Raw genomic sequence first — 288,358 nt, 5'->3', positions numbered from 1 at the left:
GGCCATAGTAGAGAAGGAGAAGGTAGAGGCAGATATCCGCACATGCACAGTAAGACGTGGAGAAGCAGAGTTGACGTCAAGGACTGTCTCACCTTTGTGCGGAGTCAGCGTACGTCTTTCCAGGCGGGGAGGACGGATAGGACAATCCTTCAGGAAGTGTTCGGTACCGGCACAGTACAGGCAGAGATTCTCCATGCGGCGTCGTGTCCTCTCTTGAGGTGTCAGGCGAGACCGGTCAACTTGCATAGCCTCCACGGCGGGAGGCACAGGAACGGATTGCAGAGGACCAGAGGAGAGAGGAGCCGGGGAGAAAAAACGCCTCGTGCGAACAAAGTCCATATCCTGGCGGAGCTCCTGACGCCTTTCGGAAAAACGCATGTCAATGCGAGTGGCTAGATGAATGAGTTCATGTAGGTTAGCAGGGATTTCTCGTGCGGCCAGAACATCTTTAATGTTGCTGGATAGGCCTTTTTTAAAGGTCGCGCAGAGGGCCTCATTATTCCAGGACAGTTCTGAAGCAAGAGTACGGAATTGTACGGCGTACTTGCCAACGGAAGAATTACCCTGGACCAGGTTCAGCAGGGCAGTCTCAGCAGAAGAGGCTCGGGCAGGTTCCTCAAAGACACTTCGAATTTCCGAGAAGAAGGAGTGTACAGAGGCAGTGACGGGGTCATTGCGGTCCCAGAGCGGTGTGGCCCATGACAGAGCTTTTCCAGACAGAAGGCTGACTACGAAAGCCACCTTAGACCTTTCAGTAGGAAACTGGTCCGACATCATCTCCAAGTGCAGGGAACATTGTGAAAGAAAGCCACGGCAAAACTTAGAGTCCCCATCAAATTTATCCGGCAAGGATAGTCGTAGGCCTGAAGCGGCCACTCGCTGCGGAGGAGGTGCAGGAGCTGGCGGAGGAGATGATTGCTGAAGCTGTGGTAGTAGCTGCTGTAGCATCACGGTCAGTTGAGACAGCTGGTGGCCTTGTTGCGCTATCTGTTGTGACTGCTGGGCGACCACCGTGGTGAGATCGGCGACAACTGGCAGAGGAACTTCAGCGGGATCCATGGCCGGATCTACTGTCACGATGCCGGCTGGCAGGAGGTGGATCCTCTGTGCCAGAGAGGGATTGGCGTGGACCGTGCTAGTGGACCGGTTCTAAGTCACTACTGGTGTTCACCAGAGCCCGCCGCAAAGCGGGATGGTCTTGCTGCGGCGGTAGTAACCAGGTTGTATCCACTAGCAACGGCTCAACCTCTCTGACTGCTGAAGATAGGCGCGGTACAAGGGAGTAGACAAAAGCAAGGTCGGACGTAGCAGAAGGTCGGGGCAGGCAGCAAGGATCGTAGTCAGGGGCAACGGCAGGAGGTCTGGAACACAGGCTAGGAACACACAAGGAAACGCTTTCACTGGCACGATGGCAACAAGATCCGGCGAGGGAGTGCAGGGGAAGTGAGGTATACATAGGGAGTGCACAGGTGAACACACTAATTAGAACCACTGCGCCAATCAGCGGCGCAGTGGCCCTTTAAATCGCAGAGACCCGGCGCGCGCGCGCCCTAGGGAGCAGGGCCGCGCGCGCCGGGACAGGACCGACGGAGAGCGAGTCAGGTACGGGAGCCGGGGTGCGCATCGCGAGCGGGCGCCACCCGCATCGCGAATCGCATCCCGGCTGGAGGCGGTATCGCAGCGCACCCGGTCAGTGGATCTAACCGGGGCGCTGCAGTAGCGAGAGTGTAGCGAGCGCTCCGGGGAGGAGCGGGGACCCGGAGCGCTCGGCGTAACAGGAATCTCGTCCAAGGGAACTCTTCTGTGGGCGAGTACGCTATCCAGTTCCGCACCCTCGCCTCTGAGCTATCCTGGAATAATGAGGCCCTCTGCGCGATCTTCAAGAAATTCCTGCCACCCTGTCTGAGCTTATCCAGTTGGCCACCCGCATTGATATGCGTTTTTCTGAAAGACGCCAGGAGCTCCGCTAAGAAAAGGACCTTGATCACTGGGTACCTCTCTTCCAGAATCCTCTGCAATCTACTCCTGTGCCTCCCGCCGAGGAGGCTATGCAAGTGGATCGGTCTCGCCTGACCCAAGAAGAGAGGTCGCAGAAATGAAAATTTATGCCGGTACTGTGCTAGTACCGAACATTTCCTAGTGGACTGCCCTATTTGTCCTCCGCGCCTGGGAAACGCACGCACGCACCCTGTTCACGTGGGAGTGGCGTCACTTGGTGTAAATTCTGCCTCTCCACGTCTGACTGTACCTGTGCGGATTTCTCCTTCCCCCAACTCCTCCTTCTCAGCAGTTGCCTTCTTGGACTCAGGTTCTGCAGGAAACTTTATTATGGCCTCTTTCATTAATAGGTTCAGTATCCAAGTAACCCGTCTCGTCAAACCACTCTTTATCTCTTCTGTTAACGGAGAAAAATTGGACTGCACTGTGCGCTATCGCACTGAACCCCTGCCCATGAGCATTGGACTTCACCATGAAAAAATTAAATTTTTCGTTCTGCCTAACTGCCCCTCTGAAGTTCTTCTTGGCCTGCCGTGGCTCCAACGTCATGCTCCTGCCCTCGACTGGACCACCGGGGAGATCAAAAGTTGGGGTCCTTCTTGCACAAACGATGCCTCACATCTGCTCCCACTTGTCATACCCCTGAGGCTCCACCTTTACCGGGCCCTCCCAAGGCTTACCAGGACTTTCTGATGTTTCCGGCAAAAAGCAAGCAGAGATCTTACCTCCTCATAGTCTCCTTACTGGTACCACTCCGCCCCGTGGCAGGATTCACCCTCTGCCCCCCCCCCCCCCGCTCCCCATTCCAACTTCTTCTGGATTTCCTGCCGTAGATGAAGTAACCCGGGACTTCTCCGTCATCTGGAAGGAGACTCAAGAGTCGCTCCTACTAGCCTCGTCTCGTATGAAGAGACTTGCAGATAAAAAGAGGGGGAGACCTAAGGGGGGGTACTTTTACGCCGAGCGCTCCGGGTCCCTGCTCCTCCCCGGAGCACTCGCGGCGTTCTCCTCTCTGCAGCGCCCCGGTCAGACCCGCTGACCGGGAGCGCTGCACTGTCACTGCCGGCAGGGGATGCGATCCGCGTAGTGGGACGCGCCCGCCCGCGGGTCGCATCCCAGTCTACTCACCTGTCCCGTTCCCCGGCTGTCACGGCGCGCGCGGCCCCGCTCTCTAGGGCGCGCGCGCGCCGGCTCTCTGAGATTTAAAGGGCCAGTGCGCCATTGATTGGCACCTGGCCCAATCAGTACCTACACCTGTGCCTTCCTTATAAAAACCCACTTCCCCTTCCTGTCATCACCGGATCTTGTTGCCTTGTGCCTAGTGAAAGCGTTTTTGTGTGTGTCCATTACCAGTGTTTCCAGACCTTCTGCCATTGCCCTTGACTACGAACCTTTGCCGCCTGCCCTGACCTTCTGCTACGTCTGACCTTGCCTCTGTCTAGTCCTCCTGTACCACGCCAGTCTCAGCAGTCAGTGGGGTTGAGCCGCTACTGGTGGACACGACCTGGTTGCTACCGCCGCAGCAAGACCATCCCGCTTTGCGGCGGGCTCTGGTGAAAACCAGGAGCAACTTAGAATCGGTCCTCCGGTACGGTCCACGCCAATCCCTCACTGACACAGAGGATTCACCACCAGCCTGCCGAATCCTGACAGGCAGTATGTTTTCCCACATTAGGTTGGCAGTATAGTTCCCCCACATTAGGTTGTAGTTTCCACACATTGGGGTGGCAGTATAGTTCCCCACATTAGGTTGTAGTTCCCCCACATTAGGTTGTAGTTCCCCCACATAGGCCATAGCAGTAGGTCCCGGGACCGGAGGAGCGGTGGTCGGAGCATTGAAGCTGAAGTGTAGCTGGTAACTTACCATGCCGGCCAGCGTGCGTCCTCCTCCTCGATGCTCTAATCCTCCGCTTCTCCATTTATATGGGCTCCTCCATTTATATGTCCCTGCGTGCGCTACCTCCCGGCGGCCCCTGCATTTTTAGGTAACCAGGACATCCTTGTGTCCCGAATAGATCTTTCAGGTCACAGGGATGTCCCGGTTTGCTCCGCCTGACGAACTATGGCCACATGCCCACAGAGGGGGCTCGGCGTGCCGCCTGTGGCACGCGTGCCATAGGTTCGCCATCACTGCTTTAGATTATCACCTGTTTGGACCCCTTAAGGACACATAGAAGGGGTTGTTGACTCAACTTTGAACAAGAAAGGAGGGACGCTTTTTTATTTTATTGAAATAAAATGTAAAAAGGAACCTGTCACATCATAGTGACAGACATGCCATTTCCAGTGATCTGTCTCCTGTTGAGGTATACAGTAATTTAGGAGAATTTTACATGTTAGAATACGCTCTCCTAGAAAACAATGGGGTAGAAAAAAAGAAACAAAGGGGGCACTCCCTTGTGTAGTATATCAGTTGGTGTGCACCCCTCCACCACACCATAGTGATATAATGACTTTGTGGAGTTGCGCTTGTAATAGGCACAACTCTATCGAAAACATGAACAGTAGAGTAGTATATGTACTGCTGCATTCCAACCTAATCCCACTCCTAGGAGAGTGGATAGGCAATATGGAAGTAGAAAAGAAGCTAAATTTGGTCTTGGAGGCACAGGACAACATGTATTCACACAGGATCGTGGCATCAGAATAATTCTGGTGGACCCAAAGAAGATACTAGATAGTAATGAAACACGTTGTCCTATTAATACATGTTGTCCTGTGCCTCGTCTGTGGTCATATTTGTATCTATTTGTGTCTACACTGAGCAGTGTCTCCAAGACCAGATTTTGCCTGTTTTCTACTTCCACTCTGCTTAAAAAGAATCACCGATATTCAATAAAGGGCCACTGGCTTCACCCACCAGGCTGCTGTCTTACCCTCTGATAATTAGTAGGTTTCTCCCTACACACCAAAATAGGTAGAAACCTGCCAATCCTCAGCCGATGTACGGAGCTAATAGCCAATTATAAATATCGGTAACGCTTTTTCAGTAAGGTGTATTGTATTATGTAAGTATCCTAAACTACTGTATACTGCACAGTCACTGTGTTATGCTGTCCTTAGCAAAGGAAGCAAAACGGAACAGTCAGTTTCCCTTTAAGGGTACATTCACACATACCGTATATTGTCTGCTGCAGGATTCATGCTGTCTTCAATCATTTAATTACATTGCTTTATACAGTGCCAAAGCTGCACCATAACATCTGCATTTAGCTTAATATGTTTCAATGTATTCTATAGCTGTATTGCAGATAATTAATTTACCCACGCTTGTATATTTATGAAAGCATGCTATTCTGTAAATCATATAAATGATGTATTTAACTACAAGTGTACACTTTTCTTAGATTGCATAAGGTAGTATGATTCATTAAGGTGTATTTTGTGATAGAGAGTCATGCTACAGTCCAAGGAAAATGCTATAGGTCTTTTGGGTATAGGCCTATGTGATTTGTCTTTATATACACATAAACATTAAATTGTCCCTGTAGCAAATAAACAGAATTGAAAGAAAACTGAAAATAAATAAAGTCCGAGTTTGAGATGTAGTTAGACAAAGTAAACAGATGGTGGCAACATATTCCCATACATAAAAGCTCATGTACTGGATTCTCCTCATTGGCATTTCACAGAAATGAGAGGAACCTACACAACCTTCCTTCATGACCTTAACAGCACTTACACTAATTGAAAACATAAAAATATACAACAAAAAAAGTACTTTTTATGCTGAGTTATGCAAATACTTACTGCCTCTTCTCACTGGGTAAATCACCATTTCATGAAGGACAAAACAGAACTATGTCAGAATTTTGTTACTACTGTTTTGGTCACATTTCTGGTGAAATCTGATGCCAGTGCAAAGTACTAATCTATCTACAATCTATTTGTAAACCTTTTTTTTTTTTTTTTTTTTTTTTTTTTTTTATTTAAAGGCAATTTGTGAGCTCATTTTTATGATATGAGCTGCAGACACCATCAGATAGGTGACAGGATGACAATATCAAACATACCTTTGCTCGTGTTGATGGATTAGCAACAATTTATAAAATTAGGATTTTTTTTCCCATGCTCAAGTGTCAAGGAGATGGAATTCGAGGGATCTTCTGCCTCAAGACATCTTCTCCCCTGTCCAAAGGATAGGGGATAAGATGTCTGATCGTGGGAGTTCCCATCGGCGGGACCCTGCAATCTTGGCTACGGCACCCCAGACATCCGGTGCATCGAGCGAACTTTGCTCCGTGCCAGATGACTGGCATCACGCCCCTCCCATAGACTTGCACAAGCGGGGTGGGGCCGTGACGTCTTGAGCTTCCGGCACTGCACCCGACGTGCTAAACAAAGACCAGGTGCAGCAGGGAGATCGCAGGGATCCCCCATGGTTATACATCTTATTCCCTGTCCCTTGGATAGGAGATAAGATATCTAGGGGCGGAGTACCCCTTTAAGCTCTTATGTGCACATTATCGCACGCGATTTAGAAACAAAGCTTGTTGCTCTGTACATCAATCAAACAGGACAGAAAGTGGAAGAGGGCCCAGGAGGCAGTGATGTTGTGGCACTTAACCCATCAACACTAACTAAGGTAAGTATGATATCGTCATCCTGTCACATATCTGACAGGGTCTGCAGCTCATATTATACTTGTGAGGTGACAGAGTCCCTTTAAACATAATATATACAAGGACAATATGAAAAACCATGTTAGAGAACTATATAAAATCATTTAGTTCCAAAGCTAATATATACTGAAGGGAAACTGGCAGTCTGTTCACTTGCACTAAACCCAATACACTGGGTTATAGTGCGGGTGAATTGCATTAAAAAAAGGTGTCATATTAATTGGTCCAGCTTTGCAAAAGTTATAGCTCCCAGTAGCTGCATTGCTAAATGTATTCTGTGAGCAATAGAAGTGGGGAGCCAGTTTGACAAGCTTCCCTATCTCCTCTCTATGCCATGTAATGCCCCCCTGGATATGCATATTCAATTTTCCTGACTCTCATGTCCTAGTTACATGACAGCTCATGGCATGGCTGACCAAGAGAGACATATACTTCTCTGCAGAAAAATGGACGTATCTCTCGACCGGCCAGGGAGCAGAGCACAATGCTGCCCGCTTCCCCATTGCAGTCTTCTCCTTCTTGCCGTGTGGTACCCTACAACTACAATTCCCAGCAGTCCTTGATTTCTCAATGATACAGCCAAGAACCCTCCCACTCAGAAAGAGCACGTTATACGCATGTGCTGGCACAGAGCAACGTGCTCTTGGTCTCCTAGAGAGGGGGAGATGAGGAAAACTGTAGGCAATTTTACAACCCTTCCTTCTGATATCAACAAAACGACGCTGTCCAGCACAAAAGTTCATTTTGGAGCGTCATGTCTATGAATTTCTATTTATTTAACACTATTAGCATTGAAATTTTTTTTCACAGTGCAGAGTTGATTATTCTATTGAAGAAAAGTGGTGGCACCCTACTTGTGCACTACTGATATTTCTTAGAGTGCCATAGTAATATAATTGTTGTATCTCCCATGCAATATAGATGTACATAATCAGAATTATCAGGATTAGGTACTGAGTAACCTATTTATGTATTTGTTGTGCCTTCATTGAAAGAAAAAATCCCTACACAAGTAGAAACACATCAGAAAGAAGTCTACGTACTGTATGGCAAAAATCTTTTACAACCCAACAAGGCTACTATGACGACAATGTCGGAGGCTCCACTAGACCAGCAACATGGTTACAGGCACAACCTCCAACTCCAACACTACTCTAGTTATGAACAATTCTTCAAAGTGCTTAAGTCCAGCTCAGAGAAACCCTTTACAAAAAAGTTAATTTTTTTGTCTATCAAACAAACATGATTTCCTTCAACTAGACATGTACCTACAAAGATTTTTTTCGCAATATATATGCCTTAAGGTGGTTATCTAGGAATAAAAAAACAGAGCTTATTTCTTTCAAAAACAGCTCCACATCTGTCCCCAGGTTGTGTTTGTTATTACAGCTTGGCTACATTCACTTCAATGGAACTGAGCTGCAGAACCACACCCAACCTGGAGACAAACAGGGAGCAGTTTTTGAAATCTATCTATTCCTGGATAACCCCTTTAGAGCACATTCTGCCAATGACACCACCAATAGGGTCACACTACGAGATGCCACACCTGTCAGTATAGGAAAGCTGGGCCTTAGGATCCCAAGGAATTTTATAATTGAAAAAATGATTCCCAATTATCTCCCATGGCAGTGTATAGGAAACTAGATTGTTACCCCACACCTAGCATCTCTAGAAAAGTGTCCACTAGCATAGACCACTTCCTGTCATGATGTATCATCAACAACAAGACACACCAAAGCTTAACCCTATAACTCATGTCATACACCCACTACGCAAAATCCCTAAAAACTGTAAAAAAAAAAAAAAAAAAAAAAAACTGGTAGACTCACCATAGCTTCTACTGATTCCATCATTTCTTCTTTCTCCACTCTCAGTGCTATTAGATACATACATCTATGTCAAAAACACTAAATATTTTATACGGGATCCTAAGGCCTTCCTCAGGGTTCTGTCAGAAGTCCCTCAGTTAAACTCAGATTCTTTAAGCAATGTTCACACTTCAGAATGTCCGCATGGAAATTCTCTGTGCGGACATTCGACTGTCTATGAGACCACACGGGAATGCGCCGTCTCATGGCATGCTGTGCATTCCGTGCCGAGTACACAGAAAGAACGGACAGGTTCATTCTTTCTGCGGACATGCAGATCAGAATTTCCATGCCAAAAGCATCTGTGCCAGGTGCACATCGCAGCAGAATCCCGTTGAATTCAATGGGACTCCGCTACTCCAAAATCTCTGGCAAAATTGTGCACAAAAATTCCGGGCGTGTGTACATTTTGGAAATGGTTTTTCATAATAACTTCTTTTTGTTCCAGGTTAGGTTCTAATCCAGCAATGGGATCCAATGTGTCACCTTCATACGCAAATATCTACATAGCACAAATTGAAAACTTCATCTATCAGAACAATCTGTTCTGTAATCTGTTCTCTAAAATATTGAAATGCTACATAGATTATATGATTTGCATACTGAGTGACCCATTTTGTTCCTTGCTGGAGTTCCACAACCAAATCAACTTACTTTGGCCTGACTTAGAATTTACCATACAACATGACAAGCACAGCATTAGATTCCTTGATGGTCTGCATAGACCAGGTAGGATGATTCACCAGCAACCTATAGGCCAAATAAAACTGCCCGAAACAATCTATTAGAGTACTCAAGTAGTCATCCCTTTGCCACTAGACAGTCACTACCCATTTCTCAGTTACATAGAATCCGACACATTATAACTGATGCAGACCAATGTGAATGACGTCTTGATGAGATGTAAGCAACATTCACAAATAAAGGGTACCCCAATCAAATTTTAGAGAAATGCCACCAACCATAAACAAGTAGGCCCAAGAATTCCATTCATCCAAATATACCACCCCATAGCATATAAAGTACATTTGATTATATGCAAGCATTGGCATTTACTATGCCAAGCCTAACCAGATGTGAAGGAATTTATCATTCCCTTCGTCTCATGCTTTGGTATATCACCTAACTTACGTGACAGGCTTGTCAAGGCTGATATAGCGGCAAACATCTGTAATACAGACTCTGCTTTCTGCTCAACTCTCTGCTCAACTTTTCCTGTCTATACTGCATTCTGGGCAACAGTGTATTTAAGGTAATACTGCCTGTCATCCTCTTTCAGGGAAGCCACATAAGATCAAGGCATACTTTACCTGTGACTCATATTTACCTCATTGCGTTATCGTTCATTTTCCTCCAAATCATGCAGCCCTGTTAAGCACAATACATTTCTGTAAATTGGTAGTTGCTTGAGCTCTAAGATTGGTTCTGATGTATTGGAAGATGAAATATTTAGGTGTACTCCCTCTCTAAAGCTTGTGTCCACCTTTTATTTCTATGAGAAGTTAGAAAAATGTATAGTAGAAGCAAGTGTAAATAATCATTATGACTTTTATTTATACTGGATTAGGAAGTGGCAGAGTGACAGACAACAAAGAGTTGAAGTCAATGGAGTATATTCAGATCAAGATTTTGTAATTGGCGGGGTACCTCTGGCATCTGCAGACCTACTATGTTTAATATCTTTACTAGGGATTAGTGATGTTGTGAACATAAAATTTTTGGTTCGCGAACCACAAACGTGAACTTCCGTAAAAGTTGGCGAACCGGGCGAACCGCCATTGACTTCAATGGGCAGGCAAATTTTAAAACCCACAGGGACTCTTTCTGGCCACAATAGTGATTTAAAAGTTGTATCAAGGGGACTAACACCTGGACTGTGGCGTGCCGGAGTGGGATCCATAGCAAAACTCCCATGGAAAATTACATAGTTGATGCAGAGTCTGGTTTTAATCCATAAAGGGCATAAATCACCTAACATTCCTAAATGGTTTGGAATAACGTGCTTTAGTCCCCTTTAAGCAGCACATAGAGCCCCCCTTTAGGCATCACATAGTTAGATCCCCCCCCCCCCTTTAGACAGCACATAGTTAGAGCCTCCCTTTGGGCATCACATAGTTAGATCCCCCCTTTAGGCAGCACATAGATTCCCCCATGTTAGGCATCACATAGTTAGATCCCCCCTTTAGGCAGCACATAGATTCCCCCATGTTAGGCAGCACATAGTTAGAGCCTCCCTTTAGGCAGCACATATTTAGATCCCCCCATGTTAGGCAGCACATAGTGGGATTTGAACCCAAGGCCCCAGCGCTGCAAGTCAGCAGTGCTAACCTCTGAACCACCATGCTACCCTTAGCATACATCTAATATGCACGGTTGCTAAAATGGACAGAGATGTCAGCAGAGAGTACCAGAAAAATTAGGCATGTACACATGGCTCAAAAATTTGGTATTGTTGCAGCCGCCGCTGTAGCAGCGCCGAGAAAAATTGCGGCAACATAAAAAGTGCAGCAGCAGAGGCCAGAAAAATTAGGCATGTACACATGGCTGAAAAATAAGAACAAGCGCATATCCAAGAGTCCAGAAGACTCTATAATGCAGGACAGAGAAACAGACAAAGAAATTATTTTCTAAATAAAATGTTTCATCAGATAAAGAAACAGAGTTCATCCCTCTCTGTATTTTATTTTTGAAAATCTAAGTTTAAAAATCACACGCAACAAGCGTTCCTTGGTGTAATGGTTAGTACACTGGAAAATTCAAGTTTAAATTATCAGAAAGTCCAGAAGACTCTATGATGCAGGACGGTGAAAATCACAGAGAAATCCTTTTCCAAATAAAATTTTTCATCAAATCAAGATGAAAGCAGCGGCCAGAAAAATTGCAGCAGCAGAAAAAGTGCAGCACCAGAGGCCAGAAAAATTAGGTATGTACACATGGCTGAAATATAAGAACAAGCGCATATCCAAAAGTCCAGAAGACTCTATGATGGAGGACGGTGATAATTACAGAGAAATCCTTTTTAAAATAAAATTTTTAATCACATCAAGATGAAAGCAGCAGCCAGAAAAATTGCAGCAGCAGAAAAAGTGCAGCACCAGAGGCCAGAAAAATTAGGCATGTACACATGGCTGAAATATAAGAACAAGCGCATGTCCAAGAGTCCAGAAGACTCTATAATGCAGGACGGAGAAACAGACAAAGAAATGATTTTCTAAATAAAATTTTTCATCAAATAAAGAAACAGAGTTCTTCCCTCTCTGTATTTTACTTTTGTATTAAAATTTAAGTTAAAAAATCACACGCAACAAGCGTTCCTTTGTGTAATAGTTAGTACTCTTGAAAATTCAAGTTTAAATTATCATAAAGTCCAGAAGACTCTATAATGCAGGACGGTGGTGCGGTGTGACTCTCCGCTTTGAGGCAAGTCAACCCCAAGATGGCGTGACACTGCCGTATCCGGGATGTGGAATAGCACCTGGGGAGCTGGGGGGGTGCCGGTGATGTGGAGCAAGACGCAGCAGTGGAAGAGGACTCGGCCAAGGAGGTTATAGAAGAGGATGGAGTAGGAGGAGTAGAGGAGGTGGCAGAAGCCTTGCCTGCAATTCGTGGCGGTGTCACCAACTGTAGGTGATATACCTGCCCTGACCATGCTTTGCAGACCAGGTATCAGTGGTCAGATGGACCCTTGCCCCTACACTGTGTGCCAGACATGCCATAATTTCCTTTTGCACAATGGAGTAAAGGTTGGGGATTGCCTTTTGTGCTAAAATTTTTTGGCCGGGTACCTTCCACTGCGGTGTCCCAATGGCTACAATTTTTTTACAGGCCTCAGACTCCACCAGCTTGTATGGTAAAAGCTGGCGGGCTTGCAGTTCCGACAAGCCAGCTGTCAGACGCCTGGCTAGGGGGTGACTTTGAGACATTGTCTTCTAGCACTCAAACATCTCCTTGACAGACACCTGACTGTGGGCAGATGAGCAGGAACTGCTCAAGTTGAGAGACGGAGAGGTGGATGGTTGAGAGGGGGCAAGGAGGGCAGCAGTGGTTGACCTGGCTGAAGATGCTGGACCAGGAGGAGGATGGCGGCTTTGACTTTGTGTCCTGCTTATGCTGACGTGTTGATCCCATAGGCATTTGTGATGTGACATCATGTGCCTTCGCAAAGCAGTTGTGCCTAGGTGGGTGTTGGACTTCCCACGACTCAGTTTCTTCTGGCACAGGTTGCAAATGGCCTCGCTGTTGTCAGAGGCAGACACACACAAAAAAATGCCACACTGCTGAGATCTGCGATGACGGCATTCTGGTGGTGGCAACAGCATGCGTTGATTGGCGTCCCGTCTGGCTGACCCCGGGGTCCGATGCATGCTGTCTGACTGTGCCACTAGCTCCTTGCGACGACCTCCCCCTGCTTCCAACTCATCTCCTCCTCCTCTCTGTCTTCCCATCTGAACTTTCCCCCTCTTCTTCTCTTCTAGCGGGCACCCACGTGGCATCCACGGACACATCGTCATCAACACCTTCACCGCTATCTGACACCTCAAGAAAGGAAGCAGCAGCGGGTACAACATCATCATCACACCGTACGTCCATGTGTGTAATGTTGGCTGACTGAGACATATCCTTGTTAACTACATCCTCTGGCAATAATGGTTGCGCATCACTCATGTCTTCAAACTGATGTGTAAATAACTCCTCTGACGGATCAAGTAAAGCTGATGTGGTGCTAGTGTTGGTGGTGGCGGCAGGCGGGCAAGTGGTAGCATGAGAGGTGCCCGAAGAGAGGTGCCCGAAGCTAAGCTAGAGGAGGAGAAGGATGGTTCCGAGCGGAAGCTGTAGTAGATTGGGTGTCTTGTGATAGCCAGTCAACTAAGTCCTCAGAACTTTGGGGGTTCAGGGTACGTGGCCTCTGAACACTGGCCATTCTAGGTCCAAAGGGAATCCCAGCACCACGACGGCTCCTGCGGGGTAGCCTTCCTCTGCCTGTAATTTTTTTGGTTAAATTTGCACAGTTGTCACACCTAATGTGATTTGCACTAGGGTGACACAATTTGCCCTGCAGGCAAAAAAACTGGTAACTTTGACGTGAACTGACAGTGACGACTGGTTTTATTTAACAGCCAAAAAAGTTTTTTTTTTTTTTTATTTGCACAACTGTCACACCAAATGTGATTTGCACTAGGGTGACACAATTTTCCCTGCAGGCAACAAAACTGGTAACTTTGACGTGAACTGAAATTGACGACTGGTTTATTTAACAGCCCAAAAAGTTGTTGTTTTTTATTTGCACAGCTGTCACACCTAATGTGATTTGCACTAGTGCGACAATGAGCAAAAAAGCTTGCCAGTGGAGTTCCCCTTTTAAGCAGTGGTCCCCAACCAGGGTGCCTCCAGCTGTTACAAAACCCACGGACTGATATATTTCAGCCCTTTGAATATTGTAGTAGTTAGTTGCTTTAAAGAAAAAAAGCTTGCAGGCGGAGTTCCCCTTTTATGCAGTGGTCCCTCACCAGGGTCCCTCCAGCTGTTGCAAAACACACGGACTGATATGTTTCAGCCCTTTGAATACTGTAGTAGTTAGTTGCTTGAAGGAACTTAAGTTTTATACTGGAGTACCCCTTTTAACCAGCGGTTCCCTCCCAACCAGGGTGCCTCCTGCTGTTGCAAGACACACAGACTGATATCTTTCAGCCCTTTGAATACTGTAGTAGTTATTTGCTTGAAGGAACTTAAGTTTGATTCTGGAGTACCCCTTTTAACCAGCGGTTCCCTCCCAACCAGGGTGCCTCCTGCTGTTGCAAGACACACAGACTGATATCTTTCAGCCCTTTGAATACTGTAGTAGTTAGTTGCTTGAAGGAACTTAAGTTTGATTCTGGAGTACCCCTTTTAACCAGCGGTTCCCTCCCAACCAGGGTGCCTCCAGCTGTTGAAAGACACACAGACTGATATCTTTCAGCCCTAAAAAGGGCTTTTTTGGGTGCTGTCCTTAAAGCAGATGTTACACTAGTGCTTTAGAAGTAAACTGGACCGTGAATACACCACGTAGCAGCAACCTAGCTATCACTTTCCCTATACAGCAGGAGCAGCCTCTCTGACCCTCCACTTCCTAAGCCTGACGCATGCTGAATGAGGGTAAAATGGCGTCCGTGCAAGAGGTAGGAGGGTCTGGAAGGGAGGGACTGCTGCTGATTGGCTGTAATGTGTCTGCTGACTCTGACTCACAGGGTCAAAGTTTACTGCAATGTTAAAGTATAGGGGTGGGATCGAACTTCTCATATGTTCGCCCGGCGATGCGAACGCGAACATGCTAAATTCGCCGGGAACTGTTCACCGGCGAACAATTCGCGACATCTCTACTAGGGATATTGCAGAAGGTCTTGATGGCAATGTTTGTCTCTTTGTGATGACACAAAGATTTGTAACAGGTTTCATGTTTCTTGAGGGAAACACCAAATGGAAAAGTATTTAGGTAAACTAGAAGATTGATCAGAACTCTGGCAATTTCTAAGTGCAAGATAATACACCACGGGCATGAAAACCCAAGCACAGGCCAAAATCACTGCAGAAAACCACTTACAGGGGAGGGAGAGAGAAAGTACACTTTTGGGTGTAATACACAGCGACTCTACTGCTGAAGTACAGCAACTCTAAAGCTTATAGGGGCCAGTTAGGCTGAGCACTAAAAGCCATTGTCACCTGCTATTAGTGCATGATAATACTGTACTGGGCTCTACTACACAGCAATTCCGTACTGCTGTAGTTGGGTGCACAACAACTCTAAAGCTAACAGGGGCCAGTTAGGGTGAGCACAAAAAGCCATAATCACATGATTACAGTGCCTAATACAGGTTGCATAGTGGAGCTTATTTTCCTCTCATAAGTGTAACCTGTGCGTACCTAGATGGTGTAAGTTTTTTCCCCTGAAAAACTATATTGCGCCTAGTTACTGTGAAAGGCCAGCCAAAGCTACACACTTGTTTCTGTAGCCTTATACAGTTTTTAGTGTATTGTCCACCTCTCATAAGTGTGCACTGTACGTACACCTACGTGGTGTAAGTTTTTTTCTCTAAAAAACTAACTTGGGCCTAGTGACTGTGAAAGGCCTTCCAATGCTACACACTTGTTTTTGTAGCCTTATACAGTTTGTAGTGGAGCACATAGTCCTCCACTCATAAGTTTAAACTGTACCTACACCTACGTGATGTCCTTTATATATTTTCCTGTTAAACTAATTTGGGCCTAGTTACTGTGAAAGGCCAGCCAAAGCTACACACTTGTTTTTGTAGCCTTATACAGTTTGTAGTGGAGTGTATTGTCCACCTCTCATAAGTGTAAACTGTACGTACACCTACGTGGTGTCCTTTATATATTTTCCTGTTAAACTAATTTGGGCCTAGTTACTGTGAAAGGCCAGACAAAGCTACACACTTGTTTCTGTAGTCTAATACAGTTTTAAGCATAGTGGAGCGCATAATCCTCCTCTCATAAGTGTAACATGTATGCACTCAGCTGGTGTATAAGTATGTCAGACAGAGAAGTGCCAGGACATCCACAGAGGAGTAGCAGAGGCCTAAAGTCATCAGGCAAAGGCAGAGGTTGCAGCAGAGTAGGGGCATGTGGAAGCAGGAGTCGCAGCGAGAGGTCTGAGTTCCCGATGTCAGCTAGCAGTCATGTCAAGACCAGCAACCCAGCAGCCGTGATTGATTGGTTCACTCGGTCATCCACTTTAACCCATGTGACATCCGACACCCCCAGTTAACAGTCGGTGGGTTCCTCAAACTCAACCCTCAGTTGGCATGGCCCTCATACTGCTGCTGCAATATCCAGGCTCTGTCATTGTGCCACCATATGGTCTCCTCATGCTGATGCTGCCACCTCCAGGCTCTGTCACTGTGCCACCATATGGTCTCCTCATGCTGATGCTGCCACCTCCAGGCTCTCTCATTGTGCTGCCAAATTCTCTCCTCATGCTGATGCTGCCACCTCCAGGCTCTGTCATTGTGCCGCCATATGGTCTTCTCATGCTGATGCTACCATCTCCAGGCTCTCTCAATATGCTGTCATGGATACTGCAAAACATAATTAAGGTGCTGGTCCCCTGTTACAGAAATTCCTCTGCATTAGACCAAAAGTAAGTATTGGGGATATGCATTAGCTAAAACTTAACTTTTCTTAGGATAAAATATATGGACCCAAAATATTTTATGAAATCTAACAAAAGGAGAGGTGTGCAAACAACACCATGTGCCACCTACACCACCAAGTATTGATGCGATACAAAGACCTCTAAAAGGTAGAAGGGAGTAACGTATGGTCCATTGTAACAGGTGGGGGTAAAAACCTTGGTCACGGTGGTTTAGTGGAATGTGGATACGTATACTGAATAATATAGGCTAGGAGGTGATGTGATACTACCCAATCAGGTGGGTGCCTACTTGGATGGCGGCACAACTATGTAGTGTTCTCCATACATTCATTTAACCTTTGAGGGGTTTTGAGTTTTGTTTTGAGTTTGAAGATCCAGAAATTCTCTCTCCTGTATAATTGTGTGTAGCAGCGGTGTACTGTTATCGGGATTTGTTTAATGGGGGTCACTGTGAATTCGGAGAAGTTGCAGTCGTGCATGATGGAGGCATGCCGTGAAACACTGTGTAGCTGGTACCCAGTTTTGACATTGAACCGGTGTTTGTTCAGACTTGTGCTTAGTGATTGGGTGGTATGTCCTATGTGGTACACTCAAGGAGGTATATGACAAAGGATGATTTGCAGGTAGATTTTTTATTTGGTATGATTCTCCTGTAATTTTGGAAGTGAATGTCTTGCAACGTTTTTTTATGGTAGAACAGCACTTACAAGTGGAGCTGCCGCATTTGTATGAGCCCACTAGACCTTTGTTGAGGAAGGTCTCTTTTCCCTCCCCTGTGGGAATATTCTACACTATGTACATTTCTTCTTCATTTTTATACACATTTTTTCTGAATATATACCCGGACTTACATTAAAATGTATATTCCAGTTACAAATATTCTGTTAAAAGTCTAAATTAACCCTCATGATGCCCACCCAACACGACTACCCATGTGAACTTTGACCTCACCTCAAAATTTAACTGTATTTAACCCTACCCCTGATCCCACTACATCTTTTTTCTTCTAATATACCCCTACTGTAATTGCCGACCCCTTCGAGGACAGATCAGCGGTCTGCAGCTCCAGATCGCACATCTGTACTCTAACACGGAGGGGTTATATGCATGAACCTAATGTTCGTCCAAGGTGAGCACAATTCCACCCTACACACCTGTTCATTCTGGTTGTCAAGCAGTTCCTGAAGTGTTCCCCCCAACTGCAAGACATCCTAACAATGGGAAGGAAACTTCAGCCACTTGTACACCGCAAAGCACACCTTCCTTGAGCTGCAGTATCAGAACGGAATCCCCGAACGTAGTCTGATTGCGACGTTTCTACCCGTTGGAATTCCACCCTCCATATGTTGGACCGACTGTACGAACAGAGAAAAGCCATCACCGATTTCTTGATGATCCAAGCGGATAGGGGAACTCCCCTGTGTAACTTCAATGTCAACCAGTGGCAGCTCATACGTGACGCCTGCCGTTTGCTCAGGCCCTTTGAAAAAGCCACATTATTTGTAAGTCACCAGGATTATGGGATGAACAAAGTCATTCCACTGCTTAATTTCCTACAACATGAGCCCTGTGGGGGCTGAATTGGAGGAGGAGGGGGAGGGGGTCAGTGGAGCACATGAAAGGTTTTGCGACATGGGTGGTTTTTATAGTCATCTGACAGGAGAGGAGGAGCAGGAGCAGGCTGTGGAGCTACAGGGTGATGAGAAAGACGAGACAGAGGACCCAGACACACCGTGGCCATGTGGTCTTCTCATGCTGCTGGCACATTAAATGGAACTTTTTATCTTAATCTACTTTAAATCTTCAATTTAAAAAAATATATTTAATCTTTTCAATTGTGAAGCCCTATGGTCTCATCAGGCTGTTGCCACCTCCATGCTGGGTAATTCTGCCACATTATGGTCTCCTCATGCTGCTGAAACCTCCAAGCTGTATCATTATGCCACCATGTGGTCTCCTCATGCTGCTGGCACATTAAATGAAACATTTTAGGTTCATCTATTTGAAATCTTCAAAGTAAATAAAAAAAATACATCTTTAATCTTTTCAATTGTGAGGTATTATGGTCTCGTCAGGCTGTTGCCCCCTCCAGGCTGGGTCATTCTTCCACTTTATGGTCTCCTCTTGCTGCTGCCAATTCCAGGCTTTGCCATTCTGCCACATTATGATCTCCTCATGCCGCTACCACTGGCTGTGTCAATGTGCCACCATTTGGTCTCCTCATGCTGTTGGCAGATTAAATTTAACTTTTAAAATTGTAATCTATATAAAATCTTAAATTTAAATTTTACAAAATATCTTTAATCTGTTTAGTTGTGAGGCCCTATGGTCTCGTAGGGCTGCTGCCACCTCTAGGCTCTACCATTGTGCAGGCCATGTGACTCCTAGTTATATTGGGTTTTGAGGTTATACAGTATTAGTTCAAAGTAAACGCTCTGGGCACCCAGGACATTAAACTTGTGAATCTAATCAAAATCTTCCATTTAAATTTTATAAAATCTCTTTAATCTTTTCCATTGTGAGGCCCTATAGTTGTCACATATTACCTATGAAATTACCACAAGAATCCAATGAAACATGTTGGAGCATAAAAAATGAACCATAACTGATTAAATGAAACATTCGCACTATTACAGTCAGGGGGGCACTGAGAGGCAGGCGCTGGAACAGGTGGTAGCTTGCCTTGCAGAGGACCGCCAGCTCAATTTTAAGATACAAGTACGAGCTTTTTCACTGCAGCCACTTCTAGTTTTATGCCCCCACTTATCCAATGGCACAGAAGCTGGATGTACTGCTGTCCAAGTTGCTGGTACTGCAGTTCCTCCCTTTTCAAGTGGACACTCAGAACATGGGGGTGCGCTGAGAGGCAGGGGCAGGGACAGGTAGTAGCTGGCCTCGCGACGGACAGTCAGCTCGATTTTAAGATACAACTAGTAGCTTTGCCATAGTTTACACTGCAGCAATTATACACTATTGGAGCTGGAATTACCGCGGCTGCTGGCACCAGACTTGCCCTCCAATGGGTCCTCAAAAAAGCTTGCTCATTCCAATTACCAGGCTCTGTCATTGTGGACCATGTGATCTCCTCATGCTGCTGGCACATTGAACTTGTGAATCTATTCAAAATCTTCTATTTAAATAAAAAAAAATGTATGCAGTTTTTCAAGATTGAGGCCCCATGGTTATCGTCATATATTAGCTGTAGAATTACCACAAGAATCCAATGAAACAGGTTGGAGTGATAACAAAGAACCATAACTAATTAAAGGAAACATTCGCAGTTCAACACAGACTAAGACAGTCGGGGGGCAGGGGCGCTGAGAGGCAGGAGCTGAAACAGGTGGTAGCTCGCTTCGCGGCGGACCGCCAGCTCTATGGGTCCTCAAAAAAGGATTTTTTTTTTATAAATTCAAATAAAATAAAATAAAAATACATTAAAAAATCTCTTTAATCTCTTCAATTGTGATGCCATATGGTCTCCCGACCCTGCTGCCACATCCAGACGCTCTGCGGCAGTGATTATAATAGTGATGCCTGTAATCTGCATGACAAACTGAATACCAGTATTAGTTCACTACCACAGCACACTCCCTATGCATGTTACGACAAGGCAGTCCCCAGAGCGTGTTCGCACCAACCTACTCCTACCCCAACATTTATATTAGGCAGGCCACACCATTGTTCAATAATGACTTGAAGTTTTGGGTTAAGCTACTCAAACTTTGTTAAGTCTACCGGATTCACATAATGCAGACCCTGAAACCTAGTACCCTCAACAGAGAATATGAACTGAAGTAGCTCAGTATAATACATTAACAGCTGACTAACTTTCTTTTTTCCTACTTTTTAGGTGAACTGACATTTTCCACTCACAGGATTGCTCTCTCTTAGTGACATCAATCTCAGTATCCTTTATTCAGCACTGTTCATTCTTTTTTAGTACCTCTCTGTATCTATTTTTTTCTTCATTCAACCACCTTCTAATATCAGCAAAAATGAAAACAAGTCTGCTCACCTCTCCATACTGTTTGAGGCTGCCATGATTCTGGATTAGTCCTGGTGCTGCTGGGGTGTTGCTGCCGCAGATAAGGAACTGATAGTAGGAAACTGCTCAATAGGAGTGATGATCCCCCAGCACTTCCAAACCTGATTATGAATAAAACACAAACTTTATTTCTTCTTTATTAAAAAAAACATTGAGGTAGCAAAAATGGATAAGAACAAAGACTGATGCATTTTGGCTATGTAACATTTTTCAAGGTCTATCTGAACACATGCATGGTGCCGAATAAATATACAGGTAAATATATAGCTCCTCCCTATAGTGCACATCACTTCCTGTATCGATCCTGAAATTTACCCTAAATTCACACATTACTAGCACATAGTATCAAAGATTCAGAAACCATAAAAAAAAAATATATATATATATATATATATATATATACATATATATGTAGAATTACAAAACTCATGTGAAGCTCCAAATAACAATGTACTGGTAATGGACCATAATTAATAAATTAACATTATATATCACCTCTGGTTGAAACCCTGGGGTACTCGTGTCACAATCTTCATGATCCAGTATGCTTCTCTAGTACGTAATTTGCGCGTTCTGTCTCTGCCTCTTAAGGATTTGGTAACATGTTCTATTGGTAAAACCTTCATTTGTGTGACATTACCATCATGCACTTCCCTAAAGTGTCGAGACGCACCGGACAGTGCACAAGTGTGGATACTGCCATCCACACGTGCACCTGCAATATGTTCTGAGATTCTTTGTTTCAGTCTACGTACCGTTGAACCTACATATTGCTTCTTGAATTCCAAGCAAGATATGCAATATATAACGTGGTCTGTCTCGCAAGAAATGTAAGATTTTATGGGGAAAACACAATTACTGGTTTCCGACACCACTTGTTTGGTTTTGATCATGAGATGGCACATAGGACATTGTGTCTTGCCACAGGGTGTGCTACCTACATATTTTAGCCAGCTTGTTTTACCCTGGTTTATCCCAACTAAAAAAGCTTGGGGAAATCCTGTTGCCAAAGGTGATGTTCTTCTTTGCCACGCATTGGCAGCCTGACTTCAAAATCTCTCCCAGGTAAGGATCCTGTTTGATAATGGGTAAATTCTCAATGATGATGTTTTTATTGAGATTGAATTGACTTGAGAACACTGTAGAAAAAACAACTGAATTATTTTTGACAATTTCATTTGGTTCATTGCGTCGGGATATTCTATTCCTTTTTCCCCCTAGGTACAAATATTCTGACCTGGGTTTAGCTCTGGCTATGTTTTCTACCCTGGTGATGATACTATGGTTGTACCCCCTATTTTCAAGTCTTTCCCTAATCACTTTACACTCCTGATTATAGAGTTCTCAGTGGAACATGCTCTGCATGCTCTAATATATTCTCCCACAGGGAGATTTTTAGTAGTGTGCAATTCATGGCTGCTTTCAGCATGTAACAAAGAGTTGCCAGAAATGGGCTTTCTGTACACCTTGGTCTATAAATTCATGTTCGTCTCATCCACCAGAAAGTGTATATCCAAAAAGACCATTTCTGTACTACTGTGTTTAGAGTAAACCAGAGATTGTCATTGTGGCAAGACACAATGTTCTATGTGCCATCTCATGATCAAAACCAAACAAGTGGTTTCGGAAAACAATAATTGTGCTTTCCCCATAAAATCTTACATTTCTTGCGAGACAGACCACGTTATATATTGCATATCTTGCTTGGAATGCAAGAAGCAATATGTAGGTTCAACTGTACATAGACTGAAACAAAGAATCTCAGAACATATTGCAGGTGCACGTGTGGATGGTAGCATCAACACTTGTGCACTGTCCCTTGCGTATAGGCACTTTAGGGAAGGGACATGGTAATGTCACACAAATGATGGTTATACCAATAGAACATGTCACCAAATCCCTAAGAGGCGGAGATAGAATGTGCAAATTACGCACTAGATAAGCGTACTGGATCATGAAGATGGAGACACGAGTACCCCAGGGACTCAATCAGAGGTATAATGTTATTTTATTAATTATGGTCCATTACCAGTACATTGTTATTTGGAGCTTCACATGAGTTCTGTAATTCTACATATATATGTATTTTTTATGGTTTCCAAATCTGTGATACTATGTGCTAGTAATTAGTTAATTTAGGGTAAATTTCAGGATCGATACAGGAAGTGATGTGCACAATAGGGAGGAGCTATATATTTACCATGTATATTTATTCGGCACCTTGCATGTGTTCAGACAGACCGTGAAAAAGATTACATAGCCGTGACGCGTCAGTCTTTGTTATTATCCATTTTTGCTACCTCTAAGTTTTTTAATAAGGAAGAAATAAAGTTTGTGTTTTATTCATAACTGTGTCTGGAAGTGCTGGGGGACCATCGCTCCTAGTGAGCAGTTTTCTTCCACCTTCTATTATGACATTTTACATATATTCCTCAGACCCCAATCACCATACTCCATTAGTTCCATACATTTTATTTAGACAACATATCTTAGCTCTTTACATCACACAGGACTATCATATATATCTTTCTCTTTTTCATCCCTGTTGATTCATTAGGCTCATCCCTTTCTTCATACCAATTTTTTTCACCCTTTTCTTCTGCCATATCGCCCATACATCTTTTCATACTTTACTTATTGTCCATTCTTTCTCACTTTCTTTATTTACTTTTGGCACCCTGTTGCTTTTGATGTAGCCATGGAGCCCACTGCGTTCCACGTTGTCATCGGCTTACTCCTCTCCTGGATTCCTATTAGCATTTGCGGTCCACTGTGGAACCGAAGTGACACACTTCCGGTTTGCTTTCACACCGCTGCCGTGATGACATACCGTATTTATCGGCGTATAACATGCACTTTTTAGGCTAAAATTTTTAGCCTAAAGTCTATGTGCGTGTTATACGCCGATACACCTCCAGGAAAGGCAGGGGGAGAGAGGCCGTCGCTGCCCGCTTCTCTCCCCCTGTCTTTCCTGGGGTCTAGAGCCCTGCTGCCGGTCCTTCTCTCCCCCTGGCTATCGGCGCCGCTGCCTGTTCTGTCCCCCTGACTATCGGTGCCGGCGGGAGAGATGGGGCAGCGGCACCCATTGTCGGCGCCGCTGCCCCGTTGCCTCCCCCCATCCCCGGTGGCATAATTACCTGATGCCGGGGTCGGGTCCGCGCTGCTTCAGGCCTCCGGCGTGCGTCCCCTGCGTCGTTGCTATGCGCTGTGCGGCGCATGACGTCAGTGCGCCGTGCCGTGCAGTGCATAGCAACTACGCAAGGGACGCACGCCGGAGGCCTGAAGCAGTGCGGACCCGACCACGGCAACAGGTAATTATGCCACCGGGGATGGGGGGAGGAAACGGGGCAGCGGCGCCGGCAATGGGTGCCGCTGCCCCTTCTCTCCCCCTGGCTGTCGGCGCCGCTTCTCTCCCCTGGCTGTCGGCGCCGCTTCTCTCCCCTGGCTATCGGCGCCGGCAATGAGGCGCCGGCACTCATAGTCAGGGGGACAGAACGGGCAGTGGCGCCGATAGCCAGGGGGAGAGAAGGGCCGGCAGCAGGGCTCTAGACCCCAGGAAAGGCAGGGGGAGAGAAGCCGGCAGCGACGGCCTCTCTCCCCCTGCCTTTCCTGGGGGTGTATCGGGGTATACACGCGCACACACGCACCCTCATTTTACCATGGATATTTGGGTAAAAAACTTTTTTTACCCAAATATCCTTGGTAAAATGAGGGTGAGTGTTATAGGCCGGTGCGTGGTATACCCCGATAAATATGGTACTTTTGGTCTGCGTCTTATCCAGACCTGCAATACATTTGTTACGCCGAGCGCTCCGGGTCCCCGCTCCTCCCCGGAGCGCTCGCTACACTCCTCTCACTGCAGCGCTCCGGTCGGTTCCACGGACCCGGGGCGCTGCGATACCGCCTCTGGCCGGGATGCGATTCGCGATGCGGGTAGCGCCCGCTCGCGATGCGCACCCCGGCTCCCGTACCTGACTCGCTCTCCGTCAGTTCTGTCCCGGCGCGCGCGGCCCCGCTCCCTAGGGCGCGCGCGCGCCGGGTCTTTGCGATTTAAAGGGCCACTGCGCCGCTGATTGGCGCAGTGGTTCCAATTAGTCTTTACACCTGTGCACTTCCCTATATCACCTCACTTCCCCTTCACTCCCTCGCCGGATCTTGTTGCCTTAGTGCCAGTGAAAGCGTTTCCTTGTGTGTTCCTAGCCTGTGTTCCAGACCTCCTGCCGTTGCCCCTGACTACGATCCTTGCTGCCTGCCCCGACCTTCTGCTACGTCCGACCTTGCTTCTGTCTACTCCCTTGTACCGCGCCTATCTTCAGCAGCCAGAGAGGTTGAGCCGTTGCTAGGGGATACGACCTGGTCACTACCGCCGCAGCAAGACCATCCCGCTTTGCGGCGGGCTCTGGTGAAAACCAGTAGTGACTTAGAACCGATCCTCTAGCACGGTCCACGCCAATCCCTCTCTGGCACAGAGGATCCACTACCTGCCAGCCGGCATCGTGACAGTAGATCCGGCCATGGATCCCGCTGAAGTTCCTCTGCCAGTTGTCGCTGACCTCACCACGGTGGTCGCCCAGCAGTCACAACAGATAGCGCAACAAGGCCAACAGCTGTCTCAACTGACTGTTATGCTACAACAGTTACTACCACAGCTCCAGCAATCATCTCCTCCGCCAGCTCCTGCACCGCCTCCGCAGCGAGTGGCCGCTTCTGGACTACGACTATCCTTGCCGGATAAATTTGATGGGGACTCTAAGTTTTGCCGTGGCTTCCTTTCCCAATGTTCATTACACTTGGAGATGATGTCGGACCAGTTCCCCACTGAAAGGTCTAAGGTGGCTTTCGTAGTCAGCCTGCTGTCTTCCAAGACTTTGTTAATGAAATTTTTCGTGATCTGTTATACTCCTGTGTTGTTGTATATCTTGATGATATCCTAATTTTTTCGGCCAATCTAGAAGAACACCGCCAGCATGTCCGTATGGTTCTTCAGAGACTTCGTGACAATCAACTCTATGCTAAAATTGAGAAATGTCTGTTTGAATGCCAATCTCTTCCTTTTCTAGGATACTTGGTCTCTGGCCAGGGACTACAAATGGACCCAGATAAACTCTCTGCCGTCTTAGATTGGCCACGCCCCTCCGGACTCCGTGCCATCCAACGTTTTTTGGGGTTCGCCAATTATTACAGGCAATTTATTCCACATTTTTCTACCATTGTGGCTCCTATTGTGGCTTTAACCAAAAAAAATGCCGATCCCAAGTCTTGGCCTCCTCAAGCGGAAGACGCCTTTAAACGACTCAAGTCTGCCTTCTCTTCGGCTCCCGTGCTCTCCAGACCTGACCCATCTAAACCCTTCCTATTGGAGGTTGATGCCTCCTCAGTGGGAGCTGGAGCGGTCCTTCTGCAAAAAAACTCTTCCGGGCATGCTGTTACTTGTGGTTTTTTTTCTAGGACCTTCTCTCCGGCGGAGAGGAACTACTCCATCGGGGATCGAGAGCTTCTAGCCATTAAATTAGCACTTGAGGAATGGAGGCATCTGCTGGAGGGATCAAGATTCCCAGTTATTATTTACACCGATCACAAGAACCTCTCCTACCTCCAGTCTGCCCAACGGCTGAATCCTCGTCAGGCCAGGTGGTCTCTGTTCTTTGCCCGATTTAATTTTGAAATTCACTTTCGGCCTGCTGATAAGAACATTAGGGCCGATGCTCTCTCTCGTTCCTCAGATGCTTCTGAAATTGAACTCTCTCCTCAACACATCATTCCTCCTGACTGCCTGATTTCCACTTCTCTAGCCTCCATCAGGCAAACTCCTCCAGGAAAGACCTTTGTTTCTCCACGCCAACGCCTCGGAATCCTCAAATGGGGTCACTCCTCCCATCTCGCAGGTCATGCGGGCATCAAGAAATCTGTGCAACTCATCTCTCGCTTCTATTGGTGGCCAACTCTAGAGACTGATGTGGTGGACTTTGTGCGAGCCTGCACTATCTGTGCCCGGGATAAGACTCCTCGCCAGAAGCCCGCTGGTTTTCTTCTTCCTCTGCCTGTCCCCGAACAACCTTGGTCTCTGATTGGTATGGATTTTATTACTGACTTACCCCCATCCCATGGCAACACTGTTATTTGGGTGGTCGTTGATCGATTCTCCAAAATGGCACATTTCATCCCTCTTCCTGGTCTTCCTTCAGCGCCTCAGTTGGCTAAACAATTTTTTGTACACATTTTTCGTCTTCACGGGTTGCCTACGCAGATCGTCTCGGATAGAGGCGTCCAATTTGTGTCTAAATTCTGGAGGGCTCTCTGTAAACAACTCAAGATTAAATTAAATTTTTCTTCTGCATACCATCCTCAATCCAATGGACAAGTAGAAAGAATTAACCAGATCTTGGGTGACTATTTACGACATTTTGTTTCCTCCCGCCAGGATGACTGGGCAGATCTTCTACCTTGGGCCGAATTCTCGTATAATTTCAGAATCTCTGAATCTTCCTCCAAATCCCCGTTTTTCGTGGTGTACGGCCGTCACCCTCTTCCCCCCCTCCCTACCCCCTTGCCCTCTGGTCTGCCCGCTGTGGATGAAATTTCTCGTGATCTTTCCATCATATGGAGAGAGACCCAAAATTCTCTCTTACAGGCTTCTTCACGCATGAAGAGATTCGCGGATAAGAAAAGAAGAGCTCCTCCCATTTTTTCCCCTGGAGACAAGGTATGGCTCTCCGCCAAATATGTCCGCTTCCGTGTCCCTAGCTATAAGTTGGGACCACGCTATCTTGGTCCTTTCAAGATTTTGCGCCAGATTAATCCTGTCTCTTACAAACTTCTTCTTCCTCCTTCTCTTCGTATTCCTAATGCCTTTCATGTTTCTCTTCTTAAACCACTTATCATTAACCGTTTCTCTCCCAAATCTGTTCCCCCCACTCCTGTCTCCGGCTCCTCGGACGTCTTCTCCGTCAAAGAAATTTTGGCATCTAAAAAGGTCAGAGGGAAAACCTTCTTTTTAGTGGATTGGGAGGGTTGTGGTCCAGAAGAGAGGTCCTGGGAACCTGAGGACAATATCCTGGACAAAAGTCTGATCCTCAGGTTCTCAGGCTCCAAGAAGAGGGGGAGACCCAAGGGGGGGGGTACTGTTACGCCGAGCGCTCCGGGTCCCCGCTCCTCCCCGGAGCGCTCGCTACACTCCTCTCACTGCAGCGCTCCGGTCGGTTCCACGGACCCGGGGCGCTGCGATACCGCCTCTGGCCGGGATGCGATTCGCGATGCGGGTAGCGCCCGCTCGCGATGCGCACCCCGGCTCCCGTACCTGACTCGCTCTCCGTCAGTTCTGTCCCGGCGCGCGCGGCCCCGCTCCCTAGGGCGCGCGCGCGCCGGGTCTTTGCGATTTAAAGGGCCACTGCGCCGCTGATTGGCGCAGTGGTTCCAATTAGTCTTTACACCTGTGCACTTCCCTATATCACCTCACTTCCCCTTCACTCCCTCGCCGGATCTTGTTGCCTTAGTGCCAGTGAAAGCGTTTCCTTGTGTGTTCCTAGCCTGTGTTCCAGACCTCCTGCCGTTGCCCCTGACTACGATCCTTGCTGCCTGCCCCGACCTTCTGCTACGTCCGACCTTGCTTCTGTCTACTCCCTTGTACCGCGCCTATCTTCAGCAGCCAGAGAGGTTGAGCCGTTGCTAGGGGATACGACCTGGTCACTACCGCCGCAGCAAGACCATCCCGCTTTGCGGCGGGCTCTGGTGAAAACCAGTAGTGACTTAGAACCGATCCTCTAGCACGGTCCACGCCAATCCCTCTCTGGCACAGAGGATCCACTACCTGCCAGCCGGCATCGTGACAACATTTTATTTTACATTTTCTCCATTTGTATCTTACTCCCTTTATAATTCCCTACTCTGTAGTATCTTTTTCTCCTTATTGTCCAGGATTCTACATCACTTCCCGATCTCTACAGGTGATGTCACTAGACTCCATATTTAACCAGCACATGTTGTAGCCACTTGCAGCAATTATGGGTCACATTTACCTTTCCTCCTTCTACTCCATCAGCAATCTGGTTAGTAAAAGTTTGGTTTCTAATATTATTACATCATTATTTAGTCAGTTTCGATAGAGTTGTTCTTTTCTTGTGTTAGTCATTATTGATACATCTTTAGAAGCATGCTGTATGCATACGTCCCAGTTCACTTCTCATTATGATGATCTTGTCTATAATATATATTATGATGCATTATGTCATCATAAGTTATGTTTAATGACATACTGTGTTATTGAGACCACTCAGAGATAGTTGCTTCTTTTCTATTTATGTGTATTTTCCCAATGCTCTTAGCCTTTAACCTGTGCTGATTATACTTGCTATGCATGTTTTATTTTTTATTTTTGTTATCCTTCGTTATTTTTGCACACTTTTGACAGTATATGTTGTTTTTGATATATGACTTTATTTCTACACTTCAGATAATCTGAAGAAGTTCATGTATTGACTGAAATGTCATGTCTATGGATTGTAATTGAATAAACACCATCAAACATTCAAAAATTATTGTGCCAAGTTGATTTTTCAATTAAAGAAAAGGTGTGGGACCCTACTGGTACACCACTAATATCCCTCAGAGTGCAATATTAATATAATTATATGTTTTGGAATAGGACATGTCTTGTCATTGTAAGATTAAATAAATAGAATTTCCATAAACCGGAATACCACTTTGACTATGAACAATTTGTACCTATCGGTTTGCACAATTAAATGGGTGAAGGTTTTTAACAACCACAACAGAGAGAGTGTAAACAGGAAGTCATAGATTTGGCAGACATTCATGATTTTCAACAAGAAAGATGCAATTAAATGTTTAGGGTTTATGAAGGCAAATGCAATACCGCATTAGTCCAAATGTACTCCTCCTGATGAACAGGTTACTAACCTTTAACCTATAGGTAGGCACAACTTTACTGATGGCATGTATATTTTGTAGATCAGTCACTGCATCAGGTCAGGTCATTTCACATATCAATGTGCAAAGTACAGGAATGAAGTACAGAATCCAAACCCCAACTACAACTGGATGACCAGTACCTCTACACCATGCTGCAAATGTGTGCAAACTCCTATAGATCTGAAAATGGTGCATCAGTCACCTGAAGAAAGAGTAAAATTCCTAACAACCTTTCATACAAGGCGTTTTGGGCCACCTTTGAGGAACTTTCATCAAGCATAAAAGCACAATGCTAACTAGAGATGAGCAAATCGGAGCTATCTAACCCGAATTTGTTACAAATTTCAGTAAATATTTCATTCGCAACAAATGCGAATATCGCTGCGAATCGCTTAATTAAACTCCATTTACTGTGGTGCAGGCTCCAGGGCGTCTAAAATGTCGGATCCACATGTCGGTACATGGGGCAAGGCACACTGGGAAGGCAGGAAGGCAAGGAGGGAAGGGAAGTAGGCGGGATGACCCTGAATCACATGCAGCAGCCAGTCACCCCTGTGATGTCACAGCCCTATATGATCGGCATCCATAATTCCGGCTTCTCACTTCATTACAAAACACTGCAGAGGGATCATAGGACGCAGAGTCTGTGTGTGTGTCTTACACCTGAGAAAAGCGCAGTCCAGCAGCGTTTAACATCCTTCTAGTCACATGAGCTTTCCCGTGGACAGAGAGCATTGTTTTTTTTTAATGAAAAGGATTTTTACTGCAGCTGCAGGCATTAACTAGACTTGTGCACTAGAAAAATTTTCGTTTAATTTCGTTTCGTTTTTTCGTTTTGGAAAAAAATTTCGGTTCGGCAATATTTTCGGTTTAGATTTTTCGGATACATTCGGTATTCGGGTATTCGTGTTGTTTTTTTCGGATACATTCGGTATTCGGGTACATTCGGTAAATCTTTAGTCTTTTTTTGGACTTTAGCGATCCTAATAAATAATGGAGATACCTTTTTTATTAAAATTTCGCAGGGTATCATAAAAAAATCATAATAAAAAAGATACAGTGGTGATGAAAAAAATTGTATCTAACGAAATGTATCTTTTTTATTATGAAATGTTTATTCATTTTTAAACAGGGATCAATTTATGTGAGCGGGTAAAGCACTAAAAATGTAGCCGACAATAATGAAAATGTAGTGTGTGCGTGTTTTTCACTTTTTTTAAAAACATTTTTTAGGTAGTACTACTACTCCCAGCATGGAACACACTCTTCCATGATGGGAGTAGTAGTTACCTGTACTAATTAACAGATCGCCGGGGACCCTTGCGATCCTCTTGTATAATGTATAGATGCGGCGGCCACTCTTCTATGGTCCCCTGCACTCACGTATATGTACACATATTCATATTTCCCGCAGAGCTGTGATTGGCCAGATGGTTCCAGCCAATCACAGCTCTCTGTGAGAAATAGAAATATGTGTATATATACGTGAGTGCAGGGGACCATAGGAGAGCGGCCGCCGCATTCATACATTATACTGGAGGATCACAGCGGGCGTCAGGAGTGATACCCGCAGTGATCTTCCCTTTACTACAAGTACTACCACTCCCAACATGGAGTACACTCTGCTCCATGCTGGGAGCTGTAGTACCTGTATTAATAGACAGATCGCAGCGGGTGTCAGAAGTTACACTCGCTGCGATATGTCTATTAATGCAGGTACTACAGCTCCCAGCATGGAGCAGAGTGTGCTCCATGTTGGGGGTATTAGTACCTGCAGGAAGGGACAGATCCCAGGGATGTCACTCCTCCTGACACCCGCTGCGATCCTCCTGATGTGAATGTCGGGATCAGCTGTTCTCAGGGCTACAGAGCCGGGAGAACAGCTGACGCTGAGCCGTAGGTATACATTGTATATTTACTGCCCAGCAAGAACTTACAGTGAGCCTGCAATGTGTATATACAGTATACACATTGCTGGCTCACTTAACCCCTTGCTGAGCTGTGCGCTGTGCGCAAGCCCAGCAAGGGAAGAGTTAACTTACACTGCTGGACAGTGTAGGTTAACCCTTTGGGCGGTATACACAATATACAGCTATCTATAGATAGCTGTATACAGTGTATAAAGAAGACGAAGTCCAGCTTACTTCCCTCGAGTCCCGGGCCGGGTTCGTGTAGCTCCGCCCCCTAGTGATGACGTCATTAGGGGGCGGAGCTACAGAAGGGAACAAGGCTAGTTTATCTGAAGCTCTGTTCACATTGTACGTTTTGTATAATGTGAACAGACCCTTCTGGCAGTGTCTACCCAGACAGGGAGACTCCAGCTGTTGCTAAACTACAACTCCCAGCATGCCCAGACAGCCAAAGGCTGTCTGGGCATGCTGGGAGTTGTAGTTTTGCACCAATTGGTGGCTCCCTGTTTGGGTAGACATTGCATCATGGGTGCTCTCCCCAGCGGACAGCGCCAAAAATGTCATAACCAATTTTTTGTGTTTTTTTTTCTTCTCGTTTCAGATCCGTGTATGCAGAGGATTACTGCGGATTCGATGGATTACGGCGGATTATTTTTTTTCCCTTTAATAAAATGGTTAACGAGGGCTGTGGGGGAGTGTTTTTTTAAATAAAATAATTTTTCCAATGTGTTGTGTTTTTTTTTAATTTTTATTGAATTTTCAGGGTTAGTAGCGGAAGCTGTCTTATTGACGGAATCCATTACTAGGCCAGGGCTTAGTGCTAGCCCCAAAAACAGCTAGCGCTAACCCCCAATTATTACCCCGGTACCCACCGCCACAGGGGTGCCGGGAAGAGCCGGTACCAACAGGCCCGGAGCGTCAAAAATGGCGCTCCTGGACCTAGGCGGTAACAGGCTGGCGTTATTTAGGCTGGGGAGGGCCAGTAACAATGGTCCTCACCCACCCTGGTAACGTCAGGCTGTTGCTGTTTGGTTGGTATTGTGCTGAGAATGAAAATACGGGGAACCCTATGCGTTTTTTTTTTAAATTTAAATAAAAAAATTAATAAAAAAAACGCATAGGGTTCCCCGTATTTTCATTCTCAGCCAGATACCAACCAAACAGCAACAGCCTGACGTTACCAGGGTGGGCGAGGACCATTGTTACTGGCCCTCCCCAGCCTAAATAACGCCAGCCTGTTACCGCCTAGGCCCAGGAGCGCCATTTTGACGCTCCGGGCCTGTTGGTACCGGCTCTTCCCGGCACCCCTGTGGCGGTGGGTACCGGGGTAATAATTGGGGGTTAGCGCTAGCTGTTTTTGGGGCTAGCACTAAGCCCTAGCCTAGTAATGAATTCCGTCAATAAGACAGCGTCCACTACTAACCTTGAAAATTCAATAAAAAAAAAAAAAACACAACACATTGGAAAAATTATTTTATTTAAAAAAACACTCCCCCACAGCCCTCGTTAACCATTTTATTAAAGGAAAAAATAAATAATCCGCCGTAATCCATCGAATCCGCAGTAATCCTCTGCATACACGGATCTGAAACGAGAAGAAAAAAACACAAAAAATTGGTTATGACATTTTTGGCGCTGTCCGCTGGGGAGAGCACCCATGATGCAATGTCTACCCAAACAGGGAGCCACCAATTGGTGCAAAACTATAACTCCCAGCATGCCCAGACAGCCTTTGGCTGTCTGGGCATGCTGGGAGTTGTAGTTTAGCAACAGCTGGAGTCTCCCTGTCTGGGTGGACACTGCCAGAAGGGTCTGTTCACATTATACAAAACGTACAATGTGAACAGAACTTCAGATTAATTAGCCTTGTTCCCTTCTGTAGCTCCGCCCCTAATGACGTCATCACTAGGGGGCGGAGCTACACGAACCCCGCGGGACTCGAGGGAAGTAAGCTGGACTTCGTCTTCTGTATACACTGTATACAGCTATCTAAAGATAGCTGTATATAGTGTGTACCGCCCAAAGGGTTAACCTACACTGTCCAGCAGTGTAAGTTAACTCTTCCCTTGCTGGGCTTGTGCATAGCGCACAGCTCAGCAAGGGGTTAAGTGAGCCAGCAATGTGTATACTGTATACACATTGCAAGCTCACTGTAAGTTCTTGCTGGGCAGTAGATATATGATATATACCTACGGCTCAGCGTGGCTCTGTAGCCCTGAGAACAGCTGATCCCGACATTCACATCAGGAGGATGGCAGTGGGTGTCAGGAGGAGTGACATCCGCTGGGATCTGTCCCTTACTGCAGGTAGTAATACTCCCAACATGGAGCACACTCTGCTCCATGCTGGGAGCTGTAGTACCTGCATTAATAGACATATGGCAGCGAGTGTAACCGCTGCGATCTGTCTATTAATACAGGTACTACAGTTCCCAGCATGGAGCAGAGTGTGCTCCATGTTGGGAGTATTAGTACTTGTAGTAAAGGAAAGATCACTGCGGGTATCACTCCTGACGCCCGCTGCGATCCTCCAGTATAATGTATGAATGCGGCGGCCGCTCTCCTATGGACCCCTGCACGGCCGTATATATACACATATTCCTATTTCTCACAGAGAGCTGTGATTGGCTGGAACCATCTGGCCAATCACAGCTCTGCGGGAAATATGAATAGGTGTATATATACGTGAGTGCAGGGGACCATAGAAGAGCAGCCGCCGCATCTATACATTATACAAGAGGATCGAAAGGGACCCCTGCGATCTGTCAATTAGTACAGGTAACTACTACTCCCATCATGGAAGAGTGTGTTCCATGCTGGGAGTAGTAGTACTACCTAAAAAATGTTTTTAAAAAAAATGAAAAACAAGCACACACTACATTTTCATTATTGTCGGCTACATTTTTAGTGCTTTACCCGCTCACATAAATTGATCCCTGTTTAAAAATGAATAAACATTTCATAATAAAAATGATACATTTCATTAGATACAATTTTTTCCATCACCACTGTATCTTTTTTATTATGATTTTTTTATGATACCCTACGAAATTTTTATAAAAAAGGTATCTCCATAATCTTTTAGGATCGCTAAAGTCCAAAAAAAGAATAAAAAGATTTACCGAATGTACCCGAATACCGAATGTATCCGAAAAATCAAACTATCTATATCCTTTTTATTATATTTATCAGAATGAATTCTTCACGTTCGTTTACAGATAACGAATGCATTCGTTATTTACAGCATTATGGTTGGGAAATAACGAATGTATTCGTTACTTTGCTATTCGTATTATCGTGGCTATTCGGGAATGTTCAAAATATGTTTTCGTGCATTCGGTTCGGTCCGAATGCACGAAAACGGTAAAATTAGTTAATTTAGACATTCGTGCCGAACCGAATTGCACATGTCTAGCATTAACCTCTCAGTCACTTTCTTCGGCATAGTATTACAGAAAGGGGCAGATAGCTGTGTGTTGCCTCATACATTTCAACAAGCTGCCTCAACTTCATAAACCTTAGCAGAGGAGGCAGGAATCATTTTTCACTGCAGTTCAGTGTCTTTGTTCCACAAATAATCATATGCTGGTTATACTATTCTGTAGATGGTATAATAACCAGCAGTCCATTCCCAATAGTCTTTGACAGAGTGCAATTTTGTTTTTAGTACACAGCTATTTTTGCTGCAGCACTGTTGTGTGCTGCTGGTGTTTTACAAAAATATGTTTTTTTAATGGTACTGTAGCGCATTTGTCTGCCCTCATCAGTGCATACCATATACGTACATCTAAGTAGTGTACTAATACCTGTTAATCTGTCAAGGACCTACATACTGTGAAAGGACAACCCAAAGTAATCACTGGCTGGTTTCTACAAAAATACAGAGTTTTTAGGCGTACTGTAGTGCATATTCCTGCCCTCATCAGTGCATACTGCATACGTACATCTAAGTAGTATACTAATACCTGTTAATCTGTCAAGGGCCTACATACTGTGAAAGAACAGACAAAAGTAATCACCGACTGGTGGTTTGAAAAACAACTGAGTTTTTAGGTGTACTGTAGTGCATTTTTCTGCCCTCATCAGTGCATGCCGCATATGTACATCTAAGTAGCGTAATATTTTTTACATGTTAATCTGTGAAGGGCCTACATACTGTGAAAGTCCAGGCAAAAGTACTCACTGGCTGGTGATACTTTTTTAAGTGTACTGTAGAGCATTTTTCTGCCCTCATCAGTGCATACCACATACCTACATCTAAGTAGTGTACTATTTTGAACCTGTTAATCTGTCAAGGGCCTAGATACTGTGAAAGGCCAGCCGAAAGTGCACAACTGCTGCTGGTCTAGACAAATACTGCTTTAAGCATAGTGAAGCGTATTGTACTCCCCTCATATACGCACTAAGAATGTCAGGTAGAGAAGTGCCAGGATGTGCACAGAGGAGTGGCAAAGGCCTGAATCCTTCAGGAAGAGGTCACAGCAGACTAGGCGCAAGTGGCAGCAGGAGTCAAAGCGAGAGGCCTGAGCTCCCGTTATCAGCTAGCGGTCGTTTCTCGACCAGCAACCCATCTGCCGTCGTCGATTGGTTAACACGGCCATCCACTTCATCACAAGTGACATCTGACACCTCCAGTCAACAGTCAGTGGGTTCCTCTGACACAACCCTCAGTTGGCATGGCACGGGAGCAGTCCCTGTCCTACCATTGCCTCTGTCCTATGCTGTTCCCTCCCCTAAAGAAGTATCTTATACTGTGGGTTCAGCTCCACTATTCACTGAGGACAATCTAATAGAGGACAGTCAGCAGCTACTACCCAGCCAGGAAGTAGAGAAGTCATCCGCTGCTTCCTCCGCTAGGCAGGCAAGTAGTGATGAGGAGAGTGATGTGAGAGGCGGTGTTGCCAGGCTTCAGGGTCCTGAAGCAGACACTGTTGAGGAACCTGAGGAGGACATCAGTGAGGCGCAGACACTTGATGATGATGAAGCCGATCGCATTTGGGAGCCGGGTGCAGAAAGGGTTTCATCATCATCAGGAGAAGAGAGTTGCAGGTTGCCTGTGAGGCAGCAGCTGAGCCAGCAAGGGGGTAGCATGGTTAGCAGTGCGCATGGTGGCAGAAGTGGAAATTCTGGAGCCAAACGTGCCCAGGAAAGACCACCTGCTTCACGGCAGCCTACCATCCCGGGAGATAGTGGAACAGGGGTTCCTGGAGACAGTGACAGTAGCAGTCAATTAGTGTGGACTGTTGGTGGGAAAATTAGAAACTCGGCGGTGTGGCAGTTTTTCATAAAGCATCCGGAGGAGGTTCACATAGCCACATGCAAGATATGTCGGCAAAAGGTGAAGCGTGGCCAGGGTCTTAATGTTGGCACCATGGCCCTGCATCAACATATACTTCGCCACCAAAAAGCGGCCTGGGAAAACCATGGCTCCGTTGTAGTGGTCCAGCCTGCTTCATCACCCAGTGGCACGCTGCTCCCTGTTTCAACCAGCCAAGGCTCCACCACCTCAGCCGAAGGGAGCTGTGTGTCATATCCTCCTTCTGTCGGTCCAGATGCTCCTGCTCCTTCTACTTTTAGTCAGCCATTCCACCAACAATCCATCGGCGAAGCCATGTCCAAGAGAAAACAGTATGGACCCACTCAATCAACGATGCAGAAGCTGAATGTGCTCCTAAGTTGCTGGTGCTGCAGTCCCTCCTTTTTCAAGTGGTGGACTCTGCACCTTTCAGAGAACTGATGGCTTTTGCTGAGCCGAGGTGGAGAGTGCCAAGCCATCATTTCTTTGTGAAGAAGGCAGTGCCAGCCCTGCACAATTTTGTGGAAGAGAAGGAGGTCTAGTACTTGAGCCTGTCGGTGTGTACCAAAGTTCACGGCAGCACCGACGTCTGGAGTTGTAACTACAGTCAGGGAAAATACATGTCCTTTACGGCTCACTGGGTCAATGTGGTTCCTGCGCAGCCACAACCCCAACTCGGACAGGTCATGCCACTTCGTCCTCCATGCTCTCAGCCCGTTGGTCCTGTGACAGTGTGCGACTCCGCCTCCTCATCCTCCACCGTGTCCTCAGCCTCCACTGACCAGACAAGTCTCCGTGGCCCTTCAGCATTCCATGTGTGCAGGGCACGGCAGAGTCACGCTGTTCTTCACTTGGTTTGCCTTGGCAAAAAGAGTCAACCAGAGGAGGAACTGCTAAAAGTCATTCGTAAAGAAATTGGAGCATGGCTTACTCCGCAAAAACTGGAAATGGGAACTATGGTGACTGACAACGGAAAGGCTGAGCCATGCGCCCTGCATGGCACACATGTTCAATCTGGTTGTGAAGCAGTTCCTGAAGTGTTCCCCCCATTTACAAGACATCCTAGCAATGGGAAGGAAACTTTGCATGCACTTCAGCCACTCATACACCGCAAAGCACACCCTCCTTGAGCTGCAGCGTCAGAACGGTACCCACATGGTACCGGTACCGGTTGCCACACATTGGAATTCCACCCTCCATCTGTTGGACCGACTGTACGAACAGAGAAAAGCCATCACCGATTTCCTGATGATTCAAGCGGATAGGGGTACTCCCCTTTGTAACTTCAATGTGAACCAGATAGCAGCTCATACGTGACACCTGCCGTTTGCTCAGGCCCTTTGAGGAAGCCACATTATTAGTAATTCGCTAGGATTACGGGATGAACGACGTCATTCCACTGCTTAATATCCTACAACAAGTGTTGGAAACTGGAGACGTAACGCCTACATCTCACGACCACATGAGCCCTGTGGGGGCTGAACTGGAGGAGGAGGAAGAGGGGGAGGGGCACAGTGGAGCATAGTTTAGGCTTCGCCAAATGGGCGTTTTTTCTAGTAATCTGACAGGAGAGGAGGAGCAGGAGCAGCCAGAGGAGCTAGAGGGTTATGAGGAAGGCGAGACAGAGGACCCAGACACACTGTGGCAGTATGCAGTGGAGATGGAGGCAGGGAATCCCTCCGAATCACTTGCACAAATGGCACGATGCATGCTCACCTGCTTGCGTAGTGACAGCCGAATTGTCACCATTCGGCAGCGGGATGACTTCTGAATCTCCACCTTATCGGACCCTCACTACTGCCACAAAATAGGGGCCTTTTTTACACCCACTGAAAGGGAGGACAAAATGACCTACTACAGAGGCATTCTATGTAGTCAGTTGGCCGATGCTTATTGACGCCATCATCCATCCTCTTGCAGGTCTGAATCTGAAGGCCCCCTGCACTCACCTTCCACTGCCATGGCTGCTGGGGAGGGGTGGGGTGGCAGGAGCAGTATCAGCTCCATCAGCAGCAGCCTGAGTCTACAGTCGCTGATGAGTAGCATTATTTACCCGTATAGTGAAGCAACTCATCAGCAGCAGGTAAACCTGGAGCAGGACCTAAACCAGCAGGCGGTGACATACCATGGCATGCCCATACCAACACACCTTGAAGATCTGCTGGACTTCTGGGCAGCCAAACTTGATTTGTGGCCACAACTAGCAGAGTTTTCCCAGGAAAAGATGTCCTGTCCGGCCAGTAGTGTGCCATCAGAACGGTGTTTAGTGCGGCAGGGGCCATAGTCATCACAAGGACAACTCTTCCACGAAAAATGTGGAGAGACTGACCTTTATGAAGATGAATCAGGCATGGATCAGCCAGGATTTCTAACCACCAATGCCTGATGCATGAGAGTAGATTGACTATGGTGCCACACCAACACTTTACAAATATGGAGAGTGCTAAACAGATTTAAGGCGCTGCTCCCCAGTTACGAACATTTCTCTGTATCAGACATTTTTTCACCCACCTTCCTCACCGGGTACTGGTATTGCCACCCACCACACCACTCTGTCACCGGGTCACTTTCATGACTCCTGATGCTGCTGCTGCCACCTCTAGGCTGTTTCATTCCGCCACTTAATGGTCTCTTCTCATGCTTCAGCCAACTCCAGGCTGTGCCATTCATCCAATATATAGTTTACTGATGCTTCATCCAGCTCCAGTCTGTGTCATTCAGCAACTACATTACATAGTATTACATAGTATTACATAGTTAGTACGGTTGAAAAAAGACATACGTCCATCAAGTTCAACCAGGGAATTGAAGGGGTAGGGGTGTGGCGCGATATTGGGGAAGGGATGGGATTTTATCTTTCTTCATAAGCATTAATGTTATTTTGTTCCAGGAATGTATCTAACCCTGTTTTAAAGCTGTTAATTTTTCCTGCTGTGACCAGTTCCTGAGGTAGACTGTTCCATAAGTTCACAGTTCTGATGGTAAAGAAGGCGTGTCGCCCCTTGAGACTAAACCTTTTCTACTCCAGACGGAGGGAGTGCCCCCTCGTCCTTTGGGGGGGTTTAACCTGGAACAGTTTTTCTCCATATTTTTTGCATGGGCCATTAATATACTTATAAACATTTATCATATCCCCCTTAAACGTCTCTTCTCAAGACTAAACAATTGTAACTCCTTACATCGCTCCTCATAGCTAAGATGTTCCATGCCCCATATTAGTTTAGTCGCGCGTCTCTGCACCCTTTCCAGCTACACAGTGTCCCTTTTATAGGCTGGTGCCCAAAACTGAACAGCATATTCCAGGTGAGGCCGTACCAATGCTTTATAAAGAGGGAGTATTATGTCCTTGTCCCTCGAGTTCATGCCTCTTTTTATACATGACAATATCCTGCTGGCCTTGGAAGCAGCAGCCTGACATTGCATGCTATTCTGTAGTCTGTGATCTACAAGTACACCCAGATCCTTCTCTACCAGTGACTCTGCCAGTTTAATCCCCCCTAAGACATACGACGCATGCAGTTTATTAGTACCTAGATGCATAACTTTACATTTATCCACATTGAACCTCATTTGCCAAGTGGATGCCCAGACACTTAGTCTATCCAAGTCATCTTGTAACTTATACACCTCTTCTATAGACTGTACCATGCCACAAAGCTTGGTGTCATCTGCAAAGATAGAAAAAGAGCTGTTAATGCCATCCTCTATATCATTGATAAATAAATTAAACAACAGCGGTCCCAGTACAGAACCTTGGGGTACACCACTAATTACCGGGGACCAATCAGAGTACGAATCATTGACCACCACTCTCTGGGTACGATCCATGAGCCAGTGTTCAATCCAGTTACAAACTAAAATTTCCGAACCCAAAGACCTTAACTTACCTGTCAGATGTCTATGAGGGACAGTATCAAATGCTTTAGCAAAATCCAGAAACACTATATCCACAGCCATTCCTCTGTCAAGGCTTCTACTCACCTCTTCATAAAAGCAAATTAGATTGGTTTGACAACTTCTATCCTTAGTAAACCCATGCTGGTTATCACTTATAATACAATTATCCCCTATGTATTCCTGTATGTAATCCCTTATAAGTCCTTCAAACAATTTACCCACAATGCACGTTAAACTTACCGGTCTATAGTTTCTTGGGGAAGACCTAGAGCCCTTTTTGAAGATTGGCACCACATTCGCCTTGCGCCAGTCCCTCGGCACAATACCAGACACCAGTGAATCTCTAAATATCATGAACAGGGGTACAGATATTACTGAACTTACCTCTCTAAGAACTCTTGGGTGCAATCCGTCTGGCCCTGGAGATTTGCTTACATTTATATTACTTAACTTACCTTGTACCATCTCTGCATTAAGCCAGTTCAGTACATTACATGATGTGTTACCAGCACTGACCTATATACAAAGATCCCCCATGGGGTACCCGGGGTATTTAATTCATAAATTCCAATTCCCTTCAGGGTTAACAACCCCTCCGGGACTAAGACCCCCAACTAGGGTCACCCTTTTAAAACTTCACTTTTATTTATTATTTGTTAAGAACAGAATGAGGTGCAAAAAATAATACAAACGAAAGTGTTTAAAAACACAATATATAGGAATTGGATTGGTCCATTACTGGTTCCACTAATTCTGATTCACTAGGGGTTATATGTTAGGGACTTTTTATCATTGATCTGGATCCTAAGATTCCAATCTACATAGTCCACCTAACATGCACCTCCTCTATCTAATTTGCCAATTCCTATTATTGCTGTTTAAAAAGTGTTCCCTAGCATCCCCCCGACGTTTCGCTGGAAAGACCCAGCTTTATCAAGGTATAGGACACTAATGTTGGGAGTGGGTAATCACTGTGATATATATGTCCTCTGTTTGTAGGTGTGGTCACTTACCAATTCGTTTTGACCAATCAGGGACTGCCACATCACTATTTTGTCTCTTAGTTATGATTCTATATCCTGTTAACTTCTATCTTATTACCGGATCACTTCCGGGTTATCTAGGTCATGTGATATCCATTTCCATCCGAACCTATCAACAATCACGTTCCATCCTTATTTCTTACTTGTTTATAATTCATGGTCCAATCCAGATAGGTCTTGTAAGCTTTCCTCTTCTTACGTCACTGAACCAATGATGTTAGTGCGATCAGGCATGCGCATTAGTCCCGTCCTACCCCTTCTATCATACCACGACTTTCCTCTATGGTATTTCCGGCGCTTACGCACTGGGTTCAGTATTCCCATGGTAACAAATAAACATATCTTGGCGCTTGCGCACTATCTTCCGACTTATCAGTAATTGCGATCTTTCTCCACAGGGCTGGATGCGCACGCGCACTAAGGTGTTCCCGGTACTGGCGCATTAAATGTATGTTTCCATGGAGACAAATAAACAAATAAACAATTTAGCTCTCTGACAACTCTCAATCTCTCTATATGGTGTCATCTTATTATATCGTTATATCTATTGTATCTTCCTATTATATTATGTACTATACCGGGATTACTGAGGTTTATAACTATATCCTGACCATATTGTAATTATTACCCCCACATTTTGGTTACTAGGAGAAGTATAAGGAGATACAAGATAGTTTACTATATAGTAGCCTATCATCTTATTCGTTTATTTGTTAATTTACTTATAAGTAAATTCTTCCGGATCCAACCAATCCGGTCCACGGGGTAAGTATTACATGGTTTGGATATGTAAGGATGTGTGAATAATTTATCTTATTTCTTATTTCTCATTTTTATTCTTTTGGAGCAAGTCACTTTTCTTATATCAAGGACCCACCCAAATAATTACAGAAATGACCCTATACCAATTAACAGGGATATAGTTAAGATGACATTGGTAAATTACCCACTTCTTCCTTTGGTACTATTTTAACTATTATTCCACTCACTAAATTATTAAGTTAACTAAATATCAACCTATTTCATTCTAAAAATGCAGAGTAGGAAAAGCCTTCATTAAGACCATCAGGTGATCTACTCCTCAGACGGAAGATCCACCTGGCTTCTTCCCTTTGGAGGAGATTATCTATGTCTCCTTTTCTTGGCCCCAATTTAACTGTGGTAATTCCCCAGAATTGGATTGCTTCCAAACTATTCTTGTGTACACTTCTCATGTGTCTACATATTGGGGTCTCAGCATTGGTACGTATTGTACTCAGGTGTTTACCCACACGTCTCCTCAGTTGTTGAACTGTTTTCCCTATATACAATTTCGGGCAACCACATTTTGCTGCATAGACTACATTTTTACTATTACAGTTAATGAACTCCCTAATTTCATATTTCTTTCCATCAACTGGATTAATAAAGGATTTAGTCCGTGGCATGAACTTACAGTTCACACAATGGCCACAAGGATAAGAGCCTGGTGGTGGTATGGTTGAGAGCCAATTCAAATCATTGGCTACTTCTATATCCTTCTGATGGCTGTGTACAAGGATATCCTTGAGGTTAAAACCTCTCTTGTATGTTATGCTTGGTTTTTTACTTATTACTTCCTTGAGATCACTGTCCGCTAAGAGTATTGGCCAATACTTGTCCATAATTTTCCTAATTTGAGGGGAATATGCATCATACATCCCTATGCATCTTATAGTTTTTGGGGGGGGGCATGTTCTTCTCCTTTGTCCTCCAAAAGTGATGTCCTAGTTCTAGAATTTGTTTTATTATATGCCTGTCTCATGAATTTTTTAGGGTATCCCCGATTACAAAATCGTAACATGAGATTTTGGCTTTCCTCCCTGTAATCCTCTTCCTGCGAGCAATTCCTTTTTGCTCGCAGGTACTGGCCATAAGGTATACTCTTGCGAAGCGATCCTGGGTGCCAACTTTTCCAATCTAATAAGCTATTGGTAGCTGTGGGTTTCCTAAAGATCTTGGTTTGTATTCCCTTATTCTCATCTATTCTGATATTTAGATCCAGAAAATTGATAGATTTTCCTCCCACTTCGTGGGTAAATCTCATCCCTATTTCATTTTGATTTAAAATGTTTACAAATTCCAAGAATAGCGACTGTGATCCTTCCCAAAAAATTAAGATATCATCCAAATACCTACCCCAAAATAATATGTGCTCTGTGTAGTGATTCAAGGTGTCATCTCCAAAAACAAAATTGTGTTCCCACCACCCCAAAAATAGTGTAGCAAAGGTAGGTGCACAGGTGGTCCCCATAGCGGTACCTTTTACTTGTCTGAAAAAGGTACCCTGAAATAAGAAATAATTGTGTGTTAACAGAAACTCCAATAATCTAATTACAAATGTATTGTGGTCTAAAAAAGACCTACTTTTAGTGCTTAGATAGGATTCCGTGGCTTCTATACCCAAGTGATGTGCTATATTGCTATATAGTCCTTCCACATCTAAACTCATAAGTGAAGTGTGCTCAGTGACAATTAAATCATTAATTTTCTTAACTGTGTCTTTTGTGTCCTTAAGGTGTGATGGGAGTGTGGGGACAAAAGGTGCAAGAATTGTGTCCACATATTGGCTAATATTTTGAGTCAAATTGCTGTTCCCTGAGACGATTGGTCTTCCTTTTATTGGTGGATATTTTTTATGTGTTTTTGGCAGTGCGTAAAAGGTCGCTATTCTTGGACTTTTAATCAATAGGAATTTAAATTCTTCCTCAGAGATGAGATTATTATATTTCGCTGTCTCCAACAAGGTCCAACAGCACTGACCTGTCCAATGTCAGCTCCTCCTTTTTCCCTAGTATATACAGAACTAAAGAACCCATTCAGTAGCTCAGCTTTCTCTTTATCGCCTGTGGCAACCTCCCCATTATCATTATTAAGGGGTCCTACATGCTCTGTCCTTGGTTTTTTTGCATTTATATATCAAAAAAATATTTAGAATTAGTTTTGCTTTCTTTGACCACCTGTCTCTCATTTTGAATTTCTGCTGTTTTTATTACATTTTTACAGATTTTATTAAGCTCTTTGTACTGTTTAAATGTTATAGCTAACCCATCAGATTTGTATTTTTTGAAAGCAATTTTTTTGTTGTTTATTGCTCTTTTAACATAATTTGTCAGCCATGTAGAATTTAGTTTTAGTCGTTTATATTTGTTCCCCTTTGGTATATATTTAGCTGTATAGTTATTTAGAGTTGATTTAAAGATGTCCCATTTACCTGCTGTATCAGTATTTGAGAACACCTCCCCCCAGTCTATGTCCTGTAGTGCAGCTCTCAGCCCAAGGAAGTTTGCCTTTTTAAAGTTATATGTTTTTGCCTTCCCTGCCTGTCTTTGTTTTCTACATTTTAAGTCAAAAGTAACTATATTGTGGTCGCTATTACCAAGGTTTTCCCACACAGTTACATTACCAACCAGCTCTGCGTTGTTGGAAATGATCAGATCCAACAAGGCATCACTTCTTGTTGGGTCCTCCACAAACTGGCCCATAAAATTATCCTGCAATAAATTTAGGAATTGTCGCCCCTTTGTAGTTTTAGCCAACCCCGGACCCCAATCTATATCTGGATAGTTAAAATCTCCCATTATTACCACTGTACCTGCCCGGGCGGCCCTCTCTATTTGTTTATGCAGCCGACCTTCTATCTCTTCAGTGATATTAGGGGGTCTGTAGATTACACCAAGTATTATTTTTTCAGTATTTCCCTCCTTTTGTAATTCTACCCACAGTGATTCCACATCCTCAGAATCATCACACACTATGGCATCGTTCACACTGACTTTCATACCACTTCTAACATACAGACAGACTCCACCACCTTTTCTATTCATTCTATCTTTGCGAAACAATGTAAACCCCTGCAGATTGACAGCCCAGTCATGTGAGGAGTCCAGCCATGTCTCAGTGACCCCAACTATATCAATATGTTCCTCCAGTATCTAGGCCTCAAGCTTCCCAATTTTATTTGCTAGGCTTCTGGCATTTGTGAACATACACTTTACATTTCCATCCTTTATGTTATTGGGGTTAATGGGATTCAAGGGTGTAAGTTTTACTTTCCTATGAAGCCTATTTCTATTAACTATTCTAACCCCTCCCTCCGCTCCACCCCCAGGTACATTTATAATTCCCACCTTTCTATCTACACTATCTTCCCCCTCTTTGCTGTAGGTTCCCTCCCCCCAAGTCCCTAGTTTAAACACTCCTCCACCCTTCTAGCCATCTTCTCCCCAAGCACAGCTGCACCCTCCCCATTGAGGTGCAGCCCGTCCCTACGATCAAGTATATTATGTACATTTTTTTATGGAACTTGTATCTTTAAAACAAATGTAAAAAGTGATGCAACCCAGGGAAGGGTTAATTCCCACTTGTATATAAATCCAACTCCTCCTCTGCTTGTTATGCCTGATGAATCCGCACCTGCGGTGAAACGCGTTGCATTGTTTAAAGGGTACCTCTCATCAAATAAACTTTTGATATATTTTAGATTAATGAATGTTGAAGAACTTTCCAATAGCATGTTAATGAAAAATATGCTTCTTTCTATTGTATTTTTCCCGGTCAGTCCTGTCAGCAAGCATTTCTGACTCATGCTGGAGTCCTAAACACTCAGAGCTGCCAGCCTGCTTTGTTCACAGCCAAACAGGCTGTGAACAAAGCAGGCTGGCAGCTCTGAGTGTTCTCCTTTGTGAACAAAGCAGACTGGCAGCTCCTAGTGTTTAGGACTCCAGCATGAGTCTGAAATGCTTGCTGTCAGGACTGGTAGGGAGACCCCTAGTGGTCATTTCTTCAAAGTGGAAAATTAAATAGAACGAAGCATATTTTTTAGTAACATGCAATTGTAAAGTTATTCTGCATACATTAATCTATAATATATAAAAAGTTTTTTTTTATGAGAGGTACCCTTTAAATAAAATTCATTCTTCCCCCTACCTGTCGTGTCTACTCCTGACCAGCGCCACTGAATCCCATCAGCTCCAGAAGTCTTGTTGCTGCCATTGCAAGAGTTAATGGATTTTATATAAGTAGTATATAAAGTATTAGCAAGGGCTTACACTACATATCTGATAACCTGACTCAGGCCAGTGGAATAGAAGGGATGACCATTTCTGCCCTTTATACTTCACAGGCATGCTGTATCTCAGCATGTAGATCACTGTGCCCATGAGAAGGTGCAGACTACCACTATGTGCAGGTCTATGATAGGCTTGCCTCCTTTGATACAAAGTCCCCCCCCCCCCCCCCCCCACACACACACACACACACACACACACACTTGTGCAACCTTTTCATGTCAAAAACAGGCGTATGTTGTATAATTAATTTCCTCTACATGTTTTACAAAGAAAGTCAAGTGGTAATGTATTCCTATACAGTGACATAGGTCAGAGTATTGAGTAATACTTGTCCTGATGTATATGGGTAACTGAAGACTCTCTCTGCGCAATGTCCGCATGGAAATTTTCCAGACGGACATTCTGCTGTAGAAACATATCCTCAGACCTACTGTGAATGAAGCCTTGAAGGAGTTATCCAGGAATAGAAAAACAGAGCTAATTTCTTTAGAAAACAGCACCAAACCTGTCTTCAGGTTGTGGGCAGTATTACAACTTGGCTCCATTAACTTTAAAGGGGAACTCCGGTGGAAACAAATGGAAAACAAATGTTTTCAAACCAACTGGTGACAGAAAGTTAAACAGATTTGTAAATTACTTCTATTAAAAAATATCAAGCCTTCCAGTACTTATAAGCTGCTGTATACTACAGAGAAATTTGTGAAGTTCTTTCCAGTCTGACAACAGTGCTCTCGGCTGACACCTCTGTCTGTGTCAGGAACTGTCCAGATTAGAAGCATATCCCCATAGAAAATCTGTCCTGCTCTGGACAGTTCCTGACACGGACAGAGGTGTCGGCAGAGAGCACATCCTGTAGTTCAGAGCAGTTCAGTGTGCAGCTCATTCGGGTGTGTCTCTTTGTGTGTGCTCCAGAGACTTCCAGCAGACCAGAGCAGGTGTTTCATCAGCCTCCCCAGGAGTGTGGCAGCCTCCTCAGGAGTGCCTCCCTGCATGGCGTCCCTGGCCTCCACCTCTCGTTCTTCAAGGCTGGCGGGGGGTGGAGAGCAAACAGCAACAGCCTTTCCGGCTGGGGGGAGAAGATCTGGCAGAGTCTGCAGTAATGCAGGCTCTGCTCCCCCAGCAATGGGTGCCAGCCAGAGATCCGGCGGTGGAAGGAAGGCAAGGAGGAAAAGCTTGGAGTTGTGGGCTGAAAGAGGACCCAAGGAAACAAGTGTGACATACTGCTCCTGCATGACCGCGCGGTTTGCGGAGTAGGAGCAGTGTGGTAAAGAGCTCAGGCTGGCCAGAGAGGACCTGTGTGGAGCACAGAATCTCGCAAACACGTGTTCCAAAAAGAACCGGCCTGAGCTGAAGTGAAGAGTCACGGCACTGAAAAGTGAAATCAAGAAGTTGGAGGAAAGGAGGGCAGAGATCCTGGAGGGGAGCGGTCTCTTCCGAGAGAAATTGGAGAATAGAGACCTGTTTAGTGGCGGTGAAGAAAGGGAGGATGGTGGTGATGGTGTAAAGGAGGAGGAGGAGGAGAAGTTGGAGGAAAGTGTAAAGGTTGTGGAAGATAAGGACGCATTGCCTGTCCCTGCTCCCTATGACACCCGGACTCAGGACAATTACATCGAGCCGGCACAGGTGGCGCTGCCGCTTAGTGAAAGCGAAGAGGAAGATGTGGAGAGTGAGGCTGGGGGATTGCTGAGGGCTATAGTGATGCAGGAGTCCCCAGCCCACCTCCAGAATTTTACTTTTGGTGATGACCTGTGCGAGGATGTGGCAGTAAAGCACAGGTCAAAGAGGCAGAAGATCCAGGAATCCATACAATATGTGTTTGTTCCTTTCCAGCAGTCTGGACTAGCTGCAAAGCTGGTTCAGACCGCTGGCCCCCCCAGACTGCCAGACCCCGTTTCTGTGGTGGAATGGAGCCAGCATTGGGGGTACAGCATGGCGTCAGTAAAGGCTGTGGATGCAATAGATGTGAAGCCCACCCATCCTGCCGGTAGGGAGGGGCAGGATGGGCTCATGGTGGGCAGTGGCGAGGTAAGCTATGCTGCCGTGTGCTCGGGGGGGCGGTTCCCCGAGTGCTGTGAGTATTACCAGCACTGCGGGGCATTCCCCTGTGAGGGGGGGGGGAGTGTCCGGGTGCCGGTGGAGGAGAGTGGTAGGTCTGTGTGCTCGGGGGGGGGGCAGTCCTCCAAGTACTGTGTATTCTGTGGGCGCTGCGGGGCACTCCTCTGTGAGGGGGGGGGGAGTGTCCGGGCGCCAGCATCCTTCCCAGAACCCGTGTGGTCGGGCAAAACGGGTGCTGGCACTGTGGGAGGAGCTGGGGTGCGCCCGGAGGGGCAGCCCCAGACTCCGGAAGTGATTTCAGCTATGGAAAAGGAACCACCAGCATCAACCCCGGCAGCTAAGCCAGTAAAGAAGAGTATAATAAAACCTGCAACACTACAAGTCCCAGCCAGCCCAGAATCTGTTAGTCAGGATAAGAGTGCAGGATGTGAGAATGCTGAGTGTGGAAGTGTTGCGGATGAGAGGAGCGTATGCGGGAGTGTCAGTGCAGTCAATGATGGTGGGAGTAGTAGTGGTATGAATGGAAAGTCTGGTATGGATAGGAAGAAAGATGATGAGAGTAGTGTTGTGAATGGTGTTATTAGTGGTTCTGGGTCAGGTTCTGGGTTTGGTCCGGCTGCCCCCCCCCCCGGTAGTGACTGCTCCTAGGAGCTATGCTAATGTCACTACCGGGGGTTCAGGGGGGTCCCCGTCTGTGTCCGGCCCTGGGGACCATTTGCAACAGCGCCTCCTGGAGGCTCTATGCAGGGGTGACAGGTCGATTCAGGTAGAGGGAAGGGGTGAGGTCGACCTGTCTTTCTGGATAGAGAGGCACGGTTTGGGGGCTTTCCGAGAGCGGAATGGAGAGGTGCCGACACCAGGGCAGGACAATAACCGTAGGAATGTGGTCCGTCTGATTTGGAGGGGCGAGGATGCGTGTCCACCTTGCTCTAAAATGGTTGAGCTCCTCCTCCAGATGGAATTCAGGGCGAGTGACATCTTTGCCCTGATTCACCCCTACGGATCGTCTGAGTTTGACATCAGTTTCGTTCGGCCGGAGGGTCTTGAACTCTTCTGGTGGCGAAGAACTTGAACTCTACGAAGTGGCGAAGAACGAGCTCAGCTGGCAGGATTTCCCTGTAAAGGCAATTTCCCGTCAGAACTCTGTCAAGAAAGTGACCGTTTTGACCCGTAACAAGTCGCTTTCTTGTTATGACATCATGACCTGGCTCGGACGTTATGGGGATGTGACGGACATCCCCAAGAAAAACTTTAATGAGCACGGGATCTGGTCCGGGGCCTGGACGTTTTCCGTCAAACTCAAGCGTTCAAGGAGTATGGTTGTCCACATTCCGTCAGCCTCCTTCCTTGGACGTGATAGGATCCAGGTCTTCTACCAGGGGCAGCCTAAGGTCTGTCACAGGTGTGGCAGCCCCACCCACATTAGCACAGCCTGTACTGTGCAGGTCTGCGCTTTGTGTGGTGGGGTGCGTCATCTGGCCGCATCCTGTAGACAGATCAGGTGCCACCTGTGTGGTGTCCTTGGACACCCTTTCAGCCAGTGATGGGGGGTAGCTCCGGACCCTGCTCCTGAAGCTGGCCCTGTAACTGCTGAAGCCCTGGAGGAGAATGTGCTGGATGAGGAGATCAGGAGACTTCACAGAGAGGATGGCAATATGGCCGACCCTTCCGATTCCTCCCACTATGAAAGTGTGGATGAGGAGAGTGGGGTGAGGCCCAAAAAGAAAGTTAAGGGCAAAAGGAAAGGGAGAAAGAAGAGGTCAGAGCCCTCTGTTCCTTGTACTGCGAGCCAGGTCCAAAACGGAAGCCTGACTGCCCCCCCCCCTCTGATTGACCTGTCAAACCGGTACCTCGTCCTCGATACCATCTCCTCTCCCTCCTTGGAGGGGGAGGGCGAGGTGCCTAGGGAGAAGGAGCCTCTGGGGGGAACTGAGCCCTGTCCTGTTGAGGCACCTTCCTCAGAGGGCAGGGCTCGACCAGGGCCGGACGGAGACGGGGACCATATGGATCAATCTGAATCTAAAAAAAGAACTAAGAGTGGTCCTGCCCTCTCATCTTCTTCCGGGGATGAGGGGACCAAAAAGAATAGGAAGCAAAGGTAAAGGATGTGGCTGTCTAATTTAATCACCCTGTATGGCGGCACTCACCCCTTTGACGCTGGCATCTATTAATTGTGCCAGCATAAAGTCGGATACGGCTAGATTCGCAGCCTTTGATTTTCTTGGCCGTGTTGAAGCCGACATTTTCTTTTTACAGGAGATCAGGTTGTCAGATCTAGCCTCTCTGGTAAAAGCCAGAAGAGAGTGGAGGCACGGTCCCTCCCACTGGTCTTTTGCGGCTGAGCCGTATAGTGGGGTGGCGGTCCTTTTTACCGCTCCTGTTGAATGCCGATGGGTTATTGAATAAGAAATGGGGAGGTGCCTGATCTTAGATGTCTTCATGAAGGGACAAGAGCTCTGGCTCATTAACATCTACGCCCCGCAAACTAAACGGGGTCGTAAAGATCTCTTTATGAGGATTAAGTCCTTTCTTTTTACGAGTCGGCAGGTGATCTTTGGATGGGACTTCAATAATATCACGAAGTCCCAAGATAGGAGAGGCTCCAATGGTCCGCTGACTTGCGATAGTGTGGCACTGATTAGCATAGCTAGAGAAGCTCGCCTAGAGGACGCCCACATCCGGAGCCCCTCAGGCCACGCGGGTTTCACCTATCATCAAGGTAGTCGCAGGTCTAGGATAGATAGGTTTTATTTAAAGGAGGAAGCCATCTCTTCTGCAGTGACCGTGGTTGAGGTGGAGTTCTCCGATCACTGTATGATTTTGTTTATCCTGAATGTTTCAGAGACCCCCCGGATGGGAAAAGGTTATTGGAAGCTGAATTCGTCCCTCCTGGAGGAAGCGGAGATAAGACAGTCCTTTGAGGATTTTCGTCAGAGTTAGGTACCTTTACTGGGCCTATGTAGTAGTAAGTCAGAGTGGTGGGAGATGTTCAAGAAGCAGGTTGCGAGGTTCTTCCACCAGGTCTCGAGCCTCAGGTCCCTGAACAGGTATCGCTTGTATCAGGGTCTGAGGAGGAAACTCAAGCTTCTCGTTTCGACTGGAGGTAGCCGAGAGGATATCTCCAGAGTGAAATCCTTGCTGATGAGGTGTCAGTACGATAGGCACGTATCTTTGGTTTTTGAGAGGGATTTCGGGAAGTACCGCTCGCCCGATCCTTACAGAAACTATAAGATGTCAGTGAGTAGTAAAAATCATTTCAGGACTGATTGATAGTACAGGATCTCTGAATCGGTCCAGATCAGGGATCTTGAAGGTCGTCAGATCCTTATACTCGCACCTCTTGGAGGATCTAGATCACCTCTTGAAGGATCTAGATCGAGACAAGATGTCGGTTTTCCTGACTGAAACCATTCCTGAGCCAGGGGTAGACCCCTCTTTTGATGTTTTGGCAGAAAAAATCAGGGAAGAGGAAGTGAGACTGGCGACCGAGGGGCTTGCCCCTAAGAAGTCGCCAGGTCCGGATGGCTTAACATCCGAGTGGTACAGGACCTTTAAGGAGTCTTTAGCTCCCCTCTTGACTGAGGTATTCAATGAGTGTCTCTCCTCGGGCACTCTGCCGAAGTCAATGAGGAGGTCAGCCCTGATTCTTCTCTCAAAGGGTAAAGATCCCGGCCGTATTGAGAATTGAAGGCCCATAGCTCTTCTCAATAAGGACAGGAAGCTTCTGGCCTAGATACTGTTTAATCGGTTGGTGAAGTTTGTACCCCGGCTCCTTTCGGAAGCCCAGCACTGTACTGTTCCAGGCCGAAGCACCTTAAGTGCTGTCCTTAGTGTCAGGGAGGCAGTGGAGCGGAGTAGTGAAGGTCTCTGGAAGGGGTACTTGCTGTCCTTGGATCAGGCCAAAGCATTTGATCAGGTGAACCACAAGGACCGCTACTCGGAGGCATCTGGGTCTAAGGTCAACCGGGATAAGTGTGAGAGTCTCTGGCTGGGAGGGGGGGATCCCACGTTTGATCTCCCGGACACCCTCCCAGGGCCCCAAGAATCAGCAAAAGTCTTAGGCATCACATTCGGCCAGGATGATTATCCCACCAAAAACTGGGATGGTAAGTTCCAGGATGCCGCCCAGAAGGTGGACCAGTGGATGGGTTGGTCTATGAACCTCAGGGAAAGGGTACACCTGATCAAATCGTACCTGCTCCACTTGTTTATTTATCTGGCCAGCGTATGTATCTTGCCAGAGGCTTACTACACTAGGATCTACAGCCTGTTTTTCCAACTGTTATGGGGGAACAGGAGGAACCTAGTCAAGAGGGAGGTTACGTACCGCACGAGGAGACTAGGGGGTTTATCTATGGTAAACCCTGTGGTGTTCTTTACGAACACGTTCCTTAAAGCTAACATCTCAAACCTCTGGTCAGAGAGGGCTCCTTCATGGGTGCTCTCCTGCAGGGAATGGTTTCGGCCTTTCTTCCAAGAATGGGAGAGAGGAGGGCGAGTGAAGGACCTCCGTACGCCCCATGGATATCTTCCGGCTTACGCTACCCCGACTCTGAAGGCGATACGTCGGTGGGGTCTGGGAGTGTGGGAGATCAGGACCCAGTCAAGGCAGTTCCTTGACAAACGGGTTCTGTTGACCCACTTCCAGAAGCCTCTGGCACTCAGGGACTGCCCAGGTCGGGATCTGAGGGTGGGGTTGTATCTTTTAAACATGAAAAGGATCCCCCAGAAGTTTTGGGACTTGGCCTTGCACTGCTTTCAGGGGAAGCTATATGTAAAGGACAACCTGAAGTGTAGGAACTCTGATAACCGGGGATGTCCCCGAGAAGAGTGCGGGGATACGCTGGAAAGCATGGACCACTTCCTGCTTCATTGTCCCTTTAATATAGGGGTTTACAACAGGGTGGGTGCTTCCATCGGTTGGAGTCAACTTGCCGGCCTTAGCTATCCGGAGTTGGCTTATGGGGCATTCAGGACCCTGGGTGGCCGAGATCGGGGCACTTTATTCTTAGTTAGCTTAGTGGTTAGGTACTACACGTGGCATGCACGGTGTTTGGTATCGACCCAACAGAAAGTCCTCTCCGAGGTGGACGTCCGTAGGAATATCACCGGTGACCTCGGGAAGATCAGGTATTTGGAGTATGGCAGTCTTGGTACCAGCATGGCTTCTCTCCTATGGAGAGGTTTTTCTTTTGATGTGCCCTAGGTACTAGGCCCTTAAGGTGAAGTACCTTAATTATGGCCAGGGATAGTGTATATATCTTAGGGTGAGTATAGGGTCAGTTTCATGAAGGGATATCGATAGGGTTAGAGGTTGATTGAGAGAGGAATTTAAATTTAATTTTATCAGGATTGCCATCCTTCTTCCTGGTGGGGGCTATGCATGTCACCTTAGCCTTTTGTTTTGTTTTCTATGGATGGATTGTAAAGGGCTTGCAGGCAACCACACTTGGGCCTTGTGGTTTTTGGTGTATTGTATTGTTAATATTGCTTTGTTGTAGAGTATGTATATATTGTTTTGTATATATTGTTCTGTTTACATTAGGTGGGTAGGGGTGTATTTTAGTTTGGGTGGGGGGTTTTCGAGGGTGGTGGTGGTGTGTACCCAGGACTGGACTTTTGCAGTGGGTACTTTTTGGGGTCTGGTATGGGTCAGTTGTGGACAAAAACTGTGACCTATGGACTCTGACCCATGTCCATGGGGAGTGGTGGGTGATGGGATAGTTTAGTATAGGTTGTATTTCTGTGTTATTGAGTTGTTTGTTATGTATATTCTGTATGGTTTTATGTATACATTTTTTTTTGTATAATGTCATAGTTATTTTGAGAGAAAGGCAGTCGGATCAGTTTTCAGTTATTATAGTATTGTGTTAAGAGTATTCATTCCTTTAGTTACATGAGCGTGATGTTGTTATTTTCTTTGGTATTTTTATGTTTGTGTCCTAGTGTGGATTAGTTTTTGTTTGTGGGTATATGTGTGTGTGTGGGGGGGGGGGGTGTTAGGGGAGGTTTAAAAAAATAAAAAAATGTAATTGTTTTCCAAGTTGGATTATTTTAGTTACAGCAGCTAGCCATATTTTTGTTTTGTTACGGGGAGGGGAAAAAAATAAAAAATTTGCGAGGTTATGTTTCCTAGTTTGGATATTTTTTGTTTTTTATCACAGCGAAGAAAGCTTTATTTATGTTCATTAGGTGTGTGTGTGTGTGTGTGTGTTGGACTGTAGTAGGTAATGATTTTTTTAATTTTTTAATTTTATTTTTTTGTTTATCTGGACTGGCCGGTTAGGAAGGTTTAAGTTGTTCTTTTGAGACGGATAGTTTGTTTTTATGTTCAGTTTTGTTAATTTTGTTACAGTGAAATGAACTTGTTTTGTGTTTTGTAAAGTTTTGTACTTTTATAATAAAAAAGAGTGTCAGCAGAGAGCACTGTTGAGCAGCAGTATCATGATTCACTTGAGTTACTGGTGAGCACTAGACCCTATGGAGTTCACACATGAACTTCTTTGTAACCTACAGTCACCTAGAACCAGGATTTAGTTTAACCAACACATATTATATACATGGTATATTTCCAAAATAGTCACCTCTCAGAATTTTTCTGCCATTTCATAGCATCTGCAAACAATGTAATAACTGAATATCCATCAAACTACAATTGTGCTATTAAAACCACCTACTGCTTCTGCCGTATTCCCAGGTAACAGATCATAACCACATGTGGTGTAATCCCTTACCCACGAGCAGCCGAATAGCAAAATGTGATGTGGTTTTCGACAGTGGCATAAGCTGCACCATAAATTTGGGCACTGAAACATTTGAGAATAAAATGAAACTGGGGTATTGTATTGCACAGGAAAACATACAAGTTATGGGGTGTATATGTCATATGGCATAAGCTGGGCAAAACAATTAGGTGCTAAAAAGGCGGATGAATTTGAATTTCTTTTCTGTTAATCTGCTCCATCCATTTCATATTAAAGGGGTTGTCCACTGAAATTTTTTATTTAACAAAACAAAACAGCTTCTACTCATCTCCCTCAGGTAATCTGCTTCTGGTCTCCACCACCGCGGTACTTCACAGAGCTGAAGACCGCCTGTAACATTGTTGCTCAGCCAGTCACTGGCCTCAGCAATGTCCCACCCCAGTCAGTGAATGGCTGAGCAGCAACATGGTGTGGAGCCTCCAGCTACATGAAGTGCAGCAGCGGGGACTGAGAACCGATACCAGAGGGTACAAGGGAGATGAGTAGAACCTTTTTTTGTTTTATTATGCAGTCTGAGAACATTGGTAAACTAGAAATTTTCAGTGGATAACCCCTTTAAAAACTAGAAAACACCTGTGGGGTTAAAATACTAACTATATAACTACTAGTCTATAATGGCATAAGCTGGGCACAAAATGAATGCCATTAAAATGGCACAACTTTGATAGATGCATAATTTTCACTGTGCACTATTCCAAAATTCTTAAGACGTACTGTAAAGTACACAGGAGTCCTTTACAATGCTACGTGCCCTTGTGGTTTGATTTATGTAGGATTAACCACAAGAGAGTTAAGGAGAAGGATGAGAGAGCATGTTTTGGGAATCCAAGCGGCAAAAGATGAGGTAGACCTAAACAACCTCACCACCATTCCACGACACTTCAAGATTCACCAAAATTCAGACCCCTCTGGACTACAGGTGAGGGGCATTGACCAGGTTTTTACTGGTATTCAAGGGGATGAATGGAGAATTCGATTAGCCCAGATGGAGACTAGGTGGATATATAGATTGGAAACTATCCAACCAAGGGGACTTAATGAATCTGTAAGCTTTGCTCCTTTTCTATAATATCTTTAGGTGCTTTATTGGGGCCTCCACCAGAGTAGTTTTACATGGTCCAGTGTTTTGTGGTACCTGATTGGATCCACTTTTAACAATGGATTTTAGTAGTTTTTAACAGTGGTTTTGTGTGTATCTATGTTTAGTTTGTCTCCTTTTTTTCTTTTCCCTCTCTAGGCAACCTGTCATTTGTCTACATCTGTTCCAGGGACCTCATCGTTTTCAAGACCATTCATTGCTATCTTGCCATAAGTTATGATGATGCATCTTGCCTGTATCCTCCCATATACTAATCCATTTTAGCATTTATATACACCAATAATCTGTTCTTATTAATTTACACTGCACCCATATATATTTAAAAAAATAATGTTTTTATATATTTTTACACCTAGGTCTCCAGCACTTGGCACTTTTGTTGCACTTATGCACTTTATAGGCCTATTGAGTAGTTGTATCACACATCATCTATTTAATTCATTTTTTAATGTATACTTTTCATGTACCAAATTTTTTTTTACGTATAATCATCTCAGATGTCCCTTGTGCACATTTATATATTTTGTTACATATTCATCACTCTCTGTTCATGTCCCATATTCACATACACCTTAAAAATGTTTTTATTTATTTTTTTTACTTATATTGCTCTCATCCCACACAAACACAATTTTTACACATCTGTATGCATTTTGCGATTATTTTTACCCTTTTTTATGTTTATATATTTATATTTTTATTCCTTTTAGGTACACAATCCTTGTGGAGGTTGTGTGGGTTATATCTTTCTTGGTGATGGTAAGTGTGCATTCACGTTTTTCACCTTTGTTGATTCTCATTTCTTCACTTGTCACTCACCTTCACCAGTGGTGCTTCTATTTTGTTCTTCTTCCTTGCATGCCTTTATTTGTATAAGCGTTATCACGTCCTTTATGTTCTGATGGTTATTTACTTGCGCATGCGCGATCGCTTCAGGTTCTCGGTCATTGTTTCTTGTTACTATGGCAGCGATGCTTTCATTAGCGTGCGCAGGCCATCAAGCTGATAGATCACATGACCGCTACTGTTCTGCGCTATGAGCGATACCATAGCTCTATGCGCACACAGTCTGGCACCCGGTCATGTGATTTATCACATGAAGGGCGCTTTGAGCGCACGGAGCTTGCTGTTCCGGCACAGTAACATTGCATACCGCATATGGAGAACGCTACATGGGGTAAGTGATGTTTTACCTCCATGTCATCTTAAGCCAGGTGTATCAGATTTGGGAACAAGATAGCCACAACTGATTGGTCAGCCTTCATATAAATAGCTAGTGAGACTGCCAAAAGACACGCCTCCTGACGAGGCAGGTGCAAAAATGCTTTTGGGGCTGAGGTAAGGAGGTCAGGGTGTACTATCATTTCAGACTGCTTCTTGTATCATTATATGCTTCTCTTATGTTTTGTTCTCTGCCATGCTCAATTATTCATTGTAATATTACTACCTTTACTTTCTATGGGCATGTCAGAGCGTCATCCTGCATCATGTATTAAGTACCCATGTGACCCCATTCTGATGATTATATACTCTCCTACCTCGCTATCTATCCTCCTGTATTTAACCGTTCTACCTCTCCAATATATGTATTTTACATGTTTTTATGTGTTGTTCTCAATAAAGATTTGATAGTTGTTATCATTATACTCTAGTCTATAGTGTTTGGTGTTGATGTACTGTAAAGTGTCATGTCAGATTTTAAAAACAGGGCAGTGTCTTAAAGGTGAAAATTGGCTGCATCCATGAAGGGTTAATGAAACTGGAGAATAATAGAGTAAGGCTAAGCTTCCACTTGTTTTTTTTTTTTCTGGCAGTTCTTGGAAAACTACCACTGTTTTGAGCCAAAGCCAGAAGTGTAATTTCTTCCTTTATATGTCCTATTCCTTTTGAATACATTTCTGGCTTTGGGTCAAAAACTGCAGTGGCAGTTTTCCAAAAACTGCTAGAAAAAAAAACCAAGTGGAAACTTAGCCTAAATCTGCTCACAACCATTCCAAACTTCTATCTAGAAGCAGCACAGCCTCGTGTGTGGAAGCTCGGAGATAGACGCGGGGGCCATGTCTCCAGGTGAGGCAATCAACAGGAAAAGCACTGAACTTCCAGCTCCCAACAGGTAAAATCCAAGACTTTATTAATATTCCATATTAAAATCCAAGTGTAACATGGTGAGATAAAAGCATACAAAGGAAATGCACCAATGCATTTAGACTTGTTAACAAGTCTTAATCATGGCACTGGTTTATGGCACAGACATGCCATTATATACCCTGCATTTCAAAATGGAAAAGCATGGTATATAATGTCATTTTTGTGCCATAAACCAGTGCCATGATTAAGACTTAACAAGTCGAAACGCATTGGTGCGTTTCATTTGTATGCTTTTATCTCACCATGTTACACTTGGATTTTAATATGGAATATTAATAAAGTCTTGGATTTTACCTGTTGTTGGGAGCTGGAAGTTCAGTGCTTTTCGTGTTGATTAATGAAACTCAGAGTGCAATAATGTAGCGCTTTACTGTCAACATATTTAATTACAAGATAACAGGCCCTGGGACCGAGCATCAACATAGCTTTAACACATAGGCTTCTGTAAATACCAATTGATTTTAGTGATGTTGTGGTTGTCCATACATGTACTCATCTCTCATAGAAACACAGCTTCAACAAGGGTCTCAGCTCTTGTGTGGTGTCCACAAGGAGGGTGGGTGAAGTATTTTCGGGCAGGTCGGAGTACCTTTATCAAAGTATATGGTGTACATGACAGATTTATGGTCTGGCTGAACTCTGTATTTCCCCTGTGGACTCTTGCATCTTTTTTTTAGTTAAGGGTCTGCACAATTAGGAAAGTCATTGAGCCTGAGGTACACTATGATAAGGCATTTGAGTGCTTCTGTACTTGTGATTGTATGTACAAAGAATGTGATTTAGACACATAGGTAAAAATAAACACTTTACTGAAAATCCCCTAAGTGTACCAATACAATACAAATTTAATGTGTACCAATACAATAAAATCTCCTAAAATGCAACACAGGGCTGTGATCACAGCGCTTGACTCAGAACTGACCATTAGAGATGAGCGAATTTTTAAAAAATTTGATTCGGCTATTGGTGGCCGCATGAGGAGACCACATAGTGGTTTAATGACACAGCCTTGAGTTGGCGGCAGCATATAGTGGTTGAATAACACAGCCTGGAGGTGGCAGCAGCATGAGGAGAACATGTAGTGCCTGAATGACACAGCTTGGAGTTGGCGGCAGCATTAGGAGATCATATAGTGGCTGAATGACACAGCGTGGAGGTGGCGCAGCATGAAGAGACCATATAGTTGTTAAATGACACAGCGTGGAGGTGGGGCAGCATGAGGAGACCATATAGTAGCTGAATGACACAGCATTGAGGTGGCGGCAGCATGAGGAGAACATATAGTGGCTAAATGACACAGTGTAGAGTTGGCTGCAGCATGAAGAGAATATATAGTGGCTGATTGACACAGCATGGAGTTGGCGGCAGCATGAGGAGGCCAAATAGTGGCTGACTGACACAGCCTGGAGTTTGCGGCAGCATGAGGAGAACATGTAGCGGCTGAATGACACAGCCTGGAGGTGATGGAAGCATGAGGAGACTGTATAGTGGCTGAATGACACAGCCTGGAGTTTGCGGCAGCATGAGGAGAACATGTAGCGGCTGAATGACACAGCCCGGAGGTGATGGAAGCATGAGGAGACTGTATAGTGGCTGAATGACACAGCCTGGAGTTGGCAGCAGCATGAGGAAACCTCATAGTGGCTGAATGACACAGCCTGGAGGTGGCCGCAGCATGAGGAGATCATAAAGTGGCTGAATAACACAGCGTGGAGTTGGCGGCCACATGAGGAGACCATGTAGTGGCTGAAGGACACAGAGTGGAGGTGGTGGCAGCATGAGGAGACCATATAGTGGCTGAATGACACAGCATGGAGGTGGCGGCAGCATGAGGAGACCAAATAGTGGCTGAATGACATAGTCTGGAGTTGGCGGCACCATGAGGAGAACAAATAGTGGCTGAATGACATAGCCTGGAGGTTGCGGCAGCATTAGGAGAACATATAGTAGCTGAATGACACAGCCTGGAGGTGGCAGAAGTATGAGGAGACCATATAGTAGCTGAATGACACAGCCTGGAGGTGGCGGCAACACGAGGAGACCACATAGTGGCTGAATGACACAGCCTGGAGTTGGCAGCAGAATGAGAAACCACATAGTGGCTGAATGGCACAGCTTGGAGGTGGCGGCAGCATGAGGAGACCATATAGTGGCTGAATGAAACAGAGTGGAGTTGGCTGCAGTATGCAGAGACCATATAGTGGCTGAATGACACAGCATGGAGGTGGCGGCAGCATTAGGAGAACATATAATGGCTAAATGACACAGAGTGGAGTTGGCGGCAGCATGAGGAGACCATATGGTGGCTGAATGACACAGCCTGGAGGTGGAGGCAGCATTAGAAGAACATATAATGGCTGAATGACACAGCCTGGAGGTGGCGGATGCATGAGGAGACCATATAGTGGCTGAATGACACAACATGGAGGTGGCGGCAGCACGATGAGACCAAATAGTGGCTGAATGACACAGCCTGGAGTTGGCGGCACCATGAGGAGAACAAATAGTGGCTGAATGACATAGCCTGGAGGTTGCGGCAGCATTAGGAGAACATATAGTAGCTGAATGACACAGCCTGGAGGTGGCGGAAGTATGAGGAGACCATATAGTGGCTGAATGACACAGCCTGGAGCTGGCGGCAACATGAGGAGACCATATAGTGGCTGAATGACACAGCCTGGAGTTGGCAGCAGAATGAGAAACCACATAGTGGCTGAATGGCACAGCTTGGAGGTGGCGCCAGCATGAGGAGACCATATAGTGGCTGAATGAAACAGAGTGGAGTTGGCTGCAGCATGAAGAGAACATATAATGGCTAAATGACACAGAGTGGAGGTGGCGGATGCATGAGGAGATCATATAGTGGCTGAATAACACAGCATGGAGGTGGTAGCAGCAGGAGGAGACCATATAGTGGTTTAATGACACAGCCGGGAGTTGGCAGAAGCATATAGAAGATGAATGACACAGCCTGGAGTGTGCGGCAGCATGAGGAGAACATGTAGTGGCTGAATGACACAGCCTGGAGGTGGTGGAAGCATGAGGAGACCGTATAGTGGCTGAATGACACAGCCTGGAGTTGGCAGCAGCATGAGGAAACCGCATAGTGGCTGAATGACACAGCCTGGAGGTGGCCGCAGCATGAGGAGATCGTAAAGTGCCTGAATAACACAGCATGGAAGTGGTGGCAGCATGAGGAGACCATATAGTGGCTGAAGGACACAGAGTGGAGGTGGTGGCATCATGAGGAGACCATATAGAGGCTGAATGACACAGCATGGAGGTGGCGGCAGCATGAGGAGAACATATAGTGGCTAGGTGACACAGTGTAGAGTTGGCAGCAGCATGAGAAGAACATATAGTGGCTGAATGACACAGCCTGGAGTTGGTGGCACCATGAGGAGACCACAAAGTGGCTGAATGACACAGACTGGAGGTGGCGGCAGCATTAGGAGAACATATAGTGGCTGAATGACATAGCCTGGAGGTGGCGGAAGCATGAGGAGACCATATAGTGGCTAAATGACACAGCCTGGAGGTGGCGGCAGCATGAGGAGACCACATAGTGGCTGAATAACACAGCCTGGAGTTGGCAGCAGAATGAGGAAACCACATAGTGGCTGAATGACACAGCTTGGAGGTGGCGGCAGCATGAGGAGGCCATATAGTGGCTGAATGACACAGAGTGGAGTTGGCGGCAGCATGGGGAGACCATATAGTGGCTGAATGACACAGCATGGAGGTGGTGGCAGCATGATGAGACCATATAGTGGCTGAATAACACAGCGTGGAGGTGGTGGCGGCAGCATGAGGAGACCATATAGTGGCTGAATGACACAGTGCTGAGTTGGCTGCAGCATAAGGAGAACATATAGTGGCTAAATGACACAGCCTGGAGTTGGCAGCAGCATGAGGAGACCAATAGTGGCTGAATGACACAGCCTGGAGGTGGCAGCAGCTTGAAAAGAACATATAATGGATGAATGACACAGCCTGGAGGTGGCGGATGCATGAGGAGACCACATAGTGGCTGAATGTCACAGCTTGGAGTGGCTAAATGACAACACCTGGAGGTGTCGGAAGTATAAGGAGACTATATGGTGGCTGAATGACACAGCCTTGAGGTAGCGAAAGCTTGAGAATCCATACAGTGGCTGCATGACACAGCATGGAGGTGGCGGTAACATGAGGAGACAAAACAGTACCTGAATAAGACAGTCTGGAGGTGGCAGCAGCATAAGGAGACTATATAGTAGCTGAAGGACTCAGCATGGAGGTGGCGGTAGCGTGAGGAGACCATACAGTGGCTGAATGACACAGTGTGGAGGTGGCGGCAGCATGAGGAGACCACTTAGTGGCTCAATGACACAGCCTGGAGTTTGCGGCTGCATGAGAACATTTAGTGGCTGAATGACACAGCCTAGAGGTGGCGGAAGAATGAGGAGACCATATGGTGGCTGAATGGCACAGCGTGGAGGTGGTGGCAGCATGAGGAGACCATATAATGCTTGAATGACACAGCGAGGAGGTGGCGCCGCATGAGGAGAACACATAGTGGCTGAAACACACAGCTTGGAGTTTGTGGCAGCATGTGGAGAACATATAGTGGCTAAATGACACAGCCTGGAGGTGGCGGAATAATGAGGAGAACATATAGTGGCTTAATGACACAGCCTGGAGATGGCGGAAGCATGAGGAGACTACATAGTTACTGAATGACACAGCCTGGAGTTGGCGGCAGCATGAGGAGACAACATAGTGGCTGAATGACACAGCCTGGAGTTTGTGACAGCATTAGGATAACATATTGTGGCTGAATGACACAGCCTGGAGGTGGCGGAAGCATGAGGACACAATAGAGTGGCATAATGACACAACGAGGATGTGGCAGCAGCATGAGGAGACATATAGTGCCTGAATGACACACCCTGGAGGTGGCAGCAGCATGAGGAGAACATATAGTGGCTGAATGAAACAGCCTGGAGGTGGCAGCAGCATGAGGAGACCATATGGTGGCTGAATGAAACAGCCTGGAGTTTGCTGCAGCATAACCACAACTCTCTGACCACAACATGGCTGCCGCAGGTGAGAAAAGTGTACAGACCGAGGACGGGAGGGGGGTGGGATGTGTGTATTATGTATGTATGTATGATGTGTGTAATATGTATGTATGGTGTGTATTATATGTATGTATGGTGTGTGTAATATGTATGTATGGTGTGTATTATATGTATGTATGTATGATATGTGTAATATGTATGTATGATGTAAGATGAATCAGAGCAAAAGAAAAAAGAAAGTTTCCTCCAGCTCTTCCAAGGATAACGATGCTTGTAGTATTAAAACATCAAATCTTTAATCTGTATGCATTAAAAATAGAAAAAGGTGGACATCATAAAAGAAAAGTGAAACTCCAGTGCGTTTTGGGCTACATATAGCCATGATTAAGAGCTAAAAACGTGTTGGAGTTTCGTTTCTCTTTTATAAATGATGTCCACCTTTTTCTATTTTTAATGTATACAGATTAAAGGTTTGATATTTCAATACTACAAGCACCATGAAAGAGGCAACTTTCTTTTTTCCTTTGTTCTGATACACGGGACACAGCCCAATCTCTGCAGTCAGTGCTCTTCTACCAGCAAATATACTAAAAACTACTACAGCACCGACCCGGTAGCTGAAATAACATTTTTTTTATTTTTATGTATTATGTATGTATTTTATATTATGTATGTATTATGTGCCCAATCCCCCACACAGAACCCATAGCACCCCTCAAACACACACAGCACCCCTCAAACACACACACACAGCACCCCCCCCCCCCCCCCACACACACACACACACACAGCACCTCACACACAGGACCTCACACACACACAGCACCCCCACAAACAGCACCTCACACACACAGCACCCCCACACACAGCACCCCCACACACAGCACCTCACACACAAAGCACCCCCACACACAGCACCTCACATACACACACAGCACCCCCACACACAGCACCTTTAGAAACACAGCACCCCTCAAACACCCACACACAGCACCCCTCAAACACACATCACCTCTCACACACAGCACCTCACACACACAGCACCCCCCAAACACACACACACATCACCCCCACACTCAGCACCTCAGACATACAGCACCCCTCAGACAGATACACAGCACCCCTCAAACAAACATCACCTCTCACACACATCACCCATCAAAAACACACAGCATCCCACAGACAAACACACAGCACCCCTCAGACACACACAGCACCCCTCAAACATACATCACCCCACTCACATCAGTATTCTGATTTAATTGATGTGCTGGCACTTTGAAGGAAAAAAAGTTGGCGTGCGTTACGGTTTGGGCACTCGGGCTCAAAAAGGTTCGCCATCACTGATATAGTGGCTGAATGACAAAGCCTGGAGTTGCCTGAAGCATGAGGAGGCCATATAGTGGTTGAATGACACAGCCTGGAGTTTGCAGCAGCATGAGGAGAACATATAGTGGCTGAATGACAGCCTGGAAGCGGGCACAAGCATGAGGAGACCACATAGTGGCTGAATGACACAGCCTGGAGTTTGCAGCAGCATGAGGAGAACATAAAGTGGCTGAATGACAGCCTGGAGGTGGGTGCAAGCATGAGGAGACCAAATAGTGGCTGAATGACACAGCCTGGAGTTGGCGGCAGCATGAGGAGACCACATAGTGGCTGAATGACACAGCCTGAGTTTGCCGCAGCATGAGGAGAACATATAGTGGCTAAATGACACAGCCTGGAGGCGGGCGGATGCATGAGGAGACCATATATTGGCTGAATAACACAGCCTGGAGTTGGTTGCAGCATGAGGAGACCACATAGTGGCTGATTAACACCGCCTGGAGTTGGCGGCAGCATATAGTGGCTGAATGACACAGCCTGGAGTTGGTGGCAGCAGTAGAAGACCAGATAATGGCTGAATAACACAGCCTGGAGTGTGGCAGCATGAAGAGAACACATTTTGGCTGAATGACACACCTTGGAGGTGGCAGAAGCATGAGAAGACCATATAGTGGCTGAATGACACAGCGTGGAGGTTGCGGCAGCATGAGGAGACCATTTACTGTAGTGTCTGAATGACACATCCTGGAGGTGGTGGTAGCATAAGAGGAACATATAGTCGCTGAATGACAAAGCCTGGAGATTGCAGCAGCATGAGAATAACATATAGTAGCTGAATGACAAAGCCTGGAGGCAGGCAGAAGCATGAGGAGACCATATAGTGGCTAAATGATACAGCCTGGAGTTGGCGGCAGCATGAGGAGACCACATAGTGGCTGATTGACAAAGCTTGGAGTTGACGGCAGCATATAGTGGCTGAATGACACAGCCTGGAGTTTGCGGCATCATGAGGAGAACATATAGTGGCTGACTGACACAGCCTGGAGGTGACGGCAGCATGAGGAGACCATATAGTGGCTGAATGACACAGCAAGGAGGTGATGGCAGCATGAGGAGAACATATAGTGGCTGAATGACACAGCAAGGAGGTGATGGCAGCATGAGGAGAACATATAGTGGCTGAATGACACAACCTGGAGTTGGCGGCAGCATGAGGAGACCACATAGTAGCTGAATGACACAGCCATGAGAAGTACATATAGTGGCTTAATGACACAGCCTGGAGGTGGCAGCAGCATGAGGAGAACATATATTGGTAGTGTGAGACAGCTTGGAGCTGACATCAGCGTGAGGAGAACATATGGTGGCAGAATGAGACAGCCTGGAGGTGGCAGCAGCAGCATCAGGAGTCCTGAAAGTGATCTGGTGACGGTCGTGTGGTGGATGGCAATACCAGTACCCTATGATGAAGGTGGTCGAGAAAAGGAGAACTTGGCATCAGATGTGTGACATCAGGCAGGTGGCAGGATCCGAATAGTAGCTGAAGCAGGTAGGCAGAAGAGAATATTGAGGATTTGGAGGATATGCGTTATGTAAAACTTAACTTATAATAATATGCTTAAAATAAAATATATGGACCCAAAATGTTTTTTTTTTTTAAATCATACAAAGAAAACACCATGTTCCACCTACACCACCAAGTATTGATGTGATGCAAAGACCTCTAAAAGGTGGAAGGGAACAAGATATGGTCCATTGTAGCCGGTGGGGGTAAAAACTTCCCCTGTAAGGCCCTAATCTAGCATTATTAATTCCCTTTTTGGCAAGTGTTACTCGCCCTAAAAAGGGTGGCCCCACACAGGAACCTCTCCCTATTTCCACCTACAAACACTGCCATTTCACAGGGTTTTAGGAGGAAATGGGGATTGGTTCCTGCGTGGGGCTGCCCATTTTAAAACATTAACACTTTCCTCGAAAAGATGGAAGGGAACAACGTATTGTCCATTGTAGCAGGTGGGGTTGAAAACCATAAAAAAGGCAGCCCAACACAGGAAACTCTCTCTAGTTCCACCTAAAACCCCTTGAAAATGGCAGTGTTTGAAGGGGGAAATAGGGAGAGGTTCCTGTGTGGGGCCACCCTTTTTAGGGCGAGTAACACTTGCCAAAAAGGGAATTAATAATGCAAGAGTAGGGCATTACAGAGGACCATACATTACAATGGACCATACATTGTTCCCTTCCACCTTTGAGAGGTTTTTGCATCACATCAATACTTGGTGGTGTAGGTGGCACGTGGTGTTTTTTGCACACCTTTCCTTTTGTTTGATTTCAAAAAACATTTTGGGTAGATACATTTTATCCTAAGAAAAGTTAAGTTTTAGCTAATGCATATCCTTAAAGGAGTAGTCCAGTAGTGACCCAGTGGTGAACAACTTATCCCCTATCCTAAGGATAGGGGATAAGTTGCAGATCGCGGGGGGTCCGACCGCTGGGGCCCCCTGCGATCTCCTGTACGGAGCCCCGACAGCCCGCGGCAATCTCCGGCTCTGCAATAGAGATGTATTGAGGGGGCGTGTCGGCCACCGCTTCGTGCGGGGGTCGACAACCGCTGTCTGGCCGGAGAGCCTGGCCCCCGTACAGAGAGATCGGACCCCCTGCGATCTCAAACTTATCCCCTAGCCTTAGGATAGGGGATAATTTTTTCACCACTGGACTACCCCTTTAATACTTACTTGTCGTCTGATGCGGAGGAATGTCTGTAACTGGGGAGCAGCACCTTAAATATGTTTGGCACTAGCCATATTTGTGAAGTTTTGGCGTGGCACCATGGTCAATCTACTCTGATGCATCAGACATTGGTGGGTGGAAATCCTGGCTGATCCTTGCCTGATTCATCTTCACAAAGGTACGTCTCTCCACATTTTTTGTGGACAGATAAGTTCTCCTTGGGGTTACAATGGCCCCGCAGCACTGAACACCCGCTCGGATAGCACACTACTGGCTGGGCAGGACAGCTTTTCCAGGGCGAACTCTGCTAGTTGCGGCCACAAATCAAGTTTGGCTGCCCAGAAGTCCAGCGGATCTTCAAGGTTTGTTGGCAGGTTCATGTCAAGATATGCCACCACCTGCTATTTCATGTCCTACTCCATGTCTACTTGCTGCTAATGAGTTGATTCACTATGCGGGTGAAGAAAGCTACTCATCAGCGACTGTAGACTCAGGCTGCTGCTGATGGAGCTGGTACTGCTCCTGCCTCCCCTCCCCTCCCCAGCAGCCATGGCAGTGGAAGGTGAGCGCCGAGGGCCCCCCGAGTCAGACCGGCGAGAGGATGGACAATGGTGCAGATAGGCATTGGCCAACTGACTACGCAGGATGTCTCTGTAGTAGGTCTGTTTCTTCTCCCTCTCAGTGGGTGTAAAAAAGGCCCAAATTTTGTGCCAGTAGCGAGGGTCCAATAAGGTGGAGACCCAGAAGTCATCCCGCTGCCGAATGGTGACAATTCGGCTGTCACTACGCAAGCAAGTGAGCATGCATCATGCCATTTGTGCTAGTGACTTGGAGGGACTCCCTGCCTCCATCTCCACTGCATACTGCCACGGTGTGTCTAGGTCCTCTGTCTCACCTTCCTCATAACCCTCTAGATCCTCTGACTTCTCCTGCTCCTCCTCTCCTATCAGATGACTAGAAAAACCACCCATCTCGCGAAACCTAAACTGTGCTCCACTGTGCCCCTCCCCCTCTTCCTCCTCCTCCAGTTCAGCCCCCACAGGGCTCATGGGGCTGTGAGATGAGCCCTGCGGGGGCTGTGCCCTGACCAGCCATTGTTTCCAACACACGTTGTAGTAGATGAAGCAGTGGAATGATGTTGTTCATCCCGTAATCCTGGCGGCTGACTAATAATGTGGCTTCCTTAAAGGGCCTGAGCAAACAGCAGGTGTAACACATGAGCTGCCACAGGTTGACGTTGAAGTTAAACAGGGGATTTCCCCTTCTGCTTAGATCATCAAGAAATCGGTGATGGCTTTTCTCTGTTCGTTTATATGGAGGGTGGAATTCCAACGGGTGTAACCATTGCAAATCAGACTATGTTGGGGGATGCCGTTCTGACGCTGCAACTCAAGGAGGGTGTGCTTTGCGGTGTACGAGTGGTTGAAGTGCATGCAAAGTTTCCTTCCCATTGTTAGGATGTCTTGCAGATGGGGGGGAACACTTCAGGAACCACTTGACATCAGATTGAACACGTGTGCAATGCAGGGCACATGTCTCAGGCTTCCTTGTCGCAGAGCAGACAAGATGTTCTTCTCGTTGTCGGTCACCATCGTTCCCATTTCCAGTTTTCGTGGAGTAAGCCATGATTCCATTTCTCAATTAATTACTTTTAGCAGTTCCTCCCCTGCGTGACTCTGTTCGCCAAGGAAAACCATGTGAAGAACAGCGTGACACTGCCCTGCCCTGCACACATGATATGCAGGAGGGGCACTGAGACTTCTCCATGCAGTGGAGGCTGAGGACACGGGGGAGGATGAGGAGGCAGAGTCGCACACTGTCACAGAACCAACGGCCTGAGAGTGTGGAGGCGGAAGCGGCATGACCTGTCCAAGTTGCTGTTGTGGCTGTGCAGGAACCACATTCACCCAGTGGGCCGTAAAGGACATGTATTGTCTCTGACCGTAGTTACAGCTCCAGACGTCGGCACTGCCATGCACTTTGGTACACACCGACAGGCTCAAGGACTGGCCCACCTTCTGTTCCACAAAATTGTGCAGGGCTGGTACTGCCTTCTTGGCAAAGAAATGACGACTTGAGACTCTCTACCTTGGCTCGGCACAAGCCATCAGTTCTCTGAAAGGTGGTGCAGAGTCCACCCCTTGAAAAGGGAGGTACTGCAGCACCAGCAACTTGGACAGGAGCACATTCAGCTTCTGCACCATTGGATGAGTGGGCGCATACTGTTGTCTCTTTGACATGGATTTGCCGATGGATTGCTGGTGGAATGACTGACTCGAAGTAGGAGGAGCAGGAGAATCTGGAGCGACAGAAGATGGGTATGACACACAGCTCCCTTCGTCTGAGGTGGTGGAGCTTTGGCTGGCTGAAACAGGGAGCGGCGTGCCAGTGGGTGATGTACAAGGCTGGACCACCACATCAGAGCAATGGTTCTCCCAGTCCGCTTTATAATGACGCTGCATATGTTGATGCAGGGTCGTGGTGCCAACATTTTGCATGTGGCCTGGTTAACATCCTCCGGATGCTTGATGAAAAATTGCCACACTGGAGAGTAGCTGATTTTCCCACCAACAGTCCACAGTGATTGACTGCTACTGTCGCCAACTCCAGGAACCCCTGTTCCACTAGCTCCCTGGAAGCAAGGCTGCCGCGACCTAGGTGGTCTACCCCGGGCACATTTGGCTCCATACTTTCCACTTTTGCCACCATGCTGGCTGCCAACCTTGCTACCACCTTGCTGGCTCAACTGCTGTATCATTAGCAACCTGCAACCCTCTTCTCCTGGCGAGGATGAATCCCCTTCTGCACCCGGCTCCCAAGTGGGATCGGCTTCATCTCATTGAGTTGTGTCTGCACGTCACTGATGTCCTCCTCGGGTTCGTCAACAGTGTCTGCTTCAGGAGCCTGAACCCTCGCAACACCACCTCTCTTGCCACTCTCCTTATCACTACTTGCCCGCCTGGCGGAGGAAGCGGCAGATGTCTCCTCCACTTCTTGGCTGGGCAGAAGCTGCTGACTGTACTCTAGTAGATCATCCTCACTAAATAGTGGAGCTGAACCCACAGTAAGAGATACTTGGGGGAGTGAACAGCATAGGACAGTGGCAATGGTAGAGCAGGGACTAATCCCAGGCCATGCCAACTGACGGTTGTGGCTAAGGAACTCACCGACTGTTGACTGGGGGTGTCAGATGTCACTTGTGATGAAGTGGATGACTGTGTTAACCAATCGATGACGGACAATGGGTTGCTGGTTTAGACACGATCGCTAGGTAATATCGGGAGCTCAGGCCTCTTGCTGCGACTCCTGCTGCCACTCGCCCCTAGTCTGCTGCGACCTCTCTCTGATGAATTTAGGCCTCTGCCACTCCTTTGTGCACATCCTGGCACTTCTCTGCCTGACATAATTAGTGCGTATATGAGGGGAGTACACTTTACTCCACTACGCTTAAAACAGTACTTGTCTACAACACAGGAGGTGTGTTCTTTTGGTTGGCCTTTCACAGTATCTAGGCCCTCAAGACTATAACAGGAACAAAAGAGTACACTATTTAGATGTTCATATGTGGTATGCACTTATGAGGGGAGGACAAAACGCTCCACTATGTATAAAACAGTATTTGACTACAACACCAGCAGGTGTGTACTTTTGCCTGGCCTTTCACAGTATCTAGGCCCTTAAGACTTTAACAGGAACAAAATAAGACACCACTTAGATGTACATATGTGGTATGCATTTATGAGGGGAGGACAATGCGCTCCAGTACACTTAAAACAGTATTTGTCTACAATGCCAGCAGGTGTGTACTTTTGCCTGGCCTTTCACAGTATCTAGGCCCTTAAGACATTAACAGGAAAAAAATAGTACACCACTTAGAAGTACGTATATGGTATGCACTTATGAGTGGAGGACAATGCGCTCCACTATGCTTAAAACAGTCTTTGTCTACAACACCAGCAGTACACACCAGTGCTGCAGCACATAGTCACTGTGTACTACACCCAAAATTGCACTTTCTCTCTCAATCTCACTCCCTTCCCTATCAGTGCTTCTAGGCTGGATTTGGGCTTGAGGTGAATCGCTGCTGTAAAAGCTTTTCTGTGCAACACACTGCTCTCTGCCCCTCTCTCTCTCTCTGCAACAAAACGCTGAAGTGACTGGGAGGGGATTTGTCATATTCGATTCACTCATCCCGACTGACTATGGTTGGAATTTAGCAATTTGGAACTGGATTAAGAATACTCTGCTAGAACCAAGGCTAAGCATTCTATGCTGACAGGGAAACACACTAGAGTAAGCCCAGACTTTGCTCTCCCCCTATATGGCCTAGCCAAGAAGCAACTGAACTAGTATAGACTGCTTCCAGCCCTCTAGATAAAGCCCTCAAAATATTCTAGTGGCTTCCAGCAGAAGCCTGTCTGAAGGAAGTTGTTGTGACCCAAACCCCATGCATCCTTACATACTGTCCCCCAGAGGTGGCAGTACAGAAAAGCATTAACCCTTGTACAACTTAACTCCTCAGTGTAAGCGTGTGTGTACCAGTGTAAAATGTAATACATTACAGTGCACCTACAGCTGCACAACAATGTTTATACCAAAGCAGCTGTCAGATGGGTACAGGAATACCCAAAATGGATAGTGATGACAATAAAAAAAAAAGTCTACTGTTGGACAAACATAAGTTTATGTACCCTTGCACCACAAATTATCTTAACCTTTTGAAGAGGAATGGCATACAGGTATGCCCTTGCCTCCTGGTACTTAAGGACTAAGGGCGTACCTGTACGCCCTGGTCCTGGAGTTTGGAGCGCGCCCACAAAGCTGAGCGTGCTTCATACCTGGTGGGTCCTGACTGCTATCAGCAGCCAGGACCTATGGTTAATGCGATCGGGTCGATACCCTGCATTAACCCTTGAGGCGCCAAAATCAAAGTTGATTGCAGCATCTAAATGTGGAATCTAACATTGCCAGTAGCTGAGTGGAGCTGATTGGGACATCCGCAGCAAAATTGCAGGTCCCATCAGCTGAGTTGACGGCAGCTGTAAAAAAAAAGTAAAAAGTGTAAAAAAAAAAAGTTAATAAAAGTGAATTAAGTGAAGATTTGAATCACATCCTTTTCCCATTTTTAAATGAAATAAAGTAATTAAAAATAAACATTAACATATGTGGAACCGCCGTGTGCTTAAATGTCCAAACTATTAAAATGTAAGGTTAATTAAATTGCACAGTCAATGGTGTATATGTAAAAAAATACCAAAAATACCAAAAGTCCAAAATTGCGCATTTTTGGTCACTTCATATACCATTAAAAAATGTATAAAAAGCAATCAAAAGGTCCCATCAAAACAAATAATGGTACCGATGAAAACTACAGATAACAGTGCAAAAAATGAGCCCTTATACATCATTGTATGCGGAAAAATAACAAACTTATAGGTCAGAAGAGGACAATTTACAGCATACTAATTTTGGTGCATGTAGTTAAAAAAAAATTTTAAGTAGTAAAATAAAATAAAACCTATATCAATTTTGTATCCTTGTAATCGTACGGACCTACAGAATAAAGATAAGGTGTCATTTTAACCGAAAAATGTACTGCATAGAAACGGAAGCCCCCAAAGTTACAATATTTTTACATTTCACACCACTAAAATTTTCTTTTATGTTTTGCTGAAGATTTTGTTATGAAATTAGTGATGTCATTACAAAGTACAATTGGTGAAACAAAAAAACAAGCCCTTATATGGGTCTATAGGTTCAAAATTGAAAGTGTTATGATTTTTAGAAGGGGATGAGGAAAAAACGAAAGTGCAAAAACGATAATTGGCCTGGTCCTTAAGGCCAAATAGGCTTGGTCCTTAAGATGTTAAATAAAAGTAAGTTTGTAAAAATGTAATTTTTGAGAGATTTTATATTCCAGGTGTGTACTTGATAAATTGCCTTTTCACTGGGACTGTACTTAGCATTCTTTAGCTTACAATATAAAGGTGAGCCCATATTTACATCAAATTATTCACTTTGTACCCCTCTGTTTAACACCTCTTTTCATTTGCACGTGTGTGCACTCATCCTAAAGTGATAATAGTCCTAAAAGCTTTGGAGAGCTCTCTGGTATTAATAAAAAATAGAAAATTCTATGAAAGCATTTAGTGAGGTGGTGCATTAAAACCAATCAAGATGTTTCCACTGCTTAAAACACCTTTCTAGCAAGTGTCCCTCATTCAGCTTTGACAATGAAGAGAAGGTCTTTACATAGTGCTGGATTTTCTAAAGCAAGAGTCAGAGGCAATTTTTACCGAATTAAAGTCTGCGTCTTTCTACAAAACTCATCATTATTGTCAAAAATGTAAAAATCTGTAGAATCTAAATCAATCTATCCCCTCCAGATTTTAGAAATATAAAACCATAAAGTAGGTATAATAGTCAGAACATGTGCTATCTTCAAAGAAGACTATTAAAAGGCATTTAAAAGAGAACATGTGCTGCCTATATACTACAAAATTGTTTAGAATGGGTAAAAAAAAAAAAAGTGTACCAGATCAAATTCTTGTTGCTGTTGTTGAAGCAAAGAAATTTCCACATTCACCAAAATATTTTTGCGTAAATTAAAGATTTTCTTACTTAGGAAAGCCTATTATACTTATGCAAGGAAACAGTTTCTGCCTGATCTCCCATAGTTCAGACCTCCATTATCCGTTGTTATCAATGCAAAATGTGGATGCTGCAGACCTATGGTGCAAGAAATACTGTTTGCAGCATTTCTTCACTCCAGTGGCATTGCTAGGGTTGGTGTCACCTGGTGCGGTAGAAAATGGTGTCACCCCATACCTAAACCTCCTCCCCCAAAGTAAGTTTTTAGCCTGTTGTGACAGACGCCACTGGTGGAGTGCATTGTGAAAAATTCCAGAATAATAATCAAATATACCAATTGCCACAGAATGGGAAAGCGCTAAAGAATTTTTCAGCATTTAAAACTACAGCTCCCAGAATTACTTAGGCAGTGGTAAGGTTATGCTAGTTGTAGTTTCATTCATCATCACTGCAGAACTTGCAAGTGACTAAGTTCTAAGTTCTACTCTGATAGGACATAGTGAGGAGAATACAGAAAGATATCTATCAATGATTACAGGTGACATCTTCTCTATAGTCTTTCCTTATTTAATGCAGATGGAACATACCGCCATGACTTCTTCCAGCTAAATCTTCTCTCTGCAGAATGTGACGCCCAGATGGAATTGGCTTCTCGCTATGTCAGCGGATTCTGATCTTCTATATGAAAACAATAATTATTATAAACCTGCCAGACACTGTATCCTCTAAATATAATACTACTATACACTGCACTCTTTGAATATAAACCTTTCGCACATCATACCCTCTAAACATAAATCTGCCACATACTGTACCCTCTAAATATAATACTGTTGCATACCGTACCCTCTGAATATAATAGAACACACACTCACGCAGTGTCCAGCTCACCACTCCCCGTCTCAGTGCACGGAAACGTGTGGACTCCACGTACAAATGCAAACTTGACAAGAAAGGAAAGTCCAGCACTGCAGGTCCAAAGCAAGGAAGCCGTTTTATTGTATAAGAACACACGGACACCAAACGTGGATCACGAGTGACGCGTTTCGGCGAGCTCTATCGCCTTAGTCGTACAACTAAGGCGATAGAGCTCACCGAAACGCGTCACTTGTGATCCACGTTTGGTGTCCGTGTGTTCTTATACAATAAAACAGCTTCCTTGCTTTGGACCTGCAGTGCTGGACTTTCCTTTCATCTCTGAATATAATACTACCACACACTGTACCCTCTGAATATAATACTACTGCACACTTTACCCTCTGAATACAATACTACCACACGCTGTACATTCTGAATATAATACTACTACACAATGTACATTCTGAATATAATACTAATACACACTGTACACTCCGAATATAATACTACCACACACTGTACATTCTAAATATATAATTAGGTAAGAAAAAGAAGCAGTCTGCCACTCACCACATCTTCAGCATTCTTCATTTATTGTTGCATACTCACATATAAAGACAAGACTTGTCGGGGTGGGACACGGTGGGAAGGTACAGTAAGGCACCAGCAGCCAGTGTTTCGCACTGACTTAGTATTCAGAAGGATACTGAAGATGTGGTGAGTTGCCGACTGCTTCTTTTTCTTACCTATGTATACCTGCACCTGCATAATTACTTGTCAGAGCACCACTCGCTTCAATTGTCAGCGCTTCAATCACCCCCTGATCTACCGTCTTCTTGGTATATCACTTAGCAGTGCAGACTATTTGTATTTCTGATCTACATTTCTAAATATGTACCAACACACACTGCACTCTCTGAATATAAACCTGCCACACATCATACCCTCTTGAATACAATACTACCATACACTGCACTCTTTGAATATAATACTACCACACACTGTACCCTCTGAATATACTACAACACTACACCCTCTGACTATAACCTTGCCGTACAGTGCACTCTCTAAAATACAAGACCACAACATATTGTGGCTCACAAAAACCATACCACCCCACACATTCCTTTTAATACACACCATACCTCTGAAATGCAAAACCCTCTGTGCTCCTCACATATAAAAATAATGCCCCATCCTGTGCCCCACATATCCTGTGCCCCACATATAAAATATAATAATGACCCCTATCCTGTGCCCCCACATAAAATAATTATGCCCTGCCCTGTGCACCCCACATAATAATAATAATGCCGTCCTGTTCTTGCCATATAATAATGGCCCATCCTGTGCCTCTCACATAAATTGCCCCCTGTCATGTGCCCCTCACTTATAATGCCCCTTGTCCTGTGCCGCTCACATATAATGTCCCCTGTCATGTGCCCCTTAGATATAATGCCCCATCATGTGCCCTTCACATATGATGTTCTGTCATGTTCCCCTCACATAATCCCCCCAGTGACCCTTACACATAATGCCCCAATGCCCCTTACATATAATGCCCCAGTGCCCCCTCACATATAATGTCCCATCATGTGCCCCATATATATAGAAACAGACATAGACTGGGAATTGCACTTAAAAAGTTCTTTATCTCCAAATTTATCCATGTACAAAATAGCAAAGAGATATATAGAACATAATCACCCGGTGCTCAATAAACTGCTCAGAGGTAATTCCACTCGGTGTCTTCAGAACCTTCCATCCCAGACTTGCTGCTTACTGGACGGTGTGTTCCTGGCCATGTGGGCGCTAATTCTGAGGGGGTGTGGAAACGCTTGCTGGCATGCGAGCTGCTGGACGTTTCAGAAGTCTCCTCCCTTTCTCAACATAGTTCCTGTGCACCCACCACCATACACTTATACAGGTACGTTCTCTCGCGAGAATTCATTTCTACGTATAAAATATAAAATAATAAAAACAGGATTCTAGTCGAACAGTATTCATAGGAACACATTAAAATTACAGCTTTCATTAATCCCCTTTGGTGCCAAAGAATCAAGACAATGTATCCAAAAGACTTCTCTTTGATTTAGTTTCTTCTTTATCTGTTCACTATTAATACCCTCTATTTCTTCCAGTATCAACCATTTTAACTCACTTATCTGATGTCCATTCGCAACGAAATGTCTAGCCAGACTTGTCTCCCCAAATTTCTCTCTATTATAATCTCCTGATATATTATCTCCATTCTCTGTTTTCTTTTTAAACAGCCTGATGGAACTTCTATGTTCATTTAACCTAATTTTCATTGCACGAACTATCTGCCCCACGTATGCCATTCCACACAGACATTTTAACATATAAATAACTTGTTTCGAATCGCATGTAAGGAAACCTTTTAATTTAATTTTATTCCCACTTGAAGGATGTATTACATTGTCACCCCTGATTATACTGTTACAATTTTGGCATGACCTACAAGGGAACGTCCCCACCTTCTGTGTTCTTAAGAATGATTGTCTACTCTCCTTTTTCTCTGCTGTATCTGCTCTAATTAAATGATTAGCTATGGATCTATTTTTTCTATATATAAATCTTGGTTTTTGTCTAAACATACTTCCATATTTTTCATCTGCTTTAAGTAAATTCCAATACTTGTTCACCACCTTTCTAACCAACTTAGAGTGACCGTCATATGTTGATATATATGTAAAGTTTTTGTCTTTATTCTTCTTCATCCTATTTTTCTTCCTCAGTTCTTCCCTAGGGATTTGGTCTACCTCTGCTGCTGTCTCAATTAATTCTTTTTCCTCGTACCCTCTTTGTACAAACTTCTTAATTAGCATCTCTTTATTTTTAACATATTCTTCTTCCGTACTACAAATTCGTTTAGCCCGTATCATTTGACCTTTCGGTATTCCACTAAATACCTGTGGAGCATGGCCACTGTTCTTATGTAACAAATTATTATGGTCACTCTTCTTGGAAAAGAGGGTGGTCTCGAACCCATTTTTACCATAGCGTATCTCTACATCTAGGTAGTGTATAAGGTTTGGGCCATATTCACATGTGAACTCTATTAGCGGATGACAGCTATTCAAAAACTGTATATATATAATTAGTTCCTCTGGGGTCCCTGTCCAGATAACAAAACAATCGTCCACATATCTTAACCATTTTTTAACATGAGATGATAATGGGTGTGCTGGAATAAATTTTTCTTCAAACTTACTCATAAAAATATTAGCAAAACTTGGTGCGACAGGGGACCCCATCGAAGTCCCCTGTCGCTGTAAAAAGAAATCTTGTCCAAATCTAAAATAATTCCTATATAGAATTAATTCCAGCAGATCCATTATAAACTGTATCTGGGTATAACTCAGAGTAACATCCTTGATTAGTTCCTCTTTTATACTCAATATTCCCTCATCTGTGGGAATATTGGTATAAAGGCTTTTGATGTCTAAAGTACAGAGTAAAATATCTCCATCCATTTTTACCTCATTTAGATGATCCAAGAATTCATTCATGTCCTGCAGACATTTCGGCAATTTCTTAACAATTTTTTGAAGATATGTGTCCACATATACCGATAAAGGGTATAGGACAGAGTTGACCCCCGAGACGATAGGTCGTCCCGGGGGCTGACACATGTCTTTATGTATTTTTGGTAACAAATATAAAAGGGGGACACGAGGATTATCATTAATTAGTAATTCTTTTACTTCCTTACTAATTATACCTTGAAGGAAAGCTTCCTCTATTGTATTATCAACCTCTTTTTTAATCTCTTTTGTTGGATCATTATGTAACCTTTCATAAACAGTTTCAACATCTAACTGAGAATGCGCTTCTGACATATACAATTCTTTGTCCTGAACAACCATAGCCCCTCCTTTATCTGCTTTTTTTATAATCACTGTGGTTTCCTTTTTTAATTCTTCTAATGCGACCTTTTCCTCTCTAGATAGATTCCATTTACTCCTATATTTCTCTTTATTCCATTCCTCTGTCACTTTAATCACTACCTTTTGAAATGTTTCCAAAGTGCTGCAGTTCACATTCGGATCAAAAGCACCTTTTTTATTTAATTTACTCTTCAGTATATCGACTGTATTCAGTTCTCTATCTCTATCACTATTTCCAAAGTACATTCTGAGCCAAAGTAACCTGCAGAACTTATGGAAATCAATCAAAAAATCTAAATTACTCACATTCTCAGAGGGAACAAAACCAAGTCCTTTGTTAATTACATTTCTCTGGGCGACAGTTAATTCAACAGATGAGTTCACCATCTTCTGATATTGTTTCCTGTTGCGGGCTCTTGTATACATCCCTTCCATGTTTCCAACATCTCTTTTGTCTTTTCTTTTTCCTTTTTGTTGATTTCCTAAAAAATCTTGTCTAGGTTGTTGTTCACACATGTTATTTAATTCACTATCCGTAGAGCCATAATCAAAGGCGTCAAACTCTCCTCGTTGCTCTCTTTGTGAACGACAGTATTTACGTCTCTCATCTGCCCATGTGTAAACTCTGTCCATCATGTAATCTTTAGTATCTCTCTCAAATTTCGATAGTTTAACCTGTAAGATGGATGATTTTAGCTTATCAACATTATTTTTAATTTCTTGCTGCGTTTTCTCAATAACATCTTGTTTCTCTTGTTTTTTATATTCTTCCTCAATCTCATTTATCTCCTTCTTTATATCTTAAATCGATTGTTGTAGATGTTGTACTGTAAGGTACACAAGATCTAGAGAATGCTGGTTGCACAGTGCAAATGCTGGTTGCACCCATCATGTGCCCACACATATAATACCCCTGTGCCCCCTCACATGTATTGCCCTTGTTCCCCCTCACATATAATGATTTGTTGACGGATGCTACTGCTGGGGGGGGGGTTGCTGGTGGATGATTAGGATGTTACTGTTAGGAGGATGGTGCTGCTGATGGATGATGGGGGTGCTACTGCAGATGCCCCCACTGGCGGAATCCACCCCTGGTATTCCCCCCCTGGCAGTAGCACCCCCATCATCCATCAGCAGCACCATCCTCCTGGCAGTAGCATCCTAATCATCCACCAGCAACACCCCCCCTTCCCAGCAGTAGCACCCCCATCATTCGTCAGCTGATGCTATTACCACAGGAGGGGTAGGGAGAAAGGGAGTGTGTTGCTGGTGGATGATGGGGTGCTACTGCTGGGGGGGGATGTTGCTGGTGGATGATGGGGGTGCTACTGCTGGGGGGGTTGTTGCTGGTGGATGATGAGATGATGGGGGTGCTACTGCTGGGGGGATGTTGCTGGTGGATGATGGGGGTGCTACTGCTGGGGGGGGTTGTTGCTGGTGGATGATGAGATAATGGGGTGCTACTGCTGGGGGGTGGGTTGATAGATGATTGGTTAGCACCCTCATCATCCACAAACAACACCCCCCCAGCAGTAGCACCCCATTATCCAACAGCAACCACCCAATCCCCCCCAGTAATAGCACCCCTCATCACCTTTTAACTCAGCAAAACAACCCCCTTAACTCTCCCCCCCCCCCCCCTCCCAAAGCCTAGAACTCCACAGTATCCCTTTTTTCTCCCCTGCAGAAGCTTACCAGGGTCAGGGTCTATTCCTGGCTTGCTGGTGGCTAGTTTGCAGACCACGTGCTGCGCCAGCCTTCCTTGCTCCGACTGTTATGAGGCACACTGGTCCAGATCAGTGCGGATGGCACGGCGCGTCACGTCAGCGCCGTCCATCTAGCCCCGCCCAACTCCGCTGACAGATCGCTGCTGGAGGATGAGTACAGGGATCATGTTATGTGGGAAGTGCTTCTAGAGTCTTGCCGCAATCTGAGGACCAGGGGGGAGGGGGTGCTAGTTACTTGGTGTCACCCCATCTGCCTGGTGTCACATCAGCCTGGTGTAAAGTGATCTTCACTGCTGCTTCTAGGAGTTTCAAAGCCTTTGAGGAGTTGTAGTTCTGTAACATCTGGCCCTTCAGATTTTGTAGAACTACAAATCCCAGTATATCTGGACAGTCTCGGCATGCTGGGAGTTGTAGTTTTGCAACATCTGGAAGGGCACTGTTTGGAGACACTATACAGTGGTGTCCAAACTGTAGCACTCCAGATGTCAATTCAAAGCATGCCGAGACTGTCCAGGCATGCTGCGAGTTGTAGTTCGGCAACATCTGGCCTTTCAGATGTTGCCAAACTACAACTCCCAGCATGCCTGGGCAGTCTGGGCATGCTCGGAGATGAAGTTTTTCAACATCTTAAGGGCTACAGTGTGGAGACCACTACACAGTGGTCTCTAAACTGTTCTCCAGTTGTTACATAACAACTCCCAACATGCCCTTCGGCTGTCTGGTTGGGAAACATTGTCTGTTTCCTTTCTCAGTGTTTCCTAACATGTGTGCCTCCAGCTGTTGCAAAACTATAAATCCCAGCATGCACTGACAGACCAGTTTTCCAACAGCTTGAGTCACACGGGTTGGGAAACACTGAGTTAGGAAACAGACAGTGCTGCGGAAACACTGCAATAGTCTGTAACCCCAACTAGTGCGCCCCTAGCTGTTGCATAAGTACAACTCCCAGCATGCATGGTCTGTCAGTGCATGCTGGGAGTTGTAGTTTTGCAACAGCAAGTTTCCCGCTTCAAGCTTGAGATGCGGCAAGTTTTCCCCTGTAGCTCAAACTCCCGGTGGGAAACTCTCTGTCAACCCCCGCCGTGTGAATGTATCCTAAAAACACTACACTACACTAACCCTAAATAAAGAGTAAAACACTACATATACACTGCACTATCAATAACCCCCCCCCCACCCCAATAAAAATTAAAAACATCTTGTACAGCAGTGTTTCCAAAATTGAGCCTCCATCTGTTGCAAAATAACAACTCCGAGTATTGCCGGACAGCCATTGACTGTCCAGGCATGTTGGGAGTTTTGCAACAGCTAACTCACCCTGGCAACCTGTTGTAACGCTTGCATCCGGGTACACCCCTATTAAAAAATCACTAATTTAGGCCTCAAATGCTCATGGCGCTCTCTCACTTCGAAGCCCTGTCATATTTCAAGGCAACAGTTTAGGGCCACGTATGGGGTAGCTCAGTACTCGGGAGAAATTGCATTACAAATTTTTGGGGGCTTTTTCTCCTTTTACCCCTTATGAAAAGGTAAAATTGAGGTCTACACCAGCATGTTGGTTTAATTCTTTTTTTTTTTTTACACTAAGAGGTAAAAGGAAAAAAATACCCCCAAAATTTGCAACACAATTTCTCCCGAGTACGAAAATACCCCATATGTGGACATAAAGTGCTCTGCGGGCGCACAACAAGGCATAGGAGTGAGAGCACACTATGTACATTGAGGCCTAAATTAGTGATTTGCACAGGGGTGGCTGCTGGTTACAGCAGTTCTGACATAAACACAAAAAAAAACACCCACATGTGACCCCATGTTGTAAACTACACCCCTCACAGAATGTAACAAGGGGTGCAGTGAGCATTTACTAAGGTGTCTGACAGATTTTTGGAACAGTGGTCCGTTAAAATGAAAAATGTAATTTTTAATTTGCACAGCCCACTGTTACAAAGATCTGTCAAAAGCCAGTGGGGTGTAAATGCTCACTGCACCCCTTGTTATGTTCTGTGAGGCATGTAGTTTCCAAAATGGGGTCATATGGGGGGGGTCCACTGTTCTGGCACCATGGAGGCTTTGTAAATGCACGTGGCAACCAACTTCTATTACAACCAAATACTCTCTCCAAAATTCCATTTTTGCTCCTTCCCTTCTGAGCATTGTAGTGCACTCACAGAGCACATTACATCCACATATGAGATATTTCCTTACTCGAGAGAAATGGGATTACAAAGTTTGGGGGACATTTTCACCTATTACCCCTTTTAAAAATGAAAAATGTGGGGTAACATCAGCATTTTAGTAAAAAAAAAATATTTTATTTTCACGTCCAACTTCAACGCAAAATCGTCAAAACACCTGTGGGGTGTTAAGGCTCACTGTACCCCTGGTTACGTTCCTTGTGGGGTGTAGTTTACCATATAGTATGCCATGTGGGGTGTTTTTCGCTGTTCTGGCACCATAGGGGCTTCCTAAATGAGACATGCCCCCAAAAGATCATTTCAGCAAAATTTGCTTTCCAAAAGCCCAATGTGGCTCTTTCCCTTCTGATTCCTCTAGTGCACCCACAGATCACTTTAAATCCGCATATGAGATATTTCCTTTCTCAAGAGAAATGATGTTTCAAATTTTGGGGGAAATTTTCACCTATTACCCCTTGTGAAAATGAAAATGTTGTGGTAATATCAGCATTTTAGTAAAAAAAAAATCTAATTTTTCATATTCACGTCCAACTTCAACGCAAAGTTATCAAACATCTGTAGGGTGTTAAGGCTCACTGTACCCCTTGTTACTTTCCTGAGGGGTGTAGTTTCCAAAATAGTGTGTCATATGGGGTGTTTATAGATGTTCTGGTACCATAGGGGCTTCCTAAATGAGACATGCCCCCCAAAAACCATTGCAGCAAAATTCGCTTTACAAAAGCCCAATGTCGCTCCTTCCCTTCTGAGCCCTCTAGTGCACCCGCAGATAATTTTACATCCACATATGAGATATTTCCTTATGTTAGAGAAATGGGGTTTCAAATTTTGGGGGACATTTTCACCTATTACCCCTTGTGCAAATGAAAAATTTAAGGTAACATCAGCATTTTTGTGAAAATCGTCCAACTTTATTGAAAATTCGTCAAACACCTGTGGGGTGTTAAGTCTCACTGTACCCCTTGTTACATTCCTTGAGGGGTGTGGTTCCCGAAATAGTATGCCATGTTGGGTGTTTGCTTGGTGTTTGTTTGTTCTGGCACCATGGGGGCTTCCTAAATGTGACATGCCCCCCAAAAACCATTTCAGCAAAATTCGCTTTCCAAAATCCCATTGTCGCTCCTTCTCTTCTGAACCCTCAAATGCGCTCTCAAAGCACTTTACATCCACATATGAGGTATTTCCTTACTCGAGAGAAATAAATATGAGTTTACAAGAACATGTTAGTGTAAAAAATAATGTTTTAGAATTTTTGCCTCCACTTTGCTGCTATTCCTGTGAAACACCTAAAGGGTTAACAAACTTTCTGAATGTCATTTTCAATACGCTCTGGGGTGCAGTTTTCATAATGGGGTCCATTATGGGGTATTTCTAACCTAAAGACCCTCAAATTTAACTTCAAAACTGAACTGGTCCCTGAAAAATTCAGATTTAGAAATGTATTTGAAAAATTGTAAAATTGCTGCTATACTTTCGAAACTCTAATGTCTTCAAAAAGTAAAAACATGTCAACTTACTATATAAACATAAAGTAGACATATTGTATATGTGAATCAATATATAATTTATTTGGTATGTCCACTTTCCTTACAAGCAGAAAGCTTCAAAGTTATAAAAATGCAAAATTTACAAATTTTTCATGAACTTTTGGAATTTTTCACTAAGAAATGATGCAAGTATCAACGAAAATTTACCACTAACATAAAGTAGAATATGTCACAAAAAAACAGTCTCGGAATCAAATTCATTAGTAAAAGCATCCTAGACTTATTAATGCTTAAAGTGACAGTGGTCAGATGTGCAAAAAATGCTCTGGTCCTTAAGGTGAAAATGGGCTTGGTCCTTAAGGGGTTAAAAACACAGCCTGGATCATGTATTAGATGGAGCAATTACTCCTATTCATTGGTATTATAGTATCTCATTACATTCCCCACTGGGTACTGCCAAGATATCTTTATTAGAGTTACCTAAGTATTCCAACTCTTTCCCGTATTATTTTGATCTTATTGGCTGCAAATTAAAAGACAAAACACTGACACCTCCCATCCCCCCCCCAACATTTCGCCAGCCGCAACCAGCTTTATTAAGGGCCAAGATGCTAATGCTTGTAGGCATTTACCAATACTATTCAAAAGTGGATACCAATCCCTAATCACCATGTCATCACTAAACCATTGGGAATTTTGTCCCAAAAGGGCGTAAGCCCGGATGGGAATAGTCATTTTTGACTTAAAGGGGTACTTCAACACTAGACATCTTTTCCCCTATCCTATGGGAGGGATTTTATGGGAGGGGGACATGAATGGAGGGGGCATGATGTTGCGTGAATTGAGGGGGACTTTCCATTCTTGCTCATAGAGTAGAGTCCCATGCATCCAGTTACTGCCTGCAGAAGTGACCCATCTCAGTCAGTGAGCAGCTAAGCGGACAGGGGATAAAAAGTTCATAAAAATATGCAGGTATGCAGCTCACAGCTCTTCAATCCTATGTGCATGGACCCGCATTGGCTAGATGCAAAGGACGTCTTGTAGAGAATGAAAAAACTCAGTAACAGGATGTAGCTTTAATGTAAACAAATATACAAACAGGACAACACTTTATAGTGCAATGTGATCAACACAGACTCTGGATGCTTTTGTATGTGAACATTCTTTATCATTTATATACTAATAGGGTTCACGGGATGCTGGCATCAGTATTGATCAGCTTGGCATTCCAGCCTCCAGATTTGCCTCTCCCCCTTTAGACACCTTGCAGGGGTATCGATCAGGCCACTGAATCAACAATGACGCATCTTAAAATGTAGGTGCCGCAGTTGGTATTCATCGGGACATCTTAATGGCTGAATGACCGATATCGAAGTGATCTCCAATACTGGCCAGTACTGGTGGGTGCTGGCTGCAGATAGCCGAGCCCGGAAGCTCAGCCAGCCCATGCCAGCATAGTTTAAGTGGAATTTATTGTTACCTAAATTCATAAGTAAATATATAGGAAAAATAAATAAATTACCATTGTCCTTAATATAATAAATAATCATTGCCAATAATATCACAAAAACGCATTCCATTCACTAATCTATTTTTCTTGTATGTGTATTATTAAACTAATGAATTGCATCAAAAATGATGTGTCTGCTAAAAGAAGGAGATAGGAAAAGGACCTAGAACACTCTGCTTCTATTAGTAATGTATCTACTAAACCTTTCAGTTTATGCAGCTTTTACTGCTAATTTAACACATATTGATGGAATCAAGTTCCAGGCCCTTATTTTAAAATATAGCAACATTGCCTATTCTGTCTATGCAATGAGTCTGACCCTCCAGTGACGCAGGCTTTCAGCATAAGCTGATCAATTCCTTGATTTATTGAAGCACCTAAATTAATTTAGCAATATTTTACAAGCATAATTCAGCTCAACTTTAACTGTAACAAATGACATCTGGCTCCCTAGAGACAAGAGCAAGAAAAACTACTCCAGCAATATCTAGACATGACCCAGCCCAGTTCCATTTAAGAAAGAGGAAATTGCCATATCTCTGATTAAAAGAGATATTTTAATCAGACAAAGTGCTTCATAAAGTTACAGCCAAGATTCCAATGCACTTACTCAGCTATTCTATTGTATACCATTAATCCCCAGAGAACAAATGGCAATGTTATATTAGATATTAATATTAAACAAGCCTGTTTTTAAAGCATTCAGTTTAGACTGTCCCTGCATTATGCACAGTCACAACTCAAGAAATCAAGGACAAAAATATTCAACCGAGAATTTAACCTTCATGTTCTAATCCTAAATTTACCTCCGGCTTTGCTTAGTATGACAATTAAAGAGAATCTGTCACATACATTCACCACATACAAACACCACGTGTCCACGTGCCAAACATCCTTTTTTTATTGCAACCTTGTGTTGTTCTATGTCCCACAGGGTCCAAGAGGAATGACCAGGGGTCCTCAATGACCCTGGGCCACAACGCCTCACTCCACTACGTCATGCCAATTTGACTGACACACAGTGCTCTCCTGTCCACAGTAGCCCTGTGTGTTTTGTCTGTGAATGCACCACCAATTAGGACTGTCATTAGAGGCATAGAGCAAGCATTCTGCCTTTAGAGATTGTGAAGCTTACCGCGCATGCGCAGACAAAACATACAAGGATGCCGTCAGAAGAGAGCCCTGTGTGTCAATTAAAATGGGGTGAAATAGTGAAAAAAGGAGTTGTGGTCCAGGGGAACAGTGGACCCTGGCCACACCTCTTGAACCTCATAGGACACAGTAATTTTTTAGAGAAAGATATTTTTGGTATAGGGGCACTAAACCCTGATAGGATATGGGGGCATTTGTATGTTGCTAATGTATGTGACAGATGCCTTTTTACAAATCTGTAAATTAACTCTATTTTAAAAAAAATTAAGCCTTTTAGTACTATTCAGCATCTGCATGCCCTAGTGGAAGTCATCCAGGGACGTACTATAACTACAGAAGGTACAGAGGTTAGCTCTAAAGGGATCCTAGTACTGTCACATCCAACACAGTGGACCCTGCTGTTCCATTTATCCATGTCTGGCACTGTCCATAACAGGAGAGATTTGATCTGAAGATTAATTCCTGGACAGTTTCTGACATGGACAGAGGGGGCAGCAGGGAACACTGTGTTGGATGGGCAATACGTTTACCTCTTACTTCAGGGCCTACAGTGACTAATAAGTAATGAAAGGCTTAAGTTTATTAAACAGAGAGGATTTACAGATTTGTATAACTTTTTTGGCAACAGTTGATTTGAAAACGTTTTCTTTCTTCAGAATACACATTTGAGGACACACTTGCATGGCAGAGACGTGTACAAAGGCACATGGAGATGCAGTAGCTCTATACTACAATGCAGTAGACAAGAGGCCTAACTATCCAGGATGGAGTCCCATCTCAGCCTGTGATTGGCTGAATGGGCCATCACTTCTACTCGTCTGTAAAGGTGGAGGCCGGAGAACTCAGGAGAATGGTAAGTTCTAAAAAAACAGCATCACACCTGTCTTCAGGTTGTGTGTAGTATTACAACTTGGCTCCAGTTACTTCAATGGAACAAACTCTCCTTTCACACTATGGCCCACATTTACTATTGCAAACATGACATGTTTTGTCAGGTTGTGCGCCCGATTATGTCGCATTGCGCCAGAAATTCTGTCTGCGCCAGAATGTGCGCCAGAATTTTTGCCAGAATTGAAAAAACACGGCTAACTTTCCATTTTGCTAAGAAAACCCGGAAAAGGGGTGTGGCCGCCGGGAAAAGGGGGTGTGGTCTCCAAAAAGGAGCCTGTTCCCGACATTTTCACAAAAACCCAACATATTTCTTAAGGTTTCCACATAAAATGTGGTGGATTTGAGCTGAAGAAAACCCCTATAGATCAGAGCATGTGTAAAGCAAGCAAAGTGTAGGGAAAGTGGAAAATGTAGGGAAACCTTATTAAATACCGTGGAAAATAAATTGTAGGGAATTAAAACCCACAAAGAAACCTACACTCCATTCATAGTAAATGAGGACCAACGTGTGTGTGTGTGTGTGTGTGTATGTATGTATGTTCCACAATCACGTCCAAACGGCTAAAGATATTAACATGAGACTTGGCACACATGTTACTTATATGTCAACGACAAAAATAGATACAGGAAGAGAGCTCAATTGAAGTTCAGGGAAGTAATCCCGCGCTGCCAAAACTCCAGGACAGGGTTAGTAGGTATAAAGCAATATGATTTTATTTAAACATACAACGCGTTTCAAAGCCGGTATGGCTTTTTCATCAGGCATGTAATACAAATACAAATGTCGGTTTATATAGAACATGAAAAGGGGAGGTGCAAAAATCGGACACAAACGGAAATGACAAGTAACAAGGAGGAGTGCAACCCACAGTGAGCTACGTAATAAAATTACATAAAACGTGCCATTTGTTATAATAAAAAGAGCTGACAATCTAAAATAAATGTCAACCACTATGTTCGCGACATCACTATTGAGCACATCTGAGACATCCTGTCTCGCTCCATCCAGGAGCTTTAGTCCAGGTCTGGGAGGACATCCCTCAGGAGACCATCTGCCACCTCATCAGGAGCATTCCCAGACGTTGTAGGGAGGTCATACGGGCATGTGGAGGCCACACACACTACTGAGCCTCATTTTGACTTGTTTTAAGGACATTACATCAAAGTTGGATCAGCCTGTAGTGGGGTTTTCCACTTTGATTTTGAGGGTGACTCCATATCTAGACCTCCATGGGTTTCTAAATTTGATTTCCATTCATAATTGTTGTGTGATTTTGTTGTCAGCACATTCAAGTATGTAAAGACAAAAGTATTTCATACAATTAGTTTGTTCATTCAGATCTAGGATGTGTTATCTTAGTATTCCCTTTATTTATTTTTTGAGCAGTGTATGTAGACACAGCACACAGCTGAGGTTTGTGATAGATCAGATAAAGGAGTTAGACATGCAGAAACTATATATATACTGTCTCTCTCTCTCTCTCTCTCTCTCTCTCTCTCTCTCTCTCTCTCTCTCTCTCTATATATATATATATATATATATATAGTCATGACTGTAAATGTTGGCACCCCTGTAACTTTTCAAGAAAATTAAGTGTTTCTCACAGAAAAGGATTGCAGTAACATATGTTTTGCTATACATATGTTTATTTCCATTGTGTGTATTGGAACTAAATCAAAAAAGGGAGGAAAAAAAGCAAATTGGACATAATGTCACGCCAAACTCCAAAAATCAGTCGCTTCCTATAACCATCAATAACCTTCTTACACCTCTCCGTTGGAATGTTGGACCACTCTTCCTTTGCAAACTGCTCCAGGTCTCTCTTATTGGAAGGGCGCCTTTTCCCAAAAGCTATTTTAAGATCTCTCCACAGGTGCTCAATGGGATTTATTTCTGGACTCATTGCTGGCCATTTCAGAACTCTCCAGCGCTTTGTTGCCATCCATTTCTGGGTTCTTTTTGATATATGTTTGGGGTCATTGTCGTGCTGGAAGACCCAACATCTCGAACGCAAACCCAGCTTTCTGACACTGGGCTGTACAGCGCTACCCAAAATCCTCAGATTTCATGATGCCTTGGCACACATCCAAGGCACCCAGTGCAAGAGGTAGCAAAACAACCCCAAAACATCATTGAATCTCCACCATATTTAACTGTAGGTACTGTGTTCTTTTCTATGTAATCCTCATTCCGTTTTGAGTAAACAGTAGAATGATGTGCTTTACCATAAAGCTCTATCTTGGTCTCATCTGTCCACAGAACATTTTCCCAGAAGGATTTTGGCTTACTCAAGTTCATTTTGGCAAAATGTAGTCTTGCTTTTTTATGTCTCTGTGTAAGCAGTGGTGACCTCCTGGATCTCCTGCCATAGCGTTTCATTTCATTTAAACATCGACAGATAGTTTGCGCTGACAATGATGCTCCCTGAGCCTGCAGGAAAGCTTAAATATCTTTGGAACTTGTTTGGGGCTGCTTATCCACCATCCTGACTATCCTGACTTGTAACCTTGAGATTGTTGATATTTTTCCACAATTTTGGTTCTCAAGTCTTTAGTCAGTTCTCTTCTCTTTATGTTGTTCATGCTTAGTGTGGCACACACAGACACACAATGCAAAGACTAAGTGAACTTCTCTCCTTTTTATCTGCTTTCAGGTGTGATTTTTATATTGCCCACACCTTACTTGCCCCAGGTGAGCATTACATGCTTGAAACAATCTTATTTTTCCACAATTTTGAAAGGGTGCCAATAATTTGTCAAGCCCATTTTTGGAGTTTGGTGTGACATTACGTTAAATTAGCTTTTTTCCTCCCTTTTTTGGTTTCGTTCCAATACACACAAAGAAAATAAACATGTGTATGGCAAAACATGTGAAACTGAAATCCTTTTCTGTGAGAATTACCTCATTTTATTGAAAAATTTCAGGGGTGACAATATTTACGGCCGTGACTGTTTATATTACCTGCAAAAGTAGCCTTCTGTGCACTTGCTTTCTAAGTAGTGTTGCTCGCGAATATTCGCAATTCGAATATTATTTGCGAATATCGCAAATTTCGCGAATATAGCGCTATATATTCGTAATTACGAATATTCGTTTTTTGTTTTTTTTTCTTCACAGTACACATCACAGTGATCACCCCTCTCTGCTTCCAACTTGTGTGGTGTAAAGAAGGCTGTAATGCTACTGTGTGAGACTGGCGTGCGAAAATTCGCATATGCGAAAATTAGCATATGCTAATTTTGTTTGTGCCAATATTCACATATGTTAATTTTCGCATACGCGAATTTTCGCATATGCGAAAATAAAACGAGAATATAACGAATATGCGAATATTCGCGAATATATGACGAATATTCGTCCATATATTCGCGAATTCGAATATGGCCTATGCCGCTCAACACTATTTCTCAGACCTCTCAGCCAGCATTTTTGTGGGATTATGTAAGTAGTGCAGAAGAAAGTGAGAATGCTTGGGAAAATGTGGAAACTGGATAAAGGAAAGGAAACAGAAGGTGATAATTAATGGTACATACTCTGATTAATGGTACACACACTGTAACAAGTGGGGCCCCAGGGTTCAGTTTTGGGCCTTTTTCTTATTAATATATTTATTAAGGACCTTTTAAAGCATCAATCTTTGCAGATGATACTAAACTGTGTAAAGTGGTTAACACAATAGAGGGCATTGTTACAAATTGATTTGTATAGGTTGAAGGCTTGAGCTGAGAAGTGGTAGATAAGGTTGAACACAGGTAAATGTAAGGTTAGGCACATAGGGAGGAAAAATCCAGGTCAGGAATATGTACTAAATGGGAAAACACTGGGGACAATTAACATGAAAAAGACAGGAGTTTTAGTTGACAGCAAAGAAATAATTCTACCACTGTAACTAATCACTAGTCAGACCACACATGAAATACTGTGTATAGTTTTCAGCACCAGTGTACAAGAAAGACATAGTAGAGCATGGAGTAATAAATGGAATAGGAGGACTACAGTACCCAGAAAGATAATCAAAATTAGAGTTATTTATCAGTAGGCAGTACAGAGATCTCTCCCATGATCTTTTTATACCTAAGACTATATACATAACAAGGGGGAATCCTTTACACCTAGAGAAAAGGAGGTTTTATACCAACACAAAAGGGGATTCTTTACTAGAGCAGTGAGACTATGGAACTCTCGGCCAGAGGAAGTAGTTATGGTGAACACAATATAAGAGTTCAAAAGGGGCCTGTATGCATTTCTGGAGAGTAATAACATTACTGATCCTCATCTTGACAGAAACAGGCAAACTATTGGCCACAGTTTACACCCCAGAACTATTGTACGGGACTTTGCTTACATGCTGACCAGAGCTCACAAAATAGTGGGGGAGCACTATATTCACAGCCATATATTGTGTAAAGATTACCAAAGACTGTGTATTTCAACTTTTCCAGTATGTGCAAGCAGCACAACAAATTCATGCTGTGCCACAGATTCTAGTCCGCCCCAGGAGTGGTTAATCCAGCGAGCGCAAAGCGTGCAAAGAATTCCCGCCAGACAAAATGCCCCGCCCCTGGGCGCGGGAACCAAGTTGCTGTGCCAAAGCCTAAGTGGAACTCCAAGGACCGCCCACTAGTTGCACAGGGGACAATTGAAGAGGCTGCACGGATGACATACTTCCGGCTGGTGGCCATTTTGCTATAAAGCCTGTAGCAGGATTTCACCCCTCAGATTCGTCTCGTGAGCCCACAGCAAGTGGCGGCAGCTGCCGCTGAAGGTTTTGCGGCCCTTGTCATTGGCCTGAAGGACCGCGTCAGTGGTGCAAGCAAGTCACTGGGGACTCCGCCGGCCAGCGAAAGTCCTGCAGTGCAGTCTCCTGCATCACCCCCCCCCCCCCCACTGGCGCCATCTCCAGCCAGGCTCTTGCCCAACTGCACCTCATGGGGATCCTGGGGGGAGCTCCACAGCAAAGCCTCCATGGTTAGTACCCCTTCTGGGACAGGGTTCACCTCGCCTTCTCCATGCTCCAGTCCTGAACAGGTGTCAGCCACCATACCGGAACTGGCGCCTCCACTACCGCTGTTGGTCTTTGGGGATGAGCCCCAATTGCTAAAGTACATGAGGGAAGCCTTGCCTCCTCTGCCTGAAACAAAGGAGCCAGCGACAGGTACTCAAGTTACAGCGATTCCAGGGGAGAAATTACATTCCCCGACCACAGAACCATGGCCCCTATTGCCTGAAGGTTTGGCCGGAAGAGTGGGCACCAACGGACTTGATGGACGTATGTCTTTTTTCAACCATACTAACTATGTAACTATGGCATCAGTCATTTATGTGATCAATATGTTGGCCCATCGATTCATAATTCAATTCTACAGTGATCCCTCAAGTAACAATGGCCTAAGGTTACAATATTTTCAACATACAATGCTCTTTCCTGGACCATTGTAAACCATACAATGTCAGAAATAGTTTGGATTCTTGACTCCTGTGAACTGCTGGAAGAGTCGGCCAAGAGAAGCCACTGGCAAAACCCTGTACTACTTAAAGGGGTACTACCGTGCTGACAACTTATCCCCTATCTAAAGGATAGGGGATAAGTTGCCTGATCGCGCGGGGTCCCGCTGCTGGGGTGCCCCGCAATCTCGCACACAGCACCCTGCTGTCATCACAGCTGTCTCGCCCCCTGCCATAGACTTACATTGAGAGGGCGGGGTATGACGTCACATGGAGGCGGAGCCGTGATGTCACGATACTCCGGCCACGTGATCAGCAGTCATCAGACCCGGAGCGATGTTCGCTCCGGGCCTGATGAGAGTGGGGTGCTGCGTGCAAGATCACAGGGGTCCCCAGCGGCGGGACCTCGCGCGATCAGGCAACTTATCCCCTATGCTTTAGATAGGGGATAAGTTGTCAGCACGGTAGTACCCCTTTAAGTACATGCTATGATTTGGTGTCTAGTAGTCCCTACAGTATGAAAATTGTACCAGAATGAGCTGCTCCGATACACTGAAGAAGCTCCTGCCTGCTCTGTATTAAGGGATTTACGACTTTCAGCAGCTCTTTCTTACGTTTATATGTAAGGACTGGCTTTATCTGCATTACAAATATTTTTAACATCTTCATTTTTTCTTATTTTCGGTTGACATTTTGGAACCAATTACTAGTTGTCCATAGAGTTATTGTCTTTAGAAAGAATAGTCTCAACATATAATGGTCCTGATTTAATATTGTAATATTGACCTTTTTTGTCGGGGTGTGCGCCAGAATGTGCGACAAACATTTTAAAAAACCTACCATCTCTCCATTTTACTCAGAAAAAAGGGGAGTGTACCAAACATTTTTCAAAAATCCCAACATATTTACTAAGGTTTTCACAGAAAATGTGGTGGATTTGAGCTCTGGAAAACCTGAGAGCACTTGTAAAAAAAAAAAAAATTGTAAGAAAATGTAGGGAAACATTAGTAAACACTATGGAAAAATACCTCTGTCAGGAATCAAAACCCACAAAGAAAACTATACTCCATTCTTAGCAAATCAGGGCCAATGTTCATCCAAGAACCAATTTACATTGTAACAGCAAAAGCTTGGTGAATGCAATGAAAGAAGCTAAATGGAAGTAATTATATGTGATAATAAAAGTTTTAAAAATGTATTACAATATATGAATATACGACTGATAAAGCAAAAATTGTACAGTACTCTAATAAATAATTCCCCTTAATCCAAGCGTATTATAATATTAATGTGTTATATAAATTAGGATGCCTTTCTGTTGGGCATCATAAGGAAGGTGCTATACTTTATGTATTCCTAAATAATCAAGAAAAATGATAGCTAGGTGACAGAAAGTACCACATCATTTTGAAAATCTGATGAATTCTGTGTTTGTACAAAACTTTTTTCTATTCGTAAATATTGTTTTGGAGGAAAATAAAAAACTTCATAATGAAGCCTTTATTTCATAAAAACTGCTGGGGTTTGACAGTCTGACCCAACTTCTACAGAAAGACCATCATCCAAACAAGAAGGGGTAGAGGAGGAACCAGACACTTCATCACAATTTTCCAATATTGTAGTAAAAATATTCTACAAGTTGATTTTTATACCGTCAAAAAACGCCAGTTTTCCTGCACTGCGTTTTTTCAGTGAAAAAACGCCGCGTCCAGATGTTAGCTGCAAGTCAATGGTAAACTGCAAAATGCCAGATTCACTTGGCATTTTTCAGTTTGCCGTTTTTTTAATCCTTTTGGCATTTTTTAGCAATTTCGGGCTCAGAGGCAGGATTTTCAAAACGCCCGTCAAAACCTAGTTTGGCGTTTTTTTGCCCTGAAATCGTGGCGTTTTCCTCACATAGAAGTCTATGGGAGAGCAAAAACGGCAAGAAAAACGCCATGTTGGTTTTAAATTTTGCGTTTTTGCAGGCAGTTTTTATTCTTTTTTGGACTTTAGCGATCCCAAAAAATTATGGAGATACCTTTTTTATAAAAATTTGGTAGGGTACCAAAAAAAAAAATTATAAAAAAGATACAGTAGTGATGGAAAAAATTGTACCTAACCAAATGTATCTTTTTTATTACGAAATGTTTATTAATTTTTAAACAGGGATCAATTTATGTGAGCGGGTAAAGCACTAAAAATGTAGCCGACAATAATAAAAATGTAGTGTGTGTGTGTTTTTCACTTTTATTTTTTTTTTTTTTTTTTAGGTAGTACTACTACTCCCAGCATGGAACACACTGTTCCATGATGGGAGTAGTAGTTACCTGTACTTATTGACAGATTGCCCGTTGCGATCCTCTTGTATAATGTATAGATGCGGCGGTCGCTCTTCTATGGTCCCCTGCACTGACGTATATCTACACATATTCATATTTCCCGCAGAGAGCTGTGATTGGTCAGATGGTTCCAGCCAATCACAGCTCTCTGTGAGAAATCAGAATGTGTATATACGGCTTGCAGGGGACCATAATAGAGCGCCCGCCGCTGCATCCATACATTATACAGGAGCATCACAGCGGGGGGTCAGGAGTGATACCCGTAGTGATCTTTCCTTAACTACAAGTACTACTACTCCCAACATGAAGTACATGTAGTACCTGCATTAATAGACAGATCGCCGCAGGTGTAAGAAATTACACTCGCTGTGATCTGTCTATTAATGCAGGTACTACAGCTCCCAGCATGGAGCAGAGTGTGCTCCATGTTGGGAGTAGTAGTGCCTGCTAAATGACACATCACAGCGGGTGTCACTACTGACACCCGCTGTGATCATCCTGTCTATAGCAGAGATGCAGAGAGGCTGTATACATTGCTCGCATCCCTGCTCTGCACGGTACTCCGGGCCGGCCACTCATTTATTGATATTTTCCTCAGAGCTGTGATTGGTTGAAACCATCCGGCCAATCACAGCTCTGGGTGGGAAATATGAATAGCCAGTGATGTGACCAGAGCAGAGATGTGAGCGCTGTATAGAGCCACATCTCTGCTATATTATGGATGATCGCATCGGGTGGCAGACTGACACCCAGGGCGATATGTCTATAGTACAGGTACTACTACTCCCAGCATGGAACAGTCTTGTTCCATGCTGGGAGTAGTAGTACTACATAAAAAATGTGAAAAAAAGAGAAAAAACACACATACACTTTATAAAAAAAATGTTTTACATTTTCTTATAAAAAATAAACATTTAGTTAGATACATTTTTACATCCCTACTGCATCCTTTTTTTTTTTTTTTATGGTACCCAACTATTTTGTATAAAAAAAAAACGCAAAAGGGGCCAAAAACGGCAAAATCCACACAAAGGTAAAAATGCCAGAAAAAAATGCCAAAACGCAAGGAAAAACTGTGGCAATTTTTCTTGCGTTTTTTCTGGCATTTTTATGCCACAAAAATCGCAGGGCAAAAATGTCAGTGGAGTCCTAGCCTTAAGCTACTGACACAAGAATGAGGAGAAACACAATTAATCTACGGTTTCATCCAACTCCAATCCATCAGAACTTGAAATAAGCCAAGTAACACCAATTCTAGTTGGATATTTAGATCTCCAAGAATCGGCACAAGAAATACAGGAATTATTTGTGTGCACAACCAGATGCTATGGATGAGACACAGCTGTGTCATGGATAGTCAATTAGACCCTAAACCACTTCCCTTAATTCAATTAGTTTTTCAGAATAGGTCATGACCACAGGACACTCAGCATTCAAGGAAATCACCAATTTCTACAGTAACATACAGTAGCACCATTGTTTATTCCACATGACAGATTATGTGCAATTGTTGTCTGCAAGTGACTATAATGTGACCTCATGCCCAGATTTACCAAACTGTCTTGTAGTAAAATGTTCTTTGTTGCCCTTAGCAACAATAGCTCAGTTTTAATTTCTCATATTGTTATGGTAAAATGAAAGCAGAGCTGTGATTGGTTGCTATATAAAGACTCTTAAACAGCTTGATACATTTCTTACTAATTCTTTGATCAGGAATCGTCCAGAACTTTGTGAAAAAGTTTGGTTCTGCATGAACTTAAACCTCAGGTGTTTTGTTTCACCTGAACTTACTAAAATGGCATTGCATAAAGGAGAAAGGATCACATAAACTCAGGATAGCCCATCATGCCTTGCAAAAAAGAAAAAGGATCACATGACCTCAGGGTAGCCCATGCCTTGCAAACAGCTCTTTGCAGTCAATCAGAGGTTTCTGGTAGTAATACTAATAATCATAATTTTATTTATATAGCGCCTACAGATTCCCCCAGCTCTCACCTTATCTTTGATCAAGTGCTGCGCGCCAACCGCGGACCTACCGCTGTCCAGGCATGCTGGGAGTTGAGGTTTTGCAAAATCTGGAGGCCCACAGTTTGAGACCACTGACCAGGGACAGACACATGGATAGATTTGACATGTTTCGACAGTTGTCTTAATGATAGATCATAACAAACAGGGTTTAGTGTCCATCTTAAATACTCCTCACCAAGTCATATTTAGTGGCCATATAAAATTCCCCCTACTGATTCAGTCATTTTGTGTCACTTTTGCACACTTTAATCACACATTTATTAGGAAAAAAAAAAAGGAATTTCTTTTTTACTTTCCAGGATCCCTAATTCTTTGTAGCTACTCCTCAAAATAATATAATTTATTAAAACTTGTTAAAAGCCACTGGCTCTTCTGGGCACTAAATCTGTTGCTACTCCCAAAAAGAGATACTTTTTGTACCACTTGGAAAAATGCATTGCTTCTTCTGATACCTCCTTGTGTGTAAACACTGCCAGATATCTGCCATCAAAACATGGAACTTTGGACCCTAAGGCCCTATTCACACGGCAGAATTTCCTCAAGCGGAATTCCTCCTCAAATGAAAGCCCAATGCACTTCTATAGGAGTCCACACGCCCATTCACACTACTTCAAAATTTCTGCTTGGATTCCACACCAATTCCGCACCAATTCAGCACAAAATCCACACAAGTGGAAGCGGAATCGGGGCGTATAAGCAGAAATTCTGCCATGTGAATAGACCCTTATAATCTTAAAAAGCATAAAACTTTACTATTGCAATGTGTTCTTAAACAAACTGTTATTTACCACTGGGTACCATCTGTTTACCAAGAGCCATACATGTTACTGTGACTTTGAGATTGACTTGTCTTAAAAACCGCTCAAATTCAGCCAATCACTGGTCAATATATGATACAATTTCTGCGGCTGATTGACTGAGCGGGCTGTCACTTCTGTTTGGCAAGAACACTTCTCCGAAGTTGGGGGACAGAGCATGATGTGGAGAAGCGATAGACCATGTATTCCTGAGGTGAGAGCCACAGCCTTATAGAGGAGATGTTGGGGGGGGGGGGAGTCCAAGCAGTCTAATCTTTCACTAACAGACACTTATGCTCTATCCCGTTGATAGGGATACATTTTTGTAAAGTGGAGTACCCCTTTAAGTGAAGTGCTCGGAAATTGAAAGATGTTGATTGTAAATATAATAATGCTGTCATCATGCATCATTTCTGAAAATAGAGCATGTTTAACATACAACTGATAATAATATATAGCTGTTTGTAATATGAGTGGTACATAAAAAGCTTAGGTATAAATAGCTGCTGGGAAGCCTGCTTTAATAATTGGTCTACATTAAGATGTTATGCACTGACAGACTTGTGGCCATTCAAAACCTTATAAAAGATTATTTCCTCCAAACATACATCTGCATGGGTGCAGTTGTTAGCATCATGGTAGAATCTTTGGTGGTGCACCAGTGGAGTTAGTACTGGTAATAGACAATTGTACAATATCAATGTCAATTGCCCTGATTTACTATTGTAAACCCGACCTGTTTTGTTGGGTTGTTTGCCAGAATTTGGTGCATTGCGCCACAAATTGTGTCTGCGCCAGAATTTGTGCCAAAATTTTTTTTTAAAAACTCTCCACTTTACTTAGAAAACCCGAAAAGGAGGTGTGATCACTGGGGAAATTGGGTGTGGCCACCAAAAAGAGGGCATGTCCACATTTTCTAAAAATATTTACTAAGGTTTGTACAGAAAATGTGGTGGATTTGAGCTCTGGAAAAAACCACAGCTCAGAGCAGTTGTAAAAAAAAAAATCAAAACGTATGGAAACATTAGTAAACATTGTGGAAAAATACCTGCCCACAAGGAAAACTTCACTCCACTCTTAGTAAACCAATGCCATTATGTATACATGAGTAGGCTGACTCTGCCTCCAGTGTAATCTTGACAATACATCTGCTGAAACAATTCAAAGGCAGCGCACCACACAGTGCACTAAAAAAAAATCTTAATACAAATTTTTAAACAGCCTGTTTCTTACATTTGCCTTTACAGTGACCTGTAGGGGTTTCATTCAGCAACCATAAAAATGCCCAAAAAGAAACAATTTTTATAATGAACCAAAATCTAAATTTTCATTGCAACGTGGCAGCGCTAAGAAATTTCCAACTTGGAAAATATTCAGTTGGCACCACAAGCTTCGTGTTCAGCAAAGGTAAGGAAGGCTGTGTCCACACCATCAGGTCACTCACTTAGGCTAGGTTCACACTACGGAATTTCCACCTGCAATTCCGCTTTGAAATTTCAGGTAGAAATTCCGCTTACTAAAATGTATAGTATATTGAATGGGTTTCCGTTCACAAATTCACACTTCGGAATTTGTGAAGCAGAATTTGTGAATGGAAAATCGGCTTGAAAATTTAAAATACTCGGGGAACACATTGCAGTCTATTGGAGACTGCAGTGTCCCCGCGGTCCTAGCGCCGACTAATTCAGTCGGCATAGGCTGCATTCGGAATCTCTGGGCGGAAATTTTCTGCCTGGAGATTGCGCAGTGTGAACCTAGCCTTAGGGTCTATTCACATGGCAGAATTTTTGCTTACAGAATCCCACCTCAAATTAACCCCTTAAGGACACATGACGTACCGGTACATCATGTGTCCGCTCCCAATCTATAACGCGGGGCCACGGCGGGGCCGGGACCCGTGGCTAATAGCGCGCAGCATTGATCGCGGTGCCGTGCGCTATTAACCCTTTAAACGCGGCGTTCAAAGTTGAACGCCGCGTCTAAAGTGAAAGCATGCCGGTTAGCTCAATGGGCTGTTCGGGATAGCCGCGCCGAAATCACGGCATCTCGAACAGCTTACAGGACAGCTTACAGAACAGCTGACAACACTGGGAAAAAAAAGTGAATAAAGATCATTTAACCCCTTCCCTATTAAAAGTTTGAATCACCCCCCTTTTCCCATAAAAAAAAAACACAGTGTAAATAAAAATAAACATTTATGGTATCGCCGTGTGCAGAAATGTCTGAATTATAAAAATATATCGTTAATTAAACCACACGGTCAATGGCGTAAGCGCAAAAAAAATCCAAAGTCCAAAATAGTGCATTTTTGGTCACTTTTTATATCATGAAAAAATTATCAACGATCAATAAGTCCTATCAATGCAAAAATGGTGCCACTAAAAACTTCAGATTACGGCGCAAAAAAATTAGCCCTCATACCGCCCCATACGTGCAAAAATAAAAAAGTTATAGGGGTCAGAAGATGACAATTTTAAACGTATTAATTTTCCTGCATGTAGTTATGATTTTTTCCAGAAGTACAACAAAATCAAACCTATATAAGTAGGGTATCATTTTAATCGTATGGACCTACAGAATAAAGATAAAGTGTTATTTTTACCGAAAAATTTACTGCGTAGAAACGGAAGCCCCAAAAAATTACAAAACATCGTTTTTCTTTTCAATTTTGTCTCACAATGATTTTTTCTTCCGTTTCGCTTTTTTTGGGGGGCAAAATGACTGACGTCAAAGTAAAATTGGTGGCGCAAAAAATAAGCCATCATATGGATTTTTAGGTGCAAAATTGAAAGAGTTATGATTTTTTAAAGGCAAGGAGGAAAAAAACGAAAATGCAAAAACGGAAAAACCCTCGGTCCTTAAGGGGTTAAAGCCCATAGACTTCTATGGGATTCCGCATTTTCCGTTCACAAATTCTGCTTCACAAATTCCAAAATGTGAATTTGTGAACAGAAACCCATTCACTATACTATACATTTTAGTAAGCGCAGTTTCTGCTTGCAATTTCAAAGCGGAATAGCGGGCGTAAATTCCATATTGTGAACCTAGCCTAAAATGTATAGTATAGTAAATGGGTTTCCGTTCACAAATTCACACTTCGGAATTTGTGAAGCGGAATTTGTGAACAGAAAATCCGCTTGAAAATTTCTGCCTGAAGAATGGCGTTGCTCATTCTTCAGGCGGAAATACTTGCGGAACACATTGCAGTCTATTGGAGACTGCAGTGTCCATGCGGTCCTAGCGTTGACTGATTCAGTCGGCGCCGGCCGCACTCAGAATCTCCGGGCGGAAATTTTCTGCCCAGAGATTCCACAGTGGGAACCTAGCCTTAGAGTCCTACCTTAACTCCTGGAGGTCAACTCAGGATATTATAAGGACTTCCACCCAATTTTAAACACTACTACTAAAATCTATCCTATGTACATACGCTACTTACTCATATGGAAAATAGTCCCATCTGATGTACAGGAGGATATAGGGGTCTCCATCACCCCTTATAAATGAAACAAAGCCTTCCCTCTGACACATAGTTTCATAGTTTATAAAGTTAATAAAAGATAAGAGTCCATCAAGTTCAACCGAAAACTTTACTGTTTTGACCCAGAGAAAGAAAACCCCATAAAGCTGATGCCAATGGCCCTTTAACAGAGAAAAAAAAAAAAAAAAAACTTCCTTCCTGACTCCAATATGGCCATCAGAATAAATCCCTGGATCAATGTTCTATTCCCAGAAATCTATTATACATAACTTGTAAAATTATATTGTTTGTAATAATATATTTTGCCAATGACATGTTTTGCTAAAAAAAAATATATATATATATATATATATATATTAAATGTTAAACAGTTGGTTCACGTGCCCTTGCAAACTATACAGGATTTTATTATACTATATCATAATACATGTTAGCTGCTGTGGAACATCACAGTATAAACCTCAGCTGATGCAGAACCTCATACAGTGACCCCCCCGACCTACGATGGCCCTGACATACGATCATTTCAACATACGATGGCCTCTCAGAGGCCCTCGCATGTTGAAGGCAGCATCAACATACGATGCTTTTGTATGTCGGGGCCATCGCATAAACTGCTATCCGGCAGCGCTGACTGCTTCAGCTGCCACGGATAGCCGTTTACGGTGACGATCACTTACCTGTCCTCGGGTCTCCGGGACGTCCTCTTCGGGATCCTCTGCATTGTCGGCGCTCTCCATCGTCGCCATCACGTCGTTACGCACGCTGCTCCTATTGGATGACGGGACGGCGTGCGTAAGGACGCGATGGCGGCGACGGAGAGAGAAGATGCCGGGGAAGCAGAGGCCTTGCCGGAGCGTCCGGCGTCCGGGACAGCAATGGAGGGCAACATCCAGGGCAGCGGTGACGAGCATTGACGGTACGGAGCAGCGGGGACAGGTGAGTACAACTTCCTATACCAGTGGTCTTCAACCTGCGGACCTCCAGATGTTGCAAAACTACAACTCCCAGCATGCCGGGACAGCCGTTGGCTGTCCGGGCATGCTGGGTGTTGTAGTTTTGCAACATCTGGAGGTCCGCTGGTTGTAGACCACTGTCCTATACCAAACGATGGTCCATTTGGTACGGATTACCATCGTATGTTGAGGGACCACTGTAATACACAGCTTATTTGCTGTAGAACCTCATTATACATAAATTGGAGATGGATCAACAACAGAGCTTACACAACAGCTGCTTTAGAAAGAGTCCACAGCTGCTGCAGAACTTCGTAATGCACACCTCATGCACTACAGCATTGTTATTTGGGATCGTGAGCAATAGCTTACAGGGGGAGAGGGGAGGGTGAGGATGAATGACACATCTACAGCTGTGAAACTGTGTGTGGGTGCGGTTATGTTAAACAGCCCCTGAAAGAGAAGAAAGGAGGGGGAGAGCTGCGCTGAAGCCCTGCTCCTTCATGAGACATAAGAGAGAAGAGAACACGTACAGTATCAGTGCTAGTGAACATCACCAATGCAAGAAGTTTGATACAAAAGAGGTTGCAAACCAGCTATGAAATTTACCGAAGGCACAAGATTAGATATATGCATAGCTGATGGTTCCGGCGTAAATATGCCACAGATTTTGCCAAAATTAGACGATTATTCTGCAACAAAATCTGCTGTGGCATAAAGGGGTTTTGTAGTGATTTCACCCCTGCTACACCCAAAGAGACAAAACCTGCAAGGAAAAACTGCAACAAAAATGTATATGCTGAGGATTTTAAAGTCCAAAAAAGTCTGTAGCATGTGGATTAGATTTGTGAAATGACGGTAATCCACCAGCGCAAGGTAAAATCCATTGCAGTTTTGTCCTGTCTGGACTTACACTAAAAAGAAAAGCTTAATATGAAAAACAGAGTGCAACATTTACTACAGTGATCTAGTAATATGTAGATTGTAGGCATAATAATGTTTTATACACAGCAGTAAGATGACAGTATAAAGAGAATGCTATAACTTTATTTATCTAGTAGGAGGAAGAAGAAAGGTTAAAATGCCACATGCCAAGTGAAGAATTCTTAAGCCCAGAAATCTTTGGAACAAGGGATTACCTCTCTTATGTATGATGCTTAAGAAGCCAATATAAGGGGAGGGTCAACAGTTAGTAATTGGTTAAGGTTCTTCCATGTGTTAAATTAGCATAAGGAGACGCTGCTCCCAAAGTAGCCACTTGGGGGCCAAAGCTAACTGTGCGTCACAGCCTTCAGTGGAAAGAAAGTAGAGGAATCAAGAAGCATGCAACTCAATTTGTGCCAATGGCATCACAAAGGGAAGGATGGATGCTGCTTGGGTGAGGTGGCTACCCCTCCAATGGTTCAATCACATCAAGCTATGGAGCTGAAATCAAGAAGCAGCCACCAGCACTAATTAAGATCTTCTCCTGTATGGAGGAGGCTGCGCTCACTCTGCTCACTTACTCAGCATTCACTATCTACTGCGAGGATGCATCTCCTGGACTGCAACTGATTTACAAGCAAACCACAAAGTAAGTGTTTTCTTCTCATTTCCCAGCACCCATCTAAACATTCAGGCATCTAGATTTGAAGAAATGGGTTAGATATGGAGAAAAAAGATAGGGAGGATTTTTATTCATAACAATAATTTAGAAAAAGATCTGCAGAAGTGATTCCCTGTAATGTTCACTACCTTTGTGTATTATTTTTTGTGGAAATTAAAAGTCATTTTGAAGCATTTTACTATGCCCTACATATATTTTACAGCTTTCATGTAACTTGGCTGTTCAACTGACTTTTGGTTTACTTTTCAAATATTTAGCTTTAACATGAAACAATGTTTTAGTCTAAAGTCACTTTTTACAAGGTTTTTTTTTGTGTCTTTTTACAGCACTCTAGAGTGATGCCCTGTTGATGGCCCATCTGATCTCCTGAATGCTACCTCTAGGATCCAAGCTGCTCTCCTGTGACTTGTTTTTCTAAGTGTGAAAATACTGCCTGGATTCTCCCTTGCTTGAGCTTTACCAGTGAGGGTTAAAAAATGGCTTCAGAGAATACACCAGGGACAGCCAAGTCCGCGGTAGAGAAACTATCCAATGCCATGGGTGAAAGAACTAAACAAATTGGCTCAGCCATAAAAGAAGCCCACCACCTGAGAAGACTGATCTTGTTCATTGTTTGTGTGGCACTTTTTCTTGATAATATGCTTTACATGGTGATAGTACCAATCATTCCAGACTATATACAAAGTATGAGACTGAATAGTGAAAAACATATTAAAGAAATAAATTCTAGTTCATCTTACTCAAATAAATCGATCATCAGACCTGTGTACCCAACAGAAAATGAAGACATTAAAATAGGAGTCTTGTTTGCCTCCAAAGCTATCTTGCAGCTGCTTGTCAACCCGCTGAGTGGCACCTTTATTGACAGAGTTGGCTATGACATCCCTCTGTTCATTGGACTTATTGTTATGTTCTTTTCCACTGTTATATTTGCTTTTGCAGAGAATTATGCTACGCTCTTTGTAGCAAGAAGCCTACAAGGTTTGGGCTCTGCCTTTGCAGACACTTCTGGGATCGCTATGATCGCAGACAAGTACACTGAGGAAGCAGAGCGAAGCAAAGCCTTGGGCATAGCCTTAGCATTTATCTCATTTGGGAGTTTGGTTGCACCCCCATTCGGAGGCATATTATACCAGTTTGTGGGTAAAAGAGTACCATTTCTTATTCTAGCTTGCATTTCTCTCATTGATGGTATACTCTTATTAATATTCATAAAACCCTTTGCTAATCGGACTAGAGAAAACATGCCAGTGGGCACACCCATTCACAGACTGATGATTGACCCATATATTGCAGTTGTAGCTGGGGCACTAACCACCTGCAACATTCCTTTGGCATTTTTGGAGCCCACAATAGCAAATTGGATGAAAACAACTATGGGAGCCTCTGAGTGGCAAATGGGTCTTACTTGGCTGCCAGCTTTTTTTCCTCATATCCTAGGTGTTTATATCACAGTAAAGCTTGCAGCCAATTACCCCCAATATCAATGGTTTTATGGTGCTATAGGAATGGTTATCATTGGTGCCAGTTCATGCACAGTACCAGCCTGTAAAAATTTTGAGCAGCTTATTATCCCCTTGTGTGGTTTATGCTTTGGTATTGCCTTGGTAGACACTGCGCTATTGCCCACTCTTGCCTTACTAGTAGATCTCCGCCATGTCTCTGTGTATGGAAGTGTCTACGCTATAGCAGATATATCCTACTCTGTGGCTTATGCTCTAGGACCTATAGTTGCTAGCCAGATTGTGCATACTATGGGTTTCACTCAGCTTAACCTTGGTATGGGGCTTGCCAATGTACTATATGCTCCAGCCCTTTTGTTCCTCCGAAATGTGTGCCAAATGAAACCATCCCATTCAGAGAGAAACATCCTTCTTGACGAGGAACCTAAAGGCTTGTATGATACCATTAAAATGGAAGAGCGCAGGGCTAAGTCCCACAAGGGCTTACGTAAAGGTGAACATATTCAGGACAACAATATGGACAATTTCAACGTAGCCCAAACAGGTAAATACATGTCTGATGAAGAATCCTCTGAGTATGAGTACAGCTAGACAAAATGTTATACAAACAGTAAGAAGGACAACAAGAATCAGCCATAGGTTTATGCACCAACATGCAATTCATACCTTTTCATTTTCACAATGTCACCATGCTTTTTGTAAAATGTTTTTAATGTCACTTTCTTTTACTTTTGAAACCATCATTATTTCAAAGTCATAATAGGTAGTAATGTATACCTCTACAAAAGAAAACTAGGTGCAGTATTGTGGAACTGTTTAACTCTATTCTTAAAGCCAACTCTGTGTGAAATATTGTATATCTGTACAAAAAAGATAAATTATATGAAATATACTGTGGCATATTCAGGGAAATAAAGTTGCTAAATATTGTAAATTTCTCTAGTTTGTGAATTAATTACATTGAACTGTATTCCTATTTTACTATAAAACTAAAAAGAACAATAAATGATTTCTAATGCATATTAAATATACCCAGATAGAAACAGACAGGACATAAAATGTGATGTATTTTTCACACACAAACAATCAAAACAATTATATGATCATTTTACCCATGATTATTTTTTACACCAGAGACATTCGACAGGTTAATACAGCAAGCATGGTATCAGCATAATCTATACATGAGTTGCAATTCAACAATTGTAAAAGTGTCTAAAGGAACAACATATCAAAATGAGTTTTGCTGCCAGCTAATACTGCTCCTAAAGAAAATATTTCTAGCTCGGAGTATCATTAGTCTTTCGATTGATGGACCCGCTTCTCAATTCCTGATTACTTTAGAAAATAGGGCTTTTCTATCAAATACATAATACAGAGTGTCCATCAAACATCTGAGAAGATGACGGCTCTCAAGAAGTATAGAGGAAGCCCATTAATCAAACCCCCACTCGCCTACACTTCTCATAATCCAATAGATCACAGACCACTAATAGGGAAGTCTAAACATTGTAAGGTATTTCATTCAGAAATCACATTGAAGTAATAGGGCTTAGGGCTTCAGACTATGGGATGTCTTGCAACATTATTTTCATAACAAATTTCATCATAAATGTTTCTGTGACTTATTCATATTCTATTTATTGGTCTGTAGAACTTTGTACATTCTAAAAGTCTTTAAGAGAATTGACAAGTAGCTGAATAGATCGGTATTTTTGTATTGTACAATCTCAATCTTTAAATAAATGTCATAAAATGACCAATAGGTCGGACATGAAGAAGAGACATATAGAGAGAGGGAGATTGTAGAACATATCACATCCCCCCTGTTATTCTGGGCCGGGGGAAAGCTTACAATAAAGAAAGAAAAACCACCAATCTAGCACTGGTAACTTTCCTTGTAGTAAAAGTGTGAGAGTTTTAAAGGTTTTCCCATTTTTGATCAACAATACTAGTTATACTCCAAAGACCTATTAATAAATCATTGTGTAGCATACTAATTAAGGAACCTTATTAAGGAACTAAAGAAGTTATTTGGTTAGATGAAGTTGTACTGTGGTGAAGGGAGGTTCTTTAAGAAGGTTTTGTGTCTAACATTTGAATTCATATGAATATGAAAATGAAGGGAGGAGTTATACAGCAAGAACACCAAAGGTGGGCAGGAAGAGGTGGCTGGGGGCAGATCTTCTCTAACACTAGTACCTTGATCCAGATCACGTAGTAGTACTGTATAGTGGCACTGTCTTCTACTGGAGGGGTTATGACTAGGACTATGGACAGCGGCACCATCAGCTTGAGGTGGGGACAGCACTAGTACCATGGACAGTGGCACAGTCTTCTAAAAGATGAGGAAACAATAATTATCATGGACAGCAGCACAGGCGTCAACATCAGGCAACACTTGTACATACTGTCAGTCCACAGCTACTTTGTGCTTCTGTGAAGAATTTCTGAGACGGATCAATTGTGTGAAAGAGGTAAGCGCATTACTTTATTGTAACATTTTATGCAATAATGCTTTTAAAGTTTTAACTGTCTGGAGTCCTGCCGCCTTCATATTATTTTAAATTAAATGAAAGGGATAGTAAATACAATTGGCAACTTAGAGAAGCTGTACAGTGATCCAGTGGCTGACAAATTCCAATACATTCAGCTTTCAATAAACTCTAGACAAATAAATATTAATGTTGAGTGCTAATCATTCCAAGTCCTTTTAGTGCTATCAAATGATGATGATGTCAAAGAAACAGTTATATGAAGTCAAGTAGACAATGTATTGAAATAGCAAACCAACAAGCTTAGGAGTAAAGTTGTAGGAGTTAAAAGAATTTCCCTAACAGTTTAATCTGCAAATACAATCTCTTGATTTGTATGCTAAGTATCCAATTGATGCTTTCTGTGGCTACTTCAATTATTAATGAAGTAAATTAGATCTCATCAGCAAAAGTATCTGGTAATCATTGCTGTTCAGTACACTGCAGTACCCTGGCAGCACTTTCTCTTGTCTAGTAGCAAACATAGACAAAAACTAACCAGGAAAATCCAGTACATGGTAAGATCTGAAACCATCAGTTAACCAGGCTGAAAATTGTAAAAATGAAATAAAGGGGATAAGTAAATTATATTGCTGCACTGTATCGCTCAATCCTCTAGTACACCACCACCCAAGCAGAAAATAAAGCCTTTATCTGTGTTATAAATAAAAGGAAATTTTATATATATATATATATATATATATATATATATATATATATATATATATATACACACACACAAACACAAGCCACCGATATAGTTGTACTTGTAGTCAACCTTGCAATTATGGAAACTATTAAAATGTACCAATATTTTTAATACAGTGAGTGAAATGCTCTACTGTCTCCATTGGATAATAAATTCAATCCTATTATTAAGGTGGATAAAGATACTATACACTGCTTATTATTTCTCCCATCTAGTCATTGCATTGAAGGGTTATATTTTTACTACCAGATGTATCCAAAGTCATTTTATGTGCTGTAAATCACCTGTAGAACTCTAGCTCCAGTTTATTATTTTTTAGGGGGTACCGAGCACCTGACATTTATTTGCATCATGAACACTAGCGTCGTATAAATACATAAAGTAGTCAATATCATGTATTTTTTATTTTGTTGGCTTTGTGCTACAGAATTTATTGCTGCATAGTCTACAAAAAAAAGTCATACAAAAAATTTTTTACATTCAGTATCATTTGTTTTTGACTCAGTGGTGTCATTACACACAAAAAGAAAAAAAGAAAAACCTGGAGATAAGTTTGTATTTGTAGCAGTGAGTTCTAAACTATTAAGATGATACAAAGAAGATAACTGTCATTTAGTAGTGTTTCAATTATTATTATTTTAAAATTAGTAAGGAAATGATATTTGCATGCTAAAAATATGAATAAAGCATAAAATACAGAATGATAATGGTCATACAAGTAAAACAAGAAATGTATTAACCATCTAACACAACAAAACATATTTACTAATCAGAAATATGACGGAATTCTAGCTCAAATTCAGCCACAATTCATGGAACATATCCTGTGCGCCATAATATCAAAGGTTTAAGATACTTTTTGCACCTCAGTCGAGGTCTAAAAAAGGCGTGGCTTTTGCCAAAAAATTATGGGCACAAAGATCTAGTCTATAGAATGCAAAGAAGGAGCTTCATTTAGAGGGAAATGATCATGAGATCCAGATATACAATACAATTCACATTATACAATACTACACAAGACAGATAAATTATTTAGAATAGGCATTCATAGACAAGTCACGTATCATTTAGAATAATATGACAATGCTTTAGGACAACATGTAGAACCAATGTTCAGTTTTAAGGAGGCTTTTTTATTTTTAGTTTCAAGGTTTATTATCTAAAAACTGCAAATTAAACATTACTCAAATTTATATAATGTACATGAAATGTATTGACACTGTTAACCTACATTCTCAGGATCCGTATTGAAATGCAGCAAAAACTTCACAAAACAAAAGACAAAACAGTTTTTTGCAAAAGTCTGGGTAAAACATTAGAGAGGGAAAAAAGTGACTGGGAACATGGCCCGCAACACAATATGACATCACATAGCAGGTAATGAAGACACAATACTTTAAAAATCACCAAACAAAAAATCCAAAGGTCACACGTTTCCTGTTTTGTCTGATGCCACAAGTGAAAAACGTCAAAACAATACAACAGAAAAGCAAAATATATTTCTCTCACGAGGCAGAAATATTTCTTATGCCCCATTGTAATGCTGGTGCACATGATCCAGGAAGTTTAATTTAAGGGTCTCGGTTCACACAGGGAGTATGGCCATTGCAGTATTACACACATAGGAACATACATCAGTATAGCAGTGCTTACAAATTTGGCCTCCATTATAGCTCCAAAATGGAAGAATAGCTTTCCAAAGTATGCTATTATAATTCCCCTTTTGCTATCCGCATAATTAAGCAGATTTGCCTTTCAGTATCTTTGAAAAGCTCACTGTTGCCCCAACGATAAATTGTATGTACATAGGAGGGAATTTATCATACTCTGTAAACCAGTTTTCCTTTGTTTAAAAAAAAAGTCACACATTTTTTGGCGAAAAAGTTTGCCTTTTATGGTGTTTGTGCTGCTCTCACCACTAGTAGGGAAAGGGGAGGGTCTGCAGAGCCAGACATATTTACTGTAACTCACACCAGAAACTAGTATAAATTGCTCCTGAAATCTACCATAGCTGGTGTAGATTGCAGTTTGATTAAGGAACGTACAGCCAAAGATTTGCCAAATGTATTAAGAAGCATCTGGTGCATCCCCCTCTAACATTCTTTTAAGTCTTTATAAATTCCCCCCAAACCCCCATAGTGTGTACAGAGAGGGGCAGATTTTTTATTGCAAATGTGTAAGTATTGTGGCACAATTTGGGTAATAAAATTGGCTTACTGATCTGCATGAGTTCTAGACACTTTTTAGATCATATCTTAGATGAAAAGAAGCATGGCTTGGATGCAACTTTGTGCACCTAAAATTGTTGCATAACATCTTGGAGTAACATAAGCTAACTAGTGTTGAGCGGCATAGGCCATATTCGAATTCGCGAATATTCGCGAATATATGGACGAATATTCGTCATATTCGCGAATATTCGCATATTCGTAATGTTCTCGTTTTATCTTCGCATATGCGAATTTTCGCATGTGCGAAAATTAACATGTGCGAAAATTTACATATACAAAAATAAACATAAAACTAAAATTCGCATATGCGAAAACTATCATACACATATATTCGCATATACGGAAATTATCATACACATATATTCGCATATGCGAAAATTTGCGCGCCAGTCTCACGCAGTAGTATTAGAGCCTTCTTACACCACATTAGCTGGAAGCAGAGAGGGATGATCACTGTGATGTGTACTGTGAAAAAAAAATAATAATAAAAAAAAACGAATATTCGTAATTACGAATATATAGCGCTATATTCGCGAATTCGCGAATATGCGATATTCGCGCATAAAATTCGAATTGCGAATATTCGCGAGCAACACTAAAGCTAACTAATATTTGGTCTAAATTTAGACTAGACAGTCATCAGATGCACCAAATAGCACATTTCTTAATGTCTTACCTAAGTTTGTACTGTTTATTTGTTAGATAGTACTAGTAAATCTGAGACAGTGTGGCCTACCTCTCTGTCAAGGTTCTCAAACCGTTTTCCTAGGCAACTGAATTCCACATTTTCCTGGTTTGATAGTGACCCCATATGGCAAGAGCATCCATCTTTCCCAAGACTCTGAACAGTAATACTGTGGGGCTGCATCAGTGTCCACAGATTTTGCAATGATATTTTATGGTGCATACACATAATGCAGCATTGTATTTTATACAACCAAAATGTCATACATCACAGCCCTGCAGAAGTTGTTACCCAGCTTTCCCCAACTGCAGAATGACTGGCCCTAGACATTGATAAATTTCCATTCCTCACATCACAGAAAAACTAGTCAGATTTGCTATTCAGGAGAATAAAGGATGAAAAGCAAGGTAAAAATTCCTTTAAAGGGGTTGTGCGCTGCCCTGACTTTCGGAGCTCCACTCACAGCATCCGGAAGTTCATTACTCCGAACGCTGTGTGCGGGCTTCCGTGTCTCGCCCGCCCCCTCGTGACGTCTCGCCCGCCCCCTCAATGAAAGTCTATGGGAAGGGGGCGCGACTGCTGCCACACCCCCTTCCCATAGACTTTGGTAGAGGGGGTGGGCGTGACATCACAAGGGGGCGGGTGAGACGTCACGAGGGGGCGGGCGAGGGGCCGGGCGTGACGTCATGCCCGGCGGCCGTGAACACAGAAGCCCACACACAGCGTTCGGAGTAATGAACTTCCGGACGCTGTGAGCGGAGCTCCGAAAATTAGGGCAGCGCACAACCCCTTTAACAACTGCACACTTATGTATTAAAAAGAATGCATACTATAGCATTACAGCAGTACTCCAATCGAAATTCTGCCAAAATGTACTGTTTGTAAACTTTAGTTGGATTCTGCTGTGGAATTTTGTATTCCGCAAACTTTAAAGACAAGTTTTAAATTTTGAAAAATTCGATTTGCAACGAATGCGAATATCGCCGCGATTTCAAATCGCTTCATTAAACTCTTTTAGTGCAGTCCAGGCTCCAGGGCAGTGCTTCCCAACCATTTTCGGGTCGGGGCACCCCCTGGGAAATTTTTTTTTTACTGCGGGGCACCGCTACCGAGGTTGACGAGCAAAAAAAATTTATGAAAAAAGGGATAAAACGCACTGCACTTTATCTTTTTATCAGTGGGTATGTAGTTTAAAGTGCTGCTTTATACAGCAACTCACCAATGACGTCTTCTCTAATTTGCATCGCGGACATGGGTGACAGGAGGGTGAACATGGGTGTGGACATGGGTGACAGGAGGGTGAACATGGGTGACAGGAGGGTGGACATGGGTGACAGGAGGGTGAACATGGGTGACAGGAGGGTGGACAGGGGAGTGAACATGGGTGACAGGAGGGTGGATGTGGGGGACAGGGATGACAGGAGGGTGAACATGGGTGACATGGTTGACAGGAGGGTGTACATGGGTGACAGGAGGGTTGACGGGAGTGACAGGAGGGTGGACGGGAGTGACAGGAGGGTGAACATGTGTGAACATGGGTGACAGGAGGGTGAACATCAGTGACAGGAGGGTGAACATGGGTGACAAGAGGGTGAACATGGGTGTGAACATGGGTTACAGGAGGGTGGACGGGGGTGACAGGGATGACAGGAGGGTGAACATGGGTGACATGGGAGACAGGGGGTGGACATGGGTGACAGGAGGGTGGACATGGGTGACAGGGATGAACAGGGAGGTGGACAAGGCGGGCATGGATGACCGGGGGGGCAGGACATGAGTGAGGGGGGGTAGAGGGTGGACCTGGGTGATAGTGGGGGGATTTAGACAGGGTTTAGAAGGGGTAACAGAGGGGTGAAAAGGGTACGGTACCTTAAGCAAGCCGACCCATGCAGCTTGCAGGTCCACGGCAGGCACGGGAGGCCGCAAGGTAGAAGTGGGATGCAGGGGGAGGGGGACACAGTGGGACGCAGTGGGACTCAGGGGACACAGTGGGACGCAGGGGACGCAGTGGGACACAGGGGGACGCTGTATGCGCAGTGCGCATGCAGGCTTCCCTTCCCCCCTGCGCCGCCAGTCAAAAGCGCGCAGGCCGGGTGGGATATTTTTTAAAAAAGTCACAGCAAAATCCCGCGGCACCATAGGCAGTGGCGAACAGCACACAAGTGTGCCGCGGAACCGCGGTTGGGAATCACTGCTCCAGGGCATCTAAAATGGCGAATCCACATGTGAGGACATAGGGCAAGGAATCCGGGGAAGGCGGGAACAAGGGTAGGCAGGATGATTCTGAATCATATGCAACATGCAGCCTATCAGCAGTAAGCCCCCCCTGTGATGTTACAGCCCTATATAATCGGCAGCCATCTTGCGGACAGTCACTTCAGCCTTTCATTGCAGAGAGAGCTAGAGGGACAGACAGCAGTGTGTGTTGCACAGAAAAGCTTTATTACAGCAGTGATTCACCTCAAGGCCAGATCCAGCCTAGAAGCATTTTATTCTTGTTAAAGTCTTAAGGGCCTGGATACTGTGAAAGGCAAGGCAAAAGTACACACCAGCTGGTGTTATACACAAATACTGTTTTAAGCGTACTGGAGGGCATTGTCCTCCCCTCATAAGTGCATACCACATACGTACATCTAAGGGATATACTATTTTGTTCCTGTTAAAATCTAAAGGGCCTAGATACTGTGAAAGGCCAGCCGAAAGTACACACCTGTTGAAGTAGAAAAATACTGTTTTAAGTGTACTGGAGCACATTGTCCTCCCCTTATAAGTGCATACCACATGTGTACATCTAAGTGATGTACTATTTTGTTCCTGTTAAAGTCTTAAGGGACTAGATACTGTCAAAGGCCAGCCAAAAGTACTCACCTGCTGGTGTTGTAGACAAATACTGTTTTAAGCATAGTGGAGCGTATTGTACTTCCCTGTTAGGCAGAGAAGTGCCAGGACGTGCACAGAGGAGTAGCAGAGGCCTAAATTCATCAGGCAGAGGTAGCAGCAGACTAGGGGCGAGTGGCCGCAGGAATAGCAGTGAGAGGCCTGAGCCCTAGCGGTCGTGTCTCGACCAGCAACCCATCTGCCATCATCGATTGGTTAACACGGTCATCCACTTTATCTCAAGTGACATCTGACACCCCCAGTCAACAGTTGATGGGTTCCTGAGACACAACCCTCAGTTGGCATGGCCTGGGAGCAGTCCCTGTCCTCCCATTGCCTCTGTCCTAAGCTGTTTCCTCACCCACAGAAGTATCTTATGCTGTGGGTTCAGTTCCAATATTTTGTGAGGATGATCTACTAGAGGACAGTCAGCAGCTACTGCCCAGCCAAGAAGTGAAGGAGACAACCGCTAGGTGGGCAAGTAGTGATGAGGAGAGTGGCGTGGGAGGTGGTGTTGCGAGCGTTCAGGCTCCTGAAGCAGACACTGTTGAGGAACCTGAGGAGAACATCAGTGATGTGCAGAAACAACTCGATGATGATGAAGCTGATCGCACTTGGGAGCCGGGTGCAGAAGGAACTTCATCATTATCAGGAGGAGAGGGTTGCAGGTTGCCTATGAGGTAGAGCAAAACGTGCTCGGGGGAGACCACCTGCTTCGCGGCAGCCTACCTTCCCAGGAGATAGTGGAACAGGGGTTCCTGGAGTCGGCGGCAGTAGCAGTCAATCAGTGCGAACTGTTATTGGAAAAATCAGCTACTCGGTGGTGGCAGTTTTTCATCAAGCATCCGGAGGATGTCAACCTGGCCATATGCAAGATGTTTGGGTAGAAGGTAAAGCGTGGCCAGAGTCCCAATGTTGGCACCACGGCCCTGCGTCAACATATGCAGTGTCCTTATAAAGTGGCCAGGGAGAACCGTGGCTCCGATGTGGTGGTCCAGCCTGCTGCATCACCCATTAGCATGCCGCTCCCTGTTTCAACAAGCCAATGTTTCACATCCATCTTCTGTCTCTCCAGATGATCCTGATCCTCTAACTTCGAGTGAGTCATTCTACCAGCAATCCATTGGCGAATCCATGTCCAAGAGACAACAGTTTGCGCCTACTCATCAATAGTGTTGATCACGAATATTCGCAATGCACATTTTTTTCGCGAATATCGCATATTCGCGAATTCGAGAATATTCGCGAATATAGCGCTATATATTTGTAATTAGGAATATTCGGGTTTTTTTTTTGTTTTTTTCCACAGTACACATCACAGTGATCATCCCTCTCTGCTTCCAGCTTGTGTGGTGTAAAGAAGGCTGTAATACTACTGTGTGAGACTGGTGTGCGAATTTTCGCGTATGCGAAAATTAGCATATGCTAATATTCGCATATGCAAAATTTTTTATACAACTTTTCGCATATGCTAATTTTCGCATACGCAAATTTTTTCATACTAATTTTCGCATATGCAAAAATAAACCGTGGATATTACGAATATGCGATTATTCGCGAATATATGACGAATATTCGCGAATATTCGCGAATTCGAATATGGCCTATGCCGCTCAACACTACTCATCAAACGGCGCAGAAGCTGAATGTGCTCCTGTCCTTTTCAAGTGGTGAACTCTGCACATTTCAGAGAACTGATGGCTTGTGCCGAGCCAAGGTGGAGAGTGCCAAGCTGTCATTTCTTTATTAAGAAGGCCGTACCAGCCATACACAATTTTGTGGAACAGAAGGGGGGCAAATCCTTGAGTCTGTCGGTGTGTACCAAAATGCACGGCAGTGTGCCGACGTGTGGAGCTGTAACTATGGTCAGGGACAATTCATGTCCTTTACGGCCCACTGGGTGAATGTGGTTCCTGCACAGCCACAACACCAACTTGGACAGGTCACACAGCTTCCGCTTCCATGCTCTGAGGCAGTTTGTCCTGCAACAGTGTCGACTCCTCGTCATCCTCCACTGTCTCCTCAGCCTCCACTGCACGGACAAGTCTCATTGCCCCTCCAGCATGGGCACGGCAGTGTCACGCTGTTCTTCACATGGTTTGGCTTGGCAAACGGAGTCACACAGAGGAGGAACTGCAAAAAGTCATTCCTGGCTTACTCCACGGAAACTAGAAATGGGAACCATGGTGACCGACAACGGGAAGAACATCTTGTCTGTGCTGTGACAAGGATGCCTGAGACATGCGCACTGCATGGCACACATGTTAAATCTGGTTGTCAAGTGGTTCTTGAAGTGTTCCACCCATCTGCAAGACATCCTAACAATGGGAAGGAAACTTTGCATGCACTTCAGCCACTCGTACACCGCAAAGCACACATTCCTTGAGCTGCAGCGTCAGAACGCAAGCCCCCAACATAGTCTGATTTATGGCGATTCCACAAGTTGGAATTCCACCCTCCATATGTTGAACCGACTATACAAACAGAGAAAAGCCATCACCAATTTCTTGGTGATCCAAGCGAATAGGGAGACTCCACTGTGTAACTTTAATGTCAATCAGTGGCAGCTCATACATGACACCTGCCATTTGCTCAGGCCCTTTGAGGAAGCCACATTATTAGTCAGTCACCAGGATTACGGGATGAACAACGTCATCTCACTGTTTCATCTACTACAACACGTGTTGGAAACAATGGCTGGTTAGGGCACTGGAGACATGGCGCCTACATCTCACGGCCACTTGAACCCTATGGGGCTTGAACTGGAGGAGAAGGAGGAGGGGGAGGGGCACAGTGGAGCACCTGCCTCCTGTGCGTCCGAGAAGCAATTGATTGCTGCAAGCCTGAAATCCAGGCTTGAGCTATCAACTGCCGATAACACTGATCAATGCAAAGCTATGGCTTTGCAGTGATCTGTGTAAAAGATCAATGTGTGCAGTGTTATAGCCCCCTATGGGAGCTATAACACTGCAAAAAAAAGTGAAAACAAAAGTTAATAAAGATCATTTAACCCTTCCCTTTGAATCACCCCCCTTTTCCCATAAAAAAAAACCTGTGTAAATAAAAATAAACCAACAAATGTGGTATCACCACGTGCGTAAATGTCTGAACTATAAAAATATATCATTAATTAAACTGCACGGTCAATGGCGTATGCGCCAAAAAATTCCAAAGTCCAAAATAGCGTATTTTATAACATAAAAAATTAATAAAAAGCGATCAAAAAGTCAGAACAAAAATGGTACCGATAAAAACTTCAGAGGACTGCGCAAAAAATGAGCCCTAATACCGCCCCATACGTGGAACAATAAAAAAGTTATAGGCGTCAGAATATGACAATTTTAAACATATACATTTTCCTGCATGTAGTTATGATTTTTTTCCGACAAAATAAAAAATCGAACCGATATAAATAGGGTATCATTTTAATCGTATGGACCTACAGAATAAAAATAAGGTGTAATTTTTAATGAAAAATGTATTCCGTAGAAACAGAAGCCCCCAAATTTTACAAAATGGCGTTTTTTCGTCCATTTTGTCGCACAATGATTTTTTTTTCCGTTTCGCTGTAGATTTTTGGGTAAAATTACAGATGTCATTACAAAGTAGAATTGGTGGCCCAAAAAATAAGCCATCATATGGATTTTTAGGTGCAAAATTGAAAGGGTTATGATTTATAAAAGGTAAGGAGGAAAAAACGAAAGTGCAAAAACAGAAAAACGCTATGTCCTTAAAGGGTTAATAATATTCTTAGGAAAAAATATATGTACCCAAACAAAAGGAAAGTTGTGCAAAAAACACCATGTGCCACCTAGGCCACTAAGTATCGATGTGATGCAAAGACCTCTAAAAGGTGGAAGGGAACAACGTATGGTCCATTGTAACTGGAGGGGATGCCTGTAATGCCCTACTCTCGAATGATTAATTCCCTTCTTGGCAAGTGCTACTCACCCTTAAAAGGGCGGCCCCACACAGGAACCTCTCCCTATTTCCACCTACAAACACTGCCATTTCCCAAGGTTTTTACGTGGAATTAGAGAGAGTGAGAGAGTTTCTGTGTGGAGCCGCCTTTTTTATAGGGAGTAACACTTGTCAAGATTGGAATTAATAGGGCAAGAGTAGGGCCTTACAGGGGAAGTTTTTACCCCCACCCGCTACAATGGACCATACGTTGTTCCCTTCCACCTTTTCAAGGAAAGTATTACTCATCTTAAAAAGGGCGGCCCCACACAGGAACCGATCACTATTTGCACCTAAAAACTCTGGGAAACGTCAATGTTTGTAGGTGGAAATAGGGAGAGGTTCCTGTGTGGTGCTGCCCTTTTTAGGGTGAGTAACACTTGCCAAGAAGGGAATTAATAATGCAAGAGTAGGGCCTTACAGGGGAAGTGTTTACCCCCAGCGGTCACAATAGACCATACGTTGTTCCCTACCACCCTTTAGATGTCTTTGCATCACATCAATACTTGGCAGTGTAGGTGGCACATGGTGTTTTTTGCACACCTTTCCTTTTCTTTGATTTAAGTAATAATAAGTAATAATTTGGGTCCATATATTTTATCCTAAGCATGTTAAAGGACCGGGGGTTTTTCCGTTTTTGCATTTTCGTTTTTTGCTCCTTGCCTTTAAAAAATCATAACTCTTTCAATTTTGCACCTAAAAATCCATATGATGGCTTATTTTTTGCGCCACCAATTCTACTTTGTAATGACGTCAGTCATTTTGCCCAAAAATCTACGGTGAAACGGGGAAAAAAATCATTGTTCGACAAAATTGAAAAAAAAATGCTGTTTTGTAAATTTTGGGGGCTTCAGTTTCTACTAAGTAAATTTTTCGGTAAAAATGACACCTGACATTTATTCTGTAGGTCCATACGATTAAAATGATACTCTACTTATATAGGTTTGATTTTATCGTACTTCTGGAAAAAATCATAACTACATGCAGGAAAATTAATACGTTTAAAATTGTCATCTTCTGACCCCTATAACTTTTTTATTTTTCGGTGTATGGGGCGGTATGAGGGCTCATTTTTTGCATCTGAAGTTTTTAATGGTACCATTTGATCACTTTTTATTCATTTTTAAATGATATAAAAAGTGACCAAAAATGCACTATTTTGGACTTTGGAATTTTTTTGCGCGCACGCCATTGACCGAGCGGTTTAATTAATGATATATTTTTATAATTCGGACATTTCCGCACGCGGTGATACCATATATGTTTATTTTTATTTTTATTTACACTGTGTTTTTTTTTTATTGGAAAAGGGGGGTGATTCAAACTTTTAATAGGGGAGGAGTTAAATGAGCTTTATTCACTTTTTTTTTAAACTTTTTTTTTGCAGTGTTATAGGTCCCATAGGGACCTATAACACTGCACACACTGATCTCCTATGCTGATCACTGGTTTCTCATTAGAAACCAGTGATCAACGATTCTGCCGCATGACTGCTCATGCCTGGATCTCAGGCACTGAGCAGTCATTCGGCGATCGGACAGCGAGGAGGCAGGAAGGGGCCCTCCCGCTGTCCTGTCAGCTGTTCGGGATGCCGCGATTAGCCGCGGCTATTCCGAACAGCCCGACTGAGCTAGCCGGGAACTTTCACTTTCACTTTTAGCCGAGCGGCTCAGCTCTGAGCGCGCGGCTAAAGGGTTAATAGCGCGCGGCGCCGCCATCGGGCCCGCCGTGATATGACGCGGGGTTACTGTGTAACCCCGCGTTATATCAGAAGAGCAGGACCAAGGACGTACCGGTACGTCCTTGGTCCTTAAGGGGTTAAACGTTAAGTTTTACCTAATGCATATCCTCAACACTTACTTGTGCACACTAACACTTTACAACAAAAGAGATCGTTTTCTTCTGCCTACCTGCCTCAGCTACTATTCTGATCCTGCCAGCCGCCTGATGCCACACATCTGATGCCAAGTTCTCCTTTTTTACCCACCTTCATCACTGGGTACTGGTATTGCCACCCACCGCACCACTCTGGGCTGTGTCATTCAGCCATTATATGGTCTCCTCATGCTGCCGCCACCTGCACGCTGGGTCATTCAGACACTATATGGTCTCCTCATGCTGCCGCCAACTCCAGGCTGTGTCATTCAGTCACTATATGGTCTCCTCATGCTGCCACCACCTCCACGCTGTGTCATTCAGGCACTATAAGGTCTCCTTATGCAACCATCAATACCATGTTGTGTCATTCAGCCGCTAAATGGTCTCCACATGCTGCCGCCAACTCGAGGTTGTGTCATTAGGCCACTATATGGTCTCCTCATGCTGCCACCACCTCCACGCTGGGTCATGCAGCCACTATATAGCCTCCTAATGCTGCTTCCATCTCCAGGCTATGTCATTCAGCCACTCCATGGTCTCCTCATGCTGCCGCCACTTCCACACTGGGTCATTCAGACATTATATGGTCTCCTCATGCTGCTGCACCTCCAGTCTGTTCCATTCAGCCACTATATGGTCTCCTCCTGCTTCAGCCAACTCCACGCTGTGTCATTTAGCCACTTTATATGGTCTCCTCATGCTGCTGCAACCTCCACGCTGTGTCATTCAGGCGCTATATGGTCTCCTCATGCTGCTGCTACCTCCACGTGGGGTATTCTGCCACTATACGGTCTCCTCATGCTGCCGCCAACACCAGATTGTGTCATTCAGCCACTATATGGTCTCCTCATGCTGCCGCCACACCCACGCTATGTCATTCAGGCACTATATGGTCTCCTTATGCTGCCGCCAACACCAGGTTATGTCATTCAGCCACTATATGGTCTCCTCATGCTGCCGTCAGCTCCACACTATGTCATTCAGGCACTATATGGTCTCATAATGCTGCCGCCACCTCCACGCTGTGTCATTCAGGTGCTATATGGTCTCCTCATGCTGCCGCCAACTCCAGGCTGTGTCATTCAGCCACTATATGGTCTCCTCATGCTGCTGCCAAATCCAGGTTGTGTCATTCAGTCACTATATGGTCTCCTCATGCTGCCATCACCTCTACGCTATGTCATTCAGGCACTATACGATCTCCTTATGCTGCCGCCAACACCAGGTTGTGTCATTCAGCCGCTATAAGGTCTCCTCATGCTGCCGCCAACTCCAGGCTGTGTCATTCAGCCACTATATCATCTCCTCATGCTGCCACCAACTCCAGGTTGTGTCATTAAGCCACTATATGGTCTCCTCATGCTGCCCCACCTCCACGATGGGTCATTCAGCCACTATATGGTCTCCTCATGGCACCACTAACTCCAGGCTGTGTCATTCAGCCACTATATGGTCTCCTCATGTTGCCGCCAAGTCCACGCTGTGTCATTCATCTGCTATATGGTCTCCTCATGTTTCCGCTACCTCCACTCGAGGTTATTCAGGCCCTATATGGTCTCCTCATACTGCGGCCAATTCCAGGCTGTGTCATTCAAACACTATATGGCCTCCTCATGCTGCCACAACCTCCACGCTGTGTCAATCAGCCACTATATGGTCTCCTCATGCTGCCGCCACCTCCACGCTGTGTCATTAATCCACTGTATGGTCTCCTCATGCTGCGGCCACCTCCAGGCTAGGTCATTCAGCCACGATATGGCCTCCTCATGCTGCCACCACCTCTACACTGGGCCATTCAGCCACTATATGGTCTTTTCATGCTGCCACAAACTCCAGGCTGTGTCATTCAGCCACTATATGATCTCCTCATGCTGCCACCACCTCCACGCTGTGTCATTCAGGCACTATATGGTCTCCTCATGCTGCCGCCAACTCCAGGCTGTGTAATTTAGCCACTATACGGTCTCCTCATGCTGTCGCCACCTCCACGCTGGGTCATTAAGCCAGTACATGGTCTCCTTATGCTGCCGCCACCTCCAGGCTGTATCATTCAGCCACTATATGGTCTCCTCATGCTTCTGCCACCTCCACGCTGGGTCATTAAGCCACTGTATGGTCTCCTCATGCTTCCGCCAACTCCAGGCTGTGTCATTCAGCCACTATATGGTCTCCTCAACTCCAGGCTGTGTCATTCAGCCACTATATGGTCTCCTCATGCTACCGCGAACTCCAGGTTGTACCATTATGCCACTATATGGTCTCCTCATGCTGACGCCATCTCCACGCTGGGTCATTCAGCCACTATATGGTCTCCTCATGGCACCGCTAACTCCAGGCTGTGTCATTCAGCCACTATATGGTCTCCTCATGTTGCTGCCACCTCCACGCTGTGTCATTCAGGCACTATATAGTCTCCTCATGCTGTCACCACCACCACGCTGTGTCATTCATCCGCCATATGGTCTCCTCATGCTGCCGCTACCTCCACGCTGGGTTATTCAGGCCCTATATGTTCTCCTCATGCTGCGGCCAACTCCAGGCTGTGTCATTCAGACACTATATGGTCTCCTCATGCTGCCGCCACCTCCACGCTGTGTCATTCAGCCACTATATGGTCTCCTCATGCTGCCGCCACCTCCAAGCTGGGTCATTCAGCCAGTATATGGTCTCCTTATGCTGCCGCCACCTCCAGGCTGTATCATTCAGCCACTATATGGTCTCCTCATGCAACTGCCACCTCCACCCTGGGTCATTAAGCCACTGTATGGTCTCCTCATGTTGCCGCCAACTCCAGGCTGTGTCATTCAGCCACAATATGGTCTCCTCTTGCTGCCACCACCTCCATGCCTGGTCATTTAGCCACTATATGGTCTCCTCATGTTGCCGCCACCTCCACGCTGGGTCATTCAGACACTATATGGTCCCCTCATGCTGCCCCACCTCCAGGCTGTGCCATTCAGACACTGTATGGTCTCCTCATGCTTCAGTCAACTCCAGGCTGTGTCATTCAGCCACTATATGGTCTCATCATGCTGCCACCACCTCCACGCTGTGTCATTCAGCCACTATATGGTCTCCTCATGCGGCTGCCACCTCCATGCTGTGTCATTCAGGCACTATATGGTCTCCTCATGCTGCCACCACCTCCACGCTGTGTCATTCATCCGCCATATGGTCTCCTCATGCTGCCGCTACCTCCACGCTGGGTTATTCAGGCCCTATATGGTCTCCTCATGCTGCAGCCAACTCCAGGCTGTGTCATTCAGACACTATATGGTCTCCTCATGCTGCCACAACCTCCAGGCTGTATCATTCAGCCACTATATGGTCTCCTCATGCTTCTGCCACCTCCACGCTGGGTCATTAAGCCACTGTATGGTCTCTTTATGCTGCCTCCCCCTCCACGCTGGGTCATTCAAACACTATATGGTCCCCTCATGCTGCCGCACCTCCAGGCTCTGCCATTCAGAAACTGTATTGTCTCCTCATGCTTCAGCCAACTCCAGGCTGTGTCATTCAGCCACTATATGGTCTCATCATGCTGCCACCACCTCCACGCTGTGTCAATCAGGCACTATATGGTCTACTCATGCTACCGCCACCTCCACGCTGTGTCATTCAGGCACTATATGGTCTCCACATGCTGTCGCCACCTCCACACTGGGTCTTTCAGACACTATATGGTCTCCTCATGCTGCCGCCAACTTCAAGCTGTGTCATTCAGGCACTATATGGTCTCCTCACGCTGCCGCCACCACTCCGCTGTGTAATTCAGCCACTATATGGTCTCCTCATACTGGCACCACCTCCACGCTGTGTCATTCAGCCACTGTATGGTATCCTCATACTGATGTCACCTCCAGGCTCTGTCATTGTGCTGCTCTGGGACAGTGATTCTAATAGCGACATCTCTGATCTGCATGTCATATTGAATGACAGTATTATTTCACTACCCCAACACACACCCTATGCATGTTATAGCAAGGCAAAGTGTTCTACACCCCTATTGAAACTCTCTTTAGGCCAGAAATAGCCATTTTTAATAGCTATTCGCCGCAAATAAATTCGGCCCAAAACTAATTTTTGGGGAGAATTCAGCGAATCGTCCGAATCAAATTTTAAAAAAATTTGCTCATCTCTAGTCAGAAGTAATAAAATATATTGTTAATGAAGCATGGTGAATGGCATAATTGTAAGAAATTACGTCAGACTTGATGATTTTCAGATTTAGTAAAAGAAAAATAAGTGATTTAATAGCCCCATGAAAACAAAAATGGTACTAATAAAAACTAAAGGCCATGGCACACAAATGAGCCGTCATAGAGCTCCATATACAGAAAAATTAAAAAGATAAAGTAGACAGTATAAGGCAAACTATTATGTGAACACAGCTTCATTTGTGGACCAGAATTGTGCTCAAAGTTCTCAAAAGGTATGCGAAGGCTTAAAAGCATGCAAAGGGAGAAGCTTGTAGTTATTGGACCCTCAATATTACTTTTGCCTACTACCAGTCGGTGCATGATCAGGGATGTACACTAAAAGTTTTAGCCACAGGCTTTGGCCAGTAAAAAAAAACTGGTGAGGAATTATGAACAATGAAAAACACTGCAAAACATTTCAGAATTTTTTTAATGAACTTAAGTTTAAATCTATATATATATAAAACTCAACGTGTGTGTGTGTATGTATGTATGTATGTTCCAGCATCACGTCCAAACGGCTAAAGATATTAACATGAAACTTGGCACACATGTTACTTATATATCAGCAACAAACATAGAATAGGTGATTTAACCCTTACCCACCCCAATTTGCCAGGGGTGGGGTTAATGTTTAAAGTCCCATTAAAGTCAATGGGAAATATATGTTACTGCATAACTTCCAAACGGCTGGAGATATTTCGATAATACTTGGCCACATGTTACTTATATGTCCACTTAAAATATAGGATGGTTAATTTAACCCTTAACTACCCCCATTTGTGAGGGTCAGGGTTTTTGTTTAAAGTCCCATGCAAATCAATGGGAAATTAATTTTTTCCACATAACTTCCATACGGCTGGAGATATTTCAATACCTGGTACACATATTATGGGTCAGGATAGGAGGACAGGATAGGAGGACGGGATAGGAGGTCTAGATAGGAGGTTGAGATAGGAGGATGGGATAGGAGGTCGGGATAGGAGGTAGGGATAGGAGGATGGGATAGGAGGACGGTATAGGAGGTCGGGATAGGAAGGCGAGATAGGAGCGTGGGATATGAGGACGGGATAGGAGGTCAGGATAGGAGGTCGAGACAGGAGGTTGGGATAGATGGATTGGATAGGAGGACGGGATAGGAGGTCGGGATAGGAGGTCGAAATAGGAGGTCAGGATAGGAGGTCTTGATAGGAGGTCGGGATAGAAGGACAGAATATGAGGTCTAGATAGGAGGTCGAGATAGGAGGACGGGATAGGAGGACGGGATAGGAGGTCGGGATAGGAAGGCGAGATAGGAGCGCGGGATATGAGGACGGGATAGGAGGTCGAGATAGGAGGTTGGGATAGATGGATTGGATAGGAGGACGGGATAGGAGGTCGGGATAGGAGGTCGGGATAGGAGGTCGAGATAGGAGGACGGGATAGGAGGTCAGGATAGGAGATCAAGATAGGAGGTCGGGATAGGAGGACGGGATATGAGGTCTAGATAGGAGGTCGAGATAGGAGGACGGGATAGGAGGACGGGATAAGAGGACGGGATAGGAGGATGGGATAGGGGGATGGGATATGAGGTTGAGATAGGAGGTAGGGGTATGAGGACGGGATATGAGGACTGGATATGAGGTCGAGATATGATGATGGGATAGGAGGTCGGGATATGAGGACGGGATATGGGGTTGGGATATGACAACAATATATGAGGATGGGATATGAAGTCAAAAGCTTCCTCCTTTGTTTATTTTCCTCCCCAACAAGGATTAGGAAGGAAAAAACGGGCAACACCGGGTACTCAGCTAGTGTATATATATAAAACTCAACGTGTGTGTATGTTCAAGCATCACGTCAAAACGGCTAAAGATATTAACATGAAACTTGGCACACATGTTTCTTATATGTCAACAACAAACATAGGATAGGTGATTTAACCCTTACTCACCCCCATTTGCCAGGGGCGGGGTTTATGTTTAAAGTCCCATACAAGTCAATGGGAAATATATGTTACTGCATAACTTCCAAACGGCTTGAGATATTTTGATAATACTTGGTCACACGTTACTTATATATCCACTTAAAATATAGGATAGTTAATTTAACCCTTAACTACCCCCATTTGTGAGGGTTGGGGTTTTTGTTTAAAGTCCCATGCAAATCAATGGGAAATGTATGTTCCCACATAACTTCCGTACGGCTGGAGATATTTCAATAACTGGTACACATATTACGGGTCGGGATAGGAAGTCGACATAGGAGGTCGGGATAGGAGGTTGGGATAGGAGGACAGGATAGGAGGACCGGGATAGGAGGACCGGGATAGGAGGTCGGGATAGGAGGACGGGATAGATGGACGGGATAGGAGGACAGGATAGGAGGACGGGATAGGAGGACGGAAAAGGAGGATGGGAAAGGAGTATGGGAAAGAAGGTCGAGATATGTTGACGGGAAAGGTGGACGGGAAAGGAGGACGGGATAGGAAGACGTAATCATGCAAAGGAGCCTCCAAGGTTCGACGGGATAGCAAGGCGCTGACACAGAGGTAAAATGGGAAATTACATTTTATTCACCCATGATGCAACGCGTTTCACAGTACAAATGCTTCATCAGGCATAAGCAGTTGTACTGTGAAACGCGTTGCATCATGGGTGAGTAAAACATCATTTCCCATTTTACATCTGTGTCAGCGCCTTGCTATCCCTTCAAATCTTGGAGGCTCCTTTGCATGATTACACTATTGGAGGTGGAAGGGCTGCGGTCATTTGTCATCTCATGCTTTATACCATGGTTTCTCTTCGTGGAGTGTAACCTCCTGGGGTACGCGTGCATTGTGTCTTATCCTCCCTCGTGCATCCCTTGGTTGATACACTACGGAGCGCTGTCTGTCTTTTGTTTCGGGATAGAAGGATATACTTCAAATGTATTGCTTTTTTTTTTTTTGTCCAACAGGTTTTACTACATTGGAGAGAAGCATTCTTTTTCATGAACAATATGCCTGTATTAAAGAAAGTCACCATTGAAAAGTCTGCCAGCAAGGCCAGTGAGGAGGCCGAGGTATGACACATGCACACTAAAATGTTTTGCCTGCTTGTACAAAACAAAGAACAATAGCATTTTCATATATGTGTTTATTACATCAGTCTCCTAGTTTCCTCTGTGAAATGTAAATTAGATTTTATAAACAAAGTATCACATTGTCACCACCATCATCAACCATAAACACATGGCAGCATTTAAAAAAAAATCTACAAAAAGCCTAAATATAGTCTATATAATGAGTGAGAAAAATCACAAGCCCAATAAAATGTTATGATTAGAGTTATGGTTTATAAATGTGGACTAGTATCAACCCTGTAGGGACACAATAAAGATAAAGGATGAATGTGATGGACTCTTTATGAACTATGTAGCTATGAAACTAGTTATGGGAAGAGATACTAAAAGCTGTAAAAACTCAGCTTGCACAGGTAAGTTTGGGCTATATCCACATAGCACAGATTGATTGCAAACATTTGAATGACTAAAATTCTGTTCCATACATCTGAATGGAGTTGTTTCAACAGCGTGCACATGGTTTTCTGGAAGCCCTCGAGTGGCATATTTACTAGGAACCCGCCCGATAAATCCAGGACTCCTCCACAGCATTTAGGAAGTTTGTAATCTTTAGGTGTTTCCCAGAAATGAAGGCAAAATAGGTGTGCAATAAAAAAAATGAATTAATTTTTTTTCAGACATTTTATTTTAATACATTTTGTTCTGTAACACAGCAGGTAACAATTCTACAAAATATGTATTACCTTGATTCTGCAGTTTTCTTAAAACATCCCATACATCCCATACAGGGCCTCCTTTCCTAAGATCTTCAGGGACAATATCAGGTTTTCAGAGCCCCTAAGAGCCCCCTCTCACCCCGAAAGAAATAATATTGGAAACTACACCGTAAAGGAATTTATCAAGAATGTTTTATAGAATTTATTTGAATTATGGCAAAACTTCATCCTGGGCACAAAGTAGGGTTCATAAGGGAAAGAGTGCCATTTGGCTTCTGGAGCATGACTTTTGCTGGAATGGTATTGCAGAGCCTCTGAGGTACTAGTGCAGTGGAAAGCTCTAAGAAGTGACCCCATTTTGAAAGCTACGCCGTCATGGCAAAGGGGTTATCCAGAAATAGAAAAACGAGCTACTTTCTTTCAAAAACTGCTCCCTGTCTGTCTCCAGATTGAGTGTGGTTCTGCCGCTCAGTTCCATTGAAGTGAATAGAGCCAAGTTGTAAAACCACACCCAACCTGGAGACAGACATGGAGCTGTTTTTTAAAGAAATTAGCTGTGTTTTTCAATTCCTGGATAACCCCTTTAACCTCACAAGTGATGATGCAGAGTCACAGTAGAAATTTTGCCAATTTTAGTGCCCAGTATGTAGTTACCAGTTTGTGCCACTGGAGACTCGTACCCCATACATTTTTATGAAATGTAAAAATATATTGGGGTCTTGTCTACTGAAGTGCAAAAAAGATGTAATGCTTCATGACAAAATGAACAATTATTTTCCTAACTCTGGACTGAGGAATGGAAGAAAAACTTAACAATTCTTAAATTTATTGGGCTGTCATAACACAATATAAATGACATTTTACCTTTTTAGAGTGGATCATTTTAGCAACAGTATTGGCATATATTTGTAGTTTTTGCTGAATGAAAACGCATTTTCAAAAATACTGTCCTGCAGGTCAATACAATTTTTCTGATACAAAATTAATATGTATTTGTTATTCTTTACTGTTCTTCCACAAAAATATTGTTCTTGTTTTGCCATATTATCAGCACCAACTTTTTTAATCTACCATCAAGGAAGCTATGTGAGTTTTTTTCTGGGACAAGCTGTCATTTTCATTGGTGCCAGGTTTGAGTTCATGTGACATTTTAAAAAGATAAACCGCAATAATGTAATGTTTTGTGTTTACGATGCAATATAAATGACGTTACTATAAATGACAAAAACAAGCCTACATATCTCCTACCAATCATAAGTGCCAGTGTAAATATAGGAGCTAGTTTTATTTTCACCCACGATTAACAATATTATTGCAAATATGTAAAAAAAAAAGAAAAGAAAATGGCAGCAGCACACTTGTTCAACAAAATGGAGGCTCTTAGCGCACTTTTTGATTAAAACGTGTCCTCCCCATCCACCACGCGGAGGTGGCCTCATATCAGATGGGACCCTAAAATTCACTCACCTCAGGCTGGGTGACATGCTGGATCCACTAACAACCTAAAACCACCTCCTGTGAAAATAGGGGAGGGAATGGACGGCTACAGAGGGAGCCATTCCCCCAAATTGCACAGCAAGAACAAAAAAAATAATAATGTGGCCAGCACCTAAGCCCAATACACAGGTGCACGCTGCTGTGGCCAGTACAAAACATGTAAAAAACTAAAATGGCAGCAGCACACTTGGTCAACAAAATGGAGGCTCTTAGTGCACTTTTTGATCAAAACATGTCCCCCCAACCACCACGTGGAGGTGGCCTCATATCGGATGGGACCCTAACATTCACTCACCTCAGGATGGGTGAAATGCTGGATCCACTAACAACCTAAAACCACCTCCTGTGAAAATAGGGAAGGAGATGCACGGCTACAGAGGGAGCCACTCCCCCCAAATTGCACAGCAAGAACTAAAAAAACAAAAATGTAGCCAGCACCTTAATTCAATACACGGGTGCACCGCTGCTGTGTCCAGTACAAAACATATTAAAAAAAGAAAATGGCAGCAGCACACTTGGTCAACAAAATGGAGGCTCTTAGCACACTTTTTGATCAAAACGTTTCCCCCCATCCACCACGCGGAGGTGGCCTCATATCGGATGGGACCCTAACATTCACTCACCTCAGGCTGGGTGACATGCTGGATCCACTAACAACCTAAAACCACCTCCTGTGAAAATAGGGGAGGGGATGCATGGCTAAAGAGGGAGCCACTCCCCCCAAATTTCACAGCAAGAACAAAAAAAACAAAAATGTAGCCAGCACCTAAACCCAATACACGGGTGTAGGCTGCTGTGGCCAGTACAAAACATGTAAAAAAAAAGAAAATTGTTTTGTACTGCCCACAGCAGCGTGCACCTGTGTATTGGGTTTAGGTGCTGGCAAAAATTATTTTTTTTTTATCTTGCTGTGCATTATTGCAAATATACCTATATTCATTCAAGGTACCTCAGATGTATCACATAGCTCATTACAGGAGTACATTAGACACATCTATTGTAGCCACATTTCCCAGATCCCTGGCATGTAGCCCCCAGGCATTTTTTCATTGAAGCACTGGATTGTTTTGCAGGGGTTCACTAGACCTGTCCATCTACTACAATCATGTGTCCCGGGCAGGAGACACATGATGTGTCCCAGGCAGGTGATAAATTATAATCTTTACATAACATTGTAAAAAAATAGACTTTGTTTTTATGCCACAATAGTCTTAAAGTTTTATTGTTTTTTTTATATTTTTTACTTTTTTTTACTGAAATTTTTTTTGTACTTTTTTACTTTTAATGGAGCAGTGAGAGGGCTTTTCTTTTTGTGGTATAAACTGTTATTTTGAGTGGTACCATTTTGGGGTACATGGCATTTTGGGTTTGTTTGTACTTCAAATCCTGTCTGGTATTGGAAATGGAGATAACCAATGTGATTAACCATAACAGGAGTGATAACTGAAGAGGAAAGCATTTAGATTACTGAAGCAGGAAGGCAGTGGAGAGACAGTGAAAAAACTATAAGGAGAAGAATAATTTTGTAGAAGAAAATACAACTAGCAAAAATTGCAACAGAGAAAAGAATTGCATGAGAAAGTAAATATTCTTCACCTACTTGTAATGTTGCCCCCCCATTAAAAATAATCTGGGTATGATAGTGGATGAGGATGAAGAAAAGGGCCCATCTTCTTCTCTACTGTATTTACACAGTAAAATCTAATGTCAGATGGCATGAGAAGGAATAATGTAAATTCATCAGTAAATCTCACCTGTTTAACCAACAAGAAGATTAAAACACACAAATCACCAGGACTAAAAAGCACCCATGTCAGAGTTTTGCAGGAATTGAAGCAAAATTGACAGCCGGTTCACCTGAATTAAACCCAATACACAGGGATATAATAAGGATGAACTGGATTAAAATACAGGATTAATTTACCCGTATCCAAGGTCCAATTCCGGAGATAGACCCTTTATTAGCCTCCATTGCTAGTATGTTTATCGGCTGGGTATGCAGGCCAATAACGTCTCTTTCTGGAAACGGACCATGGATCTCATTTTAATCTGATTCACCTGCACTAACCCTGTGTTTAGAGTTTAGTGAAAGTGAACCAGCTGTTGTTTCTCTTTAAAGGGGTTATCTGGGACCTAAAGAAAAGAATGTACTCAACAAGGTGGGGAAAGTCATTACATAGTCCCCCTGGCTTGTTTCTGGCACCATTGACTGCTCCCTGATGTACAGTCCTTCTCTGCCCACTACTCTATTTTCTCTAAGCTCCTTTCTCCTGCACACCCTATTAAAACTACAGTTCCCAGCAGTCCTCACTGCCAAGAACTGTAGAAAGAGGGTGTGGCTAGGCGTTATGATGCCAGAAGGGGGCACGGATTGACGATCTATAATAGAGAGAGGTGTGACTTGGTTGAATGATCTTAGAAAGGGGGCATGGCTTGTCGTTATAATGCCAAAAGGGGGCATGGACTGACGAGCTACAGCATGATAGAGGGAGGGGGGTGGCTTGGTTGGATGATGTTAGAAAGGGGGAATGAGTTGTCAGTATGATGTAAAATAGGAGTGTGGCTTACAAGGGGATGGTGCTAAAAGCCAAGACAAAGTGTCACATGATCTCTGCACTATTATATTCTAAATAATAAAATACTGGGGAAAACTACTACCAAAAAGGACTTGAAGGAGCTGGTGGAGAGTAAGCTCAACTTTAGTGACCAGTGTTAGGCATTGACTGCCAAGGCTAATAAAGTCAAGGGATGTATCAAGAGAGGCATAGAGGCATGTAACAAGAACATAGTTTTGCTTCCATATAAATCAATATTCAGACCACGTATGGAGTATTGTGTCCACATACGGCCATCTGTATAAAGAAAGAACATGGCTGAACAGAAAAGGGGGCAGGGGAAGGCGACAAAGATAATTGGTGGTATGGGAAGATTACAGTACCAAAACAGTTTATCAAGCTTGGGGTTATTTATAGAGATGAGCGAATTTTAGAAAAATTTGATTCGGCCGATTCGCCGGATTTTTCGAATTCATTTGCAGCGAATCAATATTGAAAACGGCTATTTATGGACTACACAGAGCCTCAATAGGGGTGTAGAACACTTTGCTTTGTTCTAACACGCATATGGAGTGTGCTGGGGTAGTGAAATAATACTGTTATTCAGAATGACATGCAGATTACAGGCATTCCTTTTAGAATCACTGCCGCAGAGTGGGACACTGACAGAGCCTGGAGGTGGCATCAGTATGAGGAGACCATATAGTGGCTGAATGACACAGCGTGGAGGTGTTGGCAGCATGAGGAGGCCATACAGTGGCTAAATGACACAGTGTGGAAGTGTTGGCAGCATGAGGAGACCATATAGTGGCTGAATGACACAGCTTGGACGTGGCTGAAGTGAGGAGACCATATAGTGGCTGAATGACACATTGTGGAGGAGTTGGCAGTATGAGGAGACCATATAGTGGCTGAATGACACAGCGTGGAGGTGTTGGCAGCATGAGGAGACCATACAGTGGCTAAATGACATAGCGTGAAGGTGTTGGCAGCATGAGGAGACCATAGAGTGGCTGAATGACACAGCTTGGATGTGGCTGAAGCATGAGGAGACCATATAGTGTCTGAATGGCACAGCCTGGAGTTGGCAGCAGCATGAGTAGACTCTAGGAATTCACAATCGATAAGATTAAAATATAAATTTTGACATTGAAATTGAAGATTTAGGGTAGCTAGTGCTACCATAAAAGTTTTTTAGGCCCAGACCCAGGCCCAGCAGCATCAGTAAACCATATATTGGCTGAATGACACAGCCTGGAGTTGGCTGAACCATGAAAAGACAATATAGTGTCTGAATGGCACAGCCTGGAGTTGGCAGCAGCATGAGTAGACACTAGGGCTTCACAATTCCTAAGATTAAAAGATGAATTTTAAATGTAAATTGAAGATTTAGGGTAGCTAGTGCTACCATAAATACACTTACAGCCTGGAGTTGGCTGAAGCATGAGGAGACCCTATAGGGCAGTGACGGCGAACCTATGGCACCCTCTGTGGGCACGCAGCCATAGTTCGCCATGGATGCCTTTCAGGGCCGTCTGTCTTGGTGGAATGTTTAAAAATGTATTTGCGGCTCCGGACGCTGTTTACCCCTTCTTCCGGCCGCTCTATCCCCCTTCCTCCGGGCTCTCTATCCCCCATTCCTGCAGGCCACTCTATCCCCCTTCCTCCGGGCTGCTCTATTCCCCATTCCTCCGGGCCGCTCTATCCCCCATTCCTGCGAGCCGCTCCTACCCCCCTTCCCTGGCCACGCACACTGCTGTGCTAACGGCAGGCGCAGGGGCAGCCCCGCGCAGGTGCGCACGTCTGCTTCCGCCTCCTGAAATGCTCCTGGCCGCAACTCCTGGAACCGAGTGTCCATTCCTCGGCGTGAGGAAGAAGTGGACGAAGGTGCAAAGTGTGCAGCAGATGGGAGTGGACGCACCTGGCCTGACCCCAACATGGCTGCCGCAGGTGAGAAGAGTGCACAAACTGGCGGTAAGGCGACTGAGGACGGGAGGGGGGTGGAATGTATGTATTTTGTGTGTAATATGTATGTATGGTGTGTGTAATATGTATGTATGGTGTGTGTAATATGTATAGTGTGTAATATGTATGCATGTGTGGTGTGTGTAATATGCATGTATTATGTATGTATGATGTGTGCATGTATATATTATGGGTTTATGTATGTATTATGTATGATGTGCATATGTATATATTATGTATGTATGATGAATGTATTATATATGTATGATATTTGTATTTATGCATTATGTATGTATATATATATATATATATATGTATATATATGTGTGTTATGTATGTATGTTATGTATGTAGGATGTGTGTATGTATGATGTATTTATGTATGATGTGTATATGTATATATTATGGATTTGGGTATGTATTATGTATGATGTGCATATGTATGATGTATGTATTATATATGTATGATGTATGCTTGTATTATATATGTATGATGTTTGTATGTATGCATATAGTATGTATTTATGCATTATGTATGTTGTGTGTGTGTATATAGATATATATGTATGATGTGTGTATGTATGTATGTATGTATGACTTATGTATACATGTATTATGAATCAGAACAAAAGATAAAAGAAACTTCTAGGGATAACAGTGCATGTAGTATTAAAACATCAAACCTTTAATCTGTATGCATTAAAAATAGAAAAAGGTGGACATCATAAAAGAAAAGTGAAACTGCAGTGCGTTTCGAGCTAAACTGAATTTAGCTCAAAAAGTGTTGGAGTTTCGCTTCTCTTTTATGATTTATGTCCGCTTTAATTGCTGTGCTGGCACTTTGAGGCAGAAAAAGTCGGCGTGCATTACGCTTTGGGCACTCGGGCTCAAAAAGGTTCACCATCACTGATATAGGGGGAGATTTATCAAAACCTGTCCAGAGGAAAAGTTACTGAGTTGCCCATAGCGACCAATCAGATCGCTTCTTTCATTTTTGAAAAGGCCTCTGAAAAATGAAAGAAGAGATCGGATTGGTTGCTATGGGCAACTCTGCAACTTTTCCTCTGGACAGGTTTTGATAAATCTTTCCCATAGTGTCTGAATGGCACAGCCTGGAGTTGGCAGAAGCATAAGGAGACCATTAAAATTTAAGATTTTTAAATAGAAATTTAAGATTTTGAAATTGAGGATTTTGAAATTGAGATTTTAACTCCCAAGTGTTAGTGTCCCGTGCCCCGGTGTGTGGGTACAAAAGACCAAATCTAACAAGGAGTCACACGTCACATGGCAGCACAATGACAGAACCTGGAGGTGGCATTAGTATGAGGAGACTATATAGTGGCTCAATGGCACAGCCTGGAGGTAGCTGAAGAATAAGGAGACCATATAGTGTCTGAATGGCACAGCCTTAAGGTGGCTGAAGCCTGAGGAGACCAAACAGTAGCTGAACGGCACAGCCTGGAGTTTGTGGCAGCATGAAGAGACCATATAGTGTCTGTATGGCATAGCCTGGAGTTGGCAGCAGATGAGGAAACCATAGGGCCTCACAATCTCTAAGAATAAAAGATGAATTTTGAAATATCCATTGAAGATATATGGTACCTAATGCTCCCATAAACATATTTAGGTAATGTCCTGGGCCCAGCAGCATCAATAAAGCATGTAGTTGCTGAATGACACAGACTGGAGCATGCTAAAGCATCAGTAAACCATATATTGGATGAATGGCACAGCCTGGAGGTGGCTGAAGCATGAGGAGAACATATAGTGGCTGAATGACACAGTGTAAAGTTGGCTGAAGCATGAGAAGAGACCATATAGTGGCTGAATGGGACAGCCTGGAGGTGGCAGCAGCAGCATCAGGAGTCCTGAAAGTGGTGCAATGGGTTGCAATACCAGTACCCGGTGACGAAGGTGGGTGAAAAAAGGTCTGATGGGGAGGAATGTTTGTAACTGGGGAGCAGCGCCTTAAATCTGTTTGGCACTATCCATATTTGTGAAGTGTTGGTGTGGCACGGGCGTGGTGTGTTGGCATGGGCATGTCAAGGTATGCAACCACCTGCTGGTTCAGGGCCTGCTCCACGTATACCTGCTGCTGATGAGTTGCTTCACTATGCGGGTGAAGAAAGCAAATGTAGACTCAAGCTGCTGCTGATGGAGCTGGTACTGCTCCTGCCATCCCACCCCTGCCCAGCAGCCATGGCAGCGAAGGGTGAGCGAAGGGGGCCCCCCGATTCAGACCTGCGAGAGGATGGAAGATTGCGCTGATAGGCATCGGCCAACTGACTACATAGGATGCCTCTGTAGTAGGTCAGTTTGTCCTCCCTCTCAGTGGGTGTAAAAAAAGGCCCCTATTTTGTGGCGGTAGCAAGGGTCCAATAAGGTGGAGATCCAGAAGTCATATCGCTGCCGAATGGTGACAATTCAGCTGTCACTACACAAGAAAGTGAGCACGCATCGTTCCATTTGTACAAGTGACTTGGAGGGACTCCCTTCCTCCATCTCCACTGCATACTGCCACGGCGTGCCTGTGTCCTCTGTCTTGCCTTGCTCATAACCCTCTAGCTCCTCTGGCTGCTCCAGCTCCTCCTCTCCTGTCAGTTTACTAGAAAAACTGCCCAATTGGCAAAACCTAAACTGTGCTCCACTGTGCCCCTCCCCCTCCTCCTCCAGTTCAGCCCCCACAGGGCTCATGTTGCCGTGAGATGTAGGTGCCACGTCTCCAGTGCCCTGACCAGCCATCGTTCCCAACACGTGTTTGTATGAAATTAAGCAGTGGAATGACATTGTTCATCCCGTAATCCTCGTGGCTTACTAATAATGTCCCTGTTCGTACAGTTGGTCCAACATATGGAGGGTGGAATTCTAACATGTGGCAACATCACTAATCAGACTATGTTGGGGGATACCGTTCTGATGCTGCAGCTCAAGGAGGGTGCGCTTTGCGGTGTATGAGTGGCTGAAGTGCATGCAAAGTTTCCTTCCCAAGGATGTCTTGCAAATGGGGGTAACACTTCAGGAACTGCTTCACAACCAGATTGAACACGTGTGCCATGTAGGGCGCATGGCTCAGCCTTCCCAGTCACAGCACATGCTAGATGTTCTTCCCGTTGTAAGTCACCATAGCTCCCATTTCCAGTTTTCGTGGAGTAAGCCATGCTCTGATTTCTTTACGAATAATTTTTAGCAGTTCCTCCCCTGTGTGACTCTTTTCGCCAAGGCAAACCATGTGAAGAACAGCGTGACACCGCCATGCTCTGCAAACATGGTATGCTGAAGGGCCACTGAGACTTGTCTAGGCAGTGGAGGCTGAGGACACGGTGGAGGATGAGGAGGCGGAGTAACACACCAGGACCAAAGGCCTGAGAGCGTGGAGGAGGAAGCGGCGTGACCTGTCCAAGTTGGTGTTGGGGCTGTGCTCAAGGACTGGACTACCTTCTCTTCCACAAAATTGTGCAGGGCTGGTACTGCCTTCTTCGCACAGAAATGACGGCTCTGCACTCTCCAACTTGGCTCGACCCAAGCTATCAGTTCTCTGAAAGGTGCAGAGTCCACCACTTGAAAATGGAGGGACTGCAGCACCAGCAACTTGGACAGGAGCACATCCAGCTTCTGCACTATTGGATGAGTGGGTGCATTCTGTTGTCTCTTGGACATGGCTTCGCCAATGGATTGTTGGCAGAATGACTGACTAAAAGTAGGAGGAGCAGGAGCATCTGGAACGAAAGAACGAGGGTATGACACACAGCTCCCTTTGGCTGAGGTGGTGGAGCCTTGGCTGGATGAAAGAGGGAGCAGCGTGCCACTGGGTGATGCAGCAGGCTGGACCACTACATCGGAGCCACGGTTCTCCCAGGCAGAGCTGTGGTGCCAACATTGGGACCCTGGCCACGCTTCACCTTCTGCATGTGGCTATGTGAACCTCCTCCAGATGCTTGATGAAAAACTGCCACACCGCCGCGTAGCTGATTTTCCTACCAACAGTCCGCACTAATTGACTGTTACTGCCGCCGTCTCCAGGAACCCATGTTTCACTACCTCCCGGGAAGGTAGGCTGCAGTGAAGCAGGTGGTCTCCCTCGGGCACGTTTGGCTCCAGAATTTCCACTTCTGCCACCATGCTGACTGCCGACCATGCTACCACCTTGCTGGCTCAGCTGCTGCCTCACGGGCAACCTGCAACTCTTTTCTCCTGATGATGATGAAGCCCCTTCTGCACCCAGCTCCCAATTGCGATCGGCTTCATCATCCTCAACAAGTGTCTGCACGTCACTGATGTCCTCCTCAGGTTCCTCAACAGTGCCTCCCACGTCACTCTCCTCATCACTACTTGCCCACCTAGCGGAGGAAGCGGTGGATGTCTCCTCCACTTGTTGGCTGGGCAGTAGCTGCTGACTGTCCTCTATTAGATCGTCCTCAGTGAATAGTGGAGCTGAATCCACAGTATAAGATACTTCTGTAGGGGAGGGAACAGCATAGGACAGAGGCAATGGGAGGACAGGGACTGCTCCTGGGCCATGGCAACTGAGGGTTGGGTCTGAGTAACCCACCGACTGTTGACTCGGGGTATCAGATGTCACTTGTGATTAAGTGGATGACCGTGTTAACCAATCGATGATGGCAGATGGGTTGCTGGTCAAGACATGACCGCTAGCTGATACCGGGAGCTCAGGCCTCTCGCTGTGACTCCTGCTGCCTTATGAGGGCAGAAAAATGCGGTACAGTACTCTTAAAAAAAAAGGAATTTTGCACAACACCAGCAGAACACAACAGTGCTGCAGCACAAAAAAGCTTTGTACTAAACACACTCTGTCAAAGACTATTAGGAATGGACTGATGTGTATTATACTGTCTACAGACTAGTATAACCAGCAGATGATTTGCTGTAGTACAAAGACACAGAATTGTGCTGAAAAATTATTCCTGCCTCCTCTGCTAAGGTTTATGAAGTTGAGGCAGCTTGTTGAAATGTATGAGGCAACACACAGCTATCTGCCCCTCTCTGTACTACAATGCTGAAGAAAGTAACTGGGAGGTTAATGGCTGCAGTAAAAAATATTTTTCAGTGAAAAAAAACACTGCACTCTGTCCACCAGAACGCTGATGTGACTAGGATGTGAAACGCTGCTGGAATGAGCTTTTCGGTGTAACACACACACAGCGATGTCCGTCCTATCTGTATGCAGTGTAAGAATGATATGACGAGCCGCAAAATGGCTGCCGAATATATAGGGCTGTGACATCACAGGGGGGACTAGCTGCTGATAGGCTGCATCCTGCATGTGATTCAGGGTCATCCCGCCTACTTCCCTTCCCACCTTGCCTTCCCGCCTTTCCAGCATTCCTTGCCCCATGTACTGACATGTGGATGCTCCATTTTAGATGTCCTGGAGCCTGGACCGCAGTAAATGGAGTTTAATGAAGCCATTCGTGTGATATAATGGTGGCGATATTCGCACTCGTTGCAAATCGAATATTTCCTGAAATTTGAAATTCGATTCACTCATCTCTAGTTATTTACGGTAGTTTGGAGAAAAGACATCTTAGGGGCGATTTGATCACAATGTATAAATATATGAATGGACAGTACAGAGATCTTTCTAGTGATCTTTTTATACCTAGGCCGGTAACCATGACATGGGGGCATCCTCTTCATTTAGAGGAAGAAAGTTTCACCATCATCATTAGAATTCTTTACTGTAAGAGCAGTGAGAGAATGGAACTCTCTGACACATGATGTTGTGATGTCTGACTCAATGAACAAGTTCAAGGGGGGCCTGGATGTTCTTCTGTAAGAATATAATATTATAGGTGATGGATAACAGATTTATAGGGATAGTACATTGATCCAGGGATTTATTCAGAGTTTTTCACTGTTATAAAGCAATTGGTATCTGTCTCATAGGAGATTGCCTTCCTCTGGATTAATAAAGTAAGGTTTCAGGTTGAACCAGATGGACTCTTCAACCTTATAAACTATGTTACTGTGACTTTTTTTATTGTGTTCACTATATGGGATAAACAACAGAATTTTTTTTCTTTTTTTCCAATAAGAAAAAACTAAAAATATATGGGGGCTTCACGTTAACTACCTTGCTGCTGCACCATACATTTACAGTGCAGGGTGAGAATGGGTTGAACCAGTTGTGCACATTTATGGTAGCTATGTTTGTTTGTTAAAGAGGAATTGTCATTGCTTCCAATATTTCTGGTTTAGTCAATGCTTACATTACCTATGAAATTTGTTACTGATTGGACAGTGTGTGGGGCACATGCCCAACTGGTTTTGCCTTGTGGTCAGCTTATTCATACCTTTTTGGGAGAAATATCATAGGATTGGTACAGTGTAAAATTAAAAAAAAATACTTCAGAACTATTTTCATGAGGAATTTGTCAAGCTGGGAGAGCTCACAGATCCTTTTACGTATTGCTATTTTGTGTGAATCTTTTGTGCAAATCTTTAATGGTCCTATACAATGACTGACACCTTTTTAAACTGGGCCCTAACAGTATTAACACCTAATGGTGACCCTGGATGTTTTAGGGTGCCTCCCTATAGCAGGATGTTTATCACATTTTCAACAGATGATGACTGAGGTTCCCCAGGGGGGAAACAAAAAAAACAAGGGATAGATATCATAAGCCAATTTTAGCTAAGTACAAAACAGAGGAGAGTATGAATCTTTACTCACCAGGTGGGGACTGAGATGAGGACAAGCATTAAATGGGTATATCCCGGGCAAAAAATCTTGGGGGTGGGTGCGATCTCCCTGCAGCTCCCGCATTCTATGCTGGCATGTGTCTCCAGTTTGGGAAACCTCCATGTTTCCGGGACTGGGGATGGGATGTCACGCCACACCCCCTCCATTTATGTCTATGGGAGGGGGCGTGATGGCAATCATGCCGCCTCACATAGACATGAATGGAGGGGGCGTGGTGTGACGTCACGTCCCCAGTTCCGGAAACCTGCAGGTTTCCGAAACTGGAGACGCAGCCCCGCATAGAATGCGGGTGCTGTAGGGAGATTGCGGGGGTCCCAGAAGTGGGCCCCCCACGATCAGACTTCTTATCCCCTATCTTTGCCCTGAATACCCCATTAACTAATAATACTCACCCTTAGCCACTCTCTTAGCCACTCTCTCCACCCCTGATGACCAGTACAGCAGACAACATAAGAAGATAGATGTCCTATTTCTACATATATTCATAGCTGTACAATCTATAATGCTGGTAAAAACAATGATGTCCAGTTGTATCATAAGCAAACATAAGAGAAAAATTATGGAGAACGCTGGGTAGGGGATCCAAAAATTGGTGACATGGGAGCAATATAGTAAATTGGTAAGACTCACCAAGTGGGGAGAAGTCCTCGCATCAGCCCTCAACCTATAGAATCATTGCTAAATATATCACTTGAGTTCCTAAATATAATACAACATAATGTAATGTAGAATTATAGAAAAGCACATATGAATAGGAATAAAACATGACTTCAATTAGAAATTAAAAGTACAAGCAAATAAAAATATTCGTTATAATAATAACAACAACTAAAATTCATAGGCATAAAGTAAATACACAGTAAATACACATATATATATTGTCACGATGCCGGCTGGCAGGTAGTGGATCCTCTGTGCCGGAGAGGGATTGGCGTGGACCGTGCTAGTGGATCGGTTCTAAGTCACTACTGGTTTTCACCAGAGCCCGCCGCAAAGCGGGATGGTCTTGCTGCGGCGGTAGTGACCAGGTCGTATCCACTAGCAACGGCTCACCTCTCTGGCTGCTGAAGATAGGCGCGGTACAAGGGAGTAGACAGAAGCAAGGTCGGACGTAGCAGAAGGTCGGGGCAGGCAGCAAGGATCGTAGTCAGGGGCAACGGCAGGAGGTCTGGAACACAGGCTAGGAACACACAAGGAAACGCTTTCACTGGCACGATGGCAACAAGATCCGGCAAGGAAGTGCAGGGGAAGTGAGGTGATATAGGGAAGTGTACAGGTGATCAGACTAATTGGAACCACTGCGCCAATCAGCGGCGCAGTGGCCCTTTAAATCGCAAAGACCCGGCGCGCGCGCGCCCTAAGGAGCGGGGCCGCGCGCGCCGGGACAGGACCGACGGAGAGCGAGTCAGGTACGGGAGCCGGGGTGCGCATCGCGAGCGGGCGCTACCCGCATCGCGAATCGCATCCCGGCTGGAGGCGGTATCGCAGCGCCCCGGGTCAGTGGATCTGACCGGAGCGCTGCAGTGAGGAGAGTGTAGCGAGCGTTCCGGGGAGGAGCGGGGACCCGGAGCGCTCGGCGTAACAGTACCCCCCCCCTTGGGTCTCCCCCTCTTCTTAGAGCCTGAGAACCTGAGGAGTAGACTTTTGTCTAGGATATTGTCCTCAGGTTCCCAGGATCTCTCTTCTGGACCACAACCCTCCCAATCCACTAAAAAAAAGGTTTTCCCTCTGACCTTTTTGGATGCCAGAATCTCTTTGACGGAGAAGATGTCCGAGGAGCCGGAAACAGGAGTAGGAGGAACAGATTTGGGAGAGAAACGGTTGATGATAAGTGGTTTAAGAAGAGAAACGTGAAAGGCATTAGGAATACGAAGAGAAGGAGGAAGAAGAAGTTTGTAAGAGACAGGATTAATCTGGCACAAAATTTTGAAAGGACCAAGATAGCGTGGTCCCAACTTGTAGCTAGGGACACGGAAGCGGACATATTTAGCGGAGAGCCATACCTTGTCTCCAGGGGAAAAAATGGGAGGAGCTCTTCTTTTCTTATCCGCGAACTTCTTCATGCGAGATGAAGCCTGTAAGAGAGAATTTTGGGTCTCTCTCCATATGATGGAGAGGTCACGAGAAATTTCATCCACAGCGGGCAGACCAGAGGGCAAGGGGGTAGGGAGGGGGGGAAGAGGGTGACGGCCGTACACCACGAAAAATGGGGATTTGGAGGAAGATTCAGAGACTCTGAAGTTATACGAGAATTCGGCCCATGGAAGAAGATCTGCCCAGTCGTCCTGGCGGGAGGAAACAAAATGTCGTAAATAATCACCCAAGACCTGGTTAATTCTTTCTACTTGTCCGTTGGATTGAGGATGATATGCAGAAGAAAAATTTAATTTAATCTTGAGTTGTTTACAGAGAGCTCTCCAGAATTTAGACACGAATTGGACGCCTCTATCCGAGACGATCTGCGTAGGCAACCCGTGAAGACGAAAAATGTGTACAAAAAATTGTTTAGCCAACTGAGGCGCTGAAGGAAGACCAGGAAGAGGGATGAAATGTGCCATTTTGGAGAATCGATCAACGACCACCCAAATAACAGTGTTGCCACGGGAAGGGGGTAAAACAGTAATAAAATCCATACCAATCAGAGACCAAGGCTGTTCGGGGACAGGCAGAGGATGAAGAAAACCAGCGGGCTTCTGGCGAGGAGTCTTATCCCGGGCACAGATAGTGCACGCTCGCACAAAGTCCACAACATCCGTCTCCAGAGTCGGCCACCAATAGAAGCGAGAGATGAGTTGCACAGATTTCTTGATGCCCGCATGACCTGCGAGATGGGAGGAGTGACCCCATTTGAGGATTCCGAGGCGTTGGCGTGGAGAAACAAAGGTCTTTCCTGGAGGAGTTTGCCTGATGGAGGCTGGAGAAGTGGAAATCAGGCAGTCAGGAGGAATGATGTGTTGCGGAGAGAGTTCAATTTCAGAAGCATCCGAGGAACGAGAGAGAGCATCGGCCCTAATGTTCTTATCGGCAGGCCGAAAGTGAATTTCAAAATTAAATCGGGCAAAGAACAGAGACCACCTGGCCTGGCGAGGATTCAGCCGTTGGGCAGACTGGAGGTAGGAGAGGTTCTTGTGATCGGTGTAAATAATAACTGGAAATCTTGATCCCTCCAGCAGATGCCTCCATTCCTCAAGTGCTAATTTAATGGCTAGAAGCTCTCGATCCCCGATGGAGTAGTTCCTCTCCGCCGGAGAGAAGGTCCTAGAAAAAAAACCACAAGTAACAGCATGCCCGGAAGAATTTTTTTGTAGAAGGACAGCTCCAGCTCCCACTGAGGAGGCATCAACCTCCAATAGGAAGGGTTTGGATGAGTCAGGTCTGGAGAGCACGGGAGCCGAAGAAAAGGCAGACTTGAGTCGTTTAAAGGCGTCTTCCGCTTGAGGAGGCCAAGACTTGGGATCGGCATTTTTTTTGGTTAAAGCCACGATAGGAGCCACAACGGTAGAAAAATGTGGAATAAATTGCCTGTAATAATTGGCGAACCCCAAAAAGCGTTGGATAGCACGGAGTCCGGAGGGGCGTGGCCAATCTAAGACGGCAGAGAGTTTGTCAGGATCCATTTGTAGTCCCTGGCCAGAGACCAAGTATCCTAGGAAAGGAAGAGATTGGCATTCAAACAGACATTTCTCTATTTTGGCATAGAGTTGATTGTCACGAAGTCTCTGAAGAACCATACGGACATGCTGGCGGTGTTCTTCTAGATTGGCAGAAAAAATCAGGATATCGTCCAGATATACAACAACACAGGAGTATAAAAGATCACGAAAAATTTCATTAACAAAGTCTTGGAAGACGGCAGGGGCGTTGCACAGGCCAAAGGGCATGACCAGATACTCAAAGTGTCCATCTCTGGTGTTAAATGCCGTTTTCCATTCATCCCCCTCTCTGATGCGGATGAGATTATAAGCACCTCTTAAGTCCAGTTTGGTAAAGATGTGGGCACCTTGGAGGCGATCAAAGAGTTCAGAGATGAGGGGTAGGGGGTAGCGGTTCTTAACCGTGATTTTATTAAGACCGCGGTAGTCAATGCAAGGACGTAGGGAGCCATCTTTTTTGGACACAAAGAAAAATCCGGCTCCGGCAGGAGAGGAGGATTTACGGATAAAGCCCTTTTTTAAATTTTCCTGGACGTATTCAGACATGGCAAGAGTCTCTGGTGCGGACAGAGGATAGATTCTGCCCCGGGGTGGAGTAGTGCCCGGGAGGAGGTCGATAGGACAATCATAAGGCCTGTGAGGAGGTAGAGTCTCAGCTTGTTTTTTGCAAAAAACATCCGCAAAGTCCATATAGGCCTTAGGGAGACCGGTTACAGGGGGAACCACAGAGTCAAGGCAAGGGTTACTGGGAACCGGTTTTAGGCAGTCCTTGGAACAAGAGGGCCCCCAACTCTTGATCTCCCCAGTGGACCAATCCAGGGTTGGGGAATGAAGTTGAAGCCAGGGAAGTCCAAGGAGAATTTCAGAAGTGCAATTGGGGAGGACCAAAAGTTCAATCCTCTCGTGATGAGATCCGATGCACATTAGAAGGGGCTCCGTGCGGAAACGTATGGTACAGTCCAATCTTTCATTGTTTACACAATTGATGTAGAGGGGTCTGGCGAGACTGGTCACTGGGATGTTGAACCTGTTGACGAGAGAGGCCAAAATAAAATTTCCTGCAGATCCGGAGTCCAAGAAGGCCATAGTAGAGAAGGAGAAGGCAGAGGCAGATATGCGCACAGGCACAGTAAGACGTGGAGAAGCAGAGTAGACATCAAGGACTGTCTCACCTTTGTGCGGAGTCAGCGTACGTCTTTCCAGGCGGGGAGGACGGATAGGACAATCCTTCAGGAAGTGTTCGGTACTAGCACAGTACAGGCAGAGATTCTCCATGCGGCGTCGTGTCCTCTCTTGAAGTGTCAGGCGAGACCGGTCGACCTGCATAGCCTCCACGGCGGGAGGCACAGGAACAGATTGCAGGGGACCAGAGGAGAGAGGAGCCGAGGAGAAGAAACGCCTCGTGCGAACAGAGTCCATATCCTGGCGGAGCTCCTGACGCCTTTCGGAAAAACGCATGTCAATGCGAGTGGCAAGGTGAATGAGTTCATGTAGATTAGCAGGAATTTCTCGTGCGGCCAGAACATCTTTAATGTTGCTGGATAGGCCTTTTTTAAAGGTCGCGCAGAGGGCCTCATTATTCCAGGATAATTCTGAAGCAAGAGTACGGAATTGTACGGCATACTCGCCAACGGAAGAATTACCCTGGACCAGGTTCAACAGGGCAGTCTCAGCAGAAGAGGCTCGGGCAGGTTCCTCAAAGACACTTCGGATTTCCGAGAAGAAGGAGTGTACAGAGGCAGTGACGGGGTCATTGCGGTCCCAGAGCGGTGTGGCCCAAGACAGGGCTTTTCCAGACAGAAGGCTGACTACGAAAGCCACCTTAGACCTTTCAGTGGGAAACTGGTCCGACATCATCTCCAAGTGCAGGGAACATTGGGAAAGAAAGCCACGGCAAAACTTAGAGTCCCCATCAAATTTATCCGGCAAGGATAGGCGTAGACCAGAAGCAGCCACTCGCTGCGGAGGAGGTGCAGGAGCTGGCGGAGGAGATGATTGCTGAAGCTGTGGTAGTAACTGCTGTAGCATAACGGTCAGTTGAGACAGCTGTTGGCCTTGTTGCGCTATCTGTTGTGACTGCTGGGCGACCACCGTGGTGAGGTCAGCGACAACTGGCAGAGGAACTTCAGCGGGATCCATGGCCGGATCTACTGTCACGATGCCGGCTGGCAGGTAGTGGATCCTCTGTGCCGGAGAGGGATTGGCGTGGACCGTGCTAGTGGATCGGTTCTAAGTCACTACTGGTTTTCACCAGAGCCCGCCGCAAAGCGGGATGGTCTTGCTGCGGCGGTAGTGACCAGGTCGTATCCACTAGCAACGGCTCACCTCTCTGGCTGCTGAAGATAGGCGCGGTACAAGGGAGTAGACAGAAGCAAGGTCGGACGTAGCAGAAGGTCGGGGCAGGCAGCAAGGATCGTAGTCAGGGGCAACGGCAGGAGGTCTGGAACACAGGCTAGGAACACACAAGGAAACGCTTTCACTGGCACGATGGCAACAAGATCCGGCAAGGAAGTGCAGGGGAAGTGAGGTGATATAGGGAAGTGTACAGGTGATCAGACTAATTGGAACCACTGCGCCAATCAGCGGCGCAGTGGCCCTTTAAATCGCAAAGACCCGGCGCGCGCGCGCCCTAAGGAGCGGGGCCGCGCGCGCCGGGACAGGACCGACGGAGAGCGAGTCAGGTACGGGAGCCGGGGTGCGCATCGCGAGCGGGCGCTACCCGCATCGCGAATCGCATCCCGGCTGGAGGCGGTATCGCAGCGCCCCGGGTCAGTGGATCTGACCGGAGCGCTGCAGTGAGGAGAGTGTAGCGAGCGTTCCGGGGAGGAGCGGGGACCCGGAGCGCTCGGCGTAACATATATATATAGGGGAATGCCCTCGGAGTGCTTAGTGGCCCTTGAAAGCTCCGTCACACCAGGAGTGGTGAACTCGCCCTGAGTTAAATACTCATCCCGTTTAGTTATATATATATATATATATATATATATATATATATATATATGTATATAAATATATATATATATATATATATATATATATATATATATATCTCCACATGAGCCCGGAGTTTTAGCATTATTCCTAGGGGGCAGTACAATTAGAATAAATAAATAAATAAATACATACATATATATCTGGGCAGTGAACACTAACCAATATCCTGTTCCCTGCACTCTTTCAAGCCATATGGGACTAGGGTATTTGGTGCAAATTTCCACCATACATCTCCACCAATACATTTCCCTCTTGGAGAGAAGTCTAATGCCACCCTCTAATTAATAGGTATAATCATTACACTTGATGCATCAGTCTGCAAGATGTCAAGAAACACTATATTTAGAATGTCTGTCATAAATATTAGACATGCGTTTATTTATCCTTTCATGAAGGGACATCATAGGCCTGCCTACAGATGAATAAATACATTTCCTTCTTACTACTACTTGTCAAAGAATGGGTAATGTCATGTGCTTCACTACCCTTAGATATGATGGCTATAGCTGAACATAACCTTAGCTAAACATATTTCTTAGATTTCATATATATGAGGCCTAAACAAGATGAAAGAAACAGAAAAGCTGTATTTTCTATACCATCCACAACTTCTAGTTGTGCTTTGTAAACTGAATGGTCATAATGGTATTTATTACTTGTACATAGAAGACAAAATATTCAGCTTAATGCCCCTTTATATACACATATAAATAACCTCTTTGTCCTCACTTGCCAATAAACAATGTAATAGCATTATCAGCATAATAATCTGGCCTGTGATGACTCCTAACACTACTACTTACATACCACAGTCTATGGCTAATTGCACAATGTAAAGTGGAGCCTTCTGGCAGCTAAATTATTATTTTAATAAGCTAAATGCCAACCCTCCGGCTCTGTATGATTGATATATCCTACACAAAACAATATATATTTAGAAGGAGGGTTCTCATTCATGCACCATTGATTTTCATTCTGCACATTATGAGGTGTATTTAACCACTTAATGACCACCAGTAGACTTAAAACGTCCAGGAGGTCGGCAAATAATTCTGCACAACCTAAAGTGGCAGTGCAGAGTACTGCAGCAGCACACTGATCATGTGACAGCCAGGCTCTACAAAGAACTGTATACAGCTTCCTGCTAGATGATCATGTGATCATCGATGTCGGGTACCTGCAATGAGCTTCTGGGTCAGCACTGCGGACAGTGTCAGTGCTGTTTGCCCTCTGTAACTGAGGCTCCTATGACAGCTTCAGTTACAGGAAAAATTGACAATAATAAAAAGGTATTTTAAATGTCCCCAAAGGTCTTATGACCTTATGCAGTGGGGCGCAATATGTTAATTAAAACAAAGTATAAACGTTTTTTTAAGTAAAAAATAAAAAGGGAACATAGTTTAAAACTTATTTTAGCATCACTTTGTGCTATGAATAAAAAAGCACACACTTATTTCAGTCTTATTTTCATAAATGATGTCCCAATATAAAAAAATAAAAATTACTAGGATAAAAATGATGTAAAAATGAAGACTGATGAATCATAGAAAACAGCACAAGATACAGATTAGGAAATCTAGATACATATTAGAAAATCTGATAATGAACTCCTTTATTACAAAAAGGTATTTTGTGCCTTCAAGGATATTCCCCTTGTTGTTTAAAGATGCCATCATTTGCTGATATGTGTGGGTTCGATGGCTATGATCCCACCAATTAAAAAAATAAAGGCACTGTAAAAGAAGAACCAGCAGAACCAAATTTAGTGGTCATACTGGGGCCCTGATACCTAAGTGGGGTCCCAAAGCACATCTGCCCCATAAGAGACCAGTATTATAATTGGCATACTGTATGGGGCCATGTTGCAAATTTTGCATTGGGGCCCAGAAGCTACAAGTTACGCCTCTGATCAAACTATCCCTATTAGGTTATCTAGGAATGTATCTACTTCTGAGCATTTTTAAAAGTTAATTTCAAAGTTATAGCAACATGAATTGTTATGGGTAAACAGATAATACTTGGTGGCAGGTTTAATAAAAACACACAATACTGGAAGATATTTTATGTTTTTTAAAATGAATATCCAAAAAGTATTCCTTTTTGGAGGCAGATGCCTGTTGGTGTTTATACGCACATATGCTTCTTCCTAGTGGTCAAAAAATGGTCCCTTTTTGAGAGTAGTACTAGGTTTTCTTGGAAAGTCAAGACGCAGTAGCTTTTCACAAATTGTTAAAATGATTCCCATTTTGGGGTGTAGCAACAGGATTAGCATCCTAGAAAGTACACAAAAGTGACACAAAATCTTCTAACTCCTTAAGGACATGTAAATGTAGGCCCTGCTCCCACTTCTGAACTGAGCGCTTTAAATAGCCAGTTGGTCCCAGCTAGGACTTGTGGCTAATGCTGGACATCACAGATTAGGGTGATGTTCAGCATTAACCCTTTAGACCCTAAAATTAAAGTTGATTGCAGCGTCTGAAAGTGTGCAAATTGGTTGCTGGTTTGCTCAGGGGAGCTGATTGCGACCACTGCAAAATCATGGTGTCCTGGTCAGCTCATCGGACAGGCGAAAGGTTCCTACCTGCCTTTGGCTTGTCCAGTCGGTGCTTAAATAGTGCAGAAAGGCATGGCAGCCTACACTAAGGGAGTGCTGATAACACTGATCAATGCAGTGCTATGACACAGCATTGTTCAGTGTATGCAATCACAAGTTTGCATGAGTAGTGAGGGGGGAATACCTTTCGTCAAACCGCCCACTGTAATTAAAAGTGACAGGTGGCCACGCCCCCTGAAACTTCTCGTCAACCCACCCACCGGAAGTAAAGTGACAGTTGCCACGCCCCTTTGTGATGTCACGCCACGCACAGTCCCTGCACAGCTGCGCCCCCCTTCCTTTCCCCCACAGTCACTGCCATAATCTCCTAAATGGCTGTGACTGTTTATATATTTAAACATGTTCCGACATGTCTTACGACCCTCCCCCCTGCACAGCTTTACCCCCCCCACCCCCTTTCTCTCACAGCCAGTGACGTAATCTCAGAAGGGGGGTGAATGGGCATAGTAATACGAATGTCCAGCAGCAGACTGCTTCTACGGCAGCTGTCACAGTATTCATTTCACATTATATAGAAACATTTGCTCAGTAAGTTAGTATGTTTTATAGAACGTGTGAATATATATACATTTTATATCAGATCAGCGCAAAATGTTATATAAATAATGATATCACATTATATAGAAACAGCTACTTTTTATGGTATATTCACACATGTAGATATAATCTGATAATCCATCATCACAGCTGAATAGTTTGTTTCTACAATATGTGTCTATATCATTGAATAGAGACGCCTCTATGTAAGGGATCTTGAATTATTTTAGTGTGGGATCTAAAACATATCATTTATAGTATCGCACATTGCATAATATTAATATAGACTTCTAATATAGCGTTCCATGACCCATAAAATTTATAAATGCCTAATATTGTGTCCCAGCAGCTATAATATTACATTTTCATCCTTACAAACTGTTACTATGTGTCTTTGATATAGTTTTTGATACATATATCAAACACATTTAATAGAATATGCGGTTTTCTTTTGTACATTTGTAAAGTTAAATAACATTTACAGAAATAAAGTAATACTAGCTCTTAATATTGTGGCCCAAATCAACCATAACATTAATACCACACCCAATATTGTGCCCAACAGTCATAACATGAATACAGTGATCCCTCAACTTACAATGGCCTCAACATACAATAGTTTCAACATACAATTGTCTTTTGTGGACCATTGTAACTTGAAACAAAACTCACCATACAATGCTATGGACAGTCCAGATCTGTGAAACATGTCAATGACTGGAAGAAATGACCAATCAGAATGGGCATTTACTGGTAAAACACCTGTATTACAGAAATGTATGCACTGAATTCCTGTCTGGTAGCGCCCCCTACAGTACAGAGAGGTACTACAGGTTCTGTACTACTCTCAACCTATGACACAGTTAGCGGCTCCTTTGGACACCAGGTGAGGGCGGCTCCATGTTACTTTTTTAGGACATGGTGTACTGTACAGGACCCTGAAGAAGCTCCTGTCCTCTACATGGACAGTTATTACATCTCCCAGCAGATCTTTATTACTTTTATTTAGAACTTTATCTGTATTAGTTATCTACTTTTATTAGTTATGTACTTTAATTCTCATTTTTCCCTATTTTGGATGACATTTTGGGGGCTTTAGAACCAATTACCAGGTTTTCATAGAGTTATGGTCTCAACATACAATGGTTTCAACATACAATGGTCGTCCTGGAACCAATTAATATTTTAACTTGAGGGACCACTGTACCAACGCCTAATATTGTTTGCAGCAGCCATAATATTAATACCGCCTTCTAATCTAGCAGGTTGTGACCCATAAAATTAATAACACTGCCTAACATTGGGTCCCAGCAGCTATAATGTTACATTTTCATCCTTACAAACTGTTACTATGTGTCTTTTTGTAGTTTTTGATACATATATCAAACACATTTCATAGAATAAACTGTTTTCTTTTGTACATTTGTAAAGTAAAATACCATTTACAGGAATAAAGTAATACTAACTCTTAATATTGTGCCCCAATAGTCATAACATGAATACCACCGCCTAATATCTTTAAGCAGCCATAATATTAATACCGCCTACTAATATAGTGTTCCATGAACCACACAATTAATAACACCGCCTAATATTGGGTCCCAACAGCTATAATATTTATACCACAGTCTGATATTATGCCCCATCAACCATCATTTTAATACCACTGCCTAATATTGTGTCTCTAGCTTGAAATCTTTTTTCAGCTTTACAAACTGTTACAATGTTTCCCTCTGGTGCATTCTGGGTTTTGTTTTCTTTCTTTGTAAGCCATGATATGCTCGAGCTCACAACTTAGAGTTACAATTATTTTACACCGCTCTATAAGTTCTTTAGGTACTGTGTACATGACAAAGATTCAGGAAAATATTATCCCCCAATAATATACAGCGCAATCAGGTATTGTTCCAAATGTAAGGAAAAGAAATATATCCAAATCTAGCTGTATAAATAGCTTTTATCCAGCAGAACCACATTTATTCTGTACAGAAGCCATACATTCCATAGAGTAGTTAAAATGGGGTACAGGCAGGTTTTTCTATTACATCCTTAAAAACGGTGCAAAAGCAGCGTACATAGCCTCATCCCAGAACAGCTGTATAAACAAAGCGTTTCCCAACAGTCAAGCCCCTTATTTCTCATATTAGACATCCCTAAAAGTAACATGGATGTGTACGTAGGGGCTATATCAATGAATAGAGACGCCTCTATGTAAGGGATCTTGAATTATTTTAGCGCGGGATCTAAAACAGATGATTTATAGCATCGTACATTTCATAACTTTAATACCAAACCTAATAGTGTTTCATCAGACATAACACTAATACAGTCTTCTAATATAGAGATCCATGACCCATAACATTAATACCACCCGCTAATATTGTGTCCCATGAGCTATAATATTAATACCGCGGCCTAATATTATGGCCCATCAAACATAATATTAATACCATTGCTTAATATTGTGTCTCTAGGTTGAAGTCTTTTTGCAACATTACAAACTGTTACAATGTTTCCCTTTGGAGCATTCAGGGTTTTGTTTTCTTTCTTTGTAAAGAATGATATTCTAAAAGTTCACAATTTACAGTTAGTTATTTTACACCGCTCTATAAGTGCTTTATGTACTGTATACATGACAAAGATTCAGGAAAATATTATCCCCCAATAATATGCATTGTAAACAGTTGTTGTTCCAAATGTAAGGAAAAAAATATCTAATCATACAAATATTACTGACATATAAACCAAAAGAAAATACTATATTGATGATGTTATATAATTATAATATATAAATAATTCCATTTATTATTATCAGTGAGTGTAATAATAATAACAGGACATGTATGAACACATAGTAAATACTAGATTAGGCTGGGTTCACACTACGTTTTGTCCCATACGGGAGCGCATACGGCAGGGGGGAGCTAAAAGCTCGCGCTCCCGTATGTGACCGTATGCGCTCCCGTATGTCATTCATTTCAATGAGCCGACCGGAGTGAAACGTTTCAACCACGGTTTTAGGTCCAGTTGTAAAAGCGCATACGGCGCAAAAATGAGCCGATCGGACCGAACGTTTCACTCCGGTCGGCTCATTGAAATGAATGACATACGGGAGCGCATACGGTCACATACGGGAGCGCGAGCTTTTAGCTCCCCCCTGCCGTATGCGCTCCCGTATGGGACAAAACGTAGTGTGAACCCAGCCTTAGAGGTATTTTAGGCTTCTGAGTCAAAGTATTTACATGAACAGGTCCCATTCATTTAATATAAAGCTTAATTTTATACAATAAAAGGGTAGCAGGAGAACGCAAGTAAGTAACATAGACAAAATAAATCTGTGGCAAGGATCTCATCCCTAAGAATTATATATATATATATATATATATATATATATATATAGTCTATAATGAAGGCACTACCAATGTAATTGCCTGGCAGTGCTGAAAATCATGGTATATCCTTAGGATCGGTAACATGTAATGTTCTGCTGAACTGTAAGGTTATACAGCTTCAATGTAGCCATATATGTCAGGAGGGGTCAATTCAAACATACAAGGCCTGAGAGCGTAGGTTTAAGTGGTAGACCAAGCGAGCTACATTACTAGTGTTTGTCATTTACTGCTGTAGTTTTAAACTCCAATAGTAGAGTTTCATTTATAATATAAACATCACACAAATTTGCGGTGGATGTACAAATGAGTCTATTATTTTGAGCATTTTTGTGTTTTGTTTGCTTTATTTGTAAATTACAGGCAGGCTAATACCGCTCCTAATTTTGGCTAAATAATGGCCAAAATTCCAAGAATATTCCTAAGGGCCATTTGAAGTTTGTATCTAAATAGCTGATAGGAAAACAATACAAGAACAAAAAGGAATGAATTAATTGAAAAATGCACACAGCACAAAGACAAAGTCCTACAACACATTTCAAATTTGCGCTGTTTGGACATAACCAAAGGTAAATAATTTCAAAGTGCACAATTTATAGTTACATTTATTATGCACCCACTCCATAAGTGTTTCAGGTACTATATACATAACAAAGATTCATGAAAATATTGTGCTAACCAAGTAATAACCAGGGGAAACGGGCACTGGGCCTATTGTAAGTAAAAGAAATGTGGCCAATCGTAGAAGATTTAGTAACATAAACTAAAAGAAAATACTATAATAAAAATAATAATAATGATGTTATATATTTATAACACATGATAAATAATGGCATTAAGCGTTGTCAGTGCCAGTTATATTAATAGGACATGTATGAACACATAGTAAATACTGGAGTAAAAGTATTTCAGGTTTTGCACATCATTCTCACATGAGCGAACATCACAGGACTCGCCATGAATTGACTCTAAACACGGCACAATTCTATGGTATTCTCACAAAGGCCTTATACTTACTGCACTTTCACTAATAAACAACAGGCGGCATTCTCTAGAGGTGCGGAGACACCTACCTGTAAGTTAGCGGTTTCTCCCTACACACACCTAGCGGCCCTCAACTCTAGCAATATGTAGGGATGCACCATGAAGAAACTGTAGGCGGTGTAAAAGTTTACAATAGTGGCTCTATAGCATTCCAATCATAACCAACACAAATCTGTTTCTTATCACATGAAAAATGTATAATAGTCCCTTATTATTAATATTTAATATGTATTTATTAAGCTTTTCTATTATTTGTTGTTGAATGATTTGTAAACACAGCCAACTATTGAGGGTTATATTAAAAACTTTAAAATAACTATCAATTTGTTGCTTTCAAAATAAGCAAACATTTTGTTTCATGTTAACAATGTCAGTGTGATTACGGTGTTTCCTGTATAGTGCCGCTGTGTGGAAAGTGTTATGGTAACAGTTTTGGGGCGCCAGTGAAACAACCACATTAAAGAGTCTATGGATTGCCCTCTCCAAAACCCTAACGGGGTGGAAAAACAGTATATGTGTTTCAGGTTTGCTCCTCTACAAGGCACCTTGGGTCTCTGGGGACCCCTCTCAAGCTCGGCTTTTAGAACACTCAAGCCGGGGCAGATTTTAGACCCTGTGCAAACGCCGCCGCTGCTGCTGCTTCGTGTCTGTGGGAAGGCTCGGCCCTAGGTCTGGTTTGAGGGGGATTGGGTCTGCTCGGCCAGTGGGTCGTTCCCCCTGTGGGCACTGGTGTTGCTGCGGCAATGGGTGCCGCTCAGTGCTTAGCCATTTTATACTAGGAATGTTAGGGGGCAACTATTCACAGGTGGCCGTGCTACGGCTAGCGGACTGGCACTTCATGGTCATAAAGTAAACTAACAACCTTTTTGTTTAATAAATGTGGCTGACAAGACTTAGATCATTGCGCATGTAAAAATATATCAGGGGACCGTACAGAGATCTCTACCATGATCTATATATACCGAGGACTGTATCTATAACAAGGGGGCATCCTCTACGTCTAGAGGAAAGAAGGTTTCTACACCAGCACATATGGGGGTTCTTTACTGTAAGAGCAGTGAGTTTCTACACCAGCACAGATGGGGGTTCTTTACTGTAAGAGCAGTGAGACTGTGGAATTCTCTGAGGAGGTGTCATGGTGAACTCTGTAAAAGAATATAAAAGGGGTCAGGATGCATTTTTGGAGAATAATAACATCACCGGTTATGTATATTAGATTTATTGGGACAGAATGTTGATCCAGGGATTTATTCTGATGAGGAATTTTTACCTCTAGTATTAGGTTTTTTGCCTTCCTCTGGATCAACTCAGTCGGGACTCATTAGGGTTATAGGTTGAACTTGATGGACTCTGGTCTTATTTCAGTCTTATGAACTATGTTACTATGTTGTGGCTGTGCGACCATGTCTGGACCTCCGCTATTTTACGCCGCACTATAAGCATATATGCTTATATGCGGTCTTATTATTAGTTTTGTGTTGCTGGATAGATATTTTGTGCATTGTGGGATTTGTTTTGTGTTTGGTGCTGTTGGTGTTGTACTTTCGGTTGTATTATCATGTTTATTTAGCACTTAGAGGAAATATTTTGTACTGCACTATGGTGTTTGGTGTGGTGGATATTATGCGGGTTACTTGATGGTATTTAGTTGGCATTGATGGGTATAACAAGGGTAGTCCCTATAGTGTTTAATTAGTGTTGTGTGGTATTATTTGTTAATTGTTCATGTAATGGTGAAACATAGAAGTCCTGCTATATAGTACATTTTGGTACAATATTTCACCATTTAGGGCATACTTTTTAGTTTTGCATAGGGTCTAAAATCTGCCCCGGCTTGAGTGTTCTAAAAGCCGAGCTTGAGAGGGATCCCCAGAGACCCAAGGTGCCTTGTAGAGGAGCAAACCTGAAACACATATACTGTTTTTCCACCCCGTTAGGGTTTTGGAGAGGGCAATCCATAGAGTCTTTAATGTGGTTGTTTCACTGGCGCCCCAAAACTGTTACCATAACACTTTCCACACAGCGGCACTATACAGGAAACACCGTAATCACACTGACATTGTTAACATGAAACAAAATGTTTGCTTATTTTGAAAGCAACAAATTGATAGTTATTTTAAAGTTTTTAATATAACCCTCAATAGTTGGCTGTGTTTACAAATCATTCAACAACAAATAATAGAAAAGCTTAATAAATACATATTAAATATTAATAATAAGGGACTGGTATACATTTTTCATGTGATAAGAAACAGATTTGTGTTGGTTATGATTGGAATGCTATAGAGCCACTATTGTAAACTTTTACACCGCCTACAGTTTCTTCATGGTGCATCCCTACATATTGCTAGAGTTGAGGGCCGCTACGTGTGTGTAGGGAGAAACCGCTAGCTTACAGGTAGGTGTCTCCGCACCTCTAGAGAATGCCGCCTGTTGTTTATTAGTAAAAGTGCAGTAAGTATAAGGCCTTTGTGAGAATACCATAGAATTGTGCCGTGTTTAGAGTCAATTCATGGCGAGTCCTGTGATGTTCGCTCATGTGAGAATGATGTGCAAAACCTGAAATACTTTTACTCCAGTATTTACTATGTGTTCATACATGTCCTATTAATATAACTGGCACTGACAACGCTTAATGCCATTATTTATCATGTGTTATAAATATATAACATCATTATTATTATTTTTATTATAGTATTTTCTTTTAGTTTATGTTACTAAATCTTCTACGATTGGCCACATTTCTTTTACTTACAATAGGCCCAGTGCCCGTTTCCCCTGGTTATTACTTGGTTAGCACAATATTTTCATGAATCTTTGTTATGTATATAGTACCTGAAACACTTATGGAGTGGGTGCATAATAAATGTAACTATAAATTGTGCACTCTGAAATTATTTACCTTTGGTTATGTCCAAACAGCGCAAATTTGAAATGTGTTGTAGGACTTTGTCTTTGTGCTGGCTAAATCCATGCAGCTGTTGTATAAACAAACTATTCAGCTGTATATATACCATATACCATAAGGCCTCAAAGATCTCATGGAATGTTGTGTGCATTTTTCAATTAATTCATTCCTTTTTGTTCTTGTATTGTTTTCCTATCAGCTATTTAGATACAAACTTCAAATGGCCCTTAGGAATATTCTTGGAATTTTGGCCATTATTTAGCCAAAATTAGGAGCGGTATTAGCCTGCCTGTAATTTACAAATAAAGCAAACAAAACACAAAAATGCTCAAAATAATAGACTCATTTGTACATCCACCGCAAATTTGTGTGATGTTTATTTTATAAATGAAACTCTACTATTGGAGTTTAAAACTACAGCAGTAAATGACAAACACTAGTAATATAGCTCGCTTGGTCTACCACTTAAACCTACGCTCTCAGGCCTTGTATGTTTGAATTGACCCCTCCTGACATAGATGGCTACATTGAAGCTGTATAACCTTACAGTTCAGCAGAACATTACATGTTACCGATCCTAAGGATATACCATGATTTTCAGCACTGCCAGGCAATTACATTGGTAGTGCCTTCATTATAGACTATATATATAATTCTTAGGGATTAGATCCTTGCCACAGATTTATTTTGTCTATGTTACTTACTTGCGTTCTCCTGCTACCCTTTTATTGTATAAAATTAAGCTTTATATTAAATGAATGGGACCTGTTCATGTAAATACTTTGACTCAGAAGCCTAAAATACCCCTAATCTAGTATTTACCATGTGTTCATACATGTCCTGTTATTATTATTACACTCACTGATAATAATAAATGGAATTATTTATGTATTATAATTATATAACATCATCAATATGGTATTTTCTTTTGGTTTATATGTCAGTAATATTTATATGATTAGATATTTTTTTCCTTACATTTGGAACAACAACTGTTTGCAATGCATATTATTGGGGGATAATATTTTCCTGAATCTTTGTCATGTATACAGTACATAAAGCACTTATAGAGCGGTGTAAAATAACTAACTGTAAATTGTGAACTTTTAGAATATCATTGTTTACAAAGAAAGAAAACAAAACCCTGAATGCTCCAAAGGGAAACATTGTAACAGTTTGTAATGTTGCAAAAAGACTTCAACCTAGAGACACAATATTAAGCAATGGTATTAATATTATGTTTGATGGGCCATAATATTAGGCCGCGGTATTAATATTATAGCTCATGGGACACAATATTAGTGGGTGGTATTAATGTTATGGGTCATGGATCTCTATATTAGAAGACTGTATTAGTGTTATGTCTGATGAAACACTATTAGGTTTGGTATTAAAGTTATGAAATGTACGATGCTATAAATGATCTGTTTTAGATCCCGCGCTAAAATAATTCAAGATCCCTTACATAGAGGCGTCTCTATTCATTGATATAGCCCCTACGTACACATCCATGTTACTTTTAGGGATGTCTAATATGAGAAATAAGGGGCTTGACTGTTGGGAAACGCTTTGTTTATACAGCTGTTCTGGGGTGAGGCTATGTACGCTGCTTTTGCACCGTTTTTAAGGGTGTAATAGAAAAACCTGCCTGTACCCCGTTTTAACTGCTCTGTGGAATGTATGGCTTCTGTACAGAATAAATGTGGTCCTGCTGGATAAAAGCTATTTATACAGCTTGATTTGGATATATTTCTTTTCCTTACATTTGGAACAATACCTGATTGCGCTGTATATTATTGGGGGATAATATTTTCCTGAATCTTTGTCATGTACACAGTACCTAAAGAACTTATAGAGCTGTGTAAAATAATTGTAACTCTAAGTTGTGAGCTCGAGCATATCATGGCTTACAAAGAAAGAAAACAAAACCTAGAATGCACCAGAGGGAAACATTGTAACAGTTTGTAAGGCTGAAAAAAGATTTCAAGCTAGAGACACAATATTAGGCAGTGGTATTAAAATGATGGTTGATGGGGCATAATATCAGACTGTGGTATAAATATTATAGCTGTTGGGACCCAATATTAGGCGGTGTTATTAATTTTGTGGTTCATGGAACACTATATTAGTAGGCGGTATTAATATTATGGCTGCTTAAAGATATTAGGCGGTGGTATTCATGTTATGACTGTTGGGGCACAATATTAAGAGTTAGTATTACTTTATTCCTGTAAATGGTATTTTACTTTACAAATGTACAAAAGAAAACAGTTTATTCTATGAAATGTGTTTGATATATGTATCAAAAACTATATAAAAGACACATAGTAACAGTTTGTAAGGATGAAAATGTAACATTATAGCTGCTGGGACCCAATGTTAGGCAGTGTTATTAATTTTATGGGTCACAGACTGCTAGATTAGAAGGCGGTATTAATATTATTGCTGCTGCAAACAATATTAGGCGTTGGTACAGTGGTCCCTCAAGTTACAATATTAATTGGTTCCAGGACGACCATTGTATGTTGAAACCATTGTATGTTGAGACCATAACTCTATGAAAACCTGGTAATTGGTTCTAAAGCCCCCAAAATGTCATCCAAAATAGGGAAAAATGAGAATTAAAGTAGATAACTAATAAAAGTAGATAACTAATACAGATAAAGTTCTAAATAAAAGTAATAAAGATCTGCAGGGAGATGTAATAACTGTCCATGTAGAGGACAGGAGCTTCTTCAGGGCCCTGTACAGTACACAATGTCCTAAAAAAGTAACATGGAGCAGCCCTCACCTGGTGTCCAAAGGAGCCGCTAACTGTGTCATAGGTTGAGAGTAGTACAGAACCTGTAGTACCTCTCTGTACTGTAGGGGGCGCTACCAGACAGGAATTCAGTGCATACATTTCTGTAATACAGGTGTTTTACCAGTAAATGCCCATTCTGATTGGTCATTTCTTCCAGTCATTGACATGTTTCACAGATCTGGACTGTCCATAGCATTGTATGGTGAATTTTGTTTCAAGTTACAATGGTCCACAAAAGACAATTGTATGTTGAAACTATTGTATGTTGAGGCCATTGTAAGTTGAGGGATCACTGTATTCATGTTATGACTGTTGGGCACAATATTGGGTGTGGTATAAATGTTATGGTTGATTTGGGCCACAATATTAAGAGCTAGTATTACTTTATTTCTGTAAATGTTATTTAACTTTACAAATGTACAAAAGAAAACCGCATATTCTATTAAATGTGTTTGATATATGTATCAAAAACTATATCAAAGACACATAGTAACAGTTTGTAAGGATGAAAATGTAATATTATAGCTGCTGGGACACAATATTAGGCATTTATTAATTTTATGGGTCATGGAACGCTATATTAGAAGTCTGTATTAATATTATGCAATGTGCGATACTATAAATGATATGTTTTAGATCCCACACTAAAATGATTCAAGATCCCTTACATAGAGGCGTCTCTATTCAATGATATAGACACATATTGTAGAAACAAACTATTCAGCTGTGATGATGGATTATCAGATTATATCCACATGTGTGAATATACCATAAAAAGTAGCTGTTTCTATATAATGTGATATCATTATTTATATAACATTTTGCGCTGACCTGATATAAAATGTATATATATTCACACGTTCTATAAAACATACTAACATACTGAGCAAATGTTTCTATATAATGTGAAATGAATACTGTGACAGCTGCCGTAGAAGCAGTCTGCTGCTGGACATTCGTATTACTATGCCCATTCACCCCCCTTCTGAGATTACGTCACTGGCTGTGAGAGAAAGGGGGTGGGGGGGTAAAGCTGTGCAGGGAGGAGGGTCGTCAGACATGTCGGAACATGTTTAAATATATAAACAGTCACAGCCATTTAGGAGATTATGGCAGTGACTGTGGGGGAAAGGAAGGGGGGCACAGCTGTGCAGGGACTGTGCGTAGCGTGACTGTCACTTTACTTCCGGTGGGCGGGTTGACGAGAAGTTTCAGGGGGCGTGGCCACCTGTCACTTTTAATTACAGTGGGCGGTTTGACGAAAGGTATCCCCCCCCCCTCACTACTTGCATGTAAAAAAGATTGTGTAAAAAAAGTTAATAAATGTGAATAATTCTTTTTCCTTTTCAACCATTTCAACCATCCCTCTTCTCCCATTGTTTTTAATAAAATAATGTAAATGAAAATAAACATGAACATTTGTGTTATCACTGCATGAGTAAATGTCTGAATTATTAAAATATAAACTGCATGATCAATAGCGTAAACGTAAAATACAAATATGAAAGTTATTACCAAAGTCATTTCATATAGCAATTTCATTGAATTTTTTTATAAAAATTTTTCAAAAAGTTGCATAAAAACTAAAATGGTACAGATAAGAACTGAAGATCACAGCACAAAAAATTAGCCCTCATACGGAAATACAAAAAGGGATCAGAAAAGGACAATTTTAAACATTCCAGTTTTTCCATACAAAATGAAATATTTTTTGTCTTTAAAAGTAGTAAAACAAAATAAATTGAAATTTTATGGATCAACAAAATGAAAATAAGGTGCCATTTTGACTGAAAAGTGTGCTGCAAAGAAACAGAAGCCTCCAAAAGATACAATTTTTTTTATTCACTGTAGATGATTGGTGATTGATGGTAAAGTGAGTACAATTGTTAGTGCAAAAAACAAGCACTTATATGGGTCTGTAAGTGGAAAATTTTAACTGTTTTGGTTATTAGTAGGTGAGGAGGAAAAGAAAAGGGGTAAAGGGGTACTCTGCTGTTAAAGGAATAGGGGATAAGATGTTAGATCACAGGGGTCCCACCGCTGGGGACCCCTGCGATCTCCAGGCTGTCAGCAACGGCATCCGGAAAACGGAAGCTTGCATCGTGTTCGTGATGTTACACCACGCCCTCTCCATTCATGCAAGTACATAGCTGTCACGCCCATAGATGTGAATGTAGGGAGCGTGGTGGCCGGCATTGCCAGTCATCGGGCACAAAGCAGAGTTTGCTCTGTGCACCGAATGACTGGAGTGCAGCAGTGGAGATCGCGGGGGTCCTCAGCAGCGGGACTCCTGCAATCTAACATCTTAACAACATAAGATGATTACAGTGGAGTAACCCTTTAAGGGGCTATGCACTGCTTTTTTACAATTAGTGTAAAAAAAAACTGTCTGTAATGTCTGTTTATTTGTTTTTGTATTTTTCTGTTTAGGTTTGTTCAGAGCAGTTTGCTATTCCACCTGAATAGGGAATAGTTAATACTCTGAACGAATGAGAACTCGGGTGGAGTTATTTAACCAGAGCTCTCCCGCATTCTGGTGCTGGTTATTGAGTGCAATACTACTATGTCTGTTTGTTAATTCACTATATTCTGTTCTGTTTGTGAGTTTATATTTTTCCCTGTTAGTATTTGTATTCTGTCTGGTATATTTGGTTGTCTAGTAGTTTTCTGTTTCTGTTCTGGTCTGTGACCGACTATGTATATTATGTGTTTTTACACCACTGCACTTTAGCGCAGGAAGAGACCGGCGCCAAGTTTTGATCCATCATTTAGGATGGATGGGCAAGTAGGCAGGGAGAGATGTTTTAGGGTCAGTTTAGGGCTCACTCTCCTTGTTCTCCAGTCAGTCATGACACTGTCACACAAACTTCACAGATTTTGCACTAATGAAACAGATGTGGAATGCTCTCTGCAGTGCTGCTTTACTACATTTATTATATTTGTTTGGTCCTACTTCTGTCTGTTTTGTTCACTTTTCAGTGTCCCTCACAAAGAGCTACACCTAACACCTGCTATCTCTAAAAGGGCATCAACCCTATACTGCCTCCTGATTAGCTGGTAGAGCTGTTTGTAAGGCATTATAAGATTTCCAGAGGTCATGTGATCCATTCTCCTTCTCCTTTCTGCCATATGGTGGAAACTTTTAACAAAGTGCAGACAAAACCCAGGTTTTACGAGTTTGGTTTGCTCATCTCTAATCCAGGACAATAAAGGAAACAGCAATACGGAACATACAGTGCTTATTAATGGTGTTTTTTAAGACTATTGATGGACTGTCCTCAGGAAACCCTTAAAAACATATCATTATGAGGGTTATATGTGTACTTAGTTGAGATCACTTCATTGTTTAGATAGCTCCATTCAATTAAATGGTACAAGGATGCGTTACCCTGCACATACAGATCTGTGTAAACAATGATCGGCAGGGGTGCCAAGAGATGGCACATATCTCATATATATGATCTGCTATAAGATTCAGTGTTATGATCTTCAAAAACTTTTTTACTCTCAGGACTGAAAAGGCAGAAAAAGCTGTAAGCATTTTTTTTATTGGGTATTAAAATGAACACTTAAAAGGGCACTCAACTGGAAAACATTTTTTTTAATCAACTGGTGCCAGAAAGTTAAACAGATTTGTAAAATACTTCTATTTAAAAATCGTAATCCTTCCAGTACTTATTAGCAGCTGTATACCACAGAGGAAGTTCTTTTCTTTTTGAATTTCTTTTCAGTCTGACCACAGTGCTCTCTGCTGACACTTTTGTCCATGTCAGGAACTTTCCAGAGCAGGAGAGGTTTGCTATGGGGATTTGCTCCTACTCTGGACAGTTCCTAAAATAAACAGAGGTGTCTTCAGAGAGCACTGTGGTCAGACTGAAAAGAAATTCAGAAAGAAAAGAACATCCTCTGTAGTATGCAGCAGCTGATAAGTACTGGGAGATTTTTAAAGAGATATAATTTGCAAATCTGTTTAACTTTCTGGCACCAGTTGATTTAAAAAAAAAATGTTTTCCAGTGGAGTACCCCTTTAAGGGTTATATCCCTTAAAGACTTACAAAAAGAAAAGCATTTAAGTTATATAGACATTAAAGAGATAATAAGTAATACAGAATGCTAGATCTATTCATTTGTTTGTATTCAGTAGTATTTATCACTTAAAACATTGCCTCATAATCCTACATTTCTTCTGTGTTCTCAGCCATAAATTTGCTGAGATCAGTTTATTTAAAACCAAAGTACAAGTTCCACGCTTTTGCTTTTTTTAGTGATTCCCTTTGCTATTAAAAAGTTTTTACTATATACATTACATAGAGGACGAGCGCTTGCCATGGCAGTTCATGCAACTGACATGGGGCTCAGAAACAAGCAATGCCTAGAGCTTAATTCTTCACCCCCATTTTACTATCTTTATTGCTTATATTAAGCAGAATTTTAGCACCTGATCAAGAAAAATGGAAAAGCAATGATGAATTAGTATGTGAACTACTATGTCATATTTGTTTTTTCATGGGACATGGTTGATCTATTGACCATCCATGATTGTGCACTAAATTGCCCATATCAGTTTGTGTCATTATCCCCAGTAGTAGGATTAGAACTAGAGCCAAGCAACAGAAGAGGAAGAGATGCTAATGCTGCAAGAGCAGGTAAGTTCTATGAGTTATAGAAGTCATGAACAATGCTCAGTGGTATTATTGCACACATGTCACAGCATGGTACTACTGGGTAGCCTGGTGTTTTGCAATTACTAAAGACTTTAAAGGAAGTTGGTCAGCTGTACTTACAGTGGGGATCAAAAGTTTGGGCACCCCAGGTAAAAATTTGTATTAATGTGCATAAAGAAGCCAAGGAAAAATGGAAAAATCTCAAAAAGGCATCAAATTACAGATTAGACATTCTTATAATATGTCAACAAAAGTTAGATTTTATTTCCATCATTTACTCTTTCAAAATAACAGAAAACAAAAAAATGGCATCTGAAGAAGTTTGGGCACCCTGCAGAGTTAATATCTTGTACTGCCCCCTTTGGCAAGTATCACAGCTTGTAAATGCTTTTTGTAGCCAGCCAAGAGTTTTCCAATTCTTGTTTGAGGTATCTTTGCCCATTCTTCCTTGACAAAAGTCTTCCAGTTCTTTGAGATTTCTGGGCTATCTGTCACGCACTGCTCTTTTAAGGTCTATCCATAGATTTTAAATTATGTTGAGGTCAGGAGATTGTGAAGGCCATGGCAAAACCTTCAGTTTACGCCTCTTGATGTAATCCCCCGTGGATTTCGAGGTGTGTTTAGGATCATTATCCGTTTGTAGAAGCCATCCTCTCTTTAACTTCAGCTTTTTCACAGATGGCATCAAGTTAGCATCCAAAATTTGCTGACATTTTATTGAATCCATTTTTCCTTCTACTCGTGAGATGTTCCCTGTGCCACTGGCTGCAAAACAACCCCAACGCATGATTGATCCACCCCCCATGCTTAACAGTTGGACAGAGGTTCTTTTCATTAAATTCTGTTCCCCTTCTTCTCCAAACGTACCTTTGCTCATTCCGGCCAAAAAATTCAATTTCAACCTCATCGGTCCACAGAACTTGTTTCCAAAATGCATCAGGCTTGTCTATATGTTCATTTGCGAAGTTCAAACGCTGATTTTTGTGGTGAGGATGCAGAAGAGGTTTTCTTCTGATGACTCTTCCATGAAGACCATATTTGTACAAGTATCTCTTTATGGTGGAATAATGTGCCACAACTCCAGTGTCTGCCAGATCTTTCTGGAGGGATTGTGCAGTCAAACGTGGGTTTTGAATAGTTTTTCTCACAATCCTGCGAGCTGTTCTGTCTGATATTTTTCTTGGTCTTCCAGATCTTGCTTTAACTTCCACTGTTCCTGATAACTGCCATTTCTTAATTACATTCCAAACAGAGGATATTGACATCTGAAAACGTTTTGCTATCTTCTTAAAGCCTTCTCCAGCTTTGTGAGCGTCAACTATTTTCAGTTTCAGATTTCTAGACAACTGCTTAGAAGAACCCATGGTGCTGATTGTTGGGGCAAGGTCAGATGAGTCTGGGCATTTAAAACCTTTGAGATTGACATCACCTGGTCTTCCGAGATGATGATTGAGAACAATCCATGACACTGGCAGGTCTCAGCTTTGCAAAGGGGGCAGTGCATGCTATAAATTCTGTAGGGTGCCCAAACTTTTGCAGACGCCATTTTTTAGTTTTCTGTTATTTTGAAAGTATAAATGATGGAAATAAAATCTAATTTTTGTTGACTGTAATTTGATACCTTTTGGAGATTTTTCCATCTTTCCTTGGCTTCTTCATGCACAAACTGTATAAACTATATATAAACTGTATTTAATATGTTGCAATCACAGGAATATTACTGAAAAGGAGCATATATGAACAATTCAAAGATTAACATTTCTGGGTTTTAATTTTTTTTTAGGAGTTACCCAAGCTCCCTGTGCCACCTTTGCAGCAAACTATGGATATGTATCTTAAATGCATGAAGCATTTGGTCTCAGAAGAACAATTTAAAAAAAGCAAAGCAGTTGTGGATAAATTTATGATGCCTGGTGGAGTGGGGGAAATGCTGCAACAAAAACTGCTGGAGCGACGAGAGAAAACGGAAAACTGGGTAGGACTTGTAATCTTCTGCCTACACTAAAGGAGTATTGAATATATAAGCATTAAAGCAGCATTTCCAAACCCCATGAGAGAACATGTCAAATACCAAATTAAGGTTGAATTTAATATTGGGACTAATTGTAAAACAGTTTTTTTTTTATTGAAAATAACTTAATTAGCAATCAAACATCATTGCACATACATACAATGTAGTACAAGGCAGCGCAGGCTAGGAAGCAACACACAACAAATAGTACAACATACAGCACAGGTGTCCATACAGTACATCATACCACACTACACTAACATTTCTGCACACATTATGAAACAAAGTCAAACGATAAAGCATTACAGACAGTGATAGGGCATGGAATTTGGGAATGAAGGGGTTGGGAGGGAAGATCACAGGCTTGAAGCTTTATTGAGAGATAAAACACACAAGGGAGAGTGGGAAGAAAAGGGGAATTCACATCCTTAATTGAATAGTTCCTAAGCAGGCTGCAGACCAACTTGCCGCAGTCCTGGACGGACATGGACAGACATCCTCTTTGAGTTTATAAGGTGTTCCCTGGCAAACCATAAAGCGTCCTTATAACAGTTCATAGGCCTCATGGATAGCTCCAACTGTGCAATCTCTGGGAAACAGTCTGTAAAGCACTAAGCAATGATATAGGCGTTATATTCCAGCGCATTTAACAGAGCCCAGGCAAACTAGATCTGCCAAAAGAGTTGCAAAGCTGTTTCTTTAGCAAATAGGCACCTCAGGCAATACCTGGTGTTGCAAAATCTACAGAATGCATGAAAGTTCTCAGGAGCAGGGCCTCCTGAACAGCCATCTATGCCAGATCCTTTTGCCAGTTGGTAAGCCTGCTAGAAGCCACAGATTTCCAAACTGTCTTAGCTGTGGCTTCAGAGAGCCCTGAAATAGACTCCACTGAATCCTTTGCTCGGATGAGCTTGTGGACAGTCTTTGGTTTCCACAAGTCAGACTTGAGATCCTTGAGCTGGTATTTCCTCATGAACTTGAGAACTTCCTGGTGGTACCAGGGGGTTCCCAGTTTAAAGAGTAGGAGTTGTCCCACTTTTCCCATCCCAGCCTTCTCAAGAAAGGTAGAAGAAGAAGTGAGACATATACCTGCATCTGTTGTCCTGCAAAGAGTGTTGCACACAAAGAAGGCCTGCAGAAGAGATCGGGATATCTGAAACACCTTTCCCACCCTTGCGTGGCTAAATGTACATGGCTGTCGATTTTACTCTCTTCACTCTGGATCCCAAAATAAAGGGAAAGATGGTCCCTCTGCAACACCGAACACCAGTCAGTGCAGAAAATTATCACATCATCCATGTACCGGTATGGTAATTCTCTGACTTCTGGATTTTCATGGACAGACTCTGTGAGGAGTTCTATAGCACAAACAAAAGAAGAGGTGAAAGAAGGCAGCCATGCCTGACCCCAGCGAGGACCAAAATGCGGTCAGTTTTCCAGCCGTTTACCATCACTGTGCTGAAAACATCAAGGTACATCAGGTCAACACATAAGCAGAGCATTTCCTCTAGCCTGAACCTCAACAGCACCCTGCCAATGAGCATGTGTGGGCCGTTCACACACAGCGGTCTTTGACATATTACATGAGGTCCCTGATAAGAGTGAGGCTGACTTCTATTCGCGCTGGCCAGAAATGGTGCAGGTCTGATCTGGGTGGATAATCCGTCCGATGGCAACCGTCAGCCAGTTATCTAGTACCTCAGCAAGAATCTTGTAGTACATGGAGAAAGATGGGAGGCCAGTTTTTGAAATCTCGTCTCTCTCTCTCTTCCGCTTATACATAATTGAGACCATTCCCTCCCTTAACGACCAAGGCATTCTTCCCTCCTCCACCATCTCCTTGTAGAGCTCCAACAGGTCTAGACCAATGAGGTCCCACAGCGCTACATAAAGCTCTGCTGGGAGCTCTTCACTCCCCAGGTGGCTCCTTACATGTCAGTGCGCTCAGCCTATCACCGGCCGAGGCGGGACATCGCTGTGGCCAGCAATACGCTGACCGCAGCGGGATGTTTCAAGTCTAAGAAGCACGGAGCCCAGCAGCAATTGAGAAACGGGATGCCGATACCGGAGCAACGGGGAAACATAGGAAGGTGAGTTACAGTTAGCTTTATTTGTTTTTGCAGCCCGGGCACAGGGGGACATAAAAGCTTTATGCTGCATATCTCCTAAAATCTGTCATCAGTGTCACCTGCATTAACCTGTCGGTACAGACAAGTAGTGCAGGTGACACTGATGACAAGTATACTTACCTGACCCTGTTCCATGCTCCCCTTCCTCCATTTTCCATTCCGGGGCTTACTTTGAGCATGGGAGGAGCTTCTTGACATCACTGCTGCAGCAGAAAAAAAGCAGCAGTTTCTACAGGATCACAATAAACTTTATACTCTCTTCACCTTTATTGTTCAGTGTGGCTTCTTGTTGTTCATTGTGGTACACCACATGAATAATGCAGCAGATAGCAATAATAATATGATGCTGCTGGGGATCCTGGTGACTGGTAGCATAAGGATAGAGTCAAATTTTTAAAGATAACTTTCTCATAAACTTGATCATTTTTGTGAGCCTTTAAAAAACGTTTCTTATAGGTAACAATATACAAACATGATTTACATTTTCATAACATGATTTGTGGCCCCCAAACATACACAGGGTAACTGCTCTACAAACACTCATTCCAGCTTGTGTAATAATGAGACATATTTTGTGGTCAATCTTCAAATTGCAACCAAAGATTGATCAATTATTCCAGCTACTTGTCCTATATCTTCTCTCAGTTAATATAGTAAGAATATGCTCATATGGAGGACATAATATGCAGAATTCCTCTGTATCTTTCCTTCATTGATTGCACTGTTCTTTCTAGGTTAGGCATGTAACATTGTAATTACACTATCAGTCTTCATAATATCTGTGTCTGGAGATAGAATCTTCTTTTACTAGGGTTTTATTTAAGACTACAAGTACTAGGTAAAACAATTCAAATTTCCTCTTACTGTGCCATTATCTACAAAATTCCCAAAACCCTTTTTCTTTTAGATACACCACTACTGGCTCGATGACATGTATTTAAATAACCGGATGCCACTTCCAGTTAACTCCAGTCCAGCAGTCATATTTGCACATCACAATTTCCAGGATTCCAATGATCACTTAAGGTACTGTAACGCTCAAAGCTTTCTTTTTTTTTTTTTTTTTTTGTCCTTCAGATCTAGCACAGGAACAGTGTTTGAAGTTTCCTTATTACATACACAAAGCATGTCTGCAACTGTGAAGAATGCAAATGACATCAAAATATAGAGCAAAACAACCGTAGGCGTTTGTTAGTATAGTAAAATACTATACATAAACAGTAACAATAGATGCCTGTGTATAAACAGAACAGGTAAATAATAGTAGTCTCTTTAAGCCTTCCACAAATTTACCATGTAAAATCTTATTTGTATTCCTGGTAACTCAAAAAACCCAAAATGAAATTCAACTCTTTATACTTTATGCAAAAGGTTATCTGTTGAAGTTACCTGTGCCAGTAAAGCTTATGATGTGTCAAATGTTTCTTCCAAACAAGAATGCGTTGTTTTTTTTATTTTTTTTTTATTTTATGTAACTAATAATAATACTATTTATTTAAATAGCACCAGGAAAATCAGCAGCCTTTTACAATTTTGAGAGTTTTTTTATATATTTTGAGCTTTACTCCCTTTCCCTTCACAGTGTTTCTGACTACTATTAGCAATTCACAATTCCTGCTGTCAATAGGTGTAACACAAAGGTATACAACCATTTGGCTCCAAACAATAGTCTTTTATAAGACTCATAGGGCAATGTGAAAGGCCAAGGCTAGCTTAGAGAGATAACCTACCTTATGGGAGTAACTTACGGTTCAGATCATCGTTTCTTTATTTTGTTTTACTCCTTTAAAGAGTACCTGTCATCAAACCATAATTTCTAAACTAACTCAGATTATATTTCCTAACTACTCCTTACACTCCTCCAACCCTTTCTGAGTTTTAAAAAAAACTCTGTATCATACCTTTTCCCTTGCTCACATTGTGTGAGCTCCCGGCAGGAGAAAGTGGGCATACCCCAGCAGGTGTGACATCACTGAAGCCTGCGAGAGCTGTGCCTTCCTAAGCTTGGTCTCCTACCAGGCCAGGATGAGACCAAACTAACTGTTTAACTTGCGGCAGGGAACAGAACAGAGCCACCTAGTGGCCATTTTTTCAATCACATTAAAAACTTATAAAGGTTGAGAGGTTGAGAATTTTAACAGCAAGTAAATAGCAAAGTGTCTTATAATTACAAAGGAACAATATATTGGAAGTTTTTTTAATGCCTCCTGAAGTGTCCAGGTTTCGAAACATGGATGGATGCGGAGAGTACACCTCTTTTTCCATGTACTTTTCTGCTAATGGATCCTTAACTGAAAGACATAAAAAGAATATGAAGAATAGATTATCTGAACCATGAGTTTCTTCCACAAGGAAAGTTATCTGTCTAAGGCTGCATTCACATCTCGTTTTTACACTACGGGTGCAGGATCCGGCTTGGGGAGTATACTACGGTTTTAGGTCCAGTCACAAAATTGGATACAGGTCAAAAATGAGCCGACCGGAGTCACAGTTTGACTCCGGTTGGCTCATTAAAGGGAATGGAGTTCATCGCTGGTCCGGCTGGGGTACGGGAGAGCCCGGTTTTCCCCTCCCCAGCATGATCCGGTACCTGTAGTGTAAAACCGAGATGTGAATGCAGCCTAAGCTAGCCTTGGTCCTCCTCCCTTCTGGGAAGAAGTCTGGCTTGGCATTCCCGATCAGTTTCTGAGATTCCATAACTGTAGCTAAAGCTGATGTCCAGGGAATGTGATGAACTGCTTTGCATATTCCCTTTCCCAGAAAGCCCGTGAAGTGCTAATGGCCTTTTTTGAATCTCCGTACACCAGAAGGGGTGCCTCTCTAAAAGGAATACTTATCCTTTTTGCCTATTTGAAACTGAAACCCTATACAGACAAAATACCTCTCAAAGTAGCCTAGGTAATAATCTGAAAGCAGAATGCATAACAGCACATCTCTAAAGAATTTAAAAACAGAAAGAGGATAATTTATTAAAATTGTGCTTCATATGGTGGTAAAGTGAATGTAAAGATTTTTTTTATTAGAGCCAGATATTAAAACATGTTATTTTTTTCTAACCTATTTCCATTTTCTTTTTTTTATTTTATGTTTTATGTTATATTATATGTTTTTTGTACATATTATGAGGGCAGTCATCTTGCCTGATCTGTTTATAACAGCATTTGGAGATATGTTTTCCAACAATCCATATAGAAATAGCAAATAATAGACAGGAGCTGACCCATTGCCAGGAAAAAGAAAGGTTTTTAAGCATGCTCTTTGACCTTTTCAGAGGTCATTCCCCAGGTAAGGGGAGGCTAAGCTGTGAACATCATCCAGTGTCTTATCAATATACTTGGGTCACCTGTCACTGTTTTCCCATTTGTGATAATAAGAAGGACACTGCTGGAAAGTGATCTAAACAGATCAGGAAGTCTTTGCATAATATTAGGCTTAGTGGCCAGACTGAAAACTGCAAGATATCATCATAATTATAAAATATAAGTAGTAAATGGAAAATTAGAAAACAGACAAAAATAGATATACCGGTCTTCAGCGTATCACCTATCTCAATATAAATGTATGATGTATACTTTGGTCACCTTATAGAAATAGACCAGTGTGCAATCTAATAGAATTTATTAAACATTAAAATCCACACATCTCACATACAAAGCAGATGCCACAAGGCCCTTGTGGCATTATAATCTTCAAGCATATGTCCTTATTTACATATAACAAATAGGTACAGTGCTTATCTGAAAAAAATGTAAAACGATCAATATTGGACACAGTCCTATAGTGTAATATGGTTTTGAATAAATAATAGTTGCCGGAAACCTTCTTGAAAGTGTTCTCATAGCAAATCCATTAAAAATCCTGTAAACAATGCAATATATGCAAACGCAAATGCGCGTTATTAGGTGACGCAAACGTTTCCTGCGTGGAGTGATGATCACCAATAGCAAGACTTAGATCTCAATGTACATGTGCTTCATACACAGATATGATTTATAAACCAAGCTGGTATTGTGAAATCAGCATTGGAGATCCACCCAAGAAGAGAGACAGAATCGTCACTCACTGCCGCTCACCATTCCGCGGCGCCTCCATCTGCTGGCACTGGCTCAAAGGTGGACTTTGTGTAGCTGATTTCCCGTCTCAGTCCGGCAGCAGCTCGGATTTACACTATATACGACCTGCTTCTCCGGAAGATCATGTTTGGGTCAGCTGACTGCAGATCAGCTGATTTCAGTGAGAGCACGTGCTCTCTGATGTCTTTATCTTGTGCTGTATATCTGTTAACAACTCACAAAGCAGGTTTTCTTTGAATAGTATTTTGACAGTCACTTCCTAGGCCCAATAGACAGTTCTCAGTAGCGTCTATCTGTGCCCAAAATCCTTTTGCATATTTTGAAAAATAAAAAAAAGTGCACCATGTGAATGGAAGGGGTGCTATACCGTTGAGGGATGTTTGTATATTTTATTTTTACTTTTATATACCCCGAAATGTATTTGGTATTTTAGGACCACATAATATATTCCTATTCACATGGTGCTTATTTTTATTTATCAAAATATGCAAAAGCCTTTTGGGCACAGATAGACGCTACTGAGAACTGTCCATAGTGCCTAGGAAGGGACTGCCGGAATACTATTCAAAGAAAACCTGCTTTGTAAGGCTAAAGATAAAGACATCCAAGAGCGTGTGCTCTCACTGAAATCAGCTCATCTGCAGTCAGCTGATCCAGAACGTCACACGCTTCCGGAGATCTGCGGGAGAAGCCGGCCGTATATAGTGTAAATCAGCTACACAAAGTCCACCTTTGATCAGATGTCAGCAGACGGAGTCGCTGCAGAATGGTGAGCGGCACTGAGTGTCAATTCTTCCTCTCTTCTCCTTAGGTTGATTAACCTTGGGCTGATCTCCAATGCTGATTTCACAATACCAGCTTGGTTTATAAATCATATTTGTGTATGAAGCCATTTATATGGATACACCTTAATAAAATGGGAATGGTTTGTGATATTAATTTCCTGTTTGTGGCACATTAGTATATGTGAGGGGGGACACTTTTCAAGATGGATGGTGACCATGGTGGCCATTTTGAAGTTGGCCATTTTGAATCCAACTTTTGTTTTTTCAATAGGAAGAGGGTCATCTGACACATAAAACTTATTGGGAATTTCACAAGAAAAACAATGATGTGCTTGGTTTTAACGTAACTTTTTTCTTTCATGAGTTATTTACAAGTTTCTGACCACTTATAAAATGTGTTCAATGTGCTGGCCATTGTGTTGGACTGTCGATGCAACCCTCTTCTCCCACTCTTCACACACTGATAACAACACCGCAGGAGAAATGCTAGCACAGGCTTCCAGTATCCATAGTTTCAGGTGCTGCAGAATGTGCAAAACAAAAATTGGAACAGGACCCTCAGTTTACGCAAAAGATTTTGTTCAGTGACGAGGCAAACTTTTATGTAAATGGTGAAGTTAATAAACAAAACCACCGCTATTGGTCTGACACTAACTCACATTGGATAGATCCCTCCAAGACTGTTGGAACACAAAAATTGATGGTATGGTGTGGTATAGGGGGTACAAAGATAGTGGGAAACCTCAAGGCCACTGGAAACCTCAAGGCCTCAATGGAAACCTCAAGGCCACTGGATATGTGAAATTGCTACATGATGATGTGTTTCCCTCTGTATGCACTGAAACTGGCACGTTCCCTGAGTTTTTCCAGCAAGATGATGCACCACCACATTATGGGTGTCAGGTCCGAGCATTCCTAGATGAACAGTTTCCTGGAAAGTGGATTTGTCATTGTGGGCCAGTTGAATGGCCCCCAAGGTCTCCCGATCTGACCCCCTTAGACTTTTATCTTTGGGGTCATCTGAAGGCAATTGTCTATGCTGTGAAGATACGAGATGTGCAGCACCTGAAACTATGGATACTGGAAGCCTGTGCTAGCATTTCTCCTGCGGTTTTGCTATCAGTGTGTGAAGAGTGGGAGAAGAGGGTTGCATTGACAATCCAACACAATGGGCAGCACATTGAACACATTTTATAAGTGGTCAGAAACTTGTAAATAACTCATGAAAGAATAAAGTTACATTGAAACCAAGCACATCATTGTTTTTCTTGTGAAATTCCCCATATACTAATGTGCCACAAACAGGAAGTTAATATCACCAACCATTCCCATTTTATTAAGGTGTATCCATATAAATGGCCCACCCTGTATATTGAGGTCTAAGCCTTGCTGTTGGTGATCATCACTCCACACAGGAGACACAGGAGACACACTGTAAAAATGTTTATAACATATGTTCAATAAAAAAAAACTTGATTTGAACAATAGGTCACTGTCTGAAGTATGATTTACCTATTGGATTTGAAGAAAGCACATGAAAATAGCAACAAATAAGGACACAATGTAAAAGCCTGATACGATGATTACTTTCCCACTGGAGATTTATGTTCCATATACCGTATTTATCGGCATATAACACGCATTTTTTAAGCAAAAATTTTTAGCTTAAAGTCTATCTGCGTATTATATACCAATAAACTCTTTCTGGCCCTGCAAAAGCCACTGCGGTTCAATGATGTAAAGAGGCAGCTTTAAATCAGGTAACTGCAGCGCGGCTTCTGCGGGGCCAGAGTCCCGCCGCCGCTCCATTCCCTCCCCATCCCTGGCTTTCATATTTACCTGTCCTGGGACACACTCCTGCAGGCTCCGATACCGGCGGCATCCTGCGCTGTCGCTATGCGCTGATGAATGACGTCCTCAACGCGACATCACTCGTCAATGCGCAGCGTACAGCGACAGCGCAGGACGCCACCGGAGCCTGCAGGAGTGCGTCCCAGGACAGGTAAATATGAAAGTCAGGATGGGGAGGGAATCGGCAGTTACCACAGCGGCATTTGCGGGGCCAGAGTTTATCGGGGTATACACGCACCTACACGCACCCTCATTTTAACAAGGATATTTTGATAAAAGACCTTTTTTACCCAAATTTCCTTGCAAAAATTAGGGTGCGTGTTTTAGGCCAGTGAGTGGTAAACCCCGATAAATACGGTTTATCATTTAGATGTTAAATGTAGTTGGATTTTCTATTGAATGGAGGAAGGAAAGATTCATAAAGTTTGACATGTAACAATATGTCCTTTTTACTTGTAGGTTTACAGCTAACCTCATCTCAGGAGTGCTGGATTACAAAACTTTATTAGATATGTAAGTTATGACCTAGCAAAAAAAAAAAATTCCTTTCTGTAATTAACTTATTTGAATAGTAATAACAAAGTAACAGCCGACTGGCTAATGAAATTGTGTTGTGCAATGATTTCAATGATATTTATTTACTTATTGGTTTACATTCTCTTTAATGAAGAAAAAAAAGAACAGAAATGTGAGTTGAATCTAATGCTTAAAGAAAATATAGTGCAGTACCTTTGCCAGAATTTGTAGATAATCAGTAAATCGAAAGAGCAATTAAAATAATATTGCATGCTTTATTTCTGAGCATGTAAAATATTTAATCATAGGATTAATACACTAAAAGTGTGTAATGTTTGAAAAATAGCAACATTTCTTCCTTTAGATAGGAGATATACAATATTATAAGGTGTTTTGCGGGCATAAAAAATGTTGTAGAATGGCGTGGCAGTATTTTTAAAATAAGAAATAAAATATACTCACCTGCACAAATTCCTCACGGCTGTAAGGCCGGTGGTTGTTATCCAATGGCATACTTTGTGTTCTGGCACTCACTAGCGCAAAGCTACATGCTCTGTCTCAAGTCTCCACTGTATACCCCAGGCTTTCTCCTCTGGACGTACACCTGCTGCTTCTACCACTACTGCAGTATCTCCTCTGCTCTCTATAGGCTGCACAAAACCACTGGCTGTAACTTAAGAAGTCAGTGCATATCCTGTGAGCCACCGCATGTGTATAAGATTGATCCACCTATCTCCTGTCCAGTGAGGAATTGTGTAGTTTACTGCTAGCAAAGGTGTCTGAATTGTGGTCTGTTGATTCATATTCCCGACCTGTGCCTGTTTTCCTGGTATTGCCTCTGTGTAATCCCTCAGTACTTTACTGACTCTCCAGTGTATGAGCCAGATTTTTGCTACTTCATACTCTGCTTTGCTGTGCTACTAACAACAACAGTGTCAGCTCGCCCTTTCTATCTGTAACCTAAGTGCTTGGCACCATGGCATTCTGGCCGACCTGGCCACCTGCCCCCTTATTGGGACCACTCTTTTTTTTCTTAATCTTTTTTATAATCGAGACAACTCTAGCTCTAGCAACCTGGCATCTCCCCTGCAGCAGAAGTCCAGCTTCCACATCCTGGATAAAGGATGAAGACCAGAGGAATACTTTTTTTCTTCTTTTTATTTTTAAAATTGTATTACTCCATTTCAATAACAGTAATTATTCATTCTTTATAATATTAAATTTTGTATTTTCTTAACATACTACCAATGTTTCAAAAAGTTTTTTAAACCCCCCTCCCTATACATTCCTAAAATCCAGTTACAGTGCCCTTTCCAACCCATTTCACCCACATACTCTTAATAATAATTCAGATAAAAAATCTCCTCTCCTCCCCCTCCCATATCCCATCTCTAAATACCACCATATAACTATACAAAACAAAACAAAGTAAAACAGTAATAAGACCAGAGGAATACTTAAAATTCACTTCCAAGTTTGGCCCAAAGTCAAACCGGAAGGTGGTACAGCAATTCCACACCCATTGGGGTGTTACAACATTTAGCACTCTGATGGCTCCATGGTCCATGTTGCTGTCAGCTGCTCCCCACTCCCTGTGAAATTTTGTTCCAACTGGAGATGCCTGCTCAGCCATTCACTGGCTGACGCAGGTCATCAGGGGCCATCAGATTGGCAGCTGTGGGGGATCGGAACAGGTAAGTATACAACATAGTCTATGCCTGAAAAACTCCAGGCTTAAAAATACTTTACAACTGTCTAAAGATGCGCATATATCTTCAACAGCTGTAGGTCAAATGTTTCTTTGGCCAATACTTTTGTCACCCAATCCCCCCATACACAAACATCTGAACATTCATATGTTCCAAATGTTGAAATGGGTGGGAAGCTAGTACCATACAGCTCTGATAGCAGCGTATTTCCCTGAAAAAAAAAAAGGTTGGGCAGTTGAAATTCAACATGTCCAATCCCTTTCTTCCTCAATAAGATTAAGAAGAGTCAGGGAAGCTGAGATGGAAGGTTGCAAAACACATTGCATGGTTGGCTACTCCAGTCAAAAACAGTGGGTTTTGATGAACTTTGAAACATTAAAACTGAATTTAAATGGTTAACTTACGTAACATATTTAGTAATAACTGATGCCTAATGTGTCCCCTGTTCATGCTGACCCACCAACCCTTCAGTGCAGCTTGGATGGTCATCATGTTCATTTGATGGCTGCACATGGAGTAGCATATAGCATACACATCAATCTTTGTCCTCCATAGGAAAACACTACGCAATCCTGTCACACATGCAGTTTGCTTCCATTATATCTCCAATGTCTTTTAAATACAGTCCTAATGCTGATTCTAAACTACAACAGAAATTGCTTGTGATTTCAGCCTTAAATATGCATTGTTGTTTCAAACAACGTCCCACCATTTGATAGCATATGTGATTCCTAAAATATTTGTAAATCACTTAACTTACCAAAAATGACTACAACCTCAGAGACTTAGAGGGACATTTATCAATGTTTGCTTATGTATTCCTTTTTTTAGTAATTTTTTCCTTACTTTTTTTTTGCTTATGTGTGAAGTATTTATCAACTGCTTTCAGCCTGTTGATAATTTTCTTTCACATAAGCAATTTTTCCTTTTTTACTTTGGTAGTAGCTTTTTCTGCTCCATGTTTGACCTGGAGTAAATTTAGTCAATTTTTAACGCTGTTGCGCCTTTTTTTTTGCGCAGTTGCGACTGTCGCAGTTAATAAATACCTGACTACCCGTAGTCCATTTTAAAATTATTACTACATAGTAAATTTTAGGAAAACTTGCTTTTCTCGCTTTCCAGTCAAAATGTCGCACGAAAAAGCGTGTAGTCCCAGTTGCGACAATTTTGCGACAATTATAGTAAAGAAAACCTGACTAAACCCGTTGATAAATGTCCATATTAGTCACTAGGTGTCTCCCTTTTTTGCAATCTGCTGTCCACTGCCTATTAGGGGATTTCTGTCCCTAATAACAGAGAGACTCTGGGGGAAACATATGAAGTGAAGTAGGGGTTAGCAATGGTTGTGTGTGAGAAAGAGAGAGAGAATGAATGAGAAAGCCTGGGCTGTGTACTTCAAAGCTAAGTTAGTCTGCCTGCTGAATATGATCTACAAAGGTAAATCAAGACTTCCCTCTCATCTCTGACCACCTATAAATTTCTGTGCAGCTGTCCCTTGTAAAAAAAATTGCAGTTTATCTACCACTGAATTTTCACTGTCCTATAGTAATCTCCCCCTCCCTTTAGTTTCTCTGTAGAAGCTAGTGTAACCTCTTCTTTACTGCTGCTGTTTCTTGCATTTCTGCTAATACAGCACCTTGCAAACCCAGTGAACCAGTAACACCCTTCTCCCCTTCCCCTGCCATTATTAGTACTGTACTGAATAAAGCCCCAGCATAGAGTCAGCCTTCTGAGTGCACTTTTACCAGTATTATGTAGTGGAGGTAAGGACTGGGTGTTGTGCTCTACTGTGATTTACTAGGCAACAATGGGAGGAAGCCTTGTGTGTGTCATATTGGCAAACAGCTCAGCCCTGATCCCGCCCTCTGAAATATAGAGAATGAGAAATAGCTGCACACCATGGTAGATTAGATAAAATGTATATAGTAAGGGGCTATACATGAACCTTAGTTAGGTATTACCTCACGGCAATTAAAGGTAGAAAAAAGTGATCCCTGTGAAGGATTGAGGTGCCTTATTAAAATGTAACTTTTAATAGTTATACGCTTAAAAATCTTAACCAAATAATAGTGCTCTAATGGTGCAACCAAACAAAGATAAAGGAAAAAAGCGAATCAACGCTAGAGAGCTAGTTGGCTAGCGTATGGCGCTCATATGTCAGCCTCGTGTCACGATAAGGGCTGATTAATACTTGTCAACATGCTGATTAGTACTTGTCAACATGTCACCATACCACTACTAATACTGAAAGAACAGAATAATTATATTTTAGATAAACTGTTTTAGAGTCCCTTGTCCCAACGTGTTTCCATGGGTGGAACTGATAAGTAGATTTGTTCCCACCACTTCATCAGGGACTAGAAATCAACTTCATATATTATATGTATCCAAGTAATAGAATGGAGAACAGATACATTGTACTCCAAATGGTATACAGAAACATGGTGTATCACTGCCAGTGTCTCTCTAGTAGCTTAAAGCGATCAGTTATCCACCATTCATTCCCCTCAGGGTCCTGGGCGCAACCTAGAATAAACATAGAAATCTCCCTTAGCAACACATTGTAACTCACCAGGGATCGTGCCTGACAGGGATATAGTACTTGTACTCACGATTATGTGTGGATACTGGGCTAGCTTGAGAGACCACCGGGTGCTGTAAAGGCAATATGCCTAAATTAGATATCTATAGAGACGCCATGCATACAGGTGTGTAATATGGAGACCATAGAATAGTTACAGACGCACTTACAGTTTGTTGATCGAGATGCACGCAAGAAACGCTGCAATGGCAGCGAGTGCCGGAGCGGTGTCCGGAGCTAGTGCGTGTATGGTGAACACGCCGGCGTCTACCTGAAGCCCGCGCGCACCTTATTTACGTCACCGGAGGGCGCTCCCTATGACGCCGTCAATAGGGGCGCTACCTCCACGACGGCGTCATAGGGAGCGCCCTCCGGTGACGTAAATAAGGTGCGCGCGGGCTTCAGGTAGACGCCGGCGTGTTCACCATACACGCACTAGCTCCGGACACCGCTCCGGCACTCGCTGCCACTGCAGCGTTTCTTGCGTGCATCTCGATCAACAAACTGTAAGTGCGTCTGTAACTATACTATGGTCTCCATATTACACACCTGTATGCATGGCGTCTCTATAGATATCTAATTTAGGCATATTGCCTTTACAGCACCCGGTGGTCTCTCAAGCTAGCCCAGTATCCACACATAATCGTGAGTACAAGTACTATATCCCTGTCAGGCACGATCCCTGGTGAGTTACAATATGTTGCTAAGGGAGATTTCTATGTTTATTCTAGGTTGCGCCCAGGACCCTGAGGGGGAATGAATGGTGGATAACTGATCGCTTTAAGCTACTAGAGAGACACTGGCAGTGATACACCATATTTCTGTATACCATTTGGAGTACAATGTATCTGTTCTCCATTCTATTACTTGGATACATATAATATATGAAGTTGATTTCTAGTACCCTGATGAAGTGGTGGGAACAAATCTACTTATCAGTTCCACCCATGGAAACGCGTTGGGACAAGGGACTCTAAAACAGTTTATCTAAAATATAATTATTCTGTTCTTTCAGTATTAGTAGTGGTATGGTGACATGTTGACAAGTACTAATCAGCATGTTGACAAGTATTAATCAGCCCTTATCGTGACACGAGGCTGACATATGAGCGCCATACGCTAGCCAACTAGCTCTCTAGCGTTGATTCGCTTTTTTCCTTTATCTTTGTTTGGTTGCACCATTAGAGCACTATTATTTGGTTAAGATTTTTAAGCGTATAACTATTAAAAGTTACATTTTAATGAAGCACCTCAATCCTTCACAGGGATCACTTTTTTGCACACCATGGTAAGCAGGTTTTTTAAAAAATCTTTTGAAATGAGGGGTGCTTCTTAAGGGTCTCAATTTCTGTGACTGAAAATCCATTCTATATATCTAAATAAGGTTTCATTAGCAGCATGCGTGTGCATGATTGAAGCCCTATTAAAATTATTTAAATCTCCGGTAAGTTGCTTATGAACCATAGGCTAAGGGGATTATGCATGGAAACCTGAGTTATTTACTGGAATACACCATACAGACCAGCATTGAACTACTTACCAAAGGCTTTAGAGGTGTCCAGATAAATGGAATGCTTTTGAGAGTTTGGTCTTCTAGCTAAAGTATGACAAAGAAAGCTTTCTATGTTCTTTGTCAGAATCACTAAAGAGAATGTTTGACTTGTAAAAGTAAGCTCCAGGGCAGGAAACAAGTTGTGTTTTTTACTATAGGTTGCCATCTAGAGTATGTGTTCAGGAGTAACCCTTTAGTGCTAAGAAAGAAAATAACTTCCTCAATACAAATAAAACTTACTGCTAAAAAAAGGATGGAAATGTATACATATATCATGCTGTAAATAATAGCGGTAACCCTAATTTTACAGTGCAGAGGAAAGGCACTCTGGTGTATAAGCATACCTGAGGTGCCTATTTGACAGATGAACAGTTCCCCATGGGAAGACAAGAACTGATGGATGGAGGGCTATTGTAATTTATGTGATAACAGCATGGGGAAACAACATGAGAATCCCTGATGCAATCAGATAAGCCTTCTTGAATATTAGAACAGTTTTTTTTTTTTTTTTTGCCTCAATATTATCTTACTAATGGGTCCAAGTTATTCATGTACAGATACATGTTATTCTGTTAAAAAGTCTTAATTATTATTAAATAATAAATAGAATTAATTAATTAATTAATTAATTAATTAATTAAGAAATGATTATGTGAGTGAACATTTACATTCAGATATTTCCCACATTATTGAGACATTAGAAGAGATGTTATCAATTGGCTCTGTGAACTCGGATCCCCACCATTCACTAAAATAACAGAGTTTACAGCACTGTTTCCAATCCAGTGGCTGGTTGGCTTTTACAATCTCAGTGCATATTCATGGGTATTTATAAAATGTAGTGTAGTGCACAGATATACTAAAGTCCTGGTCATTCTGTACTGAATGGGGTTTCAAATGAAAGCACTTTAAAAAAGATCCCTTTTTAGAGCAGTTCTGCTTGGAATCTTCCTTCGTTGACCAGGTGTCAGTGCTGTTAGTTTTGCCTTCCAATATGTTAAAAAGAATCTAGATTGGTCAACTGGCTGCTTACCATTGGTCAGTACCTCAGCCTTATACAGTACATGGCAATAACCCCATTTCCCTCAATAGCATATGAAAGACTAATTTAATACCCTTTAACTTATTGTTAACAATCTGTGTACAATGCATTAGGAAAGTCTCCAGGACCTTTAACTTTTGTTCTGTTGTTTCCCATTTTATGTTGCGGCATTGTGCTACAATTTAAAAAAATAAAATAAAATTTTCCCTATTATTTGGTACTCAGCCCCCCATAATGATAAAGTAAAAGGAATGCTAGTAATCTTTGTTAATTTAATTAAAAGGAAAAACTAAAGTGTTGCTTTGTTATAAGTATTAAGCCCATTTGCTTCTTGGCTTTGATGCCACAAGGTTTTGACACCTAAATTGGGGATTTTCTGTCATTCATTTCTGCAGCTCTCTCAAGTTCAGTAAGGTTGGATGGGGACCATCAGTGGACAGCCATTTTCAGCTCTCCCCAGAGGTGTTTGATTGGCTTAACGTTAGTGTTCTGGCTGGCTGAGAATTAGGTCCTACATTAGCTTCAGAATCCCCTGGATCCTGCTTCCGTATCTGTTCACCTGCAATAAGGTTTTATGTTTGTGGGAGCTTTGCATCTATTAACATATCTCTCATACCAGATAAGGGTATCTACCTGAACGATCACTAGAACAATGGGGCAGAAGCACTTGGCTGAGAGCTGTGATCCTTTCTTTCTGCTCAGCTTTTTAAGAAAAGGGCTATACAGTAAGTCTCAAATGTTCATTGAATCTGTATACTGCTAGTTCAACTTTCCAAGAAGAGGCAAGCAGAGTGGAGCAAAAGTAAAGGGACACAACACTCATATGAGCACTTCTGCCCCTTTGTTCTAGCAAACAGTAGGAATCTCAGCTGCATACATGCATTGTTGGGGAACTGGACTACAATAATAATATTATGTGTAATGTTTTAGGCATGCTTTACCTGTGGACTATGCTCGAGGTCAACTGTCTGGACAACCCATGTGCATGAAGCAGTACTACGGGCTATTTTCTTCTTACCGGCTTCCAGGGGCAGTAAAGGATACACTTGTGGCTCAAGAAAGTAGTATTATGCCTGAGCCCGAGCACATTATTGTTGCATGTAATAATCAGGTAAGCTCTTTTATTAATAAACAAAACATGTGGAACACTACCTTTTTTAATGCAGCTATTTATTATTGCTATCAGTGAAGTGTAATGGAAATATGGTCTCAGATTATTATATTGTTCTGGGCCACTGTCCTCTAGTAAAGTTGGTCAATTTTCATGCAAAGAACAACATCTATAAAGACAATGGCCCAGATTTATCAATTGTCTAAAAACAAAACTTATTCTACCAATGAGGCGTAGATAGTTTGTATAAAATTAAACTTTTACTCAAATATATTGTTAAAAAACAGAATATACATAACACAAGTGAAAAATGGCCCACCTTAGTGGTATACAATATATAACATGCACAAGGAAACAGTAATGCCAAATAGTGACCTACAAAGAAGGGGAATAAGGATACAGGTGAGTACTTATCTTCTAAATGACCCTAACTAGAAATATCCTAACCCTTACTACCCATAAGTGTGGAAAGGGAAGGGATAAACTATGAAGACTACCCCAGTGGTAAGCAATATTCACGTAGCAGCCTTATGTACAACAATTCTCATGCTCCTTGTTCCAACAGGTTTCTTCCGAGTGTTGACAATGGGTTCATCAGGGAGGGAGGAGAAGTAGAAGCACATAATACAACTTTAAACAAGTTAGGAATAGATAATATGTATAGTGGACCAAAAGAGTTAAAAGAACACTGTAATGAATCTCAGCATGGTGGATGGAAAAGAGTGGTCACCGTCACATAAATCGTCACTAAGACTATCAATTTGTTTCAGTCTAGAACAAAGATGTCAAGTCTAAGGAGATAAGTTTAAAGGGGTATTCCAGGCAGAACCTTTTTTTATATATATCAACTGGCTCCGGAAAGTTAAACAGATGTGTAAATTACTTCTATTAAAAAATCTTAATCCTTCCAATAGTTAATAGCTTCTGAAGTTTTCTGCCTAACTGCTCAATGATGATGTCACGTCCCGGGAGCTGTGCATGATGGGAGAATATCCCCATAAGAACTGCACAGCTCCCGGGACGTGAGTTATCGGAGAGCAGTTAGACAGAAAACAACAACTCAACTTCAGAAATGCTAATAACTATTGGAAGGATTAAGATTTTTTTAATAGACGTAATTTACAAATCTGTTTAACTTTCCGGAGCCAGTTGATATATAAAAAAAAAGTTTTGGCCTGGAATACCCCTTTAATAGAGGAACACCAAAAAATAGTTGTAGATGTATACAGGGTCCGTAATAAATCTAACACAAAGTTACAGCTGTCAACATGTCAGAAGGTCACAAATGACACAGTTGTTAGTTGTTAATAACATAAAATGGATCACTGGACACCAAATATTTAGCACAATCTCATATAACATAACAGGTGACAGGCATGAGTATATGTAAGACTGGCCACATGTGTGTCGTTATATCTAACTAGGGCATATACATATTAAATTCTAGACCATGTTATGCCAACACTAATTAATGAAGTCTTATGATTGACCCATCATAGATAATCTGAAACAAAAAGAGAAAAAAGGAACTATATAAGTGACCTATATTCCTGTTGATGGAATGTGTCCAGAAATAATGTGTTAGAGACCATGTACCTTGTGGCTAAAACGGACCAAGCTCACAGACCTCCGTACAGTGGTGCCCCTCACATAAGCAATGATAAGCATATGCTAGAATTTAAAATAACACCTTGTAATATCCCTCTTAGTAATAAAATATAAATTATATATAAATAAATAACGACCAAGCTAAAGTAATCAAAAAGGAATATGGCTATGACAAAATGAGTGACGGATCATACCCACTACCCAGTATGTTATGGCATGGTAAAGCTACAGCATTCCCGGGCCTCAGAAGTAGATATCAGATGGTGCGGCTAGAAGATGACAAACACCTCGATAAATTAAAAAGCATTGAAAGCATGCCGAGTGACGATCCCTGCCGGCTCCTCTTCTCCGTGACGTAAGGGATGTCACCGGCGCTACGGCCACTTTCACCCACTGCGGGGAATGATGTCCCTTACACAGCGCAGAAGAGGAGCTAGCTCGGCATGCTTTCAATGCTTTACAGGCACCGCAGTCCCGGAAGCCCCGCAGCCTGAACCTGAGCCTGCCGGAGCACGGCCAGTTGAGGTAAAATAAAATAAAAAAGCCGGGGAGAAAGGGGGTGAAAAGCCAAGGAGAAATGGGAGAGCTATGATGGGTGTCATCCCACACTGCTGCATAGTTTTTTAATCCCCTACTGTAATATCAAAGCTCTCTCCGGGTCCCGTCATTGGCTGCTCGGTCCCGGCGAATCACGAGACCCAGCGGTAAATGTGAAATTACAGTAAGGGATAGAAAAACTCAGCAGCGCCGGGGTATTTTAAAAGAAGCCTGGGCTGGAATAACTCTGCAGCCGCCCGGGCTCTGTCATATTTTCTCCCCGCTACCCTCACTTCTAATGATGGGGACACTGTTTTACACCGCTCCCCCCACCCCCACCCACCAGCCCATGCCGCACATCTCCCACCTGCTACAAGACTACAACTTCCAGCATGCCCTCACTGTATGGGCATGCTTGGAGTTATAGTCTTGCAACAGGTAGCAGAAAGTTGGGAGATGTACAGCGTGGGTGGGAGACAAGGGGGGGATGTAAAGCAGTGTCCATGTCTTTGTAATGGTAGCAGGGAGAAAATATGATGGAGCCCAGGCGGCTGCAGAGTAATGCCAGCTTGGGCTTCGTTATAGGGTTATAATATCATATTTCCGGCTGGAGCTGTGATCACGGCTGCCAGCGGGAAATATAAAATCTGTTCTCCAAAGCCGTTTTGTAAGCCTGGTCCGGGCTGGCTTACATTTACACTGTTTTGGAGGGGCTGTGACTTTTTGAGTGACTTTCGCACTTGATAAGTCCATGACCACTGCAAAGTGAAAAATTCACTTTCGTAAGCTCTTTTGTAGCATTTTCCTTACAGCCAAAAGTCGGACAAAAATTTGCTTAGGTGCTTATTCAACTTTCTGTGCGACTTTTTTAAGCAAAAAAAGAGCTCTAAATCCCTTGATAAATGTCCCCATTATCTTTTCATATCTTGTTTAAAGTTGCATTATTTATGTGCTTCTATTTCTCCTCCACCCCTGATGAACCCATTGTCAACACTCGGGAGAAACGTGTTGGAACATGGAGCATGAGAATTGTTGTACATAAGACTGCCACGTGAATATAGCTTACCACTGAGGTAGTCTTTATAGTTTATCCCTTCCCTTTCCAAACTTATGGGTAGTAAGGGTTAGGACATTTCTAAGTAGGGTCATTTAGAAGATAGGTACTCACCTGTATCCTTATTCCCCTCCTTTGTAGGTCACTATTGGGCCTTACCATTTCCTTGTGTATGTTATATTTTGTATACCCCTAAGGTGGGCCATTTTTTCACTTGTGTTATGTATATTCAGTTTTTTTAACAATATTTGAGTAAAAGTTACATTTTATACAAAATATCTACATCTCATTGGTAGAATTGGTTTAAATTGCATGTGGATTACTTTTCTCTAAGGGCATACAGTATTTATCATAGTCATAGGGGCGTGGGGGTGACTATTGATCCTGGTACCCCTTACTCTGTATTAGTGTAAAAACAAAACTATCTGTTGTCCATAGCAACCAATCACAGCTCAGCATTGACATCAAGCTTAGCTGTGATTGGTTGCTATGGGCGACACCAGATAGTTTTGGTTTTAGGGAGATAGATAAATCTAGGCCAATGATCCTAATCATTCCATGTACAGTATAATATATGTATAACTGTAAGGGAACATAAAGGAATCAGAAATCTTAATTTCAAGATGGAAAAAATAAGAAAGCAAAGAAAAATAGGAGAAAATAACATATGGCACTATAATATGGAAATGCACATATATTAATGCAAAGCAAATAAAATAAATCCATGGTGGACACTGTGACCAGAGAGCCTCTTTGGTGTGGGTTCAGACTACCAAAACCCATGTAAAACATTATATTTCCAGTTATATAGTCAAAATCAACTGAAACATTATTTTCTGCCTAAATCCGGGTTAACATTACTAAAAGACTGTACATGTTTGGTATACATTAGGATACTGGCAGAAAGGTATGTTAATGTATTCCACGGCTTGCCTATTCACTTTGATGGACTGAAAAACAGAAACTTCTATTTGGTGACACCCAAAAGCATATTTTTTTTTCAATATATTTCTGGGCCAATATGAAATAAATAAAAAATGCATATACTTGCATACATCGCTCAATATAGTCTCCCTCTTTAGACGTCTTCCAGCTTCCCTCCTGTGCCCCTGCCTGCTAAGGCTTCTTTCACACTACAAAATGACTTCGTTTTAAAGATCAGTACGAAGTTCCGTCTGAAAATGTGCTAAAAACGGCAGTTACGAAATTATGTACGGCCATTAGAAAATCCCATTATAGTCTATGGGATTTTTCTAATAGCCGTTTTAACCCGTTATAGCCCATTATTAATAACGGCCGTTATTTTGTGATGGAAGATAGTAAAGGGAGAAATAGTGCATGCACTATTTCTCCCGTTACTATCTTCCGTCACAAAATAACGGCCGTTATTGATAACGGGCTATAATGGTTAAAACAGCTTTTAGAAAAATCCCATAGACTATAATGGGATTATCTAACGGCGGTATAGGATTTTGTAACTGCCGTTTTTAGCTGATTTTCAGACGGAACTTCGTACGGATCTTTACAATGGAGTCATTTTGTAGTGTGAAAGAAGCCTAAGACAGACTCATTTTAGCAGTAAGAGCTCACTCTGCCAGTCACTGTTTGCAGCAGTGTCCTGGAGCCCACATGGAGCGAGGTGTTAAATATGTTTTTTCTTTTTTTTATTCCTAGCAGCCCCATCAATATATAAATGTATCTGGAATACCCTTTTAAACTGACTGGGCCTGCCACACGCATGCTGCAACATTCTGCTCAATGGCTTACTTTTCTGCCAGCATGCCAATGTATACCAAAAACATAGAGTCCTTTACTAATATAAACATACCCTAACTTATCTCCAGTGATGATTTCTGAACGCAGAGTGTGGTACAGAAAGATAGTTACATTGATATTCTGCTTGTATTGTCCTCTTGCCATCAACAGTAATACACGACCAACCATGATATGTTTTATATGGATACTTTAGCTAGTATGTTTCTATACAGATTGCTGCAGCCTTAACATTTGTATAGAAAATTCCCTGGCTGGCACATTTTAATGGACAACAAATACTGCTTATGAGAGCATGGCTACAGAACTGAGATTATTCCATAAATACAGATGTAGTTAACAGTCAGAGTCATAGCGCATTAACTAGATGTGTTAGCACACCAAGCCTGACTGTTAACTCTGCTGCACCAAGTTTGGAACCCTTTTTATGATTTTTCGCTTTTGTATAATATTACTATAGCAACACATAAATAAATTATATCTTTGACAAAAACGTTACTGTCTCCACCTTTCTAAACTGTTTTACAGTGATACAAACAAAAATGTAGATGAAAAAAACAGAACTTTGATGTGCATGTTTTCACCCCGAATGTCAATACTGAAAAAGATGATTCACAGAGATAAAAAAAAAAAAGTGTCACGTTATATGAAGTGAACCTTAATCATGTTGCCTCATTTTGTCCCTGCAGTTTTTTGTCTTGGATGTTGTTATTAACTTCCGCCGTCTCAGTGATGGTGACCTATTCACTCAGCTTAGGAAAATAGTAAGAATGGCAGAAAACGAAGATGATCGGCTTCCACCAATTGGATTATTAACATCAGATGGAAGAGCAGAATGGGCACAGGCTAGGGAGGTGTTAATGAAAGGTAAACAAATTGTTCAAAGCTGTATCTGCAAATGTCATAATTTGTACATATGACACCAAAATCACAGAAAGAAAAATATATATAATAGTAACTTAAAGAAGTGCAAAATAATATTTTCACTGAAGAACACCCTTTATATTAAAATTTAACTTTTATTCTCTACTATTAAAATTATTCAAAGAAAAATGACATATGACACCAGTATTATATCTTACAGTCCAATATTAAGCGCGCCCGGCACTGCAACCCACTAAATGCAAGTATTCTGCTAGGCTATTTTGGCACAATGACCATCTTGGTGCTCGCTTATAACAGTTCAAGTTGTAAACCAAATCCAGGTAACAGAAATGAAGCACTCACCAGGTCTTGATATGAATCGCCAGCTCTTTATTTCATTTCAGCTTACAGCGATCTTGTTGGTACAGGGAGAGCGGACAGGTGGAACTAGGTGATGGAAGAGGATGGGCAAAGTACCGTTATCGCGCTTGCACGCTTCTTTAGGCCCCAGGGGCCATGACGAAACACGCAAGCGTGATAACGGACCATCGCCCATCCTCTTCCCCCACCTCGTTCCCCCTGTCCGCTCTCCCTGTACCAACAAGATCGCTGTAAGCTGAAATGAAATAAAGAGCTGGCGATTCACATCAAGACCTGGTGAGTGCTTCATTTCTGTTACCTGGATTTAGTATTATATCTTAATTAAACTATACCAATACACCCAGTCAACAGCCCTCTTGAAGTGCCTTATGGGGTCGGAAGTTCCTTGGCGTCAAACTGTTATTACATGATCTCTCTCCCATGATGTTGAAGGATTATATGGTTCTTTTTCGGACTCCAAAGAAGCAGCAGAGGAGTAACACATGATTCTTATCAGACAATAGTGATGACATAGATCATGTTAAGGTAATAAGTATTTACACATAAAATGTAGGTCCATTTGACAAATTACTAATTATATGCAGTTTACTTCCATTTTGTAATACTTTACAGATACAAGTTGACCTTTTTAAGGGTTTTCTTACATGGGGTAGTCCTATTTGAGGTCAGTGCCTGGACTCTGGACCACTTTAATTAGTATCAATTTAGGTGCTACCTGCACTTAAAGGAAAAGTGTCAGGTGGTTTACCCATACTAAACCCAATACACAGGGTTATAGTCCAGGCGAACTGGATTAAAAATTATTTTTCACGTATCCGAATCGGTGCCACACGTGGCCATAGGCTTGCCTGTTACTAGTATGCATCAAAGAATATTACTATGCATAAGATGGGCAGGCATAGAAAATAGAGGTAGGGAAGTGTGGAAAGCCAGCTAGCAGCCTCTGTTGCGTACTGAAGAGATCAAGCTATAGAGCAACAGGAGCCATATATTCGGAATAACTGAACAAATTTCTGTAAGTTATAGCTTTTTGAACTCCTGTTCACCCACACTATAACTCAGTGTAGTGGGTTTAGTGCAGGTGAACAGCCTGTGAGTGTTACTTTATGCCTTTTGGGCATTTAGTTTACCAGAGCATCACAGGTTTCCACTGGGGTCCTCTTCCACTCCTCCATGACTTGGAGCTGGTTGAGACCTTTGCCCTCCCCCACCTTCCATTGGAGGATGCCCCCCAGATTAGTTCTGGCTTGGCCAGTCTATCACCTTTACCCTCAGTTTCTTTAGCAAGGCAGTGGTTATCTTGGAGGTGTGTTTGGGGTCATTATCATTTTGGAATACTGCCCTGCAGCCCAATCTCTGAAACACCTTTTAAAATAATTCAAATATGGCTTTTCCTGAACTATTTGTAAGGAGTTTTGTGTCTGTTCAAAGATCTTAGAATGCAAATTTTAACGCTATGTCTACATGCTAAACATTATTTGCCTATTATCAATAAACATAAACTGCAGTGCATATGTGAAGCTGACTGCCAAGAACCCTAACTGAACAAGTTTACAAGTTAAAAGTATTTCTCCAGAAGTTTTTTTTTATTATTTAAAAAAAAAAAAAAGTCACCTCATTTAAACCTAATTATCATTTCTTGAATTAGAAGCGACAGGACACTTTAAGAAAGAAACTAAATTCAATTGCATGCTTCCATGTATATATTGTTATTGTTTTTATTTAGAATGTAGTTTGTTATTATATCATATGATTATAGTAAAATATTGGTCACTTTTTTATTTATACATAGATACATACTTGAATAAATACATTCTGCCTGCAAATATATATTCATTTGATTATTTCTTGGAACTAATTTGGTATTTCTCAAACCTCAAAAAAAATATGTCTTGATGTGCACAGCATTACAGGTTATCTAGTAAAAAATTTAAGAGACGCAGTCAAAGTCTATAAGTGAGGACTTTTCTAAAAAAAAATATATATATATATACATATATATATATATATATATATATATATATATATAATAGTAACAAGTCTGGGAATAAAGGACCCAAAAAATAAATCTGTCCCAGATATAATCATAACATGTAAATCACCATTTCCTTTGAGCTGATTAAATCACTCTCTGGAATTTAAAATGTACCTAAAGCTCATCTGTTAACATGACAAGCCATAACAAGCAAAACAAGGGTAAGCTTTGTGAAGGATGAAAAAGCAGAGCAAAAGTGAACTAAGGACATAGAATTATTAAATGATCAATAATGTATTTGTTTACTACATTTACTAACTGATCAATAGTGTAGTTGCAGCATGCCATCACCTACTAATTTCCCTTTAATGCAGAGTTTAGGACTCTCATATACAGTATACATCTAAGTGCATCCCTACTGGTAATCCACAGTAAAATGCAGTATATTTCAGATGGTAACGCAACACAATGAGTATGAAGGATAAAGAAAATGCATAATCAGTAAAGCTAGGTTTACACTTTTTGTGTTCACATTTCACTGTTTACACTTCTCTATTGTATACAGCAAAAAAAAAAACACATATGTTGCAATTTGTTCTTTTTAAATGTAAGTCAATGAGAAATGGATGCACTGAACGGCATCCAGAAGAATTTATTTTTAGCATCTAATAATATACTTTAAACATAAACACAAACGCAGTTTGAATATAGCTAAAGAAATACATCAATAACATGTGTCACTTACAGGACTTAGTATGCAGCCTAAAACAGATGAATTACATCCACAAAATGATGACTGTCTTACTATGTTTTTTTTTATATACAGTGATCCCTCAAGTTACAATATTAATTGTATGAAATGGGTGATCTGTCTTCTTTGGATAATAACATTATATCAGTAATTTGCTTTATTATACATTTTGACACCATACACAGGTTGTTTCTTTTACTGGGCAACTCCCTTAATGAAGCAACAATACAAAGCAACAAAGACTAAGCAAAAATCACAGACAAGCACTACAGTCAGTAATTCTAGCCAACAAAAATGACTAAGCTTATTATAATATAAAAACATACAGTATAGAGAGGTTTCTCTTCTCCACTCTAAGCTGAACGTTGATCCAGGGATTTATTCTGACTGCCATATTTGGAGTCAGGAAGGAATTTTTACCTCTAGTATGAGAGTTTTTTGCCTTCCTCTGGATCAACTCAACTCAGTAGGGACTCATTAGGGATATAGGTTGAACTTGATGGACTCTGGTCTTTTTTCAACCTCATGACCTATGTTACTATGTTACTAAGCTACACATTTACCCAATATACTAAGTAGTATCAGAAGACAAAACATAAAACCTGAAACTGTGTCTATAACCATTAGTAAAGCATTTTGGACCAGAGGGCTAAGTGTTGGGACTAAACATGTTTTGTGATTACTTCTATTGTCAGCTTCATCTTTGTTGTTGTTGTTGTTTAACTCAAATTATATGTATATTACAGATTCCACAAACCGTGACTCTCTAGATATGATAGAGCGATGCATGTGCCTAGTCTGCCTGGATACACCAACAGGAGTAGAGCTTAATGATGCCAATAGGGCACTGCAGCTTCTTCATGGTGGGGGTTATGACAAAAATGGAGCCAATCGATGGTATGACAAACCAATGCAGGTAATTCCAAAATGTATAAGGTTACTAATGTATTGTACTGCATAAACTTAAAGGGGAATTCCAAAACATCTGGTCTTGAGCACATTTAGCCTTACTCTTCCAAAACATAATGGTGAATGTAATTTTTTATGCAGGTATTTCAGAATACATGCTTCTAGTTTTATAAAGACTTACCAACCTCTGATTCTGGACCTCAGTCAGATATCTCATTAAAAAAAGGCAAAAATACAGATGTTTCAGAACAAGCATGGATATAGCAAAGAAGACCATTGGGATTTTATGTGGGAAAAGAACCACTTCCATCTGTTCTCAACTACAAACTTACTGAAGTATTCAGATGTGATCCCCTAAGACCTTTGCTTTGCTAGAGTCTTGGCATTTATGTATAGTAAAGCTCATTAAAATGAGACATACATACATGAACCTATTCCAAACCTATGAAAAACATCTTATTTTCCCTTTATGCCTTCTTTCAATCTTGTGGAGTTTCAATTGTACAAGACCTAACACATTTAAACTTTAAGAATCTACCACTCATGTTATGCTTCCTCTTCCAGGAACAGGTAATAGCAAGAAAGTGCACAGATATCCAGCTATGTGTGGTTTGGGGATGTCTGGACTACGGTGACCCAGCAAGGCCTTTGCGTACATTTACATTAGTAATTGTATAAATACATTTGTTGGGCACTTTGACTATATACGAAGGAAATAACCCTTGCCACTGCAACTTCTTAAACATAAACTGGGGGTGCCTGGGAACATGTGGGAAAGTCTTCCAGGAGTCACTAACCTATGCATCATAACCTTGTATCCTGCCTCCTGGGTACTTCTCTGGAAAACATTATTATTGTTTTTTTTTTTTTTTTATCAACTGGTGCCAGAAAGTTAAACAGATTTGGAAATTGCTTCTATTAAAAAAAAATCTTAATCCTTCCAGTACTGTTCAGCTGCTGTATGATCTACAGGAAGTTCTTTTCTTTTTGAATTTCCTTTCTGTCTGACCACAGTGATCTCTGCGGATACCTCTGTCCATTTTAGGAACTGTCCAAAGCAGGATAGGTTTTCTATGGGGTTTTGCTACTACTCTGGAAAGTTCCTAAAATGGACCGAGGTGTCAGCATAGAGCACTGTGGTCAAACAGAAAGGAAATTGAAAAAGATAACTTCCTGTGGATCATACAGCAGCTAATAAGTACTGGAATGATTAAGATTTTTTAATAGAAGTGATTTACAAATCTTTTTAATGTTCTGGCACCAGTTGATTTAAAAAAAAAAATGTTTTCCAGTGGAGTACCCCTTTAAGGAGAACTGATTGATAGTAAGAACTGTGATTAGTATTGCAGCTCAGTTAAATTCACTTAAATGGAACAAAGCTGTAGTAAAGTATAATCCCAGGCACAAGTATGGAGCTGTCTGTGTGTCTGGAAAATATGAATGAAGCACATCACACACTGAGTGCAACAGCCCCTTCAAATAGCTGGTCAGAAGGAGAGGAGTGCTGAGAGTCAGATCCAACAGATCTAATAATAACATTCTAAGAATACAATTTCCTAATGAGTGTCCTAAGGATTCTGTCGAACTGTTTCTGTATTTTTGTGTTTTTTATTTTTCTTGTTTTTTGGCATATGTCTAAAGAGAATAATAAAAATGACCATATAAAAAGTTTTTTGTTAGGGTCGTAAATACATCCAATATTAAATATTAAAATATTCAAAGAATAGCATTGTATGATGTTGTCAGGATCCGGATAGGTATGCAGCGAGGATACTGGTTGTGGATCCTCTGTGTCAGTGGGGTGATGACGTGGGCTGTACCAGGGGAACGGAGTATAAGGGGTTACTGGTTTTCACCAGAGGCCGCTGCAAAGGGGGATGGACTTGCAGCGGCAGGTAACCCCCAGGTCGTTCCACCCGATAGCGACTCAACCCCAGCTGACAGCTGAGACAGGCGCGGTACAGAAGGACAAGGCAAGAGCAAGGTCGGACGTAGCAGAAGGTCAGGGCAGGCAGCAAGGGTCGTAGTCAGGGGCAACAGCAGAAGGTCTGGAACACAGGCTTGGGAACACAGAAAACGCTTTCACTGGGCACTAGGCAACAAGATCCGGCGATGACAGGAAGGGGAAGTGGGTTTTTATAAGGAGGGCACGGGTGCAGGTACTGATTGGGCCAGGCGCCAATCAATGGCGCGCTGGCCCTTTAAATCTCAGAGAGCCGGCGCGCGCACCCTAGGAAGCTGGGACTGAGCAGACGGAGGACAGGGCAGGTGAGGAGATTGGGATGCGAGCCGCGGGCGGGCGCATCCCGCTACGCGGGTCGCATCCCCGCCGAAGACACTAGTGCAGCGCTCCCGGTCAGCGGGTCTGACCGGGGCGCTGCACGGAGGTGAACGCCGCGAGCGCTCCGGGGAGAAGCAGGGACCCGGAGCGCTCGGCGTAACAGATATTTTAATAAAACCTGCCAATACTGAGAATTTGATAGAACAAACAATGTCCACATTAAAGTGCAAGGCTGGATAGGTGATGACTGTTGATTGTCAGACAACTCCTTTAACATAAATATATAAAAAATATTAAATCAATCTGACAGCAAACAGATTTGCAAATAGTAAACAAAAAAAAGGGCATGCAATCTTTGAAGGTTTTTTTTTGTTTAAATAGCAATGATTGGTCTTCATTCAGGAAAGGGACAGTTAAACACAGCAGTATCAATGTGAGTTATGTTTTTTTATTATCATTCAATGAGTCTAATATAAAAGACAAAAATACCATTACTGTAGAACATCAATCTTCAGTCATGGAGAGGCACACACCTACGCCATTTATTCAGCAGCTCACTGTGGAAAATGATAGGCTATATTTCTTGCACGACTTGTTAAATAGATTTTACCCATTCTCAAAGATCTAAAAAATAAAAAATAAATTAAGCTAATAGCAATAGAGACCAAACAATCATAAGGTAAAAAATAGCTGTATGTTAATTGAAATTTTGACAGAATGTAGAAGACACTTTTAGGTAGGCAGAAATAGCTAAATTTTACAGAAAGTAAATCTATCAACAGAATCTCTTGGAAACCATTAAAAATGAAATGTACCCAGTTATCCATATTGATTTGTGTATCCCTCCTATACTACGATGAGCTAGTAGCATTAAACAAAAGAATAGATTTAAAATATTGAATATAATTCATTTGTGCAATATGTAAAAGAGGGCACACAATGCCCTGAATGACTTACCATAGAACTGGGCACTTTTTATTGATTTATTGATTTATTTATTTGTTTCCTAGTTTGTTGTGGGCAGAGATGGAGTTTGTGGAACCATATGTGAACATTCACCTTTTGATGGAATAGTCCTTGTACAATGTACAGAACACCTACTGAAATACATGTAAGTTTATACCCCATCAGAGTTCTTTTATTAAGTGGATTATATATTCTACTAGCGTTACACTTATTTTGTTAATTAAAATGCATGTTCCCTATTTTACTATTTTGGAATGACTGGAAATGTAATATAAAGTGCAATCAGAAAGTCTACAGACCCTTTCACTTTTTTCACCTTTTGCCACGTTGCAGCCTTAGTGCCAGACGGCCTAGTGCCGTACAGGTACGTCCTATGTCCCCAACGGGTTAAAAGTAGTTGTCTGCAAGGTTTGGGACACATACATTAAACATTATCGGCATGAGCATAAAGTGAAACTTACTACTGATGTCTAGCCAGAAGTACTAGCTACTAATCACTAAATAAAAAAGAACAATGTTTACTGTTTGACAACAAACAAAATATGCATCCACATTAAAATATTGGATGACTGCACATCTAAATTGATAATATGTAAATGATTACCGGTGTGGTCTTATAAGAAACTGGGTTTTGTCACAAGAAGACATAAAAGTGCTTCCCATGATGCCCTACAAAAAAGGCTCCCACAGTCTACTTTTTTGGTACTGTACCTCTTGGTGAGAGACCATTGACTGGCAGACATGCTTCTATAATACAGACATTTCGCAAAGTTGATAAAATTTGAGAGGGGAAGACTCATTGGACTGAGAAACAGGATGGTCATTTAGATAAATAACACAACAAGGGTTTTCCAGGAAGGAATGTCTCCACCAGATTGCAACACTTCTTTAGCTTGCCCAGTCTCCAGATTTATTGCTAACAAGCCAGCAATGGAAACCTACGAGTGTGCAGTATCTAGAGGTCCAGCTGCAACATGTCTGGGCAAACTTGCTTCAGGATGCCATACAGAACCTGTATGCCTCGAAGGGGTACTCCCGTGGAAAACTTTTTTTTTTTTTTTTTTTAAATCAACTGGTGCCAGAAAGTTAAACAGATTGGTATATCACTTCTATTAAACAAATCTTAATCCTTCCAGTACTTTTTATGGGCTGTATACTAAAGAGAAATCCAAAAAGAAATGCATTTCCTGTGATGTCCTGACCACAGTGCTCTCTGCTGACCTCTGCTGTACATTTTAGGAACTGTCCAGAGAAGCATATGTTTGCTATGGGGATTTTCTTCTTCTCTGGACAGTTCCTAAAATGGACAGCAGAGGTCAGCAGAGAGCACTGTTGTCAGGACATCACAGGAAATGCATTTCTTTTTTGGATTTCTCTTTAGTATACAGCCCCTAAAAAGTACTGGAAGGATTAAGATTTTTTAATAGAAGTGATTTACAAATCTGTTTAACTTTCTGGCACCAGTTGATTTGAAAAAAAAAAAAAGTTTTCCAAGGGAGTACCCCTTTAATGCCCAACCATATCTCATGTAACATACTCTCCCATTGCATTAGTAATTACAGTTGCCCAGCCTTTTCACCAGCCATCCTTCACCAGTTCGTTTTCCAGGGGTGACAGCAAACTTTTCTCCTAGTCACAACAGGGGCATCCCTCAAATGGCAGGTCATATGGGGTATTTCATACAGTTAGTTGTTAGTACCTACCAAAACTGGTTCAAGAAAAAACAACCAGTGACCTGAAAATAAGGTCATGGGAACACAAAGTTCAATGATATGTGTTGTCAGTAAAAGTATATGTGGTCAAAAAAAAGGTTCAAAAGAGTGCTGGACGCATTTCTGGAGAGTAATAGCATTACAGGTTATGGATACTAGATTCATAAGTGCCGAAGATTGATCCAGGGATTTATTCTGATTTCCATATTGGTGTCAGGAAGAAATTTGGCATTAGCTTCATAAGTGTTTTTTCCTCCCACGGGATCAGCATTATAGGGAAACAATAGGGAAATAGGTTGAACATTTTTCAACTTTATAACTTTATGAACTATGTAACTATGTAATCCCACAGAACAACCCCCATCTCAAAAAAGCTGAAAAAGTTACTGACTTTAATAGAAAAGTGGAAGAACCCACAGGGCAACACAGCTTGTTGCATATGAGGCTTGTGTCAATGCTAACCCCTGTCTAGGAATAAAGAAAAGAAGACCCACATTCAACAAAGCAGTTTCTTTATTTCTTAGAATGCATAAAATATTGGTACAATTGGTAGCTGTTATATTGGGATTGATCAGCTGCTGAATGTACCAATGTTTTTATGCAATATCTTCTTTATTTTGTTCCAGAATGTTATTTGGCCTGCTGGCCTGGGGTTGATCCATGTATGCTGGGAGCGTTGTATGAGCGGGTGAGCTGGTATCTTCTGTATGACCCCTGTTCACCATCAAACACACATACAATGAGCATGGAAGAATCAGAACTGAACCATGAAGGTTATAGAAGAAGAAGGCCTGAATTACATTTTCTTTTGCATCCTGTGGATGGTTGAATGTTGGACATTGCTAACTAAAGCAAAAAGATAGAAATGAGGATGTACATGAAGAAAAGGCGAGCGAACAATGAAAAACAGGCTACATATGAAGGACTTATTATTCTTCTTCCTGCTGGATCCACTTCTGGCTCAAAAGAATGAACAAAAAAACTTCCACAAGAAATTCTACTATTCATCTTATTGCACATAAAATTACTATATACTCTAGCTGTATTTGAAGAACTTGATAATATTCCTCAATTGTTTAACAGGATCATTTTGCCCTTCATGACTTATGCTGAACAAAGCCTCTATAACATGCTCATAAATTCATGACACATAATGAGCATTTACAATAATAAATGAATACGTTATTACCAGCTGATTGTAAATTGCCGTCTTGTAGGTTCCCCCTTCATTTAATGTCTGTCAAAATAAGTGGTATTACACGTATTCTAAAGCTAAAATCTGCAGTCTTTGTATTTGGAAGAATAAATATAACCTTGATTCGAATCCCGTGGTCCTCACAACAATGAGAGCAACATTTATACAATAACAGGCAACATTTATACAATAACAGGCAACTGTGGGAGGCAAATTATACTTAGTTGTTTTACAAGCTTTGAAGAAGAAAATAATCCTCATCAGGAACTTACATTGATATCAATGGGGCTTTGATCCCATGAGGATTCTAGGCAGAAGTTTAATCTGAGGCAGACATTTGTGCCATGGTCTTTGCATGGAGTAGTAGAAGAAATTCAGTGAGGATATTCTGCAGTGTGGAGGGACCCTAAATCCTTGGATCAATAACCCTTATTCAGAATCTATTGACTATAATCTGTAATATTTTTACACTAAAGAAATGCACCCAGGTCCCGTTTTAACTCATTTATTGAGTTCGCTATGACCACTTCCTCTGGCAGAGTTCCACAGTCTCACTGCTCTTACAGAAAAGAATCCCCATCTGTGCTGGTGTAGAAACCTTCTTTCCTCTAGATGTATAGAATACCCCCTTGTTTTAATACAGTCCTGGGAATAAATAAATCGAGGGAGAGATCTCTGTACTGCCCCCTGATATATTTATGCACTGTTATTAGATCACCCCTTAGCCATCTTTTTTCTAAACTAAATTACCCTAAGACAGGAACAAAAACAATGCTATTGCAGCTCAGCCCACTCACCATTCCAGACAAAAGTAAATGGACATCCTCAATGATTGTAGCGCTGGAGCTCGGACAGAGCGGGCCGCCTGCCCGTGTAGAGCAATAGACAAAAGGTTGTGAGTCCAGCTTCCTAGCGTGATGTGTTTCTGTTAAAGAGTACCTGTCATTAAATAAACTTTTCTAAACTAACTCAGGCTATGTTCGCTAACTACACCTAACTCCCCACTTGCCCTTAAAAACATTTTAAGAGCTTTAACCCCTTAAGGACCCGGGGTTTTACCGCTTTCGTTTTTTCCTCCTTACCTTTAAAAAAATCAGAATTCTTAAAATTTTGCACCTAAAAATCTAACGCAAAATGGAAAAAAATCAATGTGCGACAAAATTGAAGAAAAAAATGTAGTCAATTTTGGGGGCTTCCGTTTCTACACAGTAAATTTTTCGGTAAAAATTACACCTTCTCTTTATTCTGTAGGTCCATGCGATTAATATGATACCCCACTTATATAGGTTTGATTTTGTAGTACTTCTGGAAAAAATCATAACTACATGCACGAAAATGTATACGTTTAAAATTGTCATCTTCTTACCCCCATAACTTTATTTTTCCGTCTACGGGGTGGTATGAGGGCTCGTTTTGTGCCGTGATCTGAAGTTTTTAGCGGTACCATTTTTGTATTGATTGGACTTTTTGATCGCTTTTTATTCTTTTTCATATTGTAAGCACTGCGGGATCTGTAGGCACTATATAAATAAATAAATGATATAAAAAGTGACCAAAAATATGCAATTTTGGACTTTTGAATTTTTTGTGCGTACGCCATTGACCGTGCGGTTTAATTAATTATATAATTTTATAACTCAGACATTTCTGCATGTGGCGATACCACATATGTTTATCTTTATTTACACAGTTTGTTTTTTTATGGGAAAAGGGGGGTGATTCAAACTTTTGTTAGGGGAGTGGATACATGATCTTTATTACCTTTTTTACTGCACACACTGATCTTTTACATTGATCATTGTTATCCCATAGGATAACATTGATCAATGATTCTGCCGCTTGAGTGCTCATGCCTGGATCTCAGGCACTGAGCAATCATTCGGCGATCTGACACACAGGAGAAAGGTAGGCACCCTCCTTGTGTCTTCCAGCTATTCGGGACGCCAAAATTTCACTGATCAACTTTGAACACCACGTCTAAAGGGTTAATAGCGCGGGTCCCAGCCATTGTTAGAGGCCGGGCCCGATCCGCTATGATCCGGGGCCACGTCGTGGCCCCCACTTTATAGAAAGGGAGCGAAATCAGGGTGTACAGGTACGCCCTGGGTCCTTAAGAGGTTAAAAATCTCTTTATCTTACCATTCTTCTTGCTCACAAACTGTGAGCTGCCGGCAGGAGGAGGTGGGCATGCCCCAGCAGGCGCTACGTCCCTGAAGCCTGCTGGGGGAGACCCCTTCCACCCTCACTTTATATCACCAAGGAGCAGCAGAGCAACGGAGTAAAAAGCTGCAGGCCAGCCAGGAGAAGGGGAGATCTCCAGCCTGTGGCTTCTGAGGGCTGTCACAGTGCACACGGCTGTGAGCGGACAGCAGAGAGCAATGGCAGTAGCGTGTGAAGAGGGGGGCTTGGAAGGGTGAGGCATTACCTCTTCTGGATAAGGCAGTGTATGAGTGTAGCAGGGGGAATGGTTTGGGCAGCCACAAGCGGTAGGCGGGGGTGAGAGCAATAGCTGAGCTGCCTGATTGACAGGCAGGGAGCGGCAGTCATGTGTTCCGGCTGCAGTCTGATTTCGTACTCATGCTGCCAGGCCAGCAAGAGTCCGAAATCAATAAGACGGGACATGTAGGGAGACCCCTAGTGGTGGGCTTTCAAAAAATGAAAATAAACATAAAAATATACTTTTTTTTAATAACATACATTTAGGAACTTGTTAGTAATAGCTTACTCTTTAAAAAATAAAAAAAAAAATCATGACAGGTACTCTTTAAATTCAAACTTTAATGGTCCCAGTTAAAACATGGTGCGAAAAATCAAAACTCAAGATGATAAAAACATACACTTTTTCGGGCTTAGTACAAGCCCTTAGTCATGGCAATAATTTATAAGACAGTGCTTGCTTATATACCCAAAGTACAAATGAAATGATTACCAGTATGTTGCCTTCTGGTTCGGCTGGCGTGTGACTACAATTCCGGCCGCAGAGGCAAGCCCATTGTAAACCAAGGCATGGATATCCGCTCGCTTCTCCGCATGAGGCAAGGATATGGACACAAACGCATTGTTTATACGGTATGCATAGTGTAAGGATTCCTCCTTGGGGATTAGCTCCGGGATCGTCCTGGACACTGCCACGGGACACGTTTCCACTCAATAAACCCGCAGACAAAGGTTATTCATGCACGCCTGGCACCTTGCCAGCTTTATTTAGACAGGTTGCAGGTAAAACAAAACATAACGCAGGAACAAACCAAAGCCCTAGACCATCTGGTCACTGACTACACATACCAGCATGCCCTGACTACTATCTGGTGGGCTACCCTCAGCCAGCATAAAACATGTGCCCCTGCAACCTGTTACTCACAGTTCACACCACTTCTTCACTTCTTGGACCGCTCACAGTTCACTGTGTGTTTCCTCAACAGGGTCCGTGTGTCTCCCCCTACAGCGATGTGCTGTTACCCAGGGAGAGCTCCAACTATTCTGTTTCTTTTCCTTTTAAACACACACTTTCCCTTCCTGATACCTCATTAATCAGGCCATAGGTGGAGCATTCTGCAGAGATAGCAAGGGAAATACACCCTTTCCTTGCCACACTGCCACATATCCCCCCCCCCCCCCCTCTGCTCAGACCACCGGGAAGGAGCACTTGTATTCAAAAGGCAGAGTCCAACTGCCTTTCCTTTTCCTTGAACAACTACGTCCAACAGGTTTTGAGGCACTTGGCTTCCTTCATCAGTAGATTTTATCTGCACCACTTCAATGGTGCACCCTTCTTTCATTCGTACTTTCATCAGCCACCGAGCACAAGACTTTTGGTCACCTTTGACAAATTCCTTGTAAAAAGCTCCATTCATGTCACACCTTTCCAACACCGGGTTCTTCATCTTGGTCTGTGCAGTGCTCTGGACACTAGGTGCGGACAAGGCAGATGCTCTAGGCCATTGTCTTCTTCTGTCACTGGTATGACCATTGCACGAACTTTGCTGGTGGGCAACCGAGCCTGTATCACCCATTTGCAGGTCTTCTAAGTCATCCTCCACAATTTCAGGAGGCTTCCCTTTAATGCACCTATCCATCTCCTTGAGACGGACTCTTCTCCAAATTCTACTTCTGCGGACTTTCTTCCAGTGTTTTCTAATCCAGTGCCTCTCAGGGTTTCCACCACAACCCAGTCTTCTATCACAGTGACCTCTTTTTAAGGACTCTGCTTTCTTATTAGCCCTTTCTTTAGGGACACCGACTTTCACAGGCTCATTTTTAGGCTGAGAACTCTTGGCTCCTTTAGCCAGTTTTTCACCTGCACCTTCAGATGTGTCACTGACTTTACTTGCAGCTTCTGCAGTTATCTCTGGTTTAACTTCTACCTCAGAGAACTTCTCTGCCTCAGAATTTTCACCATGCAATGTCAATATCTCTGCAGCTTCAGAGGACTTCCCATATGGTTTCACCTCAGACTCAGCTTCAGAGGACCTTTCATATGGCTTCTTCTCATGGTCTTCAGACTCTATTTCAGTTTCTTGCGTCCATTGTTCAGACTCCGCCTTTTTTAGAGAAAGCATCCCTGTCTCCAGTAGCTTTTGCCCCACAAGCAGTTTTTCTTCTTTTACAGGAATACATAGGGGATAATTGTATTATAAGTGATAGCCAGCATGGGTTTACTAAGGATATAAGTTGTCAAACCAATCTAATTTGCTTTTATGAAGAGGTGAGTAGAAGCCTTGACAGAGGAATGGCTGTGGATATAGTGTTTCTGGATTTTGCTAAAGCGTTTGATACTGTCCCTCATAGACGTCTGACAGGTAAGTTAAGGTCTTTGGGTTTGGAAATTTTAGTTTGTAACTGGATTGAACACTGGCTCATGGATCGTACCCAGAGAGTGGTGGTCAATGATTCGTACTCTGATTGGTCCCCGGTTATTAGTGGTGTACCCCAAGGTTCAGTACTGGGACCGCTGTTGTTTAATTTATTTATCAATGATATAGAGGATGGTATTAACAGCTCTGTTTCTATCTTTGCAGATGACACCAAGCTTTGTAGCACAGTACAGTCTATAGAGGATGTGCATAAGTTACAAGATGACTTGGATAGACTAAGTGTCTGGGCATCCACTTGGCAAATGAGGTTCAATGTGGATAAATGTAAAGTTATGCATCTGGGTACTAATAACCTGCATGCATCGTATGTCTTAGGGGGGATTAAACTGGCAGAGTCACTGGTAGAGAAGGATCTGGGTGTACTTGTAGATCACAGACTACAGAATAGCATGCAATGTCAGGCTGCTGCTTCCAAAGCCGGCAGGATATTGTCATGTATCAAAAGAGGCATGGACTCAAGGGACAGGGACATAATACTCCCCCTTTATAAATCATTGGTACGGCCTTACCTGGAATATGCTGTTCAGTTTTGGGCACCTGTCCATAAAAGGGACACTGCGGAGTTGGAAAGGGTGCAGAGACGCGCGACTAAACTAATATGGGGCATGGAACATCTTAGCTATGAGGAGCGATTAAAGGAGTTACAATTGTTTAGTCTTGAGAAGAGATGTTTAAGGGGGGATATGATAAACGTATATAAGTATATTAATGGCCCATACAAAAAATATGGAGAAAAACTGTTCCAGGTTAAACCCCCCCAAAGGACGAGGGGGCACTCCCTCCGTCTGGAGAAGAAAAAGTTTAGTCTCAAGGGGCGACACGCCTTCTTTACCGTGAGGACTGTGAATTTATGGAATGGTCTACCTCAGGAACTGGTCACAGCAGGAACAATTAACAGCTTTAAAACAGGATTAGATACATTCCTGGAACAAAATAACATTAATGCTTATGAAGAAATATAAAATCTCATCCCTTCCCCAATATCGCGCCACACCCCTACTCCTTAATTCCCTGGTTGAACTTGATGGACATATGTCTTTTTTCGACCGTACTAACTATGTAACTATGTAACTATGGACGGCTGTGGCTTTGGCCTCAGTTTCCATCTGAGACACTTTTAACCTCTCGTTAGCCAGTTCTACTATAACTTGGTCACGGCTTTCTTTTAGGACCTTCATGTCCCCTTCCAGCTTTAAGCATTTCTGCTGCTCACTCTTGAGCTTAGCAGAGTTCTTCTTCTAACTTTCCAGCAATTCTGTCAAGTTTTTGACAGTATCCTCCAGGGACAGCAGTTGTTCTCTCATCTGCTCATTGTCTTTATTCAGTTGCGCCATCTTGGACACTTTCTGCTCATAGACTTTTAGCTGAGCCTCTTGTTCAGAGAGCTGAGTACCCAGTGAATCCAAGGCAGCTGCACGAGACTTAATATGCGTTTCGTTCTGCGCCTCCAGGCTCTGCACCTTATGAGCCATTACCACTTTCTCCTTCTCCAGCTCTTCCATGGCTACCAACCTAGCCTTGTGATCACTTTGTAGAGCCAGATATGCCCCATACAGGACATTCACTTCTTCATCCTTGAATGAGATCTGCTTGGCCAGAATCTCCAATTCTCTCTCCTTGCTGGTCATAAGACCCTGGGAGCGGGACAGTTCCTCCTGCAGAGCCGCAAACTCACTTTTGTGAAACTCCACATCTTTTTGCAGCTGAAGCGTCGCTTCCTGCTCTTTATTCAAGTCTGCAAGCGTTTTTTCTTTCTCCTCTGTCAGGTGATGAACTACTTCTTCCTTTTGAGACAATTTAGCAGAAACCATCTGTAAGGTTTCTTCAAGGTTCTGGATCTGCTCCCTTTTTTTACCAAGACCAGCGCGTTTTTTCCGAGATCTCTTACTTACAGCGGTCTCCTTACTCTCGCTGCTGGACCTTGTGACATTCTCTTGTCCTCTGACAGTCACCTGTGCTTGGCCTGTCTCTTCCTTCAAGCCAACTCGTTCAGACTCTTTTCCACCTTTAGGAGTAGTCTCCCCCTTTTCAAGGGTCTTGGCCACTTGGGCTTCAGGGAAGTTCCTGGTCAGTCTCTCTGGACTGTCTCTCTGCTCACTGGCAGACTTCTCTTTCACTTCAACACTGTCTCTCTGCTGCCCAGCAGAAAGGTCTAGGGCTCCTGGGTTTGCAACAACATCTGGTCCAGTGGTTTGACCTTCCTGGTCACAATCCATCTCTGGTCCAGACATCACATCTCCTTCACTCAGGACTCTGTCTGTGACAGTAAGCGCAGCACCCAGCTCCACATGTACTCTCTTCAGTACTTCTGCATTATCCACAGACATCTCTGTAGCTTCTTTTCCAGTCACTTCTTCCAGATGACCGCGCAACTCTAGCCCCTCCTTGGGCTCATCTTCAGCTGGCGGATGGAACCCATGTTCCTGTACCTGATCCGTTTCTGGTTTCACTGAAGATTCTGTTTCAGTCAGAGGCACACTTGTCACTTGAGTCACTGGATCCTCTTGGACTTGACTCAGGGTCTGGTCTTCAGCTCCCCCAGCAGTCTGGCAGACCCCTATCTGACCTACATCTAGTGACTGCTGACACTCCCCATCCTCAGCCTCTGCTGAGTAACTCTCCTCTAGTGTGTGATGCAAGTCAAGTGTTGTGAGCCTATCAGATGTACCTGCTCTAGTTACCCGACAGTCTTCCCATAATTGCTGAAAAAATTGAAAATCCGTCCCCAGTACTACATCATACTCCAAGGAGGGCTCTATTGCAACCTTGTGACCTATAGTACCATAGGGAGTAGAAATACAGACATTAACCGTTTTATAACCCCAAATACCAGCCTGCATAGACACTATAGCGGGGTCTGGCTTTCTCCTGCTGGACTTTACCAGACTTATTACACATCTAGGGTCTAACAAAACCGTCATCTTTTTACCTTCTATTTCCAGCTCACACAGGTTTTCTTTTGTCCTGTCAGAGGTGGCAGCAGTACTCTTTACATCTGAACACATCAACATAAGTTTTTCAACAAAAACATTATCAGATTGCACATGTTCAAAATTTACAGGACAGTTCATAGCACTAGGACCTAACTCAGGCAAAGTGTGTTTTAATACATTTTCTCCCAGTCCTGCATTTAACATTTTCTGTTCACCAGATTTTTTCAATCCGATCTGCACAGTGTGAACAGTCCCATCAGTCTTCATGAGGGGTTCCCCACCCTCACATGATTTTGCAACTGGACATAGGTTGGTACCACCTTGAACACTGTTCACACAGTCAACTAGGGAAACACCACCTTCCGACTCAGCCTTTTTATGCACAGTCTCATAGTCACTAAACATGGCCCCCATAACCCCTGGAACAGTCTTACCAGAATCTCTTGCCGTCCAGTCAGTTAAGGGCTGGTGCTGGACACCTCTCACCAGCTTCTCTGCTGCAGAACATCGCTCCACTTGCTCTTTAAGTAGCTCTGCAACCTTAAACCCAGCATCACTGTTAGGCTGCAGTGCACACTGTAGTCTTGCAGCTTGGCTTACTCCCACTTTAGTCAGGATCTCTGTCTTGACTTTCTCATAGTCCCGTAAGATCTTTGGATCCAGTTCACAATGAACTTTTTGGGTATCTCCTCCAATGAATCCAAACACCAAGTTTCCCCAGTGTGTCTTGGGCCATGCCTCATGCGTAGCAATCTTTTCAAACTCTGCAAAGTTTGCTTCCTCTTGCGCTGCAGCAGTCTGCAACAAAGCACTTATCAGGACATCCATCTTGCAACACTTCAAACCTTGCAAACACAGTACAGTCCTCTGCCGAAATGTCAGCCGCTTGCCAACAAAATTTTTCCGTTGCCCCTAGCAACGCCTTTATACACAGTCTCAAAACGTAATCTGCACTCTGCAGGTGGCCCGTCCACCTGTCTCCTTACTTGAGAAAGAGCGCCTACTCGCTTGATGCGATCTGTTGCCCCTAGCAACAACTTCACCACAGGCGCAGTCCTGCTCTTGTACTCCACAGCTGGGCTCGTCCCCCTGTCTCCTCTCTGAGAAAGAGTACACCCTTGCACCATGCACGGTAGTTTTCTCTTGGCAACAACTTCACTGCAACTCGACCACTGGTTGCTCCTAGCAACGTGTTTGCCCGCATCCGACACCAATTGTAAGGATTCCTCCTTGGGGATTAGCTCCGGGATCGTCCTGGACACTGCCACGGGACACGTTTCCACTCAATAAACCCGCAGACAAAGGTTATTCATGCACGCCTGGCACCTTGCCAGCTTTATTTAGACAGGTTGCAGGTAAAACAAAACATAACGCAGGAACAAACCAAAGCCCTAGACCGTCTGGTCACTGACTACACATACCAGCATGCCCTGACTACTATCTGGTGGGCTACCCTCAGCCAGCATAAAACATGTGCCCCTGCAACCTGTTACTCACAGTTCACACCACTTCTTCACTTCTTGGACCGCTCACAGTTCGCTGTGTGTTTCCTCAACAGGGTCCGTGTGTCTCCCCCTACAGCGATGTGCTGTTACCCAGGGAGAGCCCCAACTATTCTGTTTCTTTTCCTTTTAAACACACACTTTCCCTTCCTGATACCTCATTAATCAGGCCACAGGTGGAGCATTCTGCAGAGATAGCAAGGGAAATACACCCTTTCCTTGCCACACTGCCACAATAGTTACATAGTTAGTACGGTTGAAAAAAGACATACGTCCATCAAGTTCAACCAGGGAATTGAAGGGTAGGGGTGTGGCGCGATATTGGGGAAGGGATGGGATTTTATATTTCTTCATAAGCATTAATGTTATTTTGTTCCAGGAATGTATCTAATCCTGTTTTAAAGCTGTTAAGTTTTCCTCCTATGACCAGTTCCTGAGGTAGACTGTTCCATATGTTCACAGTTCTCATGGTAAAGAAGGCGTGTCGCCCCTTGAGACTAAACTTTTTCTTCTCCAGATGGAGGGAGTGCCCCCTCGTCCTTTGGGGGGGTTTAACCTGGAACAGTTTTTCTCCATATTTTTTGTATGGGCCATTAAAGCAAACAGTGTTTATGGTGTAGTTAGCCAAGCGATTACCCTACAAACTCTGGCATGGATGTCCACTTATATAATCACATGTATCGAACATACATATTAGAGGCATCCAGAGGACAGGAAACAAACACATCAACTGCTTGGCACACGGATTGCACAGTCCATAAATTCTATGACAAATGAACCTTGTAAAAATTATTATGAACCAAAATTATTCCAGACATACATACAAACACCAATAATTAATATAAGGTGGTAACAAAGTATCATAGTTGAAAAAAATAGTTGACAAAAATAGCAATAGTAATGATTGCTCTATCAAAGTATTGCCTCTTCACAACAGCGTGCATAGAGCAAACAAGTATCCGTCTATATAATGTGAGACTGTTACACTCCAACCAAATTACTTCCACAAATGTGGCTAGATTTCTCATAGTTGATGAACTGTGTGATAGTTAATATAAGTATGGTCGACAAGGTTAAGTTGTATACATAGATATAATCAATTAAGGTAATAATAAATAGTATGCCGCGGACTAGTTTATACATCATATGTGGAACCATCCTCCATGTAACGGTTAGGGTTTGTAATTCAATGCATATGGCTTGTACGTAAACATAAAACGTAAACGAAAACCGCAACATCTAAATTGCCCTATATCAACCCCACAATAAATGGCCATGTGGAATATCAATTGCAGCCACAGTACGTTATACATGCACCCAGAGGAATAGAAAAAAGAAATCTATTGCATAGATATTCAGTGTGATAAGAGTATCTTTAGGATCAATTCACCCAATCAATGGATAAATATATGTTCAACGGAAAGTGGCAGTAGGTATTATACTGGTGTATATATATTACCATTATAAGGTGTTACAATAATTGTTGTAAATATGGAATGGGGTTAGAAGTATCAAGCAATCCTTAATAAAACCTTACATGTAATATGAATATTATTAAATACAGTGCACAAAACTAATATATGTACATCAGATCATTTCTGTAATTGAGTCCACCTGGTACACGGAAGTCCAAGGACAAAAAACCATGGGTGCCCAATCTCCTCCTATACTTTTTCAATACCACTTATGCATATGCTAGAGCTGTCACCCCCGTGTACATCACAAATGTGTTTGCTGAGTCCAGATGCTGTTCGGGTATTGGTTAAGGTATGTGTTTGCATATTACCCCCCTAGATGCTCATCTATGCATGTTTTAAGTTTCCTAATTGTACATCCCACATACTGGAGGTGTCATGTTTGACATGTTGCTAGATATATCACATGACTCGTATTGCAATTGATTAGTCCTTTTATTGGAAAGGTTGTTACATCTTGTTAGCTTTGGATGTAAAGCTTTGGGTTGTAATGACATATTTAGACATTGGGCAACGTGGTTGGTTGCATTTGTAGAATCCAGTGGTGAAAAGCCAAGTCTCTGTTCTGAGCATATCACAATATTCACTGGGGGATAATTGGTCCCTAAGGGACCTTGCTCTCCTTGCCACATACCTAATGCCCATTTGGAGGATTTTAGCAACCGTAGGGTCTTGATATAACACAGGTTTTGTGTAATATCTAGTATAGCTTTAAAGTCCGATAAAAAAAAGGTTGTAGAAAATGTAATTATTTGTTATGTACAATTGGAGTCATGAGCCTTCTTTCTAATGATTTTTTGTAGGTAATGATCTCTGCTTTTTGCATCAGCAATAACTTTAGCTCTAGTTAAGGTAACAGATTTATAACCTCGCCTTTTTAGCCTGTTGTCAATTTCCTTGGCATTATTTTCATACATATCTGAATATGCTCTAACATATTCTCCAATGGGCAAATTCTTAATAGTATGTTGGGGGTGACAGCTGGATGCATGCAATATCGTATTGCCAGATGTTGGCTTGAGATACATAGCCGTGTGTATGGTATGCGTTTGAGTATCTCCAGTGAGAGTGACATCAAGAACATTTATTATTTTCCAAACTGAAAGTGAATTTTAAGTTAAATGTATTATCATTGATGTATTGATGGAATGCATCGGCCTCGGTTTCTGTACCCGTCCACAGCAGCACGAGGTCATCAATATAACGGCAGTACCACCCCACCAAATTATGGTGGGGATTTACGGCCGCATAGAGGTAGACCTCCTCCCAGTGTGACATATAAAGATTAGAAAGTGACGGGGAAAATTTGGCCCCCATGGGGCATCCAAAATTATTGGTTAAGACAAAAAAACTAAACTTCAAGAATATATTGTTTTAATGTGGTTATATAGTTGCTATATTTCAACATGTGATATTCCGCCGATTCTATAGCTTTTCGGTGTGGTATACAGGTATATAGAGCTGTCACATCACATGACATCCATTTGTTGTCGTTATCCCAGGTAATAGATTTGACAGCTTCAAGTATTGTGTTTGTGTCTTTAATATGTCCAATTCTTTCCAAGGCTGAATCTATTCCGGCAACGATTGGGCGAAGGGGGGGGGGGGGGGACGGTTTGGTCCTAAAAACATTTTTATGTGCTTTAGGGAAACTGTGTAATATTGGACATTTAAGGGAACTGTGGTATTTTGATTAATCACCCCTAAACTTAGTCCTTCATCTAGTAGCCAGTTTAGTTTATCTGTCACTTGTTTCATTGGGTTAGTGGATAGAGGTTTGTATGTGGAAGTATCACTAAGTTGTTCCGTAATACATTTTTCATAGTTTTTGTCCAATATTACCACTGACCCCCCCCCCCCCTCCCCTTGTCTGCTTGGCGTATTATTGGTTAATTCATGTAGGGCTTTCCTTTGGACCCGGTTCAGATTGTATTTAAGAGGAGTTTGCATGTTTATTAAATCTTTTAAATGTTTTTCTACTCTTATTTGGAACGTGTCCATGGCATCACATCTAGAGTTCCCAGGATAAAAGGACGGATTTGGTGTTGGAAAGTTGTCCATAATATGATCCCTTTCTGTTTGTACGTCCTCCTGTGTTATATTTTGTAGGTCAAGAAGATTCAATAATGTGCTTTGGCCCTGAAAGAGTGCATGTAATGGTAGAGAACTCGTAGCCATATTATTTAAATATGGTTTATTAGGTTGAGACGGGATTGATGAGAATTCTTCGGATGAAGTGTCCAAAGAAAATAAGAGTTTTCTGACTGTAATTGCCCTGACAAATTTGTTGACATCTCTGATGGTTTGCTACAGATCAGACCTTTGCGTTGGGACAAAGTTAAGCCCCTTTGAGAGGACTTGTATCTGCTCTGTACTTAATATTGAAGCAGATAAGTTGACCACCAACAAATCTTCTCATGTATGGGTAGTTAGGTCCGTTTCGTATGATATCTGCTGTATTTTGTTTTTATGTTTTCGACCTGCTCTTGTACATCGGGATCTCCTCCTGTTTCTTGTACTGTAGTTTTGTTTTTGTTTTTTTATGTCTTGATATCCCCTTCTAAAAAAAACATGGGGAGCTAAGGTTGCTCCATTGGAAAAAAATTCCTCATTCATATCTGATATTTCAGTGCCATAGTCTTTGGACTCATTGTCCGATGATGTCCTTTTTTCTTTGGTATGTTGATTTGGCTGTTAGATTTTTATTAGGATTGAGTGAGGAATATTATGTTTATTTTTATATCAGATGTACACCTCATTATTGGAATAGTCCCTAACATCTCTTGTAAATTTAAACTTTTTCTGTGCTGTTATGGAGTTCTCCAATTTAATTAGACTTTGGTTCATTTTCTCTTGTAACATTATGAGTTCTGGGAGGCTGTTGTACTGATGTAAGGATTGTGATACTGTAGCAATATCTTTTTTTCTTCTCAATCTATGATTAGTTTCATCAATTTAAATGATATCATTCCATTCCACAGTGAAATTATCATCGTAGACCGCAGTTTGGCACTTCTTTATCCTCGATCCTCTCTGGATCATTTGTTGTTCTATTTATTGAGTAAGTGTAGTGGCATACCACCATGTTTTTAACTGTTGCGTCTTCAACTGCTCCAAATCCCAGATTAAGTGTTTAATGTTAGGTGACACGCTCATTTGCATATATTGTTGGAGAAGATATTTATTACTTTAGACTTGCGTTCTGCATTGTTGGATAAAGAAATATTTGCCAGCGATTCCGGTGGGTTACCATACTCTGGTGTAATGTCCATGTTTTTATTACAAAAATAATAATATACAGTAAAGGAAAATTATCATTGCATTTAAGTGTCCAGTTGAAATTATATTATAGTGATTATACGGTAATCCTGTGTAGGAGCACGAGTGCTAGGCGGTATATCAAGACAGGAACAAAAACAATGCTATTGCAGCTCAGCTCACTCACCATTCCAGACAAATTAAATGGACATCCTCAATGATTGTAGCACTGAAGCTCGGACAGAGCTTCATTTGTCATGGAATTTGTGTACTGTGCAATCCGTGTGTCAAGCAGTTGATGCGTTTGTTTCCTGTCCTCTGGATGCCTCTAATATATGTTTGTTACATGTGATTATATAAGTGGACATCCATTCCAGAGTTTGCAGGGTAATCACAGGTTTGCCGATATCCATGTCTTGGTTTACAATGGGCTTGCCTCTGCGGCTGGTATTGTCTTCACACGCCAGCCGAACCGGAAGGCAACATACTGGTAATAATTTAATTTGTACTCTGGGTATATAAGCAAGCACTGTTTTATGAATTATTGCCATGACTAAGGGCTTGTACTAAGCCCGAAAGGCGTTGGCGTGTATGTTTTTATCATCTTGAGTTTTGATTTTTTGCACCATGTTTTAATTGGGACAATTAAAGTTTGTATTTCACAGAAACACATCACGCTGGGAAGCTGGACTCAAAACCTTTTGTAAATTACCCTAAGGCTACATTCACACGGTCATTGTGACTCGCTCATTAAGGATTTAGTTAGGCTCAGTCAGTGTGAAAGTAGCCTAATTCTGATAATCTTTCTGGGTACTGTAGTTCTCCCATTCCCCGTATTACTCTGATCGCCTATCTTTAAACCCTCTCCAGCTCCCCCATATCTTTCATGGGTTGAAAAATAAAACTTACCGATTTTTGACTCTGACTGAAAATCGTGGTCTGCCACGATTTGCAGTCAGAGTAAAAAACCGGATTCCCTGACAAAATGACCAGATCGTAGTCACTAGCTGACTACAGTCGGGTCCACAGCCCCATAATAGTTAATGTCTCCATAACTGTATGTACCTATCCATGCACAGATACGATTTCCGGCGATTTGAGCTTCCTAAATCATATCTGTGCATCGGAAGGTCAGATTGTGGTGTGAATACAGCCTAAAGTAGGAGAGCATATTTAAGAAAAGAAAAACTACCACAAGAGGACATGGTTTTAAATTAGAGGGGCAAAGGTTTAAAAGTAATATGAGGAATTATAATATTACTGAGAGAGTAGTGGGTGCATGGAATAGCCTTCCTGCAGAAGTGGTAGCTGCAAATACAGTAAAGGAGTTTAAGCATGCATGGGATAGGCATAAAGCTATCCATCATATAAGATAGAGATAGGTATAAAGCTATCTTTCATATAAGGTAGGGACAAGTATTTAGAATATTGGGCAAACTAGATGGGCCAAATGGTTCTTATCTGTATAAAATAGCATCTAGCATCATATAGAAAAGCTTCAAGCAATTTACAAACAATGGAGGTTAAACTAGCAGGCTTATAGTTCCAGGGTCACTTTTTGACCCCTTTTTGACTATTGGTACCATATTTTCTACGTGCCAGTCCTGAGGAACAGACCCTGTCACCATAAAGTCCCTAAATATTGGAAATAAAGTTATATCTAAAGTTAAAGTCTATCATGTTACCTAACTCCTTTAGAATGTGTAGATGAATGCCATCTGGACCTGGTGATTTATCTATTTAAATTTTTTTAGGCAGCAAATACAGTGGAGAAAAAAAAATATATATATAAAGAACATTTTAGGGATATTTTTACTTTCTTCGGCAATGAGCCTCTCAGTTTTCAGTTTTACTGATTTTTACGTTTTTTATATATTACATATTTTGTTACTCTTTTTATACTGTGGTCTTGTAGCTTGAAAGCTTTCTTTTTGTTATTTATTGCCCCCTTACATTTTTTTTTTATCATTGGCTTTCACTTTCTTCTGACCCTTTGTATAAAGCAAATGTACCTCCTACAGTGAATTTTAAAGATATTTTTAACTTCTTAAGGATAAAGGGCATACCTGTATGCCCTGGTCCCGCTCCTGCAGTTTGAAACATGCTCCTGAGCTGAGTGCACTTTATACCCAGTGAGTTCTGGTTGCTATCAGCAGCCAGGACCCACGATAATGTCGAACAGATGACTGGCATTCACCCTTTATACGGCGCTATCAAACTTGATTACGGCATCTAAAAGCAGGATTAAACATTAATGGTTAGCTCAGGGAGCTGATCGAGTTCCAATTAGCTGAGTGTATGTCGGGTGGGCACTGACTCCTCGCCGTTCGATCGGTGTTCTGATGCTTTAGGAAGCCTCAGCAGACAACAGCAGCAGAGCACCGATAACACTGATCAATGCTGAACCAAAGAACAGTGTATGCAATTGCAAGATTGCATGTTATAGCTCCCTAAGTGAATCAAAGGGGTACTCCGGTGGAAAACAATTTCTTTTCAAATCAACTGATGGCAGAAAGTTAAACAGATTTGTAAATTACTTTTATTTAAAAGTCTTAAATCCTTCCAGTACTTATCAGCTGCTGTATGCTCCAGAGGAAGTTCTTTTCTTTTTTAATTTATGTTCTGTCTGACCACAGTGCTCTCTACTGACACTCTTTTTTTATTATAAAAGTGCAAAACACAAAACAAGTTCATTTCACTGTAACAAAATTAACAAAACTGAACATAAAAACAAACTATCCGTCTCAAAATAACAACTTAAACCTCCCTAACCGGCCAGCCCAGATAAACCAAAAATAAATGAATAAATAAATCATTACCTACTATAGTCCAACACATACACACACACACATACCTAATGAACATAAATAAAGCTTTCCTCGCTTGGATCAAAAACTAAAAATATCCAAACTAGGAAACATAACCACACTCCAACCCCCCCCCCCCCCCCCCCCCCCCAAAAAAAAAAAAAAAAAATATGGCTAGCTGCCTTAACAAAAATAATCCAACTTGGATAACAAAATATATATATATACCCACAAACAAAAACTAATCCACACTGGGACACAAACATAAATATATTGTACTCTTAACACTATACTATAATAACTGAAAACTGGTCCGACTGCCTTTCTCTCAAAATAATTATGACATTATATAAATAATAAAACTTCAATAAATAAAAAAAATAATAATAAAAAATAAAAAATACAAAAAAAAAATCCCACTATACATAAAACCATACAGAATGTACATAACAAAAAAAACAAAAAAAAACTCAATTACACAGAAAAACAACCTATACTAAACTATCCCACCACCCCCTCTGGACATGGGTCAGAGTCCATAGGTCACAGTTTTTGTCCACAACTGACCCATACCAGACCCCCAAAATAGTACCCACTGCAACAGTCCAGTCCTGGGTACACACCACCACCACCCCCCCAAAAAAGAAACCCCACCCAACCAAAAATACACACCTACCCACCTAATGTAAACAGAACAATATATACAAAACAATATATACATACTCTACAACAAAGCAATATTAACAGTACAATACACCAAAACCACAAGGCCCAAGTTTGGTTGCCTGCAAGCCCTTTACAATCCATCCATAGAAAACAAAACAAAAGGCTAAGGTGACATGCATAGCCCCCCACCAGGAAGAAGGATGGCAATCCTGATAAAATTTAATTTAAATTCCTCTCCCTATCAACCTCTAACCCTATCACTATCCCTTCATGAAACTGACCCTATACTCACCCTAAGATATATACACTATCCCTGGCCAAAATAAGGTACTTCACCTTAAGGGCCTAGTACCTAGGGCACATCAAAAGAAAAACCTCTCCATAGGAGAGAAGCCCTACTGGTACCAAGACTGCCATACTCCAAAGACCTAATCTTCCCGAGGTCACCAGTGATGTTCCTACAGACCTCCACCTCGGAGAGGACTTTCTGTTGGGTCGATACTAAGCACCGTGCATTCCACGTGTAGTACCTAACCACTAAACTAACTAAGAATAAAGTGCCCCGGTCTCGGCCACCCAGGGACCTGAATGCCCCATAAGCCCACTCCGGATAGGTAAGGCCGGCAAGTTGACTCCAGTTGATGGAAGCGCCCACCCGGTTGTAAACCCCTATATTAAAGGGACAATGAAGCAGGAAGTGGTCCATGCTTTCCAGCGTGTCCCCGCACTCTTCTCGGGGACATCCCCGGTCATCAGAGTTCCTACACTTCAGGTTGTCCCTTACATATAGCTTCCCCTGAAAGCAGCGCCAGGCCAAGTCCCAAAACTTCTGGGGGATCCTTTTCATGTTCAAAAGATACAACCCCACCCTCAGATCCTGACCTGGGCAGTCCCTGAGCGCCAGAGGCTTCTGGAAGTGGGTCAACAGAACCCGTTTGTCAAGGAACTGCCTTGACTGGGTCCTGATCTCCCACACTCCCAGACCCCACCGGCGTATCGCCTTCAGAGTCGGGGTAGCGTAAGCCGGAAGATATCCATGGGGTGTACGGAGGTCCTTCACTCACCCTCCTCTCTCCCATTCCTGGAAGAAAGGCCAAAACCATTCCCTGCAGGAGAGTACCCACGGAGAAGCCCTCTCTGACCAGAGGTTTGCGATGTTGGCTTTCAAGAAGGTGTTCGTAAAGAACACCACAGGGTTTACCATAGATAAACCCCCTAGTCTCCTCGTGCGGTACGTAACCTCCCTCTTGACTAGGTTAATCCTGTTCCCCCATAACAGTTGGAAAAACAGGCTGTAGATCTTAGTGTAGTAAGCTTCTGGCAAGATACATACACTGCCCAGATAGATAAACAAGGGGAGCAGGTATGATTTGATCAGGTGTACCCTTTCCCTGAGGGTCATAGACCAACCCTTCCACTGGTCCACCTTCTGAGCGGCATCCTGGAGCTTACCATCCCAGTTTTTGGTGGGATAATCATCTTGGCCGAATGTGATGCCTAAGACTTTTGCTGACTCTTGGGGCCCTGGAAGGGTGTCCGGGAGATCAAACGTGGGGTCTCCCCCTCCCCCTCCCAGCCAGAGACTCTCACACTTATCCCGGTTGATCTTAGACCCGGATGCCTCCGAGTAGCGGTCCACCTCCGACATCACCACATCGACCTCCTCTCTTGAGGAGACGAAAATAGTGACATCGTCAGCGTACGCCACCACTCTCTGGGCGACATCAAGCTCCGCCAGACTCATCCCGACTCCCGCCAACGGCCCACAATCTACCCTCCGGACGAAGGGATCGATTACGAACACGTATAAAAGCGGGCTCAGAGGACAACCCTGACGGACTCCGGACCCCACCACAAAAGAGCGGCCAGACCACCCGTTCACCAGCGGGAAACTCTCTGCCCCTGCATACAAGATCTTAAGCCAATTAACAAAAGTAGTTGGTAAGCCATATCTCAGGAGGACGGACCATAGGTACTCGTGGTTCACCCGATCAAATGCTTTGGCCTGATCCAAGGACAGCAAGTACCCCTTCCAGAGACCTGCACTACTCCGCTCCACTGCCTCCCTGACACTAAGGACAGCACTTAAGGTGCTTCGGCCTGGAAAAGAGCAGTGCTGAGCCCCCGAAAGGAGCCGGGGTGCAAACTTCACCAGCCGATTAAACAATATCTTAGCCAGAAGCTTCCTGTCCGTATTGAGAAGAGCTATGGGTCTCCAATTCTCAATACGGCTAGGATCTTTACCCTTTGCCAGAAGAATCAGGGCTGACCTCCTCATTGACTTCGGCAGAGTGCCCGAGGAGAGACACTCATTGAATACCTCAGTCAAGAGGGGAGCTAAAGACTCCTTAAAGGTCCTGTACCACTCTGATGTTAAGCCATCCGGACCTGGCGACTTCTTAGGGGCAAGCCCCTCGATCGCCATTCTCACTTCCTCTTCCCTGATTTCTTCTGCCAAAACATCAAGAGAGGGGTCTACCCCTGGCTCAGGAATGGTTTCAGTCAGGAAAACCGACATCCTGTCTCGATCTAGATCCTTCCTTCCCAAGAGGTGCGAGTAGAATGATCTGACAACCTCCAAGATCCCTGATCTGGACCGATTCAGAGATCCTGTACTATCAATCAGTCCTGAAATGACTTTACTACTCACTGACATCTTACAGTTTCTGTAAGGGTCGGGCGAGCGGTACTTCCCGAAATCCCTCTTAAAAACCAAAGATGCGTGCCTATCGTACTGACACCTCATCAGCAAGGACTTCACTCTGGAGATATCCTCTCGGCTACCTCCAGTCGAGACAAGAAGCTCGAGTTTCCTCCTCAGACCCTGATACAAGCGGTACCTGTTCAGAGACCTGAGGCTCGAGAGCTGGCGGAAGAACCCCGCAACCCGCTTCTTGAATATCTCCCACCACTCTGACTTACTACTACATAGGCCCAGTAAAGGTACCTGGCTCTGAAGAAAATCCTCAAAGGACTGTCTTACTTCCGCTTCCTCCAGGAGGGACGAATTCAGCTTCCAATAACCTTTTCCCATCCGGGGGGTCTCTGAAACATTCAGGGAAAACAAAATCATACAGTGATCGGAGAACTCCACTTCAACCACGGACACTACGGAAGAGACAGCTTCCTCCTTTAAATAAAACCTATCTATCCTAGACCTGCGACTACCTTGATGATAGGTGAAACCCGCGTGGCCCGAGGGGCTCTGGATGTGGGCGTCCTCTAGGCGAGCTTCTCTAGCTATGCTAATCAGTGCCACACTATAGCAAGTCAGCGGACCATTGGAGCCTCTCCTATCTTGGGACCTCGTGACATTATTGAAGTCCCCTCCAAAGATCACTTGTAGACTCGTAAAAAGAAAGGGCTTAATCCTCATAAAGAGATCTTTACGGCCCCGCTTAGTTTGCGGGGCGTAGATGTTAATGAGCCGGAGCTCTTGTCCCTTCATGAAGACATCTAAGATCAGGCACCTCCCCATTTCTAATTCAATAACCCGTCGGCATTCAACAGGAGCGGTAAAAAGGACCGCCACCCCACTATACGGCTCAGCCGCAAGAGACCAGTGGGAGGGACCGCGCCTCCACTCTCTTCTGGCTTTTACCAGAGAGGCTAGATCTGACAACCTGGTCTCCTGTAAAAGGAAAATGTCGGCTTCAACACGGCCGAGAAAATCAAAGGCTGCAAATCTAGCCGTATCTGACTTTATACTGGCACAGTTAATAGATGCCAGCGTCAATGGGGTGAGTGCCGCCATACAGGGTGATTAAATTAGACGGCCACACCCTTTACTTTCTCTTTCCCTTCTTTTTTGCCCCCTCATCCCCCGAAGAAGACGAGAGGGCAGGACCACTCTTGGATCTTTTTTTACACTCCGATTGATCCATATGGTCCCCGTCTCTGTCCGGCTCCGGTCTAGCCCTGCCCTCTGAGGAAGGTGCCTCAACAGGACAGGGCCCAGTTCCCCCCAGAGGCTCCTTCTCCCTAGGCACCCCGTCCTCACCTTCCCCCTCCAAGGAGGGGGAGGAGATGGTATCGAGGACGAGGTATCGGTTTGACAGGTCAATCAGAGGGGGGGCAGTCAGGCTTCCGTTTTGGACCTGGCCCGTAGTACAAGGAACTTCAGAGGGCTCTGACCTCTTCTTTCTCCCTTTCCTTTTGCCCTTATCTTTCTTTTTGGGCCTCACCCCACTTTCCTCATCCACACTTTCTTAGTGGGAGGAATCGGAAGGGTCGGCCATATTGCCTTTCTCTCTGTGAAGTCTCCTGATCTCCTCATCCAGCACGTTCTCTTCTAGGGCTTCAGCGGTTACAGGGCCAGCTTCAGGAGCAGGGGCTGAAGCTACCCCCGTCACCTGGGCACTCTCCAGCTCCCTACTCCTTCTACGATTTTCCTCCCGCCTTAGTTTGGCGGGGCCCTTTTTCCTCCTCACTAGCCCTGTTGCGCCCCCATCCCTGCCCGTACCCTCCCCAGCCGAGGCAACTTCGCAGCTCTCCTCAGCCGGAGCGGCCGCCGCACGGGCGAAGGCGCTAGGACAACGGCTAAAAGGGTGCCCGAGGACACCACACAGGTGGCACCGAATCTGCCTACAGGATGCGGCCAGATGACCCACCCCACCACACAAAGCGCAGACCTGCACAGTACAGGCTGCGCTAAAGTGGGTGGGGCTGCCACACCTGTGACAGACCTTGGGTTGCTCCTGGTAGAAGACCTGGATCCTATCGCGTCCAAGGAAGGCGGCTGACGGAATGTGGGCAACTGTACTCCCTGAACGCTTGAGTTTGATGGAAAACGTCCAGGCCCCGGACCAGATCCCGTGCTCATCCAAGTTTTTCTTGGGCATATCCGTCACATCCCCATACCATCCAAGCCAGGTCATAATGTCATAACAAGAAAGTGACTCGTTACGGGTCAAAACGGTAACTTTCTTGACAGAGTTCTGACGGGAAATCGCCTTGACGGCAAAATCCCGCCAGCCGGGCTCGTTCTTTGCCACTTCGTAGTTTGACCAGAAGAGTTCGAGACCCTCTGGCCGTACGAAACTGACATCAAACTCGGATGAACCGTAGGGGTGAATGAGGGCAAAGATGTCACTTGCCCTGAATTCCATCTGAAGGAGGAGCTCAACCACTTTAGAGCGAGGTGGGCACGCATCCTCGCCCCTCCAAATCAGATGGACCACATTCCTACGGTTACTGTCCTGCCCGGTTGTCGGGAGGGACCAGACCACCTCCCCATTCCGCTCTCGGAAAGCCCCCAAACCGTGCCTCTCTATCCAGAAAGACAGGTCGAACTCACCCCTTCCCTCTACCTGGATCGACCTGTCGCCCCTGCGTAGAGCCTCCAGGAGGCGCTGTTGCAAGTGGCCTCCAGAGCCGGACAGAGACGGGGACCCCCCTGAACCCCCGGCAGTGACATTGGCATAGCTCCTAGAAGCAGTCACTACCGGGGGGGCAGCCAGACCAGACCCAGACCCAGAACCGTCAGTACAGCCACTCACACCACTACTCCCATCTTTATTCCCATTCATACCCGACTTTCCACTCTTACCACTACTAGTCCCACCATCATTCACTCCACTTACACTCCCACATGCACTCCTCTCATCCACATCACTACTACACTAAGCATTCTCACATCCTCCACTCATTACCTGCCTAACAGATTCTGGGCTGGCTGGGACTTGTAGTATAGCTGGTTTAATAATGTTCTTTGCTGTCTTAGCTGTTGCTGGGGTTGACGCCAAGGGCTCCTCCTCCATGGGCGATGTCCCTTCTGGAGTCTGGAGCTGCCCCCCCGGGCGCACCCCAGCTCCGCCCACACTCTCTGACACGCAGGGAATCCCCACCGTGCCAGCTGTGCCCGTCCGCACGGGCTCTGCAGCAGACTCTGACGCCCGGACACTCCCCTCCCTCACAGAGGAGTGCCCCGCAGCGCCCACAGAACATATAGTACTCGGAGGACCGCCCCCCGAGCACCTGGACCCACCATTCTCTGCCAACGGCGCCTGGACACTCCCCCCCCCCTCACAGGGGAGTGTCCCGCAGCGCCGGTAATGCCCACAGCACTCGGGGAACCGCCCCCCGAGCACGCGGTGGCATAGCTTGCCTCGCCACTTCCCACCATGAGCCCATCCTGCCCCTCCCTACCGGCAGGATGGGTGGGCTTCACATCTATTGCGCCTACAGCCTTTTCAGACGCCATGCTGTACCCCCCTTGCTGGCCCCTGTCCATGACAGGAACGGGGTCTGGCAGTTTGGGGGGCCCAGCAGCCTGAACCAACTTCACAGCTGGCCCAGACTGCTTGAATGAATGAAAAACAAAAGATACCGTTTCCTGAACTTTCTGCTTCTTCCTTTTCTTCACTACATCATTCTTGCCAAGATCTTCACCAAAGGCAAAATCCTCAAAGCGGGTAGGTGACTCCTGCTGCACAATAGCTCTCAGCAAACCCCCACTAGCTGCGTCCTCTTCACAGCTATCCTCCATCTCCCCATCACTGGAAGGTAACGCCACTTGATAGGGCTCTGGGTAGCTATCTTGGGGGGGCTGGGGGTCACATGCACCAGGGGCAGCATCCCCCTCACTCTCCACAGCTTCACCTGACTCTCCATCACCTTCCTCCTCTCCATCTTCCTCCTCACTGCTGTCCTCATGGCTGTCTGCACATGCATGCGGGTTTTTAAATCTTTCATTGTTAGTAAGTTTTTCCTTAAAGAACCCTGCATCCTCAGCAATGTTCCTTCTGGCCTCCTCCACCTCAGCCACCTTTGCCTTAAGAGCCCGCACCTGAGCAGTAAACTTCTGCCTCTTACCTGTAGAGGCATTGTCAGCCTGGTAGCGTGAAAACTTCAGGTCTTCCCTCAGGCTCCTAAGTTTTCTTCCCAACTCTTCATACTCCGCCATCTTGGATTGGATCCGTGACCCATACATCTCCAGAGACTCCCTTGGACCCCGTACCCCCCATTGCTGGGGTTCAGGGGTAGCAGAAGGTCCGCTGTTCTTCGGGTTTGGATGGGGGAGCGGGCTCCGCATTTCTCCGGGCCCTGCTGGAACGCCTCACCCCGACCTTGGAACCGGCTGTAGATGCTATCTTCCCCCCTCTCGCCAGCCGGGAACGAGAGGTAGAAGCCCGAGACTCCCTTGGCTCCATGCAGGAAAGCTCTCCCCAGGGGCCTGCCACACCCGTGGGAAGGCAGGTGAAAAACGCTGCTTCTCTCAGTGTGGAAGTCTGGAGCTCAAAGGAGACACACCCGACAACTTCACACACTGAAACTGCTGTGTTCACAGGATGTGCTCTCTGCTGATACCTCTGTCCATGTCAGGAACTGTCCAGAGCAGGAGTAAATCCCCATGGCAAACTTCTACTGCTGTGGACATAATTTCCCCCCACAAATATTTTTCTTTTTTGTTTTACTGTAGATTTTGTTATGAAATTATTGATGTCATTATAAATTGCAATTTGTGGTGCAAAAAACAATCCCTCATATGGGTTTATAGGTGGAAAACTGAATGTTTTATGATTTTTAAAAGGGGAGGAGGTAAAAGCGAAGGTGCAAAAATGAAAAATGGTCTGGTTCTCAGGGGGTTAAAAATCTTCCACTTAGTGTCTCTTTGAGGACATTATCCCAGTCTATAAGGTTAAAGGGGTTCTCCGGTGCTTAGAAATCTTATCCCCTATCCAAAGGATAGGGGATAAGATGCCTGATCGCGGGAGTCCCGCTGCTGGGGACCCCCATGGTCTTGCACGCAGCACCCCGATTGTAATCAGTCCCTGGAGCGTGTTCGCTCCGGGTCTGATTACCGGCGACCACAGGGCCGGCGGCGTGTGACGTCACGCCTCTGCCCCCGCCGGCCCTGTGGTCGCCGGTAATCAGACCCGGAGCGAACACGCTCCGGGGACTGATTACAAACGGGGTGCTGCGTGCAAGATCACGGGGGTCCCCAGCAGCGGGACTCCCGCGATCAGGCATCTTATCCCCTATCCTTTGGATAGGGGATAAGATGTCTAAGCACCGGAGAACCCCTTTAAGGGCTTCGCTAATCTGATATATCTTTGCTTTTCTAAAGTTTGGTGTTGAATTGGCTCTTTCTAAAAACACTCTATTGAAGGATAAGCTAAAATATGTTGTACTGTAGTCACTCTTTACTAGGTGTCCCCTGACCTGCACATTCTTTATTCTGTCAGGTTGGTTGGTTAATATTAAGTATAATAGAGCCCTCCTCTAGTCGGCTCCTGCACCATTTGGGAATTAAATTTTCTTTAGTTACAGATAAAAAACTATTTCCTTTGTGATGTTCACAGGTTTTTCAGGTTAGATCAGGTTGTAAAAATCATCTTAATAACAATCTCAATGTAGTTTGCTGCCTTATCTATTTGCATCGATAATGGATTATCTGTTGCTTCTATATTTGGTGGATTATAGTAAACGTCTACCGGTATTTTATTACTTTTTTTTCCTGTATATTTCTACCCATAGAAACTCCATATTAGCCTTTCTATCACATGTATCTTTTCGTAGTTTGGGCCTTAGATAGGACTTCTGTTTTTACACCTGTTTTCTATATTTCAGTAATTTCCGTATAAAAAAAAAATATCCTGAATTTTAACTTCAAAGGCATTACTATGCATAATAAATGTTTCCTTTCTGTTGTTTGTTTGTTTTTTTAGGAAAAACAGCCCTAAAAAATTAGTACGGGCAGATTCTGTGAGTGAACTCCCTGCACCTAGAAGACTTAGATGGAAATGTTCTCCAGAAATTCAGGGACATTTAGCATCATCAGCTGAAAAACTTCAAAGGTATGTACTTTTTAGCTATGGTACAAGGACCCAAAGTATCTAAAATGACATTCAGTAAGTGTGTTAACCCTTTAGGTGTTTCACAGGAATAGCAGCAAAGTGAAGGAGAAAATTCAAAATCTTCATTTTTTACACTCGCATGTTCTTGTAGACCCAGTTTTTGAATTTTTACAAGTGGAAATAGCAGAAAAAGCCCCCAAAATTTGTAACACAATTTCTCTCGAGTAAGGAAATACCTCATATGTGTATGTCAAGTGTTCGGCAGGTGCAGTAGAGGGCTCAGAAGGGAAGGACCTACAATGGGATTTTGGAGAGTGAATTTTGCTGAAATGGTTTTTGGGGGGCATGTTGCATTTAGGAAGCCCCTGTGGTGCCAGAACAGCAAAAAAAATACCCACATGGCATACTATTTTGGAAACTAAACCCCTTAAGGAACGTAACAAGGGGTACAGTGAGCCTTAACTACCCACAGGTGTTTGACGACTTTTTGTGAAAGTCGGATGTGCAAATGAAAAAATAAATTTGTTTTTACTAAAATGCAGTTTTTCCCCTAAATTTTACATTTTTACAAGGGGTAATAGGAAAAATGACCCCCAAAATTTGTAACCCCATTTCTTCTGAGTATGGAAATACCCCATGTGTGGACGTCAAGTGCTCTACTGGCGAACTACAATGCTCAGAAGAGGAGAAGCGCCATTGAGCTTCTGGAAAGAGAATTCATTTGGAATGGTAGTCAGGTGCCATGTGCGTTTACAAAGCCCCCTGTGGTGCCAGAACAGTGGACCCCCCCACATGTGACCCCATTTTGGAAACTACACTACTCACAGAATTTAATAAGGCGTGCAGTGAGTATTTACACCCCACTGGTGTTTGACAGATCTTTGGAACAGTGGGCTGTTCAAATGAAAAATAAAATTTTTCATTTTCACGGACCACTGTTCCAAAAATCTGTCAGACACCTGTGGGGCATAAATGCTCACTGTACCCCTTATTACATTACATGAGGGGTGTAGTTTCCAAAATGGTGTCACATGTGGGGGGGTCCATTGTTCTGGCACTATGGGGGCTTTGTAAACCCACGTGGCCTTCAATTCCGTACAAATTTTCTCTTCAAAATCCCAATGGCGCTCCTTCTCTTGTGAGCATTGTAGTTCACCCACAGAGCACTTTACATCCACATATGGGGTATTTTTTTACTCAGAAGAAATGGGGTTACAAATTTTGGGGGGCTTTTTTCCTATTTTCCCTTGTGAAAATGAAAAATTTAGGGTAACACCAGCATTTTAGTGAAAATTTTTTTTTTTCATTTTCCCATCCAAATTTAATGAAAATTTGTCAAACACCTGTGGGTGTTAAGGCTCACTATACCCAATGTCACGTTCCGTGAGGGGTTTAGTTTCCAAAATGGGGTCACATGTGGGTATTTATGTGTTTGCGTTTATGTCAGAACCGCTGTAAAATCAGCCACCCCTGTGCAAATCACCAATTTAGGCCTCAAATGTACATAATGCACTCTCACTCCTGAGCCTTGTTGTGAGCCCGCAGAGCATTTTACGCCCACATATGGGGTATTTCCGTACTCAGGAGAAATTGCGTTAAAATTTTTATCCTTTTTACTGCTTGAGAAAATAAAAAGTATGGGGCAACACCAGCATGTTAGTGTAAAAAAAAAAAAAAATTACACTAACAGGCTGGTGTAGCCCCCAACTTTTCTTTTTCGTAAGGGGTAAAAGGAGAAAAAGCCCCCCAAAATTTGCAGTGCAATTTCTCCCACGTATGGAAATACCCCATATGTGGCCCTAAACTGTTTCCTTGAAATGCGACAGGGCTCCGAAATGAGAGAGCGCCATGCGCATTTGAGGACTAAATTAGGGATTGCATAGGGGTGGATATAGGGGTATTCTACGCCAGTGATTCCCAAACAGGGTGCCTCCAGCTGTTGCTAAACTCCCAGCATGCCTGGACAGTCAGTGGCTGTCCAGAAATGCTGGGAGTTGTTATTTTGCAACAGCTTGAGGCTCCATTTTGGAAACACTGCCATTTTTCATTTTCATTGGGGGGGACGTGTAAGGGGGTGTATATGTAGTGCTTTACCCTTTATTATGTGGTAGTGTCGTGTTTTTAGGGTACATTTGCACTGGCGGGTTACGGTGAGTTTCCCGCTAGGAGTTTGCGCAGCGGCAAAAAATTTGCCACAGCCCAAACTTGAAGCAGGAAGCTTACTGTAAACCTGCCCATGTGAATGTATCCTGTACATTCACATGGGGGGGGCAAACCTCCAGCTGTTTTAAAACTACAACTCCCAGCATGTACTGACAGACCGTGCATGCTGGGAGATGTACTTTTGCAACAGCTGGAGGCACACTGGTTGGAAAACCTTCAGTTAGGTTCTGTTACCTAACTCAGTCTTTTCCAACCAGTGTGCCTCCAGCTGTTGCAAAACTAAAACTCCCAGCATGTAGTTATGCAACAGCTGGAGGTACACAACTACAACTCCCAGCATGCTGAGACAGCTGTTTGCTGTTTGGGCATGCTGGGATTTGCAGTTTTGCAACATCTGGAGGGCTACAGTTTATAGACCATTGCACAGTGATCTCCGACTGTGGCCCTCCAGATGTTGCAAAACTACAAATCCCAGCATGCCCAGACAGCAAACAGCTGTTTGGGCATGCTAGGAGTTGTAGTTTTGCAAGATCTGGAGGGATAAAGTTTAGAGACCACTGTATAGTGGTCTCAAACTGTAGTTCTCCAGCTGTTGCAAAACTACATATTCCAGCATGTCCAAACAGCTGTCTAGGCAGTCTAGGTCCATACGATGCAGGGAGCCATCCTCTTCTGTCGCACGACATCGCCGCCCGCCAATCACCGTTGCCCGCTGCCGTCGGATGGGTAAGTGGATCTTGGGCGCCCGGTCCCCTTCGGTTCCCCATTCTGCCCCGCCTATTGTGGGGGGGGGGGCAGGACGGGGAAAACAAAAGTATACCCCCCCGCTCCCGATCTGCTATTGGTCGTCGCTTCTGACGACCAATAGCAGGGATAGGAGGGTGGCACCCCTGCCACCTCACTCCTATCCCTTCAGGGGGATCGTAGGTGTCTTAGACAACCGCGATCCCCCTTATAATCCGGGTCAGCGGGTCACCATAGATCCCGTATGACCCGGAATCGGCGCAAATCGCAAGTGTGAATTCACTTGCGATTTGCGCCGATCACCGACATGGGGGGGTCTGATGACCTCCCTGGGCATTTGCACGGGGTGCCTGCTGATCGATATCAGCAGTCACCCTGGTCCCTGCCCGGCGCGCTGCAGGGACCAAAATTCCCACGGGCGTATGGATACGCCCTTCGTCCTTAAGTACCAGGACGCAAGGGCGTATGTATACGCCCTTTGTCCCCAACAGTTTAAAAGGGTACTCCGGTGGAAAACGTTTTTTTTTAAATCAACTGGTGGCAGAAAGTTAAACAAATTTGTAAATTATAATCAAGACTTTCGGCACTGCTTACTTCTGCACCTCTGAGCGGACGGACACTAAATCACTGCTGCGGTTGTGGATTGAGTGGTGCTCTGACACATAAAAGACGTAACCTCAGTACACTTGATAGAAGAATGAAAAGTCGGCACTCACCGGTTCTTTCAGTTCAGCAATATTTATTGCACATACTCACAGCCTTAGTAGGGGAGGACAACAGATGGTAACAGGGGGGTATCACAGAGAGGCCACTCGCCTCTCTGTGATACCCCCCCCTCCCCCTGTTACCATCTGTTGTCCTCCCCTACCAAGGCTGTGAGTATGTGCAATAAATATCAATCGTAGAAAAAACTCCCAGCACCGGCTTCTTTTTCAAATGCTTTATTGTGCATATAACTCATATAACACAAGACGCATTTCGGCTGCTTAGCCTTTTTAAATTGCATAAACCATACTGAACAAATATAATGACCTGTGTGTGACGTGGATGACCTGTTTGACTTCCGCAAGTCCCGAACTATGTCATTGTACTATGTATCTGAAATGTAAAAAAGATATATAATATTATTACAATATAACGATATATATGTGGATATTTCAATGTAGCCATATGTAAGTAAATATGAAAGTATAATATAACAATATGTAAGCAGATACTATACGGCGGTATGTGAAACAGATAATGAAGCAGTAAAAAATTATATTATGAATTATGTCATAAAACTTGTCAACTCATAATCCCTGTTTAAACCATTCGGTTCAAGTGTGTTCAATTTATGGATCCATGCGGCCTCTCTTTTACGTAATAATCTTTTTATGTTACCTCCCCTTCTGGGTAGATGAACTTCCTCTACCACCTGGAATTATATATTATGACCCCAATTTTAAAAAAATGTGCTGGTATAGGAATAAGAAGATTTTCGCAGCGGATCGTGGACTTGTGATGGTTTATGCGGTCTCCTATACGTTGTACCATTTCTCCAACGTATAGGAGACCGCATGGACATTTTATAACATAGATAACATTCCAGCTTTTGCAGGTGAAGAAACCCTTAAATGCTATATTTTTGCCTGTGTGTGGATAGGAGATGTAATCTCCCCTAGCAACGTTACCACATTGATCACACTGTAAGCATGGGAATGTCCCATGTTTTTGAGATTTTAGAAAGTGTTGTTTCTGTAACTTTTTATTACTGCCCACGTCAGCTCTTACAAGATGGTCTCTTAAGTTAGGTGGTCTTTTATTGCATATGAGGGGGGGGTGTTTTAAATTCCTCTATATTAGGATAAGACTTTTGTAAGCTCGGCCAATGTTCTCTTATGATTTTATCAGTCCTATGTTGTTGAGGATGAAAAATCCTAACAAAAGGGATTCTCTTGTCATTCTGAGTTTCTTTATTAGTTTGGTTAGGATTAGTGGCCTCCTGTAATATCCTCTCGGGATATCCCCTCTCTCTAAATTTATCATGCAACTCCTGTAATCGTGTCTGCCGTGTGTTGGTGTCAATGACAATTCGTTCAATCCTCTTATATTGTGACCGAGGGATGGATTTTTTTTTACAGCTGGTGGAAGGGCGCTGGTGTAAAATAATAGGTTATTCCTATCCGCCTCCTTTCGATAAAGGTCAGTATGAAGTCCCCCCTGTGCGTCTTTAAGGACCACCGTGTCTAAGAAATTCACCTTTCCCTGACTTTCTGACATTGTGAATTTCAACTCAGGTCTTACATGATTTATGACCTGAAAGAATTCAATTCAATATGGCCCCTCCCATACGCAAAAAATATCGTCTATAAAGCGTCTCCATGCTCTCGCATGCATGTGAAAAAGTCTATTAGAAAAAACATGTTGCTGTTCAAAATAAGCCATATAGGCATTTGCGTATGGAGTGGCCACATTCGCCCCATCGCCGATCCCCATTTCTGTAGGAAGAATTGGTCCTCATAAAAAAATTTATTGAAATACAATACAATCTGTAATAACTGAGAGAGGGAGATTTTCTGAGTATCTGAATATGTACTTGTATCAAGTAACCACTGTACTGCTTCTATACCTTTAGTATGTTCAATGGAGGTATATAAACTAGTCACATCGATTGTGACTAGCCATGTCTGTGGTGTGACCTCATGTATCTCTGACAGAACCTTCAAGGAATCCGTAGTGTCTAGGAGGAATGCCTTCGTTTTTTTGGTCAGAGGTATTAATGCCTTTTCAAGTACTATTGAAAGAGGAGATAGGACAGAGTCGACAGATGCCACTATCGGCCAACCCGGGGGATTGTGTAAATCTTTATGTACTTTCGGCAGAGTATAAAGAACAGGTGTAATAGGTGAGGTGTTAATCAAAAATTCCCCCATTTTTTTATCAATTATATTATTCAGTAAAGCATTATCAACAATGTGAAAAATACGTTTCTGTATAGCATTCAGAGGATCGTGAGGTAACGGCTCATATGTATCTCTATCAGACAACTGGCGTAAAATTTCATTTTTATATTGCTCAGTATTCATTACAACAATTGAGCCGCCCTTGTCTGCGGGCTTTATAGTAATCATTTTGTCTGACATCAGATTCATAAGGGCCGTCCTCTCACCTGCAGATAAATTGTTATACATTTGCATTTCAGCATGTAATATTTGTTTAGACACTGTTGCCACATCATTTTTCACAAGCTTAACAAAAGTTTCCACTGCATGCTGTGATTTGGGTGGCATGAAGGAACTTTTGTTTCTAAGTTCCAACTCTTCCAATTTTAATATCCCACTCTGCTCCTCACTAGACACAGTCTGAATAGTCTTATCAGCAAAAAAAAAAGTCTTAAGGCTGATGTTGCGGAATAGCCGCAACACTGGGCTCGTGTCATGACGCTGACCAAAAAAAATGAAGGCATTCCTACTAGACACTACGGATGTCTTGAAGGTTCTGTCAGAGATACACAAGGTCACACTGCAGACATTGCTAGTCACAATCGATGTGACTAGTTTATATACCTTCATTGAACATACTAAAGGTATAGAAGCAGTACAGTGGTTACTCGATACAAGTACATATTCAGATATTCAGAAAATCTTCCTATCTCAGTTATTACAGATTGTATTGTATGACAATTATTTTCTTTATGAGGACCAATTCTTCCTACAGAAACGGGGATCGGCGATGGGGGGCGAATGTGGCCACTCCATACGCAAATGCCTATATGGCTTATTTTGAAGAGCAACACGTTTTTTCTAATAGACTTTTCACATGCAAGCGAGAGCATGGAGACGCTTTATAGACGATATTTTTTGCGTATGGGAGGGGCCACATTCGTCACTCATTTAATTCTTTCAGGTCATAAATCATATAAGACCCGAGTTGAAATTCACAATGTCAGAAAGTCAGGAAAAGGTCAATTTCTTAGACACGGTGGTCATTAAAGATGCACAGGGGAAACTTCATACTGACCTTTATCGAAAGGAGACGGATTGGAATAACCTATTATTTTACACCAGCGCCCATCCACCAGCTGTAATAAAATCCATTCCCCGGTCACAATATAAGAGGATTGAACGAATTGTCAGTGACACCAACACACGGCAGACACGATTACAGGAGTTGCATGATACATTTAGAGAGAGGGGATATCCCGAGAGGATATTACAGGAGGCCACTAATCCTAACCAAACTAATAAAGAAACTCAGAAGGACAAGAGAATCCCTTTTGTTAGTATTTTTTATCCTCAACAACATAGGATTGATAAAATCATAAGAGAACATTGGCCGATCTTTCAAAAGTCTTATCCTAACATAGAGGAATTTAAAACACCCTCCCTCATATGCAATAAAAGACCACCTAACTTAAGAGACCATCTTGTAAGAGCTGACGTGGGCAGTAATAAAAAGTTACAGAAACAACACTTTCTAAAATCTCAAAAACATGGGACATTCCCATGCTTACAGTGTGATCAATGTAGTAACGTTGCTAGGGGAGATTACATCTCCCATCCACATACAGGCAAAAAGATAGCAATTAAGGGTTTCTTCACCTGCAAAAGCCGGAATGTTATCTATGTTATAAAATGTCCATTCGGTCTCCTATACGTTGGAGAAATGGTACAACGTATAGGAGACCGCATAAACCGTCACAAGTCCACGATCCGCTGCGAAAATCTTCTTTTTCCAATACCAGCACATTTTAAAAATAGGGGTCATAATATATCGCAGTTGAAATTCCAGGTGGTAGAGGAAGTTCATCTACCCAGAAGGGGAGGTAACATAAAAAGATTATTACGTAAAAGAGAGGCCGCATGGATCCATAAATTGAACACACTTGAACCGAATGGTTTAAACAGGGATTATGAGTTTTCTGACATAATTCATAATATAATTTTTTACTGCTTCATTATCTGTTTCACATACCGCCGTATAGTATCTGCTTACATATTGTTATATTATACTTTCATATTTACTTACATATACATACATTGAAATATCCACATATATATCGTTATATTGTAATAATATTATATATCTTTTTTACATTTCAGATACATAGTACAATGACATAGTTCGGGACTTGCGGAAGTCAAACAGGTCATCCACGTGTACTTCAGTCTTTTGTTTTTGTTTACATTTGTATCTATTGGTTTGTATACCTGTCAATCACAATTATGCTCAGCTGACGTCCGTGAGACAGGAAGTGACACTATATAAGATTGTATTTGCTCAGTATGGTTTATGCAATTGAAAAAGGCTAAGCAGCCGAAATGCATCTTGCGTTATTATATGAGTTATATGCACAATAAAGCATTTGAAAAAAGAAGTCGGGAGTTTTTTCTACAATTGGATTTGCTATTATCCACGTGCACGGTGAATATCCAGTGCCGCCCTCCTACCTTTGTTTGCTTGTGCAATAAATATTGCTGAACTGGAAAAACAGGTGAGTGCCAACTTTTCATTCTTCTATCAAGTGTACTGAGATTTGTATGTTAATTCTATTAAACAAATCTTAATCCTTCCAGTACTTATTAGCTGCTGAATACTACAGAGGAAATTGTTTTATTTTTTGAAACACAGAGCTCTCTGCTGACACCATGACCACAGTGATCTCTGCTGACATCTCTGTCCATTTTAAGAACTGTCCAGAGTAGAAGAAAATCACCATAGAAAACATATGCTGCTCTGGAGAGTTAATAAAATAAACAGAGATGTCACCAGAGAGCACTGTGGTCATGATGTCAGCAAAGAGCTCTGTGTTCCAAAAATAAAATAATTTCCTCTGTAGTATTCAGCAGCTAATAAGTACTAGAAGGATTAAGATTTTTTTAATAGAAGTAATTTACAAATCTGTTTAACTTTCTGGTACCAGTTGACCACAGTTTCCAGCAGATTTCCCAGAGCTGACTGCTCCATGGGCTAACAGCACTCCCAGTTCATGACACTGAAGTGACAGCCTGCACAGATCCTTGCAAGCAGTTCCTTCTCAGGGCTATACTATACTTTTCAACTATCATGAAGTGGACTTTGTTTTCCCCTCAGTTTCCCTTAGTCAGAACACCGTCTGCACCCAGCAACATTTTCCAAACATGCAAGGAATTAATATGATGGCATCTCTTGAGTAGGGATTTTCCAAATTGACACTTATTGACCCATTATGCATCATCTCCATGGGCTCCTCTTCACTCATTCCAGCCTCCCTTTCACTGTCTCTCTTGCAATAAAAAGGCACACCAGTCTCATGCCCAACAACACTTCCCCAGTGAACAAGCCACTCATTCTCCAGCTTGCGAACAAATCACCAATGGACAAGTCGAAGCCATACAGTCTCATTGGCCAATTGCATATCTTCAAAGCACTTCACTGAGACCATGCACACATATCCCCTTAACACCAAACCACTCCCTTTTATTAGTTACTCTCTACCATTATTACCAGCATTGTGGTTCAGCATTCCAGTGTAACAACTCACATATCCAGGGCCTACTCCAACACTAGTGACTTTGATGTGATTTGATGTGATTTTAGTTGTCTTGTACCAAATTTTTCCCAAAAGGCACAAGTCCTTTCATAAATTCGGCACAAATGAAAAATCACCTCAGAACAAACTGGGAGCAGCCATATCTCACGTCCATCACAGCCAACTCACAGACAAAGTTTATTTTGGTCTGTAATATGCTTGTTTTAGCAGATGAAAAGCCAAAGTTGTTGCAGGACAGGAGTTAATTTTTGGTCATATACTTTTGTTGCATTTTAGAAACTAATACCTACAGCATATTATATCAAGGGAAAGTATGATTATTTCTGACGGAGCTTTCATTGGTAATATTTTCTCAGAAAAACATGGTGGGAGGGCGTAATCGTTGTTCTTATAAATGAGGGAGGACAACTTCAATTTTGCTAAGTGTGCTTCGTTAATGCAGATCTTACTGCATTATTACTGCTTGTCTGTGTTATCCATCTCCAGTTTGCCAAGCATGGCATGACAATCTATACTTTTCTGGACAGCAGTGGATGACAGGTATGTTGATGATCCCAAGTTACAAAAAAGAGGAGTGGTGCAGTTCTCAATAGCAACCAATTTGTTTATCTGTTTGTTTTATTTTCCATGTTTTCAACGGCCAACAATATTATTCTAAATACTTGTGATGATGCAAATGTTTTAATTGTACAATTACTTAACATTACTGCCATGTCACAAATTAGGGTTCATAAAGTACTATTTAAAGGCAATGCCAAAAATTCTCGGTTACCTCTATCTTTGAAAGCAAACATTGCTGTGGAATGTCACTTTTCTAAGCTTAGTTTCACCTTGTATGAGTTTGCGTTTTTTTTTTTTTTGGGGGGGGGGTTGTGGGGTTTAAGCCCCACATAAAGAGCCTTGCAGCTGGCAAAATATCTTCAGGGGTTGAAGTGCTATTGTATTTTAAAGGGGTTTTTCAGATCTTTAAAAAAAATGATCATAAGAAGGGAATGGGAGCACAAATAAAATGCTACTCACCCCTCCACGTTCTTCTGGGCCAGTCATACCAGCACCATTGATCTGGAGGGCATGTCTTAAGAGCTGCAATAATGTCCTTATACACAAAGGCAATTACTGACCTCAGCACTTGTGCACTTGCTACGTGCAGCACACGTTCTTGATGCTCAATGATTTCCTTCAGCGTATCATCCCATGTACCGCGGTTGTTATCAAGGCACTTATGCTGGGATCTCCAGAGCAGCAATAATGCAAGAGGAGAGGTAACAATTATTTTTCTTTTAGCTTCAATTCCCTACCAAAAAGTTAAAAAAAAACTATTAAAGGGTTTTTACCACTTTAGCCACATCAAGACAGAGGTTAAGTGAAGATGTGGTCCCTTATGGCCAGTTTTCTCTGATTCATTTATGGAAATAAGGTCTGATACATGGGTTTCCACCAATTCTGTAATTCTTGCAATATGTGATAAGGTCATAAATGTCTTTGGTGGTAAGAGCTGTGTAAAGGCTACAGACACTTTTGCACAGTTTTTTTTATTGTTGTTAATGCACAATGAAGCAACTTTATGAATTCTCTTCAGTAAAAATGTGCTACCATTTATCTGCCAGTTAGTAAAAGATAAGTAAGTAAGAAGAACTTTCTGATGTCTCATAGCAGACAAGGGGGAAGAGAAACCTTCAAGGAAGAGAGAGAAACAAAGAGAGAGAGGGGGGGGGGGGGGGGCTTTAAAAGATGTCCAAAGCCTTTAATGTGGAAAATACAAAAAAAAAATATGCAAACAAAATGAACATTCCTGGTGATTCTGTGATTGAGCTCTGCGTTCTATAAAAAATCTAAAATTATTAAAGAAGAAATGTTTTCTGTGTAGTTGTTATTTTACATTGCTGGTATAAAGAGGGGGCTTTCTAAGTAAATGAGGGCCAATATGTATAAGTCATATGACTACATACACCCTAAAAAGAGCAACTAAAAGAATATTGCAAAGAAAAAATCTCTGAGATAAGTGTCTTCAAACAGTAATGTGTATGTAACCCATATCTTACCTGTATTTTTGCAGGATAGTGAATAATCTTGATTTCACCGTGTATAGATTCAAAGGTTACGGAAAAGAATTTATAAAAAAGCAAAAAATGAGTCCAGATGCTTTTATTCAGGTATCTCTACAGTTAGCGTTTTACAGGTGAGTAAAAAATGATCTATACTTGTAGTATACCAATAAATTGTTTATTTTAAAAAATTGAAAATTTTTATCATTATTATTCATTTATGTCTACATTTAACTCCCGTGGTTTGGGCACAAAGTCAAAAGTACATCCAGTAGGAAGAAGAAGTATAAGTCCTTCCTTCCGGCTTTGGCTAAAAAACTGACATGGCAATATTTTAGAGAAAAAAACCTGCGTGAAAACCTAGCCTGACTTCCTCAAATCAACTACAAGTCTTTATATGCAAAATGCAATCCATGCAGCATTTAGCAAAATTAAAGAGGACCTGTAACCAACTACCCCCGCACAACCCCCCCCCCCCCCAAAAAAAAATTTAGGTTCTGATTAAATAGCTTAGGATCTCCTGATCACACAATTTTTTATGGTTTCTTGATAAGCCCTCCCGTTCCTTAGATATGAGGGTTCATTATTTGTCTGACAATTCAGGGAATCAGTCAGATGGGCGTGGACTAAATTTTAAAGGAGATCTGTAGTGCAATATAACTTATCCCCTATCCGAAGGATAGGGGATAAGTTTTAGATCGCGGGGGGTCCGAGCGCTGGGGCCCCCTAGGATCTCCTGAATGGGGCCCCCTCCATGTACGCCATGTGTGCCGCGGCTTTCTGCTGAGGACGAAACTTCACTTCCTGCAGACTGCCGCGGCACCGTCCAGGAGATCCCGGGGGCTCCAGCACTCGGACCCCCCGCGATCTATAACTTATCCCCTATCCTTTAGAGAGGGGATAAGTTATTTTGCGCTGGAATACTCCTTTAATAATGGGAGTGAACATTAGATGATCAGACAGTATTATACATTACTGTACTACTGTCATCTGGGGGCAAAAAGTTGGAGGAAAAACATGAGCCAAAAAGTAGGATGCACTGTAAGTGAATGTTCACATGTGTATTTTGCTGTAGATTTTCTGCTGCTAATTTTCCGATCCATTGAAGTCATGGACCCAGATTTAGCAAACCGTGTGAGATAAAAAATAGAGTGATTTTCCCACAAGAACCAATCACAGTTCAGCTTTCACTTTACCAAAGTCAGCTGAGCTGTGATTGGTTGCTGTGGGAAAATCGCTCTATTTTTTCTCTCACACAGTTTGATAAATCTGGGCCAATGTGTAGGAAAATCAGCACCTGCAGCAAAATAAACACGTGTCAACGTACCTTAATGGCATGTTCACACAGAGGAAATTCTGCAAAGACTTTCCTCACTGAAATTATTCAATGGAACCCTGTCATTTAAATCAGAGCTTATTATGTCTGGAATTTGCCATCTATATAATTGGTAGTATAAATGAAGTATTATAGTCGGGGACAGTTATTTTGCATTGGGAAACAGTGTCATAAAGTTTTGCCTCTAAAGGGGCATTCACTACAGGTGATGAGGTATGAAGATGGTTAGCTGTGCTCAGATTGAATAACTTTGATGGGAAAATCCAACCTTATGAGGCTATTCATGGTACATGATCCTGCAGAAATGTAGGCATAACTGCATTGGCTGGGCATGGATTGGATAGATTAGGAACCCAGTTTCTGGTTTTATTACAACATTAATGAACAGAAGGAACTCTTTGCTTATGGTAAAAAATTGTTGAAATGTGTAAGAGTTTTTCAAGCATGGATAAAGTCACATTTACCTAAATGTCTCCACCTAAATGTATTAGAAATGCTTAGGTTGAGTAAACAAATAGCACTATTGATAAAGGAGAAAATGTTCACTTGGTATTGTACTTTTTTTATTCTCCTCTATACAGATGCCACAGAAAGCTTGTCCCAACATATGAAAGTGCCTCCATTCGTCGATTTCGAATGGGGAGGGTAGATAACATAAGATCGTCAACTGCTGAAGCTTTGGCATTTGTAAAAGCATTGGTGGATGGAAAAAGTGTAATACCGGTAAGATTATTTTCTTATTTTATAACAGTATACACTCCTTACACTAAAGAACAAAAATGGGAAAAAAAATGTATTCTTTAATTTTAGAGGCCTTTACAATAAATTTATTGTAAAATAAACAGTAAAAAAAAAAAAAGTGTGCACCTATTGAAGCCAGCTAAAATCAATATGAAAAGTCTGATTTAGAGCAAAATGACCCCTTACTGAACCAGATTGTGCTTAGAGCATGCCTTTTATGTGTGTAGATAATCAAAGTTTAGCAGTCTCTTAGTTTCCACTGAATCCACGGAAGCGGACCAGTATCATATGATCAGAAATATATGAATCATTCTACCGGTAAAGTATGGTGTCATTACTTTGTATTTAATGAAATGAAGCCTTTTTACTGTATGCCTAAACATTTCTGGCATTGTTTTTGCACACATATGGATGTTCCATTCTTCAGTTCAGTCACTGATTCACTCTATTTCTGTCAATGTAAATTTTTATTGTAGATTTTGAATACCGGTATATGTCTTATATAAATATATTTGGTGCAAAACTCAGGTGCTTTGGGTGCATATTTATCCCTTAAAGGAGTACTCCACTGCTCAGTGTTTGGAACAAACTGTTCCGAACGCTGGAGCTGGCGCTGGGAGCTCGTGACCTCATAGCCCCCTCCCATAGACTTGCATTGAGGGGGCAGGGCGTGATGTCTTGAGGGGGCAAGGCTATGATGTCACGAGCTCCAGGCGCCGGCTCTAGTGTTCGGAACAGTTTGTTCCAAACACTGAGCAGTGGAGTACCCCTTTAATGCTATAACCATTTTTTTTTTTTATTGAAGATGATTAACCCCTTCATGACCCAGCAAATTTAGATTTCTGGCTCTTTTCCTTCTCACCCTATAAAATCCATTACTTTTTTATTTTTTCTATGGAAAATAAAAATACCTGACAAGCAAACTGTTACGCCGAGCGCTCCGGGTCCCCGCTCCTCCCCGGAGCGCTCGCTTCACTCTCCCCGCTGCAGCGCTCCGGTCACGTCCTCTGACCCGGGGCGCTGCGATTCCGCTGCCAGCCGGGATGCGATTCGCGATGCGGGTAGCGCCCGCTCGCGATGCGCACCCCGGCTCCCCTACCTGACTCGCTCTCCGTCTGTTCTGTCCCGGCGCGCGCGGCCCCGCTCCCTAGGGCACGCGCGCGCCGGGTCTCTGCGATTTAAAGGGCCACTGCGCCGCTGATTGGCGCAGTGGTTCCAATTAGTGTGTTCACCTGTGCACTTCCCTATATCACCTCACTTCCCCTGCACTCCCTTGCCGGATCTTGTTGCCATTGTGCCAGTGAAAGCGTTCCTTGTGTGTGTTCCTAGCCTGTGTTCCAGACCTTCTGCCGTTGCCCCTGACTACGATCCTTGCTGCCTGCCCCGACCTTCTGCTACGTCCGACCTTGCTTCTGCCTACTCCCTTGTACCGCGCCTATCTTCAGCAGCCAGAGAGGTGAGCCGTTGCTAGTGGATACGACCTGGTCACTACCGCCGCAGCAAGACCATCCCGCTTTGCGGCGGGCTCTGGTGAAAACCAGTAGTGGCTTAGAACCGGTCCACTAGCACGGTCCACGCCAATCCCTCTCTGGCACAGAGGATCCACTACCTGCCAGCCGGCATCGTGACAGTAGATCCGGCCATGGATCCCGCTGAAGTTCCTCTGCCAGTTGTCGCTGACCTCACCACGGTGGTCGCCCAGCAGTCACAACAGATAGCGCAACAAGGCCAACAGCTGTCTCAACTGACCGTTATGCTACAACAGTTACTACCACAGCTTCAGCAGTCATCTCCTCCGCCAGCTCCTGCACCTCCTCCGCAGCGAGTGGCCGCTCCGGGGATACGCTTATCCTTGCCGGATAAATTTGATGGGGACTCTAAGTTTTGCCGTGGCTTTCTTTCCCAATGTTCCCTGCATCTGGAGATGATGTCGGACCTGTTTCCCACTGAAAGGTCTAAGGTGGCTTTCGTAGTCAGCCTTCTGTCCGGAAAAGCCCTGTCATGGGCCACACCGCTCTGGGACCGCAATGACCCCGTCACTGCCTCTGTACACTCCTTCTTCTCGGAAATCCGAAGTGTCTTTGAGGAACCTGCCCGAGCCTCTTCTGCTGAGACTGCCCTGTTGAACCTGGTCCAGGGTAATTCTTCCGTTGGCGAGTATGCCGTACAATTCCGTACTCTTGCTTCAGAATTGTCCTGGAATAATGAGGCCCTCTGCGCGACCTTCAAAAAAGGCCTATCCAGCAACATTAAAGATGTTCTGGCCGCACGAGAAATTCCTGCTAATCTACATGAACTTATTCACCTAGCCACTCGCATTGACATGCGTTTTTCCGAAAGGCGTCAGGAACTCCGCCAAGATATGGACTCTGTTCGCACGAGGCGTTTCTTCTCCTCGGCTCCTCTCTCCTCTGGTCCCCTGCAATCTGTTCCTGTGCCTCCCGCCGTGGAGGCTATGCGGGTCGACCGGTCTCGCCTGACACCTCAAGAGAGGACACGACGCCGTATGGAGAACCTCTGCCTGTACTGTGCTAGTACCGAACACTTCCTGAGGGATTGTCCTATCCGTCCTGCCCGCCTGGAAAGACGTACGCTGACTCCGCACAAAGGTGAGACAGTCCTTGATGTCTACTCTGCTTCTCCACGTCTTACTGTGCCTGTGCGGATGTCTGCCTCTGCCTTCTCCTTCTCTACAGTGGCCTTCTTGGACTCTGGATCTGCAGGAAATTTTATTTTGGCCTCTCTCGTCAACAGGTTCAACATCCCCGTGACCAGCCTCGCCAGACCCCTCTACATCAATTGTGTAAATAATGAAAGATTGGACTGTACCATACGTTTCCGCACGGAGCCCCTTCTTATGAGCATCGGATCTCATCATGAGAGGATTGAACTTTTGGTCCTCCCCAATTGCACCTCGGAAATTCTCCTTGGACTTCCCTGGCTTCAACTTCATTCCCCAACCCTGGATTGGTCCACTGGGGAGATCAAGAGCTGGGGGTCCTCTTGTTCCAAGAACTGTCTAAAACCGGTTCCCAGTAACCCTTGCCGTAACTCTGTGGTTCCTCCAGTAACCGGTCTCCCTAAGGCCTATATGGACTTCGCGGATGTTTTCTGCAAAAAACAAGCTGAGACTCTACCTCCTCACAGGCCTTATGATTGCCCTATCGACCTCCTCCCGGGCACTACTCCACCCCGGGGCAGAATTTATCCTCTCTCTGCCCCAGAGACTCTTGCCATGTCCGAATACGTCCAGGAGAATCTAAAAAAGGGCTTTATCCGTAAATCCTCCTCTCCTGCCGGAGCCGGATTTTTCTTTGTGTCCAAAAAAGATGGCTCCCTACGTCCTTGCATTGACTACCGCGGTCTTAATAAAATCACGGTTAAGAACCGCTACCCCTTACCCCTCATCTCTGAACTCTTTGATCGCCTCCAAGGTGCCCACATCTTTACTAAATTGGACTTAAGAGGCGCCTATAACCTCATCCGCATCAGAGAGGGGGACGAGTGGAAAACGGCATTTAACACCAGAGATGGACACTTTGAGTATCTGGTCATGCCCTTTGGCCTGTGCAACGCCCCTGCCGTCTTCCAAGACTTTGTCAATGAAATTTTTCGTGATCTGTTATACTCCTGTGTTGTTGTATATCTGGACGATATCCTAATTTTTTCTGCCAATCTAGAAGAACACCGCCAGCATGTCCGTATGGTTCTTCAGAGACTTCGTGACAACCAACTCTATGCCAAAATTGAGAAATGTCTGTTTGAATGCCAATCTCTTCCTTTTCTAGGATATTTGGTCTCTGGCCAGGGACTACAGATGGATCCAGACAAACTTTCTGCCGTCTTAGATTGGCCACGCCCCTCCGGACTCCGTGCTATCCAACGCTTTTTGGGGTTCGCCAATTATTACAGGCAATTTATTCCACATTTTTCTACCATTGTGGCTCCTATCGTGGCTTTAACCAAAAAAAATGCTGATCCCAAGTCCTGGCCTCCTCAAGCAGAAGACGCCTTTAAACGACTCAAGTCTGCCTTTTCTTCGGCTCCCGTCCTCTCCAGACCTGACCCTTCCAAACCCTTCCTATTGGAGGTTGATGCCTCCTCAGTGGGAGCTGGAGCTGTTCTTCTACAAAAAAATTCTTCCGGGCATGCTGTCACTTGTGGTTTTTTCTCTAGGACCTTCTCTCCAGCGGAGAGGAACTACTCCATCGGGGATCGAGAGCTTCTAGCCATTAAATTAGCACTTGAGGAATGGAGGCATCTGCTGGAGGGATCAAGTTCTCCTGTTATTATCTACACCGACCACAAGAACCTCTCCTACCTCCAGTCTGCCCAACGGCTGAATCCTCGCCAGGCCCGGTGGTCTTTGTTCTTTGCCCGATTTAATTTTGAGATTCACTTTCGTCCTGCCGATAAGAACATTAGGGCCGATGCTCTCTCTCGTTCCTCGGATGCCTCAGAAGTTGAACTCTCTCCGCAACACATCATTCCACCTGACTGCCTGATCTCCACTTCTCCTGCCTCCATCAGGCAGACTCCTCCAGGAAAGACCTTTGTTTCTCCTCGCCAACGCCTCGGAATCCTCAAATGGGGTCACTCCTCCCATCTCGCAGGTCATGCGGGTATCAAGAAATCTGTGCAACTCATCTCCCGCTTCTATTGGTGGCCGACTCTGGAGACGGATGTTGTGGACTTTGTGCGAGCCTGCACTATCTGTGCCCGGGATAAGACTCCTCGCCAGAAGCCCGCTGGTTTTCTTCATCCTCTGCCTGTCCCCGAACGGCCTTGGTCTCTGATTGGTATGGATTTTATTACTGATTTACCCCCTTCCCGTGGCAACACTGTTATTTGGGTGGTCGTTGATCGATTCTCCAAAATGGCACATTTCATCCCTCTTCCTGGTCTTCCTTCTGCGCCTCAGTTGGCTAAACAATTTTTTGTACACATTTTTCGTCTTCACGGGTTGCCTACGCAGATTGTCTCGGATAGAGGCGTCCAATTCGTGTCTAAATTCTGGAGGGCTCTCTGTAAACAACTCAAGATTAAATTAAATTTTTCTTCTGCATATCATCCTCAGTCCAATGGACAAGTAGAAAGAATTAACCAGATCTTGGGTGATTATTTGCGACATTTTGTTTCCTCCCGCCAGGATGACTGGGCAGATCTCCTCCCATGGGCCGAATTCTCGTATAACTTCAGGGTCTCTGAGTCTTCCTCCAAATCCCCATTTTTCGTGGTGTACGGCCGTCACCCTCTTCCCCCCCTCCCTACTCCCTTGCCCTCTGGTCTGCCCGCTGTGGATGAAATTTCTCGTGACCTTTCCATCATATGGAGAGAGACCCAAAATTCTCTCTTACAGGCTTCATCACGCATGAAGAAGTTCGCGGATAAGAAAAGAAGAGCCCCTCCCGTTTTTTCCCCTGGAGACAAGGTATGGCTCTCCGCTAAATATGTCCGCTTCCGTGTCCCTAGCTACAAGTTGGGACCACGCTATCTTGGTCCTTTCAAAATTTTGTGTCAAATTAATCCTGTCTCTTATAAACTTCTTCTTCCTCCTTCTCTTCGTATCCCTAACGCCTTTCACGTCTCTCTTCTCAAACCACTCATCCTCAACCGTTTTTCTCCCAAATCTGTTCCTCCCACTCCTGTTTCCGGCTCCTCGGACATCTTCTCGGTCAAAGAAATCCTAGCTGCCAAAAAGGTCAGAGGGAAAAATTTTTTTTTAGTGGACTGGGAGGGTTGTGGTCCTGAAGAGAGATCCTGGGAACCTGAGGACAACATCCTAGACAAAAGTCTGCTCCTCAGGTTCTCAGGCTCTAAGAAGAGGGGGAGACCCAAGGGGGGGGGTACTGTTACGCCGAGCGCTCCGGGTCCCCGCTCCTCCCCGGAGCGCTCGCTTCACTCTCCCCGCTGCAGCGCTCCGGTCACGTCCTCTGACCCGGGGCGCTGCGATTCCGCTGCCAGCCGGGATGCGATTCGCGATGCGGGTAGCGCCCGCTCGCGATGCGCACCCCGGCTCCCCTACCTGACTCGCTCTCCGTCTGTTCTGTCCCGGCGCGCGCGGCCCCGCTCCCTAGGGCGCGCGCGCGCCGGGTCTCTGCGATTTAAAGGGCCACTGCGCCGCTGATTGGCGCAGTGGTTCCAATTAGTGTGTTCACCTGTGCACTTCCCTATATCACCTCACTTCCCCTGCACTCCCTTGCCGGATCTTGTTGCCATTGTGCCAGTGAAAGCGTTCCTTGTGTGTGTTCCTAGCCTGTGTTCCAGACCTTCTGCCGTTGCCCCTGACTACGATCCTTGCTGCCTGTCCCGACCTTCTGCTACGTCCGACCTTGCTTCTGCCTACTCCCTTGTACCGCGCCTATCTTCAGCAGCCAGAGAGGTGAGCCGTTGCTAGTGGATACGACCTGGTCACTACCGCCGCAGCAAGACCATCCCGCTTTGCGGCGGGCTCTGGTGAAAACCAGTAGTGGCTTAGAACCGGTCCACTAGCACGGTCCACGCCAATCCCTCTCTGGCACAGAGGATCCACTACCTGCCAGCCGGCATCGTGACACAAACTTTATTCTATGGGCCAGTACGATTCCAATGATATCTACCTTGGATAATTTTTGTTTTTTTCTATGGTTAAAAAAAAGAATTGGAAACTTGAAAAAGAGGAAAAAAAACTCAGTTTCTTGCGATGTTCTGACCCCTATAAAACATTTTTATTTTTCCACCTAAAGAGCTGTGTTGGGGTTTATTTTTTTTTATTTTTTGCCACGAGCTGTAGTTTTTAATTGTCTGGCTTGTTGGTCCCTTTTTATTTCATATTTTTTGAGATGTGATGTGACCAAAAATAAGCAATTTTGGAGTCAAGATCAGGAATGTAATAATTCAATAGTTCCAACTATTATGCAGGCTGCGATACCAAACATATTTGTTTATGGTGTTTTATTTGAAAAATAGGAAAAGGGGGATGATCTAAATTTGTATAAAGGGGGGTGTTATATTTTTACAAACATTTTTTTTTTAACTTAAAAAAAAAATGTTTGCCACCCATCATTAGATGGCTTACATAGATCAATGTAATGCTATTTCATTACATTGATCTATGTTATCTGCACTCAACTGCTAAGGGCAGTCGTCAGCAATCACAGAGCCAGGGAAGACATCGAGGGCCAGATAAGGCCCTGGGCTTCCCCAGCAGCCCAGCGATGGGACTTTTGGACACCAGGGATTACACCATTTAATGTTTAAATGTCATGATCGCAACTAATAAAGGCATTTTACTAGTTAGATTACGGACATCTTGTGAGCCGTGCCATATTCCCCTCACCTCACCCATGACGTTCATGTATGTCATGAATTGGAAAAGGGGTAAAGTGAAACTGACAGCGAGTGCATCAGCACTAAACCCAATACACTGTGTTATAGTGCAGGTGAACGGGATTACAAAAAGGTATAACTGGCCTGGATCCATGGTCCAGTTCCAGAGATAGACCTGTTATTAGCAAGCATTTCTAAAAAAAAAAATATTTTTAATTTTTTTATTTTATTTTTTATATGGAACGCTTCACAAATTTGAGTGTCATCCTTGCGCAGGGGCCATGCTAATCTTCTCTGTATCGTTCCAATTTTAGTATATGTGCTGCTGAAGCGAGCACATTAGCCAGCATTTCTAATACGTTCACACTAGAGTTGTAGTTATTAGCCACAGTGCCCAAACCAACCCCTGGTGGTGCTCAGCTGAAAGGATTGGCCTCAGAATATGCAACACTTGATGAAGAAGGAAAAAAGTGGTACTGTTTGTGGCTGATGCCCTGCCATGAGAACACACCTACTGGCTGTTTTGACCCCCCCCCCCCCCTCCCCCCCAACTGTGAATTCTCAATAAAGAAAAAGAAAGCTATACATTCGGCATGTACAACTCTTTGCCTTCTTTACTAAGTGTTGGATATTGCACTTTTGTTCATAGGTTAAGATAACCACTCTCTAAGATAAATCCAGCTGCTGATCTCCCTGGAGATAAGACAATGTCATTCATATGCCCTAATTGTACATATGGGCAGAGATTGTCTTCACTTTAAGTAATATGGATGATGTTAGCCTTTTAAACTATACAACATGGTGACATTAATTTTACTGCATTTTATCATTTACAGGATTCTGAGAAAATGGACTATCTTAGAAATGCTATCGCGGCTCAGACAAATTACACTATTCTGGTACGTAGTCATTACAATGCACTTATTAAATATTAGAAATGTTTCTGTTTGCAGCAGAATTAATACAGTTGCAATGGTAAATATTATAACATTATTATGGCATGTTACATTACCAAAAAGGCCATCTGTCCATATAAGGAACACAAATATGTGCTAGATGATATTGTCTCTGGTCTCTAACCGAATCCTCCCATGTCGTGCTATTTGTCCAGATTTATGAGCCAGTTAATCCAATCTATACCCCTGATATTCTATTCCAAATAGTTTAAGTGCATGCAGTGCATTGTACAGTTAAATATTAGTTGCTTTAAGATTCCCACATGACATGACATTGATAAATGTTGCAAAATGTCAGTGTTCTCAAAAATGCTAATACTGAGGAAACCTGACATTTAATTTAATATATTAGCCAATTTCCATTAATGAGGTTGAATGAAAATAAAAGTGACACAACACAATTCTATTTCGGGGGTTTTCAGTTCTCATAGATCTTTTGCTGTTTACCTCTTGCGTTTTCCGGAACAAATTTGATTAAATGGCTGAATAAAAATCTAAATCTGACATCGCAATTTTGTTGGTAGGTTTTTATTGATTTTGACAAAATCTGCCCACAATGTAATGTCTATGGTGGCTGGCATCTTTATGTCAAAGGAAGAAAGGTTTCCCTTGATAACAAGAGCTTTTTTATTTTTTATTTTTTTTTAACAAGTTATTTTTATTTAAAAAATGTTCATGAAGTAAAGATATAAGGTACAATAGGTACATCTAAAGGCACATAATGAGTAGAGATAGAGTCATTTGTGTCAGGATGCATAGAAATATCAAATACATAGATCTTTATATCAATAGTCAAACGAAAAATTATAAGTTAACATAAGATCAAACAGTGTAAATACACTCGCTTCAGCCTTAGATTATATCATAAATTAGCAAACAAGTGTGAATTAGTATAAGAAGAATTGACCCGGATCACCTGAAAGTTAGGAAAGGTATCATATTTGCACTATGTTATGGGAGCTGGATAACCATATATCCCATCTAGATAGAAAGGTAGAATCTGTATCTAGGGCACAAGAAACCTTATATTCATGCCAACAGTTTAAATTTATTTTCCCTGCACTATTTCTTTAATAGTAGGGACTAGTGGCGTCTTCCATTTTTTAGTAATGGAATGTCTTGCCGTAATAAGTGCATGGAGTATAATGGTTTTATGGGAAAAGGAGTACCTATCAATAGTTATGTTAAGGAGGGCCAAGGCAGGTTTCCATATTATGGGGAGGCCACAGATTTGGGACAGGAATCTACCTAATCCTTTCCAAAAGGTAAGTATCTGAGGGCAATCCCCCCATATATGTATAAATGTGCATCTCCAGCAGACATCTGAAGTAGACAAGAACTGGGCCACATGACATGGGGTTAGGTACCACCTGTAGAACAATGTTTTTGATGTTTCCAAATGACTGATGCATTTAGAAAATGTAGGTATGATAGAGTGGGCTTTATTCTATTGGTGGATAGTAAAATTGCTATTCAGATTAGTTTCCCATCTAGTTTTATATACAGTAGAAGTTGATAAGGTGGAGTTAAGGAGAAAGCTATAACTCCAAGATAATTATGTCCTACTTGTTTTGTGTTGTACAGCCATTTATTGAGTTCTGAGTCAGCTGATTCTAGGGGCGCTTTAATAGAGAACAATGCGTGGCGGATCTGGAGATATAAGTTTCAAAAGGAATGCAAAGGCTTCCGTCCCACATGTTACTAATATAATTTATACCCCCAGAAACCCAACCCAGCACATTAAGTCCAAAGATATGGGCCATTAGGGTGAGTATATGAGAATGAAGGATATCAATAGTGCATAATTTATGTTTTAGAATACAATGGTCCCAGCATTGAAGCGTGGCCCCCAGGGTTTGGTGCGTAAAAGAAAAAACAGGCTTAAATACATAGGCCGCAGTGAGGATGTGGTTGATAGTGTTCCTAGAAGCGAGGTCTCCATTACCTCCCACAGTTTAGACGTATCATATATCCATATGCTTTTAAGTTGCTCCATATGTACTGCTCTATAGTAATGGACAATTGAGGGACAACCTATATCCCCCTCTGCAATAGGTGGGAAGAGGGAGTTCATTTGGATTTGAGGTCTCTTTTTAACCCATATAAACTGCATTAAGATGGATTGGAGTTTTCTTAAATAGCAATAAGGAAGGTAAATTGGGACATTTCTAAACGTGTATAATATTTTTGGTAGAATCATCATTTTGACGGCCGCCACTCTCCCCAACCACGAGACGCCCACAACCGGTAGATTGGCAACACTATTTTTTAAAGTTTTTAATAAAGTAGAATAATTGGCCTCAAAGAGATTGCTACAAGGGTAAGTAAGTTGTATTCCTAAATATGTAAGTGAGTCTTTAGTCCAGGGGAAAGGGAAGCGGGATTTAATAGTTTGGATCACATTTGAAGAGAGCCCTAGTCCCAGGATCTGAGATTTATTAGTATTAATTTTGTAATAGGAGATGTCACTAAAGGCACTCAAATCCTCCATTATGCTAGGTAAGGAGACTAACGGATCCCTACATATAATAAGGACATCATCTGCAAAAAGCCCAATACAATGATTGTAATCCCCCATGTCAATACCTGAAATATTGGGGTTCATTCTAATTTTCTCAGCCAGTGGCTCCATTGCCAATCCGAAAATGAGCGGGGAGAGAGGGCACCCCTGACGGGTCCCATTGGTAATGGTAAAAGAGTTAGAGAGGAACCCAGATGTGAAAACTGCGGCAAAAGGATGGGTATATAACGCCAGCACAGCAGTTTTGATATTATTAACCAAACCAAATTTAGAGCGGGCGAAATCAAAGTAGCACCAGTTTATCCTGTCGAACGCCTTCTCCGCATCCAGCGCTAGGCAACAGAGAAGGCGTCCGACAGGTCTCCACACGGTACAACAAATCAATAAATCTTCTGGTGCCATCAACTGTCTGCCTTTGTTTAATAAAGCCAACCTGGTCATTTTTAATTAAGGAGGGAAGTATGTTGTTCAGCCTATTAGCAATAATTTTTGCATACATTTTTAAGTTGACATTTAATAACGAGATGGGACGAACATTTTTGGGTTTATCTGGAGTTTTCCCGGGCTTAGGGAGAGTAACTATTATAGCTTTTAGCATTTCAGGGAGAATGTATCCTTTATGAAATATTTAATTATACAGAGGGAGAAGATGAGTGGAGAGGATCATCTGAAAGCACTTGTAATATTCTCCCGTAAATCCATCTGGACCCAGAGATTTATTAGGTTTTAAGGAGGAAATTACCGTCAAGAGTTCAAGGGCAGATATGGGTCTATTTAGGTCTTCTAATGTGTCTGCATTAACCGACGGCAGGTTCTTATTTTATCCGGTCTGGGCTGAAATAAAAAGAAAACAAGCTTTCTCTTGCCTGCCTACGCGCCCCCAGAGCTCCAGTACAGGTGTTCGGTCGCCGGGCTGTTTGCTTCTTACTTCCTGTTAGCCCGGCACGTCACACGGAGCTTCAGCCTATCACCGGCCGCAGCGATGTCCCGCCTCGGCTGGTGATAGGCTGAAGCTCTGTGTGACGTGCCGGGCTAACAGGAAGTAAGAAGCAAACAGCCCGGCGACCGAACACCTGTACCGGAGCCCTGGGGGCGCGTAGGCATGCAAGAGAAAGCTTGTTTTCTTTTTTTTTGCAGCCCGGACCGGATAAAATAAGAAAAGTGCGCGCTGGACTACTCCTTTAACTTTCTGGCACCAGTTAATTTTTAAAAAAAAGTTTTCCACCGGAGTACCCCTTTAAGGTACCATACACATTGGCCCAGATTTATCAAACTGTGTGAGAGTAAAAGTGTCGTGATTTTTCCACAGCAACCAATCACAGCTTTCACTTTACCAGAGCTTGTTAGCTAAGCTGTGATTGGTCACTGTGAGAAAATCCCTCCACTTTTTCTCTCACACAGTTTGATAAATATGGACCATTATGTGAAAGTTTATTAAAACAGACAATTTCTAGCAAAACAATCAGGTGAAATTTAACTACAAATGATGGTTTTAACCACTTAAGGACCAGGCCAATTTTATTTATGCATTTTCGTTTTTTCCTCCTCGTCTTCTAAAAGTCATAACTCTTTTATATTTCCATCCACAGACCCATATGAGGGCTTGTTTTTTTGCCTGACTAATTGTACTTGACATCACTCATTTTATCATACAATGTATGGCGCAACAAAAAAAAATATTATTTGTGTGAGAAAATTTAAAAGAAATCAGCAATTTAGCAAATGTTGGTTTCATTTTCACGCTGTACACTTTACAGTAAAAAAAAAAAAGGAATGTTTTCTTTATTCTGTGGGTCAATACGAATAAAATTATACCCATGATTACATACATTTCTATAATTGTACTGCTTTAAAAAAATCTCAAACTTTTTAAACAAAATTAGTGTGTTTAAAATTGCTCTATTTTGAAAATGATGATCATTTTCTCATTTTTCCGTATACTGGCCTGTATGAGAGCTAATTTTTGCGCCGTGATCTGTAGTCTTTATTGGTACACTTATGCATATATGTAACTTTTTTAATGCTTTAAAAATAAAGATAAAAAAATTGGAATAAAATGTGACAAAAAAAGCAGTAATTTTGGACTTTTTTTTTTTTACGCTTACGCCATTCACCCTACAGGATCATTAACATTATATCTTGATTTTATCTTGACATTTACGCACGCAGCAATACCAAATATGTTCATTAATTTATTTTTTTTACACTTTTTTAGGAATAAAATAGGAAAATGGGCCATTTAGATTTTTATTGGGGGAGGGAATTTTTCTTTTACTTTTTATTACTAATTTTTTTCACTTTTATTGTCCCCATAGGGGAATATTTATAGCAATCCTTAGATTGCATATACTGAACCGTGCTATGCACAGGAATAGCACTGACGAGTATTATCGGCAATCTTCTTTTCTGGTCTGCTCTATGTCAGACCAGAGTAGAAGACCCTGAGATGATGGCCGGGGCAGGTAAGGGAACCTCTGTCCACTATGTTGGATGATCAGATCCCTGCAGCAGTGCCCCAGACGATCCGATACTACATTCAAATGCCTGCATTGCTGCAGATGCTGTGATCTGTATTGATCACGACATCTGAGGGGTTAATGGTGGTCCCTGGTTGCTGATAGCAGTTCCAGTGCTCACGTCATGTACAGGACGTAAATGTACATCCTGGTGCAATGAAAGATCATCACCCAATGAAAGATCATCACCAGGAAAGAAATGTCGGCCATGTTTGAAATTTTCAGCTGATAGTATAACCAATAGGTTAACCATAACCGTAGAGTATTTAAAGGGGTACTCCAGTGGTAAACACATTTTTTTAAACCAACTGGTGCCAGAAGGTTAAACAGATTAGTAAATTACTTCTATTTAAAAATATTAATCCTTCCAGTACTTATCAGATTATCAGGAGTTCCTGTTTGACCACTGTGCTCCCTGCTGACACCTCTGTTCGTATCAGGAACTATCCAGAGCAGGAGAGATTTGCTATGGGGATTTCCTTGTACTCTGTACTCTGGACAGTTCCTGATACAGACAGAGGTGTCAGCAGAGACTACTGTGGTCAGACAGAAAAGAACTCCAGGAAGAAATATAACTTCCTGCAATTCATACAGCAGCTGATAAGTACTGGAAGGATTAAGATTTTTAAATAGAAGTAATTTACAAATCTGTTTAACTTTCTGGCACCAGACGCACTTAAGGTTTAATGTGTCCTGGACCGGCCGACCATGGAAGCGGGAGACAGCTGTGTAAACAGCGGTCCCCTGCTTCTGTGCTGCTGGGGCAGCTGCAGGGGGTGCAGCGGGAGCCTGGCCCCCTTACTGGAATACTCGCTTACCCTTCTGATGGCGGTCCTGCATCTAGATATGGTCTTAACACAAAATTGATTGATTTTTCACCACAGTAAAAGCAGTATTTACCATTAAACAAACCACACATTGCTTAACCCTTAAAGGACACAGGGCATACGCCCTGACGTCTTGGATATTAAGGACACAGACTCATGGGACACAGACCGGGATGCCTGCTGAAATCATTCCGCTGGGGGGTCCTGAGACACCCCCCATGTTGGCGATCACCAGTAATCACCGATCAATTCAGATTTGTGTCGATTCCGGGCTGATCGGGTCTGAGCTGTCAGCCCCGATCATCCCGAAGGATAGAAGTCCTCCTCTTATCCCCGGCCATTGGTTGATCAATACTGACCGACCATTGGCAATTGGGAGCGGGGGGGGGGGTTAAAGTTGAAATCCCCGCTCTGCCCACCCCTGGATGTCCAGGCAGAGCGGGAAGAAGATGGCGGCGGGATTGGCGGCAGTAAGGAGGCAGCGGCGAAGGCAGCGGTGGAGGCAGAAGTGAAGATCAGTGGTAAGTGATCTTCACCGCTGCCTTCTAGGAGTTTCCAAACTACAACTCGCAGCATGCCCAGACAGCCTTTGGCTGTCTGGGAATGCTGGGAGTTTTAGTTTTACAACTTCTGGAGTGCCACAGTTTGGAGACCACTGTGCAGTGGTTTCCAAACTGTAACCCTTCCAGATTTTGCAAAACTACAACTCCCAGGATGCTCAGACAGTCCAGGCATGCTGGGAGTTGTAGTTCTGTAACATCTGGCTCTCCATGCTTGGAGTTGAAGTTTTACAACATCTGGAGGGCTACAGTTTGGACACTACTACACAGTGGTCTCCAAACTGTTCTCCTCTAGTTGTTGCATAACTACAACTCCCAACTTGTCCTTCGGCTGTCTGGGCATACTGGGAGTTGTAGTTTTGCAACAACTGGAGGCACACTGGTTAGGAAACACTGAGTTAAGTAAAAAGCTCTCAGTGTTTTGCAACCAGTGTGCCTCCAGCTGTTGCATAACTGCAACCCCCAGCATGCCCGGACAGCCAAAGGGCATGCTGGAAGTGTTAGTAGGATGCCTCCAGCTGTTGCATAACTAGAAGCATGCCCTTCAGCTGTCACTGCATGCTGAGTGTTGTAGTTTTTGCAACAGATTAAGGCACACTGGTTGCGAAAAACAGAGATTGTTACCTAACTCAGTGTTTCACAATCAGTGTGCCTCCAGCTGTTGCAAACCACAACTCCCAGCATGCACTGATAGACCATAAATGCTGGAAGTTGTAGTTTTGCAACAGCTGGAGGCACACTGGTTGTCAAACACTGAGTTAAGTAACAAACTCTGTGTTTTGCCACCAGTGTGCCTTCCAGCTGTTGCATAACTACAACCCCCAGCTTGCACAGACAGCCAAAGAGCATGCTGGTAGTGGTAGTTTTGCAACAGCTGGAGGTTTGCCCCCTCCCCCCCCCCCCCCCATGTTAATATACAGGGTACATTCACACAGGTGGGGGTTTACAGCGAGTTTCTTGCTGCAAGTTTGAGATGCAGCAAAATTTCTGCTGCAGCTAAAACTCCCAGCGGGAAACTCGCTGTAAACCCCCGCCCATGTGATTATACCCTAAAAACACTACACTACACTATAACACAAAATAAAAATGGAGCCTCCAGCTGTTGCAAAACAACTCCCAGTATTGCCGGAGAGCCATTGACTGTCGAGACATGCTGGGAGTTTTGCAACAGCTGGTGGCACCATGTTTGGGAAACACTGCTGTAGAGTAGTTTTGGTATCGGAGGCAAGCCTCATTCTTGCATCCGGGTCCATCCCTATACAAATCCCTTATTTAGGCCTCAAATGCGCATGGCGCTCTCTCACTTTGGAGCCCTGTCGTATTTCAAGGCAACAGTTAAGGGCCACATATGGGGTATTTCTGTACTCGGGAGAAATTGCCTAACAAATTTTGGGGAGCTTTTCCTCCTTTTACCCCTTATGAAAAGGTACAGTTTTTTACACTAACATGCTGGTGTTGCCCCATACTTTTTCATTTTCACAAGAGGTAAAAGGAAAAAAAGACCCCCAAAATTTGTAATGCAATTTCTTCTGAGTACGGAAATACCCCATACGTGGATTTAAAATGCTCTTTGGGAAAAAAAACTGCATTATAGTGACATAAATTTTTTTTTCCTTTACACATCCAAATTTAACGAAAAGTCGGCAAACACCTGTGGGTTGTTAAGTGTAACTGTTCCCCTTGTTACGTGCCTTAAAGGGTGTAGTTTCCAAAATAGTATGCCATGTGTTTTTTATTTTTTTTTTTGCTGTTATGTCACCATAGGGGCTTCCTAAATGCGACATGCCTCCCGAAAACCCTTTTAGCAAAATTTCCTTTCAAAAAGCCGAATGTGGCTCCTTCTCTTCCAAGCACTGTAGTGCTCCAGCAGAGCATTTTACGTCCACATATGGGGTATTTCCACACTCAGAAGAAATGGGGTTACAACTTTTGGGGGGCATTTTCTCCTATTACCTCTTGTCAAAATGGTTAATTTGGTAAATAAAAAAACTGCATTTTTTTAGTGGAATTTTTTTATTTTTATTTTACACATCCGACTTTACCGAAAAGTTGTCAAACACCTGTGGGATGTTAAGGCTCACTATACCCCGTGTTACGTGCCATGAGGGGTGCAGTTTCCAAAATAGTACGCCATGTTTTTTATTTATTTATTTCTTTTAGCTGTTATGGCACCATAGGGGCTTCCTAAATGTGACCCCCCCACAAAACCATTTCAGCAAAATTCCCCCTCCAAAATCCCATTGTCGCTCTTTCGCTTCTGAGCCCTCTAGTGCACCCACAGAGCACTTTACGTTCACATTTGAGGTATTTCCTTACTCGAGAGGAATTGGGTTACACATTTTGGGGGTCTTTTTCTTCTTTTACCCCTTGTAAAAAAATTTAAAAAAAACTGGGTCTACAAGAAAATGTTAGTGTAAAAAAATCAAGATTTTCAATTTTTTCAGATTTTTCATTTTGAATACTTTTAGGGGTGCAGTTTTTATAATGGGGTCATTTATGAGTTATTTCTAATATGAAGGCCCCTCAAATCCACTTCAAAACTGAACTGGTCTTTGAAAAATTCCGATTTTGACGATTTTGTGAAAAATTGGAAAATTGCTGCTGAACTTTGAAGCCATCTGATGTCTTCAAAAAGTAAAAACATGTCAACTTTATGATTAGAGATGAGCAAAATTACAGTGATTCGATTTGTCACAAACTCCTCGGCTTGGCAGTTGATGACTTATCCTGCATAAATTAGTTCAGCTTTCAGGTGCTCCGGTGGGCTGGAAAAGGTGGAAACAGTCCTAGGAGGCTCTCTCACCGGAGCACCTTAAAGCTAAACTAATTTATACAGGCTAAAGTCAGCAACTGCCAAGCCAAGAATTTCGTAACAAATCGAATCACTGTAACTTCGCTCTTCTCTATGATGCAAACATAAATTAGACATATTGTATATGTGAATAAATATATAATTTATTTGGAATGGCTATTTTCCTTACAAGCAGAGAGCTTGTAAGGAAAGCTTGGACAGTCTGGGCATGCTTGGAGTTGTAGTTTTGCAACATCTGGAGGGCCACAGTTTGGAGACCACTACTTAGCGGTCTCCAAACTGTTCTTCCCCAGTTGTTGCATAACTACAACTCCAAGCATGCCCAGACTGTCAAGGGCATGCAGGGAGTTGTAGTTCTGCAACATCTGAAGCGCCAGATATTGCAGAACTACATGCCCAGCATCCCTGACTGTCTGGCCATGCTGGGAATTGTAGTTTTGCAACAGCTGTAGGCACACTGATTGGGAAACACTGAACTAGAGTCTGTTTCCTAACTAAGTGTTTCCAACCTATGTGCCTCCAGCTGTTGCAAAACTACAACTCCCAGAATGCACTGACAGACCGTACATGATGGGAGTTGTAGTTTTGCAACAGCTGGAGGCACATTGGTTGGAATCACTGAGCTAGAGTCTGTTTTCTAACTCAGTGGTTCCCCACCAGTGTGCCTACAGCTGTTGTTAAACTACAGCTCCCAGCATGTACGGTCTGTCAGTGCATTCTGGGAGTTGTCATTTTGCCACAGCTGAAGGTTTGCCCCCCCCCCAGGTGAATGTACAGAGGGTTTCCTTCTACAAGTATGAGCTGCGGTAAATCTTCCGCCGCAGCTCAAACTCCCAGCGGAAAACTTACTGTGAACCCCCGCCTGTGTGAATGTACCCTAAAAACACTACACTACACTAACAAATAATAAAAAGTTAAACACTACATATACACCCCCTTACACGTAATCCCCCCCCCCCCCCCCCAATAAAAATGAAAAACGTCTCATATGGCAGTGTTTCCTAAACAGAGCATCCAGCTGTTGCAAAACCACAACTCCCAGTATTGCCGGACAGCCATGGACTGTCCTGGTAGGCTGGGAGTCTTGCAACAGCTGGAGGCACCCTGTTTGGGAAACACTGCTGTAGGGTTTTACTGTAGGTAACCGGGTCCGCCCCTATTGTAAATTCCTTATTCAGGCCTCAAATGCGCAAGGTGCTCTCTCACTTCAGAGCCCTGTCGTATTTCAAGGCAACAGTTTAGGGCCACATATGGGGCATTTCCGTACTCGGGAGAAATTGCACTACAAATTTTGGGGGGATTTTTCTCCTTTTACCCCTTATGAAAAGGTAAAGTTGGGGGCTACACCAGCACGTTAGTGTAAAAAAATAAAAAATAAATTACACTAACATGCTGGTGTTGCCCCATACTTTTCATTTTCTCAAGAGGTAAAAGGAGAAAATGACCCCCAAAATTTGTAACACAATTTTTCTTCTGAGTACGGAAATAGCCCATATGTGTACGTAAAATGCTCTGTGGACAAACTACATGGCTCAGGAGTGAGAGAGCGCCATGTACATTTGAGGCCTAAATTGGTGATTTGCACAGGGGTGGCTGATCATTACAGCGGTTCTGACATGAACGGAAAAAAAAAACACCCACATGTGACCCCAATTTGGAAACTACACCCCTCACGGAAGGTAACAAGAGTATAGTGAAGCCTTAACACCCTTCAGGTCTTTGACAAATTTTGGTTAAAGTTGGACATGAAAATTAAAAATTTGTTTTTTTTTCCTGAAATGCTGGCGTTACCCCAAATTTTTCATTTTCACAAGGGGTAATAGTAAAAAAGCCCCCCAAAATTTTTAACCCCATTTCTTCTGAGTATATACATACCCCAAATGTGGAAGTAAAGTGCTCTGCGGGCAAACTACAATTCCCAGAAGAGAAGGAGCGCCATTGGGCTTTTTGAGAGAATTAGGCTGGAATTGGCGGCTATGTGTGTTTACAAAGCCCCCATGGTGCCAGAACAGTGGACCCCCTCCACATGTGACCCAATTTTGGAAACGACACCCCTCACGGAATGTAACAAGGGGTACAGGGAGCATTTACACCCCACGGGTGTCTGACAAATTTTTTGAACAGTCGTCCATAAAAATTAAAAAATGTCATTTTTCATTTGCACAGCCCACTGTTCCAAAGATCTGTCAAATGCCAGTGGGGTATAAATGCTCACTGCACCCCTAATTAAGTTCTGTGAGGGGTGTAGTTTCCAAAATAGTATGCCATGTGTTTTTTTTTTTTTTTACTGTTCTGGCATCATGGGGGCTTCCTAAATGCGACATGCCCCCAAAAACCATTTCAGCAAAATTTGCTCTCCAAAAGCCCAATGTTGCTCCTTCCCTTCTGAGCCCTCTAGTGCACCCACAGAGCACTTTACATATGAGGTATTTCCTTACTCGAGAGAAATGGGGTTACAAATTTTGTGGGGCATCTTCTCCTATTACTCCTTGTGAAAATGAAAAGTTTGGGGTAACACCAGCATTTCAGTGTTAAAAATCTAATTTTTCATTCACATGTCCAACTTTAACGAAAGTTCGTCAATCACCTGTGGGGTGTTAAGTCTCACTGTACCCCTTGTTACGTGCCTTGAGGGGTGTAGTTTCCAAAATAGTATGCCATGTTGGTGTTTTTGTGCTGTTCTGGCACCATAAGGGATTCCTTAATGTGACATGCCCCCCCCCCCCCCCATAAACCATTTCAGCAAAATTTGCTTTCCTAAAGCCAAATGTGACTCCTTCTCTTCTGAGTATTGTAGTTCACCCGCAGAGCATTTTACGCCCTGACATGGGGTATTTCCATACTCAGAAGAGATGGGGTTACACATTTTGCGGGGAATTTTCTCCCATTACCCTTTGTAAAAATGGTAAATTTGGGGGGAAAAACTGCACTTTAGTGAAAATAAATTTTTCTTCATTTACACATACGACTTTAACGAACAGTCATCAAACACCTGTGGGGTATTAAGGCTCACTGGACCCCTTTTTACGTGCCATTAGGGGTGTAGTTTCCAAAATAGTATGCCATGTGTTTTTTTTTTTTGCGGTTCTTGCACCATAGGGGCTTCCTAAATTTGACATGCTCCCCAAAAACCATTTCAGAAAAATTCACTCTCCAAAATCCCACTGTCACTCTTTCCCTTCTGTGCCATCTACTGCGCCCACCGAACACTTCACATACACATATGAGGTATTTCCTTACTCGAGAGAAATTGGGTTACACATTTTGGGGGGATTTTTCTCCTATTACCCCTTGTAAAAATTCAAAAACTGGGTCTACAAGAACATGCAAGTGTAAAAATTGAAGATTTTGAATTTTCTCCTTTACTTTGCTGCTATTCCTGTGAAACACCTAAAGGGTTAACAAACTTTCTGAATGTCATTTTGAATACTTTGAGGGGTGCAGTTTTTATAATGGGGTCATTTTTGGGGTATTTCTAATATGAAGGCCCTTCAAATGCACTTCAAAACTAAACTGGTCCCGTAAAAATTTGGATTTTGAAAATGTTGTGAAAAATTGGAAAATTGCTGCTGAACTTTGAAGCCCTCTGATGTCTTCCAAAAGTAAAAACATGTCAACTTTATGATGCAAACATAAAGTAGACATATTGTATTTGTGAATCAATATATCATTTATTTGGAATGTTTGTTTTCTTTAAAAGCAGAGAGCTTCAAATTTAGAAAAATGCTAAATTAAAAAAAAATTCATGAGATTTTAGAATTTTTCACAAACAAATGATGCAAGTATCGACAAAAATTTACCACTAACATGAAGTAGAATATGTCACGAAAAAACATTCTCGGAATCAGAATGAAAAGTAAAAGCATCCCAGAGTTATTAATGCTTAAAGTGACAGTGGTCAGAATTGCAAAAAATGCTCCCGTCCCTAGGGTTATAATGGGCTCCGTCCCCAAGGAGTTAAAGATGGGAAAATGGGGTGATTAAAACTTTTATTAGTGAAGGGGTTAATAAGTTTTTTAAATATATTTTTTACACATTTTTCAGTCCCATAGGGGACTATAACATGCAATCTTTAGATTGCATACACTGATTAATGTTGATCACTGATCAACAGCTCCATAGAACAGTGTTATCGGTGCTCCATTGCTTCAGAATGCCATGAAGGAAGGTAAGGGACCTACCACCATCCTCTCAGCTCATCTGGATGCTGTGATTTCATCCTGGCAGTCCCGTTCAGTATGCTGAGCTAGCTGGGAACAGGATTTACTGCATTTAGATGCCACAATCAACTTTGATCGCAGCATCGAAAGGGTTAATGCCAAACATCAGCCCAATCGGCGATATCTGGCATTAGCCATGGTCCCGGTTGCTAATACGGCCTCTGCAGGCTTCTGACATATGACGCGCGCTTAGCAGTTGAGCGAGCGTCATACACCAGGAGCCCGCAGAGGACATAAATATATGTTAATTTGCACGAAGGGGTTAAACTCGATGGGCCCACAGACAGTATGCCACAGAATATGTTGGCATACCTTTTAAACAGGTTTCCGATGTATACTTTCAACATACTGGATTTCAATTTTAATTTGGAATGAATAACGCATGGATACGGTTGTTCTTGATGTATCATGAAAAGTGTGAGTTCTGGGAAGACCATATCACTATAGTTTATCTTCTATGTTTTCCCAGGCCATTACAGGGATGGCAATTGATAACCACTTACTAGCTCTGAGAGAGTTATCACAAGAACATTGCAAAGAACTGCCAGAGTTTTTCACAGATGAAATGTACTTGTTAAGCAATCGATTTATTCTCTCTACTAGTCAGGTAAGTGTTTCAAAACGTATTACATATTTTTAACGACAGGCCTAACATGACGTTTATGTAGCATGAGATGGCAATATAAGGGGATTATGTATTTCAAATACAGTAATTTGGCTTTTCCAAATGGTTGCATTTAGGTATAAAGGAAGAGCGAAATATGGCCCCTGAGCTGAACCAAGGTTTCCTTATTTTAAATATACTAGCTGTGTGTCCGGTCATCTTACCTATACCTTGTGGGAGAGGACAATGACACTCTAATCCTCATATACCCTGCACTAACTATTCTCTGCACCTGGCTACTGGATAGCTAAATCATACATTTCACATTGGTCCTTTTTATTGAAAATAAAAACTTTTACATTTTAAGCTAGTGTTGAGCGGCATAGGCCATATTCGAATTTGCGATATTTCGCGAATATATGTACGAATATTCATCATATATTAGCTAAATTTGCATATTCGTAATATTCGCGTTTTATTTTCGCGTTTTATTTATATGCGAAAATTAGCATATAAAAATTAGCATACATGAAAATTCGCACATGCGGAAATTAGCATATGCAAATTTTCGCATATGCGCAAATTCACACACCAGTCTCACGCAGTAGTATTAGAGCCTTCTTTACACCACACAAGCTGGAAGCAGAGAGGGTTGATCACTGTGATGTGTACTGTGAAAAAAAAACGAATATTCGTAATTACGAATATATAGTGCTATATTCGCGAATTTGCGAATATTCGATATTTGCGAATAAAATTAGCATTGCGATTATTCGCGAGCAACACTATTTTAAACAAAGATTTCATTTTATCTCCTGAGCAATCTCTGCAGCCTGAGAGTTACATGATCAGGTGATGTACCAAAGTTCCCATAGACCTTGCATGGGACTTCAGAAAATGGGTTACGGTTGATTTAGCCCTACTATATTTTTACTTGTATTATAAGTTATGTGTACCAAGTTTTACCAAAATATGTCCAGCCCTTCACCTGAGTGATGGTCAGTCGGCAGGATGTTTAGAAGTCCAAGGCAATCTTTGTAGCTCAAGAGTAATGAGATCAAGAGATGAACCATAAGTCCCACAGACTTACATGGGGCTTCAGACAAAACACCCCACCCTCGTATAAGAGGATAGGTTAAGGTTGATTTAACTATATATTTTTAGTTTGCAGACAGTTTTTAGTTTGCAGACAGTGGTACAGTGGTCCCTCAACATACGATGGTAATCCATTCCAAGCGGACCATCGTTTGTTGAAACCATGGTATGTTGAGGGATCCGTGCAATATAAAGTATAGGACAGTGGTCTACAATCTGCGGACCTCCAGATGTTGCAAAACTACAACACACAGCATGCCCGGACAGCCGTTGGCTGTCTGGGCATGCTGGGTGTTGTAGTATTGCAACATCTGGAGGTCCGCAGGTTGTAGACCACTGTTAGAGAAAGTTGTACTCACCTGCCCCCGCCACTCCGGACCGCCACCGCTGCCCGAGATGTCGCCTTCCATCGCTGTCGCCGTGTCCCCGAGGTGTCCCCGAAGCTCCGGCAAGGCCTCTGCTTCCCCGGCAACCGCGCTCTCCGTCGCCGCCATCACGTTGCTACGCACGCCGCTCATATTGGATGATGGGACGGAGTGCGCAGCGACGTGATGACGTCAATGGAGAGCGCCGACGATGCAGAGGATCCCGAAGAGGACGTGCCAGAGCCCCGAGGACAGGTAAGTGACCATCACCGGAGCTCACGGGGCACCGTAAACGGCTATCCGGTGGCAGCTGAAGTAGTCAGCACTGCCTGATAGCCGTTTATGCGATGGCCCTGACATAAAAAAGCATCGTATGTTGATGCTGCCTTCAACATGTGATGACCTCTGAGAGGCCATCGCATGTTGAAATTATCGTATGTCGGGGCCATCATAGGTCAAGGGGTCACTGTAATCAGGTGTAGTCTTCCCTGCAACACAGATGGTGCTGGGCAGCAAAGCAAAATCACTGAAAATGATTTGAACTTTTGTAGTGTGGGCTATATATGAGTGGCCCCGTCTAAAAGAAGACAACATCAAACTAGCACAATCCATATCGCAGGTAGGACTAAACCTAGGAAAGCTTTTTCAGCACTAGACTCTTCCACGACTTATGCCTGCTTGTGGCTAGCAGCCCAGAAGACTCATTTCTTTTGCTATGGACAACAAACCAACATCGTGGACCATCACCTAGTAGAGCTACAGTAAAGTAAGGGTAAACATGTACGGAGCATAAAATATTTACATTTATTTATACTTGAATACAAAGACAAAACAAAGAAAGACTGGTCCCTCAGATGCAAAGAATCCACCTGAAAAGACTAATCAAAAAAGGACACAATTCCTGCAAATAAGAATATACAGTTCATGCTCTTTACATGTTTGCACACTGTACTGAATGGAGAGTGCCTCCGCAGAACAATAGAGGTTTTGTTTTTATCTTTCCTGAAACAATGAGTCACCCATCCTAATCACTAATGGGACTATGTGAGTGCTCTGGTGAATCAGACTTGTGGTTTTGGTAAACAATGTTTAGGAGAAAGATCTAAACTTTTACAGCTTACATTTTTTTGTTTTCTGTTATTTTGAAAGTGTAAATGATGGAAATAATATCTAACTTTTGTCGACATATCATAAGAATGTGTAATCTGTAATTTGATGCCTTTTGGAGATTTTACCATCTTTCCTTGGCTTCTTTATGCACAACAAATACAAATTTTTACCTGGGGTGGCCAAACTTTTGATCCCCACTGTATGTATGTATGTATGTATGTGTACAGGGTGGGCCATTTAATGGATACAACTTAATAAAATGGGAATGGTTGGTGATATTAACTTTCTGTTTGTGGCACATTAGTATATGTGAGGGGGGGGGGGGACTTTTCAAGATGGGTGGTGACCATGGCGGCCATTTTGAAGTCGGCCATTTTGAATCCAACTTTTGTTTTTTCAATAGGAAGAGGGTCATGTGACACATCAAACTTATTGGAAATTTCACAAGAAAAACTATGATGTGCTTGGTTTTAACGTAACTTTATTCTTTCATGAGTTATTTACAAGTTTCTGACCACTTATAAAATGTGTTTAATGTGCTGCCCATTGTGTCAATGTAACCCTCTTCTCCCACTCTTCACACACTGATAGCAACACCGCAGGAGAAATGCTAGCACAGGCTTTCAGTATCCGTAGTTTCAGGTGCTGCAGAATGGGCAAAACTAAAATTGGAACAGGACCCTCAGTTTACGCAGAAGATTTTGTTCAGTGATGAGGCAAACTTTTATGTGAATGGTGAAGTTAACAAACAAAACCACCGCTATTGGTCTGACACTAACCCACATTGGATAGATCCCTCCAAGACTGTTGGAACACAAAAATGTATGGTATGGTGTGGTATATGGGGTACAAAGATAATGGAGCCATTCTTCATCAATGGAAACCTCAAGGCCACTGGATATGCAAAATTGCTACATGATGATGTGTTTCCCTCTTTATGCACTGAAGCTGGCATGTTCCCTGAGTTTTCCACATTATGGGTGTCAGGTCCGAGCATTCCTAGATGAACAGTTTCCTGGAAAGTGGATTGGTCATCGTGGGGCAGTTGAATGGCCCCCAAAGCCTCCCGATCTGACCCCCTTAGACTTTTATTTTTAGGGTCATCTGAAGGCAATTGTCTATGCTGTGAAGATACGAGATGTGCAGCACCTGAAACTACGGATACTGGAAGCCTGTGCTAGCATTTCTCCTGCGGTGTTGTGATCAGTGTGTGAAGAGTGGGAGAAGAGAGTTGCATTGACAATCCAACATAATGGGCAGCACATTGAACACATTTTATAAGTGGTCAGAAACTTGTAAATAACTCATGAAAGAATAAAGTTACGTTAAAACCAAGCACATCATTGTTTTTCTTGTGAAATTCCCAATAAGTGTGATGTGTCACATGACCCTCTTCCTATTTAAAAAAACAAAAGTTGGATTCAAAATGGCCAACTTCAAAATGGCCACCATGGTCACCACCCATCTTGAAAAGTTTCCCCCCTCACATATACTAATGTGCCACAAACAGGAAGTTACTATCACCAACCATTCCCATTTTATTAAGGTGTATCCATATAAATGGCCCACCCTGTACAGACACAAGGGTGCAATGCTCTACACATACCCCCAATGGGTATAGTGGTGTGTATGTGGTACATATACACTGCTATAAACATGGGGGGGGGGGTGCAGATAATTTTCACCCTAGTATTTGTAGTACTACAGAGTCTGTACTACAGACATGGGTCGGGCGCAATGCTCTGCAGTCTGCACATACCCCCATGTGTATAGGAGTGCTATATAAAAAGAGTAAAGTAAATAAAAAAAAAGTAAATTAACTGCTCCCCTAATAAAATTTAGCTCCCCTTTTCCTATTGCTATGCAAAAAAAAGTAAAATATTTTTTTTTACATATTTGATACTACCGCATGGCTAACTGTCTGAACTATTAAAATATTAGTGAATCATTAACATTTTATATTAATAGTTCAGACAGTTACCAATGCGGCAGTATAAAATTTACGCTGGTTTCTGTACAGGATCATTAATAATGATCCTGTACAGCAACCGGCGTAAACGTAAAAAAACTATTACTGCTGTTTGGTCACATCACATGCTAGAAACTTTTAATATGGCCATTGTACATCATTTTTAAATTAGAATTCTGAGTCGTAAGACCACTCAATTAGTGGACCCACCATTGGGCATTATGTGTATTTTATTAGGCAGAATGAAGCAAATATAGCAGTTCTAACTGTTTTGTTACATTGTTGACGTTTATTTGATATAACCACATACGATACATTACACAACAATTTTATAGAACAGGACATTACAGATGCAGCAATACCAATCATCTTCAGCAGGTAGAAAGGCTTAGATTGCAGGCACTCAGTCCAGGCTTCTGCGGCTTCTTACTCTTCTGCACATAACAGTAATACCAGCCCATGTATACCCCCTGCTCCAAGTCCATGTGTTTGGTTTTGGGTTTCTCCGTTACTAGAGACAAAAAGCCACTGACAACAGGCAGGGGGCAACGGATTGCAAGGATAGTAGTTGCCTAGTGGCCAAGACTTGAGGGCTGTCTATCTGGGGTAAGGAGTAATTTTTGGTAAATGAATGGATTTACAAATTTACAAGTTAGAATTCACATAGACTACCCCATGGAGGGAGGTTGTTGAGGATTTTGTTCAATTTATTTTGTTGTTCTTATTATATAGACAGATCCATGTTTGAAATTATTTTGCCCATTATTTTGTTTGGTTTATTGTGTTCTTAACATATTGGCAGATGTATATCTCATTGGTCTTTTATTCTGGTGTTCATATTTACCTTGTGTTCTAATTTTATCTTGTTTTTAGTTTCATTTTGTCTCTCACCATTAAGAATGGCCTTGCTAATAAATATCGTAATCTTGTGGTTGTTTCCAACTTATTACAAACTGTATTATTTTTTTCTCACACAACCTAATGTTGCTATGTATAATTTACAATGAAGGTTTTATATTTGCTTTTAGGTTCCTACCACAATGGAAATGTTCTGCTGCTATGGTCCAGTAGTGCCAAATGGATATGGTGCCTGTTACAACCCACAACCTGAAAATATCCTCTTTTGCATTTCAAGTTTTCGAGACTGCAAAGAAACTTCATCTATCATGTTTGCCAAAGCAGTGGAAGATAGCCTGACTACCATGGGAGACCTGTGTGTACAATATAACACTAAGGCCCAAACACCAGCGAAGGGAAAGAAATAGAAGAGAAGAAGAATAGGCACTGAACCTTGCTATTTAATATGTAGAATTCTAGGTATATTATTTATTTTCCAAGGAAATATATTTTTGAATGTATATATTAGGAGGAAAAGATTTTAGAGTATAAATAAAGTATAAATGTAAACAATAGCTTACACATAAGCAAAAATACACCTGCTGCATTGGTAAAACTACTAAATACCATGTTAAAACATTTACTTATCAGACCAAATAAAAGAAATACAAAACTGATGATCTGAAGACAGCAGGTAGATAGATTTATAAACACCGGAAACATATGAAAACCCTATTGCTATCACATGGCATTCTAAAATATATTTTTTAGGGTACTGTATGGGGGGGGGGGTGTATCAAAACCTTTGCAGAGGAAGGGTGGTGCAGTTGCCCACTGCAACCAAATCAGATAGCTATTTTCATTTTTCAGAGGCCTTTTTAAAAATAAAAGAAGTGATCTGATTGGTTTCTATGATAAGCTGTAGATTTTCCACAGCAGATTCACATGCATAAAATCTCTAGCATATTACAGTAGCAGCAAAGTGGTTGGGAATTGTAGAAATCATGTCCACACGCTGCATAAAGTATCTGCCCAAAATCCACATAGGAATTGATCTGCAGTGTGCAAGTCAATTTATGCAGCATTAACCCCTTAAGGATCATGCCCATTTTCACCTTAAGGACCAGAGCGTTTTTTGCACATCTGACCACTGTCACTTTAAGCATTAATAACTCTGGAATGCTTTTACTCATGAATTTGATTCCGAGATTGTTTTTTCGTGACATATTCTACTTTAACATAGCGGTAAAATTTTGTCGATACTTGCATCCTTTCTTAGTGAAAAATTCCAAAATTTCATGAAAAATTAGAAAATTTAGCAATTTTCAAACTTTGAAGCTCTCTGCTTGTAAGGTAAATAGACATTCCAAATAAATTATATTTTAATTCACATATACAATATGTCTAGTTTGTGTTGGCATAATAAAGTTGACATGTTTTTACTTTTGGAAGACATCAGAGGGCTTCAAAGTATAGCAGCAATTTTCTAATTTTTCACAAAATTTTCTAAATCTGAATTTTTCAGGGACCAGTTCAGTTTTGAAGTGGATTTGAAGGGCATTCCTATTAGAAATACCCCATAAATTACCCCATTATAAAAACTGCACCCCTCAACGTATTCAAAATGACAATCAGTAAGGAAGTTAACCCTTTAGGTATTTCACAGGAATAGCAGCAAAGTGAAGGAGAAAATTCAAAATCTGCATTTTTTACACTCGTATGTTCTTGTAGACCCAGTTTTTGAATCTTTATAAGGGGTAAAAGTAGAGAAATCCCCCCAAAATGTGTAACTCAATTTCTCTCGAGTAAGGAAATACCTCATATGTGGATGTCAAGTGTTCAGCGGGTGCAGTAGAGGGCTCAGAAGGGAAGGAGCGACTATGGGATTTTGGAGAGTGAATTTTTCTGAAATGGTTTTTGGGGGGCATGTCACATTTAGGAAGCCCCTATGGTGCCAGAACAGCAAAAAAAAACTCACATGGCATACTATTTTGGAAACTAAACCCCTCAAGGAACGTAACAAGGTGTCCAGTGAGCCTTAACACCCCACAGATGTTTGATGACTTTTCGTTAAAGTCGGATGTGTAAATGGAAAAAAAATTTTTTCACTGAAATGCAGTTTTTTTCCCAAACCATTTTTATAAGAGGTAATAGGAGACAATGCCCCCCCCCCCTAAATTTGTAACCCCGTTTCTTCTGTGTATGGAAATACCCCATATGTGGATGTAAAGTGCTCTGTGGGCGAACTACAATGCTCAGAAGAGAAGGAGCGCCATTGGGATTTTGGAGAGAGAATTTGTTTGGAATGAAGGTCGGGGGTCATGTGCTTTACAAAGCCCCCCGTGGTGCCAGAACAGTGGACCCCCCCCCCACATGTGACCCTATTTCGGAAACTACACCCTTCAAGGAATGTAATATGGGGTGCAGTGAGAATTTACACCCCACTGGCCTTTGACAGATCCTTGGAACAGTGGGCTGTGCAAATGAAAAATTAGATTTTTCATTTTTGCGGACAACTGTTCAAAAAATCTGTCATACACCTGTGGGGCGTAAATGCTCACTGTACCCCTTATTACATTACGTGAGCGGTTCAGTTTTCAAAATGGGGTCACATGTGGGTGTTTATTCTTTTGTGTTTATGTCAGACCCGCTGTAACGATCAGCCAACCCTGTGCAAATCACCTCAAATGTACATGGCACTGTCACTCCTGAGCCTTGTCGTGCGCCCGCAGTGCATTTTATGTCCACATATGGGGTATTTGCATCTGGTTCCGTCTTCATGCAAATCCCTTATTTAGTCTTCAAATGCGCATGGCACTCACTCACTTCGGAGCCCTGTCGTATTTCAAGGAAACAGTTTAGGGCCACATATGGGGTATTTTCGTACTCAGGAGAAATTGCATTACAAATTTTGGGGGTCTTTCTTTCCTTTTACCTCTTGTGAAAATGAAAAGTATGGGGCAACCCCAGCATGTTAGTGTAAAAAATGTAAAAACATTTTTACAATGACAGCTGGTATAGACCCCAACTTCACCTTTTCATAAGGGGTAAAAGGAGAAAAAGCCCCCCAAAATTTGTTAGGCAATTTCTCTTGAGTACGAAAATACCCCATATGTGGCCCTAAACTGTTTCCTTGAAATACGACAGGGCTCCGAAGTGAGTGAGCGCCATGCGCATTTGAAGACTAAATAAGGGATTTGCATGAAGACGGAACCAGATGCAAGAATTACACTTGCCTCCGATACAAAAAAATACCCTATGGCAGGGTTTCCCAAACAGGGTGCCTCTAGCTGTTGCAAAACTTCCAGCATGCCTGGAAGGTCAATTGCTTTCCGGCAATACTGCGAGTTGTCTTGCAACAGCTGGATTCTCCGTTTTGGAAACAGTGTCATACGATAAATTTTTTATTCTTATTTGGGGGGGGGGTGAAGGGGGGCTGTGTAGGGGTGTGTGTATATGTAGTGTTTTACTTTTAATTTTGTGTAATGTAGTATAGTGTAGTGTTTTTAGGTTACACTCACACGGCCGGGGTCTACAGCGTGCTTTCCGCTGAGAGTTTGAGCTGCAGCGGAAAACTTGCTGCATCTCAAACTTGTATCATGAAGTTCGCTGTAGACCCCCTCCCGTGTGAATGTACCCTGTACATTCACATGGAGGGGGGAGTCAAACCTCCAGCTGTTGCAAAACTACCACAACCAGCATGCCCTTTGGCTGTCCGTGCATGCTGGGGGTTGAAGTTATGCAACAGCTGAAGGCACACTGGTTGCACAACACAGTTTGTTACTTAACTCAGTGTTTCGCAACCAGTGTGCCTTCAGCTGTTGCAGAACTACAACTCCCTGCATGTACAGTCTATCAGTGCATGCTAGGAGTTGTAGTTTGAGACACAGCTGGAGACACACTGGTTGCGAAACACTGAGTTAGGTAACAAACTTCGCAACCAGTGATCCTTCAGCCGTTGCAAAAACTACAACTCTCAGCATGCAGTGACAAATGAGGGCATGCTGGGACTTGTAGTTATGCAACAGCTGGAGGCGTACTACTAACACTCCCAGCATGCCCTCTGGCTTTCCGTGCATGCTGGGGGTTGTAGTTATGCAACAGCTGGAGGCACACTGGTTGCAAAACACTGAGTTTGTTACTTAACTCAGTGTTTCCCAAAAAGGGTGCCTCCAGCTGTTGCAAAACTACAACTCCCAGCATGCCCAGACTGCCGAAAGACATGTTGGGAGTTAGTTTTGCAACATCTGGAGGGTCACAGTTTGGTGACCACTGCACAGTGGTCTCCAAACTGTGGGCCTCCAGATGTTGCAAAACTACAACTCCAAGCATGCCCAGACAGCCTTTGGCAGTCTGGGCTTGCTGGGAGTTGTAGTTTGGCAACTCCTGGAACGCAGCAGTGAAGATCACTTACTGCTGATCTTCACTGCTCTGTCCGCCGCTGCCTTCGCTGGTCCCGCGCTGTCTGTCCGGTACCGCGGGGTCCGGTACCGCGGGTCCCGCTGCGATCGCTGGCCCCGGGACATGATCGCTGGTCCCAGGACACGATTGCTGGTCCCGGGACCCTCTGCCATCTTCCCCCCGCTCTGCCCCGACATCCTGGGGCGGGGCAGAGCGGGGATTTCACCTTTAACCCCCCCTCCCCCCTCCTGCCATTGGTCGCTAGTCCTAACGACAAATGGCAGGGGTGTAGGAGCGAGGTGGCAGCTGCCACCTCAGTCCTATGCCTTCAGGATGATCGGTGCGGTCTCTGACTGCTCCGATCATCGTTATTTTCCGGGCGATGGGGTCACCAGAGACCCGATGAGCCCAGAACCCCGCAAGTCCTTGTCATTAGTCAGTCACTAACTGACTGACTAATGACAAGGATCTGCAGCAGGGGACCAGTCTCATTGGTCCCCAGCTGCATAGTGTCATCGGTCAGCTGTCCAGGACAGCTGAGATGACGTTTCTATCAACCTGCCAACAGACATGGTGATAGAAAATGTATTGGACGTGTATACACGTCCATTTGCGTTAAGTCACAGAAAAAATGGACATGTATACACGTCCATTTGCGGGAAGGGGTTAAGGTACTGCAGATTTTGTCAGAATTTTTCCCATTGGCTCCAAAGGGAATGTCAAAATCTTTAATAAATTCACAGTGGATCCAATACATTTATTGTGGATGTGCAGCAAAATCCACAGCAGTGGATTTCAAATACATTGATATCTTTTATTCCAATAAACATCAAAACTGTAGTAGAATCAGCATGTTTTGGTGCAGAAATGCTGATTTTCCCCTGCAGAAAATCGGCATCATATCTACCGTGTGAACATGTTCTTAACCCTTTGCCGCAAATGGACGTTCATTAACGTCCATCTGCAGCTGCCGAGGTATGACAGTATTACCTGCTGAGCGCGCATCATACCCGGTGGGTCCCGGATGCTATTAGAAGCCGGGACCCACGGCTAATGTTGGACATCGCTGATCGGGCTGATGTCCGGCCTTAACCCTTTAGACGCAGTGATCAAACTTGATCGCGGTGTCTAAAATGAAAGGAAACATTGCCTCAGTGGTGCTGTTCGGGACCTCCGCAGCATCCAGAACAGAATGCAGGACGCAAGGAGGATCCCTACCTGCCTCCTTGCTGTCCGATCGCCGAATGACTGTTCCGTGCCTGAGATCCAGGCAGGAGCAGTCAAGCGGCAGAAACACGGATCAATGCTATGCTATGGCACGGCATTGAACAGTATTAGAGAACAATGTACTGCATGTTATAGTCCCCTATGGGAGATATAACTGCAAAAAAAGTAAAAAATAAAATAAAAGTTAATAAAGATCATTTAACCCCTCCCCTAATAAAAGTTTGAATCACCCCTCCCCCCCTTTTCCCATAAAAAAAACTGTGTAAATAAAAATAAACAATGTGGTATTGCCATGTACATAAATGTCCAAACTATAAAAATTTATAGTTAATTAAACCACACAGTCAATGGCGTACGCGCAAAAAAATTCCAAAGTCCAAAAATAGTGTATTTTTGGTCACTTTTTATATCATGAAAAAATGAATAAAAAGCAATCAAAAAGTCTGATCAATCCAAAGATGAGCCCTAATACCGCCCCGTATGTTGAAAAATATAAACGTTATAGGGGTCAGAAGATGACAATTTTAAACATATAAATTTTCCTGCATGTAGTTATGATTTTTTCCAGAAGTAAGACAAAATCAAACTTATATAAGTAGGGTATCATTTTAATCGTATGGACCTAAAGAAAAAAGAGAAGGTGTAATTTTTACTGAAAAATGCACTCCGTAGAAACTGAAGGCCCCAAAAGTTACAAAATGGTGTTTTTTCTTCAATTTTGACACACAATGATTTTTCTTTTGGTTTCGCTGTAGATTTTTGGGTAAAATGACTAATGTCACTGCAAAGTAGAATTGGTCGAGCAAAAAAAAAGCCATCATATGGATTTTTGGGTGCAACATTGAAAGGGTTATGATTTGTAAAAGGTAAGGAGGAAAAAATTAAAGGGCAAAAACTGAAAAATAAAGTATAAACGTACATGATTACAAACAGACAAGACAATATATTTAAGAATGAATGAATGAAGAAAGGATACCGTAAAATGTGAGCCACTTAATAATAATATCAGCAATATATTGTAAAAGCATGGAGCCTGGCATGGCATCAGTGTTTTTTGCAACAGTGTGCACATTTAACTTTTTACCTCTAGAATGAAAACTTGCAATAAGAATGTGCGTTCATTCATGAATACATGAGAAATCCTCAATTATTTTTCCATTATATTGTAATTGTAAAATTAATTATACAGAAGACAACAATATTGTATAAAATGATAATGTTGTATAATTATGTAAGTAACGCAGTATTTGATTAACATCGCTGAGGTCTCTCATTAGTGAAAGCATGCAGCTATTACGCTGTTATAACAAGCAATACCTCAAATACATTTCCTACACTAAATTACATTAGAAAACATCTAATGAGTCAAGGTTTTTGTCAAAGAAAAATACTGCACATTGTACATTATGTTGTTTTCTAAGTGCTGTATAAAAAGTGTTTTATGTTGCAGACTAAACATATTTTCATAGTAATATGTCAATATCTTATATAATCATATACAACATACAAACTACATATTTTTTATTAAAGTCTGTCGACAAGAAGCCAGGCTGCTGTTAAAAGATCTTCTATTATATTGTTTGACTGTGCTTCATGAGAGTATATATCAACCAGTGAACAAAAGTCCATGAGCCATTGTGTTAGGAATGATGTAGGAAAATATTCCAAGAATACTGGCCAACTTCAAAAATAAATGTAAAAAAATCAGCAGGATAATTACGGTATATGAAAGTGGGAAGAAACTGTAAACCTTGTAACTTGAGGTGAGCGAAACGACACTACCAGAGTCCAAAACATAATGAAATGTCAGTTTATTTAGCATACAAAAAAAGGTTGTTGAGCTCGAGCAGTCAGGTATGTGCCCGAATTGCTCTGTGTACATACCTGACTGCTCTGAGCAATTGGGGCACATTTGAAGTATAACTGTAAGTGTTCTTTTTTGCAGACTAGATAAAACCAGCTTTACTTCTACTTTTAATCTCAGTTATTATCACCTGTCCCATAAAACTGACACTTATTCTCCCATCTCAAACTGTAATATAGTTTAAACACGCCAACTGCTTCACTTTACAATTTGTATACAAAATTCAATTGAATTTAGTTGTCATCATACATTGTTTAAGCAATCACCAAGTTGTATCACCGTGCTTTACAATTAAAAAAAAAACTTTCAGAAAATAAAATAGTCACTAAGGCAAATTTACTATTCTAAATGCAGCAGAATTCAGAATTTTAGCTCATTTGTACCAAACAATTATGTACATGACCTTGACCCCCTTTTATTATTTCTTTTAGGTTAAGTTTCCACTTGGTTATTTTTTCTGGCAGTTTTTGGATATCTGCCACTGCAGTTTTTCAGCCAAAGTCAGAAGTGGATCCATAAGGAAGGAGAAGTATAAGTCCTTCCTTTATATGTCATATTCCTTTTGAATACACTTCTGGCTTTGGCTCAAAAACCGCAGTGGCAGTTTTCCAAAAACTGCCAGAAAAAAAACTAAGTAGAAACTTAGACAGTTTTAGCTCCTAATACAACGTGGCCCCACGTCAAGGTAAAAAAAGTGACATGAATGCAGCCTTAGGCTATGTTCACATGATAGAATTTAGGAGCAGAATATTGCACTCGTTAATTCCACAAATTTTAGTGAACATTATCTTCAATGGCGAGTCCACTGACATTCACAGCAATTTCAGCATTCCGGAGTCGGCAAAATTATAAGACATGTCTTTAAATTTTGAGGAATTTTGTTCAGAGTCCTATTGAAATTGATGAGTCCTATTGAAATCCACAAAAGTCAGTTTTTTGGGGGGGAATTTTACCAGAATAGCAGAAATTCCACCATTTGAACATAACATACCCTTAGAGATGAATATGTATAGCTTATCTGGAAAAGGGTGTGCTTTGAAATACAACACTATGCACCAACATTTTGGCTCAAAATATTGTGGCAAAGTAAGTTAAACAATAGGTAGATCAATGTTGGTCAGTCATGTTTAAAGATGAGCCAAATTTATTATGCAGCATGAGCAACTGTGATAAATTTGGCTAATCTTTATTTTTTTTTGTCTGATCTAAGTTTATACTGTATAAATATTAGACATGATTAGTCCTTTTATATTTGATGTTTGTGCCAAAAAGGAATCATGCTAGTTTGACTTGCCTAACACTTACACCTAACTATGCACACTATAATGCCGTATAGATATCATGTAAATATGTGTATATGTACAATATAAATATGATAGCCCTAAAGTAAAGTAAGAACTGTAGTATACAAAATATAGAATGTGTTTTGTTTTATAGTACAACACTTTAAAATTCTGCAATCAAAGCATACAAACTCATTGCTTCTGTCACTTTATAAAATGTGCTCAGTAGGATGTTACCCTTATAACAACACAGAATGGTGTCATGAGTGTAATAGGTTTTTGTTGCCCAAGGCTTAGCAGTCTGAATAAACCTATAAAAATCTGAAGATTAAAGGGGTACTCTGCTGCTCAGCATTTTGAACAAACTGTTCCGAACTTTGGAGCAGGCGCCGGGAGCTCGTGATGCAATAGCCCCGCCCCCTCATGACATCACACCCCGCCCCCTCAATGCAAGTCTATGGGAGGGGTGCCAGCTCCAGCATTCAGAACATTTTGTTCCAAGCTGAGCAGCGGAGTACCCCTTTAAGCAGACATTTTTTAGGTACAATTATGTTGGTTTCACGTATAAGGTGAGAATTAAATTATTCAGCTTTAAGAACAAGGGTGTATTACAACTATATGTGCATGCCATATTGCAACCATGTGAATAACCCCTAAGTCATATAGGGTAGCTGTAATATCTTTTTACACAAGGTGTTTGTTAAAGAGTATTGAGTGTGTAACTATCTTCAGTAATCAGAATTTCATTGCTGTTGACTAATATAATGCTTAAAAGGTACAAAAGAAGAATATTAATATATGTAGATCACCATAGCTTATAAACAAAAGAGTGTTACATTTTATTTTTTTACAATAACAAAGTATATTGTATCACAATGAGATATATTCGTGTGTGTTCGAAATCTAGACAAAAAAGCCTGTAAAATAATTAAGATATATGTTATTTATGACTTTTGGATTGTATAAATTAAACTATGTACACAAACACTGTTAGGTTCATTGTTTATTTGTGCTCGTGACTGGAGAAGGCACATTAGCCCCTCAATCAAACTCAAAACACAAATGGTGCTCAAACACAATTGGGGGAGATTTATCAAAACCTGTGCAGAGGAAAAGATGATTGGTTGTTATGGGCAACTGGTCAACTTTCCCTCTGCACAGGTTTTGATAAATCTCCCTACATGTGCTCACTCAGCTTAAGTATCATATCGAGAGTGGTTTCTTATTATGACTCAGAATAAGAGCTAGATCTGATAACAGTTGGGCTAATAATTCTATCAGTTCATCTAAACAATTCCTAGCCTTCCACACACTGCAGCAATTCCCATTTGGCACCTTTCAGTCCCCCACGCGCGTCTCTTTTGCCTGTTTCTGAGACAAGACAAGATCTATTAATTTCAATTACATTAATTTCAATGAACATATGTGAGGAAAATGATCACGTGCAGTGTCTATGGGGTGAAATAACGGGAGGGGGTAAGAATAATAAAACTGATAGGGGTCTATTTTTAACCCCTTCTCTCTCGGGCCATTTTTCTTTTTTGCACTTTTTTCCTCAACACCTTCAAAAAATCACAAACACTTTCAATTTTCCACCTACAGACCCATATGAGGGCTTGTTTTTTGTGCCACCATGGTTTGTAATGACATCAATCATTTCACCACAAAATCTACAGCAGAACCAGAAAAAAACAAATGTTGGGAATTTTTTTTTTCTTTAAAAAGGCCATTTAGTCAATTTGGGGGGCTTCTGATTCTATGTACTTTTCAGTACAAATGGTACCTTATTTTTGTTATGTAGGTCCATACATACCCAATTTATGTAGGTTTACTACTTTAAAAAAAATTATAACTACATGCACCAAAATTTGTATGTTTAAAATTGTCCACTGTAACTTTTTTATTTTCCGTATATATGGATGTATGAGGGGTCATTTTTTTTTGCGCCATGATCTGAAGTTTTTATCGGGACCATTTTTATTTTGATGGAACCTATTGATCGCACTTTATTATTTTTTTCCTAGCATATGAAATGACCAAAAATATGCATTTCTGGACATTGGAATTTTTTATGATTTCGCCTTTGACTGTGCGGTTGAATTAACATTATATTTTAATAGTTCGGACATTTATGCACGCCACAATACTACACATGTTTAGGTTTTATTTTTTACAATTTTTTGTTTGAAAAATGGGAAAAGGGGAGTGATTTTAACTTTTATAAGGGAAGGGATTTAATGCATATTTATTTACACTTTTTTTTGGCCCAATATGGGACTATAACATTCAATCTTAAGATTGCACACACTGATCAATGGGTCTCCATATGAGAGCATTGATCAGTATTATTGGTGCTCCATTGATTCAGCCTAGCATAGATTAATGCAAGGCTGGGGCACCGATCAGATGGCAGAGAGGAAGGTAAGACACCTCCCCCATCCTCTCAGCTGATCGGGATGCCGTTTGGCAACGGCAGTCCCGATCAGCCCACTGATAGCTAGCCAGGAACAGGATTAACTGCTATTAGACACCGCAATCAGCTTTGATCAAGGCGTCTAAAGGGTTAATGCTTGACATCAGCCCGATTGGCAATGTCCAGCATTAGCCGTGGGTGCCGGTAGCTGATAGCAACCGGGTCCCACCAGGTATGATGCGTGCTCACCTGCATATACGTCCATTTGCGGGAAGGGGTTAAGTTGCCAAGTATTATGAAAGAAACAAACAGATGAAGCAGCAAAGAAGGGTAAAGAAAATATGGGGGACATTAACTAGCCTGATATAGACTTGGAAGCTGAAACATGCAGGTCCAACAAGGGAAATAGATTATTAGCAATATTAAAAGGACAATTACCTTTCTTAACTAGTGCAGGACCCAACAAGAGGGGAGTCACTTCTGGACCTTATATTAACCAATCAGCCAGACATAGTATCTGATGTAGGGGTAGGGGGTCATACCCTGGTAATACTGAGCACTACATAGATAGATGGTTCTCATTTACCCTATAAGATGACTAGTGGGACTACAAAAACTTTAAACTTCAGAAAAGCCTATTGTCACCAACTAAGAGACCCTAATGACACAGATTAGGACCTTGCCCTCAGTAATAAAAGTACACAAGCTAAATGTGACATTTTTAAGAGCATTTTGCTTAGATATTATGAATGATACATCCCGTACAGGAATAAACCCACTTAGAAATGATAAGAGTAAAGCATTAAAGGGGTACTCCACCCCTATACATCTTATCCCCTATCCAAAGAATAGAGGAGAAGATGTCTGATTGAGGGGGTCCCGCCACTGGGGACCCCCACAATCTCTCCTGCTGCACCCACTTGTCCTCAGCTGCCCGGGGTAAAGATAAAGATCACTCCGTGTCTGAAGACTCACGATACAGGGGCTAGAGCAGTGATGGCGAACCTTTTTGAGCCCGAGTGCCCAAACCATAATGCACGGCAACTTTTTTCCCCTTAAAGTGCCAGCACATACATACATAATATAAAATACATACATAATACATAGAGTGGCCGGAGGAAAGAGGAGGAAGGAGTAAAGAGTGGTCGAAGGAAGGGGGATAGAGCGGCCAGAGGAAGGGGTAGAGAGCGGCCGGAGCCGCAAATAAAAAAAATAGATTTTTAAACATTCCGCAAAGGCAGATGGCCCACTAGACGGCTCGACCGACCGGGCATATGCCCGGTGTGCCCGATGGCCAGTCCGACCCTGATGGTGAACTATGGCCACATGCCCACAGAGGGGGCTCGGCGTGCCACCTGTGGCACGCGTGCCATAGGTTCACCATCACTGGGCTAGAGTATCGTGACATCATGGCCCCGCCCCTTGTGACATCATGCCCCACCCCCTCAATGCAAGTCTGTGGGAGGGGGCGTGGTGGCCGTTACACACTCTCCCATAGGCTTGCATTGAGGGGGCGTCGCATCACAAGGGGGCGGGGCCGTGATGTCACAATACTTCTGGCCCCTGTATCGTGATTCATCAGACACTGATCGATCTTTGCTCCATGCAGCTGAGGAAAAGTGGGTGCTACAGGAGAGATTGCGGGGGTCCCCAGCAGCGGGACCCGCGCGATCAGACATCTTATCCCCTATCCTTTGGATAGGAGATAAGATGTCTAGGGGCGGAGTACCCCTTTAAGACTATTGAAACAAGTGGTTATTGGGGATGCACTTAAAAATTATGAGAAGAATTCTCCAGCAAACCCCACCTGTTTACCCCAACAAGAAGCGCACCGCCTTATTAACATTAAAACACACAAGTCACCAGGCCTAGATGGCATCCATCCCAGAGTTTTGCAAGAATTAAGTACTGTGCTAGACAGACCCTTTTATTTAAAGATTCTATAATGACAGAAAGTGTTCCACTGGGACTGGTGCTTGGCAAATTTGGAGCCAATATTCATAAAAGGGATCAAAAAGTGATCCAGAGAACTACAGTAATGTAAGTTTAACCCCTTAAGGACTCAGGGTTTTTAAGCTCTTTTGTTTTTCCTCCTAACCTTATAATAACGCTTTCAATGTTCTAACTACAGACCCATATGAGGGATTGTGTTTTGCACCACCAATTGTACTTTGTATTGACATCAATCATTTCACCACAAAATCTACGGCAGAATACCTGGCAGGGAGGGACGTTCCAACACTATACGGCTACTACATGCTATCCACGAGGCACATCTTGAAAATAGCTCACTAGTCCTTCTCGGCGTAGATGCCGAGAAGGCTTTTGATAGAGTCGATTGGTCTTTCATGAAAAAGGTGTTACTAACTTTCCATTTCCCTGCCCTCTTTGTAGATGCAATCTTCTCTTTATACTCATCCCCCATCCCCCTCAGCAACCTTATTAGTAAATGAATTGATATCTCCGAGTTTCTCTATCGGCAACGGGACAAGGCAGGGCTTCCCCCTTTCACCAACCCTTTTCGTCTTGGTGATGGAAACATTGCTCCAGAAGGTGCGCCAGACACCCGAGATTTGGGGCTTTGGTTCTCCTGGTGAGGAGCTTAAAGTATTAGGTTTTGCTGACGACTTGCTTTTCCTACTAGGTGACCCTTTGGGGAGCTTGCCTTGCCTGTCCCGTTTGTTTGCTGATTTTGGTGCCTTATCAAATTTTAAAGTTAATGTTTCCAAGTCAGAGCTGCTTAACATTACTCTTTCTAGCCACCAAATACAAAGACTTACTGGTTTCACCGGCTTCCCCTGGACTAAAACTACCTTAAAATACCTAGGTGTTAATATTCCATCCTCTATCCACAAAATTTATGACTTTAACTTCAAAACTTTACTCACCGATGTTCAGGGACTCTTAGAGGAGTATGATATTCCGCTAATCTCTTGGTTAGGGCGGAAGAATGTAATTAAATGCTATGTCCTCCCGAAGGTGCTATATAGAATGAGGATGTTGCCCATAGCACTCCCCTCATCTTTTTTCCGCAGCCTGAAATCCCTATTCTCAAGGTATGTGTGGAGAACTATTAGACCTAGACTAGCTCATAGCTTACTAGCAAGACATCGACTGCAGGGAGGCATAGGATTGCCTGACGTCAAGAATATCTATAAAGCCATTCAATTGCAGAGATGGATGGATCTTACTCACCCCCTGCCCCCCGAGGGGCCTGACCCAAACGCGCCAATGACTGCGACCCCTGCAAACGTTATTAGGGAACTGTGGCTCCCGACTCAACAATGATACAGACAGGGATCACCGTCCCTCTTGTACCAAGGAGTTGTTAACACATGGCTTGAGATGTGCCCTTCCCTCTCACCTACTCTCTCCCCATTGCTTCCCGCACACTTAATACCTGCAGTCATGGACAAGTACTCGCCAACCTACCAACCCATGTGGGACAAATTGCGGCACCTAACGGTGGGCCAGCTATTCAGGGGTGGAGAGACGCCAACGCGAGAGACATTACAAACTCTGGTTCCTCATCAGAGGTTTTCTTTTCTTCACACTAATCATTTCACCGTGTGTTGTTCACTGATTGCTGCTCAGTGTTGACGTCAACTCATTCTAAGAAACGCAATCTCTCCTCCTGTCTTACCTATATCTCTCCTAACACACTTGCATCTCCCCCGCATTATGTTGAATCTTGGGCTAAGGAATTGGGTAGATCTTTCACCTCCTCTGAAACTGAGATGATTCTGCGGAACTCGCATGGTTTCTCTAGATGTATCAGAATGCAGGAATCCCACTACAAAATAGTTTCTAGATGGCACAAAACGCAATAATTTCTATTCAACCATGGCCTTTCTTCCACGAACCGGTGCTGGCGATGTCAGGCAGAGTTGGGTACGCATTTGCACATCTGGTGGTCATGTCCCGGCCTTGTTCCCTTTTGGAAAGATGTTGAACAAGTTATTCATTCTATTGTGAAAAAAACAATTCTACTAACACCGGAGGCTGTTTTACTGGGCCTCCCCTCCCTGGGCTATACTCCAGGAAAAAACTCGCTAATCAGTCCCCTAGTGGCTACAGCAAAATCTTTAATTCCTCTCAGATGGCTCCAGAGGGAACCCCCTACATTAGGGGAATGGTTCGCCAAGGTCCACCAGGTGTGTAGATTCGAGGAAATGTCCCATAGAGCCATGAGGAAATATGACCTATATCTCAAGACATGGTCACCCTGGATCACGTATCCCCACAAGGTGGTGTAGTTATTCCTACGGTGAAGCAGCCGGATGGAGATCTATACTTGAGGTCTATCTATAGCCTTCAAAAAATACAAATCTGATGGGTCAGCGATAACATTTAAACAGTACAAAGAGCTTAATAAAATCTGTAAAAATGTAATAAAAACAGCAAAAATTCAAAACGAGAGACAGGTGGCCAAAGAAAGCAAAACTAATCCTAAATATTTTTTTAGATATATAAATGCAAAAAAAACAAGGACAGAGCATGTAGGACCCCTTAATAATGATAATGGGGAGGTTGTCACAGGCGATCAAGAGAAAGCGGAGCTACTGAATGGGTTCTTTAGTTCTGTATACACTATGGAAAAAGGAGCTGACATTGGCCAGGTCAGTGCTGGTAACACATCATGTAATGTACTGAACTGGCTTAATGTAGAGATGGTACAAGGTAAGTTAAGTGATATAAATGTAAGCAAATCCCCAGGGCCGGATGGACTACACCCAAGAGTTCTTAGAGAGGTAAGTTCAGTAATATCTGTACCCCTGTTCATGATATTTAGAGATTCTCTGGTGTCTGGTATTGTGCCAAGGGACTGGCGCAAGGCGAATGTGGTGCCAATCTTCAAAAAGGGCTCTAGGTCTTCCCCAGGAAACTATAGACCGGTAAGTTTAACGTGCATTGCGGGTAAATTGTTTGAAGGACTTATAAGGGATTACATACAGGAATACATAGGGGATAATTGTATTATAAGTGATAGCCAGCATGGGTTTACTAAGGATAGAAGTTGTCAAACCAATCTAATTTGCTTTTATGAAGAGGTGAGTAGAAGCCTTGACAGAGGAATGGCTGTGGATATAGTGTTTCTGGATTTTGCTAAAGCGTTTGATACTGTCCCTCATAGACGTCTGACAGGTAAGTTAAGGTCTTTGGGTTTGGAAATTTTAGTTTGTAACTGGATTGAACACTGGCTCATGGATCGTACCCAGAGAGTGGTGGTCAATGATTCGTACTCTGATTGGTCCCCGGTAATTAGTGGTGTACCCCAAGGTTCAGTACTGGGACCGCTGTTGTTTAATTTATTTATCAATGATATAGAGGATGGCATTAACAGCTCTGTTTCTATCTTTGCAGATGACACCAAGCTTTGTAGCACGGTACAGTCTATAGAGGATGTGTATAGGTTACAAGATGACTTGGATAGACTAAGTGTCTGGGCATCCACTTGGTAAATGAGGTTCAATGTGGATAAATGTAAAGTTATGCATCTGGGTACTAATAACCTGCATGCATCGTATGTCTTAGGGGGGATTAAACTGGCAGAGTCACTGGTAGAGAAGGATCTGGGTGTACTTGTAGATCACAGACTACAGAATAGCATGCAATGTCAGGCTGCTGCTTCCAAAGCCGGCAGGATATTGTCATGTATCAAAAGAGGCATGGACTCAAGGGACAGGGACATAATACTCCCCCTTTATAAAGCATTGGTACGGCCTCACCTGGAATATGCTGTTCAGTTTTGGGCACCTGTCCATAAAAGGGACACTGCGGAGTTGGAAAGGGTGCAGAGACGCGCGACTAAACTAATATGGGGCATGGAACATCTTAGCTATGAGGAGCGATTAAAGGAGTTACAATTGTTTAGTCTTGAGAAGAGACGTTTAAGGGGGGATATGATAAACATATAAGTATATTAATGGCCCATACAAAAAATATGGAGAAAAACTGTTCCAGGTTAAACCCCCCCAAAGGACGAGGGGGCACTCCCTCCGTCTGGAGAAGAAAAAGTTTAGTCTCAAGGGGCGACACGCCTTCTTTACCGTGAGGACTGTGAATTTATGGAACGGTCTACCTCAGGAACTGGTCACAGCAGGAACAATTAACAGCTTTAAAACAGTATTAGATACATTCATGGAACAAAATAACATTAATGCTTATGAAGAAATATAAAATCCTATCCCTTCCCCAATATCGCGCCACACCCCTACCCCTTAATTCCCTGGTTGAACTTGATGGACATATGTCTTTTTTCGACCGTACTAACTATGTAACTATGTTCCCATCTCCCCCCCCCCCTCATCTCCCCAACCCGTCTAACCCCCCCCCGCCCCCTCCCTTTCTCCTTTCCATCCCTTCCCACCCCTCACCTATTGCCTTCCTGTTCTCTTGTGTCTAGCTTTCTCTCCCTGCCTTCTTTCTACATCTCTACTTCTTCTTTCTGACAATTTTTTAATTTTTTTTTACTGTGATTTTGTTTTTGCTGATGCACACTGTCAGCTGTTTGTTTACATGTTTGTTAATATAACCGAACATACTTGTGTAGACGTATTAAGCGCATGTTGAATTGTTCATGGATCAGCAGCTGTGACTGCTATATGTCTGCTCATTTGCTGTTTGCTTTTGGAAAACAATAAAAACATATTTGACAAAAAAAAATCTACGGCAGAAAAAAAAAAATTATATATATCTGTGGGGCGAAATAAACAAAATGCCATTTTTTTAATTTTGGGGCTACAGTGCACCACTTTTCAATTGTCTCTGTCATTTAGGTCCATACAATTTTGATGATACCCAATTTATATACGTTTAAAAAAGTAACAACTTTTTGTATAAAAATTGGTATTTAGTTTTTATTAATACCATTTTGTTGCGATTGGACTTATCTCTTTTTATGATTTTTTTTAAGATACATGAAGTGACCTTAACCTCTTGGGGACGAATGGCGTACAGGTACGCCCTTGCTCCCTGGTACTTAAGGACCAAGGGAGTACCTGTACAAGATCATTCAGCAGGCATCCCATGCAAATGCCTGGGGGGGTTCTGAGATCAATTCAGATCGGGGATTTGCGCCGATTCCGGGCTGATCTGGTCTCTGATGACCCGATAGCTCCGATCATCCCTATTTTCCGGGCTGTCAGAGACAGTTCCGACCATCTTGAAGGATAGGAGTGAGGTGGCAGGAGTGCCACCACCTCCTATCCCCTGCTATTGGCCAATCAGGACTGACCGGCGAATGGCAGGAAATGGGTGGGGGTGTGTGAAAATTAATTTCCGCCACTCTGCCCACCTCTGGATGGCGGGGCAGAGCGGGGGAAGATGGCGGTGATGGTGCGAGGGCCATGGATGTGGCGGGGATCAGCGGCAGTTACCTGCGAATCACGTAGGGACCAGGGACCGGCAGCAGGCAAGTGGATACAGCGGCGGTGTTAGATACAGCAGTGAAGATCGCCGTAAAGTGATCTTCACTGCTGCTTTTAGGAATTTTAAAGCTACAACTCATTGCATGCCAAGACAGCCTTTGGCTGTCTGGGCATGTTGGGAGTTGTAGTTTTGCAACATCTAGAGGGCCACAGTTTGGAGACCACTGTGCAGTGGTCTCCAAACTGTGTCCTTCCAGAT

At 42.9% G+C, this 288,358-nt stretch overlaps 2 protein-coding genes and 1 non-coding gene across 3 annotated transcripts; 2 read left to right on the top strand and 1 right to left on the bottom strand.

Moving 5' to 3' along the window:
- The first annotated feature begins 104,574 nt into the window (after positions 1-104,574).
- On the top strand, positions 104,575-107,375 carry SLC18A3 (solute carrier family 18 member A3). The gene is made up of 2 exons (XM_056529635.1): positions 104,575-104,945; positions 105,305-107,375. The coding sequence occupies exon 2, from the start codon at positions 105,455-105,457 to the stop codon at positions 107,030-107,032; it is 1,578 nt and encodes a 525-aa protein (XP_056385610.1). The 5' UTR covers positions 104,575-104,945; positions 105,305-105,454; the 3' UTR covers positions 107,033-107,375.
- Positions 107,376-108,698: 1,323 nt separating this feature from the next.
- Positions 108,699-270,277, top strand: CHAT (choline O-acetyltransferase). The gene is made up of 15 exons (XM_056530923.1): positions 108,699-108,918; positions 128,455-128,559; positions 168,403-168,594; positions 171,667-171,785; positions 177,928-177,981; positions 185,799-185,979; positions 191,641-191,818; positions 195,669-195,838; positions 199,123-199,223; positions 228,170-228,298; positions 239,776-239,898; positions 241,682-241,823; positions 249,986-250,048; positions 264,031-264,168; positions 269,733-270,277. The coding sequence occupies exons 2-15, from the start codon at positions 128,488-128,490 to the stop codon at positions 269,967-269,969; spliced, it is 1,899 nt and encodes a 632-aa protein (XP_056386898.1). The 5' UTR covers positions 108,699-108,918; positions 128,455-128,487; the 3' UTR covers positions 269,970-270,277.
- LOC130283655 (U6 spliceosomal RNA) lies at positions 249,381-249,487 on the bottom strand. Its single transcript, XR_008846776.1, has one exon. It is a non-coding gene; the product is annotated as a U6 spliceosomal RNA (small nuclear RNA).
- Positions 270,278-288,358: the final 18,081 nt, after the last annotated feature.

Source organism: Hyla sarda, chromosome 7 (genome assembly GCF_029499605.1).
Source record: "Hyla sarda isolate aHylSar1 chromosome 7, aHylSar1.hap1, whole genome shotgun sequence".
NCBI lineage: Eukaryota > Metazoa > Chordata > Amphibia > Anura > Hylidae > Hyla > Hyla sarda.
The sequence above is the reverse complement of the archived record's forward strand: the minus strand, read 5'-3'. Positions and strand labels throughout refer to the sequence as shown.

Bases quoted from the DNA above. Each gene is read 5' to 3' on its own strand.
- SLC18A3 (XM_056529635.1), top strand. From the start codon at position 105,455: ATGGCTTCAGAGAATACACCAGGGACAGCCAAGTCCGCGGTAGAGAAA.
- CHAT (XM_056530923.1), top strand. From the start codon at position 128,488: ATGAACAATATGCCTGTATTAAAGAAAGTCACCATTGAAAAGTCTGCC. The intron at 199,224-228,169 runs GTAAGTTTATAC...TTGTTTTTTTAG, and splicing joins GAACACCTACTGAAATACAT to GAAAAACAGCCCTAAAAAAT. The intron at 228,299-239,775 runs GTATGTACTTTT...GTATTTTTGCAG, and splicing joins TCAGCTGAAAAACTTCAAAG to GATAGTGAATAATCTTGATT.